Consider the following 212,282-nt stretch of genomic DNA (forward strand, 5'->3'; position numbering starts at 1 on the left):
AAACCAGAGTCCAAAAATAGCTCGTGCTAATACTTGAGAATTAAGATTCATTTCTTTGATCCACCACATTGTTGGTGTTTGGGCAGCTTTAATAGTCTTGTAACTGATGTTGCCGTTCTACTCATTTTTCAGAAAATTTTTCTGTAGTTAATAATTTCACAAATATATGGACTACTTTTTTTTACTTTTAATCGATGATGTTAATTTCCAATAAAATTCTGAAACAATTTAAATTAACCACGTCTATAAGAATGAGTGAGTAATGGATCACTGTCATTGGTTAGGTAAACCCATGAGCTGTGAAATGAAGGGCTTACGGAAACAAAGTAAAACCATGAAAGGTTCAATTAGGCCCGTCTGTCTGTTGGAGCCTACTCTGGTGCTGGTGATACGTTTCTCCGTGAAAAGCCATCAAGCTTAGCCCAGCAATTCCTTCTACTCTTCATCCCTCCTTTCCAATCCCATCACCAAAAAAGCATGGCCAAATTCACCAGAGAAGAGAAGAGAGCAGAACATCAGCTCACAGTCTGCATGCTGATGTGAGAGCAGCCAGCAAGCATCACCACCACCAAAGAGAAGGAAGAGGAGTTGAAATTAGAACGACAAGGGTGGAGTTTTTGGTTGATGCTTGCTGCTTGATATTTGATGGTAAGAGACTCACCCCACCGGCACAGAGCATCTTTCCATTTAGATCTCGGCTTTTCTCCTAAGTGAACTTCCAATCTTAACTTTAAAACCCAAACGCGGGCCTACGAAACGTGCTAGGGCTGGTACCAAACCGTGGCTCAATTCAAGCCTTCTCATTTTTTATGTTTATATGTATAACACACTCCGGCAGAATTTATATACATCATCATACCAAATGCTTAAAACATATCTTTTTCTCCTGGCATTTTATGTTTCAGCAATTTTTCAACTCGATGCTTTCTGAATTTTTCGATTACATCTGATGTGTGTGTGTATGGGTATAAATATGTAGGGTGGGTGTCAATGTACTTGAGATCGCTGTTTTATAAAGTTTATTTTTCATCTCCTCGTTCTCTTCGATTCCGACTCGACTAAATATAAACCAGTTTAAATAAGCAATTTGAAATATAAAATTCCTTCGACTTATTCGTCGAACCAGTGGGCTGTGCTACTGAACCAGCAAATTATTATCCCGGATTCTTTTCACGTCTCTTTTGCGGTAAATTTTGTAGCAACAAGTGGCGCACATTTTATGCCTCACCGATGCGCTTTCAGGTGTACATTTTTTCATAGATTGTTTCCAAGAAGATTTCATCCAATCTGAGCAGTGAAATTATTTTGAGGTGGTGGTTAGTACTTGATGAGATTTTAATTCATAAATCTTAAAGATATAGGCCCAGCTTTTTATAAATTAAAAAATTAAAAAATAAGAAGTACGAGTCGAATTATTTGAAATTAAAATTTCTTTTATTGAACTAACAAAAGTCTAAATCAATCGTAATTTAAAATTGAAAAGTCCAGGCCAAACAAAAGCTTGATTGACGACAGCTAAAAAGAGTAAAATAGTATTTTAAAAATACCCATTGATGAACACAAAAACATAAAAATATAAAACGTAATAAATTTCTATACATTTGTCCCGAGGCAGTTTAGCAAATATTACCTCGAATATAAACTAAAGTTCTTCAAATACTATACCAACTGGCACATCAACGCAATCCTTATTTAGAGTTCTACAGTATAATGACATTCGAAGGGAAATTCTCAAGCCCCATCCTACGAGATTGGGAGACTGAATTCTGGATTCTGGCGCACTGATTACACCCTGCGGTGCAGCCGGCACAGACGAGATAAGCTATAGCTCTAGTCAAGTGGGAAAATGAGAGAGGAATATCACCAGCACCAGTGTTGTACTACACCAGTATCCGCAGTAATAGTTGAGGTTCTAGATGTACTAGTAGTAGTAGATGTCGCAGTTGAAGTTCCAGGAAGGATGAGGCTTGTCGTATCACGTATGATTTACCACCTTTCTGGAGCTGGATACTCATAGCAATAGGTGATTACGCTCTACCTTTTTTTCCACTTCCTTTTCTCGTCTTTACAAATTTTCCACAAACCCATCACTAATTGAAACTGTTTCATTTATACACCTTAATTCAACAAATTCATGTATTTATTCAAATTGTCGTTTATAGAAAAGAAAAGAAATATCGACTCTAAAATAAGACGATTTTTTTAAGAAACTCTAGAATTTCTTTTCCTTGAATTTGAGTCGTAATTTTTGCAGGAACAAAAAAATATTTACTGTTTTGCACCAAAAAAATAACTAAAAATTTTTTTTATGTTATTTTTAAATGATAAAATCGTCCAGTTTTTTTTGAGGATTTCAGAAGGTTTGAAGTTGTATAATTATAAAAAAAAAAGTCTTTTCTTATGAAAATACTATTGTGACAAAAGCTAAAAAGTCTTGTTGTTGTAATAGATCACTTTGATAGGGCCAAAAGCGTTGTAAACATTGAAATTCAATATCTGAGACCTCAAATCTTGAAGCCTAGATTATTTTATAGGAAAATCTTGACTGAAGTATCACTTTCACAGGTAAGGTCCGGAAACCAAGTTCAATAAAATTTTAATTGATGTCTGAAGAAAATTTTTATGGTATGGATTTATTTTTGGATATTCTAGAATTTGTTTACTGGAGTGAGATGATTTACCATTTTTTAACTTGCAAAACATCTTAATAAGTAGTTCGTTCGTGATTTGAATTTTTTTTCTAACTTTTACACATCTCGATTCATTTTAAAAATTTTTTAATAAGCTTGAATGTAGAAAAAAGCCTGATAATTTTATATTTTCGCTTGTTTTAAAATTAAAGATTTTTCATCCAATAATTTATCAATCCATAAAAATTATTTATATAATTTTCATCTCTTAAAAAACCACCCTCGAAATAAATTATCGCGACTAATGATTCAGGCCACGCAATCACAACCTTAAAAAAAAAAAAAAAAAAAAAAACAAATAGTTAGACCTCATTCTGGTATTTTCTTTGTTCTCAACATTTGAATATCAAGTGAACTCTTAAAAAAGAATAAAAAAAAAAAAAAAAAAAAATCTGAGACTAATTGCAGGCTATTCAAAAACTTACAAAAAGATATACAGAGGTTATACACATTACTATTATAATTATTTTTTTCCCCGGTTTTCATCGCGCCATTGTCTGTCTACTGGGGATGAAAAGCAAACGGAGAGGATGGGAAAAATAAAATAAAAAGAAAACGTCTATTCTCATCGAAAGAAGATTCACGTCTACGAGCAGAGGATCGCTGGTAATAATTGTGATTTATTCGTACGTCGTACTTTCCTTCGGGTAGTGTGTAGCATGTAGTGTGTGTATATCCGAGCTTGGCTCCCAGTGAAAGTCTTCAAGTCGCCATGTGATATATTCATCGGTTATAACATGGAAAAATTTATACACCGTCGCCGTATGTCTCTGCAATCTAACTGTGCCATTTTTTCTTATTTTTTGATTTCATTTTTATTATTTTTTTTTCTTTATTTCAAATAACGTAATCCGGCAGCGCCATAAAGATAACTGAGTTGTCTCGTATTCATATAAATTTTTTTTTTCTGTTTGTTGTTGTGTCTCCGGTATATGAAATTTTTCGTTTTCCTCAAATCGAAGACGCAGACTTATTCAACATCCGCCAAGCTTACAACATCCACCAAGTGTCACTGAGTTTTATAAATTTTTCCCTTGTCGCACGTTTTCGATAAAAAAAATTTATATATTCTGGAGGTTTATATGAGAAACAGGATCTGAATTCAAGGCAGTAGCACACAATAGGGGTTCGAAATAATTATTTTAGTGATTATTTTTGACAACTGAAAAATCAAAATAAATTTGATTTAGGTACAGAAAAAAAATTTATTTTATTTAAGAAACATTTTATTGAATTAAGAAAGCCGGCTTTGATTTGATAATTTTTAACTTAATTTTTTGCAGGATCAGTAATTTAATTTATTAAAAATTTCGAATAAAAATCTTCAAATGAGAGAAAATTGTCGTGATTGATTACTTATAAAATATTTTATCTATAAATTGGGCTAGAATATTGAATTTATTTATATATTACGAGTTAGTATGAAAATAAACTGACTTGCCAAGTAGAAATCTAATATTTAATAGAGATAAATAATAATAAAAACTGTACCAATAAATTGTGCGGAAAATAAATCTAACAAAAAAATTCAACCACGGTAAAATTAATTTACATGAAAAAAAAAAGAAAAACAAACAGAGATAAATAAATAAATAATGAAATCTCATGCGCATAAATTAAAAATTACGGAGCAAATAGATTAAAAAAGTAAACGGTCTCGAAATGAAATTTAAAAAATTAGCAAAAGAAAGTTTAAAACACTGAAACTAAAAAAGAAAAAAAATATTTAGCAGCGAAAGAGAACCGACGCTTTGACCGTGTGAACTTGTACATTTATAGGAAGTAACGTTAAATTTAATGAGGCTACGTGGCAGTTGTATGTTACTGTAACAGTCGACGGAAATCCCCTTTCCTGGAGCTTTCTCTCTCGTCTTTCAACCCCGTCCGGACTCACCACATTGTTTTACATCCACCAGCGTACCGGTAAATTTATCATATACTTATCATAACTCAGTGCGCAAAGCAACGGGTGGATGATATTTTTGATGCGGGAGACGAGCACAATGCCATAATTACGGTGATAACATGCCTATTAATGTAGTCCCTAGCTTGAGTTTATTGTTTGAGTATAGTATTGTTACGTGGATGTGTCTAAACATCTGACACATACGTACGTTTTTAATCTGAGCTACCGAGTACGTAATTCTGCACAATGTAACCGTCACAGATTGTAAACGAAATAATTTTTCACATTCATCTTTCGGGACCATCATTTTTTTTATATTAGTACCATTATTATTATTATCATTTTTTTTTATTCGCAAAATAAATCAAAGAGCACGTCAACGCTTACATCCATTTATTTTCTTCGCTTACAGAAGAGGGAAAATTGATTTATTTTAGGTCCTATCGTTCCTTGTAGGAGCTACAATAAATGTATACATTATTTGTAGATGGTAAGTATCATATCGGTACGATTCATACAGCTCGCGAATTAACCAGAGAGATATGAAAATTTTTTTTGATCTTTGTTATTTAACTATCGGATTTTTTTTTTTTTTTTACCGAAAAAAGTTTCAATATAAAAATTAAAATTACAATTTAAAAAAATTCAGGAATATTAATTTAAAATCTAAAAATGACTAAAATTTAATCTATGCCCTTTAAAATAAATTTTAATTTCAAATTAACAATTAAAATAATATTTTAAGTATTTGATTTTTCTGCCATCGCTCGTAACTAAGTTTCATTCAATTATCTTTGACAACCATTTATTCCTAAAGTGGGAAGTTAAAATTAATTATTCTAAAATTAATTGAATGAAATTAAAATAACCAAAAATAATTATTTAATCAAAAAATTTTCACACTAACTAGATAATCTTTACTATTAGATATATTCCATATATATATATAAAATGTCCGTATGATAGTATGTAGCAAACGTTAAAAAAAAAAATTTGTCGACTTGGCGTTATCTCCCATGTGTTACCAGGTGACGACGTGTGTGAATTTCTCGACACATTTATTCGTTGTACATGCCTTTTATTTATTTATTTTTTATTTTGTTATTCGGATGGACGTTCGCTTTTAATGGAAATTTCTAGATATTTATGTTACGTCAGAAAGTTTACGGAAGCTAGTAATGACAGCCATATGTCCAATGAATTTATTATCTTTATATGTCTTCCAACACATAAATATATATCTATATTTATATAACATAGAAATAGAAGATGAGAGAGAAAGAGAAATTTAAACGAGGTAACTGCAATCTGCAATGTAGTATTTATCATCTCGATATGTTTAACGTGACGTGTATAGTAAACTATTTTATATGTTAGAGACAGAGACGGACATGCGCGGATAACATTTAAATGTATGCTCTAATATGCGATAAAATATAAAATATATATCAAAGACTTGGAAGTTTATAAACTACTCTATACAAAAATTTTTTTTAAGTTCAATAATAATAATAATAATTTTTAAAACAAAAAAAAATTATTCATAAAGGATTCTTTCTGAAATTAAACACTCATGACTCTTGATCCATAATTCACTCGAACATTAAAATCAATTTGTCAGGATTAAAATTTTTTACGGTATCAACTCTTAAAAATTTTTATAACTGGGCGTGAATTATCAAGCGGTAATAGATTATTATGACTTAACCAGCATCCTATTACGACAAGCTCTACTGAAGAGGGCACTTTATTTCTCAACTCTTTAACGCTGCATTTGGCGTATATAATTCTAATTATAATAATACTCGTATTAAACTAACTCTACATTATTCATAATCCGATACATATTTCACAAGATTATTATATTATAAATTGTAAATTAATCATAATCATTCGCCCATTTAAAACAGTTTGTTTAAGCAAAATAATCCGTTGATTATGGTAATTACTCCTCTAAATAATTAATTAACTGATAATAGCCTTTAGCACTCATTAGTATAATAAATTTCCAACTCTAATTCTTTGAACAGTCAAAAATTATTGAAAATTTCACCATAATTAATTATGTCTAACTTTACATATTTTTATTAAAAGATTTAATTTCAAAATTTGTTAAAATTTCAAGAATATTAAAAATAAAACATTTCAATTTAATTCATGCATTAATTTTTAAAAATTATCTACCAGACAAAAAATTCTCTTGATTCTATTTTTTCAAAAAAAGGAAAAAAAAAGTGGTGTCTTAATTCTCTAAAAACCAACGGGACATGTCGTTAATAAAGTCCCATCAACACTTCCAAATTATTATCGTTACGCCCTACTTCACACAAGAGGCAGTGACAGAGAAAGAGAAAGAGAGCGAGGATTCTTCGGGCTTTTACTGCGGCGACTTTGGCGTGTCTCTATGACCTCATTAATCTCAACAAATTGTTGACCCAACAATGTAATTCGCGTACGAAGTGAGTGAGGCTTCGGGAGTCTGGGTGGATGTTGGATGCCGGATAAATGGATGAATCCCAGACACGAACCACCTTTTCAGTAAGGACGTCTCTCGGTACTCGAGGGCACAGAGCCCCCTGCCGTATCGACCGTCCGTACACACATTGCGCACCCTTTCCCCTTGAGTCGCGAACTACTCTCGAGAATGAAGGGGTAGCTACCCGAGCCTGCGCACGCCCCAGTCCCGCTGCACGTCCGATGTCAGTTTGTCGGGGGTCGAAGCAGCGTTAACATCTGCGACGGGTGCGTCCGGCTATCAGCCAACCACCACATCCTTTAACTCCTTTATCACACATTTGAATACAAATATATACATTCATCTTGTGCAGTGTCACTTTATTTATTAATTGTTCCTTTATTTTTAATCAAAAGTGCTATTTTAGTTTTGTACCAGTGCAATAAAGTTTTTTTTTTTTTTTTGGAATTGTTTATTACAACTCTCAGTGACGGTTTGATTTTACTATTCTGTTAACAGTTGACCGCGTTAAGTAGTAAGATAAATGTGCGGTCAAACGTCAACATTCGTCGCTCGTAAAAGTCTATTTTTATGCGACAATTATTGGTAGCTCTGAGTTTTATTGTTGTCAAAGTTCAGTGATGGTAGACGTGAGAAAATTTACAAAAAAAAATTGAAAATTTTGAACAAAACTGATTAAAAAAAATTAGGAAATTTTTTTATTGACAGAAATTTTAAAAGTTCAATTATTAATTATATTTTATAAATTAGCAGGCTTTTTAATTATTAGATATGTAAAAGTAATTTTATGAGTATCTAATTGTGTTTATAAACATAAGAGAAGATTAATTTATTAAGTTATTAAAACAAAGATAACAGTAGGATTTAATTAGAAATAGTTATGATTAATTATGAAAAAACGTGACATTGGAAGTTTTCCATTTGAAATTGAAATTTCTCTTGAAGGGTAAGAGATAAGTAAAAATTGATAAGCCCTTTCATATAAAAAATTCAATTTCCCATAAAAAAGTTTTCTTACAATTCTTCTGTATTTCTAATGTTTACTCTCGTATTCAAACTTTAAAGTAATACAAATAAAAACATCTAGAATAATTTTTTACAGTAAATAAAAAAAAAACAATTAATGAAAAATTTTTTAAATTCACGTCTGGCATTACTGAATTTCAATAAAGAACAATTCACTCCTTGCTACGATCCAAGTCGAGAAATACAGTGATTTTATTTTTCTCATTCCTCATTAATTTTCAGGTGAATAAAATAAAAAAAAAATTGAACCAGTGAAGTGACAGTACAAGTGTCGTTTCTGGATAAATTTACAAAAAAAAAAAAAAAATGAAAGCTGGTGTGGATACGGAAGCGCCGTGATATAGACAGAGTAGCTTGGATTACTGTCAACAGCAGACCAGCAAAGATGAAGAGCTCGTGCAAACAGCGAAGGGGAGGGTTTATAAACGAATTTATTCGCGGGATCCAAGCTGATCCTCACATTGACATCAGGGAGTGAGAAGAAGATCCGCGATTTCTCACGGGACATGATCTCGTGGGGTCTTTTCAAGGAGCTGGGATGATCTTGGCACATATTGATCTCACACATAGATCATAGATCATAGATCATGGCCGCAAATGATGATTATAACTTTTTTGATTACTGTGCTCAAGATGTAGACTGCCATGAAAATTTTTTACGGGAGACTAACACGCGAGACGTTTATCGCGCCCGGAAATTAACTCGCGAAAAAATCGAGGGTTGGATTATCAGCGCAGGAGAAATTTGAATGAATTTTACAGAAAAATGAAAATAAATTTAAGATTGAAGATTCTGATGGAAAAATTCAGCGAGTGAAGATCTTCGATAAAACTTTTTTGGATTGCAGTGATACATTGGATTTACCGGTGGTGCAATGACAGTGCAATGTTAAATGTGTTTTTGGTCTGGTCTTGTTCTTAAAATCTAAAATGATGCTGAGCTGGGTGGCGGTGTGGATAGTAGCGGTCCAGCCGATAATAATAATAGAGGCCGCGCTGAATTCGCGAGTGGTCAGAACTAAATACGGTGAAATATCGGGTGTGATAGTGACCCTTGAGCGAAATCTCGAGGGTGTTGAGGTGTTTCGCGGGGTCCCCTACGCCTCCCCGCCGGTCGGCTCTCTCAGGTTTATGCCTCCGGTTAATGGGGCGCTCTGGCAGGGGGTCAAAGTTGCGGATAAGTTTAGTCCGGTGTGTCCTCAGAAATTTCCGAATGTGACCAGCGAGATGCCCAAGGGACGGGTCGAGTATCTTAAGAGATTACTGCCCTACTTGAGTAATCAGAGCGAGGATTGTTTGTACTTAAATATCTACGCTCCTGTTCAAGGTAGGGATTGCAATTTTTTTATTTTGTTTTAAGGAATAATTCCAGGCTGTTAATTTTTTTTTAATACTGAAAAAAAAATTTTTGATTAAAAAAATTTTCTATGGGAAAATTTCAGCTCTCTTTGAGTTATTAAGTTTTAATTAGTTCTAGAAATTCGCGAATTCAATCTAGAAAATAAAACGAAGAAGAAAAAGCTAGCCTTAGAAGAATTTTAAGAATTGGAAGAACTACTCAACTATTCTTAAACAAAATAACCGATAAAGTACCCACGAGTAATAAAACCTGCTAGAATTGTATTTTTACCAAAAATGTATAACTAAAATTGGGAGTTCGGAGTTGTAAGCTCCAGGTTACATTAATTGATAAAGTTAGTAGACCAAATTAACGTTCTACTAATAATTTATTTGTATGAATTTATACAAGAATGTAGTTAAAATTTACTTATAAAAATATTAAATGCGAGGCAAATTAACAAAGTTATAAAGTAATTTAAACGGTAATAAGACGGTACGTCTTGAACAAAAATGCTAGATGCTATTACGGTGCTCTGTTAAGAGGAACTGATTTTCTGATCAGAAGTAGAACTTGATGACAAGTTCCAAATTTTTCGTACTGCTAAGATCTTCTAGGGGTAAGGGGTGGAGTAAAAGATATACAAGACCCTTGATTGGTAATTTAGGAAAAGTGGGTGTACAGGTAAGGACTCAAGCAAAAAGGAAAATATCGAGAGTAAGTTAGAGAGAGAGAAAGGACTTAGATAACTAGATGCCAATATGATGTACAGATGTACAAATGACTAATACTCCAAACCGAGGAAAAAACCAAAGCAATAAAACAATTAAAAACAGATGCGTTTTGGGAAAAAATATTTTACAATAGAAGGATTAGAAGACCTTGGAGTAGAGGATCAAGTTGTAAAATAAAACGAACCCGAATCTCATTACCGCTTGAATTTACAATCGTACAACACTAAGTTTAGAAGGTAATAAAGCAAGATACATAAGTCATGGTAAGCTAAAAAATGATGAACTAAACAAAAAGTATGCTATACATGAGGGTATCATAAATCTTATAATATTGGAGACGAAAAATTTATACTAATACAAAAATTGTTATAAAAAATGAAAATAACGAAAATGGATTAACATTATAAAACAAGAATATTATAGGTTTAAATATAAAATTTTGAGATTAAATTTTTGAGTCAGGTATCTCGTATAAAAATGACGTCAGTGAGTTACTTTAATGGATTTTTATTATTAAATCATGAACATTAAAATACAAAGTAACATCGATTTGTAACATTGAATTTTTCATTTGAATATCTCAAAATTCTTTTTGAAATAATTTTTTTCTTAAAACAATTACACAGAAAAAAAAATTTTTGACTGGAGGATAAATTTTCTTGGCTTAAGAATATATTAAAGAAGAGTGAAAATTTTTTTAATAAAATAAAAATTTCTTTAATAAAGTAAGGAAAATTTTTTTTTCTGTAATTTTTCAATAATAAAACTAACAATATAAACTTTATATAAAAAATTTCATAAATCCGAAAAAATTAGCGACCTACAAACTTCATCTCACTCCTTATAAAGTAATTAATTTCGCTAAGTCACGAGATTCTTCCTGTAGGATTATAACTCACCTGATTATAAATCAGCAAAGGAGCCGCTTTGAGCAGATATCCGTCTTAACATCTTTCATTCGACGCTTTTAAGTTTAAAATACACGCAACGGAATCGAAAAAAGAGTAAGTGTGAGGGTAAAAGAGAGAAAAAAAATCAACCGACAGCCTGCGAAGAAGGAGCAAGAGTGGTTGCAAAGAACAGAAACAGAAGCTCGAGAAATCTGCCAACGGCAATAGCAAAAGAGTCTGCTGAGAAACGTTTAGCATCGATCGCTATCGCGGAACAGGGCCCGGTCGCGGGTGTTGGCGAACTTATCGGCAGTCCAAATCCAAGTAGTAGCAAAAAATCCAGCTTTGCTTCTATTTCCTCTCAATTTAATTCCTCGCAGTTGAATTTCGCCCTTATTCTTATTCTTAATATTATTATTATTATTTTCATCTCCGTTCTGGTTCTTACTTTCAGATCACTGGTTTTTTGGTTAATTTTTAGCCGTTTTCGCCCGTCTTCACTCACCTCGTTCACTCGGGTACCATTTCAATATAATAACTCAACGAGGCCATTGTTAGCTTGCGTACCAAACAAAGAATCCATGAAAACGGCCATTAATTTACCGATTTGAATAGGAAGTGTTATTTTATAGCCGAGCGTTTGTTCCGATAAATCGTGTCGCACATTTTGCACCCCTGGAATCTACTCTCTAGATATATATGTGGGTGGGTGTATGTAGGTTATATGCACAGCGTCGACCTCCGACTGCGTCACATCCACGTGCAATTCACTGAGAGTAAAAGCAATGAGAAACTCGCCGGGATATCCATTCCTTTAATGTTAATTTTTTACTCTGTTTCATTGTTAACTAACAATGCTTTAGGAACGACGGAATGGAGATTTTAAATTTTTATTCTCGGGTAATAGCGGAAAAGTTTTTGTTCTTTTCAACCAAAATTATAATTTATTTTAACAAGTGTTGGAAATTTTTCTTTGTTCATGTGGAAAAATTTTCATGCATGGTTATAAGGGCGATTTCTTTTAAACGAAGATTTTTATAATAAAATATTATTTTATATACTAAAAAAAAAAAAAAAAAAAAATTATTTATAGAAAATTTAATTTCCTAAAAAAAAAATTCTGTGCAGTAAAGTACTAAAAAGCGTTGTTTAAAAGAAATATAACATTTTATAACTTTTTTAAAATAATTTAAACAAAAAATAAAACATTGATTTATTTTTTTTTTGTTTTAATTTATAATTATTTAAATTTTGTGCTCAAAAAAATATATTTGATGCAAAATAGAACATTCATTGCTCCTGTCAAATTATCACGAATTTGTTCATACAGAATTGTTCATTTGAGTGTAAAAGAAAAAACAAAATAAAAGACATTTCAGATGTCACGTTGATATTGAATTTTTGTTGATTTTCTGGAATAACGCTAAGACAATTTTTATCCGTGGAGTTACAAAGTGAAATGTAAATCTTATACTGAATATGTTTTGTAACGCTTGTCATCGTGAGTTACAACTGTAATATATAAATAGGACGTATACAGCTCAGAAATTTAATTTTGTACTTTTCAATTTTTATGATTTTGTGTACCTTAAAAAAAAAATATTTCAGATTAATTATGGAATTTTAACTCAATTTTCTAACGAATCGTATACATTCATTAAGTTAAATTCTGATGAAAAATCTACATTTGCAAAACACAATTACAAATTACAAATAACCAAACATGAAAATTAGATTTTATACCTGTGCACATATTTTCAATAACGGAAAAAAATATTCAGTACATTGGTAAAAAAGCTCGTGATATTCCAGGCAGTTTTCTGTGAACAAATTAAATTAGTTATTGATCAATCCGTTGTGGAATATTCCCGGAACGCAGAGATAATATATCACCAAAAACCAGTAAAACAATAAATAAATAAATGTATAAAATACGCCCAAAAATAATCCCTGAAGAGTTAAGCCGTAACGAGACGTAATTTCAATTTGACATAATTCGCGGGTTATTTTATTTATCAACGAGTTTATTCTTCAGTATACGGCTCTTCATTTTCGGTGAGACAACATGATTAAATTGATGCATGCACTGAAAAAAAAAAATAAACTTGAATTAAGAGAAAAATTTTTGAACGAAGAAAATAATTTTAAAACAAGATCACAACTATGACCAGCATATATGATAATTTGTGGCCATTAGATATGATGATTATGACTAATACATATGATTATATGTGACAAATGTAATAATAATGATCCGGATGCAATGATCAAAGAAAGAAAATTTGGTAGCGCATTTATAGTGTAGCAAAATAATTTTATTGTGCGTACATAAAAGAGATTCTTCATTGGCCACAATGGAATGTTTGCAGTAAATTCGAGTTGGCATGAAAACAAGTGCCTGCAGTGTTCTGCTGTTCTCTATCTTTTTCCAGCTCGCGTTTTATACCAAATGGAATTTTCTCGAGACACTTTAAAGTAGCTTAACACATCAATGTTTATATATGCGCTACTTTATATTCCCATTCGTTAACTTTTTTCCTCGTTCTTTGTACCAAGTGCAACATGTATACACATACATATATACGATGAATACATACATGTAAAATATGCGGGCATATATGAACATAAAATTCTATTATATACCACAACAGTTTGAATTTGAGGTTAAAGAAAGTGTAGCTAGTAACATAATACACGTGGTTGCTCTCGTGGCCCGCGGAGCACAAGAGTTAATTATTAAATTTAATTAAAGTACCATCGTCCTTTACGGGAGTCATGCCTTGCGCTGCTAGACCCCGTCTCGGTTCTAGATTCTAGGTTCTAGATGGTAGATGGTAGATGGTAGATGGTGGTCGTGTGTAGCGCGATTGTACCAGACAGTGAAGTATTATTATACATTGTACCCTGGTTGTGAATGTTCTTTAGCAAGTCCCATGTATACGCTCAACAATTTGCTTTAGTATAATTATAAAGATCAGTTATGGGATCATAAGGGTGCAATTATCATCATATTGGTTAACCGAACTATTATCTTTAGTCGTGTGTTATTTTCAGTCTCTTCAGTGCTTTGTCACGGGTTTTAGTTGTTTTAATGTAGGTTGTACTGAGATATTGTTTATAAATTTAGATCAACGAGGTATAATTAGCAATGTTATGTTAATAATTCCCACACAAAGCAAATGAAATTATAATATTACGCAACTATTAATTATTGATAATAACAGGAAATTGATTATTGATTCTGACACCAGAATGAAAGTCAATAATTACGTTTAAATTAATATTTTAATAATTACTATCAAAAGAATTTTTTGATAATTTAATTTCAAAAATAACTGATTTAAATGCAGTTAATTCTTACTGCGATAATTTACTAAATATTAATTATTTGATTTAATTTGCTTTAAGTTAATAACATACATTGTTTTTTAAATTTTTTATTATCCAAATATAATTGCAATAAATGAAAAAATTATTAGTTAAATTTTCATTTAATAGGTTTATAATTGTTTGCAGTTTTTATTTTAAAAGTACTTGATTTATTGATTGAATTTCTATATCCATGTAAAATTAATTTAATTATTTATGCATTGTCCATGTATTTAATAGTTTTTTCTCCATGTATTTAATAGTTAGATGACAAATTACAAGTTTGGATGAAAAGTATCGCAGTGACGAGCATTGAGATTGGAATAACAGCAGCAGAATTGCTGATAGGACACCAGCACCTGGAATGGCTGCCTGGACTCGTTCATTACTACTCAACATCACAGAGAGACGAATGATTACAACCAGACACTTTATTTCAATTAAACTGCTAATTGATCCAAGACAAATGTTCAAAGTTGTTGATCAAATCGAACATTTTATTGCAAACATGTGTTCGCCTGGAGTTTAGCCAGTAATTTATTAACACACAAGGAATCATGCGACTGATTGACAGATAATTGTTCGACGGAAATCGACAGCGACAGCTCCAGCAGCAATACTCAGTGGGAGTGATCTGCTTATCGCAAGTATTACTCCAGTACTTTGTGTCGCTACCGTCAGATAGTTTACCAAAACTCTCCTTGTCGTCTTACATTTCCAGTGTAATTTCTCCGACACCCAATCCTCTTTCAAATTAACTTTTTGACCTCCGCTTGAAATGCTTTCTCGTCGAAATTTTTCCATTAAAACACTGAAACAAAAAATTGATGATTTCTTTATTATTACACTCATCGATCTGCCAGCGTTATTCAGAAAATATAAGATAATTCATCAACTATTGGACCAAGTCAAAATTACTCATCATCATTTCGAAATTACTGGGACATTTAATTATTTAAAATTCAACATTGAATTTGTTTTTAATTATCAATCGATTGAGAGTAATTGAAATAATATTTCCGAGCGTTGAACTATCTCGCGTCACGAAAAATAATTAATATATTAAAATAGTCATTAAAATCGTAATTGTTTCTGACATTTAGAGCACTAATTTTATCCCATTCCAATTAAAAAATATCGGAAGCGAAATTAAAAAAGGCTTTTTATAATTGAAGATATTAAATTAGTTAAATTATTATTATAACGGACAATTGTAATTATAATTGTAATCATGATTGTGATTAAAAAGTAACTGGTAAGCTCAGCGCTTATGAAGAGGAGAAATAATAAAATAAAGTTGAAAAATGATGAATTAGCGATGCGTGAAACTTTAAATATAGTAAATGAATGAAAGGCATAAAGAGATTAAAGTATAGGCTATTATGCAGAGAGATAAAGAGTTGCTTCGCGGGTGGGTGGAGTGGGAGTGGATTTGGCAGACGCGGCTCATCGCGTAATAATGAGCGTACTCTATACGTAGCCCCTAGAATGAGGCATTTTAATTACGTCCGCGATTTGCACATGGTGTAAATCGTTTTCGCGTCTCATTTAACCAGTTTCTCTGAATGCCCGCTAACCGACCCGTTAGATTCCCGCATACACGGTCGAACAAGCCATGACCTAAAGGGATGAAATATCTCCCACAGGCTATTTGTATTCATCCTATTTGTATTATACTCCTCGTTTACTATCACTACTATCATTTTAATCCCCATTCTTTTTTAATGAAAAATATCTCAATGAAAAATATCTCTGGCTGTAAATGTTATGATATTTATATTTTATAAATATTTTAATGATGATTAATATATATTAATGTCATTTATATTATATGTAATAAATATACTAACTACAATAATTGACGTACTTATCTTTCGTGTGCATCTGAACATCGTTGAATATAAAATATTAATCCATTTAATTAATAAAACAAATATAATTTTGTAGTGGGCGTATTTTTATAATAAAATGATTAAATTCAGGAGATACAAATTAATTCTAGAATTACTTGAAAAATAACTTTTAATTTGTGGAATTTCACTTTCTAATTAGTAAAAAAATTTACTAATTTGAAATGTGACCATTTTCACTTAATTAAAAAAGCCGATAATTACTAATGACCAGCCGGTATACTTAGCACATTTTTAAAAAGTACATATTAACCATTAATTAGTAGTTTTTCATTTATTCAGTTTCGCAGAAAAGTTTCTTTAATTAATAATTTAAATTTCTACTGGAGGTTAGTACTTCTATTTATATTAATTTTCCAAACTGACAAGCAAAAAAGTTATAAGAATAAATTCGTCACCCACTCAGGGAGTACGAAATTACTCAATGTCTTTCAACGTAGTCACAGTTGTACTATAATACATAATGCCTCAATATATGCAGAGACTATTTTTCTTACTTCTTTCAGTGATGTCTGTTGGGCCTTAAGAGAGCCCGGTTTTCTGTTCGTTCGCTAATATGCTTTACTCTACCTTGGGAAAATATCCGATAGCTTCTATTTCGTGGCAGCAAACGAGACAGACTGCGGTAAAGAAGATAAAGTGACTTGGGAACATTGTCTAGTTAAATGTAAGAAAAAAAATGAAAAAGAAAAATAAGGAAAAGGAAAAGGAAGAGGAATACCTTAAAAGTTTTAAACAAAAAGTTTTTTATTTATTGTTTCGCGATGAATAAACCCCGAAATGGATGTATTCATATACATTTACGCAGAATGCGAGTTATATAGTTTCTTTTGTGGCTGTTGAAGTACTTTTTAGAGAAAAAACTCCGCGGGCACCAAACCCGGTGAACAAGTATGTCCTTATACTTTATTTTGTCTCTCTCTCTGGAGCTTGAGCAGCTTTCTGTGGAATTGAAAAGTCATGTCCGGTGCTTTGGCTCGTGTGTTTTCGATTCCAGGCCGGCCTGATCGACGTCCAAAGAGAGAACAAGAGAAATAGAGAAAATAGAAACAGGGGCGGGGAAGAGAGAGGAAAAGTTTCGAAGAACCGCACTTAGGAATGTATATACACGTATATGGATATAAAGAGCGAGAAGAAGGGGGAGGGGGTTGTTTAGTTGAAGTAGTAGAATCGACGAGGCCGAAAGGGAGCCCTCAAGCATACTCGTTTTTCTTGTTGAGGACAAAGAACAAGACATTGAGAGATCGAAGCTGGTTTTTGCAGAGCTCTTGAAATTAGATGGGATCAATCTTTATCCCGGACAGTTTTTCCCTCTATTTTTATTTTTTGCATCGCCGATTATCGGATTATCTAACAAATGAGGTATGTAAAGAGAAAAAATAAAACTTTCATTTTCCGTTATGGCTTAGTCATTAACTTTACCGAAATTTATTGTCGTTTATTGTGACCATTGTTTTTTTTTTTTTTTTTTAATATTTTGTGATTTATCTATTGAAATATGTTTATATTTATATATATAAAATATATTTATTTATTGTAAAAGTGGAAATTTCAATTTTTCCAATTGACTTCAAAATTTCCTTTCTTTTTAGTCTGGCTCCAAAAAGTAAATGAAAAAAAAAAATTAGTAAATTATTGTTGAAAACTGACTCAATTTGATTGTTATCGTCACTGTTATAAACATAAAAGAGAATAATATAGCTGTTAGGTTCATAAGAAGAAAGAAAGGGTTTTATCCGACAAATCCTTTCATCCAATTCTCCAGTAGTATAGCGGTGCGATAAAACGTTCATACGGATATGGGCTTTTCCCAGGATTAGGGCTTTTATTTTCTTATGAGAGGCTGGAAATGAGTTGGCACCCAGTCGTTAGCAAGGCCATAACCGGGCGTCTCTTTCTCACCTAAAGCATCCCTGAGAAACAGCCCCCGTGTATCGTATTTTCAAATTTTTCTTTGACACCTACTACACCACTAAAAAAGAAACAAGCAATCGATAAAAAAAAGACCGCAATTTAGCTTGCTCTCCTACAATGTAATTTGCCGGCTCGACTTTTTGTCATCATGTCTATTTTTTCTTCCCTCCATTTTTTCTTTTCATTAAATTTTGTTGTATGGGAAATTTGTGAAACGAAAATAATAAAAAACTAAAGATAGAAAAGTTTAAAAAAAAACTAAAATCCTTTACGTTAATGAAACGTCATTTACAGGAGCCTTTTTTTCACGGAAAAAATATTAACGATAAATAAAATACCGGGATAACTTGGTTTATTATACTGATAAAGCTTCTGAGCGACTTTAATTATCGATTTAATTAATAAACTTTGTCATAAAACTTTTAAATAAATAGTCCTTTTATTTTAACAGTGCAAAAAAATTTATTGGGAAAATAAGTCGCTTAAGATGCTGGATAATTCAATAGCCCAGACGAACACCGGATACCTCAGTAAATAATCTTTCGCTTTTTTTTTTTTTTTGATTTGTTGCTTTTTAATCATTTAATTAATTTCTTTAGCGATTGGAATTTGTGTATCGTGTGCTTGATATTTTATAGGAGCCTATAAATATGTATCATATTTTCAATTTATTCATACTTTCTTAAAAAAAAAATTCTTTGAAAATAGAAATTTATTCTTTTGGCATAGTGAAAATTAAAAATGAAATTTTTATTAATTTTGAAGATAAAAAATCCAATAATCAAAACTTTGATGTTAATTTTTGAATTTAAAGAAATACAATTTTTCTATAATTTAACATTTCCTAAAATTTAAAAATAAATAAATCACAAAAATTGTTTATATTTTTAATGAGTAAATAATTGTTGATTAAAAGATTTAATCTTTATAAAAATAAATGCAGCTAACATTAATTTTATTCGATCCCGACAGCGAATTAGTTTCACGAGGAAAATCCTTGGACTCAAGACAACCTATTGCGGATTAAAGCATCACTGATTCAGTGACCTGACAGATGGTTGTTCTCTCCCTGCCTTCATACACTGTTTATACAAGTCACTCCCCCTCCCTCTTTCTCTTCACCCCTTCTAGATATGCAAATCCCGTAAGCTTGATAACAGAATTCAAATCACGAATCAACATATGCCTGAGCCCTAGTTACACAGTCTTAATTTTAAAATTCATGACCGCATTTAAAAGGCCTTATAAAATACTTACACACAATTTGCTAGCAAGTCACTAAACTTGCCCATCGACCCTGAATACTTTATCGTCGATGAGGTTTCACTTGGCTCTGACAATGCTAAATCGCAAGCTTTTGTCAAAACTTTCAGCGAGCTCGACAACTCTTCTCCATAGGTATATGTATATATATGTATATATACATATATACATAAATATGTACCTAGCAGGAGTGTACACAGAGAGCAAACGCGACAGTATGACTCGGTAAATTTACTTAAACTTGGATTCCTTCAAGGGGAATAAAACTCCTCGCTGTTGGATCTCTTAGGAGAGTATTAATGCCTAAGGGTATAACTTTGATGCCCCGAAGCTGAAGAAGAAAGAGAATGAGAAGAGCTCCGGCTCGGCCTTTATCTCTTCGGGATGCTGTTCTCTCGAATAATGCTTTAGCTGAATTTAACTGGCTCAATAACTGCTATCTGTGTATCACTAAATCCTCCCAGGACCTTCAGATCCAGCCGTAAAGCCACCATCAAACGCAAGCCTACTGGCAATGTCGCTGAATGATGTACCGTGTTCGTATCACTATTAGTATAACGATCTGTATTAGTGGGAGTGCGCGTCAAATAATGTTTACCATTTTGTCATCAGCCGCGCGAACCGATAATCTACTGCTTATTCTCCTGTTTCAATTGAACAATAATCTTAATTTAATGATCATTTGCATTACTTGAACCCTGCAGACAGATATCTCGTGTCAAAGGTTTAACTTTGCCAGATTGTCATTGTTTCTCATCCCTTTAAGGAGGTATACTTCGGAATAGAGAACTATATTTATCAGGTGTCATTTTCCACGCTACTAAGCTAAGTGATTGAAGTTAAGCTCTGTTTTCAACTTATATTCATATAAGTAAGCATGCTGAGTCAAAAATTAGCCTCTAATTAAATGACATCAAAGCTCAGTATCTACCTGACCTATAGTTCCTTTAAATCCAGTCAAAAGGAGTGAGTTCCGGTCAAGAGTAAAGACAATTTGTCTAATAACCATTAGCGAAAATGAAAGCCACTCCGGGTGGTAATGATGTCGGTAATGTGGTTGGCTTCAGCTTGATGGTCCAGTCTCCCGTCCTTTGAACGAGCTGAAGCATATGGCGCGGCAAAAGGCGCAGTAAGGCGGTATAGTATAGCTAATGGTTAAATAGGGAGCTCTAAGGGAGATTCCGAAAACATATTCACCGCCTAGACATTTACGACACCGTTATATTCGCGTAATGTCTCGGCACACGCTATCAGCGCCATCCTACGGCCGTGATGGGTACTAATTGTGCATTAAAGGCGTCTAAACAAGATGGTCGTCATATAGAGCATCCAAGTTGATCATAGTCATAATTATTAATATCAAAATATCAAAATGGAAGACGTTTAAACTATTTTTTTTTTAATTTTATCTTTTTTGCAGATTGTTAATTTGAAATTACATTCTATTTAGATAATTAAAACCCTTCTGCATTTTGTAGAATAGCTTTTTTAACGGGCTATTGTTTGAATTAATTGCTTATGAGCACAAAAGGCTCATTGATATGATGCCGCGATAAAAAAATATTAAAGATGACGGTATAATGCCACAAAGAAAATAATGGGGGATTTAAAATGCAAGAGATAGGGTCTTTAATAAGCAAATGGTATGAAACTTGTCCCAGCACCTCACCCTCAGCTTCTCTCTCTCTCTCTCTCTCTCTCTCTCTCTCTCTCTCTCTCTCTTTGGCCGTTGTAGCCCGGGGGTTTTTTATTCAAGTAATCCGGGTTCTTTGTTGCTCTTGCTCATCTTTTAATCTGAGATCAAGTTACCGGTGACGGTGAAACCGAGCTAAGTACACGATTTTGCTTCGTTGCGTTCAATTAACGAGACGACTACGGGGATGGGAAGAGGACAGTAACAAGGAACAAGAAACAAGGACTGGTACAATCTATGGTCCATGAATTTCAATCAATGTTGAAGGATTAACAATTTAAACCAGTCAATTGTCAGCTTCAATTACGATCTTTCAGATAAGTTTTGCTTAGAAAGCTTTTTATACATTACTCGTAAAAAATTTTCTAATATGAGATAACATGGCCAATTTTTATAAGTTGCCATGTTATGTAGAAAATTAGGTAATTTTTATGGTATCAAAAGCAAACATCATCTACATTATGTTATACGTGTAATACGAATAACATATACACTTAATCCCTCGAGGCTGAGAAAATCCTAATAAATGACAAAGGGCGAAAATAATTCAATAACCTGTTCATCGTATTTTTCTCCCATTCATCATAACTTTTATATTTTATTTAATAACAAGAGGTCGAGAGCGAGAAATAACAATGATTAATTGACTTGAATCAATAATTTAATCTTAATTAATTTAACACCAATCCAATGGGTTAATTTATTAATTCTCAAGAGAAACAAGGTTTGTTCTTTCCAATGAAAAGAAAACAGAAAAGATAAAAGTTAAAATTCATCTTTATTAATTAGCAGAGTTTTTCGATAAGTTAAATTAAAGTCGTTCCTCGCAGGATGTTTTACAGTTTTTTTTTTTTTTTTTATGTCGCTGGCTCTATAAAAGTATGTTTCATAGATTAAACGATTTTTATGGCACTACAGCAGTAAAGACGTGGATTATCTTTTATGCAACTGATAAATAGGTGATATTTCAAATATATATTCTGATAAATATTTATAGCAAGAGCTGATGCTTTTTAGTGTCATAGGTCAACTTTTCCAGTGGTAAATTTTACGGGACACGTGTCTAATTTAAAATGCATTTGACTGATAGTGAAGATAAAAATGCAAGCAGAATATTTTTATTTTTTAAATTATGTGTGATGTGAATATTAAAAAAGAAATAAAGTTTTATTGAGATTAAAATAAAAGGATGCATTATGGGTGAAGTGAGGCTCGAGTTTTATTTAAATAAAAACGTATAGTATATGATATTACAATAGATTGCGTAAGAGGTAACGTATTTTATTGTAAGCGAAATTCATCCGGAGCGAAGAATAATCGCACATAGGGAGCTTACTTCGACGGTAAAACAGAGATCAAGAAAGAAGAAAGACGAAGTAATATACAAATAACTGATGTCGTTTTTATGATAAGAAATAATATTTTTAAGACGGATAAAATGCAATTTAGAATGGCACAAGTGTTTCCATTTAAATCGGTTTCTTGTATGAAATATCGCTCGGGAAATAAAATGCCAGTCAACGGTGAGTCCGCTTTCAGCTTTCAGCTTTCAGTGAGCGGTTTTAACCGTTTCCGACCGCTTCTTCTGCTCCTGCCACTGCAAATCTCTATATTATAATCTCTTCAGAATTGTACAGCTGAGTTTTATTGACAGAATTTTTATAAATTAAAATTACTCGCGCTGGTGTTATTATTATTATCATTATTGAGTTGGCAGGTCGAAGATTTTTTCTTTAAAAATGGCAAATCGAGCGGCTGATAGGTTTGCAGAAGTTAATGGGAAGTCATTTTAACTTCAGGAATTGTTGACTTGAAGAAGTTTTAATTAATTATTAGTATAATTATATAATAATAATTAGACGTTTAAAAGAATTTTTTTTTTTTATTGATCTTTGATGTACAGTAATAAGACAAGAAATAATTTTATTTCTGAGATAAAAATGGGAATAAGATTTTTATTGATAAGACAACCTTAAAATGTGGGACTTAATGATTTAATTATAAAATATTGAATATTGAACAATAAATAGTTTTTTATGATTATTTTAAATAAATTTAAGAAATTAAAAATAAATTTTAAATAGATAACTTGCGAATTTTTATTCAAAATTTTCTTCCTGAACAAACAAATTTAAACTCTTCTTTTAATAGAACAAACCGAAGAAACACGAAAATCGACATGTCTTGGCACGACTCTAACATCATTAATCTCTTAGATTGGGTATCGAAGCTTTGTCTCGCGATACCACCGATTCGTCACGTTCCCACAAAGCCGGATTTGGATACTCGACGTCGCAAATTTGCGGGTCTGCTGCTACCACTTGCGAATTACTCTACGCAAAATATATCTATATATTTTAATTTCGGTAACTCATCATCAATCTTGTCGCATTAATTTGTTGCCTCCGAAAAATATTCATTAATCAATTCAGCGCTTCCTGTGGATTTTTTTCGTAAAAATTATCCAACAATAACAACACTTACAATTGCAATCACATTAATATTATTAAAATGACTTTTTAATCCAAGAACGACATTTACATTCAAATTGTTCCGTAACTCAGAAAACTTTAAAAATATTTCTTTCTCTACTTATTATTCATCACTTTAGCATAACAGACGTATTTTGTTAATTTTATTCTGCTAAAAATTTCCATACGAAAACATTTGTTACCTTTAGAGATTAAACACATTTATAAATCGATTTATTGAAATTTTTATGGAAAAAAAAAACATTTTTTTCATGCACACAGTTCGATTAAATAATAAGAAATGGTGTAAAAAAAATATTTTTACTGTGTATATATTTAGATTTTTCAAATGCAAGTTTTAATTTTAAAAATAATTTCATCACTTCTCTAAAACAGAAAACAAAATTAATTACGTATTCAACCGCCGTGAATTAAAAATAAAAAATTTTTTATCGTCACCTCAGCATCTACAGTGTGATGTCGGTATTCTCAGTAAATTTGGAATGCAATAAAACCGTTATTCAAAAGTTTGTGAGATTAAAAATACGAGGCGTTGGTAGTTGGGGATCAAGAGAGGCAGCCAGTTTAGAGTCGTCTGTACTGGCCACGTCTTTCTTTATCATATTCGTTTTTATTCCTATTTCTTCCTGTTCCTAGTCTCTTTTTTTCTCTCTCTTGCTGTATTTTACTCCATACTCAGTACATATATATAAATATAGTTCTCAGTGCTCAGAGCTATACACACATACGTCTAGATTCGGTTGCGAGCGTCCTCAAATGACCCGAAAGTACTTTCATCCCCGGAGTTTTTGCGGGCTTGGTAGCATCGCACGAGATGAGCTCTCATGTGAAAGGTAAAAAGGAGTACACAAAAAAAGTGAATTAAAAATAAAAATAAAATAGTAAAACGTGATATCTGAATCCAGGTCTCTCGGGAAAATGCGGTTGACAAAATAGAGTTTTTAAATGAAAATAGATAAATAAAAAGTGAATAAAATAAATTAAAAGTGGATGTATGGATACTAGAAATTAAATAAATAAAAATCTATTTGACGGGTGGTAGAATCAAAATATCAAATGAAAATATTTACAAGGAGTCAATTTAAATACTTGATCAAAAATTTTAATTAGAATTTTATTTTTTATTGAATGATTAATTTTTTTTAATTTCCATATCCGTAAATAAATATTCTGCGATGGCCAATGTTTATATCTCATTATCCTTATCATATATGGATAGATAAATATATACGAGGATGATAAGTAAATTTCAATTATAATTTTTATAACTAAAAATTAACATCAGATGGTTTTTCGTACTTTGATGCACAAAAAATTCTGTGAAGGGGAAGGAAATTAAATTTTCTATAAAAAACTTAACATTTGAAATTATTCGGAAAAGCGAAAAAAAAATATTTGTTCTAAACGAATCCTAAAAAATTTTTTTATGAATATTGGATGAAAGAAACTTCATAATTTATTTTACAATTATTTAATAAATATATTTGGTATAAAAATATTAAAATTGTGATTCGGAAAAAAAAATCGACGAAATTGATTATTTTAATTATGAAAAGAGTATACTGAACTTTTGTGCTTACTCTAAATTTTTTTAAACAGAACATTTACATCTAAGATTTTCTGAGCAGTCTTCAGAGTTTTCCTTTTTTAAACTACTACACAAGGAAAAAAAAAATTCGAAAATGAAATAATATTAATCCTGCAGCCAGCAGAAAGTTGTTTATTAACGAATCCCAGAGGATTAACCAGAAAATCCGAGATCCGAGAGAACTCAAAAAACACTTGCCGTAAAAAAGGTATAACATAATTTAAGGTTTCCCACACACGGAGGTTTTGACGTGACTATTTTAACAATAATCCGAGACGAAAAAGAATCCAAGTATACTTCGGAGCTTATTCTCCCCCGTTGTATTCCGTGTTGACCTTTTTACTTTTTTCCTCGGTGTGCACAGAACACTATACACTTTTCTTCTTCTTCTGCTCGTGTTGTACCTCTTTAAAGTATCGCTCAGCGGCCCGAGTACGAGTACCCCAGCATTTCGCGTTATATCTCTTTACTTCTTTTCCCGAAAGTTTGGTCGGGCGAGGCAACTTTTCAAAGCCACTGTTTACACGTTCCACTTTTAGTCCCTCGTTATTCCCTTCAGAAGTACTCCGCTGAATTCAGATCTTGCTGCTCTTTTATTTTCTTTATACGCTTCACCTCGAATACCATTTCATCCATTTACATCATTTCCATTAATTTTTATTTACATTTTACGTTTTATAGTTCTCTTTTATTTTCAATGCTAATTTACACTCAACCCCACAACTGTTTTCCATAATTACTCATTTGAATTTCACGCTAAATATTTCTCTTTATTTTCAAAAATTCTCACTTCCGTTAAAAATAAATGAGAATTTTTATAAAAAAAAAAAAGTTACAATTTTTAACTTACATTTTTACATCCAAATTATTTTTCAACTACAAACTTAATTAAATAAAATAAAAGCAGCATTAATTAAATTTCTTTTTTGCTCAGTCTAAGTTAAAAATCATTCCCTGGAATTAATTGCAAACATAAAAAAATTAATAACAACTGAATTTTTAATTTTTTGTCTTTTAAGAAATATTTAATAATTATTATTGAAATTAAATTATTAAAACACGTGTGGAATGATTAATGGAAGCCTAATTCGTATAATAATTTTAGAGGATTTTACTCCGAGCGTAAATTAAGTCAAGTAAATGATGTATGAGAGTTTTAGTAAAGTGTATTACGAATATTCAAACGTTATCCACTGAAGGATTTATCTTGAATCCTGTGTATAGTTTCGTTGAAATGCAATTATCATTTATCATCGTCTTACTTAGCTTCCTAATTATTTACTTTCAAGATTAAATTTACTTAATAACAACATTTATGCCACTCAAGTCACTTGTTTCTTGCATCAATATTTGTAATTATTATTATTATTCTTGTTGTCCTTAGTTTTATTATTATAATATACAAATATTGTTACATTTTATTAGCGAAAACTTTATACATAGCTAAGCAAAAATAATTCCTTAAAACTTTATAATTTTTAATTTACTAGACTAATAATTGATAAATAAATTTAAAAAAAATTTTTTTTAAATGCAATTTTTAATATTTTAAAAAATATAAATTTAGCATGTGGAAAAACTATTTAATTTACATGAAAAAAATATAAATTTAGCATTTGAACATTTGTAAGTCTTGCATTAAAGAATTGCAAAGTTTACATTAGAAAAAAATAGCGGGGAGGTAAAACGAGGAACTTTAAAAAATGTAAATATTAAATCATAATTTATGTAACTTTTACAAATAATTTTTTTGTGAAAAAAAATTTCGAAGGTTCGCAATCTTTTTAGATTTACTCAAGTGGGGATCGAACCCGCTCGTGTTATTCTCGATGCATGAATATTTTATCTAAAGATCTTACTTGAGATAGAGGCCGTAAAATATTTGTAACTTTCAACAAGCTATCTTCATTTAAAAATAGTATTTTATCAATTACAAAGTTTTGAATTGGGTTAACCTAACAAGATTACTTTTGGAATTTTGTTCCAATAATTGGATTTTCTTTTTTAAATTTTCTCAACTTTTATGAATTATTTCACTTTTATTTTTCTTTGTGAGTTATTAATTACGTTGTTTAATAAAGAAAAAAAACAAATTGTAATTATAATAAATAGTCTGTATTTTCGTAGAGCGGCTGAATAGTCGCATACACAAAAAATGCCGGAATTTATGTGAATAGCGGGACAATAAAAAAATTTATCCTTATAAAATTGAGTATAAAATCTTTTCTAAAGCCTCTTTTAGTGACCGATAAATCTTGGGGTGTAATGTAAATGTATTTAGTAAATTCTGCGGTTAGTGAAGAAAAAAAGATATTTATTAATATCACACCGTATAAAAAAAATGGTAAGCTGTTAGTTTACTATTTTTTTGTTTTTGTAACTATGCAAAAAATAACTGAGTTTTATTCATTTAAAATCCTAATATGTCCTTTGAGGGTGTCCAAAAAAATGAATATTATTTCTCTATCACTTGAAATCGCAATATTGAAAAGAAATTTGTCTAAATAAAATACAAAAAATTTTTTTTTTTGGCTTAGAAAAAATCTAACCGATTTTAAAAGCAATTAGCAGGTATTTATCAAGCTCTTCTTGAAAATTCAGAACTCATTAAAATCTTCACTAATTGTCCTTAGTTAGTAGATGCGGAGAACAAAAAAAAAGGTACGCGTTAAAGAAGCCGCGTATTTCCATGAATGCGGTGGTACTTGATCTTAAAAGTTGTTAACGGGTCCCCAGGCTTTCCATTCTGGCACTTTAATCCCTGCACTCGATATTCCCTCGAGTCTTTGGCCACTTGCCGCTCATAGTTTTCTTCTTCATCGTACGAAAATAAAAATAAAAAACGTCTATAGTAAAAATGAAACTCGACTTGCTGAAGACATAAGTACACTCCAGAGCTAAGTCATGAGATTATCATCGCTGGCGTCTATTTTATTGCCAATAAATTAAAACTGGAAAAAGTTTTATCACTAATAGTGAGATGATAAAAACCATTTTTATAATATAAGATAAATGATTTTTTTTACGTCCCTCTATTACTTTTTTTCTTCTCGCGCTTTTAGTGTGTCTAGTCGTGTATGTGATGGAGCTCTATATTTTTAATACTAACTCAAATTAATCAAAAAAATTTTTGTGTTCCGTAAATCAGACTTTTTTGCCTGATAATGAATTCTCGGGAAAACATTGATTTCAAGCATGTCAGAAATTTTTTTAAATGAAGCTCACTGTAAAATTGTTAGTTAAATAATTTTTTTTCACGATCTAATAAGCGATTGGAGCTTAAGTGGTTGAAATTTAACGAGAAAGGGTTTACTAATAATTAAAAGTTTCTCAGCTGATGCTTCCGGCAGTGAAGGTGATTTTTCGTAGACCCTTTCCCAGCGAACTTATTTTATCCGTTTAGCTAGACGAGCAGCGATTATGACGGAAGAAGGAACTGAACAAAAGTTGTTCCCAATGTAAAAAGCAGCAAATATGAAAAAAAAAAGGTAAAAAAAAGAAGGAAAATAAGAATAAAAGGAACTGATATATAAGGATGAAGTTTCAAGGAGGAATAACTTTCGGAAGCGAATCAAGCACTAAGTATGCTGGCTCAAGTTGCCCTTGCACCCCAACCTGCTTTGGTATGTTATGGCTGAAAGCGCCTAAGGTTTAGGAAATAATTATCCAGAAGGATAATGGAGATCGAAAAAAAGTTTTGTGAATTTTTCGAGTGATCATTTTATTGTAGAAATATAAATGAAAGTCATCAGTTGAGAGAATTAAAAATTGTTTGAATTGAAAGTTTTAAACTTTGAATATTTTTAGAATGAATGAATGCTAATATTTAATTGGTTTCTCCTTGATAAATTTTTGATAACGTAGAAATGATATTTCGTAAACAATCAGCTGACTATTTTGATCCTCAAACAACAACCAGTGGTCTCACAGGTCAGACTATTTTCGAAAGTCGCCTCAAGTGGGAAAAGCCGCAGAATACTTCCATGCAGCTATGCTCTATTATTTATTGGCATGGTCCATACATGTACAGTTATACATATAGCTAGTAGAAGTTATATACAGATATACGTAGTCTGCGCACATCGTAGATTTCTCGGCTGCGGCCACGCAAAATCGATTACTCCCAGTTGTGGGATTCACCTCACGAACTTTGGCAGAACCGCGAACTTGGTCACGCATTTCTGGGTAAGAATATTGATACTAAGCGACCAGATTCGACTAGATGGGATGAGCTAACTTTAACGAAAGTTATATACATGCATGAAATCCCTCGTCATCATCATCCTTTAACGTCTAAAGTACTGAACCCAACTACTTTCCGATAGTTTCCCAGAGTTTTGATAACCGTTTTTGCATTATCGCCAAATATCCACCCACAACTATACCACTATGTCATCATTCTTTACTTACAAATTAGATACAAGATTAGATGACAACTGTTTCATCCAATATAAGCCAGCTGTTTCGCTTACAATTTTGAAAATAGATAAATAGATTTGGAATCAACGAATTTTTGATTAAATCGGAAGCAAGTTTTGCAATGATGACAATAAATATATTGTGTATGATGATCATCATGCTTATCATCATACACAATGTTTACAGTATATTAAAAATCTTTTATTTGTTCTCTGTCTAGTACCTCATAGCTCTTTTTTATTCGTACTCTCGCCCCCGAGTTCCGGCGTCGAAATATTAAGCTCGCCCTTCGCACGCCCGTACAAGCTTTTAATCTGGATTTACGAGGGCGTTCAGGAGCTTTCGAAAACGAGTTGCCTCGCCGGGTAGAGAGAGCATTCTTCACTGGAGAGTATATTTGTCGTCAATATATATATATATATATATATATATATATATATATATATATATATATATATATATATATTAGGTGGGTCAAAAAAATCGAATAATTTATTTTTGATTTTATACTCTGAAAAATAGGTTCGTAGACACCTAAAAAGAATTCTCTCCAAGTATAAGCTCTTAATTATAACGGGAAGGTCCTCCGCTTTGCGGGTTTCTATTTTTTTCGAATAATCAGATAAAAAAATTTATATCTCGCTTCCAACTGCTTGGAAAAATATTCCGTGGCATAGATTTTGTGAGAAATTGAATGCTTTACAAAAAGGTCTCTTATGACTTTTTCAAAAACTCAACCGATTAAAAGATATTCATAGTTGAAGTTTGGCTATTTTAAGGAAAATATTCGTTTTTATTATGAATTTTATAAGTCGATGAAAAAAATTATTTCGGATTGCGGAACTCATGATTTTGTAGGAAATTTACTGCTCTACAAAAATGGTCTCTTATGATTTTTGATTAAGTGAAGCCGTTACGAGATATTCATCGTCAAACATTAACGAATATCAATATTTCCAGTTTTTGATCAATAATTCGATAAATTTTAATTTAAACTATGAGTTTCAGGAAAATTTACATAAATTTGAGTTTCGATCGATAAAGAAATGTTATAATAAGTTAGATAAAGAATTATTGGAATTATCATTGATTTTCCTTGGAGAAATGCCTCAAGAAAAGATTTCTTTCAAACGTCCTGGTGCTGTTCATCATGCTAGATGGATGGCTAAGGCCATTTATAGTTTGAAAATGTATCTATTCAGAGATGAATTCAAACTCTCTCAGAAAGAATTGCATGGTCTTCGTCATTTCTGTATTTTTATAGTCACATTGTATTTAAAAGCTTGGTTTTCATCAACTTCTGCAACAACTGCTGCTTATCATGACTTGCAGTTTATGAAAAATTTATTGGAGTACAAACATATCAATCCTTTGATTTCTTCAGCTACGTGTGAAAAAATGATTTCGCACTTATGGTATTTGAGCGATGAACTTGCCATTTTATCACTGTTTGACGATGGCGTTCCATTAGAAGTAAAAAAAGTATTGTTGAAGCTGTTAATACTCGTGAAGGTACAGATTCTAAAGCTAAAAGATTTGTAATTGCTAAAAAGATTTGAATTCATTGGCGCAGAGAACTCTGAGTGACTTTGTGTCTAAAAAGTCATTAAATCTTTTCAAAATCTTCGATCTACCGTATGACTTTCTTGATGTCGATGTTGAATTATGGCCTACTAATGAGAGTTATCTCGAAAATAAAGAATACTTTCAACAACTAAAAGTTGTCAATGATTCAGCAGAGCGAGCTGTTGCATTAGTCAGTGAATATAATCAATGCTTGACAAAAAATGAAGAACAATTCCAGTACTTATTGCAAGTTGTCAAAGAACATCAAAAACATTCCCAAATTGTAATAAAAGAAATTATTTATAGTAATAGCGTACTGTTATGTTAAAAATATAGACAATTATATTGCAATTGATAATTCAATAAAAAATTTATCTATAAAAAAGTTAAATACTGGTTGTTTCTCACTTGATTCAATACTTTTCATATTAAATTTGACAAAGAAATATGTCATTCACTTCAAATTAAACTAATCATTGGCTATATGTCGAAAAAAATGCTCTAATTTCTTGTTTTAATGCAATCAAACAAGCTCAAGACTGAAAACAATATTAAAAAAATTGTTTATAACATTTCTTTATCGATCGAAACTCAAATTTATGTAAATTTTCCTGAAACTCATAGTTTAAATTAAAATTTATCGAATTATTGATCAAAAACTGGAAATATTGATATTCGTTAATGTTTGACGATGAATATCTCGTAACGGCTTCACTTAATCAAAAAATCATAAGAGACCATTTTTGTAGAACAGTAAATTTCCTACAAAATCATGAGTTCCGCAATCCGAAATAATTTTTTTCATCGACTTATAAAATTCATAATAAAAACGAATATTTTCCTTAAAATAGCCAAACTTCAACTATGAATATCTTTTAATCGGTTGAGTTTTTGAAAAAGTCATAAGAGACCTTTTTTGTAAAGCATTCAATTTCTCACAAAATCTATGCCACGGAATATTTTTCCAAGCAGTTGGAAGCGAGATATAAATTTTTTTATCTGATTATTCGAAAAAAATAGAAACCCGCAAAGCGGAGGACCTTCCCGTTATAATTAAGAGCTTATACTTGGAGAGAATTCTTTTTAGGTGTCTACGAACCTATTTTTCAGAGTATAAAGTCAAAAATAAATTATTCGATTTTTTTGACCCACCCTAATATATATATATATATATATATATATATATATATATATATATATATATATATATATATAAAATAAAATAAAGGCAAAGAAACTTCGAGAGAGCGAAACTAGCGCACTTTGAGGACCAAGTACTTGCATATTTACCGGTTTTACATTACATCCCACATTCAATTATGCACTTGAGTCAAACTTTGACAAGGCTCGGATAGAATTCTCGTAGGTTAAGTACAGACATTTGTGCTATATTATGAGGTTATGAGTGCGAGTATGAGGTAATAGGATGGGTTAGGGTGAGAGAATGGTTTAACGTGGAGGAGAGAAAGGAAGAATAGGAAGTAAGCGGCAAAAATTTCTCGTTATATTCCCGTGTGAATAGCACCTTCTGCTGTCTGGTGTCTGGTATCTGGGTAGCAAGATGAAGGCTCACCGAGGAATAATCCAACTGGCCTTCTGAATATTCCCACCGAGAGCACTTTAGTTTGTTTTCGAGTAAATAATGAAATATATTTAATGCTGTGAATAAATTCCCGGACAAACTGCCTTCCCGAGGTATTATCATGCTTATTATGTGAGAATGGATGTATTTATACAATCCCCGTTTTATTAGACAGAAAGATTTTTTTTTTTTTAATTACCGTGAAAATCACAGTAATCGTGAGACATTCTGCAATTCTTGATCTAATTACAATTTTACTATTAATTATTCTCCAATGCAATGGAAAGATTTATAGAAAAGTGCTATTCATTTTTACTGTACTGATCTTTTACTTCAGAACTTCCAGAAATTTTTTCTCCCAATGGCTCGTCATTGATTTATCATGGTATCAGTGTAATGAAAAGTTGAAAACCAGAGATAAATTAGTAGATTTTATGCAAGCTCGAGGGGCCGAGTACGAAGACGGGGGGCTAGAAACTGAAGACTGGGTCAAGACTTATCAATTAAAAGCAGTTAAAGGCTCGTGACACGACGCCTCGTGCGGTTTCGCCGGCGTCATTAGGGTTTCAGTGCCATCAATTTGCCGGCTCTCGACGTGGAATACGAATTAGCAATCTGCGGCACTCTGTTTCATCAATTATTGTTCTGACGTTATATCATAAGGGTTTTATTTCGAGACCGAATCCATTTATTTCACTTTTATTAATATTTATTTCATATTATGAATCACCTTTTTTGATGATATATTGGGTGGAATTTAACGTACGTAGTTTTGGGTAAAAACCAACTTAGCAGAGTTTTTCTATCTAAAAAGAATTTTAGTTAAGATTTATATTTTTCAAAAATTAGTATTTATTCAAAATTCGCAAAACAAATTCCATAAAAAAATTGACTCATTTCAATTATTTTACTACTGTATTAATATTTATGTTTTTAATGTCAAATATCGAGTATTTATCGACAGCAAACAACAAACCAATCTATTGAACGATTTACAGTTGACATCATTACTATTTATTATTTACTTTTTCCGAAACAAAAAATTATAATCGACTGAATCGCTCCGTAATATGTTTATTTATATTTATATCTACTCAAAAGTCGAACAAAGCATCATTAAAATTTCCGATCGGGAAAGATAATTAAAAACTGGCGGGATAAAATAAACAGAAATTAAAAGTTTATAAATAAAAGTGTAAGCATTTACGTAGCGACGGTTATCCTCTTGTGTCGTTACACGATGAATTCATTTGCTCAAACATGTTTGGGTTCGGGCTTCTGTCCTTTGTTTTTTCAAATACTTAATGCCGTGATTTCGGACGATAATGGCCGGACTATAATCCAGGCGGGAATCTTGGCAAAGCTTTAAATCTTCTGTGCAAACTATGGTCCTACAAAGTGTCAAATTTGTCGAGCACGAAAAAAGCTCGAGGAAACACAAAGCGATGCTGAAAAGAGTTTTAAAAAGAGATGGAGGGTGGGAAGGGAGGGGTGGAGCATAAAAGACAAAAAGTGCATCTCAAGTGACAGAGGTGAGCAAAAATTCGTTACAGCTTGCAGCTTTAAAGCTACTGCGCTGGCACTTTCTCTGTGGATGTTTATTTTTTGAGGATAATTTTTTAGGTTTTGTGTGTGTCGTTCTCGAGCAGTAAAGTTTGTTCATATTGGCGTACTCTGTTCGTTTACTGTCTTCCGAGGTAATGTGGCTCGTTTCTCCTAAGGCACCGCGAAAACCGTGAAAAAGCGAGAAAAAAAGAAACGATACTGCGGGCTGAAACGAGTAACCAACGGTACGGGTGAAAGCCGAGAAAAATGTGCAAGCTTTATCGCAGCGAGTCACGTACCAACGTTTTTTCCTCCTCTCCATTTTAGGTATTATTACACCAAAAAAATAATGATATATAATGATTATAATAACAATAGTTGCAGTGATAATATTAATATTAATATAAAATAAAGGGTCGAACAATAAAAAACGTATTACAGTATCATGAAAATATTAATTTTACTCAAGTGATAAAAAAGTTTAATGTACAAGATGATAGTGGAGGTGTCATGTCATAATCTTTTATGTTTTGTTACTTGGGTTTTTCTAGAATTGTGTGAGGAAAGTTTTAAGAAAATTTACAGGGAAATAGTGAGAAAATAAAAAACAATATTCTTGCTATATTATTAAATTCATTAATGATTCTGATACCATCACAGAAAAATTATTTTTACACAAGACATATAATCTGCAGTGTATAGTTGTAAATAATTTGTAACTAATAATTTTTATAAACAAAAATTTCCGTACACAATAATGTATTTAATTTTGTAATCAGAATTACATGTGAGTATTGTAGAGATTTAATGGTTAATAAAAGTGATGTGCATCTGACAGATCATTTTTGACCATCACGCCACGGTTATAGGCCTGTCAACTGACCGTTTTATAAATGACGAACCATCACAATTGTGGCGACATTTACACTAACTATTTTGTAATTGAATATTAGTTAAGTTTCAAACATTTGGATAGAAATTCATATTTAAAAAATTTGATAATGCTGATAAATTTATTACATTATAAAACAATTTAATTGTTTTATTTCTTCGAAAAATTTTAAAATTTCTGTTGATGGCAGAAAAAAAATTCGTTTCCCAAAATTTTTTTATTTTTTCTGCAAAGCATGCATGAAAGTGTTTGAACACTTCAAAAATAAGTGTGTAAAAAGCTACCTTTTTAACACTCCATATAAAAAATTTACACACATGCAAGTATGTAAATAGTTACACACTAGAATACTTTATAACAAAATTACACACTTGAAAAACGTAAAAAAATCAATAAAAAGCAATTTTTTCAAACGAGTCTAACAATGATTTTGGCGCTATTGCATCGATTACAAGCGGAAAGTGAAAACGTTTGTCAAGTCAAAAGCTACTCGAAAGCGATAGCGTTGGTAATAGTATTGCGCGTCAAATGTACATTTACTCCTTGACAGTACAGTTATTTTCTCTCTACTCCTATCGATCGGTGTACAACGAAGCTCAACAAACAACATCTAATCGATAATTCATGATCACTGGCATCTGGCATAGAATAGTATGACGGTTAACAGTTGACGGTCTCGTCTAGCAGAGACGTGATCGAGTATCGATTAAACTTTAAACCCTTGACCGAGTCTTCACTGAATTCATCAGGTCATCACTGCAGTAAGAGCATCACTTATCTTATAATTGTGCAAACACACCGTTGACTCAATCCAATAATTTTTGTTAGTTTTAGTATTGAATTTTTTTTTTTTTTATTTTTTATCAAATTTTAATTTTTTTTTCAGAAACTTCGTAGCTAAATTTCAAAAGTAACATTTAAAAAGTGTCATTAAGGTATTAATTAACATTTTTGTGTGTTAAACAATTGACTAATTGAAAAACACAAACGATTAATTAACGCTCTAAAATGTTAAAATTTGACATAAATAACATTTTACGAAATGAAAAAAATTTTTTACTATGTTGACAAAGTTTTGCTTGTTAAATTTTTTTAACACCAATAACTATATGAACTTGCGTAATTAAGTATGAGAGGAGTATTTATATTCACTTGTATTAAGCGAAATTGCTTTCAATTTTACATCATCGGAGAACAACAGACCAATCAAGAAAGCTGCGAATACGGGATTAAGATGAGAGGTTGTTAATCCCGAGCAAGTTTCCGAGGGTAATTTATAAGAAACTATTATTATAAGTCTCCTTCGATGAAGATGATCTATTGTTTAATTACTTTTGTTATTTTTAAAACAACTTTTTACTTTAAAGCGAGATTTTTTTTATTCTTCTGAAAATAGCAGTTATCTGACAATTAAAAAAAAAAAAAATCAATTCAGCTTAATGAAAATCAATAAAAATTGTCGGCTGTCTGAAGATTATTATTATCTTTTTTCTTCAAAAAACTAGAATGATTTTTTTTTTAATATTAAATGAATAATCTTTGTATTTTATGAAATTATTTAACTCTAACTTTGGCCATAACTTTTTCAAGTTTACGGCAACCATAACAACACTTAAAATCTCTTTAAATTGTTTGAATAGTTCGTTAACATTTAATGATTATTAATATCTCCGTAAAATTCAAAGCGGTTTGAATTGAATAGAGGTTGCGTACGTGACCACCAGCAATCTAAAATCAAAGATCTCGTGAGCTTTGTACGTGCTTGCGTGCTCCATCCAGCACCCCGCACACTAAATTTGTATATAATGTATGTAAGGTTGGCCTTAATCAGAAACAAACTTGGAACTGCAAGTATAGTTTTTTGATTTCTTCTACAAACTAAAATATCATATTTAATAAAAAATTGTTTTATTATCTTATTAAACTTGAATTAATCTTTGTTTGTTTATTTTTACATACTAATTAACAATATGAAGCAACTGATTATTAATGTAAAATTAAAGGATTTAAAATGAACTCTCTTGCAATGAGAAAATGCAGCGACCATACGCCACCTGTCTGAAATTTCCAATACTAATTTTGTTAAAAAAATTCCATATAAACATATCGGAAAATTTTTTCACGAGAAAGCAAATTGCGGGTCAGAAAGCAGAAAATAATCCATGTCCAAAAGACTTAGAAAGAGGCGGAGGCAGCATAAGGGAGATAAAATTGAGTGAGTCATGTGTTTTATGCTCACGATCGTAAGCAAGGATCTAGATATTAAGGCTGAGTTAGATTTACCCGGGGATTCGATGGTTTATTCTACAGAATTTTTTAGTTGAGTCTTCTCTCGCTCTCACCCAGGACCAAATCCCTAGAGCCTTCAAAAAGCTGCTGGTAAGGCATTTGCATATGGATCCCGAGCAATCTCGGTGGCAAAAAGCCCGGCGACTAAAACTCGAATCGAGCGGGTCGGTTCGAACGACCAGTCACCGCATTTCCGGATATCTGCCCCTGCCCATCGCAAAATCGCAGTTAACATTCAGATCTATACCCCCAATCCCCAAACTATTTTTTAGATTTTATTTTCCTTCTAAATTAAAAAAAAATTTGTCAATTCCATAGAGGATTCGAATTGAATTTAAACATTTGATCCTTAACGAAAGTTTATGGGAAGAAGCTTCTGGAAATTCACTTTTCGTTTTAAATTCAAATTGTCTTCGGATTCAGTGATAATAAGAAGATTCTAAGATGGGAATACCCTAATTTGATGCCTGATTTCCATGTCCCTTCTATTTGTTCTGTTCGATTAAATGTTAAATTATCGGATAGCGACGGATCCGATCCCGGAGTACTTTCTAGGGTCATAACCTTCAGCCGGGTTATTTGTAAGCTAGTTCCTAAATAACCAGAGTATTAACATTCTGATCTTATAGTCGAACTTTCAATTAATCCGTAATCAAATTTTGTAACTTCGGATTATGGATTTTGTCTCTGTTGTAATTTACTAATTAACAAGGAATAATCTATATTTATACTAATACAAATTTTATAAATTTTGAATAATGATATTTAATGACAAAATTCTAATTGATAAAAATTTTTAAAATTGTTCATGTTTTGAAAAATAACTTTACTCATTAATTATCAGAATTTGCAAGTTAATTACAAATTGTGAACATGAAATAAAATTATAAATAACGCGAGAATAGTGTAGCGAAACAAAACGAGGGACTGAGTTGACTTAGGAGCGATAGTGCTGATGAATTGAAAGCTGCGATTGATAAGACTTGAGACATGTAGAGTAAAGAGTAAAGACTGAAGATAAAATGGTAAAACGGTAAATGACACAAGAGAGACATAAGTAGTTAAAGTTTTACAGCAAACCATACTCACAGAAGAGCTTAGTGCCGTCGGGAGCACTGGTAAGTGCCCTTTCGATGAACATATATACGGAGAACGATCACGAATATGTCTTGGGGCATTCAAAACGCAAGCAAAGCTTCTTTTATTCAAGTATATATCATCTTTCTCTTCTCTTCTCGTGTAGTACATCTTTCCTCTGCTTTACTGTCTGAATTGCTAGATAATTGTGAGCTTGTACTTTAATTTTACACTTGGTTCACAGTTGTTCTGTACTACATGCTTTTCTATGGTTACTTTCATTATTTTATGAGGAGGTTTATTCAAATTTCGGATGTTAGCGCTTCAAAACGGTTATTGAAAATTTATTAACAAAATTTATAATAATTAAAAAATTTTCTGGCTAAGCATAAAATTTTTTTCAGGGATCTAGCATGATTTTGTTTTAAATTCAATGATTATTATAGACTGCAGAGTTTTAAAATTTTCAAACTTTCGATATATATTTACACACCATAAATTTCAGAAGTAGGTAGAGGTGAAAAATGAGCGGAAAGATAGAGCGCAATTTAAATTCCGAAATTACCTTTATTTTATGTTACCGGCTGGGGGAAGATAAAAACTAGGTAGTGATGGAAATTCGTGCTCGTCATGCAAGTGAAGCGTCCCTGTACCCTTTGTGATGCTCTCGAAACTCTAGTGACACATCATTGTTTTCTATACAAAACGAAAACCTCGAATTACTATGACTGCTGATACAGCGAATTTTATCGACATGCAAAAGGGATATTTTATCAGCGTTCGACATACATACATATATATTTTATGTATACCCACACACGCTGCACCCGTCAAAATCAATGTATATATATATATATATACATATATCGTTATGATTGTGGTTATTGATAAAAAAAATACTACGGCATTTGAATTGATTTTTAATAGAAAGGTTGACGTTTATCTGTCGTCTGATTGGTAATTTATCAACCGTTTAAATAAATAATGCCAGCATATCCTGAGCTTAAGGGAGTAAATTGTTTATCTGTTTAATTAAATCGATGCTATTGGTTACCGATTTCCAGATCCAGTTAATTGGAACGTCAATGTTCGTTTATTATACGTCTATATAATTTAATATCTTCAGTAAATAATAATTTAATCAGTCAAAGTTAAAGTTAAATTAAAACTATAAGTTAATATTTTGATATCAAAGTGATGAGATTAAAATCCGATGGGAAATACAATGTCAGTTGGGGCTTTTTATTGAAGTTTATACGGAAGATAAAAAATTGTCACGTTAACAATAGAATCATAAAAATTTTATCGGAAACAAAATCGACGTTAGTTGCCGGATATGAACGATAAAAATGGTGAATACTTTGTTTGTTAGCAATAACTAGCTGTTTTTATCAATTGAAATGTTTTTTTTTATGTAACAATTTTATTTCCGTGAAAAAAATTTTCTGATGTAACCTGGTATGTTCATATATGACCATATATGGCCTGATACGTTCATATGTATCCATAACTCTCAAATTGATTTGTAAAATTTTTTAGAAAAATTATAATAAATTATTATTTTCATCCCTGATATTTATATAGACATATATCTATTTAAGTAATATTTTTTTGATTAAATACGTCACACCAAAAATAGTAAAAAAATCGAGTTACGAGGTTACGTCGAAATTTCCTCGACATATGAAACCACACATGATCAAATGAAAAGCCATATAAAGTTATATACAATCATATGCGTCGATCAAATATAACCATTTGATTTTCCCCATATGTGATGAAATCTTATGTCAGACATTACATAACCATGTAGTTAATGAATTTTCTCCAGCCCTTCTACCCTCTTCATCGTATAAATGACATTTATCAAGGGAACATCCACGCTTTTGTTGTACAAGAAAATCGCACGCTGACAGAGATAATCGTATGCGTCGTTTCTCAGGTTCTTCCAATTTACCCGACGGTTTTCAGTTTTCTCACTCACATATACTTACACATGCACACGCTATACGTTATACATTATATATACTTGAACACTTTGTACGTCAGACTAAAAGAGCGTACACACCCTTTTCTGATAGTAGTCGGCGGCACGTCCCGAGGCATTTACCTTATTTTCTCTTATTTCACGGACGGTAGTACCGCGACTGTCTGCGATGACATCGGTATTCGTGCAAATGACAAGTGGCAGCTCAGTAATAAGTTTGCTGGATACAAAATGGCTACCGAGTTATACGAAGAGAACGTCCGAACAAGTGATGCTATGTGCGCTCTTGTTGGCTCTGTAGTGGATATTGTGTTGTGTTGGAAGAGCTGAGATGAGGGTGTGATGCTGGATGCTTTAAAGCCAGAAGTACAACCAGAGGAGCCAGAAGTAGATGAGAAGAGGAAAATGTGCAAGTGAGGAATTTACATTGCAGACGTGGTGCGCAGTACTCGCGTACCATTCAATCGTCCGAGGAAATTTGTTTCGTTCCACTTCTCCACCACCAACCACTTGGTCTGGTCTTTTTTAGGCATGCCTTTTTTTTTTTATTTTCCAGAATTTTTTTCCTTCGTCGCGTTAAATATTTAACGGGGGGATTCTAGGTCTGTTCGTTCACATGAGGCGGGTAGAAAGAGAACACCGGAGCTTTTGAATCATTCAGACTTCAAATCAGTTGGGAAACACCGCGGACGGAAAATGGAATGGGTGAATATTTATATATAGATATATTTATTAAATGGGAAAAGTCGAGACCATAGGAATTGTACTTACATAGGGTTGGAATAAATTGGTTAAATCAGTCTCTGTCTGCTGTTGAAAAAATAAACCGCGGGATGACTGATTTTTATTATTGCGAAGTACCGTATTTTTATTCAACGGTTTTTCATTTTTATGGGTTTCACTAGTCAGGGAGAAAAGTATTTTGTGGAGAATTACTTTTTATTATTAATTGTTTCGAATAAATTTTTATTAATGATAAAAAAAGGGTGACAAACAATTATCACTTTTCGAAAAATTTAATTTTATAATAAATTTTTGAAATAAATTTTTTAGTTAAGTTAAATATAAAAATAAATGATTATTCAATTGACAGAATTTTATTTTAGTTCTTTACAAACCTTTTAACTTCTCAGGAATTTTTTTTTAAATTAGGAAAAAAATTTTTTTAAATTGTATGTAATATTTGGATAATTGAACAGATTTTTAATTTATTTTCTTAATACATCCATTAACTAATAAAAACATTTAATGTTCGCAATAAATACTCAACGAATATTCACACAAAATACCAAATTATTATAATTTGACATTTAAGCTTTGGGTTGAAATTACAAACCCAAAATTCGCATTAATCAACGTGTGAAAGAGTTTAATAGTCAAATTACTAATTTCAATTGGTCATAATACTCCTTTGACTAAAAATTTCACCCAGTTTCATGATAAATCGCAGTACATTAATTATCAACGTAAACATTATCACCCATAATCCACTTTGATTTACACTCCCGACATTTTTGTCCATGCAATCGAACGTAATATAAATTAACAACGTATACATTTATTAATTAAACGAGCTTTGACGAGAAAAATAAAATTCATGTTGGTACATTACGACTGAATTGAGGCAAAAGTCCGTCGAAAAAGCCACGCGATTTTTCACAGAAGCTCACGTTTAAGTTTTTAGCTCCCCGGTAGATGTCGGATGCCCATTAATTTTATTTCTTCTTAGTATCGTCCTACGTTGTATCATATAATATTTTTCATCTTCATGCCTGTGGGTTTTCCTCGATTTATCGCTCGCACCAGTTTAATAAAATGATTCTAAAAAGTCAAAGTTTGTTAGTAAGCGCAACACAAAAAGCGCGATATTTTCTGCGAATCCTAATAGAGTAAAGCAAAAATTAATGCACTTATTTATTATCCCTAGCTGTCAATCGCTCTGATATTCTAGAATTGAAATTTCTTTTTTAATTAAATTTAGTAAAAAAATTTTTTTAACTTTACATGAGCTTTTACCCTTAATTATATTTCAGAGGACTTTTGTAAATGTTTATAATTTTTATTTGCAAGAATTAATGATCTCAACAACAATTGAATTTTTATTTCAATTAAATGTCGATTAAATAGTTAAATCTTATTATTTTCTAAACAAAAAAAATCTAGGTTGCAAATGAGCAATTAAGCATGTATACTTAAACTTTCTCTAAAACACGCCACATCTTGTAAAAAATTTTATGCATAGTAGCTTCGTAGTTTCTTCAATTAAGCATTAAAAAAAAAAAAAAACTTCTCATTCATTTACTGGTACGGATTTTATTTTTATGAAGAACGTAATTTTTGTGGATGAAAAACCAGCGTTTATCCCATTAATTTCCGGTAAACAGGAGCTGATTGTGGCTGAAGCAACGTTAAATGAGCGCTGGCTTTTAAAGATTGCAATCTGTAATTAAAAAGCGCAGCCATTCAACAACTGGAAGCACACGAGTGAGATATGAGTGTATAACAGCTCAGAAATTAATAGCTACTGTCAGTCATGGTAATTGTTATTATTATTATTATTATTATTATTATTATTATTATTATTATTATTATTATGATTATTATTATTGCTGTTTGTTATCATAGTGCAGATGAAAGCTTGAAGGTTGGAAGGTTGGATACACCGAGACCCGGGATCCAGGAAATATTGCCGGCGTTGAAAGGAGTTGGTAATTAAATGCACTTGTTATTCGTACGGTATGCACGTGCTTACAACTGCTAAATGTATGAATGTATAAATAGCGATATACATATGTGGATATGTGGATGTAATAATGATGCTGAATGTGTTGTTGGCAGCTTGTAAAATGTTTATAAAACTTTATCTCTTTTAGTGGGTATTAACGATAGAACCGAACTTTGTATCACACCTATGCGGTATTCAGAATCACATTTCATGAATAATGGCGAGAGTAATGAATTCAAGCAGCTATTCAATTATTTTGTTAGTGTTTACTTTTGGATGGTATTCGTTAAAACTATTCGATAACTAGTTACAAATTATTCATTTGCTGGAGATGTTGATTTAATAAAAAGCTTGGATGGTAATATTTGAATACATGCTTTTGCGGTGAAAAAAAAAAAAAATGTTGATTGAAGATAATTATTCATTTGGAATCGGTTTTTTAATGAAGAGAAATTTTTAATTAAAGGATTAAGAGTAAAAAAATTTTATATTAAAATTTTTTATAACCGTTTCAAAAATTGTATATTATTGGTTGGAAATAATAGTACATTAATGCACACTTGCGTGTGCACGTTCTCTCTAGTCTCATAAATCTTAGCACAGAAAAACTACCTCCCGATTCCAGTTTTCCATTACCAGTTTCGTAATTAACTGAGATCCCAATTAATTAAATCACAAAGAAAAAAAATTGGTTTCCGTGGATGGCATCCAGTGTCTGAGACATTTATTCCTTAGAAACTCTTCGCGAGTGGAGAGATACCTTCAGTAGGATAGAACTAAGAACTGGGAGTTGCAATCAGCGCAATGTCGTTGTAGTTGGCTGGAAACTGTCGAAACAAACGACGTGCTTGGAAGTAATGGGATGTATATGTGCCGTAGTTGCGGCAAATTTCTATGATTTCTGTTTTCTTTTAATACACCTACCCACCTACACCCGCACCAATTTCCATTCCCATTCCCATTTCTATTTCAATTGTATTATTGTTTAACTCTAATTGGACGCAATTCTTCCAAATCGAATTTCGAAGTAATGTTTACCTTCAATTTATACGCGAACAATATTTACCGTTCAAGAAAGCGAACATTAATTTTTTTTTTCTTGTTTGCTAGAAAAATTTTTTTATTATTATTATTATTTTTTATCATTAATTATTAATTTTTACAGGCTCAAACTTACGATTAATTGTTAGAAGTATTTGTTAGCAATTTGGCATTTAAAACTCCCGATTTTTGGAAGTGAATACATCTCGATCCAGAATATTGAGAGACGTTGAATCATAGTTTAATTATAGCTATCGCTTGAGGTGAAATCTAGATTTAATGGAACAGAACGAAGCCTTGATGAATCAATGACGAAACTTATTGCGTATCATGTTGAGTTTGCGAAGTTTGTTTTCAATTTCTTGAGCTTGCACAGCGCCGCGGGACATTACGTGGAATATTTAACAAGTCGGAGCAAGTATTCATTTTGAGTCAACGGAGCTCAGGTATTTGCTCCAGGGGAATAGGGTGTGGGTCTGTGTGTGTGTGGTGTCTTGGACCAAGAGCATGAGCCAAATGCAAGTAGCTCAACAATAAAGCAACATGCATTATTCGGCCATTCCTCGTGTGTGGGATTCGCGGTTAGCATTCTCCCTACACCCTGTTTGGTCTGTCGGCCCTTTGGAGGTTGGACCCTCGCCAAGAGATTTTGATATTTTTTGGCACGGAATCAAATTCTGTATAACTGGTTTAAATTTTTCGTTATATCTATTTGATTACTTTCCTTTTAATTTTAAATTTCTGTTATCCAGTTATTGTCGTGTCATTTCTTTTCCTTTTATTTACCCTTTTTGTGCCGTCATTACTTTCCTTATGGAGTCGGTTATTCTTCAAAAATGATAATTTTATAGTGAATACATTATTTTAAATTGGAACAATCGTATATATATATATAAGGGGAAGGGAAGATTGTTTTGCAGTTCTCGATGAGTTCATCCCGTTCACCTCGTTAAACATCCCCTCGGCGTAATCGTTTGGAAGATAATGCCACGCACCAAATCACTGATAGATTTATCTACTACGAATTTGAATTTACGAAATGAGATTAATTTTGCCATGTTATAACTTAGTAATTTTTTATTATATTATAATGCTTAGTTTGACAAAAATTTATAAATTTTTTTCTATCTTTGAAAATTGTATATTTGTCTTAACTGCCTATTAGAAAATTACTTATTTTTATGATAAATTTAAAAAAAAATTATTTTTGACGACTGAGATTTTTTTTCATCGCGAGAATAACGGTGAGCCGCATAACGTGGGTATTGAAGGGTTAACTCGAGTTTTTGGTTAACATTACTTATTTACGGTTGAAAACTTTTAATTTTTACTTTAATCTAAAATTAGTATTTTGTTAAAATTTTAAGATGATTAATGTCTGAGAATTGAATGTTATTTACTATTTAAACTTTATAATGTTAATTGAAGTTTACGTAGCTTGAAGTAAAGCTATTGTAATGTAAACGTAATATAAATTCTTGAAGAATTGAAACTCGTGAAGCACGAATTTAATTTTTGCTTTTTCTCTCTGAGAAACCCTTTAATATTTTTTTTAAATACAATTGCTTTTAAAAATTAAATTATTAAGAAAATAATAACAATAATTATTATGCAGGCAAAGAAAATTACCGGAATTTTTACTATTTTACTATCGTAATTTTTATTAAATAATTTACTCCATACAGTATTCGCTCATAACCTTAGTAGTGTATGCGACTTCAAACAAATTAAAAAATAAAAAAACTTTTAAAATTTTGTAAACAAAATACTTTTAAAATATTAGACAATTATTAGTAATGAAAGTATAATTCAGTTTTATAATAGTTGTATCGTAAATTTTCCCAGAAAATTTTTACCGTGTGGTTACAATGGATTTATCAAATATTTGCAGTCAAACATGACCCTTGAGAAATAGTATAACTTTATTTTCTCAAGATTCGCCTCAATAAAACGGTCTCCAGAAGGAAATATCTACTATCTCAAACATTATTCCACCCACGAGCAGATCATCTATATATCGTATATCTATATCCATAGATCTAGAACCTCGGTCATATAAATTTAACAATGGCGTATACAGATGAAACCAAAGTGCTCGCGAATTCATAGAGCTCACCAAAAAACGCGAAACTGCGGTCAAAAAAATGCAAAAAAATGAAAAAAATATTTTCGCGCTGGAGATTTTACTGGCAAATCGGTAGTACTGAATCGGCAGGCTATTAGATCCGATGATGGAGTCAGCCAATCACGACCGAGTGCTTTTGATAGGGACAGCCGTAACTCATTGGTTACTGGTTGCCCGCACGAATCATGTGGCTACACAGATGTATGAATACCTCTCGATATCGGGATCTGTATCCATATTTCTGGCTACAGTCACCCCGCGCCCGAGTGAATGAGCAGCGTAAAAATTTTGCGTATTAAACTGTCGCGAGCGAGATAACAAAACTAGAAACTGGCAATCTACCTCTCAGTGACAACTCGATAGGGACAGGGACAGTCTGCGAAATATATTAGTTCGGTTTTGGATATCACGGCTTGGCCGCAGGTGTTGCCACACCCTCTCGCTCACGCTACCCTTCTGCGCCGTAACCTCCGGCGAACTCGAGTCAACTCGACGTAAACCAACTAATAAAATGTTCAATCACACTTGTATTAATTTTAATCCAATTATTTTTTCGTTATGTACGAATCAATTGTTCCAATTACGAACCAGATGTTGAGCTTTTCTGTCAAAAATAAATAAATAAATAAAATATAATATTAATGCATAAATATCGAAATAAAATTTTAAAAAATTGTCCTAATAATTTGGATAGTAATTAAGATTTTTTATTTATTTTTTTAATACTTGATTTGACAAATTTTATTAACACCAAATATTAATTTTAGCAAGTCACTTGGATTGTACTTGATTAAAAATATCAAAGGTTAAATGTTCGAAGTGTAATTAAGCAGCTAAATAAAAAATTGTTCATCCTACACAGAAAGAATCATATTAATTAACAATTTATCTATCAAAAGATAACTTTTTAATTATCACGGTGCATATTTAATGAATATTAACACAAAACACCAGACTATTAAAATTTAATATTCAAGCGACGAAACGTTACAACTCTAGCTTGAAATTACATGCCTGAAATTCGCATTAATCAACTTGTGAAAGGGTTTAATTTTTAAATTAATAACTTTAATAGGAGAGTTCGATAAATTTCATTTAAATAAACTTTAAAAAATATTGCTGTAACTAATACATGATAAAAAAAGCCTAAAAAAGCTCTTTAGATGATAATACAGTCCGGAAATTTTTTTCATGAATTTAATAGTAAATTTTTTCAGTGTGTAAATATAGATGCAAGTATTTATGAATGTTGCGTTATAACAGTATAAATTTATAATGCATAATTTGACGACAATTACTCTTATCGACGATTACTCCACACACTAACGGATTAAATTAAAGCTGTTTTATTCGAGTTCGAAATAGTTATATTAATAATATTCTATATTATACTACGTACGGCATTACACTGTAGCTATCTAAGCCGACGGAATATTTATGATTTAATGACACGAGGCAGTCGTGTGTACACTTGGAGACGATAAGGATATTTGCGAGAAGATTTTAGAAGATGAATTTTATGACAGGGTTTGTTTTTTACTCCAGACGATAAAAAGTGAAACTGCAGGCTCTGCCAGTAAACACGCGATACACACCGTGAAATTTTCGCAAACCGTATATGTAATGTGCAAAAATAAAATAAAATAAGAACGGTGGTGTAAAAAACCGGGAGCTAATAAACCTTTCTGGACAGGGTAAATTTAGTGTGAATTTCCTCCGCGGCGGAGCGTGTACCGGCGAATAAGGCATCAGAGAGAAATTGAGAGCCCAATCTTGCTAGTATGAGCTTACACCCCGCTGCACACACATAAGCGCATGACAATGCAACAGCTATAAGATAAATACAAGATAAATTTTAAAATATGTCACACTTTTCTTATTTTTATTTTTATTAATAAATTTTACGCACGAAATCTAATTGATATTTTTGAAAAAAATTCCTTCGAAATAAAAATTTAGAAAGGTGAAATAAAAATTTCTCTTATTGAAATACTAGTTATGTATATGTATATGTACCGAGCGTTATCGATTTATTTATTTACAATTTTTTTTATCTCGAAAAAAAAAATTAAACTCGTCGGCGCTTCGCTCGCAAACAAAATCAAACGACTATAACATGATTACTCAATTTATGCTCGCCATCACTAAATTTTTTATCAATCGCCTCTGGATTTTGCAAGCGTTAGAGAAGTAAAAAAAAGCAATTACTTAAAATTACTCGAAAAAATTATTTCATGCCCGGCAAATCATAAAAATAAAAAAATTTTTACTGCAAAAACTTTGCAGGATAAAAATAAATGTAAAGGTTTTATTGTTCATATTTGGAATGATATCAGAATTTACTGATTAGAGAATGCTATGCCTTTATGAGAAAAATATTTATGCTAGTAGAAAAATATGAAAAATCCATAAGAGGTGAGTCTAGACTGTGGAAAAATTTTCTGTTTCATATCAGATCATATTTTTGTCATCTATGAACATATTAGTCTACATATCACAATAAAAAAAATTATTTTTACTTTATAACTTAATTTATCAAACTTAACTCTTTGGCATTTGAAATTTTTTTCAACTAAATAAAGATTTACTCTGGTCCAAAAATTCCATAATTATATATTTTTTTTTCGATTTTTTTACAGCCTATAAATGTATCATGAAATTTTTCCACAAGTGGTATTTTTTCAGCGTACATTTAAAAACTTTCTCATTTTTCTCTATTAGTACAAGTTTGCAACAATAAAATTCAGTCATAACGCGGTTCACTCCTTCGACATTTCTCTAAAAAAACTAAAAACAAATATTACTGTCTTTTAATGGCAATCAGGACATTCTCAGCATGTACGCACAACATGAATGCAGTGTGACGTGTAAAATATTTTAGTATCCGTAATAAAACACGTAGGGATCAGTGAGTCTCTTACTTTCAATAAAAGTTTAATATCTTCTAAAATATTTATAAATATATGTATATATCCCGGTATTGGTTGGTATTCCATAGACATCGGAGCTTATGATATACCTATCCCCGAGCCGAAGATATCTCAATAGAGTAATGCATATTCGCGATTTCTGAATCGTAAAAAAAATATAAAGCGCAGCAATAAAAGCCATAAAGTAAACGAGATCTCGCAGAGTGAAATGTAGAGAGCGTTGGTGAATGCTCAAGAACGATGATGCTCAAGTAAAAGCCAGTGCCAGTGCCAGGGTGTAAAAATAAAACGTATATGCCAGCTTTGAGGCCATCGATCACGTCAACACGACGGAGCCGTAAGCCCGGTGAGAATCCCCCTATTAAAGCTGAAATGTGACTGAGCTTTCTCCGACCAGGCGTAGGAGGTTTCCACTCTGGCTCTCGGACATTCGCTGAAGAAATAGGGAGATCTGTTGCTAGAGAAGACTTTTTCCCCAGTGACTGAAGATCAAAGTACTGACTATTTCCTCTGCTCCCTCTAGTGGTTGCTTTTGTCGACAATCGGCACAGAAGTAATAAAGCTACATTCAAATTTTAAAGCTCTACGTTTTAAATATTTGAACGCATAAATATTATTCAATTTTTAAAACAGAAAGTTGAAAAATAAAATTTTTTTGGCTTTAAGATTTTTTTTCCCCAAAATCAAAAAAGCGTACACAAAAAAATTATATTTCTCATGTTTTCAAAAAATTTTTACATCCTTAACTAATGTTCGAGTTTCCGAAAATCAACACAAATCAAAAAATGAAAAATCATAATTATCAGAAGAGGCGTACTCGATTGTTACGAGTCATAAAGAGTGATTATTGTGCTATTGACTCTGATACGCGTACCACTGATCATGATCAGAAATGTCTAACAAGATTTGCAAGTGTGTCAAGTTATGAATACATTGTTAAGTACGCTCGAGGGGGATCGTTATTTGATTTACAGATCACAAAATTTTGTAGCATCCGAGGGCTCATATCAGTCTAGATATACGAGCAATAATAATTCCCGAGTTTTGTTGTTATTTTAGTTCTGCAGCTGTTATATTTCTGCTATTCTCGCTTGATAACAAGCTTGTAATTGCTTTCCAAGATTGATTAAAAAGCGATCGCCCGCTGTCTAGAGCGACCGGTTTTCTACATCCATCGAATTCCATCAAAAAATAAAAAAATAAAAAATGATTACTTTATTTTCAACCCTTCTTTTTATCTCCATCAGGATTCCACCAATAAAAAAGTTAATTACTGGCGATAAAGTATTCAAAAGCTTTTTAAGTGACATACATTATACGTGATTAAAAATTATTGTTATTATTATCACCATTAAAATGGAGGGAATAATTCGTCAATTTTAAAAATTGATAAAACTTACTACTTAATCGATATTTCTCAAATTATTTTATAAAACTTTAGCTCTTTAATGGACACGACTTCCTTTGTAGAAAATTGAATTTTTCTAGCAAACTTAGATTCAATTTTTCTGTCACTTTAACCTTTCTAGCGGAAAATACGAAAAAAAAATATTATTTTTTAGAAATGTAACTTTGGTGAAGTGTACAAACTTAAAAATATGAGTTGACATAAATCTACTGTTAGTACTTTTAAAGAGTCTTTAATTGTCTATAAATTTCATTTTGGTTTATGACAATAGCATTAAATGCCATTAAGTTATAAGAAATTTTATAATAATTTTAAAGAGAATGATTTTTAAATTAAAATAAAAAATAGTGATTTAAAATTGAGAGCTCAGAAAATTTTTTTTAAAGAATATATTCAGATATTATTGTAACTTGATTGGAATAAAATAATAAACAAAAATATGTACATTATTACTAGTTCGATGAATAAATTTAGCTTGTGATCACTCGGCAAAAATATGTATACGGATTAATATGACCGGAATGAATCAACAAAATGACGATGTTTATGTATTCAATACAAACCACCGAAGGCGCAACACAAGAATAGAGCGAATGAAAGTATGGGTTGGAGCGATGATCAAATTTTCGATAATTAGCATTCGTCAATATTGAAACACTCATTCACAATAAAGCAACGTAAACTCTTGTCTATCCAAATATCGATCCCGTCTCCCATTCGCTGACATATTCAAACATATTCATACTTTATCATCGCGAATTTTCGATAATCAAACCTCTGTCCATCCCATAATGATATTCATAACGTCATTAACGTATTTTGTAATTCTAGACTCGTAGATTAATTTGTTTTCCATTCGGTCACTAAAATACTTTAATGGACTCGACTTCACTCCTGAAAATAAACATTTTATCATGATGCATATAAAATTACCCCAAAAACATGAACATCAAATCGGTTTATTAACACTTTGTTTGCAGTTGGAATTTTTCAATATTATGGTTTATTATTTGTTTTTTCATAAGCTCATTACCGATATTTTATTAACGAGAAAGATAATATTTATCAAAAAATCCAAACTCTCTTTTAAAAAGCCCTCGGAATATCCAATTGAGGATACGGAGTTTGAATACGCTGAATTTTTCAGTTCATTTAAAAGCTGGGTTAAAACAACAAAAATTCTTTTGCTAAATTATACTTTTTTTTTTTTTTTCTCCTAAGGAATTACACTGTATATATTTGTATTCGCATTGCAAATTTGTTACCAACATTTTGTTATTCAAATTCAGCATCAACTACTCGGAATACTGAATCGGGTGGTATGGAAAGACTTTCGGCCGGGGCATTGTATAATCGAGGTTTATTGTAGACAGTTATGGCGTAATTTAAAGACGTCAAGTTTTGGAATAAAATATTTCATCTGTGTTTGTATGGAAAAAAATTTTCTTAAAAAATTATCGTGCAAATCACAGTAATCGTAGGACGTTCGGTAATTCCTGATCTAAAGATTATTATTTTGATAATTTTATATTTATGCAATTAATTAATTATTATTTTTAAAAATGTACTTTAATGACCTTCGTAATTTTTTTTTTACTATTAAATATTATTCAATATATTTTTTCAAGTGAAATAACATTAAAAAATAAATTAAATCAAAAGAATTAATTAATTTTAAAGTAAAATCTTATTTTTCCGAAAAGTAAAACCTATAAAATTTATAATAATAATATTCCAGTCTAATAAAAATTTTATTCCATTTTAGCGGTAAGCTGCATTGTATTTTTATTTATTTTACGGGAGATTCCAGTAAATTTTACTTGCATAAACTTGCAAAAGTATTGCTGTTACTAATAAACGGTAAAGCAGCGTCTCACGATTACAATACATTCCGGTATTTTCTCATGAATTTAGCAGTAAATTTTAAAGAGAATCTCTTTCCATCCACATTGGTGTATATGTGTGGGTATAAGTCATGGATGTCGTTATATTAGTTTTATAAGAGAGTTTCAGTGATTGTTTCTGGGGACACCAAGTGGTAGGAAACAGAAAAACAAAAAAGTTTAAATAAAGGAAACAAACAGAATCTAAAAAGATTGCGCCAATACTACCAGAGATTACTCGTTTAACGGGTGGTACAAGTTTCTGATCGTCAATCGTACTGGTGTAGCGAACAGCAAGCTAAAAGTTCCATCGTTTGCTATAAAATCACTGAAGAAACTTTCAACAAACAGGCTATCTTTTGTCAGATCTTCTTCACTTCTTTGTTTTCGTAGAGACCTTGTTTCTTTTTTACTTTCTTATCGTTTTGTCCGCTGGCAAACTATCAACCAATCAATTTATAAAATAGGTTCCAGGCTATTGTGATCCCAGAGATAAAAAACATTCACTTTGTCTTCTGTCTTCGCTTTTTTTGTTCATAAATAGAAGACAGTTAATGTTTGCTAAAGGAACAATAACAATCTGACAGTTTTTAAATATTTGATGAAACTATGAGTGTAAATATTTAATGAAAAGACATTTTTGATGAATTGTAAAACAAATCTCACTGATAAAAAAATTATTTTGAAAAAATTGATGAACTTCAATGAAGGAGAGAAATTTTTGAGCCAACTAAAATTTATTTGACATTTATTTGATTATTCGAAATTGAAAAAAAAAAAAAAAAACTGAATTTTCATCAACCTACAAAGCATTTATTAATATTCATAAAGGTTCATTGAAGTTACGATGCTTTCATGAAGTAATTATGGAGTAGCTCAAATTAACCTTCTGTCAAAGAAGCTCAGTTGTTTGTAGTCGAGAAAAAGAATCAATATGATGAGCTTTATATGAGAAACCTTTTTGATGAAGTAATTAATCAATTTGAAGAAGAAATGATAAGCACTTTTACTCTGCAGTTAAATTTTTAATATCAATTGAATGAAGGGTTTCAACGTATAAGACTAATTGCTGCTAAATTTACAGAGTTCAATGTCATATAAATTCTATTTCGATATTTTATTTTATCCGATTATTCAAAAAGAGCATTAATTATTCAATTTTTATCGGTTTTTATTTCCGATAATTCCTTTCAAGCTTATTCGACATTTATACAGAATACAACAGTGAATCTTTTTTTAATTAATATTGAAAAGTTGATCAATTAAAGAAGGAAATCTCCATAGGAATTTCAAAGAATTCAATTTTTTTTTATTTAAAAAATTTAATTCATTCAAAATATAGATACAATAGGAAAAATCAAATTATTTAATATTCGGGGAGATATTTCACACATTCGAGAGCGTCAAAGTTCAAATAAAATGATGTAATTAATGATGATTAAATTCTACAAATGACCCGACTTTCTTCCAAGAATATTCATTGATCAATTCTTTTACGAAATAAGCAGCTATAAAAAGCACACAACATGAAAACATCAATTTTATTCAATAAAGAGTTCCCGGCTTTCAGCAAACTAAATTGATGAATGCACGTCTCACATCGGAAGAAAAAAAAATTGTCATTGCATGAAAGATGGAAAATCTTCAATACGGCTTATATAATGAAGATATATAAACATCAATTTCCTCCACTGGAATTACCAGTGATTGAAAGATTACTGCTGGTTACTTTCTTAGAAAATTCAAGATGGCCACTGAAAAATTATTGGTCAAGTAAACATTCTTACTCCCGGCATTTATTTCCCATGGGCTGCTCTCCGAGTGTAAAAGTGCAGCTAAATAAATAAAAAGAAAGTAAACTGAGTTATAGAAGAGTGTTATATCTTAGCCCTCCCTCGTGATAACATTTGACGTATTTATTGATTTGTAAAATATTGGAAAAGTTTAATTTTTATTTATTTTTTTCACTTGTTTATCTTCTTTTTACTGTTTTTTGTTTTTATTTTATTGGCCCGCAATAAAATGGTGTTTTATGCCTGGCCGCAATATCTCAAAATCTGAGATCTTAAATAGATCTTACCTTTTGTGGGAGGGAGTGTCGGAAATTCGGTTTTAAAGTTTATTTCTCAGAAACTTGGATGAGAATGGAATAAAAAATTTATATAACCCATAATAAGTTGCGAACAAAAGCGATATTTCTTTTCTTTTGGTTAATATTTTTCTATTGCCGTCACAAAATTAACTATTGCAAGAAAGAAGCTTATTCAAGACGCATTAAATCCCTCAAGAGATATTGTCCTTTCCGTGTCTTATTTCTATCCAGATTCAGAGTGATAATAAAACTGGGAAATAAAGTTTTAGAAACAGGTGTAAGCTATTTATTAAACCGCAGATTTATTGCCACCGAATTGCACCGATTTATTGTTATAAATGCGCTTTATAGTGAAGAAATTTATAAAGGAATTTTTTTAAACAATGCGATGAAATATTTTTTTTTATAATTACAGTGGAAAAAATTTGTTTGATTCAAGAAAAAAAAATTCTTGATTCAAAAATAAGTATTTTCACTTCAAATTTTATATTTTTATATTTTTCTGCAGTTTTATATTTTTCTCCTAGACAAAAAATAATTTTTCCATCTTTTATTTTTTACTACAGCGTTTTTTTTTTTTAATTGTTGACATTGAAGAAAAATTTTAGAACGTCCCATTCGGAAAAAAGTCTGCAAATAGATTTTTTCTCATTATGAAATCGTGAATTCGATGCAATGAAAGCCTTTTATAATTACAATTTCGACGATTGTATTCAGTTCTTATTCATAGGAATGTAATTAAATTACTATCGTGTTACAAATACTATCGTTATCCATGAATAATTCATTATTAATGTAATCACGGTAGACTAATGACGGAAATAGCATTAAATTCAATCTCTGAAATGGAAATCAAGTATGATGATTAAAACATGGAGAGCAAAAGACACAATGACTAATAAGAGTCTCGAATCGGGGGCAGGGGAGATGTTACATTAATAACTATTTAACGAAAGCTATAATCTGGATTAATGAATCTTGACATGGAGCGCGAATAAACGAACTAGTTCAGAAGAAAACGGCATAATTGAACATCTACCAGCCAATTATAAAACTCGGTGATGCTGAAAAATTCATTGACCATTCAAAGTATCGGTTATTTATCTTCAAAACCCTGTGTACCAATTATTCCGATCGTTGCGTTTTTATTTCGCTCCTACGGATCAACTAATTTTAACTCACACATTATTTTTTATCAACGTAATTACAATTGCTATACAGTGCTGAGAAAATTGCGTTTGAAGGTTTAGTACACAAAAAAAAATTACTGTTTAATTCGTAAGAATAATTAGGGAATTTATTATAATTTAACTTAAAAAAAATATATAAAACAATAGTAAATAGTAAAAAAAAATTAAGAAGTACATTTTTAAATTTTACAATTAAAATAGTAAAAAAATAATTTTTAACCTTATTAATTTTTTCCGTTTATTATTTCTTATCTGAATAATACAGTAAAAATTAATTGAGTTTTTAAATTATATCTTTGAATAATTATTAAAAGTTGTAATTAGATGAGTAATAGCAGAATGTTCTCCGATTCCTGTAATTTTACACTAATTAGGACTCCAACGCTCTTGAACATGTAAATTAACTCCATAAATATTTAAAATTTATTTTCTTCCGATCGTACTGTCAACATATTACATCTTTGAAGCACAAAAAAATTTCTTAATAATTTCTAAATGACGAGAAAACAGAAAATTAAAATTACTTTCTATCTCCTTCGTGATCATCACATTCATAAGAGCGCTATCATTCTCTGAGGTGTCAAATCCTCAGACTTATACCTGCAAAAAGGGCTGAAGAAGACTTATACAAAGACATTGACACAGTAGTTTGTTTTTTGCAGCTACCTCAAAGCGTGTCGGCCCCACACCTGCTGGTAATCCCGCGGGACCAAAAAAAAGATCCTACGGGCTGCAGAGTGCGAAGATAAACTGAGCCCGAAGCCTGTTCCGAGAATGGATGAGGAAGGTTTGCTTCTACCAGGGGCTGTTTGAAATACTCTCAGCTAGAAAAAGCAAACATTTGCTGGGGAATATGTCTGTGTAGAGTGAAATGAAGATCGGTATATACGCGATGTATAATACAGAGATGGAAGATATAAGGTTTAGTGTGTTTCTTCCTCCGGTGCAACGAACCTACCAACGTGGCTGCACACGCTGAGTTATGTGCGGGTAGCATACCATAAATTTAATATGTCGACTGAGAGGCTATCTGAATTGAACCAGCTAGCGATGCTGGCTAAATTCTATTCATTCTCAGCAAGTCTGTGTACACTTCAATGTGCGTACTCAGTTTCGCTTCCCTTCTGGCTATCATCCTTTCTTCATCATCAATGTCCTTCTATTTTACATCTGCGTCTATATTGTCTTCCATGTCCGTCCGTGCCAACTCACTTTTACATACAGAGGCTGGATGCTCATCTGTAAGGGCTTATATGTCCAGATATATATGAGGAAAATATTTATATCAACCGTCTGTTTAATCTGCAGATGTACTTCATTGTCCCTCTCATTGCAGGCACGCACTATCCCCAGGCAATGCAGTGAAAGTATGTTCATATATGCTTCCGTTCAGTTTTTCGAGATTTTGTTCTAAGCTTATTAAGATTTTCTTTTAAATGTTGTATTTTATTAAAAAATTTGAAAAATTTTACTATTACTCTTAATATTCTTACTAGCAAATTAAGAAATGTAATGTTTTTCAATTCAATTTTAATTTGTTTAAATTCTCCAGATGAGAAGATGAAAAATGTATTTTTACAAAAATTATCATGTTGCCCTTTTATAAAAACGTTTAAAATTCACACTAAAAGCCATTAAAAATAGTTTTTTTTTTATTATAAAATAGCAATTAATCGATTTTAAAAAAATTTTTGATAACCATAAGGCATGCAAAAAAAACCATTAAACAAAAATTTCTTTAAAAAAATTCGCCATATTATCGATTAAATCTTTGATAAAAATTTTAAGAAAAAACTTAAAAATTCTATCAATCTTTGGACATATTTAATGAAGTTTTAAAAAGAGCAAATCATTTCTCACTTCACACTTATCATTCCAAAGTGCTGAAATTGACCCTCCTTAAAATAGCAGCATCTCTTCCCACAATTAATAGGCGGTCTCTCGGTATATGAAAGTAGTTCCTCATATCCCCATATAGATTACGTGTTTTCATAAAGAAAGCATCCTGTTGTTACGTGTCACGAGACCCAGCAGGGGTTGCGTAAGAAAATACAAATGCTCTGGTACTCTCATTGTAATATATTTGTTCCATTTAGTCCGACGTATATTCAGGAATAGAATAAAGCACACAAATATGAGGTACGAGGTATACGTTCGAAGTATGCGAGTGGTATTATCACACGTAACGAGTTTAAGTTATGTATTGCAGCACTTTGTTGAAGCGTCCATATTTCACATAAATGGAATGGGGGCTGAAAAAGCAAATAGAGCAAAAAATAATACATAATACGATGGATTATTTATCGTTAGCAGACATGAGACATGCAAATAAATAGAATAATATAAAAATAAAATAATCTACCGGATATTATTTGCTGTAAGTGAATAAAATTTTATTGCGGAGTTACGTGTCTGAAGAGAAGATCTAAAGTGGTTGAGGAGTTTGTTTATTAGCGCTAATTAATTTCCTGGAATCTTAGGGCTTAGAATTCTAAATGTGCAAATAAACTTAGAGGATTCTGCAAATATCACTAGTCTCAAACCTAATATTATAGATATAATATTATGCCGGAAAGCTCGGTTTCAAGCATGAATGCGTTTGCTGGTAAGCAAGTTTGCTGAGTATATTGGCAGCAGCGCATCAAGATCAACGGAACAGGAACGAGAGTTCCGTCTTCTAGCAGCACTGACCTTTGGCTTGCTTTGAGATCGAGATTAGTCCCAAGTTGCCAAACAGTAATTAGCAGCTGTTTGTTTCTGTAATTTACATTATAGAAGGAGTTATTTGATCTTCGTTAGCTTTCATATTTCATCGGGTTTATTATTGTTAATAAGCCGGTCTAGATGCTCGCAAGCTGGAAATTGTTCACAAAAATAATGAATGAACAATTGAATTTTTATTTTAATTAAATGACAATCGAAATAAACGAATTTATAATTAACTTATTTTTTTCTAAGCCACAAAATTTAAGTTAAAAATAAGCAATTGATCATGCATTGTGACAAATATTGTGTGTAATGGCTTAGTAGTTTTTTCAATTAGACACGATAAATAAAACTTGTCATTAATTAGTCTAGATAAATTAATAACTCTTGGGATAATTTAAAGTGGGCTCTTCATTAATTAAATAAATTTATTGCGTACTTTATCAGTAATTACCATGAATTTTTCAATTAGACAACAGAATGTATATAATTCGAGATCAAACGAATTTGTAGAGTATAAAATATTTAATCAAAGCTTCCATCAACTTTCAATTAACCATAATAACAGCTTATTATTTATTTTAATCAAATATGTTGAGTGAACACGTAAAATGTAATTGATTAAAAAAAACTCATTAATTAATTTGTTTTTACGGTAGAAGTGAAATCAATACCGAAATTTCGTGCTTTATCTTTGGGATAAAAGCGGCCTCGTAAAACACAATGCACAATTAATATAGATAGTTGGAAAGTAAATCTTTCATATTTATATATTATCTTTATGACTGGTACATCGAATATCGATTTTGTATTAAAATTATGTTCGAAATTTATAACATAACAAGTCTATTTTAATGTCATAAAATTTAGCTGAGTGCAAAACGAATTCATACAATTCAGTTTGTAATTAATGTTGAAATAAGTAAATCTATACAGGAAAAAAATTTATATGACTTGGGTCAATGATATATATGTACATAGTTTGAAGACAATAAAATACTCAGTCGAAGGATAAAATTCTTAAATGGATTTTTTTTTCTATTTTCATTCGATTTTCGACTTAATTAAGAGATGTAAATCCTTTAAAACAAAGCTAAAATTTAGAAGAAAAATATTTACTCAAACCAAAAAAAATTTCAATTTTCTTGAAATCACTATAGAATTTTTTTTTATATCCAATCATTGTTCTTTCATAAATTAATAATAAAATAAAAAAATTTTCTTTGATAAAATTTATCTATTAAAAATTAATATAAATAAAATATTCCATAAAGTAAAATTTTTTTTTCGTTGATTTTTCATCTGCATTATATTCAGATTATTCCGAACCTGTGAAACTGATCAAAGCATAATTAATGGAGGACTTAATCTCTTTAAATTTATCTGCATAAATCAAAGGACTATCTAAATCTGTACATAAGATAGTGGTTTAATTTACGAGCTTGCATTGTATTAATTTAAATTAAATTAAACAAAATGAAATTATATTATATTGAATAGAATTGAATAGAATTGGATTAAAAGAAAACATGGGATCAATTGAGAAGAGAATATATATCTTGTGTATGCAGAAGGAGGAAAAAAGTTTGGACCGGCGGTTCGTTGTACACCGACAGCTCTTGCATCATTTTCGATGTGGATAAGCGTATTACTGTGTCCGTAGACACTCGCTCCACTCGATTCTATTATGCAAAAATATGATAATTTTACGGATGAAAGCGAAACAAGGACGGACTATTGAAACATTGAGCAAACTCGGGGCGAGCGAGACAAATGATCATCCCGGCGAGCCCTTTGCACTCCTACAGCTACATGGATACATATATATATATATATATATATATATATATATATATATATATATATATATATATATATTATCTTTATACATGTACTGTCGCTGATCAATCCTGAAATTTCGTTCTGTACCTCTTATCTTTTCTCCCGCATGTTCCGAGATAATATAAAACAATTTGTTTCCGTCACTTAGTGGAAGGTAGACATGAATAAAAATACACTTTCGGCTGCTTTAATGTCGGATATTGTCACGTCGGCTATTCTAAACCGTGGAATTTGTTCGTGCATCTAACTGTGCTTAAATTAAAGCTTTTTTTTTTTTTAAATCTTTAGTTTACTAAAAGGAAATCTTTTAAGACATCTTAGAGTGATATTTTGATGTGTTCTTAAATATGATAAGACAATTGGATTATTTTGAAATTAAAAAAAAAATTTTTTTTGTAGTTTGAAAAGAGCTAAAAAAATATTTTTTTGCAAAAGTCCCCGTTCGATAAATAATTAACGCTCTGATGCTCTTGAATATGAAAAATACCTCCGTGAATATTAAATAATTTGATTTTTCCTTTTGCATGTATATTTTCAATGGAATGATATTTGTGAAATAGTAAAATAAATTTGATTTTTTAATATTTATCGAGGGATTCTCTGCTATTAATTGATTAACTTTTCAATATTAATTAAAAAAAAAATTCACTATTGTGTTTTATATCAATATCAAACGAGCTTGAAAGAAATTATTGGAAATAAAAACCGATTCAAATTAGAGAATTGATGCTTTTATGAAATAATCTGATAAAATGAAATATTGAAATAGGATTTGTATGATATTAAATTCTGTAAATTTAACAGCAAGAGGCTAATTGACTTTATTTGATGAAGAGTTAAAATTTGTTGATATAGTCTAGGTTCCAATAAATAGGTCGTGAAATGTATAAACAATGAGTGTTTAAATAACAAAACTGAGGCATATCAATACAAATAAATAGCTTTTAAAATTTTGAACGAGTAAAAGTACGGAATATAAAGCTCGTACTGTTTTGATTCGGGAAATGTTTGTTTTGCGTATGCAATTATAATTCCATTGTTTCGCGTTTTACGCGGTTGACCGTTATACGAACGGAGTATAATATCTCTACGTCTATATATTCATACGTGGTGATATTATATACAAATATATATATAGACACACACTTACGCACATAGTCTATAGTAGTGGTAATATATATTGTTGCTCGTAACAATACCCGGGATTTTTATGATCCCGGTTCGCGAACGAAGAGTGTCCGGTACACCAAGTGAAGGTACCAGAGAAAATTCCAGTTAAACTTTTCCTCTCATTGCGAATGAACCTGGATATCATGTATAAAACAAAAAAAAACCCTTTTATTCTCATGAGAATCTGAAATAATTATAATTGTTAATAATTAACAATTACAATTGTTAATAATAATAATAATAATAATAATAATTATTATTATTATTATTATTATTAATAATTAAAAATTAAAAATTAGGATGTAGAAGGCTGTTTTACTTGGTTCTCTCCGTCTCTTAAGGGAAATGACTTTGGCCTGCTGTGATCACTAACCGCCTTGTTGTGCGGAGTGGTCCAGCAGTAACGGATGGAGCTCAGGCTGGGCCCTCGGAGAATCGGACTCCGGGGATAACCCCCCTGAGCATTTAATAGCAAAATAATAATAATAATAATAATAATAATAATAAACAGCCGTGTCTCTAGCAGTGCGGATGCAAAAAGCTGTCATTTTGGGATCCCTGCGTCTACTTAGGCAAATGAATTTGGCCTGCTGCACTCACTAACCGCCTTGTTGTGCGGAGTGGTGCAGCAGTAATGGATGGCGCTCGGCTGGGCCCTCGGAGAGTCGGACTCCGGGGAAAACCCCCCTGAGCAATTAATAACAAATAATAATAATAATAATAATAATAAACGAAAAAAAAGTTGATAGTTAAGTTTTATATTGCTTATAACTTTTAACTCGAGAAAAGCCGACGTATTTTTCAGTGATGTAAAGTTAGTGAGACGAGTGATTTTGGATTTATGATCTCAAGATAACCCGGCTGTAAAATACTTCTCGAAAACATTTAAATTAAACTCTAAACTCTCGATCCCCGTGTCAGAGTGTAAATGTAAGTGTAAGAGAATTGTTGGATAGAACAGCCCAGACTTTAAGAGAACAAGATAAAATATATATGACTTGTACTTTACACCTTACACAAACACAAAAAGAAATAAGAGCTTGCAGGATAAAAACAAAAAATGAAGCGTTAATTGAGAGTCTTAATCATTGCACCAACTCGGTGTTATATTTCAATTAATTATACAAAACTAACGAGACAGTAACTGCATATTGACCGTTTATTTTAATAGCCTTTTACCGCGGGTTTTTTCCGCGTTAATGACGTGAGACCGGGTGCATTATCATATCATTAAAAGCGTTACATGTATTTTGTGTTATGTATACTAATCTGACATACTATGTGGTCTGGAATGCTCTCATAAATGCCATTTTTTAGACCATTTTTTTTTAATAAATATGTCCTAGTCTTATCCGGAAAACAGGAATTTTATTGAACTGTAAAAATGTCAGCAATTTTTAATTTCCTTTAAAGTGAAGGTTATTGTTATAATTTTTCTTCGGGCTTCCGAGGTACGCCCTTCATTTCGTACACGGCTGGAGTCTTAAAATTAAATAATAACGGCTCCCGTGGCGCCCAAACCGATATTCGTCACCACTATAGATGCTCAGTAAACGCCTTCGAGGGTTATATTTTTTTTTTAGTTTTTAATATCATTTTTTTTTAACTATTATCAGCTAAAATGTCAAGTTGGTCATTATTTCAAGTGAAAACTGAAACAATAGTGTTAATAAAAAAAAAAATATATATATATATATATATATATATATATATATATATATATATATATATATATATATATATATATATATATATATATATATATATATATATACGTATATGGAAAAAAGTTGGAAAATAGAGAATAAAATGAGAACATTAAGGAAAAAAAGACTATCGTAATCTCAACTTCGGAATCTTATTTTTTTACTTTCTGTAAAAAATCAACAAAAGTACTTTTAGAGGCCGCACTGAAAAAAATAATTACTCGATTCAAGGAAAATATTCAATTCAAAATTTGACTCTTGTTTTGAGATATTAAATTTATATTAATTTTTTAAATATTTTAAAAACTGTTATAGTTATAGAAGTTAGCATCATTATTTGTTTAAGAATATATTTAGAAATTTAGAAAGAAAATATTTCAGAGAAGTTTATAAAAATTTGCAAAAGTTCAACGTTCTAAAAATTAAATTAAAAAAAAAAAACAAAAAACAAAAAGATGAATTATTTTGAAATTCGATTTTTTACAGTATTGCATTTAATCAATCATAAATTTTCCAGTGGATTCAATTATGTTGAAAAAAAAGTTATCTGCAACTTTTAAATAAAGTAAAGTACAGCAAATATTAAGTTTTATAATTTCCGCAATAAAAAATCTAATCATCGACATAAAAATGTAAAAATAAAGTTTTTGTTTAAGGTTATTGATTTCTAGCTCTCCGTTGTTCGTTTCTCGCTTCTGAGGTTATCAGAAGAGTAGAAGACGCAAACTTAATCATCCTTGAAGGGTCTAGAGTCGCGGCATAATAGCTAGGGTGACGAAAGACATTAAGCCGTTAAATGAGTTTTGTCGTCTTCATCGGGTGTCAATATAGACTCCTTAGACTCGGTAATTTACACGTTAACCGGCGCCTCGGCTTCTGCATAAACAGAAATAAAAATAAAAATAAAAATAAGATGCTGATAAGATTAACTTTTACGTTTTGTTTAACATCACGTTAACGTTAACGATAAAAGAAAGCTAGGGGCTGAAGCTTGCTGGTCTGGCAAGCTGAATCTCCAAGGAATATTGACCGATTAAAATATCCGGCAGTTATTCTCGTGTAAAAAATAACCGAAATAGACACAAAACGTCGGAGATAAGCTCGGGGAGCTTTTCAAATAAATATATTAAGTGTGAAAGGGATGCTCCCGAATTCGGAACATAAACTTTCAAAGGCACCAGATGAAAGCTCGACCTTTACACTTTAGCTTCCGTTGAATTTTTTTTATTAGTTTCTCATGGAGTGGAAAGTGGTAACAAGCCAGAAATTAGGCAGCTTTTTGTTTTAATCCTGTTTCAATAAAAGTTACACAGATGTAGTTTAGGAGCAATTTTTACGTTCAATGCTGCTGGAAGTATGTATGAGGGATTCGCTAACTAGAAAATAAAAAAATGATGAAAATAAAATTTATTCATTCAGTTGAAATGACCTGAATTCGCAGCGCGCGGGACCTGTGATTTATTTTTGTTTGTAGTTTAAACTTACTTTACTCACTGAATAGTATTCATTTGCTTCGATTTTTTTTTTTAAGTTTATTTTTTGGTAATGGTAGATACGCGCTTACTAAGTTAACTTTTTTAATTTATAATAATAGTCATGGTATAAAACCAAATAAAAAATTTTATGTACATATATGTAAGCCTGTTAACAAAAAGCCATTAAGACATAGATAAAAAATTAACTTGAATCAAGAGAAAAATTCTTGATCCAAGAAAATAATTTTTTAGCCATATAAGGTCATATCGAACCATATATATTTATATAAAATTTTCTAACATGGCTTTGTATGTCTACATATGGCCTATCAAAAAAATTTTTTATCACTATGACGACAAGTAGTATGATAAGAGTTGACTGTTTTCAATGAAGGTTATCTCAATAACAAAGTTGCTTTATTCTCTTCGCAAAGTGGTTTCGGATGGTATTAACGCCCAGACTTACCATCACTATCAGCATCTGCTTGAGTAACGACCACTAAATGTATTTTACTTCTACTCGATCCTAACGGAGAAACTTTACTTCCACTGTGTCTACATGCCGTCGATACACTGTTATTTAAACTTGTTAATAGTTTCGGGGCTGCTGAGTTACGAGTTATGAGTTATGATTTTATGGGATTAGAAGATTTTGAGGAACATCAGTAAACACTGAATCGAATTTTTCGGAATAGATTTTGTGATTATTGGAGTTGAAGTTAAACGAGAATACTTCTGCTTGAATTGAGCTGAATATAAACAAAATTGCTCCTCAAGGGCCAGTTCAGGGTGAATAATTGTTTGGAAGACTCATTTTCTGAGTAATCTTTTTATTGGAAGCCATAAAACGAGTAACTTGTTCATTATCATAAAAGTTTAATTTTTCATAATCCTATCAAATGAATAATTTTTCGGGTCATTGATTCTTTCTTTAACGTATTAGTGATGCAAATACACCCTTTTAATTTCTTCAATTATTTTTCCAAATTTTATCACCACCCTCTTATTTGAATTTAAACAATTTTTAAATGCTTTAAATTTTTGATATGACTTGCTAAATATTATTATGATTTTATTTTTAAAAAAAATTAAATTTTTCAAAATTTGTGGAATACGACGCATAAAAATGACATTGTTGATATGAAACTTCAGCTAAATAAAATTCATTTTAGTCTAAAAATTTCTCACTTGAATTTTTTTTCCTACTAAAATCTGCATTAACTTCAAAATCACTCCTTAGAAAAAAAAAACTCTATATTTACTCCATTCGCAGGTTATTTTTTTTCACCCTGGTACTTCGAGGGATGGAAGTAAAAATTCACTCCGATTTTTTAGTATAGAAATTTTCTAGCATTTCATCACTTCACATTCCTTTTTTACCTTATCTTCACTCTATACTCATCTCCAAGATGCAATACGCAAATGTGATACGTGTTGCTCTAGATATTTGTATACAACTCAAAGCCATCAGGGCATCATTTCGTAGATATTCCAAGTTGATGTTGATAAGAAAAAAAGCTCACATTCAAACACTGTTACAATTTCAGAGTTTTTTACGTGACAACCTTTTTCATTTTATTTCCATATGTATATATTACGACTGCGAGGCAAGTAACGCTCGAGTTGTTCCTCCTACTCAAAAATATTGTCACGTGCTCTCAAGATCTGGATAGATTTAATGCAACGAAGATGTTGTTCGGATTCAAAGAGATATGTTTGCCTTTTATTATCTGGAGACGGATAATCTGGCAGATAGACATGCGCGAACAAATAGTACCGCGATACAGAATAGAGAGAAGAATAATAGCAGAGAAGAAAACATAAGTGGAATGGGAATGACAAGCTAAGAAGAAAGAGGATAAAGCAAAGGGGTTGCTTCTGTTGCCTCGAAGATTTAGAGAGCAATTGCCAGATGTTAGGTCACAAGCACCACACCGTAATTAAGTTTGCTAGAACGAGCATGTGCCCGATTCCGCGTTTGCCAAGTTATCTCCACCCTCTTTCATTGTCTCTATTCTCAAAATCTAGCATAGACGTCTAACGTCTCACGTCTATAGATCTTCTCGATAGTCGTACTCATACATGTAGTCTATCTCTCGATGAAATACACCGAAATGCTGCTGGCGTTTTAATTGCAACGCGATAATTAGAACAAGCTGTATGCATATCTTAATTTAATCAAGAGTGAGAACCCCACCACCAATTTTAGCTACAGTCGGGCTTGTATAAGTTGAGAAGAAGTTCACCGGACAGTAGTTTGTTTAACGAGATCATGTTCTGTGTTCGAGCGAAGGCCCGTTTAGTCGTTTGTCAAGATGAATTTCCAGTTCTCTGGGGAAGTTTAGTTATGTTAATGCGTCGCTGATTTTTTCAAGCACAAACTTGGAGATTTCACGATCGCTCCCGGCGCTTTAGTTCTGCTTTCTGTCCCTAGGGCCTCGTTTTCTCGCATCCGGTGACGCGAGCTTATCGTGGAAGTTGCCGGGGAAGGCCAGTTCTTCTTTGATAACTTACTTCTGGGATGCTAAATTTGTTAATTTCATGGTAATTTTCATATGGCTAGATTGGATTTTATATAGAGAAAAATGAGTTTAAATTTACTTCTTATTTGTTATGGAATTCTTTTCAGAATATTTGAAATTTAAAAATACACATTTTAAAGATCAATATTAATTTTTTATGAATGTTTTTTAATACAAAAAATTAATTTTTTTTTCTTTGATTTTCAAATTGATAAGTCCATAATTCTAAATCAAATTAAATAAAAATTATGTATTTAATTTAAAATTATAAAAATAACTTTACTTATAGTTATTATTGTCTCTGTTACAGGTGAGAGATTTCTTAAAAATTGGAAGAAACTGCATGGTGAGAAATTTTATACTTTATTAAAAAAAAAAAAAAATTAATTTTACTATTTCTCATCTTATATATTTTAATCATAAATAAAATCCAGTCCTTTATTCTTCTTTAAAAAAAAATTAAAACAAAAATTTGGCCCTTTATATAACTTTCTCGAGTCGCCAGAAAAAGCCAAAAAGATTTTTCCATAATATAAAAATACTCAGATATAAAAAAGCTTTGGATCTCGGGATTGAACCACCAATTACCGAGGGTAGGAATTTAAATCCCTGTAGCTTGGACGACATGCGCGCATGGTTATCCGGGTTGACAGTGGGATTTTCGCAGAGCTACTATACCCAAATCTTATTATCCAGGTCAAGTCGAAAATTCTCGACTGCGCTACAATGGCTTGGCTGGAATGTGGACTCCGATACTTTGAATTCTCTGTGCTTTTCCCTCACAGAGATACAGACACAGATGTATACCATACAAGTATCAGTGTCCATATCATTGAGTGTAGCAGCTATACACTCGGCGTGCAATACAAAGGTTAGGTCAAAAACCCGGCGATATTGCAAGAGGAACTAAGCGATGAAGCTTATATCAAGTATCGCCGGGTTCACTCACTCAAAAATTGTCAAAGGAGCAAGCACCTATTTGCTGAAATTTAAAAGCCCACGAGTGTAATTTCATTGTAAATACACCTGCATTTTTACTCTGGGTTATTTTTATTTTTATGTATTTTTTTTTTTTTTGGTCGCTCATTTTTTCAGCAACTGTTGTGTGTAATGTGAGGGGTTACTCGAAAGTAACCAACCTGTGGTACTGAGACAAAGCCCGTTGGAACGGTAGACGGTCTATTTGAGCTTTCTCTTGGCACACTTCAGCGGTGGAGACTCGTCGCGTTCAGGGAGCTCCGCGATTATGCTCTTTAACGCAAGTAGGTTGAGTGGAGACGCAGCAAGGAAATAAGCGTTTATGAAAAGCTCTCACACCTTTTTCATAACCTGCTTCACTGGCTCAAGTGCTTCTATTCTATTCAATAACATGCAGAGGTTAAATAGACTCGAGGCTTGGAAAAATATCGGCGTCTCAAACGGAATTATAGATAATTTAATCAGGTCAAAGATGGAAATTTTTTTAAGAGACTTACTGAAATAAAAAACTAGTTGGCTTAAGAAAAATTATTTTTTTATTCAATAAAGTTATTTTGTTACTGGTTATATTGATTTAAGGATTTTTTTAATTGAAATTTTTTTTTTATAAAAGATTAATAATTTGTTTTTTTTTTCTTTTTTTTAATATTAATAAACGGAAAGTTTTTTACAATCGAATAGTTTAAAAAGAAATCACTTTTTAGCTTTCCCACGGAGCTTATTTTAAGTTTAATTATCATCTAAATCAATTTTCAATTAATGAAATATGTTAATTAACGAACATATTTCTAGAAAAAATGAAAAATTTATTTATTCTCATATATAGTCTACATATAAATCACCAATATGTTTGCTAAGTTAAAATTTACCGTGATTCAATCAACGATTAATTATTTAAAACTAAAAGCCTGGCGTAATTTATTAAAAAATCAGGATAATCGGCATTAATTAATGACAATCGATCTCCGGCACCGATGAAATTCGCCGGCGGTCATAATATCTGCGGTTATCACGCTAGAAATTTACGTGGATTGATGACGCGTGAGGCCGCATCCTGATCCTACTGTAGCCCTCTGTTAGTCTAGGGTGTTCAATGTACAGTGTACAGTGTGTGTTGTGGCGGTCCAGTTCACCACTACCTGCACTAGTAAACGAGAGAGGCCAGAGGAAGGGGAAGAGAAGCGGTAACCAGTACAGCAGTGGCAGCAATGCCCGTCTCTTCAACTAATGATAAAACAAAGCCAAATGGGCAAGCCAGCTAGTGACTGATCAATGGTTACCAGGTGAAATCAGCCGTCATGGAATATCAGCATGCGCGAGTATATATTCCAGTGTTTCACTTTACCCCCTTCCTTGCCCTTGTACACCCTCGCTCCTCTGGATGTGGATGGACTGACCGATGTATAAATGTACGAGTTAGGTGAAGCGTGATGTGGCATTGTTTCAATACCCACTCGGTTGTTATGCACAATTTCCCGTTTTCCGCAATTGTAAGACATGTATTATATATAAACCTCCAATGCTCACCTCACTATCGCCTTTTATTTATCGCAACAACGGACGCTAAAAATAGACCAGAGTAAATAGTTTCGTTTTTTTTTTTTTTTTTATTTCGGGGGTTTTTAAGCGGAAGAGAAAATATTGTATGGACATTAACATAAATCAACTGATAAAAAGCTTGTTGTAGACTGAAAAACAAATTACTTTATCTAAAAACAAAAATATTTTCTTTAGAAATTTTTTTTTGGCATTTTAAATGAAGAAATTTCTCTTTGAAAGAAAAATGTGGAGTTTTTTAAAGACAAAAAAATTAGTTTTGATGAAGAGAATTTTTTGGTAGTTAAATATGCACAAAAAAAAATTTATTTGACATGCAGGTAAACATATAAAATTTTTACGGTCGTTAAAAAAAAATTTTTTTAATGATAGAGCCTACTAAAGTTGCATAAAAAAATCCATTTTAACTTTAAAAAATGCAAGATCATTTTTTTAAGGTAAAATGCGCCGAAAAAGGTTTTTTTAAGGAAAAATTTTATGGAATATCTTTTGTAATAGAATATAAGATTTTTTGGGTAAAAACGATGGAAAAAAATAAATTTGATTACTTTGCAGTATGTCGAATAAATTTTATGTCGAATAAATTTGATCCTTTATCATATTAAAAAACAATCCACCCCTTTTATGTTTAGTTTTTAAATCGCTAGATATTTTTTCAACGAATATTTGTTGCAATTAAATATTACTAATTAAATAATCCACATTTTTATTTGAAATAAATTGTGAGCGGATTTCGGAGTTATTAAGTAACAAAAAAAAAAATTTCCCGAAAAACGATGCGCGATCGTTTGATCCATTTCAATAAAACAGGAGTAATATTTTTTATTGTCTTTTTACAAATTTAACTGTCATAGCGTTTTTATCGACGAGTTTTAAAAGTCGCATTTCATTCGGAGATATTGCTTTAAAATGGTATTACGGATAATAAAACCGACCAGAATAAACTTTTTTGTCTATCATTTTACATACACTTCAACTTTTTCTTTGATTGGCTGGCAAGTTTTTTAATAAAAATTTTCATAGCCTTTTTTCTATCGAAAGAAACTTTCGGATGTTTTTCTGCGGCCAAGAATTTTTATCACCCTCTTTTTTTCAGGGAAATACGCTGCCAAATATCAATCGTCAATTTAATCGAATCAGGGGGAGGGGAGGGATAGTCCACATTACATGGACACAACAAAAAATTTTGGCTATTTCGAGTTACAAAATAACTAATTGTGATGAATGTAAATACTCCAAATAAAATTAAACTTCGATGGAATTTATTTAATTGAAAAATTTTTAACTTTGAAAATCCGGTAGGCTTCGATTGATTAAATTCTTTAGACCAATTAATTCTGATAATACTCGGGTGATTTTATAAAATGAATTTAGGATTCATCCGGTAGAAAGTTATTTAATTTTCGCGATAACTCCAAGGCTCATAATAAATCTCGGTACTTGAAAACTTTTCAAGCAGCTCAGTGAAAAATAAATAATAACAATAAATTTTACATCGAGAGCAAATAAATTTCAGTTAAAAATTAAAATCAATGAGATGATTAATCTTCAGTGGATAAACTTTTATTTTAATCTAATCCTTATTAAGTTTTGAGATTCATGAAATCTAGGTTAAAGGTTTTCATAGTGAAACTTTAAAGAATTTTTTTTTTTTTTTTTTTTTCGAACTCTCTAAAAGTTTTAAGACTTTGATCCGTTCAATTTTTTTCATCAGTTTTCACGATCTATTAATTTATTCTAGGATAATGCCAAATTATGGAAAATTTTTCTTGGACGTTTATAAAACAACAAAGAGTTTGTAAATTAATTCTGAAAGTACTGTTCAAGTATTAAAAAAAAAAAAAGTTAAAGTTTTTAATCTTTTTTCCGTTATAAATAATTAACGACACTTCGAATTGAGATGAAATTTTTATAATAATATCTAGACTTGAATTCAAACCTGAAAAAAATTTTCAAAGCTAAAATAGTTTGTATAAAAAATAATTTGCCAGTGATGGAAAAAATAACAAGTATCAATTTTTCAAATGTTTCAAAATTTAGCGACATTGAAATATTTTCTAAAAAGTGGATAAGCTCAGGTTGTAGTCTTATAAAACCAAAAAGCAGTGAAATCTATAAAAAGGTGGCCTAAAGTGACCCAATAAAATCGAGCGATTAAAAAGTAAAACAAAAATCAAGAATTATAGAGCAAACTGTGATATTTAATCGTCACTTGAGGTGAGAATAACGAGATAAAGATAGCATAAAGCGGAGTATACCGCCAGCGGAGTCTTTTCACCCAAAGTAATCCATACTCTTTGTTTACTCCGCTCGAACAAACTTATGTGCCGTGAACCGTTAAGTCGTTAAGCGCCCTACTCCTACGGGCGAGTTCTTTGACCTGGAGGGCGCTGGTCTGCTGGCTCTCTAAAACGGATTCACCGACCTCTTTATTATTTTTTATCTCCGCTCTTGCATCATTGTTATTATTTCTCTCCTCTCGGTCCAACTTCCTCTTTAAATCCATACATACCAAAATCGACAGCCCTCTTTTCTTCGGCTAGATTTGTGGATCCGCACACGAACGCGGAAACGGCGCCTTCTAGTTCCCTGACTCCCGCTGCAGCGGATCTCCCGGTACCAGTCGTAAATTTAAAACGCTACCAACGGCTACTTACTTTCTTCACTTCCTTTTTTTTCTGCTTCTGCTGTTTATATTTTGCTTTTTGCTCACTTTTTTCACTTATTGCACTTTCCTAAAACTGACTGTTCATTTATTTCTTTTGTACTGATACAATTCATAATAATAAGATTCATCAGACTCATTAAAGTCGATTTATTCACTTCAATACGATTTAAGCTACTAAAGTAGTTGTGTAGTGCGTATAAGTTTCGATAAATAGACGAGTTGAGTAGTACAACTTTTAATAGGGCAGACTTAATGAGTTAATAAGTCAAGCTTAATAATAACGAGTATATAAATCAGCGGTCACTATATGACCGCTGAAAATTATAGAATTTTAAGGAAATAATTTTGGTTTTATAAGTTTGGATAATTTTGAAATAAATTTTAAAAATTATTTTGCAATAGCAGGATCAATTATCGCACTGATAAAAAAAAAAACTTAGGTCAAGAGAAAAAATCTTGAACTTTTGAGTACAGTTGAAAAAGTATTGAGTCAAGAAATTTTTCTTGAGTAAATTTTATTTGACTAAAAAATTTTTAATTATTTTTTTTTTGACTTAATTTTTTTATTATTGCATTATTCAATGATAATACCATTTTAAACTCGAAAAATTCTTTCGGAAATAAAAATATGCTCACCACAAAACTTTTCTTATTTTTTTGAATGTATAGGCAAATTAAAAAATAAGTAGTAAAATAGACGTCAAGTAAAAATTATAATTAAATCAAAAGTGTAATTAAAAAAATTAATATCGTTCACTAAATTAAACTTTGAAATCACTCCGGTCATAAAATTTTTATTATCATTGCAATTAATTATTTTTTATTTTAATTGATAAAGTTTATAAATTTTAAATTGTCAATTAAAATTACATTAATTGTTTTTGCTTATATCATATGATACGGGAAAATTTCAAGCAGAGCAATCATTGAAACAAGTTTAATTGAAACGATAAATTTTTTATCAAAAGTAAATTACATATGACGTACAATATATATTCAAACTTGACTCTGAATTATTGAATGAAAACTGTCATTTACATAAAAGGTTTTTAATTGAAAACATAAACTGGGTAATATTTAAATCAACATCAAAGATTTATTAGTAAAATTTATTTTATAAATCCGAGAGCGATTGCAGCGTCTCCACAAAGTCGGTGGATAATTTTACTCTTAGATTAATTTTTACTAATGACTCCAGTAAATTTTGTATTTTTTTTTTAACAAAACACTACAGTAAAAATTAATAATAATTTTCTGTTATTAAAAACAAATTATTACTAGATCTAGAATTTTTGAAAAAAATTTTTTTTCATGCATATTTTCAACTACTTCAACTACTACATATTTTATTACACTTTAAAATCATCCATTCAACAGCTCTTCGTTCCAAAGTAAATTACAAAAACCAATTATTGATAAAATGAATCCACTACCCCGAAAATTATTCTATCAAAAACATTTTAATTGAACAATAAATAAATAATTAAAAAAAAAAAAAAAACCAAATTATTAAGCTCGACAACAAAAAGCAATAAAAAGCATATACACCTTTAATTTATCAGAATATAAATACCGAGTATTAGCATGTATATGAGGTGGTCAAAATATTTACGCTTAAAAGTATCGAAAGTACGCGAAACAAAACATAGCAAAAATGGAAACGAATTATTCATGCCCGTTGAGCATTTGAAAGCTTCATTATTGGTTACAAACGTCCGGTGGCATTGCATCCCTTTCTCTTTCTCTTTCATTCTCTTCTCTTCTTGTTCCAGCCCGTGCATCTCAAATTCCAATTTGTCGATGAATAATTATAGCAGACATCGCATGGGGTTCTCTACCTAGATATTCAGTAATTGGTTCCTAATTAAGGCGCTTGACCCACTTCTGTAACCCTCCATTAACCGCAATTGATCACTCACTCAGACCACTCACTTTTTCTTTTTCTTTCATTCTTCCCTTTTCTTTTTTTTTTTCCCGCTACCCGCTCCAGTAAAACTAAAAGTTTTGTTACTGAATTTAACTCCGACCCTTCTAATTTTTTTTTCTAAAAATCTTGAGCTCTAAAAGGTTGTTAAAAAATCACAGGAATTTTTTAATTTGAATTAACAGCCCTCGTTTCTTCCTTTGTATTTCAATTTAAAAAAACATCCCCGAATAAATTAACCCGGTTTGCTGGCGAGCGGACAACAAAGCTTGGAAATAAACACAAGCAGAGTCAAGCCTCGTCCCGTTTGTTAGCGACCAAGGGCTAAGTACAAGAAAAAAAAAAAAAAAGAGGAGCCAGGTGAAAACGGCTAAACGACGAGAGTCCGGGCGTGTCTAATTTGGATAAAATTTGTCTTTTCTTGGACTTACTTACACCGTTCTTGTTCCAGCAAGTGCAAGTTAAGGGCAAAGTTAATTTAAGTTTTAAAGTTAACTCGGAGCTTTCGAGCCCAACAGAAATAGGTCTATAAACACACACCCACACTTTGAACGAACTGCTAATTTGTTCTCACTTTTGATCTCTGTTAAAACGATTTTGTATGGCCAGTGAGTAAATGTCCCGTGGTAGAATCATCAGAGACACCTATGTGTAACATATGTGCTTATAATTTATACATGAATGCGCATTGCTAGATAAATTTATGGTAATTTATTGTAACTTATTTCAACTTTCCCGTATCGTTTTGTGAAGGCACACGGAATTTTGATAGAATCCTTGATAGTTAACATATTAAACAGAAATTTTGATGGGATACATTTAAATTTTGGTTGAAGTATGGATAACAATCAAAGTTAGTTAAACTATGCTAGAGATGGAAAATTTTCAACAGATGTGAAATGTGAGTGATTTAGCTTCATTTGCAATTTCACTTTTGTTTGGTGTGGTATAACAGCTTTTGGTGGTAATACTATTCTCATGTTTTGACGTTAATTTCAGGAAATTTGCGCCTAAAAAATTATATGCAATAGTTAAAAAGCTACTTTGTGGTGTCTTTACAAAAAATGTCAAATTTTCTGGGTAAAAAAAAGTATAAATTACAATAGTAAATATTATTACAGTAACAAAGAGAAACTGTTAAATTTACATGTATGTATATGTAAAAATAAAATTTTTTCTACGTATTGAATTTATATTTTTCCTAATCTAAATTTGACATTTTTCCTCACATAAAATTGATATTTTTAAAAATGTAAAAATGACAAATCTAAAAATATAAATTTGACAGTTATATCGTCAAAAAAAAAACTGCAAGCTTAACAGATTTTTTTGTAATTTTAACAGAAGGTTTTTTCCGTGAAATTTTAATTTATTTTTTTTTTTATAGTTTACGAAATTCAACAAGGAAGATTTTGCCCAATTATTTCGACAATTGATCAATCCGGAAGATAATTAATGCATTTTAGTATGCTACTTTGATGGCGGAAAGGCAGAGACTAATGCAGCGGAAAGCTTGTCTCTAGGGAAGAATCTGATCATTTCATCGCTGATTCGCATAGATTGGCTTGTTTCGACCGGGTAAACAGGCATTGATACTTTGATATATTAATCAAATGGTAGCGAGAGAGATAGAGAATATTTGATTGCGAACATAGGCTAATATAATTTAGTGACGTTGTTCTTTTCTAACTTGGTGTGGTGGAAATTATACCAAGCCGAGAAATTAAGCCATTCACAAAACAATTACTATAAGCTCGTTTATGCTCATAAAAATTCATATTTTTGATAGGATAAGTTTTAGAATAGATTTTGTGTGAATGTATAAATTAAAAAACCGAGTTTTTTAAAAATCACTACTTTTTAATGTAGGAAAATAAAATGGAAATTCTCCACCAGTTTACTGGAAGGAAAAATTTTTTAGATGGAAAAAAAAACTCTTTTTTCAGTGCACGATTAATGAATAAAAAATGAAATAATGAACTTCCTATAAATCGAGAAGCCAATTAACACCTCAACTTTGGATAGATCAATAATTGGCCTTCCATCAAAGCCGAAAATTTTCCTTCAGCCTGGTAAGTTTACACTGGCGTACAATGGACATTCTATTGACATTTATGTCGATGTTTCACAAAAGGACAATGGACATTGAACATATATAATATCGATGATCCAAGTGAGAGGTTAGTATACTAGTGGAGCTCATTAATTGGGTCAGATGCACTGTTCTTGAGTGAACATGTAACGACGATCGGACCGGATTGTCATTTCGATGTTAACCTCTCACGGACTTCTCAGTTCACCAAGCTATGGTAATCCCCGCATGTTTACCACGATCACCAAATGAAATTCCTCGTCCACACGAGCATATACGGGCTAGTATTAATGTATATAATACAGAGGTACTATATGTGTGTATATTGATCTTTGTCTATCAAAATCCATAAACGATTAAAACAATATCGAAGCCACGGAGAATCGCATACGATTATCCAATAACTAAATCCATCCTCGACAATGCCACAGTCATTTTAAATGATTCATCAGCATCGCATTATGACGCTTCGTTAGATAATATAATAATAATGTCTGGCAGGCAATAACAATAATTATAATCACGGGGATGGTCGTACCGGTCGACGAACCATCATCAAACCAAACTAAACTCTCCAGGTCTATAATGACGATAGTAATAATAATTGTGATTATATCATGAAAACGAGGTCTCGTTGGATAGAAATTCACGTTGTCCTAACAGTCCGGGCAATCCTCTGAATGTCATTGTGATAATCCTTGGTTTCCGGCGCAGTTTGTTGAATATTCAATATGATAATTCCGGTGGCTTCCCGCGGAAATCTTCGAATCTAAATCTATAAACATATAAATGAACCAAATGCCCTATCCGCATCTATTCTCATTTCTAATACATAAATGTATCTGGATAGTTTGTTTTCTCGGTTCTAGTTACCATCTGATAAATAATTTATAGTGAAACAAAGCTCTGTGGTTCAGAATATTTGTCGTTTGAGCTTTAGAAAATTAAAATATTGAATACATGTTTTTGATATTTCCGGATGATCGTTTTTTAATAAAACCGCTTTTTTTAACTTGCGGAACGCCATTTTCAAGTATAGTTATAGTGTATATAATAAATAACGCTAGATTTATTACACGGATGCGTATTGGGCAAGTATAAAGATATAGTAAATATGAATTTTGTACATATTTAATAATAGTTATTTAGATATTAAATATTTGTTAGCAGTTATTTATTATTTTCTCTACAAATAAGCTAATATTCGAGTATACATGCGCTAATCCCGGTTATTTGAATACATGTGGGTATAAATAAACATTTATAAGTATGTACGGATGTATACACGGACAATTTCTCGCTTAATAGTTTATAGAATATGATAATAAGCGTCCCATTAACCACTATATTTCTAGTAGTATACTGTTGAGTAGTATTTGCCATTAGGAATGTAGATGCTTTGTATTCAGCTCGAATGGTATCGACGTATTCGTCCGACGGCCATTCCAAACCTGGCTCTCGATAACGAGTGCATCTCCACTCATTCATATCCACACATACACATAAGTATGTATACTGTAATACGAGACAGTAGATACAAGTGGTTGATGGACGACCGAGTGAAATTTCTCTCCATGAATTCTCTCCTACCAAAGCATCATTAAATGCTTTTCACTTTGGTTTAAATTTGTTGAACGCTCCAATCCGGATTGGGCAACGCTTTTATCCGTGATCATGATTTTAAACAAAAGTGATTTATATAAAACACGCTGTTGGATAACGCTCGCAGATCGATCGGTGTAGTAATATGAAAATCATTAATTTTTTGTTTCACTGTTTTATTGGAAAAATTTCAACGAGAAAGCTTTTCAAGCGGAGGTCAAGAAGTTCATTTGAAAGAGGATTGTGTGTCGGTGAAATTACACTGAAAATGTAAGACGACAAGGAGACTTTTGGTAAACTATCTGACAGTAACGATACAAAGTACTGGAGTAATACTTGCGATAAGCAGATCACCCCCACTGAGTATTGCTGCTGGAGCTGTCGCTGTCGATTTCCGTCGAACAATTATCTGTCAATCAGTCACATGATTCCTTGTGTGTTAATAAATTACTGGCTAAACTCCAGGCGAACTCATGTTTGCAATAAAATGTTCGATTTGATTAACAACTTTGAACATTTGTCTTGGATCAATTAGCAGTTTAATTGAAATAAAGTGTCTGGTTGTAATCATTCGTCTCTCTGTGATGTTGAGTAGTAATGAACGAGTCCAGGCAGCCATTCCAGGTGCTGGTGTCCTATCAGCAATTCTGCTGCTGTTATTCCAATCTCAATGCTTGTCACTGCGATACTTTGCATCCAAACTTGTAATTTGTCATCTAACTATTAAATACATGGAGAAAAAAGGGGGGTTATATTTCTGAGGTAGAATGGTAATCATTACTATGTTGCATAGTATCGAGGATTTTTCAGCGATGAGAGTCATTTTACAGAGTCATTTATACGATTCTAAATCGATCAAGATTTTGTCTCCAGGCTTATAAATGATTATTATTATATTATATACCTTCAGAACTCCTTAATGATCTTTTTCCGTAAAAAATTGATACTGTATACCATAGCAACACCAACTATTCGAGTGTAGAAGCCGCAAAACAGCAGAATAGTTGGTGAGAGTAGTTAAACACAGAGTATTCGTAATTGGGATGATGTGAAGCCGGGAAGGGAACGCAAAGCGTCAATCAAGTCGGCTGGCGCAATTGGGTTCTCAGCACACGTCTCACCTGGCACAGGATCCCATCAGCAGCTGGTTCATGTAGACACACAGGATGGTTAGTTCCACGCTGAACTTGGGATGGTTAACCTACTACTGAGCCTCTAAGGGTTACTTGCCGTACGATAACTCGATAATTAATTAGTTCGCGAGATTAGTACGCATGTGGGAACCGCCTTTGTTCCTCATCTAGCCTTCCACCAATTATTAACAGCTTAGTTATAATTTTAACTATCAAAGTTGTGTCATTATTACTGATTAAAATGTTTTTTGCTTATTAAAATGTTGGTTGAAGTTTTACCGTTCGAATATACATATATATATACATACATATATATATATATATATATATATATATATATATATATATATATATATATATATATTTATTTATTTATTTATTTACATAATATTATATAATATATAAGTTGGTTATTAAAATCATGTGCAGGGGATTGTTATTTTTGGAAAAAAATTTTTTCATGGGACCCTGAAATCGGATTGTCATTCTGTCTAATTAAAATCCCTGATTCTTTTTATACTTTCGGGTTTGTTCATTGCTTGGTTTGGTCGTAAAAAGCCACAAAAGATTCAGAGAAAGTCTTATAGCTTTCGAATAATGATGTAGACTTGGTTATTGATTTCTCATTGTTCATTGAAAGTTCACGTACGTGAAACAAGTTTTTACAATATTCAATTTTAAATTCAATAATCTTCAATAATTATACGAAAAAAAATTTGTATTTTCAAATTATCGTGAAAAATACAGTAATTATGAGATATTGTGTGATTCTTCATTTAATTACAATTCTTTTAATAATTATTAAAAATATCAACTATTTTTAATGCAGTTCGCCGATAAAAAATAATAAATGCAAAAAATTAATGAGATTAATCTTTTTTTTTTTTTTTTTAATGTTTTAATATCAAAAATTAGAGTAGAATAAAATTTTCTTACTGAAATCTTAGTAATGGTATTATTCACTGACTTCGAGACGGTGCTACAATCGCTGAAGACTTTTTAAATGCACTGATAGAAAAACAATCTTGATTCAAGAAACTTTTTTTCTTCAAAATTTGAACTCTTGAAACTAGATATAGATGTATTTCTTTCAAGAATTTTTGTCTCTTGGTTCAAGATAGGCGATAACATTGATTCAAGATGTTACCGACTTGTGTTAAGAATGGCTTTTTTTTGAGTCATTAATTTACTTATTTCCAAGAAATAATTTTTTTTCGGTATAACAATTAAAGACTATTTAGTTTTTGAAATATACTTTGATGAATTGTTTTAAGTTTTTTAAACGATAATGTTATTTTGGTTGAAAAACTAAATGTATCGATTGAAGATAATATAGCTCTTAAGCCAAGAAAATCTAAATCAAGACAAGAAATTCTTAAAGCAAAATAATCATTTGTCTTCCAAAATAAATTCTTAGATCAAGAAAATATCTCTTGAGTCAATATAAATTTTCTATCAGTGTGTATAAAAAATAAATTAAATAAAAAAAATGTATTGAACATTTAAATATATAAAGTATAAAACATTTAAATAGTAAAATTAATAATAACAAATAATAATATTCCATTCCCAAAACAGTAGATTATCCCCCTCTAAATCTGAAAATAATAAAAATTGATCTTCTTCTAAAAATAACGAGGAGAATAACACTCAGAAAAAAAGTAAAAAGTATTGTGATTAAAAATATAAAAACAATTTTCCCAATAATGAAAGACAGAAATGAATGTAAATAAAAAGGTAAAAAATATTCGTTGTGAAATGCGATGTTTTTCTCTTGTTTTTCGTCGAAAGAAAATGAAAAAGTAACGACTAAAGTGTCGATCATGACGGCGAGACGAGGATGAAAGTCGTTGAGACTGTAAAGGGGTCTGAGGACTGAGGACTAGTTGTTTCAAACTGGGAATTCAATATAGAGCGAGTCTATATATCTGTCGTCTGTGTAGCTGCGCTAGTGATTGTGGGCTAGTCCATGTGTATTTCCATTTTATCTTTTAAAGGGACTAGTAGGCGAGAAGCTTTTGTTTCTTGCCACTGACAAGGCAGAGGCTGACGGTGTAAGAGCACACAGGGCAAACGAAGAACAGAGTAAGAACAAAGTAGGACGCTACAAAATACTGCTACACACTTTCTATCATTGTACAAATGTCTTGGAATACCGTCGTGAACTACTTACATGTTTTGGTTACATATACGAGAGTTCTACTTTCGGTCAACAGTATACTAGGAAGAAGAATTCTTTTTCCCTCTATCTGTTTTTTTGTTGACTAAAAAAGTATCAGGTACGTTTCTTACAATCGTATCTTCCAACTTGAGTTTCATTATTTTCTTTTATTCATAACGACAAATCACCAGTAGCTTCCAAGTATTTTTTTTTTTTCCAATGATTGGAGGCTTCATCTTCTAAATAGACATTTATTTGATAGTGAGTTTACAAAAAAATCGGCAAATTATTATTATTATTGTTATTATTATTAATAATAGTGCACTGAATTTTTTTTACTATTGACATTTTTAAAGATATAAGTTCATCCCGATGTTACACTCATCAAGAGCTTTCATTTGAGTACCCGCATGCATTTTCATATTTTTTTCATATATATATATATATATATATAAATATATGAAAATTTGATGTGGGTACTTAAATGAAAGCTCTCGATAAGTGTAATATCGGGATGAGCTCATATCTTCAAAAATGTCAATAGTTCACGAGATACAAGGTCATTTCTTAATTATGTATCTACAGATAAAGCATTTTAAAATGCAATCTAAATCCTTATCATAATTTAAAAAAAAAACCATTTTGTCGTATGACTTTCCTGGACACAAAATTTTTCTTATTCTTTTAATAATATTGATTATTATTATTATTTTCAATTCAGTGCAATAAAAATTGAGTAAAAAGAAAGCTAAATAAATAAAGCGATAATATAACAATAATAATAACGATAAAACTAGATCTTGGTATAATTTGACGTCCATCGGATTACAATTGGCACTCAAGCTGTTAATTACCATGGATTGTCACCAGCAGACTCATTAAATTGACGCAATGGTTACTGGCAGCCTCATGTTCGCTGAAACTTCCGTTGGACCGAAGATCTCTGGGAAGAATCACTCGGTTGGTAATTGAAGCTCGTTAGCGCCCTGACGGCTTGAGTTTAGTCTATTCATGATGAGAGGTCGTGATTGTCGATTGAACGGTTACGCCCTCGCTCCATCAACTCGAGATTTTACACCCGGGAACTGGGAACGGGATCGGGAAAGCTTTCTCTGTGCTACATCCACCAGCCCTACATTTTTTCTAGTACATTGTTTCAAACATAACAATTCCATTTTCTTTCTTCCTTTTTTTTTCTCTTTCTCTTTCTCTTCTCCCCTATTTCAATACTTACGCCTCTCAACGTCTTAATTCAATCCTTCGTTAAATAACTTACACCGAACTTCATTATTATTATTTTTGCACGAAATTTTTTTGTTAAAAAGTATTATCCTTGAATAATTGAATAAAGTTAATTTTTTTTCGTGTACCTTTCTAAACAGCCTAAAACAACAGGATGAATGACAGAACGACTGCTCAGTTGACCCATCCGATGAGTCGAGAGCACTCGATCACAATTATGGGATTGCCGATTACAGGATACCGTGTTTCACTGAATGTGGAGTACTAAGTAATAACTCCGACGTGTCTCAGAACACAAACACGGATATCCATGCTACCCAGCTTGGCAATAATCCACAGGCATCACTTATGCATTGCTACATTATGCACTGCGCATCATTTCCCACGGGTGCTCATTCTCCCCCGCCTCCCACTTTTCCCTTTCCCCTTCACTCAATCAACCTTTTACACCCTATATTTGCATACACGCGCACATTTTTACGCCCTTCTACTCTATCGGCTGCAATGAACGTCTTGGAATTCACGTCTTAATGAAAATTCTCGGCATATACGCCAACGGAATTGAACCTACAGCCCTAAGTAACTAAATCAGGCATTTCAATTATTGAAAGTCGATATTTCGATACTTATTTTAAGTTTTCTTTCTTATTATTTTAGTCTATTGGTACTTTAAATTTTTTTGTAAAGGTCAAACAGATATCTAAGAATTTGAAGGATTGATTTTTTCTTAAAAAACTCGGAATATTTTATTCGAGATATTAATGGTTTAATAAAAGCTGTCTTCTAAAACGATGTCGATCATTTACTGAAAAAAAAAGCCACCATTATCATTATTTTATCGCTAAAATAAAAATACATGAGAGTTTGAAGTTGGACTTCGAAAAAAAACGGGACACGATTTATCATTGAGCAAAATTAAGGCACACTATTTTAAATTTTTAGTAAATTTTAAAATGTAAAATTATTAATGTGGATCGAGATATTGAAAGTTTGGTCCTAAATTACGATGTAATAATTGTAATTTTTTTCCGTGTAGGTTAGCTTGTTTTAAAATATTAAAATGCTTCATTGAATTTATAAAATTCCATGTCTAATTTTATTTGCACCGTCTCTTAGATTTTATATTCCCGATTCAATGCGTAAATTTTTTACATTTATTTTAACTGAATATTTCAAGACAGGAGTAAAATTTGTAAGAAAAATTTTTCTTGAATCAAATATTTTTTTTTTTGGAATGTAGTAATAATAAATAATTACATTACTGCAAAATACAATAAATCTAATAAAAAAATAAGAAGGTATTTATTAAAAAAAAGAAATAATATTCGGCTTATTTACTTTTTCTTTCGCTATTTCCATTAAAACTCGAGCAGTTGAGCTGTCACAGCAGTTTAATTTATCATGCAGTAAAGCAGCGGCAAGATGTAGATCAATTTCCCGAAGGAGGTTGAATTTAATTCACGGTATTTGGCTTCGCTATTTCTCGTTTATTTCTCTCTACTCCAGCAACCGTTTCACGGGGTTTACTCGATTTTAAAATCCAGCGGGGACGCCAAGCGTTACACCCCCGCCTCTCAACCCAGAAAAAGCAACCTCCCTACTGACTGCTCCGGGCTCCGAGTTCAGGAAACGAGGAAAGGATTATTTTCCTATAAACTCTCTGGCTTATACTCACTCTATAATTCTATACTCTACTGTATACGGTTTTGCTGATATTCACGCTAGCGCTTATACATATGATATTGGAATATTTTTGCTTTACAACCGGCGGCGATATGCCACCGCAAAATCCGCATTGTCGCGTCCAGACCCGGGTATTTGTACGGGTCTAGGAACACTAACTGCTGCATGGCGTTTATATCCTTTGTGAGCCTATCAATTTATTTTCCAGGGCTCGAAGCCTCTTTTGTAACTTAGTACCTCGTTAATTAGAGTCCTTTATAAATATTTTGATTAATAACTATTAATATCTTCCGAAAAAACTTTTTTCTTTTTTTTTCTTTTCAAGTGGTGACATCATAAATTATTTTTTTTATTTTTTAATTATCAAATTAAACTGTTTTAATTATAAATGTCACAAATTTATTGATTTATTTTTTTTTTTCATGTACTTTTCATTTTTTTAATAAATTTTAAAATATCTAATCCATTAAAATTGGTTGAAGGAAAAAATATCTTAAAACGCCCTTTTTATTACAGACATTGAGACAGTTTTGTACCAAAAAAGCGTAAAAAAAATTTTTTTTTTATTATTCAACCAATTATTACATTTTTAAAAATTTTTTTTCCCCCCCTAGTAAAAGTAATTATTTTTTATTTATAATTTAAAAAATTTATTTTTATGTGACACCAAATTTTGTTAATAGAATTTGACTTTTTTTAATTCATCACAATCATTCTTTCTTTATCTAGGCCATACCCGTTGGCAATTTACATAACAAGTCAAATTACCATTTAATTTACTAAAAAAGTCAACTAATCTTGATTTTCAACAACCGACTGCATAGGAAAATTTATCACTCGAAACAATTAACTAAAATTTGATCACCAATTACAACAATCCAAAATGAATGATCTGTAATTAAAGAGCGTCCTATCTTGTATCTGTAATTCCCGTTTGACTATAAGTGCAAAATTACTATCAATTAATTAATGATTAATTTGAAATAATAATATCATCACCAGAATAATTACCTTTGATGCGTTGTAATTACAAATCATTTAATTAAAAGATTATTCCAGTTGGATGTAACCAATTGAATTGTTTCGACTCTTAACTAAGGGCTATTGTCATCAGTCATCAATCATCACTCATGTCACAACGTAATTTTAAACATTCCATAATTATTTCAAGTATATCCTCGTCAATTAATAATACTTTATACGTCAAAGTGAAATTATGAAATCATTAATTGAGTTTTTATAACATAATATTTAATTAGTTATATTGTGACCAATTAATAGTTTTTTTTTTAATTTTTAACTTTTCAATCTTTCACAGAAAATTATAAATTTTTAATAAAATTGGTTTGAGATCGTATTTTTGATTTTATTGATTTTTAAAATTTTGTTCTGTAATCCTTTAACTCGAGTATTGATGATGGACGTACACAATATAGAAACTTGGTTTAATCCCAATGTGGGAATGTATGAGTGTTTGTGAAAGAAAGAGAGGTAACGCATTTACAATGTACATGTATGGCTTAGTGAACGACCGCGAACGCAACCGCCAAGCCACATGCCAAACTCCAACAGTAAGCTCGTCCACTGTAAAAACTTCGGGAGATTATGAGCTTCTATTTCATGCACTTGTTTTCGGTTATTGCCCGTCAACAACCAGCAAAAATATCTTCATTTATACTCAGCATTTATTTACTTTACTCATTAAAAATTATAATTACACAATTGATAGTTATTAATTCATATGATTCAAGTAATAATAATAATTCTTTCTTCAGACGTATTTTTATTTTATACTGAGAGAAAAAATTTATATTACATTACAAAAAAAATTCAATGTTTTTCACACAGAAAAAAAAATTTAAAAAATTATTTCATTAAAGCCTTGAAAGTTTTGATGACAAAAAATAATTTTATTTTTTTTTGTTTTAGTATATTTAGTCCGTATTCAATCCATCATGCTAGTAAAATCGATTAAATATATGAAAATAAAAATAATTTTTTTTCCATAAAATTTTGACGTCTTAAAAAAAATGTCCAATATTATAAATTTCGAAGAATTAAAAAAAAAATCATTGTTTGACTTCCAATTCGTAATTCTCGGCATTCCCATAGTGACGACAAATTGCCGGTTATAATTAAAATTGCTAATTAATAATAGAATACTTTAATTATCGGGAAATGCATTTTATCAGTAGAGCTAAAAAAGAAGTAACAGTAATATTGTGAATCAATACTCTTTGTATGGAAATAACATATATGTATCGAGCAGCTGGGCCATTACTGGTAGTATGCCGTCGAGTTTGAGCATGAACAAGCGAGATAGGAGTAATCCGAAAGAATCCGAAAAGCTTTTGTCCGTGACGGCGAGTCCGGAAGATCGGAAGTATCGAAGCTGCGCTGTTTGATCCGCGGATAACCAAAAAAGCTAAAGAAAAGAGGATGAAAGTAAATAGCCTATATCGCGTCGACGAGAGATAGCTTTCGATACTGGGCAGAGTCCACTGTGTCCGACCAATACGGGTCATACTACTCGCTAGAAGTACACTAGTATCTCTTGTACATTCGTTTGGTCAAGAGATTGAACTCCTCTCCGCTGTTCCGAGGATATAAAATCGCTTATTTCTTAAACTAAGTCCGGATTTTTTATTCTTTATCTTTCTTTATCATTTTATCATACTAAAAGCCGTATTATCCGCATTTATAAGCTAAAATTTATGTACATTTAAATAGGTTTAAAAAATTGAAATTTTGGTAGTCAATTTATAGAAACAAATTTTTTAATTTTAAGTTACAATTTTTTTAGCTAATTAAAAATTTATTTTACTCCGAAAACTCCGTAATGTTTTTGTAACTAAAATCTATAGTCACTTTGAAATCAGTCAGCTAAAAAGGGCAGCAGAATTATTTAAAATAACTAAAAGAACTGCTAATAATTTTACAGTTGTATTGACATTTAAAAATTTTTATTCATAAACATACAAGTACTTAAATATGAAGATTCAATCAGCAGAAATAAACTTGAGGGTCATGCAATTTAATTCGAAGTGACAGTTAAAAAGTAACCGCGGGATTAGTTAGCGGATTAATTTATACACTCCTTGATATTGGTCGCGTGACGCTTAATCACCCTGGTAGAAATTCGCAATCGGCCGTTGTGGATCGGACGAAATATAAAAACATGCCACACCCATGCGAGAACGTAATTAATTTTAAAAGTTACTGTTTTCTGTTGATGACTATCAGTTGGCACATAAAGACCTCGCGTCACCAGAAACCAGCGACCAATCTGGCTGAGATTTGTTAGAAATAAGCACCAATAAAATTTTTAATTTAGGCTTGAAAAAAAAGCTCAGTTTTATCGTGCCTATAATTTTACTTTTATCACCGTGTTCCTCTCATCTCGGTCAGCTCGGAGAGTGATATACAGCGGCCCTGTGTAAACGTTTCTATCTCGATGATAAAGTACCGAAAGAGCTAATTTATAAAGAAAAAATTGACGTTTTCTCGACAAATGAGTCCCGTTCGATTCATCGGGAATTAATTCACTACCGACGTCCTTTCGCGAATTATTCGATGATAGATCCTCGCTACTACCTATTAGTTTAAGTGCTTAATCATCATAAATCTACAAATAGACTTCGTGGAAGCTCGGAAAAATTTTATCGATCTTTAGGGGACGTTTCGCCAGAACAGAGGCTGTTAAATTTGTAAATTCGCTGTGGTAAAACCAACTTTTATATATGAAAACAGGTTTATGAAAAACATTTATATTTATGACACAAGCCACCCATGAAAGCTCTAAAGTGAAAACATAAAGGTATTTTATTTGCTAAATTTTTTTTATGAAAAATGTGTTTCACTAAAAAATCCGAGCTTTTAATTTTTAAAAATACATTGACAATAAAATAGAATGAAAAAATTGTAGAAGTGGAAAATAGTCAAAATTTTTTATTTTTTGTTTTTTGCTTGGATGAATGAATGTTCTGTTTATTAATAAAATGGAGATAAATTTTATTGAAATTTTTTTTTAATTAACCAAATTTGTTTTCATTAAAATTTACGAGAATTTTTGATATAGAAAATTATGTGTAAAAATTTGTGCAATTTTTACTAATCAAATATTATTCAAAGCTCAATTCGAAAAATTTTACTTATTTTTAATTTCTGTCACTTTTTTTATTTTATAAAAATTCTGTTGGTTAAATATTTTCAAAAATTGATGCATAATGTAATTATACCTTTTTTTTCATAGATATTGCCATATATGATCATATCAGGCCATATTATAAAAACTTTTTATGACTTGACTTAAAATCATTCATTATTAAATTAATATTTAGCTCAAAATAATTTTAGCTCATTCCATTACAATAAAATAGTTTATTAAAGTTAATTTGTGGTTATTTTTTTGTTGCAGGTAAGCCAGTGTTTCGAATAATTGAGAAGGAGATGCATAACTAATTATTGCGGTGAGAATATGTTAAATAATGGTCTCTTGTGTTATTTGTGTCATCAGAGTTACCTTGGCACATAACAATTTATATGTTACTAATGAAAACTCGAATGAGTATGGAGTGCATAAACGATGGAGAGTATTTACAAGGTATTAGATTTCAAAGTAAAAGAGAGTCCTTTAGGGAGAAAGTTTCGTCGCCGCAGGTATCAGAAGAGAAAGAATGCATGAAAATAATCCATTATAAAATAATACAAACGTCTCTTATTCCTTTGGCACTGAGTAGTAGTGAGTCGAGATTAATACCCGGGAATCCTGAAACAAAATATCACCCTCATTACTGAAATACATGTCGTAGTAGTGCTGCTGTATATACAGATCTAGACTTTTTCATTTTACCAATTCCTCGCCGTCCCTTGTCACACTATCCCTCAGATTTTCTCTTATTCACAATGTTGTCACGTATTTTCTTGCGGCTTAAATCTCCTCTTCTCTTTACGGTGTTTCTCTACTTCACCAACGTTTACGCCGTTATTTTATTTTTATTATTTTTATATATAAAAATTCACCCTTCTTACTTTTTTTATACCTTCATTTTTCTTTACATCTGCCCCTTATTTTTAGATACCGCCGAAACTGTCACGGGACAAATCCGCACTGACATTTCTTGCCTGGAGGAAAAAAAAAGTCAACGGATAAATATTTAATTATTGAATAAATTACTACTTAATCTTGAGAAGGACTTTTATTGCCAATAATAAATAAAAAAAAATGTTAGATTGCAATTAAAATTAATTTTTAACTTCCTGTTCTAAAAATCAATACCTGTAAAAAAATTATTAAAAAAATATAGTTTAAGTAAAAATATAAGCTGCAATTGTAATTTTTAATATTAAAACAGTAAAAAATAATAATTATTATTAATACATTATACAATATTAATTTTCCATTTGTCTACTATTATTTTTAATCTGCACTAATTTAATTTCCCAACTTTAAGATAGCACACTTTTTTAAACTCGCATTTTCAGCGGAAAAATCTCCGTAGGCCATATTGTCGAAACTTTTTACAAACTCGTTGTTTTTATTTAACATAAAGTACAAACAAACCCGTAAAGTTTTGAAAATTATACTCGACAATCAGATCATTCGGTGAGCCAGTAATTCACGTGCTCGCAGGAAGTAATTAAAGTTTCATTAAATCCCGAGGTAAGCAATAATGCAGTTCGGTATGTCGAGGTCGCTAAGATTTAATAACCACCAACCATTGTGCCGTTCATTATATATTAAAAGTCGTTCCGTTCCGTTCTGTTCCGGTTTTCCTGGTGTGGCGCAAGCTTGTTTAGTTCCGCGCGTTGTTAAACGCTGTTTAATTTAAAAAATACCTTGTTGAGAGGAGAATATTTAATAGTTGTTACAATTGTTATTTTCAAGAAAAATCACCGAGCGAGCTGGACAAAGAAATTTAACTACAACTGCGAGTAGAATTATAAATAAAATAAAAGTAGAAGAGAATAAATAAAAAAGACTGACGCGAAAAAAAAAAAAAAAAACATTGCATTGAAGTAAAAGAGCCACGTAATTGCAATAGTATACAGTGAGCACGTGATTCGATGTAAATCTCCAGCGGTCGTCCTGCTCTCTGTTCACGACAGCCAGAACTTCCTATCCTTGCGGCTACTTCAATGCCCAACGGAACTTTCTAATTCATTGTTAGCCTTGTCACTTGCGAGCAAAACTCGATTCAAACTGACAACTGCCTTTGGAAAGGGCATTTTCTATTCACCGTTATATGTTTTATGGACTAAGCAATTTTTCTTCTTATAAATTTGCTGGATTGTAAGAAATTTAAATTTTCAATTTATTGAAGTTTCATTTTGTAATGCACAAAATTTTTTTAAATTGCTCAACTTTTGGACTATATTATCCTGGAAAAGTTTTTATACCTAGCTATCTATGACCAATTTTCATAAATAGTCTGATATGATCATATATGGCCACTAAAAAAGGTCAAATTGAGTCCTATTTGCCATGAAACGGCCATATATATTTTTTATCTAGACATTTATGCCTTCATAATGTTACATAGTCTGATATGATCATATTTGGCCATTATATAAGGTCTGATCGGAATATATATGCCATGACATGGTCAAATATAGACATTTATGCCCTAATATCATCATAAGTAGTTTGGTATGGTCATAAATGGCCATTATATAAGGTCAATCGGGTCATATACACCATGATACAATTTTTATAAACATATGTCTTAATATGCCATATATATATCATATAAAATTAGAAAACCATTTTTTCTAATTTTAGTTTTTCTAGAATTGTGTACTGACAATTGCCATATTTCATTAAACAAAAATTAATTTAGTACAAATTTTTGAATTAAAACAACCAACTTCCTTTAAAATAATTTTATTGGATCGTTAATATTTTTCTTGAATCAAGTATTTTTTTCATCAGAGCAATTTTATACTTCTCATATAACATGACCATGTACCGTCATATATTACTCATCTCTCCCAAGTTTATGGCTCTACTTTTACCACATGACACAAAATAACGTATAAAAAGAAAATAATCAAACAAGCAAACCCGAAAAAGCCAAGTCGAGAAGGAGTGTTCAAGAAAGGACCGTAAAAAATGTGTTACACCAGCTTGCCCGATCGTGCCACCGACAGAATTTTTTAAACTTGTAAATTCTTTTCTCTAGTTGAAACTAGTTACACAAGAAACGAGATTGTTCTAAAAGTTTGTCACGTCCATAACTTTTTATCCATAAACTACAAAACACATCTTACATAAAATGCATCGCGCTTATAACTCGAGTGCTGCTTTACTTCAGGGTAAATAGAGACTCTCCACAAGTTTATAAAAAACCCTACCTTAAATTAATAACGATACTAAATCCCGCCATAAAAACTCTAAAATACTCTCGAGGGTTTTCGAATTATTATTAAGAACTTTTTTTTTCTATCATTTTACTTTTATTAATATATAATATAATGTAGTCAGTTTTGGAATTATATTTTCGCACAACTCATAATGCGGAGGAAAAAAAATTTTCGAGACTTGGAAATACGATAACTGACGAAAAAAATTTTCATTGAAGATTCTTTTGAAGATTATCGTAGTTTGAAGTTATAAATTTCGCAAAAAGGTTTAGAGTGACAGTCTTCTAGAAGCTTACTTCTAAAGTCGCCCACTTCTGACTCGATCCAAAGAAGTCTCCTTTCAAAAGGCTTGTAGTTGGTAGTTGGTACTCGAGTATATATTGGAATTCTTGATAAAAGATTGAAGTTATGCATGGATAAGCGAGCCCTTAAACCGGAAGACATCGAGTGTGTGATTTTCAAAAATCCTAGAGGAAAAGTTGCCCAGTCAACTTGCATTCACTTTACACATTATATCTAGAATGAAAATTGAAAGATCGAAAAAAAATTTTTTTTACCTCCTCTGTATAACTATTTTTTTTTATACTCTTGTCAATTCACGGAACAAACTTTATTTGTGTTCCTTTGTACAAATAATTCAATCAAGATTAATTTTGCAATTTTCAAAAAGTTATTCAGTGTAAAAAATAGAAATATCTAAAATCACCAAAAAAATTTCTGCCAAGTTGAAAAATTTCAATTTAGAAATTACTTCAATAATTAACAATGATAAATTTCCTCCTTTTTAATTCTTCTCTATCAATTAGCAAGACAATATATTTTTTTTAATAAAAATTCAACGAGTATACTTTCAATCATAGACTTAAAAATTTTCCAAAACTTATTTCTTTTCGTTCTATTTAAACTCAAATCTACTCTGTAGTTCCCGATAAAACGGAATAAAATAGAATATTGTATTGAATTTTGATACGATACTTTGAAAGTATTTCATTCTGTTTCAATGTGCATTTTATTTGATTTATCGCAAAGTATCACGTGCCTCAACACGAGCATTAAGTGAGCTCTATTATCAATAAATTCAAACTGTTGAAAATCCGTGAGTGCAGTGCTTCATCATTTGTTATTCCTTCAGAATAATTCATAGAGAATGAAAAATGAATAGTTCAGAATAAACAAGCTCCAGGACTGTCGAATCTAATCAGGTTATTTTCCTTCTCAAATGATGGAATACTAAAGTACTTAACCTAGCGGTAGCTGGGAGGAACTCTGAACATTGAGTACTGTGAATTAGAAAGTTACCGGTTAAAGCTCCCAAGTGGTTGGTAGTCACTGGCTTGCATCCTAGATCCTATCCACAGAAGCTCTGACCGTAGAAGCCTCGCAACCAACCAGTCAGGAACAAGCAAAGTGGTTTAAATCATCCGACGGAGGCATCCACTAATCCCTGCGTCCTTGCCTCGACACTGTGACATGGCCAATCTGTTACCTTACTTGCGGCACAGCCACCACCGAGCTCCATAAATTATTATCCGAGATACTTGCTCCTCCATCGAGAGCCACCACTGGATCCTCATTCATGCTTCTCTTCTTAACTACCTCAGATTGATCAGTCCCTTTTTAATTAACCACCTCCTTGTGTTAAGTTCATTTAGTTATTTATGAGTTTTTAAAATAAAAAATTCTAAACTGCGAATAATTTTTTTACCCTAAAAAAAAAATTTAATTGATTCAAGGAAAAATAAATAATTTGCATGTTCTTTAGTTTGAATTTTTTAAAAAGTTATTGAGGAAATTTTTTAACAATTGATTTTTTTACGTGAAAAATTATCGAGTTTTTTTAATTAATTTATAAAAAAATATAATTTTTTGTGGGAAAAAAATTTTGACGGAAAGTATATACATCGAATAAATTTTTCTTTCGAATAAAATTATTGTTTTTCACAAAAATTATCAAATATTTTAGTTAGTTTATAGTTTAAAAAAATACAATACAAAAATTTAAATAATTGTCTCACTATCAATTAATAATAATTTTACAATCAAATGAGAATAGTTATCGTAAAACTGTGATAATGTAAAATTATATTAGGGAGAATGAAAATCATGAAATTTGACCATTCGAACGAAAATAACATCGACAAACAACTGCGGTTATTAATTATCAGGACAGCATAATTTCTATGAATGATTTTAATCAAAAGTCATCATTGACCAGGCTCCAGGCTCCAGGCTCTAGGCTCTAGCCTCTGGGCTTGGAGTAGTAGCCGTAGGTCATGTGATGTTCGTCGCTCCCAGCTGACCAGAAGGATCTATCACGGCGATGCTTAACGAACTCCCCGCCTGATATATTAATGTCAACAGTAACAGCGTGGTGCTAATTGATGACGTCATAATTATCATACACGATTATGTTGCGGAACATCCTCGTTCACGTTCATATTTACGTGAACATCGAGTGGCTGCGATAAACTACCCGTGAGACTCGTTTACATTCCACACAGAAACACACTAACAGTTGCTATAGCTATATTTAAATGATGAGATACCCGGAGGATAAAAAATAATAATATTTACCATTTTACACGGTAAATAGTGACCAGAATTATTTTTTATAAAATCATAAACGATAACTTGTACAACAGGATTTATTACTGTGTTTCTGATAATAATTAATGTGTTACATTGTATAATTGTAAACATACAGAGCATAATAAATTAAGCCATGTAGAATAGAGATCAGTTTAATTCTTACATTATTCTTCCTAATGTAAGATTGCAACGATTACGACGCTAACTTTAAAATATATAACTATTCCGTTCTTTTACAAATGCGTAGATTTGTACTCTGTTTACTTGAACCCGCTTCAGAAGTTAACCCCGTTCGCTCCAAAGTATCCTCCGAAGATACTGAAAATTTAAAACATTTAATCTTAAAATGATAAGAAACACATCCAAGAGTTGCCAATGACTTTTTATCAGGAAACTCGTCGAAAGGAACTTTGTACTAACAATCTAAAAATGCATCTTCTGCTCCCTCCCATTTATACTCCTCCTGGTTTATATTTTTTATCATTTTCTCCAAGAGAAGATAACACTTTTATCACTCAATTTGCTGAAGCTCGACAATTTGACCGCAACAACAGACTGAACGATAATACCCGGAATTCCAATTTAGGGATCTCCAACATTCAGAAGTTCTTTACTTCTTTATTCAAGTTAAAAAAAAAAAAAAAAAAAAAAACTACGCAACATAAAATTTCATTAAACAAGATTTAAGTATTTGCCTTATCTTGTCATCACATTTCTTTTGTTTAAGCTAGAGATGAGACAAGCGTACACAAATAGCTTGTATATTAAATACAACCCAGTAGCTTAATTTGCCGAGGGTAATTTAAATCATGGGGCACTTATATAACACACGAACACGGGTATCAACTGTCGGGCGTTTATCTGAGTCCATCTGTGTTATTTAATGCTGGTAAAGTCATAGACACTGTTTCACTCGAGCTTTGTCCTTTGTTGTTATGCTGACAGATATATGCCCGGAGGTGTGGGCTCTAAGGATATTATGATACATTTGGGTCACTTCGGGTCTCGGCCTTATCTATATTGTATTGCTGTGTATTTTGTTATCGTTACTTGAGAATAGGATGTATGGTCATGGTCATGTGTGGATATATGCTTCCATTGAAAGATAGATTTTCATATGTAATTATATGTGGACATAGTTTATGTCTATAGTATATTTATTATGTTTATTATAAATGTACACAGAAAAAAAAAATTTTCTTGAACCAAGAAAATAATTTTGGATAATTTAATTTTCTTTATTCAATATACATTTTCATCCATTCTAACATTACAACGATACTCGATCATATTTCAACTATTTCCAATTCATCCACCAAATTCCCGTGTATTTACACAAACTTCACTGTATTTTCCACTGAAATCCGAAACATTTCACCGTATTACAACATTATCCCCCATTCTTTTCCTAACTTTCCATTCCATCGTATTTTTCACCGACTTTATACAATTTTCAGTGTATTGCTATTACACATAATTTCAACTCTGAACTGTATGAACTCTGAAATGTAATAGCAACGATATCATTCCAGTATTTTGAAGCATTCTTGCATGTCTCATGAATTGGTCAAAGCCTGCTTTATCAAATTGTAAAAGCTCCTTCATTAACATTTGCTCTAAATGAAACATCAAATATCCAATTAATGAATTTGATTAGTTGAGGGTAATTTTAGAGCAAGTGATGTCACAACAAAAGAGACCTGATTCTAGAGAAACAACACGAATATCAACTGTCGGACGTTTGTCTAAGTCTATTCGTGTTATTTAATGTACACATAAACAGTACTCAACACTTGTATCTCTGTCCTCTGTTGGTGTATGTAAGCCGGCAGGTAGCTACTGGGTCGGTACGAACAGGCAATAGTAACGCAGTAGTATGTATCAAGTAACATCCGGCAAGCACGGCAGTGGTTCATTCGGTCAGACAAAGTACTGACATCCAGCTGAATATACGAGCCCACACGAGCATGTTACCATTTCTCATTCCACTGGTAGTCACCCGATATATCCGGGTGGATCCATGCAGCACACAGTGATAATTTCTCCACGGCGGACGTTACTGAGTAAGTGTTGCGCTGTGAGAACTAGACTAATAGTTCTCAGGCGTCCGACTATCAAGACATTGCTGACTTATTGTTCTTAAGCGTCTTAATATTGTCCTTGTTTCAAATTGGCATTACTCCCGCTTTGTTTTTATCGGTTTGGCCGGAGAAAGGAAAAATAAAATAAAAGAACAAGGAAAAAGCACTACAATGAAACACAGCGATCGCGAGATCCAAGATAAGAAATAAAAACAACCTGAATAAGTTTAAGAACCCACTTAAACATTTTTACATTACATTTACCAGCAAGAGCTAAAAATCGTTTATCCTCGTTAATGGGGCTCCTAGGTCATTGAGTTTTTCCCGGATTTTTCCCGGATAATCGCTCCAGACAGTTAATTCATCACGCCTCCAGGCGAAGCAAAAGTGTTGAAGATTTCAAACAGCCTTCAAGATTATTTTCTGCTGTTTTGATCCAAGATAGGTCAACATTCGACGTATTCTTGTTCGTTTTTGAAAATTCACCTACGGAAATTTTTGAATAATGTAAAAAAATTATTGGAAAATTGAACAGTTTCTGTCAGTTTAATAAAATGTTGGAAAAATTTTTGAGGGCCCAAAAAAAAAATGAAGAAAATTTTTTTGTATAATTCTAAAGTCACAATTGAGGAAATTTTGTTTTCAATTTTTTTTTTTAAGACGGAAAAAATTTTTTTAAAACTAATATCCATTGGAAAAGTTATAGAGACTTCCAAAAATGCCAAAAAAAATTTCAAGTTTTTTTGGAACTCAAAATTTGAACATTTTTTTAATTAAAAATTTGTGAATACTGAAAAATTATGTCATAATTGAAAAAATTTGATTTCAATGCTTAAAAAATATTTTTTCCGGTCTAATTTTCATAGTAGTAGTTATAGAGATCCAAAAAAAAAAAAATAAAAATAAAAATTATCTACTAAAATTTCTCCAGAATTCATACCAACACCTTTTTACGATTTTCTTTGGAGTATTCGATCAATAATTCAGTTAACGTTCAATTAAATTAATTCGTAGCAATTTCGAGATCGTGGACAGAGGCAATATCATCCAGCGACGTCTCGTCCAGCTCAGCTCTCGGGATCCTCGGCGCCAATCCATTAGTCCGCCGGACCAGCGAGCTTGAAAGCTTCTTTAATTCTTTTTTCCGTCCTTATCTTCATCCCAAATATGTACCAGACGATCTCTTTCTAACTCAATTTCAATACCCCGGCTCCAAGGCGGAAAGTTTAAACAAAGGAGCCAACACCTTAAGCAGAGTGATAAAAAGTAAGCTTCCATAAGTTGCTTAATTAATCATCATTTTTATCACTACTAGTGACTAAAAGTCTCAGTCTATTAATTAAAACTCTTTATTCGGCTTTGAAACAACCAACAGATTCATCCACAAAGTGAAGATACTTGATGTCACCTCATTTCTTCGTCACCACACTTGACACCCGAAACACACATCCTTGTTATGAAGTATTTGCTCGGGTTAACCAACTCTACTCCAACGACGAGCAAGTGTTTAATTATCTGATCTGCATATTAGCAAGAAATTTTTGGTAATTGTGTAGTGTTAAAATTTTAGTGCAAAATATTTAACTGAATTTTTAAACGAATTTTTATTATTGATATTGATTTTTTATTAGAATTAAAAAAATTAAGAGTTGTCAGCTAATTACAGATCTATAAATTTCTTCTAAAAAAAATTTAAAAACCAAAACGATGTAGAATATTCAAAAATCTATGCCCTAATTTTTTTTTTCAAATTTATATTTCTTAAAAAGAAATTTGATTTTTAAGTTTACATTTTCCGTACAAGTGCAACAAAAATAGAACGATTTCTTCAACGATTGCGGATAAAGAAACGAATGAGAATCGTTATTAAGTATTTTATTTCTCAAAGCCAAAAGAGCGTATCTTAAAAAAATTTTATTTCTCATTTTTTCAGTAAATTTTTCCAGTAGGACAATTGCAGTAAAAAAATATCTCTTATACGCCCTTTTGGCTCTGCAAGCCAGTATAATTCGAGATACGCCCTTTTGGCATTGGTAACACGATATATCTTGCATCAAGTAGTGTTTCTGTCAGTGCAATAGTATATACATTTAATATTCCAATATTTATTGCTTGCGATAAATAACCGAAGAAAAATTTGATAAATTGAAGGAGCAAGCAATTATCAACCACAAGTTCAACATCGATAATAACATCACCAAGAGTATATCGAAGTATATATAGCTGTTAGAGCAGTTGTAGCAGTAGCAGGTTTGTTGATCGTCAAGATGAGCTTAAGTACGATAGGTAACATGAAACCGGTCTAGGAAGCTTGTACGCCTGCTCAAGCAACCCCCATTCTCGAATCATCCCTCTCTCTCTCTCTCTCTCTTCGTTTACCCTCAGCTGGTGGCAACTAAATGCCATGGTGATTCACAAGCAGGCTATTGAGTATACGCACGAGTGAGGTATTAGCGCCTGTTACAACTCGGGCTTAATGCCCATCGCAAGGACATTGTTGCAGCAACGCCTGTGGTGTCCGATGCCTGTATAATTGAAGCGTGCTGGAGGCCATGCTCGATATGTTGTTACTCGTCGAGATGTATTTCGGTTTGCCAAGTACGAGCTGCCTAAATGCCGGCAAAGTACTGCCAAATCCTCAGCTGGCTTGCTCTGGTCTACCAGTCAATTTTCACAGATTTATTAATATCTTTAGGTCCATTCAAAGTCATTATTTTTCTTCTTTGTGGTTTTTATTTTCTTTGGTGATGATTTATACACACAGAAAAAAAATTTGACTCAAGAGAAAAATTTTTGAACCAAAAAAATTATTTTTAAGAGTCTTAAAATAAAAAAATTGTAATAAATTATTTTTTCAATTTCGTACACATCCTGATCTGGTCATATATGATCATTCATACATAAAAATTTTCTCACGGGTAGTAGCTACTAAAGGACGCCAGTGACTGCTGGCTGGTGGGTTATCATCAACTGCCTTGTGCAAAAACGAATGAGAAGTCGCCGATAGTACGAGCAATCAAGCCGTATATAGTAACCAGAAGATAACAAGAAATGAACCATACGTTACTTTAAAGTGACAGTACCTAATTGAAGTATCTCTAGTCAAGGGTGAAATTGGGTGATGTATTTTCCGCCATCTAGTCAATCTGCTGCGACAATCGGACGTGTTCAATTTGTATGCGCGGTTGCAACCAGTAAGATTCCGAATCAGAAAGTGACGTTAAAAAAAGTTTCATTTGGTGATAATTTGAATGGAAAAAAATTTTTTATTACTTTTTAACGAAAATTTTAGTAAAAAAAAATCTTTGTATTGGACGAAATTGGACGAAAAATTTTTTACGGTATGGTGATAAAATAGGAAGAGAGTTTTTAATTTTCCGGAAACTCTATTGAGAAAAAGTAATACAACATTAACAGGAACATTATGGGACGTTGGGTTCGATTGCCTAAGCTTTCAGGGGCAGGTTATTCATCTCATCTCCAGCAGTTCGATCTCTTTCACGAGGTCTTCTGGTTGGCCCTTAACACAGTGGAGTATATAGCAGGCTTTCAATTCATTCGAACTTGCAGCGTTAGAAAATCCTCTGACGTAATTGAAACCCCGAGAGGCCACGTCTGAGATAAAAACATTCCTTACTGGAGCGAGCCGGTGAAAGAAACCCGAGCGAACTAAAAACGGTTGCGAAAAATAAATTTAATTTCCACGTGAACTTTCACCCGGCAATTCGGCTTTTCCTCCTCCGTTCACCAACATTTCGAACTTTTTGCGCCTCATCCTCAGCCTCCTCATATCGGGACCTTTTCCGATGATTTCATTAATTATTGGAAAAGTTTACGGCTGCCCAGCAAATGATCCACCAAATTTTTTCCACCTGCATTAGTAAAATTAAAACTTTTAGCCGTAAATTGAAGCCCTTTGAAAAACTGGAAAAGTTTTACCTTGATTTTTTATCAGCCTCTCTCATTTTGCTCGGTGCTTTCAACCAGATCCAGATGGTAATGCATGATTTACATCCAGAGAAATATGAGGGAATAAATGATGACGCCCATAAAATCATTCAAACGTTTATTAGCTAACTTGTTCGGCGAGCCTGAATTATTAATTAGATAAAGTATTCAACTTGGGTGGAAAATTACAATTCATTCAATCGATAAATTTATATTGTGAGATCTAACTTTTATCAAGTTGGATTTTTTTTTAATCTAAGACTAGCGCAAACTATCATTTACAAGTTAAACTGTAATAAAGTTTTCTAATATGGTTGTATATAGCCTGATCTTTTCATATACGGCCATATTAGACTACAAGTAGAAACAAAATAAAAAATTTAATTAAATTTGGCTTAATTTCTTCGGATTTTATTTTGCTTATGTATTATGATATTTTATAATATGATTTTGTTTTCTTTATGTAAGTAAAAGTTTTTATAAAAAAGCAAATTAAACACTAATAAAGCTGTAATAATGTTTTTTATTTTTAATTACTCGCACTTAACTCTCATGTTAGGAGACAATTTAGCGAGCATGCGCCATCTGTCGGAAATTTTTTACACTTTCTTAAATCAAAAAATTATTTATAGACATATTGGGCTATACACTGTAAAAAATTTGCGGGGTGAAGGCGTAGATAATTTTTAATTGATTTAATCCTAAAAAAAAAAAAAAAAAAAAAAAAGCCAAGAAGCGAATTTTATTTATTTTTTTGAATAAAAATTAATAAAAAGCGCCATCTACAATCAACATGAATAAGTAAATCTCTTAAGCGAATGTGAAGAAAAAAATAGAAAAAATCATGAAATGTGAGATTTATTTAAAGTTAAAGCCCTAAAATACATTTATCAAAAAACTTTTTTTAAACCCTCAGGTCACGAGATAAATAAAAAAATTTTTTTTCGAGAAATCATAAAAGAATTGAATAAAAAATTTATTTCAGAGTAATTTTTAATGTCAGATTAAAAACTTTTTTTCACGCTTTTATCATCTTACCGAAGTAAGTAATTTGTTTTCGCTGTATGAAAATTTATCGTGCATTCCAAATTATGATACTTAAATTAATTATACATCATTTAAAGAAGAAATTCGAAACGCGCTGACACAATAAGAGAACAAGTGCGAAGAGACGAAAAAAAGCAGTCTGAAGATAAAAGCAGGAAGAAAACGCAACCCAAGTGAGCACTTTAGACACATTATAAATTCATTCGGTAATACAAGACTTAGAGTAGCTACTCATACCTCCGCATCGAGAGTAAACTTGGCTGCGTACAAGTAAATGCTTCTCTGAAAAACTTAACGATCCAAGTTCCTCAGGAGTCCTTGGATTGAGAGGAAATCAAGCTACGAAATTACTAATTCCGAGTAACTACCAAACTATTGTATTAAATTACGCGAGATATTTTTGCTTAGAAAGAAGTTAAGTTTTAATTTTGCGAGTCAGGATAGGAGGTGAATATAGAGTGTAATTTTCAAAAGTTTGCTGTAGTTTTCTCAAGTTAGTGTTTCGTTGTTTTCTCTTTTGTAAGGTGATATTCAAAAGTATCAGAAGACAGATAAGTGAGCGCTTCAGTAAACCAAAATTAATAAACATGACTTACAAAAATAGGAAATTTTTTGTTTCCTAAAAAATATTTATTTGAATTAATAGAAATATTCTTGATTGAAAAACGAAATTGATTCTTTTGATTTAAAAATTTATTGTCACAAAACTCGTTTTTTTTATTGAAGAGTTTTCTTAGTAAAAGAAAAAAAACTCTGATAGTAATTTCGTTTTGTTTCGATCAATTTTTGAGTATGCAGCAATTTATCCGAGTATCGAATAAATATTCAGTGGCTTTGATTATTCCGGGTTGTAAAAAATTTTTAAATGTTTGACTTTTTCAGCAATTATTTATTTATCGGTACACGAAGTCATATCTATATAAATTTATTGTATTTTGCTGCAACGGAATTCAACATGTAGGTTTTATTTTAAAGTTTGATCAATTTTTTGTGAGGGAATATTTACAGTTTTCCACAAATACATAAAATTCCATTAAAAAATTTTTTTACAAGCTTGTAAAGGATCGAACACCAAATTTCTACTGCCAGTTATGCGAAATTGTTTTCACTTTTTATGGCCGAGTAAAATAGATGAAAATGGCGTTTGGATGTTAAAATAGCGGGTTTTAACATAAAAAAGTTTGATAGTAGAAAAAATATGTAACCTAAAAAATTAATTTTATCTGCAATTCAATTTTGAAGCTCGTTTTTTTTTTTTTTTTTTTTTCATACAAATCGATTAAAAAAAATTTTTTTTCTGATACGTCTTCTGCAACGTTATTGAGAATTGTGTCTGAGGATATCGAACACAAGAAAAATCCAAGGATTATTAGTATTCTTGAAACAATTCCGTAATATCTCGAATCAATGTTACCACAAACAGAAATGATTGGGTGCAATATATTGTATCTTACTTGAAAATAGTAAAGTGCTTCGTTGAATTCATAAAATTATTGAACGGGCAACTTTTCTTTGTTTCATTCTCTGGATTCGATTTATAAATTTCTTGAATTAATCCAAAGTGAATATAATATCTGGAAGCAAGATTGAAATTTTGAAAAGACTATTTTTCTCGATTCTACCAGTTAATTCTTTTCGAGTGAATATTTGAATGCATGAAAATGAATAAACATAACTTACCAGAACAGGAGGTATTAATATTCAAAATCAGCTGTTGGATAAATTGGGAGTTATCTAACCGTGAAAAATGGGTCTTACTCGGAGGGAACAAGAAGAAGAAGTTAGTTGATAAATCTGGTAGCACCACTAGCTGCTCGAGATTTATATTCCATGAGAACAAGTTTTGATAGGGACACACTTAAAATGAGCGTGCAAAACGGTGGATCTCTTTCAGGGAGCGTCTCATTGAGTATCCACCACCAGCAGTGGCAATCTCTCAAATCCTCAATAGATAACGGATAATAGATAGAGTCATTGTCCACCAGAAAATCAATTCCACGCTTACCTAGTTTAATACTTACTACCTAGACATATATACATATATATATTGAATACTCTACTTCTGTTGGTTCACTCGATGGAGTTCTCCTTCTGCTCTCGGTAATAGCCTGGCTATAAGTCATGGAACCAAAAAAGCACGGACCCATGAATTTCGTGATGCTCTATCAAGACTATTCTCATCCTCAAAAGACTTACTTCCTTTCAATTCTATTTTTCATGAAATCAACGGTAGAATAAAGACCACCGGACCATTTTTTCATCTCATCTCATTCAATCTTTCAACGAGTAATTATTTTCCGCATCAATTGGCATTATTTGATGGAATGAAAAAATTATATCTGAATGAGAATCAATACTCGCTTCTTCATCTTCATCATCTTTTTCTTCTTCTTCTTTTTATTTTTTTGCTTTTCATTCTGCATCGTGATCTTGAGCTTCGGGGTATCTAGTAATGAAATGAGATGGTTAAAGACGACCATGCGCACGAGATATAAGCTCGCGATCGACTCCTGCTCTCCAGAGTATACCTGCATCATTAAATAAACACACATGGCTCCCGGCCGTGTTCCAGATCATAAAGATTCATGCCACTGGAAACATATAATACTCGGAATCGTATGTATTTATGATCATCATTATCATTATGATTATTGGTACATCAGAATATATGTAGAAGTTACTGTAAGCGCTAATCTTCTTATACAAATACCTGTGTGCAGATAAAAATTCTTTGCACATAATATGCAAACATTTCAAAAACAAAACTATTTTCTTACTGATTTTTTTATCGTTATTTATGAATTCTTTTATACAATTTTCATACGAATTTTCATTTCATTTAACATGTTGATAATATGATCACATATTATATATTCTATTTTAATTAAAAAATACAAATCAACTCTGATAAATTAATAAATATAATTTTTGAATTATAAATTTTAAGAAAATTCGTTTTTTGAGAAGATTTTATTTTTTTAATTAGAATAAAATTGCACACAATAAAAAACAAATTTCTGGCGCCAAGAAAATTTTTGAAGAAAACAAAAGTTATTTTGGAGCAAGAAATTTTCTTGGCTCAAAAAATTTATTTTGTCTCAAGAGACTTTGACTTCATTCAAGAAATTCTCAATCTTCCTTGATATTTTCTTGAGACCACGAATGAATCTATGAATATATGTTGATATTTAATCAAATAAATAAATAAATATCTTCACAAGAGTTAAAAACAATAAATCGCAAATAGTAATGTGAGTAAAAATAGAAAAAAAATTAAATTTATACTTATTGATGAATAACAACATCAGCGTATGTATTAGCTACCGTGAATGTTAATCTTCTTATGTAAATTCCTGCTTACGTATTTATACCCCGTTAGAATCGAGAATTTATTCGAAACAAATAGAATATTCAATTTGAGCTAATATAAAAGAGGGCCGTTATTCTCGTTATCGTGAATATTGAAATCGCAATAATTCAACGCGAAAATAACGGCAGAGTAGAAATGCGTAATGTGAATAAAATAGAAAAAAAAACTGAAGTAGAAAATAAATGAATATTATTTTTTAAGAAATGAAAAATTTCTAGCATCGGATTTACATATGTTTAATTTTTGAATCATTAAAATAACAAGTATGCGAATATTGTTATGTGATTATGATAGATATTAAATATTTCAACCATGAAAATTGGAAATATGCATCATTATATTACGATGACAAAAGCTATAGAAGAACAATAGAGACCGTTATTAAACGTCTATCGCAAATTCAATCTATTTAATTATCATTTACAATTAATGCCACTCTTAATAATAATCATTACCATTCACATAGCGGTCGAAATATTCATAATCGTCCGGGTGGTAAAATTAATAAGTACAATGGATGTGAACTTTTAAAAAATTAATTCTTTCAAAATGTCGGTTTAACATTCGTTGGACAGATGAAATTCTTTCATTCAATTAATTTTCAATTAAATTAATTTATATTTTATAAAAGCGTTATTCCAAAAATTCACAGGTAGCTAAATTAAAAATCTAGTTAGGTATTTAAAAATTTATCAGAATGTTGAAAAAATGTGTAAGGGCTTTTATTCCTGATTTTAAAAAATTTTTAAATGTTTGACTTTTTTTCAATAAATATTTATTTGTCGGTACATATATGTATAGTCATATATATTTTATGTTATATATAAATTTATTGTATTTTACTACTATGAAATTCAGCATACAGGTTTTAATTTTTAAAATTGATCAATTTTTTTGTGAGAGAATATTGAAGGTTTTGCACGAATATATAAAATTCCATTAATGATTTTTTTTACAAGCTTGTAAAGGATCAAAAATCAAATTTCTACTGCCAATCATGCAAAATTGTTTCCATTTTTTATGATCGAGTGTAGTAGATGAAAATGACGTTTTGGATGTTAAAATAGCGGGTTTTAAAACAAGAACATTTGATAGTAGAAAAAAATTCGTAACCGATTACATGAAAAATAATTACTTCACAGTACACTGCAAGAATAAATAAAAAAAAAAAAATTTCAATAATCAGTTAATTGCAAATAAACGGCAAGAAATTAAAATAAAATTTTTGTTTAGCTGAAATAAATTTAATATGTTAAATAACTAATAATGATGTGAAAAAATTCTTCTCAAGTTTAATTTTGTGATTACAGATATAAAAAAAAAATATTGATGCAATTTTTTTTAATATCAAAATTTTTTTTTATCAAACTAACGAAAAAAAGTTCTATTGTTAAATATTTATCTATACACATTTTTTCATTTCTATCTGAATAAAAACCATATTTTATTTTTATTTAATAAAAAAAATTCATTCCGTGGATTTTTTTTCATTATTAATATAAATAAAATCCTTGGGATGAATTTCACTCCAGAGAGATTAAATCAATCAAAAATCAGCCCCGCAATATTTTGCAGTCTATCTTACAATTTTTTACATCGAAAACGTAAAATTAAAAAATAATTTAAAACTTTTAATAAAAAAATTCTACTTGATATTTTAATATTTTTGAGCTATTACAAATTTGCAATATTTTTACTAAAATTTTTGACATGTTGATTGCAATGTTTACCGTAAGACAATCGTGCTGTTTCAACACACGGTTCGGACGGCTGTCAAATTGATATGATAAGCCATACACCTAACATACATCAGCAATACAGCAACAAAAACAACTTGACCCGCGTATTTCGAAGATCTGTTCGCAGAATCTGTCTGACAAACGCACCTGCTTCCGTTCTAATTTGATTTCTTCAGTTTATAAAAATTTTTAATACTCTTCTGACATTTTGACTCTCACATTCACTTTATTAATTCCCCTCTACGAGAACATAAACTTTATAAAACAACATAAAACAATATAGTATTGTAATAATTATCAGAAATTAGATAATTAATAATTAAATATAAAATTGACAAACAAACGGATGATTAACATGCAAATATAAACATTTACCGTGTAATTAAATGAATAATCAAAATAAATCTATTTACTCACTCTTGTTGTTTATTATAATAATTATTATAATTATGATTGTTATTGTAATATGCAGTCGAGTATTGTTTTATGAAAAAATTCAAACTGGAGATAAATGCGGGGTGAGTACTTGCATTCGGATAATAATAATAAATTAATTTCAATTCGTTAGCTCCCAATGATTGGTCAATATACCCCAAAAACTGAAAATGCGAGCAAGCCATGCGTTAAATTACAACCCCCAATAATAATCATAATCATAATGACGATGATGATGATAACAATAACAATAATAATGGTAATTAAAATTCGATAATCGCAACTAAAGGCTCAGTATTGTCAATATTTAGTTACTCCGAAGCATATTCTCGGGTTAATGATTAATTACTATTATTTTTGGCTACATACATAATCAAAACTATTCGACCGAAATTTTAGACCATAAATTGATACTATTACAATTCTGTGGCCTACTTTTGCTGATTTAATTGTGCGGTAGCACAATTTTTGTTTTTAATTTTTAAAATTACAATAGTAAAACTTAATTATTAATTTTTCACGTTTATTATTTTTTATCAATATAAATGTAAATGTAAGTAATAAAACCTAAATGTAATCAAGTAAATGTACCTCAAGTAAATTTAATTAACAAGACCTCAATGTTATTAAAAATGTATATTTTTTCATTTTTAATTTTTTTTTTACACCATTTTTCAATTACTTAAAAAATATTTTTCTTTAAATTCAAATTCAACATCACAAAAAATTGAATACAATTAAAATCCATCTCCAATCAAGCGGATCAGTCTTAAAGTTATAATTTAATCGGCTAGGATCCTTTTCGCTGAGTTATAACTTTCCAAAGTCAAAGAATGTTTTTCTGATTACTCAGCTCAAAATCATTGTACGAAGCTTACTAGCTAAATTAAAGCTCAAAGAGTCGTCTAACTAATTTTAGTTTTCTCCCACTGATTATTTTGACATTTAACTATTTAATTTTATTTAATATTATTAATTTACATCAGTAATATTAAAAATTGTTTCTTCATATTTTTTGTTAAAATAATTAACTCAAGTAGTAAAAAATGTAAAAATAAATATTTAAACGCGGTTGTGAGTAATTAAATTGAAATAAAAAGCTTAGGCATAAATAATAAATACGAAGTTGAGATGAAAACAAATTATCAGAATTGCCAAGAGTAGCATTAAATTATAAATTAAAGTTTATTGTCGCGATAATTAAGTTTTCATGATGGAAATATCAAAATTAGCGGTGATGGATTTGACTACTTGTCGAAGAAAGTTGTACGTCGGGAAGAGGGCAGGTCGGAGCCTAGCTATCGGTACTTGTACTTAAACTCGAGCTAGCTGGTACTGCTGCTGCTGCTGCTGCTGCTGCTGCTACTAACTTGGCGACAAACTTTTCTTAATTTATTCGATGGAGATAAAATACGACCTCGTGGATATCCTATACCAGTTCAATTGAATTACCATATTTTTTAGTTTTAATTAATTATATTCAAGTACATAAATTGATAAAGTTAGAGTTACTTAAATATTAAATATTGAAATAATAAAAATTGCACAATTACTTATAATAAGCTTCTTTCAATAAGGACCATCTTTTTTATCGACTCATCGCTTAGCTTCATTTTTTTTTTATACTTAAAATATAACAGATGATAAATAATCCACTGTCAAACATTTTTACATAAATTTGAGTATTAATGATTTCGGAATTAATGACTCTTTTATTAATCTTTGTCACTTTGGATTTCTTGAAGAACTTATAGGTACTTTTAGTATTATCTTATTAATATTTAAATTTTATCATGATAAAATTAAAAGTTAAAAATTTTTTTTTGTACTTCTAAAATTTTTTTTGAACTTTAAAAATTTTTTTTATATTTTTTTTGACTTAGAAAAATTTATTAATGGGTATATCTTTATCGTAAATTAGATCTGACATTTTTTACTATTATTTTTAAAATTCATTTAAAAAATACCCAAATAAAAAAAACATTAAGCCAAAATGAATTTTTTTTATTCATATCTCGGCAGTCAGATAGTGACTGCAGTTTGCCAGTAATAATAATAAAAACAATAATAATAACATAAAAATGAAATATATTAACTGTAATTCAGTAACAGCTTGAGTTGATCTAATTCTCGTCTTGTCTCATACGAAGTTGATAGCAGACCCTCTAGAAACTGTAGTAATACTCAGGCGATCCGATGCTCACTCGACTTGCATTACAATCCAGAATGTCGAATAATCAATGACGATAGAGAGTAAGAGAATGGATGGCAAATCCGATAACCTATACTCCCTGTGTGGTATAACTTGTCAAAATATTAGGTCACTGCTTTCAGACAATAAATCCGTGCTCAGAATTAAATATTATCCACCCGGAGTTCTCTCATATACCAGGGTACGGTAACAAGTTACTTTACTCATACTCCGGTGTTCCCATACTACTAAACACAAGAGCACCTTTTACCCCTTTCAATATAACATAATAATAGTCACAGTGTAACTAGATCAATACTGTATTAAAGCATTGAATCTAAATCGAGTTATACAACGACGAATAATCTCGAAACTAGCCAGAGGATCTATTTGCGACACTGCGAAAACTACAATTCTTATACTACAATTCTTATCGTATCGAAAAAACCCGATGCATCCTCCAGAGAACGACTGGCTGTCTCTGTATATAGCGACGAACTACTCTGAATATAAACGAAAGAGATAATAACGAGAGAAGTGGATAGAATGATTATAGGAGTCAAGAATTGTTTCCTTTAAAACCTGCCAAGTAATAAGAGTAGGTATATAATAAATATATATGTATATTTATCCACTGGGATGGTAAAAAAATATCCATGTGGTGAATGAGAAGCAGAATGTACGAGTATTGCAATGCAAAAATATCGAAAGTCTGATATTATAACGTATAAGGTATAATATGAATTCTATATGTGTTGGAAATAAGAGGATGTTGCATCTTATACCCCGGGGCTATGTATTTTACTACTTACCAAGGATGTACACTTTGAAATATGCAACGCCGAATTCGAGTTATACCTTACATCTTATATTTGTATGATATCTCTGTACACCTCTCTACTTTGTGGTTTTTTGCTATGGGTTCGGTTTCCGTTTCTCCCTCTCGTTGAGCGCAATGTGGTGTCAAACGGCACCTCAAAAAAGCCAAGTAAAGTAGACTAGAGACTAGAGTAATCCAAAGAAAAAAAAAGAGTTAAGTAAAACGAATGCTTAGCTTCAGGGCACTCAGATAACTTGGATATTCTCATCTCTCTCTTCTCTTTTTCTAACCCATTGTTATGCACGACATCAACAAAAAAACCAATGAAACTTAGTCTGGGTATGCTCCTTATCGAGTCTTTTTGATGCTTATGAAAAATGTTTTTTAAAAGATTTAATATAATTACCAAATTCACTTCTAATTTTTTTTTAAATGTAATTTTTTGATATCACATGGGATCATTAAGATTAATTAAACAATATTAGTATATGGTAATCTGAAACATTGCTATAACATTTTTCCGTTACGAGGGTATGATTAATCTCCTCAGGTGTATTTTAAATGATTTATCTTGAGAATGCATGAAATAATAATGCATATACAGAATAATATACCTGAAAGAACACATACTGGTAATAAAAAAAGAGTATAAAATGGCATGCAATCATATATGCATTGCAAGGGGTTGTGCGTGCGCCTGACTCTCGACGTTTGCTATTTTTGCCTTCATTATTTTCTCCCCTTATACTCACAGTCTCGCCTTTTTCCTTCGTCCTGTTATTTTTAAATATTGTTATTTTATTTAAGCTTATTATTTTTCTTCTCAGATGCTTATTAAACGAATACCATTTCTTTTCTTTGTATTTTAAATAACAACACATACTGTATTTTATTGTATTATAAAATATTTTTACACTTTTATTGACAGATCATTGATAAAAACAGATCATTTATAAAAAAATTTGAAGTTAGTGACTTGATATTTTACGTGAGTGGAAGTAAAAAGAAACCAATAGATAAAAATTAACTTAGCAGATAGTTGATAATTTTAAGAATTTTTGTAACAAATAAATTATGACAAAAAAAATTGACGTTTAGAAATTTTAAAAAACTACAAATGCAATTTTTTAAAAATAATTTTTTTGAACAAATTTATTTGTTAAAAAAAATTTTCAAGTGACAGCTAACTTTAATGTCGTAACCAATAGCGAGAACCTATTGGTGTCTTTTTCTTGTCTATGAACGTCCTTAAGAAAATAATACAGCGCTGTATATAAAATAAATACTATGTCACTTTTACACTGACAGTAGCGCCATTAGGATCGCACTTGAGCGTGCAAAGTAAACGCGTTTATGAATAATGCATATTAATTTTTGTGTATCGCAACAGTCCCAGTAGCAAGGTTAAGAGTTGACGGAAATGGGAGGCGCGATACTAAAGAAGCTAAGTCAGCCGTTCTGGTGAATTTTAAGCGGCAATTATACGTTTTACCGTGTAGTAGCTTAAATAGTTAACGGAGAAAGAGGTTGTTCTGGTAACACCGGCCCGGAGCCAAAGATAAACAAGATTATAAAAAGATAATTAACTGATAAAATCGCGAACGTGACTGTACAAGCTTTAGACTGCACTGCTAGATAATCTACTTGGTATCCGATGATCCGGAGCGAAGCCGAGTCGCTGTTAGTGTGTAAGTACTAACCGGCCTCCACTTCCTACGAAATGTTCCTCCAGAATTTCTTGTCTGGAGTAGTAAGTTACCGAGCACTTGCATTAATGCTCTTTTCAGGGAACTAATTGGTGAATTATTTTAGAATTACCCGGGAATCGCTAAACGATCGCCCTCCAGAGCTTCTATTGCTACTAACACCATTGTATGTATTAACGCTGGCAGATAGGGGGAGGGAGGAGTTATATTAAATGTAGATTGTAGATGTAGATGGTATTACGGCAGTCTATTAAAGCTCCGTTATACATCCGTAAGTATCCCGGGAGAACAAAGTAACCAGTCTGTTGGAGATAACGTAGTTACACAACATTTCCGGTGGCAATTGTTTTGAGACCAGCACCAAGTTGTTCGAGTTCTCGACAATCATCTAAACAGCTATTTTGAAGCATCAAGAACCAATCAACTACAATCAACTTCATAAATTTTTATTTGCAAGGTTAAATGATGCTAATACTATCGAAATGTCTTATAAGTTGATCTTTTGAAATAAAAAATTATTTTTAGTTTTGTATATTGACATCTCTATAATCGTAATCAAGATTCTATTGAATTTAAAAAATATCAAATTAGTTAATCAGTAATATAATTATTACATTTTATTTATTTAAATTAAATTGCAAAAAAAAAATTATTTGTAATTAATTATTATTATTTTTTTAACTAATAAATTATCGAAAAAAAACTGTCAACTTAAAAAAGTTTAAAAGCTTATCTAAAAATTGAAATATTATTTTTTATTGAAATATTAAATGTTATTTAATATTAAATAAATAAATGTTCATTTAAATCGATGAAATAATGACCCAAAAGTACAATGCTAACAAAAAAATTCAAATTATGAAAAAAACAATTTTTTTTTAAAGAAAAAAAAATTAATTTTCTAAAAAATTAAAAAAAAAAATTTATTTTGAAAAAAATTTTTTTTTTGGTTTAAATAAATTTTACTTGATTCAAAAATTTTTTTTTTATTTAAGTTGATTTTTTTCAGTGTACTTCCTTATGGCTCCCATTAACTAAAATAAAAAAAATATTAATCAATCCTATTTTACAAAAAAATATAATTTATGACATTGTTAAAAATAAGTCTTGTAACTATGTAAAATAGTAAATATGACAATATTCTATTCTCCGTGAAAAATATATCTTTTTACGATCGCGAAAAAAGCTACATAACTCGTGAATCCGGGATGATTGGATGGACTGTCCGGATCCTTGGATCGGGGTTGGGGTAAATAAATTCCGTGGTTCCGATCTCCGTTCACCGAGTATAGATAACCCATAAAAAAGATAATTTGATAAGCAATGAAATTTCGGTAAAAAATTTGAGAAATCGAATTGGCTTGGTCAACCGTGTAGCATCATTCTTTGCTTGGATCCCTGGTCTTTTTTCTTTTATTTTCTATTCTCTTATTCTCGGTTCAGTTTCTTCATTTTTTTGTGCGGCGAGGCATCTACGCTCTCTTGATTTTCAACAGAGAAACCGCCAAGTTTTTCTCGGCGATACCGCGTTGCCGCTTCGGAAATCGAGGTCGACATGGAGTGAAGTTACACGATGGGGAAAAAGGATTCGTTGAGTACAAGTTGGTTCGTTGGTTGCTAGTGTAAAAGGTGAATGACACCGTACCACGGAACTAAAACGAAGGATCCTATCGGGTTTGACACACAGACATGCTACAAATTTTATCTCCTTTTTGCTGTCACTAGAATTCAAATTTGCGCGCGCAAGCGCGCGCCTTACTATGGCGTTTGCATATATTTTCATGCTCATGATATATTCAACCAATCACGTTACGAATAGTTTGATGCCACATACATTTCATCTCAATTTTATTATGGGATCCGTTTTTCCTCCAAAAAATAAATGTGATGTAATATTCTTCTTTTATTTCTTTTAATTATCTTTTAATTTACTCATTAGAGCATCATTCTGTTTATTATTGCACTTTATGAACAGAATATTCGTTAAAAGTTAACAAATCAAATTTTAATTTGAAATTATAAAGGCTACCAAGGCAATTATAATTATAAATTAATATTTGATGTAGGATAAAGGATCAATAACACTTCGATTGTTTATTATTTCGCAGCGTATCTTTATCGACCTTTCCTCAGACTTTTCACGAAAAAATACAGTATTAAAAATTAATTATACACATTAAATAAAATATAAATAATTAATAATGTATATTTCTGTGAAAGTAATTGGAATATTTGAATTATTACGCTGAAAAAAAAAAAAAAAAAAAAATAAGCATGAGTCAAGAAAAAAATTCTTGAACCACGAAAATAATTTTCAAAAGTTTTATTTTTTTTTTAATCCATAAAAAATTTTTAAATCAAGAAAAATTTACTTTAAATTTAACTCTAGTTCATTTTTTTTTGCGCTCTGTAATGATGTTATTGAATAGGAAATCTACTTCCATTTCGGTTGCTGATTTTTTTGTGGTTCTTGCTAACATATGTATTTTGTTCCCAGCTCGACATTGTCACCCTAAGAACAACTCAATTTTGATTATCATCATGATTGTGATTATAATTGTGATAAGTAATTCTACCCTCAGTTTCGGCTGCGAAAAGCTTCCTGCTATTAAGCTTCCTAGTGAGATTCACACGTGCGAATGAACAAGCGTGCTCCAGGACTCACGTTCGCGCACCAGCTACCGCATTCCATCCAAGGAATATTATATTACGTCATACATTATCTTCATCTCTTCCTTATTCCTCTGGAGAATCTCCTCTATTCACAGGAGAGCTAAGTATGCGTTCTTCCATAGAGAGTATATCAGTCACTCGTTATTCAACCTTTGCTCCGGCCTCTGCTCCTACTTCATATAAATATCCGAACGAACTTTTCTATATCTATCCGTCTTGACTATCAGTTCGGTTATATGCCAGCATATAATAGAAAAATCTATTTTTGAATTCCCGAACTAATCTATTCACGGGATAACATCTTCTTGTGCACCAACCGAAAATCAAAATCATTTTTCAATATCCTATTTCCTTTCTCATTACAATCTTGGAATTTTTTTTGTATTTTGAGTTTTATAAATTCTTACTCTATTTAAAATTATATCCAATCAACGATTAATAAAAAAATTTAATAATTTTTAAGTACAACCATGATTTTAATTTCATTTAAAAATTTTTACTGTTCTGGAAAAAATAGTTTGATATATTTTTATGCCGTACACTGAGAAAAAAAATTTCTTTTGAAAAAAAAAAAAAAGGTATTAATGTAACAAGAAATAAATTTTTTGAAAATTTTAAACAATTTTATTTGTTAGCTGAAAAATTAAAAGTTTTTCTCACAATAAATTTCTTGTTGAAAAAAATTTTTTTGATTTGAGAAAAAATAATTTTGGATGAAAATTTAAAAATTATCTATCTTAATTATTTTTTTCCAAACCCAGAAGACTTTTTTTCCAAAAAAAAATTACTATAAAAAAATTTTTGATTTCTTCAGCGAAGATATAAAATTGTTTAAGATTTTCAACAAATTTATTTCTTGCTACAACATTGGTCAGTTTTTTCTAAATAAATTTTTTCTTTCAGTGTAATTTTGAATTTCGCAGAAAAAAATTTTTTTTTCCTTAACAGGACTTAGTTTTAAAATAAAAAAACAACTTATCACTTATCACCAAATTTTATCCGAATCAAAAAGAGTCAATTTCAAGCATCGGTCGATTTAATTTGTCTAATTACAATTTTTTTAATAATTATTTATAAATACATCGTTTCTCACATAAAAATAATATTAGTTTCTCACATTTCCATAAAATCTAAAACTTACCAGAACAATAAAACTCCTTTATTCCTTGTTAAAAAATTTCCATCTTTTGATGTCGATCTTCAACTTGTAAACATTTTCAAAGTACTTAAATCATCTCGCAAACTTTAAAAGCTCCGTACACAATTTCGGAATTTTCTCTCCGAAAAGTTTTCACATTTTGCGAGCAAAGTTTGAAAAAACAAGGGGCAAATTGAATTAACTAAAATTAAATTCCGTGATTAATAATTCACCTCGCCACACAATCACTAAAACATCTCTGACCGTCAATTAATAAGTTCCTAGTTCGAGAGAAGTTAACATTTCAACAACCGATCGTTAATAACTTTATTAATTTTTAACAACTCAATTACCCTAACTATCCTGATCATCAATTCGTCTCAACTATCAGTTATAGTGTCAACTATCCCGAAGTCCTCAAATATTAACTACCAAAATTAATAATTAAATGTCACTTTAAACTTTAGTGACATTTAGTTTCCTGGATATTTTCATCACAGTCATAACTAAAACTATCTTCAAGAGAAACTAAAAACATTGCTTCCTGCTTTGTAATATAATTCACTAGCTCAACACATTAATTCTCTAAAGGTTATTGGATCATTGTTATCACTTTTCCAATAGCTGCTATTAACACTCAAAATACTGAAATTCTAATCATTAAGCTTACTTATATAACATAAACCAGACAGTAATTGTCTTGAATGAAATTACAGTCACCGAAGAACAAGTATGGCTCATGAAAATTTAATAATTCTTAACTCCTTTCAGCAGAACATTAACTTATAAGTTATAAATTATTGATTATGAGTCCAATTCTATAACCGATACTCGCGGATCCTCGTACTGAAAGTTTCAGATTCTCATTTTGAAAGTTATTTACACATCGCTGCACAATATGCACTCCCAGGCTTCTTTTTTACTCGAAATTCTGGAGACAAGTTGAATTTAACAGTCGAAATTTACAAATAAATTATTAACTTTTCAACTACACGCTTTGAAAATTAATTGTTTTAATAAGTACACTAATAAAAGAATTTTTTAACTAATAAATTTATTCATTAGGGAAAAATTTATAAATTTACCTAATTTAATTAAGTAGTAATTAGTTTTTAACTTTTAATGAATAGTTTTTTGGAAAAAAAATATTTATTTTTGATTGCAAATATTTTTTAATAATTAATAAATTTTTTTTAGAGTGAAAAACCATTTGTTAAGAGTTTAGAAAACTAATTAAATATTTTTTTAATTTAAATTTTTAAATAAATCATTAAGTCCTTACACTAAATAAAAATTAACTGAATTCAAGAATTTTTCTTTTAAATCCAGCCAATTTTCTTTTAGTGAATTAAATAAATAAAATTTATTTTTTTAATAGAAAATGATGAAATTGGAAATTTTTCTAAGAAATTTTTATTGGCTTAAGTGAATTTTATTTGATTCAAGAATTTTTTGTCTTGATTTAAGACAATGAATTTTTCCAAAATTATTTTCTAAGTTCAAAAATTCTTTATTTGTTTCAAGTGAATTTTTTTTTCTGTGTAGAACAACTCAATAAAAACTCAAATTAATTTTGAAGAAACTCAAAACTTAAAAAAACAGTTGTATTAATTTGATCAGAACTCTTATAACTGAATTTTCATACGTGATTTATATATACTCAGAGAGGATGATCTTTCTTTTGTTCGCTGGTAGCGTCTTGAACCTAGTTTCGCATTGTATTTATTAAAAAATTTCATTTCAGAAACGCGACTCTTGTCGTCAAAGTCTCTTTACCCCAGATGCCCCTCATGTCAACAGAAGTTGGAAGTTGGTTGGCATAATAGAAGTCGCACTGAGAAACTCACCCATCCAAACCGCCAACAACAACAACAACAGCAACAACGACGACATTATGTTCTGGTGTTCACTCTTCCTCAGCTGAGCTCGGTTCCACTCTTACTCTTACTCTTACCTCGTGTTTCCTTTATTATATATACACGACCCTACATGAGCCCAGATGGGCACTCACACTAACAATGTCCCCGTAAAAGTTGAAGCTGTCGCGGGCAACTTCATTGGCCTCTACTTTACCCTAATTACGTACATAATTTACAGCCCGTTCTCCCGACGTACAACAAACTCGGCGACAAAAAAATATAAACAGCGAGAAAATATATTAAAGAGAATAAAGGTACTAATAAAAACAGGTAATGAAAAAATGGCTTGATATAACATCACCCGGAAGAATATATTCACCTCATATTTTTACTCTGAGAATAGTACCAACAAAAATGAATAAAAAATTTGAATTATTATGTTACGACACATAGATCAAGATTATCCAGGAACAAATCGCGAGTATGAATGTGGAGCATAGTCGAATACTCAGGACGTAGAAAAAGGTATTACAATTCTAACGGGAGACTATTTTTATGAAAAATTATTTCTGGAATTAAAAAAAATTTTTCGCTTTTTTTTATTGAAGACCACTAGCTCTCAATAATCTAATTCAATTGAATTGAGTTTAAATTTATTTTATAGTTAAACAATTTTTTAACTTTACATCAGCTTTTTCCCACAATTATGGTCTTAAGGTCTTTTGTAAACGTTTTATTCGGTTTGGAGTGTCTAAAAAAGGTCTCTTTATTTATTAATATAGATATTAGATTATTTATTTGGTTTATTTTTAGGATAGCTTATCCAAAAATTTAAATGTTTCGTAATTTTTTCAATTGAGCATTTACAATTATTGTGTTTAATTTTTTTTTCAAACTCAATAACAATTAAAGTACAGCGGAATAGAATTTTATTCGCGCATCATCTGACCCATTTATTGATTTGACCTTTAGTAACTTCCTAGAAAAAGTTAATAACAATTTCCTTTTCGAAACTTTACTACAAAAGTTTTATTAATTCTTCCGTCTTCATATCAATCATTTTTATCATAACCTGAAATCCAGTCACATTTCCTCATATCAAGTGTCATTAGTCAGTAGTTATTAGATATTACTACAACTTTCGAACATTCAAGTAGTTTGAAGTTATGACTTCCGTAGAAAGGTTCGGAGTGACAGTCTCCTGAAAGCTTACTTCTGGAGTCACTCACTTCTAACTCGATCCTAAGGAGTCTCGTTTCAAAGGGCTCGTAATTGGTAGTTGCTGCTCGAGTTTATATTGGAATTCTTGATAAGAGATTGAAGTTATGTATGAATAACTGAGCCCTTAATCCGGAAGACATCGAGTGTGTGATTTTCAAAAATCCTAGAGGAAAAGTTGCCGAGTCAACTGATGTTCACTTTACACATTATATCTAGAATGAAAATTGCTCGATCAAAAAAAATTTTTTTACTTCCTCTCTATAACTATTTTTATTTTTATACTCTTGTCAATTCACGGAACAAACATTATTTGTGTCCCTTTTTAAAAAAAAGATTAATCATTAAAATAAACAGAATTTTTTCACATAAAACAGTAGAAAAATTTTTATTTAGAAATCATTTTAATAATTAACAATAATAAATTTCTTTCTTTTCTATTTTTCTTTATTAATTAGCAATTTAATATATTTTTTTATGTACATTTAATGAGCATTAAAAATCATACTCTAAAATTTTTTTTAAATTTAATTTTATTAATTACAATCATACATAACAAACTTAAAAAATTTTTTTTTCTATAATATTAAAATGTTAGTCAAAAAAGTATTCAAAAAAAATTTTTTTTTATTTCAAATCTTCTATACTCCTAAATTTAAAAATTCTTCTACAAAATTGATAAGATGTAATATTCTTAGCAAGTTATCTAATATTATAAATTCTAAATATAATTATAATAGATCAAGAAATCTGATCCCTTGTTGTAATAACTAAAGAAGCTTGCGCTGATCAAAAGATAAAAGCTCGTATTAAATATAATTCAGTGATGTACATAGCAAATAATTTCATTAAAATTCCATTGCTGAGCCGGGCGAAATTCAGCGCTGTACTGATACGAGATACAGATCTAGCTACATACGTGCCCACGTACTTAAACGTGTAGAGACTCTTGCTACGAGAGTGGTGTCAAATTAAATAATTTAGCGGGGTAACGTTAGGGTGTAACACCCTGTAAAACCGTAGAGTACACCAGTGAGCATCACATCGTGTTATGGATTAAGCTTTTCGTATGCTCTCTGATGGCAAATGCAATACTATTTCCTCTACCCATTAGTCCATTTATTTCTCTCGTTTTACTCTCTGATTCTCTGTACTCTGTACTCCTCTCTGTACATAAATACTCTTCTATTTCTATGTACATATCTCCTTCGACAAAGAAGGAACGCTATCACACGTGAGTAAAACTGCCTTGACTCATATTTCCTCGTATGAAAGATTTAACGTGACGGATGGGATTCAGGTGAGTTGAGAATAAATTCTGAATACTCTCCGCTGAAAAAGATCCGCCTTTTTTGCCTTTCATCTCGCGTTGTCACTTTAATTAAATAAACTTTCAACATCTCGTATAAATTAGAATATTCTATTCAATTTTCGCCAGAATATTTTTTTTTATTTACTTATTTTTTTTTTTTAATATTCAGATACTCGATGAATTTGACGTGATGTTTATTTTTACGAAAAAAACATGTCCGGAAAGTTCAAGTGCTGACAACTTTTTTTTTTAGATTTATATTCATATTCAAAGTTGAGTAAATGAAAAAAATTTCGAGGATGTTCAAGCGTATTTTATGGAAAAAAACTTTTTAAACTTACACGGAGAAAAGAGGATAGTTATCTTTTCAATTTAGAATGGTAATCATTACTTTGTTAGATGGTATCGAAATTTTTTTAGTCATAAGTCTATTGACAGCTGTTTAAATATTTTTTGTTGTGGCCAATTTTTATGTCTAATGATAATAAAATAATAATTTATTATTATTTCTAGAACTTAAATGATTAATTGACATTTTCTAATCATCAAAAATTGGTTTTATAGTAGATTTAATTGAAATCCAATCAGATAATCTCCCTAAAAAATTCAAAATAATAATTTTTATTTCATTACTTAAGATCTCATACTTAACTCTCTTCTAAGGAAAAAATTTAGCGATCATGCGCCATCTGTCGGAAATTTTCAACACTATCTTCAGCTTAAAAATTATATATGGAGACACATGACCATTTAAGGTCTAATATGGACATACCAAGTCATATATAGCCAATTTTTTAAAATTATTTACAAATATCAGGTCAGAAAATTTTTCAATTAAACAAATCCTGTATTTACTATCTAGCATAATAAAAATAACTATTATTTTTTATCCGTACTTTTTTTTTCAATACTCTATCATCATCTAACATCCCTGAGAATTTGAATACAGTTTCAGCTTGATCAACATTTCCTAGATGAACATATTTATAAGTAAAATAAATCCAGTTTGTGGGCGATCGGTTAAAAGGCTAGGACTGATTGAATTTATTTCCTATTTACAGTGTCCATCGTGATTTGTCGTATTCCTCTAGATTGATGTAGATACATACGTCTATCGTCTATAGACCGAAAGAGATTGTAAATGTGGATCTATCTAACTCGACCTTCATTCATCTGGTTTATTGACTTGCCCGTACTCAATCTCTTCATCTGTTCATCGAATTTCTCTTTCTCTTACTTTAATTTTATCGAGTTTCCAGTGGTATATTAATCAACTTAAGAGTCAATTAAATAGCTGCATCTCGGTTTATAGTAAACGATTAAATTTATTTCCTGTTAACCAATGACGTCAGACTTAAGTGCTCCATTTCCCGAGAGACTGAATTTTTTATTTTATTTTTTACGCTCTTGCAATAGTGTTTTAAGTATGATACTTCCTAATAAGGACGATTAAAACATGGTAATATAATTAACAGACATCTAATCATTTTTTAGTTTATTATATAACTATTAAATTATTACGAAAAAAATTTCACATGTAAAAATTCAAAGAAATTACAGATAAGATGTAAAAATATTGTATTTTTATTTTAAATTTTAATTATCTAATCTTGAGCCCCAAAGTTCCGTCTAATTATCAAATTGAAGGTAACTAATTCTCAAAAACACATCCTTCGTTACCGAAACGATGCATAGACACAGACATGGAGTTGTAACAGAAGCCGTTGAGAATCAATTTAGAGTTTGAAAGCGATGCGTTCTATTAAATTCCTCGGGGATGCATCTCAGAGCTCCTCAAAGACTTGCTATCTGTAAGTCAGATAGTCTGTTGCTGAAGGGTGAGCGCAAACTTACAACCCACTGTATATATACATATAAATGCACACAACTTGTACATCTACAGAGTATTACACTATTGATTGCCGGTAAAAGCAACCAGCTTTGGGTCAAAGTCCCTGTATACTCTCCAGCACAATAAACCATATCACAGTTTATCAAAAGGCAAGTATTCTCTTCGGTAGTTAACCCTAGTGGTTTACCCAAGACGGAACATCTATCAGGCTTCCCATTGAATCATATTTAATGAATATAAATACTATCTGGTCTTATTCTCCAAGTTCTTTGTAGCCATTTCTACTTTCGCAAAAAAAAAAAAAAAATATTCCGCAGTCTGATGGGTTCATTTATGAACAGAAAATTTTATGTTTATACATTATCTGATAATATTTTTGAATTTATTTTTTTTTTCAAATATTTTTTACGTTAATTAACATTTTTTATTGTCCAAAAATCCGTTGAGTAATTAATTAAACTGGAAACTGATGACAGATAAGCTTCTTAATAGAATAAAAAAATTATTTTTGAGAAAAATTTTACGAGCATACTCATGCTCCCTCTCAAGATAAAAAAAAAAAAGAAACAGAGCACGTCCTTTCCGCAAGTATAGCTTGCGGGTCCTCTAAGCACAACTTAAACTCCTGTTCGTTCTGTTTGTCCGTTTTCCACTTCGCAAATACACTGTTTGCAAAAGTTTATTCCTGTGTGTTGCACAATAAGATAAATCCTCAAGAATGCGGGTGTGTATGTTCCCTGCTCTATTCCGCATGAGGAGTAATAGAGCCGTAGAATTCCAATTCGTAACACTATCATCGGTTTTACAGTATAACAGTTCGATGCTAGACGATTGGATGTTTCTATGCACACTAGACCGTTGCTGTTCTGCTCGACATGCATCGTTTATTGTTCACAATCCTCGATAGATCCCACAACAAATTACATGCCGATGGTCATCTCTGCGCATTCTATCTTTTATTGCATTTCACTGCTGCTACTGCTTCTGCCACTATATAGTTCGAGAGCCTGCTATCTAAAATTTTATTTTTTTTTTAGTTACAGATTTTTTTTTGTTCGGAACAGTTAATGTTTATACTTTTCTAAAAGATAAAAAAATTTTTATCGTAAAGTACTATTCAATATTTTGCAAGACTGCTAAGAATTATTGATTCTGATAATTAATCCCAACAATTCATTAATTAATTCGCATTTTATAATTTTAAAACAAATAATAACTTTCTTTTTATTTTTATTTAATAAAAAAAAAAAAAAAAAAAAATTTACTCTTGAAAAATTAAATCAATTAAAAGCCATCCAACAAATCTTTTACAGTGTAAAGAAAATAAGAAATAGCCAATTATTTGAATAAAACAGTGTCTGCAATCACTTAAAAGCTAAAAGTGGGTCATTCACCGTGCGGTTGCTTGAAAAATGATCTGTTAAATATTAACAACCGGTATTGACTTTTAAATAGTATCAATCAGGGATTTAATGAATAATTAAATCCGTTGAAAATATTTTGATTAATTTCCAGAGCGTCCATTGAAATAGAAATAAATTGAGTTTTCTTGATTCCCTTAACCGAGAACTCATCTCGTCGCGTAATAGCAGAAACCGCTGAGTGGTACACTCCTAGCTGGCCGGATGTTTCCAGTCGACAAGATACCTATACGGAGATACCTCCAGATAAATTTCACCGCTCAAGATAGTGAAATGAGAGGAAGCACACTGAAATATACATGTACATACTTCATCAGACTTCTGTCTGCTCTTCTCCTCCTTCTCTCACTTTCGACTAACAGCTTGAGCTCTTGTAGCCCGCCAACCAAAGCGCCACTATATTAAACTCAACACTACACTACATTACATTACACCTCCCCACACAGCCCGGTTGGATCTTCTGCTGCTATTATATTATTATATTATATACACCCTTTTCTACAGCTCATTATCCGCGTTTAATGTCGAATATGTACCGGGGCACTTTGTTCGTAAAGTGGGCGCCAGCTAATGGTCTGAAATATATATTCATATAGTTGTAGTGGGCTAAGCGCGACACTTTTGCAGCTTTTTTTTACAAAAGATTCTGGGATTCATTTAACAAGACAAGTAGAGGGATCATCTGCATATCCAATTATGTAACTAACAAATATTACGTTGATCAAAAGATAAGAGCTCGTAGATTCTCTTGAGGGTAATTTTACGATTTACATATCGTATAATTTTATTTAAAATTTTAACCATGCAAAATGTGGTTTTGAATTCCTCTTGGAATTAGGAAATAGGGGAGGGTGGGGCAAGACGGCCCACCTAAGCTACTTTTTATTTTTTGTGGCTTTCTACTATTAAGTGGATTTACTCTCGTCCAACTTTGACTCAATTCACCGGAATTTTTCGAAAATTCCAAAAAAAAAATTTTTTTTTGGGGGGGGCAAGATGGCCCACCTCCAAAATATGCTAAAAAAACATTAGAAAAATAAATTTTTGGTGAATTTTTGAGGTGGGCCGTCTTGCCCCACTCTCCCCTACATACAAGGAAAATAATTTTTTTTCTATGGAAATTATTTTGAAGAAAACAAATTTTTTTTGAAGTTATACTTCTTTTGGCGCGCTTGAAAAAAATTATTAGAGAATTCTTAAAGTTAGATGAAGTTAGATTTGATTATTTATTCATTTATGCCAAAGCCTGTAAGAGATATTATTTAAAATGATTTACATGATTTGATAAAATTACAAATAGTAAGAAAGTTAATCATTTGTTTTAATATCAAATTATTTTATTTAATCAGGGATTTAATATAATTAATACCATACATGGATTACAATTTAAAATATAATTACATTGACCTCTACAAAGCAAAATAAATAAATAAATAAGAAAATTTTATCTAGCTTAAAATTCTCTTCTATTTATAACTATCTCGGAAAAGTATACAAAACATTCAAAAGGCACTAATTTAGGTCAAGATCTTTCCAATGATTTTATCGTATAAATACATCGGAGATAACATTTTTTTATTTTCTTAATTATATAGGTAATAATAATAATAATAATAATAATAATAATAATAATAATGATAACGTAATAAAACAAAGTGACTGTTTCTATATTCTGATGTAAATTATAATTAAGTGTCTCTGAGTGCATTAACTGCTCAACACAACCCGATTATCGATTGATATTGATACTACGAGGTTAAAAGCTTTCGATTGGTATAATACAGTCATATTGCTTTCCTGATGACACATTAATTTTTAAAAGATAATTCAACCAGATCGTAACTAAAACTGCATCATTTTATTTTTTTATCAATCTGCAAACTTTTAAAAATTAAATACCAACTTATAATTTCGGAAAAGTTTAAATAAAAAATAAGGTTAAAAATAAAAAAACAACAAAACACTTAACGTGTCTCAAGTGAGCTAAACTTGAGATACATATAAAACGTGGTCGGGCACCCGTTACGAAATTTTTCAGATTCAATTTTAAACTTATCAAAGTTCGATGTCGGGATATAAATCGTGCGATACTTTTGGACGGGTAGAACGAGATCAGATAAACGATTTATGTTTTTGTGGATTAGTTATCTAAATGCATACATAACTCATTCCATATACTTGTCAAAGTTGACAAGTTCACGTTCTCATAACATTAATTTTTATAGAATATTTATATTTACACTGAAAAAAAAATATATACATAAAACTCATGTCGATACATTTTTACACTATTTCAATATTGTTATTTTAACAAGCTTTAATATCTTAGTTTAAAAATTTTTCGTCTTTTTTAAGACAGTGAAACTCTAACATAATTTTTTTAGTTAAAAAAAATTTTTTTTTATTTAAATTAATTTTTTTTTTCAGTGTAAACATTTGGCACACGGAAAAAAAAATTCTTGACTGGAGTGTACATTTTCTTGGCTCAAGAAAATATTAAGAAAGATTTAAAATTTGAACGAAGTCAAAATTTCTTGAGCCAAGAAAATTTTTTCTTACTTTAAAATAATTTTTGTCTTGCTTAAAATTTTCTTAGTGCAAGAAATTTATTTTTCTGTACAGTATATTGAAGCTTAATTTTATAAAAGCTTAATTATAATAAATTTATAAAAAAAAATATTAAGCTCACTTACTTTAATTTATACTAATCACTTTCTTACTGTTATTATTATTAATTAATTAGTAAAGTATAAAATGATAAATTAACCTCAGGAAATAAAGTCTAAAATATTAGCTCTAATAGACCATTATTTAAAATGAGGATCATTATTATTATTACTGTCAATAATATACTCTTAAGCCCATAACCCAGAGTATCGAACATTCGGCGCACGAGATATCCCATGAGGTGAACGTCTATTGGAGAAAATAATTTTGTTGATATTTCCGTTGAGATAAATTCATCGGGAATGTTATCCGTCTGGGGAAATCAAACCTAATGCTTTTCTTTACTTCTTCACCCCCTCCCCCTGATCTTTCTCTACCAGCCTCTCTGTATTTTCCCCGATTTTATATACATTAAACTTAGCCATATTCCACGAGCGCGGTTGCATATTTATCAATATAAATAAATGCAATGTGGATGTACTTGGTCGTAAAACAATTCTACAACTAAAATTAAATATTAACCTATATACCACTTATAAATTTATTGCTATGCTTGTATGCAATTTTAACAATTGAAGTGAAGATCTAGTCTTATATCTTTTGGTTTAACGGCGGCTTTTATGTCAAATATTAAATTTAAGCTTCAAGTACTAGCTCAAGTAAAGCTGAATGCGGTTTTAAATTAGTAATGGCTTTTCATGCTAGAATAACCGTGTGATAAAAATATTATAGACTTTTTAGAGGCCATTATCATATCTGTAATATACGGTACTGGAATACAATGTATGCTTGGATGTCCTACATTGTTTAATCAAGTGAGAAGGCAATGATGATACATCTCATTAATAAGGATAACGATCTGACTGTGGTGTAAATTCTTTATGAAATTGGATCAGCTTGGCTTAATTAACAATTGCTGAAGAGGAACATTAATAATCATACACAAAGAAGACTTTATCTTGAAAGAGATACTTAAAAAAAAAAAAAAGATATCTTGGTTGGAAAATATTATTCTTGTTAACAAAAATTTTGAGGAAGACAACGAATTTTTTCTATATGTTCTAGACTTTCGATAGGTCACTTTGATAATTCTACATTTTTAAATTTATGAACTTACATCGTAAAAATGCCTATAAAAGTAGTAAATATTGGAATTTTTACGGTGTAACATCGTAAATTTTAAAATTATCAAAGTGACCGTATTGAAAGTCTGATCTTCGATTACGATATTATCGTTGTAATATTTTAAATAATATCTCTTACTCATTCAAGACCATGAAACTTTTCAAAATTGTTTTTTTTTTTATTCAAGAATTTTTCTCTTGATTCAATTCAATTTAATTTTTTTTTCTGTATACAAATACGTATTTTTAAAGTAAATTAACTGGCGCGTTAAAATATAGTATATTTATATAAATTATATTCATTCAAATTCAAGTTTGCGCACTGTGCAGGTAAAATTAGTTTTCCGTCAGTGAATTAGTGACTAGCCAATGCATTATAAAACCGATAGTATTTCTCACCACTACACCGCACATTATATATACATCGATCACATAATATATAGAATGTATGTTTGTCAGGTCGAGCATGTGTACATTACATATGTGGAGTAGTTTTGAGTTTGATGATATGTCGATATAATATCTATATGCGGTTGTCGCGGCATCTTGTGAAATGAACGAGCATCCTCGGAGGGTTTACTTGCATTACTACATACAACATATAATACTACACACTATACACTCGATATATGTATGCTCGTTTGTTGTTTCCCTCGATCAAACTAAATATATATTCAAGTATCTTATGAATATGTAAAATGCCGTTCTAGTTAACTGAGAACAGCAGCAGCATCAGTTTCCGGAAACTGTTTCAACACTTCAACCTTTTAAATATTGACATTAGCTTCCGAAAATTTATTCAGCGTTAAAACAACCTCCTCTGCCTTTGGCTCCTTTTTCTTTGTAAAGAATAAGACATTAATCTTAGAACCTCAAGTGATGTGAAAAGAAAAAGAGAATTTTCGAAGTTGTAAACATTATAAAGACAATCGAAAAAAAAATTTTATTCTTCATTTGAGAATTATTATAAACTTAAATGAATTACGAACGAATTGAAAAAAATTTTTTTTCTTTTGTGAGCTTCTAAAAAAAATTTTTTACAGTGTCTTTATGGGATTTTTGCACTGAAAAATAAATACTTGATTCTAAAAGAATATTTTGTTGAAGGTTTCACTTTTGCTTTGATATTAAATTCGAATAAATTTAAAAAATTCATAAACAGAATCAATAAACTAAAATAAATAGAATTGAGAGAAAAAATTAATAATAATAAAAAATAATGATAATTTATTTACGTTAGCATTAAGCTATTTTATTTAAATTAATAATGGTCGATATTTTACCCAACAATTTCTTTCTCAAGGGTTCGAATAAAAAAATCTCTTGAAGAAATTAAACTCTGAAAATTTCTCTTTGCTAAAAAAAAAAATTTCAAGAAGAAAAATTATTAAATTAAGAGAAAAACATTGAAAAAATATTGTAAAAAAAATTACCGCAGCTCGGATTCGAACCGAGAACTCCAGATTTCCGGAAGCCTAGAGAGTGTATCAAGTCCAGGAACACATAAGCACACGGATTACAAAGAACCAACACACCCCTCGGTGGATTCTACGACGGTTCCTCAGACGATTGTTTTCCCCGGGGGCTGTGCGATTAGATGGAAAAGAGACAAGAAAGCAATCATCGAATAGAATCGTGTAGGCCTACACCGTTCTGGCGCGTTACCTTTTCGCCACTGCAGCTCTTGTCAATTCAAATTTATTTTACTATTCTTAAATTCAGGCTACGAATTACCGTGTAATGAGAGACTGCCGATTACCGACTACGGTAAGGAAAATTCTTAACATGAATTCCACTGACAAATTTTCAGTCATGAATTATTTGTTAATTGACTATGCTTAAAAAAAATAATATTTATCGAAAAAAACAATTAAACTAATTTTTTTTTTCATTGTACATTTATAGGATTCAAAATTAATCACTTTAAATATTATTAAAATATTCAGTGTTTGGCTCAATAAAATTGGTGACTAAAGAAGATTACAATCACACTAATAAAATAAACTATCTTGGTTTAAGACTAAAAGGTTTTCCTCAAAGTAATTTTGTTAGAGAATATTTCTCTTTAATCATTAAGTAGTTTTTTTTATTTTTCGTGCACTGAAAAAAAAAAATTTCTTAGTTTAAGAATTTTCTATTCAAATCAAAAAAATTAATGACTTGATTCAAGTAAATTTTTTTCTGTGTGTAAGATTGTAAATTTCTCATAAAAAAAAATAATAGTTGATTATTTCATTAATTTTCCTCTTTAGTAAATTATAATGCACTCTGAAGATAGTATCGACGAATTTATCTCCAGCTCCACCCGCATGCATGTGTTGATATTGAATTAAAAGTGTATTACAGCAGAAGCAGATCCCGACGTGTGTTAAGTTTATGTCCGAAATGGCGGTAGAAAGTCTGTGACTGTCATATATACAATATACCTGAGTGATATGATAGCGTAACAGGGTCGTACAACACGTGCAAACCACTCGACAATCTCTGGTAATCCGTAGTTTAAATGTAGTTGTAGGTTGTAGCCCGACTACATTGAGAATTATTGTGTAGTGCAGTACAGTATAGTATTGTATTGTATTGTGAAGTACAGTAGTATTGTATAGTTTAGTAGTGCAGTTAGCGAAGTTGATGCGGCAGAGAACGGTTTGCTATCGCGGGTATATACAACGTAAACGCGATGGTGACGTTGTATATACGTTTCGTTGAGTTATGACCTGCGTTCGTTCTACCATAATACGGTTCGCTCGTGTATTAGCATACTAAACCTCAATTGATGTACCCAACGGCCTCGCCGCTTGTACTCGGTTTTAATTAGTACAGATGCCGCATTAATCCCCCACGTCGCGGCCGTTCTATCGCATATCACTCTTTCCATCCCACTCGCCAAAATATTTTGCTTTGCTCTTTATATATTTCATTTTTACCTCCGCGGTTAACAATCCAACGGCGGATAATTTATAATTACCGCTTGGAAAAATTATTTATTTATTTATTTATTGTCTGCGGGTAGAGTTAAAGAAATTCACGAGTTTTATAATCAATTTATAAAATTATAAATTTGAACTTCAAATATTATTGTAAAAATTTTATTAGTATTCCCAAATTTTCACCTACTTTTTTTATTTTTTTTTATCCAGGATTTATTTTTTTATTTTTTTTTATTTTTTTTTATCTAAGGTTATGATGTGTCCCTAAAAAAAAGAAAGTCTGGAATTTCTTATTCTAGAAAAATTATATAAAAAAATTATTCCAAAAAAAGCAACCTGTCTGCGTCTTTTTCTATTCATAAACATCCATGTAATAATCCCGGAGTCTGATGAAAATATTTATAATTCTCAAGTTGTAATGCTCGTCGCATCCTCAGTTTTTACAAAGAACCCGTCTACCGTCTGCCTTTTCATCAACGGTCTGGTCTACATGAGGCTTATTTGAACTACCTATAACTGTAAGAACTAAAAGATACCTCGCAAATTATAAAACACACACACACACATAATCACCTATGACATATGCTATATATTTGGACAGAAGTATTTTATTTACCGGCAACCGGAAATTTCAACTCATCAGATTGAATTTCAAGTGGGGAAATTCGGTGATTACAGTCGACACTCATTACCGGCTCTACCTATTTAATTATCGATATTTGGGGTAAACCCCCTATCGATGTACCATCCCACTATGTGTACGACAAATTAATTTAATCGCTTGAAGCGGTACCTGGAAATTTATACACAGGCAAATTATTAGACGATATTGACTATCCCTATCATGCCAAAGATTATGTTCAAATGCGCACAATGTGAACTATTTTTGATAGGTCCGTACTGTAAAAAAATCGAGAGTGAATTTAAAGTGTTAATTTATTTGATCAATTTAAAATTACCCTTATTAATTATAGGACTCGTATGTGGCTATTATAGTCTTATAAGTCCATATATAATATGTTGATCAGAAGTAGTTTTAAAATTATTCAACAGATGGCGCATGATCGCTTTATCGTCTCGCTTCTAGAGAGTTAACTCTGAGGTGTTATAAATTTTTAATACAAAATTTTTTTTTTTATTTTAAGGAGCTTGTCTGTCATTGGTTTTTAATTTAATCAATTATTTTATTGTATAATTACATTATTAAATTAATAATTAATAACTAAACCAAATTTCGTTCAATAAAACATGTTAAAATTTGGTATTAATTAAAAAATGATTTTTATTTCTATTTGAAGCCTGATTAAACCATTATGAACAGATCAGAGTATTTATGGCAATATAAAAATTTTATTTCATGCAAAATGTGAAGGTGGTTGAACCCTTGACTCGTAACCGGGAACTTGAGCTCAGAATTTACGCCTTGGGGATTCAGTTCAATATTTCAGCAATTACGTCTCAAGTGCATTATGATTTTTTGCCAGTTGCCAAAAGGCAAATATGCTGTTTTAACAGAACAAACAGTTTCATTCAACTGTTCGGGGTATAAGAAAAAAAGGCAGCTAGAGATGCGGGAGTTAAGTGAGTGAGAAAGAGAGGGAGGAGCCAAGAGTGAGCCAAATAAATTAAATTGTTCTCGACGCCACTCCTAGAAACTTCCTACATTTCTTGCGCTCAAATCGAGAACTTTTTGTCCAGTTTCATTTTGCCCATCATCCTTTGACTACTTTCTCATTCTTCTTCTTCTTCTTCTTCTTCTTCTTCTTCTTCTTCTTCTTCTTCTTCTTCTTCTTCTTTTTTTGCTTCTTTTATTTTACTTTTTTTATTTTTATCAACCTATTTTTTTATCGTAAAATATCAATCTTGATGAATTAAAGAAGAATCGCGAATTGACGAAGACAAGACTCCCTCGTATTTTTTAAGCTTTTTGTTTATCTTTCAGGTCTGTCTCTACTCTTTGGTTTTTATTTGTTTCCCATCGCTTCCATGCTACCCGTTGAATCCAATTTAACATCCTATCTATCACCACGTGTAGATGTATTGGTATGTTCGTATGTAAGTATCAAGAAAAATATTGCGATATATATTTCACGGAAAAATATATATACATGTATACTATATCCTGCTTCTATAGAAATCGTGATGCTAGTGCGAGAGGAGAAATTATTCAGTTGTTGTTGTGTTTCATAAACTTTACAAGACGTCCGAAGTTTATTGAATTTTTTATATACATTTTCATTCATAGCTCTCTGATATACTTTGATCTTTTTATTCTATATATATTTATTGAGTAGTATTAATGATCGATTGTGTTCCGAGGTTATTAGTCGATTTTTCTTCATCAACTATGTGTCTTATAAAAATTTAATCAATTTTAAATTTAATGTTGTGAAAAATGTGTTGTCTGTTAATTTTTTATTGAGTTTCCCGCAATTTTTCATTTAATTACAATTTTTTTAATAATCATTTAAAAATACAAAGTCAAAAAAAAAATATAAAAAAGTAACATTAATTTTTATTACATCGTTTAGGTAAAAAATAATATGAACAATTAGGATGAATAATTATTTTTTAATATTTTTATCTTATTAAATTAAAATCTAGTTTTTCCAAAATAAAAAATCTGTAAAATTTTTTATACTCTAAAAAATTTAATTTAAAATTTATTTTGTCAAAAATTTTGATGACAAGCTCTTTAATAATTCTATCACTCGAAAATCCCATCGTAAATTTTATGACCCGAGGAATTTGATGAAAGATATGTCTCCATAAAAGAGATAATGATGTGATAGTCTTATTATAACCGGTAAAATGCACCGTTGAGAAAAACATCAATCATAAATAATTTTTATTGATTTCAGCTGGCGCCCGAGACGGCGCCAACCGCAGATATCCCGTGATCGTCTTTGTCCACGGCGAAAGCTACGAATGGAGCAGCGGTAATCCTTACGACGGCAGTGTGCTTGCAAGTTATGGTGGTGTCGTCGTCGTCACCATCAACTACCGGCTTGGCATTTTAGGTAAAGTATCTTGCCGACTCTTCATTAATCATCTTATTTTATTCCACTATTTTTGATACTTACTCCATTTTTTGGCTTTTGCTCTATTTTATATAACTAACCCATTAATATAAAAGTTTGGTAGCAAGTAAAATAAAAGGTATTAATAATCCCCCTTACTAAGCATCAATTTTGCCGGCAGACATTTTTAAAATTCTCAGCACGTCACGCATCGTTAATTTTCACCCACCAATAAAATGTATTTTCCAATAAATAACACCCGATAATCTAAATCCAGTCTGTCATTTTTGACGGACCGCTCAATCGGCTATTCAATTCAATCCGCGGCATGGCTTTTTAACGGATTTCAACTCTAATACAAGCAATTACCGTAATTGTAATTATAACCGTGCTTTATTTCGTGATTTTTTATTTTTACAAAAATGATAAAAATTTTTTTTAATGTTTAGAATATAAGATTATTTTTTTTAAAAACAAAACCGCACAATAAAAAATTTTGGCAACGAAAATTTTTAGTAAATAATTAACAATTTAGTATTTTAATTTAACACATAATTTTTTTAACAGAAATTAATGAGTTTTAATTTTAAATTTGTGCTTTTTAATTGTCATTTATTTGAAATAAAACTAAAAATTATTTTTATGTTAAAAGATCAATTTATAAGACATTTCAATAATATTAAGACCATTTATTCTTGCAAATAAAAACCTATAAACGTTTACGAAAGTTTTTAAAAACTTAATTGCGGGTAAAAGCTGATGTAAAAATAAAGAATCGTTTTACTAAAAAACAAACAAAGTTCAACTCTAGCCCAGCGAAGCGGGGTGGTTTACAGTTAGCAAAGAATATAAAACTTGAGGATAAGAAGAAAATGGTCTCCATTTAAAAATTTTGGAAATTCAACCAAGCTTTTTAATATTTTCACACAATTTTTTCACCCAAAATTTTTTTTTCTAAAGACATAAAACTCTTTTCAAAATAATTTGCTAAAATAGAATTAATTGTTTTTATTCACTCTATCAAATTAACCCACAAATATTTACCAAAAAAATTTTTACAAATATTTTATGACTCAATGACGGAAAATTCTTCACTGTGTGAATATTTTAAAACAAGAGTGAAATATTTAAGAAAACATTTTCGTCCTCAAATAAATTATTATTTTTATCAAGGTAAACATTCCATCTCTCGGCTGACTTTCAAGCTATCTTAAATCTACAAAACCGATATCCGCGAAGCAGGTTATTGAACGGTTGAAAATCCGTACACCGAAGGGTTGAACTCCCCCGAAACTTTTTGACTCTCGAGTTTTTAATAAAACTTCTGAGGACAGAATTTTTTGCAGTAAATTTTATTTAAAAAAAAAAAATATCTCATATTTTGTTTTATTTTTTCCATATATTAATTTTTTATATCATCTATCTTGGTAAAAAAATGTCAGCACACAAAAGAATGAAAGAATTTTCAGAAAGAAAAAAACAATTTAAAGAGCTTTAGTGACTACAGAAATTTTCATTTTCTCTTTTCTTTGAGCGTTTTTCTTACATACATTTATATGAACATAAAAATGCATCCGTAACATGTATCACATATCTAAATCACTTCTTTTTTATTCCTCCACACTCACTCTCTGTTTTCATTTGAAAAATTTAGCCTCTATCCATCTCCCTTTATCTCTATCCAGATACACAATGCCTGGAGTAGGAGGAGGAGGCGGAGAGAGTAGCAATTTTCTCTTTCCTTTGTGACAGCCGGAAATTTCTGCGTCATTGGGATCAACGGGAAATTGTCGAGCGGAAACGATACAAGTTTGTCGAGTAAAGATTTGACTTTGTGAAATGATTTAGGATGAAAAAATTTTTCGTCTAAGAGATTCAAGTTGCGACGCTACAAAGAATTTTTTAGCTACAAAGAGGCAAAATAAACTTGCACTCACGGAGAAAAAAATATCTCTCTCAGAGCTGTACTGGACTGCTGCAGTAGCCATCCACTGGATTGCTCATATAGCGATAAGTTAGTTAGCGGAAATAACGATAAACTTTATCGCTCCAAGGGCTATAACGCTTTGGTAAAGGTTCGGGTCTCTTATGTGTTGATATATTTTATAATCTCCCAAAAATAAAATATTTATTTTGTTATTTTATTATTTATTCACTGACGGCTAGTGTATAAAAATTTATTTAAGAAATTTAAGTTTACCTTTTCATTTATCCATTTATTTATTTATTTATTTATTGATTTATTTATTTATCTATTTGTTTATTTATTTATTTATTTTTCAATTGATTTCGTAATTTTTTAAATTAAAAAATCTATCTATGCCTGTGTGACCGGAGGGCATTTTTTTGCGTATACTCCTGTTGAGTGAAATAAAAAGCTGAAAAATGCGCTCTTAAATAAAGCAAAATGAAAAAAAAAAAAAAATAAAGAAAGTGCGAGCTGTCAACTTTGAAATCCCACTTCCGTTGCTCCTGTCACAGTCTAGCTCAAGCGCATCCGCAGTAATATTTGTCATGCGTCAGGGTCCGAGTTTTCCTGAAAATAATTCACATACCGGAAAATATTCGGTGTTCCATGAATTTTTAAAAAATGTTTATACGCTTGTAGCTTTTCTTTTGCTTTTTCCGTTTTAATTTTTATTGTTATACGGCCCTCGGTATCTCGATGCAAAGTTTACAACGAGCGTAAAGTGCAAAATGCAGAGTGCAGAGTATGCCCGCAGGAGCACCGCCAGTTTGATTTTTATTCATCTCCATTGTTCGATTGTTTGACGTTGATTTATGCTGAAATTGATTGCGTGGCTTGATCACGAGATAGCTGTTAGGTTTGCAAAATATAGAAAGGTTGTAAAAACTCGGTGGAATTGTCTGATGACACGTGTAACTTGTTTTTCTAGGTGGGATCGATTTACTAATTGAATAATTCGAGACAATGTCCCGGAGAAATAATCTTTGTAGTTGTAGTTGTAGTTCTCGGGGTGAGAAAGACAAGAATGTAATGAGTTTCCTATTAGATTTAGTTTCCGGCATTACCAGGCAACCGGATAAAACGGAAACTAGTTTTGCTTTCTCAATACTTTTTTTAAAACTTTTACAGAAGCTACTGAAGCTTATCAGGGAGTCTAGAAATAAATTGTGTTTCTAATACGAAAGGTGAATTTAAAAAGTATTTTTTTTCTTCAGTAAAAAAAAATGTTTGATTTTGATTTTTAAATTTTAGATTTAAAATTTTTTTTTTCTGTTCCAAAACAGAAAAAATTAGACTTTTTATGGTCTAATTACACGATCGATCACTTTAAGGGGCACACCTAGTGTGAAATTTCGAAAAAGTCGATTTTTTTTTTTTTTTCATATTTCGGTAGATTACACCTTTAAAAATAACATATTAAAATTTCAAATCGATATATCAAATAGTTTTTGAGTTATAACATTTTAAAGAGCAGCCGCTCGGCAGCTAGAGTGTCATTAGCTGCGAGACGTACCTGAAGTATTGTTCAGAGTCTACTGTCTCTTCCAGCCCCTATAACACGATTCCAGTTTCTATTGTTGGCTCTCAGGTATACAAAAATATATCATTATAATAATTTCTACAAATTTCTAGAAATTTTTCGTTTACTGCCACGTAAATTATTTTCGGAGCCAGACACATTTAGTCTCATTGTGATCGTCGTATCGAGCGCATCATAATTTTACACGTGCTATTTTCTTGAAAATGAGTGATCAATCTTCATATTCAAATAAAAAAGAAACTCACAATGTTCCTAAGCATCGATCAATTGCGAAAAAACGCAAGTTTACCGGAAATAGATTTACATTTGAGCAATCTACTGCGAATACCAGAACGTCCGCAGAAAAGCTATTACAAAATAATGACAATAATGTTGTGATTGACCCATCTCATGGATATTGTATTTTGCAATTTTTATCAGTTTTTAGTGCAATTAGTAATTTAGTGGTGTGTAAAACCTGTCAAAAAAGTTACTTTCAATCAAGCAAGTTCAAGAGGCCTAGGGTTCAAAATTGCTATTATTTGTGAATGTGGCAATTCGTATATTAATTCTGGACCAATGATTAATAACGCATTTGAAATAAATAAACGTATTGTTGCTGTGATGCGTCTATTGGGCATCGGAATAAATGGGATAAATCTTTTCTGTGGATTAATGGATTTAGCATGCAAATTTTACGACCAAACTTTTGCGGGATGTTTTACGAATTTACAGATTGCAGCCGAAACTGTTTGTAAGCTCAGTATGCAGCAAGCTATAAATGAAGAAAAAGAGCTTACATTAAAGAAAGAAAATTCGGAGACAAATTTGACTGTTAGCGGCGATGGTACCTGGAAAAAACGTGGCCATACTTCCCGTTTTGGAGTAGTTACGCTGGCAGGAAAATACAGCAAGAAAATTCTTGATTCATGCGTAAAATCTACATATTGTCAGAGTTGTGTTTTTGGAAGAAAAAAAAGATAGCGAACCTGAAGATTATGAGGAATGGCTATCATTACACGATGAAGAATGTGATGCCAATCATAAAGGATCTGCCTCAAAAATGGAAGTGGATAGTGTAAAAGACATGTTTGGTCGTTCCATTAGTAAATATGGTGTAAAATATACCCGCTATATTGGTGATGGTGATAGCGCTACCCACAAAGGACTTATAGATTTGAATCCTTATGATATTCCTGTTGCTAAATTGGAATGCTATCTACATGTGAAAAAAATAATGGGAACACGTTGCCGAAGTGTAAAGAACATTAATAAGAAATTAACAATACTCAAAACAACAATGAAAGCTACAACGGTTTACTTTGGCACTTTTCACCCACGCATCTTCATAATGGCTTCAAAACTATTGAATTGTCAAATAATTTTGCAACTGCAATATTTAATGACGGTTATTCGACAATTTTGAAGATATTCAATGTAATGGGAGTGATAGTTGGACCTGCAGCAAGAGATTTTGCGGCTCTTAAGGACGACACGAGAATACGAATCGCTGATTATCGCCAAAGGGCTTCTTCAAAAGAAGGTCGATCATCTCGAAGAAAAGCTTCTTCAGCTGAACAAGCCCTTTTCGAAGAAGAGGAAGGTGTATTATATGGCCCTGGAATAGCAGATTAGCTGTAAATATGATTTTAAACCACTTATAACAGTGGAAACGATCATTTTATCTTTAAACGCGTTTTTCTCGAAACAGCATTTTCCGAATTTGCTGCAGTGATTACTCAAAAACAAATGATCCGATCACTATCGAATTTTTTTACATGTTCTATATATAGTTCTCCGTACAATGACCTATCGATTTTTTGATCTGATCAAAAATCGAATTTTCGCAGGCCACAAACGACCAAAATTTTAGGTAAAATTCGACTATTTTTTTAAAACGCCGCCATATTGTCAATTTTTGATTTTTTTTTTTTATCGTAGGTCATTGTACAGACAATATTATCTAGTTTAACGAGATATTTTTTTTTTAGATTTCATCCACGGAGAAGGCCGGAATCACTGCAGCAGTGAAGGACCTTTTTTTTTTCGCGCCGTTAGAGATCGACGATAACTTAAAAAATATTTAATTTTTTTCTACAAAAATTTCATTATGTATTCTTAAAACATGTATAAATATATTCTTAAAATTTTAAAATAATTGATAAAGTATTTTTTTTAATAAAAATTCCCAAAAATCACGTTTTTTTTAGGCCGTTACACTAGGTGTGCCCCTTAATCATGCACGGAAAAAACTGACTGTTTATTTCATGAGAAAATTAACCAGACTATTATCTAAAACGCTGCTTTACCATTTATCAATTCTTTATAAAGATCGATATAAATATAATTTTTATTGAAATTTAAAGATTTAAAAAATTGAATCAAATTATTGTAAAAATTTAAAGAGACAAATTTTATTTATATTTACTTGAAAATTTTTTCTAAAAAGCAAAGTGAATTTATCACTTTATTTGGGAGATGATGTCTAGTATATTTGTTGTTCTCTTTATACATTTATATTGCTCACGCAAAATACATCGACAGATCTACTCCAATATTTCAGTATTTTGTTTAGAAAAAACAGAATTTTTTACTTGTTATTTGGTATTTTTAGCTCAGTTTCTCTTCATGTCTCTATTATTTTTAGTTATTGCTATCCATTTCCATTCGCATAGTTGTTATCAAATCTATTTCACCGGCGGAAACACGAAAATATATACATAACTCGTAAGCTTTGATATTTTTTTATACCGTCATATCATAAAGATAATATTCAGAAAAAAACAGCGAAATAATCGTAGAGAAAAAGTGGATGGATTGATAGTTTTTCAGTGAAACTATAAACTTTATTCTGAGAAGCTTATTGATTTCCGTTGCAGGGTTTCTCAACGCCAACACGGATTCGCACTTACGTTCCCCAGCTAATTATGGCCTGATGGATCAAATAGCGGCTTTGCATTGGGTCCAGGAGAATATCGTTTACTTCGGCGGGGATCCGACCAATGTTACCCTAGTTGGACACGGAACCGGGGCTGCCTGCGTCAATTTCCTCATGGCCAGTCACGCGGTTCCTGACGGTAAGCTATCAGCTATCATGTTACAGCACGGCTATTATGGACGGTAAATAATAAATGTGGTTCACGTTTACTGGCATTGATGTGTCACTTTTAAGAACTGACGTATTTGAAAAAAAATACATTTTTTTATGGACAAATCGATAGAGTTTTTCTATCGCTCTTTTCACTGTTTATTTCAATAGAATACATTTATTTTGTATGGCTAAATACACGAGTTGATACAAATATTATTGTTTGTCACAATAAAAACATTTATTTGAGAAATAAATCAAGGTTCGACGGTACTGTGTATCGAGAGTATACAAATAACTCGTATCTCGTTGGATATAAAAAATTGTGACTTTCAATTCGGTAGGATGTGAGTATAATTTTGCATCCATATAGAAGAATTTTTTTACGAATTGGAATTTAAAATAAATGGAAATTTATACTAAAATTTAGATGCCTTTAGAATATTTTGTTTTGAAGATTCATGAAAATTTATGTCGGAAAAATCACCGGGGAAAAATTGCCGGTGGTAAAGTAACCGAAGGAAAATTATTGGTAAATTTAAATTGTACCTTGGTTACGAAAAAAAATGAATCAATTTTTTGATAATTTTATTATTAATTTAAATATTTTTTTATTAGTAAAATAAAGTACTCTTAAAAGAGAAAAATTAATTGCTTTAAAATAAATAAAAAAATTATTTTATTCATAGTCAAAATTTTTTTTATTTTTATTAAATTACTTAAAATTAAGCTTAACATATGATAACAAAAAAGTCAGTAGATGTCGTTACAATTGTGACGGTTCTTAATTTATAAAACTTGGCTACATTGGTTTAAACCAACGCCTTGTACCAAAAAAAAAAATAATAATAATAATAATAATAATAATAATTTATAAAACAGTTAGCTGACAATCTTGTGACAGTCAAAAATGACCTAAGCGTCAGCATTACATCACTGTAGCGAGAAATAATTAAACACTAATGGACTTAAAAATAAAAATGATGGAGTATTTAATCAAATAAAATAAAGAATTGCATAGAATGATAACTGGAAATATATAAAATAAATGATGGATAAAGTATACTCGGAGATTAAGATAAAATTAAATTTCTTGGAGAATAACTTTAGTAATGAAAAAAAAGCATCTTTAATTTTAGGTTGAGAGCACACTGTAGTGTATTATATTTATGAAAGTATAACTCGGAGAATAATTAACGTTAGGTCACGTCGAGTCTCTCCAAGAGAATCAGAATAAAGATAGCTGTAGTAAAAAAAAAAAAAAAAAAAAAAAAAAAGTGAAGTAAAATAAAATGAAAGTAAAGATGGAAAAATAATAATGATGATGACGATGATAAAAATAATAAAAAAACATCTTTTATCGCTAAAATTGCACAAAATTGGAGTACCAGATTCAGATATCCCGGTTTTATCAGGATAAGAAAAAATGAGGGAAGATATAACAGAGGAAAGATGATAAAAAAAATTTGAAGCGGTAATAACAAGAAAAATAACAAAAGGATAAGAAAATGAAGAAAGGAAAAGTGGAAGAGCAAGATAAAAAATACAACCGCAATCCTGTCACCCAGCAGAACTTGAGCGAGAAGAAAGTTGTGATTTGGCGAAAAGTGAGAGGACGAATGGAGCAGAGACAAGCGTTTTGAGTCCTGGTCGAGTAGAGGGCAAAAAATAAAATAAATTCGCTCCGGATAAGATGAGCAAAAAAAATATGTACGCCCCGGTCGTTCTCTCGTTTATCCCGTCGCGCGACTTCCGCGCTCAGAAGATTTACCGGAAGAGAACAACGCGAAAAGACTCTCTCGTACAACTATTCCTCCTCTTTTTCATACCGACTCTTCCTCTTGTGTATATACGTCGCTGTTCTTTCGGAAACTATGTTTTTGTTCGCCCCGCGGGACAGCTGGGACAACTTGTGTTTCGAGGTAATCGATTGTCGATCTATCCAATAATAATTTTTAGTTTCGAGTATTGAATTGATATTTTTAACGTAAAGCCCTAATTTTCGTCCTGTTCTCCTTAAAAAATTTTACGTAGTTGCGTCAAAAATTTTTGTGTTAATTATTTAACACTTTTTTGTGTTGATTTAATAGAATAAATATTAAATTTACACATAAAAGTGTTTATATTTGACACAAAAATTTTTAAACTAGCTCAAGAAATTATTATTATTTTTTTTTACGGTAATTTATATCTAGAGCTACTTAGTAGTAAAAAATTTTCTTTTCTTCTCTTTCTTTTAATATTTTTATTAACCGTTCTATAATTTTGTAATAAATGTAGCCATTGATGACCTAATTATTGTAAAACGACCTTAAATAAATAAAAAAAAAATAATTGTTTAAAATTATTGAACTAACAAATTTTTGTCTGACCAAAAATCTATCTATATCCGTCAGGAATGATCAAACTACTAAAAATAATTACATCGAACTGATCGATCAAATCGGTTTGCATCAATAAAGGTAGAATCGAAGCAAGCACTGTTATCGCTTTGATCATCCCTCCAATATACCGTGTAATCAACGAATGTACGGCGAGCTTAGCGAAACCCTTACACACACTCCCACGTCAAGTTTACATTCCGAAACTGTGGTACTTTATACTGGGCGTAATTCATTAAACATGCTGCATTCCATTCTATACATATACAAATACACATCAATGACTGTAGAGAAGCTCATGGTAGACCAAGCCCTTCACTTCTCCAAAGCCAATACACAATACACAAAGTCGAGTATCTGGTATCTGGTATCCAGTGTTAGAAACGATCTGCCAGTCTGCAAGTCCATTTACTGTGGCCAATTCACGTCAACATATGGCTGAACTAACCTTACTGAGCTACGAGCAACAAATCAAATCTCCTATACTAAACTAGATTGTATTTATGTAAATTGTAAATTGAAACGATTATAAGATTTATCGTTAACTACTAAGATGAGCTAGAAAACGTTGTGAGAGCAAGAGAGATCATAGGGGGATTAATCCTTCTTCGAAAAAGGAAATTTATACGTTGAAACAAGCTTAAAGACAAACACTTGTGAGAGGCGCGCAATGCTTGCGCCATCTAGCGTATCTGAGCCCAATCACCACTCATATATTGCATACCGAATGTCAAAAGGCTTATTACTTTCAGAAAAAAAAATACTTTTACACGGAAAAAAATTGTAGGAAAAATTAGAATGGTAATGGAGTAAATATTTAAATTTTTACAATTATCATTGTAATTTTTTCTACGATTTTTTTACTATGTTCTAAAAAATTATTTTTTTGCAACAAAAATGTATATTCTTGAAAATTTCCAAAACTACATTTTTTTGTCTGAAGAATTGGTCGAATTAATTAAATTAATCCTTTATTAATTAATGAGTCTTTTAATTTTCTTACTTACAATAATACAAAAAAATATTGATATTCTTATATGTCAAAAAATTATTATATTAAATTATTTATTTTAACGAATAAACAAAGTTCTTATTTCTTCTTAATTTTTTATCATTTCTTCTCACCTTTTTCCTCATTAATTATTAAATTATTTAAACCGTAAAAATCTATTTAAATTTTCAAATTGTCAAAACCAAAAGGGCGTAGAATATAAGCTATACATCATTTTAATTTTGGAATTTTTTTTTTTATTCTCAAGTTTAAAACAGATTTTCAAAGCGATTGGCTAAAAACTATTTTTCAGCCTTTTTAGCTCTGCAAAGTTTATATAACCCGCCCTTTTGGCATTTTAGAAGGCGATATATTCAATAATAGTCTACAGAACACTAGCCTTTACCTTTACTCGACTAATTTACCTTCACAATAAAGTTACCTTTACAATATGAGAGTATTGATAGAGCTGGAGGTGTTACAAAGGATCCAGGGTTGGGTGTCCTTTATAGTTTATAGGTTATAGTTTATAGTGTTGAAGCAAGATAGACCAACAGTGATTGGTTCAAGTTAAAAGCCATAAAAGTGAAGCTATTTATCTGAAGGGTTAATTGTTAAATTCATTGATCAAACCGCTTGCTGATTGCCACGTCACTCAACCACTTTATTATTAACCGTTGTTGGTGTATTGTATTTTGGTAATAATATTGGTCATTAACTTTTGAATTAATATTTTCAGGGCTGCTGTTCCACCGGAGCGTACTCATGTCGGGAAGTGCGTTGTCGCCTTGGGCGCTAGTCAGAGGCGCTGCTAATTACGCGATGCAGGTTGCTAAATATTTGAACTGCACTGGGGTGAGTTTTGTTTGTCGTGATTGTAGGAGAGATAATTGGAAAGATAAACTTTAATATAAGCTTTAGATAATTTTTTTTTTTTTAAATAAAATTTCGATTTTGAATTTTTGGAGCATTTTCTATGCGCATAGAAAGCTTTGAAGATTTAAAATTTATTCGGTCCCACAATCGAAAATTTACAAAAGTAGAATCTCACGGTCTATTGAACCGAATTGCTGCAAAATTCTATTTTATGGGTGTATAAATTTTCGTTTTGAGTCACGGAAAGCTTTGATGATTTTGCGATGACATATTACAATTTTTGGTACTTTTTACATGCCTCGTAGCGCAAAGCGCGTGAAATTGTGCTTTATACCCGGCTCGTCAAGTTTTTGGATTTTTCAAACTATTTTTGCTTAGTTCAATTAAAAAAAGGATCAATTTATGATATTTAGATTAATTAAAAATTCACGGACAAACGAAAAATAGTAAAATTATATTATAGATTGTAAAATTTACATTGAAAGCTCTGAAAATTAATATTCAAAGTTTTAATTAAAAAAAATATTATTTCGAACTGTAATTTTTCTAGTTTTGAGTACAACGGGACACTTATTACTATTCACAATGTAATTTTTCGAGTTTTTTTTTTTTTTTTTTTTTCGTGTTCCAATGTGCTTTTGTAGGATCGAATAGCAAGAAATACTTTTTATGTAAATATATAACGAAGTATAATTGAATTAATAAATTATTCGTCGAAAATGAGTATTAATTAAAATAATCAGAATAATAAGCGCGTGTAAACTCATAATAAATAAATTTATCAACACGGTTACTTAACGGAAAACGTTTCAGCATGTATAGTAGCATGTCATTAGACGGAAAATGAACTAAATGGAAAACAGATACAATAATTAATGTCGCGTCAACTCTATTTCATAGTGACCTCGTTAAACTAGCGTGGATATCGCTTTGATTGAAGTTTTAGTGTTCATAGAATCCAAATAAAAGGATAAAAAATAACAGTCATACATGCTATAAAATACGTGCTTGAAAAGTTTTATTTGATGGAGACAAACTATAAAATACTTTTATTGGTCTAAGCTGATCTATAAAATAATAAGCATGATATTGTATAGAAGCGCAGCAAGACGAGGAAATTAAGTTATAGATAAAGTTTTTATCTATAAATAAAAGTTATTTATTTATTTGGATGGATTTGACAGGTAAGCCATGATCCCCAGTTGTTGCTTCAATGTCTGAGAGCAGTCCCACTGGAAAATCTCCTGTCTGTTCCTGTCCAGGGACTAGCTTTTGCCCCGGCCTTTGGTCCTAGTATCGACGGTGTTGTCATTGATCCCGGAGATCCTGAGGATTTGGACTATACGCTACAAGTTGACACTATCAATACACTCAATAATATTCTATTACGGAAGGATGTTGTTGCTAAATTGAGCAGGTATTTGCTGTTATGTAATTAAATAATTATTGTTACCGTTACCCTGATTAATTTTTATTACAAAATTTTTCTTCGATTACACTTCAATAAATTTTAATTAAAATTTTTTTTTATAATCAAAATGTATTAAAAATTTTTTTACAATTAACATTTATTGAAATATTTTTTTCTCTAATTAAAATTTATTGAAATTCATTCATTAGTAAAAAATCAGTGCATTTTTTTTTTGCCAATAACACTTGATAAATGTTTAATTAAAAAAAAAAAAAATTTAATACCAGAACTCACTGATTTATTCATCAAAAAATTCATTTTAGTATTAAATCTGTACGATTGAAATAACGGATTGTTAAATAAATATTTTTATAAGATAGAAAAAACTTTAATTAATAAATAAATTCCATTAAATTAAATTAAAAAAAAAAAAAGTCAAAATAAAATATCATTGGCTCGCCAAAAATTGCGGCAATTGGCATGAAAATTCAGTTAAAAATTTCCTACCACGAAATGAAATCTTACGACATCAAATACGGATATTGAATGGCATTAATATTTAGTGTTAGGGTAAACGTTGAAATTTTCTGTCTGAGAATGGAAGTAGAATGGGTAGGTAGGCATGTGTATAAAGTGAGAAAATAGAGTAAGCTAAATAAAGAGTAGTCGCATAAAGGGTAAAAATAAAAAGTAGTGGTTTAATGCCGGAGCCAGCATACCAGCTAGCAGCACAAGTAGTATTCAGAAGTGGTTAGAGAGCTATCGTAAAAGTTAATAAGCTCTATTACACGGAGAAAATATCTCCGGGTCGTAGGTAAACGAAACAGAAATTAGCCACGAGCTTTTGCGAAAACTGAATATCCCATAGAGCTAGAGACGACTGAATGCTTAACTAAGGCTATTCAACTAACCGGGAAAAGCTAAATCTACTATACAGACAATGGAATGTCTTTTATTCTATTTTATTATTTGTTGTTCCTGGTTTTGTGCTATTATGATCTACTTTTTATCTGCTGCACAATAAAACATTAAAACGGATATTATAAGCTGTTGTAATTTTTTAATTTTTCATTAGAGCATTGTTTGCGTTTCTCTAAATGAAAAGGCAAAAAAAAAAAAAAATTATTGATTTAATAAAAATATCTTTTTCAAGAAAATTATTTTGTAAATAATTTTTAAAATAGCAAAAAAAAAAATAAATTTTTTTCAAAGCAATCATGGACTGGGTTCGAGCCTTAGTGTCAGACGCAATGCTTTAATTTTTTTTTTTTTTTTTTAAACATTTTATTATAATGTAAAGTTAAAAAATAGTTTTATCAAAAATCACAACAGCAAAGCGGACAATTGACAGGTAGTTGAAAATAACAAAGCTGTTTGCTGTTAATTAATATTTCTTCTTGCGCGTCAGTTGAAAATTGTTATAAAAAATTCTCCTTGTAGCTTATCATAAACATAAAAGCTTAATATTACATAAACCGGTTAGATATTTAATTTAAAGTCAAAGAAATTTTTCATCGCAAGCTTAAATAAATAAAATCAGATTTTTTTTTTTTTTTTTTTTTTTATTTGAAAGAAAAAAATTTCCTTAGTGACTAGAAAAGTAAATATAGTGTAGAAGCGCTGTAAGAAGATGTATATTACATGTTATACGTCTATCTTATTTAAAAGAGTAAACAGGGCAGACTAACTAGCCCAAAGGCAAAAAATCTGAATAAAATTTATAAAAAAATAAGAGTAACGTTTTTTTTAAACACTAAAGTAATGCTCAAAGTACAAAAAAGGTAAAGGGCGAAAAGTACTTTCAGCTTACGCGAGTATGCAGAATTACATGAATACGCTTGCAGAAAAAATGAAAAAAAAAAATTTCCGTTTTAATTATGCAAATTTTTTATTTACATTTTTAAAAATTATCAAAGGCGTTCATTATTCCAAAGGATATTTTTTTGGGCTTAATAAAAAAACGCTGCTTTGAACTATTTTATTTGATAATGATAAAAAATTTGATTAATTTTATAAATATCACGATATGATTATGAATTATGATTTTGAGGCGCGCGTATGCTCGAGTTTAAAACGCACGCAGAATTCACGAGTATGCCATCATGAGTATGAGTAATTCTCCATAAGTTTAGTTACGTGACGCACGGCACCCCGAATTAATTTAGCCACCGCGAGTTTTGTAATTAATATATAATGAGGCTCATACTATCTGTAATTTATTTCTGTTAAATGACAAGCTTTGTCATACCCTCATTATCACATCTCAATAAGCCGACAGCAAACTAAAATTCATTTTATTAATTTTAATTATTATTACATATACTAATTATATTTATGTGATTGTTATTTACGCTGTTTTATTACGTGTAATTCGTTGAATTTTAGCTTTTCAATTATTTCCTCATTTTACACTAATTATCATCTCGAGGAATTATTGATGTGGATTATAATTATTTAAATATTTTATGTTATTAATTAGGAACGTATTAAAATAGCGTGTAATAAATTTTTGAATATTATCGTGGTAATTATTGCTAATTATTACGGAATTTAAGTCGGTAAAGTGTGTTAATTATTTATTTCTGTACATTTTTAATTTTTTGTTATCAAAATCAAAATTAGGTAATTAAATAAAATTATTATGGTTAAAATTTAAATTAATAAGTTTTATACATTGATCAAAAAATTATTTTAAATGAAAAAAAAATTTTTAACCACTCGTGGAAAAATTTCATATTTTATTTATTTATTTATTTTATATGTTTATTTATTTCACGTGTTTATTTGTTGATTTTATTTATTTCTATATTTATTTTATATATTTATTTATTTTATTTATTTATTCGCGTACAAAATTCTACAGAGATGTGTAAACTTCTGTGCGTAGAGCCAATACAAATAAAAATTCAAAACAAACACTTGCTATGCTTATAATCATTGATAATACATAGCAAAGCCAACAATAAGTGCAAAAAAATTTTTTTTAACAATTTCTTACAACAATTAAAATTAAAAAAAATTTTTTTTAGTTTGTTAAATGATTTAATTGACACACAATACGAAACTTTTTCGATAAATTTATTTATAATGATTGTTGTATACCAATCGAATCGTTTTTGCATTCCCTACAAGATTCTAAGGCCAAACAATTGATTAGTTTATTTGTTTTTAGAAATTTAGAATTTTTTATTCTACTAATTTTTATTTTTTTTCATGATTTATTTCGTCAAAAATCAAACGATGTTAAGATCAAAATTATTTCAGTTGATAAAGTTTAATTGTTGTTAATAAAAAAATAAAAAACATTTACAGTTTTTTTTATATATTTATACATCGATGAATGTTTTTATTACCCACGGGTACATTCTATGGTAAAATCGATAAACTATTTAAAAATAGATCAGACTTTTATTAAAACTAAAAACAAGGGTATGATATGAATTTTCGATTACGGAAGCAGAAAAACCAAAAAGTAATCAAATATTTTTTATTAAAATTTTATTAAACTCAGTAGAATTATTTATTGACAAATTTTTTTTTTCTTCTCCGTGATTGATGAAAGGATGATTTTTTTAACCGTAAAATAGTGTTGATTTATTTCCACCGGATATGAAAAGCGCTTGCGTAAATTACAAATACTGTATCAAAGGATATACGCCAGTGAACACTCATTACCCGGTTTGCGTGCTGTACATATATTTGCGCGTATGTAAAAGAAAATCAAACCATTCTTGTGAATACTTTAAAAATAAAAGTAAAAAGCTTGAAATTCATTAACTGACTGTCAGCAAACAAACGTAAAACTAAATACTTCTTTAGATTCACAAATATTTGTTTAATTCTCTCTGGCGACATTAAAAAGATAAATTTTTTTTTTTCTGATTGATGTTTACTCTTTTCAGATACGATCTCATGGTTGGGGTAGTCCGGACAGAGTCATATTTTTCGCTGACCTCTGACGACTCCCTGTATGGATTGGAGGCTGATCGTCGTACGAAAATATTGCGCGAGTTTGTTAGAAATACGTACACATACCACCAACCGGAAATATTAGCGACTATTATTAATGAGTATACTGATTGGGAAAGACCTGTACAACATCCTGCAAGTATTAGGTAAATTATTTCATAATTACTTTGATTGATTATAATTACTGTTAATATCATAACTATTTTGCGATAGAAATAATTTTAAAAAATAATAAATAATAATAACAAAAAAAATTCTTAATTTATAATTATAAAATAAATTTTAAAAAATAAATAAATGACAATAACAATAATAATAATAATAATAATAATAATCTACAAAGTTCGAATTTTAATTACCGGCAAACGAACTTTTATACAGTACCAGTTAACTCTTCTCGCGATTCATTTCAAAGTGACGCTCTTATTCACTCTCAAGCTCTCCATGAGCATCAATTAAATTGAAAAACTTTTTCATCTAGCATCACCGGGACTTTATACTTTTATATATTATTATTATTATCATTTTTTATTGTTATTATTATTATAATCATTATTCACTCTATTTATTTAGCCGTTTTTATTATCGCTATTCGAAAGCAATCATGTGAATTAATTACCAGGAACAATAATCAATTGTCGTGTAATTAAATTGCCATTTATCGGGCATTCACAATCATTTATCGATAATTGACATTAATTGTAAATATAATGATACAATGAATAGTGATACCGGATTAATTTATTTTATTTTATTTATTTATTTCAGAGACGAAACTCTAGAAGCGTTGGGTGACGCGAATACAATAGCACCAGCAACTAAAACCGTCGATCTTCACAGTCAATCTCACAGAAATTCTTATTTGTATGTTTTTGATTATCAAACTAAATTTGGAGATTATGTCCAGGTATTTATAATTGTTTATTAAATTAATATTTAAAATATTTATTTTTTACTTAATTGGAAATTTTTTTAGAAAAAAATTCAAGACGATTTTTAATCAATATAATTTTTTTTTTTTTTTTTTTTTCAATTTATAAACTTTAAAACATACCCGACATTGTAGAAAAATGTTTACTCTCTTCAACAGTTTCCTCAACCTCAAAAACCGACGTAACCTCCGCGTCTAACTAACCAGAAGATTATAAATAACTTAGAAAAGCTTTTACTCAATAAGGATTTAAAATAAAAAAATACTTCGCTAGTTTTTTATTTGCAAATTATGAAAATAAAGTTACATCAGTTTATAATTAAGTTAACGTGACTTGTGCGCTCAAATGTAAAAGAATAGTTGTAAAACAACTTCTAGATTAGTTTCGGTCATAAAAATATAAAAAATTCAATATTTCTTCCCTCAAATCGGCGTACAAAAATCAATAAACGCAGTTTCAATAATTAGATGGTAATTTCACAAATTTTGGAATTTGTTTAAAATTAATCTACTAATTACTCGCCGTTGGAATTAATAATTCATTCAATTATCTTGAATCGCCCGGAAAATTATTATTGTAAAGATTTTCAATTAATCAACTAAAATTAATTAAGCAATCAGAATATTTTATATTGATCATTTAAAATTAAATTGTTTTGCATTAATCATTTGAAATAAATTATTTCAAATTATCGACGGACTATTTAATTATAATTAATATTGATTTCAATTAATTGTTGAAAATTAAATTGACATCATAAAACATGAAAAAATTTTTCTATTAATTTAGGAAAAGCTACGTGATTAAATATTATAAATAAAAAAAATTAATTATTACAAAAAAAAAAAATTATTGAACCAAGAAAATTATTTTAAAATCAAATAAAATTTTTCTCAAATCAAGAAAAGTTTCTTAATTGAAGAATTTTTTTCTCTAATCAAGTTTTAGTGTATCAAAGCTTTAAAAGGCACAAATTTGGATCAAAAAATTTTCAATTACGCTAAATTTAACTATAAAAAATCCATTTTGTTATATAAATACAGAGAAAAAAATTTTTCTCACTCTTTTAATAACACAATAATATAATGTTACACTGAAAGAAATTTTCTTCATAAACTACCTTTTATTTATTATCATTCTTGAAATAAAAATTCATTTATTTTATAGTAGACTATTTCTCGGTAGATTACGATAAAATTTGTTAAAAAAAAAAAAAAAAAAAAATTATCTCACTTCCCAACAATTGATTAGGTCGTATATGTTCCAAAATTACCGTGAATTGACCGATAATTATTAAAGAAAATTTATTTCAGTGTACCAATTAACAATCAAAAGAACCAAAAAAAAAAAAAGTTTTATTTTGGACTTAAAATAATTAAGTACAATTTGAATTCTTCGGAGAATAGATTCCTCAAAGCATCCTACTAATTTCCCGGGTAATTTCCTAGTTTCCTACGATATGCCGGAAGGTTGAAGATCGCAATACGTTGGGCGCCAATCCCAACCTTTGCAACACTGGGATAACGCAGACCCGTAATTCATATTGCTATCTGATCGCCAAAGTTTCCAGGATAGTGGGACAAGAAAGAGCAAAAGGGAAGGGGGAGATTTCTCCATACATACATGCATACATAGACACATACATATAACAATATAACACACATGGACAGGAGAATGGGGGGTCAATCCAAGTATCGACCTCACTCAAAATTAATTAACCAAGACTATTAACTGAATCAAGCAAAGTCACGTGCGGAATCTAACAAAGTATAAATATATGCATGTATATATTTAATTACCAAGTTATTTACGTATTTAATTTAATCTACATCGTCTTGGCTTTGTTGTTCCTTACATCTTGATAATATAAACATGTTTATATACTAATGTATATGTAATGCAGTAAACCGCAATAAAGCCAACAACCCGGATTCACTGGATGTTGAACGTATAACATATTCAGCTAAAACTGAAACTCTGTCTTACTTTGTCTGTAGAATTTAATGAGCGCATCTCTTCTTGGAGATGCGGAATAAAGGTATCAGAAATATTTACCCGGGATCTTACTCTGATCTCTGCGGATAGAATCCACGATGCGAATCCACCCTTACAGCAGAGATTTAAGAAATTTAATCCTTGAAGAAAATTGTACAATAACTAAACCGGGAGAGCATACAGCTCTCAGATTAATTAATTCTATTTTCCAGTACCAGATTTAATATTCTCCTCTTTTCTCTTCTTTTTTGCAATCCATTCACTTAATCATTCTTATTGTTACTTATTCATTCGTTTTACATTTTACTTGAGATAAAAATGGAGATCAAGATCTACATCTTGTGCTTTTTGGTAGCTGCATTTTTACTATTTTAAATACGCGAGCTTAAAACCTGCGTAGACAACCTTCTTTATAAATGTAATGTTAAGTTAAAGCGGATCAAATTTTATCCTCTTTGTACGTTTAACTGCTATGGAAACTTTGAAGTATCAACTCTTTTATTGCTAAGCCCTTTTAATATTTCAGAAGATATAATTAAATTTTCAGATGTTTCTTGTGCTTTTGAAAATATCTTGTAAGTCTTGCCGTAAAAAAAAAAAAAAAAAAAAAAACTCTTCGAGTCAGGAGTCAGAAATATTTTATTTTGAGTGACGTCACATATTGCCGCTCAACGCAGCATGAGTGTGAAGGACAGCGACATGAAGTACATTAGTTGGAGAGAGAGGTCTAATACAGCTATCTACTTTTTCGCACAATTTTTACATTATCTTAATAAATAATCATTTTATCAAAAAAATCATAGATATCTTTTTTATGTATTTTGAAGTCACGAAAATTTTTTCCTGAATATATTATCCTGTGAAATTAACCGTTCGAGAGTTATTACCGTTTAAACAATTCAATTGTTTATAAATTTTGTTTGCACTCGAATTTGAAAAAAATTCTTGCAAGTTCGGATTTCCCATCTAAAAATCTAGATAATTTCGCTGAAAAATTTTGCGGACACTATTTTGCATACGGCATACCCTATCCAGCCGATGGACTAAATGCTTTTCTCCGTGAAATGTGTGGTGGAAAAGAGATAAGAAAGAAATTATCGAATAGAATCATGTAGGCCTACACCGTTATGGCGCGTTACCTTTTCGCCACTGCGGCTCTTGACAATTCGAATTTATTTTACTATTCTTAAAATCAAGCTACGACCCTGATAGCCACCTTACCTATAACTTACTGTCAATCTACGTCCGCAATTTGAAGCAAACTTGACGGAAAGAGTTGGCAAAGCGAGCGATTACCTATTAGTTACCTATAACTTACTCTGCAAATAGACGTCAAAACTTGCTGTACAAGTATTTCCTTCAAATTGTAGTAAAGTTGAAAGGAAATTTAACTACAAGTTTGATTGTTAACTTGTATTCAAGTTGCGGCCGTAGATTTCTGTCAATTTGCTTACAACTGTTGTTGAGTGAAGAATTACCGCCAACTTGATGTATAACTTAACCGTAACTGCTGGAAGTCAACACTTACTGAGAAAGCGCTGGCTATCAGGGGAATTATCAAATAAAGAAAAATTTCCGATTATCGACTACGGTAAAGAAAAATTCCTAACATGAATTCCACTGACAAATTTTCAGTCATGAATTATTGTTGAATTGACTATGCTTAAAAAAAATAATATTTATCGAAAAAAATAATCATAAGACGATAAATTTTTTAATAAAGATAATCGGTAATAAAATAATTTTTTTAGAAATAAAATTTCTTTTGAATCAATTAATTTCTTTTCTCAGTGTCCATTTATGGGATTTGATCAAAATCACTCAAATTTACTTAAATTAAATAAAAAAAAATGACAAAACATTGTGCCCGACGCTTAGGATCGAACTCAGAGAATCTTGAGGACCAGCTGAGCCGTCACCGCCGCGCCAGACGGTCAATGTGTACGGAGGAAATTTTTTAAATTGTACATAAAGTACAGAGAAGGCACAGCAAAGACTAATTATTTGATTCATATTTATGAGAGTCTGTTCAATAATTGAAGAACTATTATAAAAACTCATGATAATATTTTTTTAGTTTTAGCTTCACATTAATATGAAATGAAATTTGAATAATAAGCAATTTGAAAAAAAATTTTTTTAATGTCAAGCTAAAACTAAAAAAATATTATCATGAGTTTTTATAATAGTTCTTTAATTATTGAACAAACTCTCATAAATATGAATTAAATAATTAGCCTTTGCTGTGCCTTCTCTGTACTTTATGTACAATTTAAAAAATTTCCTCCGTACACATTGACCGTCTGGCGCGGCGGTGACGGCTCAGCTGGTCCTCAAGATTCTCTGAGTTCGATCCTAAGCGTCGGGCACAATGTTTTGTCATTTTTTTTTATTTAATTTAAGTAAATTTGAGTGATTTTGATCAAATCCCATAAATGGACACTGAGAAAAGAAATTAATTGATTCAAGAGAAATTTTATTTCTAAAAAAATTATTATATTACCGATTATCTTTATTAAAATATTTATCGTCTTATAATTATTTTTTCAATTTAATCTAATCAAATGCTATCAGAAAAATTTTTTTAAATCTTTACACTTTTTACAAAATTAAAATTTATTATTAAATCATTAAAAAAAAATATTTTTAAATTAATTTAAACATAATTTTCTTAAAATTATTTTGTAGCCGGTTGTCTTTATTCAAGAATGTTTTATTTTGAAATTTTTTTTTTTTAACGAAGAAAAATTTTAAGTCAGAAAATCAATAATAGTACATTTATAAAAATGTAATTTTTTGGTTTTTGAAATAGTAAATTTTAACAAAAAATTTATTATTTTTAAATAAATATTTATTTAATTAATAATATTTAATTTAATATGAAATAAAATTTTAATAATAAGCAATTTGAAAAAAAATTTTTTTAACCCTTAACGGCCACACGGGGTGACTAGTCACCCCAGGCTTAAGAAAAGTGGAATTAGAGGTCTTAAACCGTTCAAATAAATACAACAAACGCCATCGGCCGGTGACAGACATGTGTGAGATGTAACTTTACTACATAGTAAGCCAAAGAAATGCATGGTGGCGTTGTGAGCGCTCGTTTTATCGGCCTGGGGTAACTAGTAGCCCCAGTGTGGCCATAACCGCAGTTCAGTCACGATATTTTTTTTATTTTTATCAACTTATTTCAGTGTCAATCGATAAAATAAAGGTAAGTTTTATATTTTTTAGTAACAAAAAAATTTTTTTCATCTCAGTTGTAATAAAATCTAGTCTATTTATGTAAAATATGAATTATTTATCGATTAAATCTTGAGTACGTTCATTGTATGGAAACATGTGGAGTCTAGGTTATGAAAATATGACATATATATATATACTTAGTTCCATAAACATACAAAATTTTAATGAATTTTTCATTTCCTTCAGATGTACAATTTTCGGACGAGAACTCAGCGGAAAGAGTTACTCGATGAAAATTTTGACAAAGATTCTGATTGTGAACAGCAATCTAACACGGATTCAGAACAGGATGTATCAGACGCGAGTGATTCTCAAATCGATTATTCCGACGAAGAAGACGAATAAGATGCAGTTGTAAATGCACGGGCTTCAGAATCTCGCAAACGCAAAACAAGTACAGATCTAAATGAATCTTCTTCCAAATCTCGTCGAGGTGGTCGCCCATCGACTAAATTATACGGTAAAAATAGATTTGCCTGGGAAACGAAGTCGGCTGAACGAAGGTCAGATCGTGTCACTGCAAATGAAGTTCCGTATGAAGCAAGCTTGGCAGATGATGCGGTAAATCTGGATTCTCTAGAGGATTTTTGGGATCTCTTGTTCAATCAAGAAATTATTGAAATAATCGTCAATAACACGAATGAGAAAATCGAGGAGGTGTGTGCTTCACTGGTTGCTGAAGAGTCTAGACCTACCACCATCACACTAACGCTTTTGAAATTAGAGCTTACATCGGTGTCTTATACTATGCTGGCTTACGGAAGGCTTGCCATGTAGATAACAACATGCTCTGGGATAAAAAAAACGGAATCTACTTCTACAGAAGTGTCTTTCCTCGAATGAGGTTTGAGTTTCTTCAATCTTGTCTGCGTTTCGATACCAAAGAAAATAGAGATCCTGATGACCGATTTTCACCCATCAGAAATATTTGGTCCATTTTCATCAACAACTGCACCAAGTATTATTATCCCAGTAGTAAATGTACTGTCGACGAACAATTACTCGGATTTAGGGGCCGGTGTGTATTTCGGATGTACATCAAATCGAAACCAGACAAGTACGGACTAAAATTGTTAACTCTCAACGACGCTTCGACTGCCTATTTGATTCACGCTATACCGTATCTAGGTAAAAACGCAACGATTTCTAATCCCCAGAAATTACCTAGCGGAGAGTACTTTTTCGAAGCCGTAACGGCTCCAATTCACGGCACTAATCGCTCGGTGACGTGCGATAATTGGTTCACCACTGTGCCTCTGTTGACCAGAATGTTAGATGAACCTTTCAAAATGTTTTTGACTGGAACTATCAGGAAGAATAAACGAGAGATTCCTCTGGAGATGAAGGTAGCGTCGAAGAACCCTCTTGAAACAAAGTTTTGTCATACCAAAAACATAACTTTGCTTTCCTATACACCGAAGAAGAACAAAATCGTATATTAAATTAAATTAAATATTATTAATTAAATAAATATTTATTTAAAAATAATAAATTTTTATTTTTATCTTAAATTAGTAAGAATTAAAAATAATAAATTTTTTGTTAAAATTTACTATTTCAAAAACCAAAAAATTACATTTTTATAAATGTACTATTATTGATTTTCTGACTTAAAATTTTTCTTCGTTAAAAAAAAAAAATTTCAAAATAAAACATTCTTGAATAAAGACAACCGGCTACAAAATAATTTTAAGAAAATTATGTTTAAATTAATTTAAAAATATTTTTTTTTAATGATTTAATAATAAATTTTAATTTTGTAAAAAGTGTAAAGATTTAAAAAAATTTTTCTGATAGCATTTGATTAGATTAAATTGAAAAAATAATTATAAGACGATAAATATTTTAATAAAGATAATCGGTAATATAATAATTTTTTTAGAAATAAAATTTCTCTTGAATCAATTAATTTCTTTTCTCAGTGTCCATTTATGGGATTTGATCAAAATCACTCAAATTTACTTAAATTAAATAAAAAAAAATGACAAAACATTGTGCCCGACGTTTAGGATCGAACTCAGAGAATCTTGAGGACCAGCTGAGCCGTCACCGCCGCGCCAGACGGTCAATGTGTACGGAGGAAATTTTTTAAATTGTACATAAAGTACAGAGAAGGCACAGCAAAGACTAATTATTTGATTCATATTTATGAGAGTCTGTTCAATAATTGAAGAACTATTATAAAAACTCATGATAATATTTTTTTAGTTTTAGCTTGACATTAAAAAAATTTTTTTTCAAATTGCTTATTATTCAAATTTTATTTCATATTAAATTAAATATTATTAATTAAATAAATATTTATTTAAAAATAATAAATTTTTATTTTTATCTTAAATTAGTAAGAATTAAAAATAATAAATTTTTTGTTAAAATTTACTATTTCAAAAACCAAAAAATTACATTTTTATAAATGTACTATTATTGATTTTCTGACTTAATTTTTCTTCGTTAAAAAAAAAAATTTCAAAATAAAACATTCTTGAATAAAGACAACCGGCTACAAAATAATTTTAAGAAAATTATGTTTAAATTAATTTAAAAATATTTTTTTTTAATGATTTAATACTAATAATAATAAATTTTAATTTTGTAAAAAGTGTGAAGATTTAAAAAAATTTTTCTGATGGTATTTGATTATAGATTAGATTGAAAAAAGAGCTAAATTTCCATTGCTCGCTATCGCAAAAATCAAACCACTTCAATCAATATTGGATTATAAAAAAAATCTTACCCGAAACTATAATATTTGCCGTGCGCAAAAATAATATAGTTTCTACAAACTCTAGTTCGGATCAACGTGGTGCTACACGGAACAGCAATTTGTAGTTTTTTCGTACGGGTTTACTCTCGTTCAGGGTAATTTATATAGCAATCGATAGAAGAATATTTACTCTGAAATTCTCTCAGTGAATAAATTTATTATTGCGAACACCGTGTTAGTGTTCTCAAGCTGTCAAATATTGAAGATTAAAACAAAAATATTGATCCGGAAAATTTTTTATTTTTGAGTTGATTTAATAAACATGCATGCTTATTTAATTGAGAAGATTTGTATGTATACTCACTTGGATTTAATTAATTCAAGGTCTAATTTATTCAAATAATAAATTTATGTTTCCAAGTATTATCCATAATTAAATCTGACGTTGAATTAAATTGTATTCATCCTTTCAAATTAACATCAAAGCATTATGCAATTGATTTATTAAGGTAGTACTGTCGGTTAGAGAGTTACTGCTCAGACTTTAATGAAACTTGACATATTGGGAGATTTTAATGAGGAAGGAAGCCACCTGAAATTTTAAAAAGCTATACAGAGAACCAACAAAAAATAATTAATATTAGACCTTTTCAGTATTGACAAATATTGTCAAAAAATAAAATTTTTTTTGTTTCTTTTTTTACATATCAACTTCGTTATTTATAAAATATTAATTCATACAATAATTAAGAGGAGGAAAAATTTTTGATGGGTATATTTTTATTTCAAAAGGAATTTTTAAAGTTAAATTTAGCAAAAATGTCTTAATTTAAATTTATATCTTTTTTGGGTTTGCTATTTTTTTTTTTTTTAATAAATTAATTTTTTTGATAAATTAATCGTCTAAATAATTGAGAGAATATGCAAAATTTATGACGTGCATATTTTTATTTCATAAGAAAGTTTTGTCTCATCAAAAAAGTCTAAATTTGTGAACTAAAATTGAAGTAAATTTTTTATATCGAGTTTTTCGAGGAATTTTTAATAGTTTGTTGGTTCTATAATTTTTTCCATGACATTTTTAATTAAATAATTGAAAATTGATCTTGTAATAAAAATAATTTATTTAAAATTTACTTTGAAGGATTAAAAATATAATTTTGAGACTAAAAATATCAAAAAATAATTAATCCAATGTTATTTTATTCACAATTTGTAATTCTCGGCAGCTTTATCATGACTGCAGATTGCTAGTTATTATTATTATCATTAAGATTATTAAATAACAAGGTAAACTCACCACATTATGTTTTAAAGTTTCAGTGATGCCGTTTCACTGTTTATGATTTATAAGACAATCTCCGTTACAGTGAGAGTTATTTATTTATTTAAATTTTGTTGTTCACAGCGACTGGGGTGTATCCACGGTGAGGAACTTCCATACTTCTTCGGAGCTCCATTAGTAGGTGGTTTAGCTCACTGGCCTAAGAATTATACAAGGGCAGAGATAACGTTGTCTGAAAGTGTTATATTATATCTCACAAACTTCGCTCGTACCGGGTAAGTACATAAAATATTAAGTAAAGTATACCTGCTTTAAATGTTGTTGATCTCATCTTCCTCCTGCTGCTGCTGCTACTCGGTACCACTAAAATGTAAACATTTATCCAACGTTATGAGTTATGTTAATATTATTTTTATAGAATAAATTACTTTTGTAATAATAATGATAACTGTTATGCTAAATTGTATTATTAAATTTAAATTAATATTAAATTGCTGTTTTATTGAAACGGCAAGTTTTTTTAGACGGCTCAAAATTATTCATTTTTTTATAGACGATAAAAAAATCATATAATTTTCAAGTTTTAATGTCATTTTATTGTGATACTGAAATTAGCAACATTTTATTTTAATAAAAAAAAAATTTTTATCAGTACGATAAAAAAATTAGGACTCCGAGAAATATTTAATATTTTAATTTTCCCTTTCATCAGTATACTTTCAATATTTTATATTTTCAAAATTAAATTTTTTACAATTTCTAAAGCAAATTTTCTCTTTATTTTTTTTTTTTTTTTTTTTTTTGAAGTTATTTAATAAAATTATTTTTATTTTACAGGAATCCCAACGAAGGAACTCCGGATACTGGCCCAGGAGGCACTCGTCCTGAGCGGACCAAATTAAAAAATATACTCTGGACGGCTTATGAAGCCACACATAAAAACTATCTCAATATAGGTAATTATCTTGCTCTGCAAAGTGAAAATAAAAATTTTATTCTAACTTGCAACCAATTATAATAAACTTGGATAATTTATTTTTGATTTTTAGACACAAAACCAAAGTTAAAAAATCATTACCGGGCGCACAGGTTGTCTTTCTGGTTAAACCTAGTACCGGATCTTCACAAGCCGGGCGGGGATGACGTTCCGCGCTCTCATCATCTGTTAGATGCTGAGCAGGTAAAAGTAAATGAATTTTTTTTTTTTTTATTTTTTAATACTTTCTTATTAAATTTATTAAATTATTGATATTGATACAAGAATTTTTATTGATAGAATTCTAGAGATAATTTATTAATTTCCTTGAAATATTGTTTGAAGAAATCATTTTTTACATTATTTCGTTTGATCAAAAATTTTGTCTGATTAAAAAAATAATAAACTTGATCTAAAGAAGAAAAATCTTTATACTAAGAAAATTTTCTTGATTTTAAAAAATTTTACTTAATTAAAAAATTTTTCTTCTTTATTCAAGATGAAATATTTCTTCAAACTAATTTTTTATTGAAATTCTTTCATATTTTTTATTAAAAATAAAATTAAGAAGCAAAATATTGAATTGAAAAATATTTTATGCTAAAGAAGAAATGAAAAAAAAATTAAATTCTTTAAAAAAATCAATTTTTTATGGAAAAAAAAAAAAAAAAAAAAAACTGACAGTTAAATAATATTAATTAAAAATTTAATATCAATTAAATTAAAATTTTTTTTGATAATTAACAAAAATTAATTTACAATTTAATAAAAAAAGTATTTAAAAATAAATTTAAACCACAAAAAGCACCGAAAATAAATGAATAATAAATGTAAAATTGTGTGTAGGTCCCACCGCGATTTATACAAAGGATACCAACAACAACAAAACTAACAACGGTTGAAATAACAACCGAACGCGTACCAAACACAACAACGAGCTCATCAAACGAATTAACGCTCGAAGAAACAACACCGCAGCCTGAGGACGGTTTCGCGGCGTACTCCACCGCACTCAGTGTGACAATAGCCATTGGTTGCAGTTTATTAATACTAAACGTGTTAATATTCGCCGGTGTTTACTACCAGCGGGACAAAAACCAGCACCACTGCCCGAAAAAGCGGCAAGAAAACGGGCAGATGCCCAACAACATCTGCGGAGAGCTGGAGACAAAACCGTCAGACCGTCACCACATCCAGCACATGCCGCCTCCAGATTTTGCAGACCTGCAAAACAACTCCTGTCTCGTGCCTATGCCGCCTCCTCCGCCAAAAAACACAAAGTCCGCGAAGCCCCAGGTGGGCCAAAATTTGATAATGAGCCCCAATCAGCTTCAGCAGGAGAACATGCCCATGTCTGCGGTAGGAACGCTGAAGAAAGGGCAAAACCACCAGCAGATAATGGAAGAACTGAGGGTCTGACTTTAGGACAACAGCTCTTCGAGCTGTTCTCGGATCATCTCGACTTCTTCATTCTACGGATGATTGAAAAGTATATTAATAATTAATAAATAAACAATTGATTAAGAAAATTAATGTTTACCTCGCGAACAATTTGAGGATAAATTCTTATACTGCCAGAGGACATTTTAGAACAAATGGCCTTTAATCCTTTTATATGGATCCACAATAATCCTCTATTCGTACTCTGACACTACGAATAATTAATGAAAAATTTTTTTCATCCTGCCACGTTATTTGTGGACATATACAGAATCGTATAAATATATATATGAATATAAATTTATAAATACAGATATAAAAATGAATATAAATGCATCCGTAGATTGCGTGGCTGCAATTAAAATTTTAAATGTTGTTCAGCTCGCGGCGACTACTTTGTACAGTTATTTATTATAAATGTAACATTTGGTAGTGATTTTATTTTTTTTTTTTTTTTTTTTTTTTTTAACATCGGTCCACGCTGTGTGTGTGAATATTGATTAATTATTTATGATAAATAAGTAATGAGTGAATTATTGTAGTTTTAAGTTTTACATTGTAAGGTAATTTTAATAATACGAATGCTTGCTAGCAGAAATATCAATGAGCAAATGAATTTTAATTAGATTTCTTCTTTTTTATTAAATTTTGTTGGTAAATTTTTTAGTTGGTAAAAATATCCAAAGAAAAAATGACCAATGACAATTATTTAATTTTTTTAATTTTTTTTTTTTTTTTTTTTTTTTTTTTTAAAGAAGAAATATTTAAAATAATTTTTAAATATTATTTTATTGATTATATTTGTCACAATATTATTATTAACGCTTCGATATTTTCATCCAGTGACGGTGATATTTTAATTAATTAATTAATTAAATATATGAAGAGTTTATTGTTAATATTTAAATTATTGTAATTATAAATAAAATAAATTAGAGGTGAATATTGTTAAATATTAAAAATTTAACGGGTTAAATCTGGATTAAATTATATTATTGTAATTATTACTATCGAGAAAGTAATTGTATTTATTATTTATAAGCACTGGATGTGCCATGCTCAAAAATTAAAGAAGAAATTAATTTTTAATTAACAAATATTATTTATTAATTATAATAATAATTTAAAATAGAATGTGCTTGAAGAGAAGAAAGGTGAAGATTTTTTTTAGTGAGATAAAAATAAACGGTAGTATTGATCTCAATGAAGAAAACTCTGAGCGGCACATTCATATTGTACTTGATGAAGGATGTTTTTATTATTATTATTATTATTATTGTTTTTTTTTTAGCTGATGATTTTTATTTTAACAATAGACTACTGTAAATAACAAAGGAAGAACAAAGACTAAGTGGATAATAATAATTCACAGAGAATGTGTGTAAAACAAAATTAGGGTATACTTTGTAAAATACATTATATATAAATGAAGAAGAACGAAAATATTAATAAATGGGATAAAATTAAGTAATATTAAATTTAATAATAAATAGTTAGAATTTAATTGAGTGAGCGGTGAGGTATATAAGTAAAGTATTAAGTTTAAATATAAATAAACGAATAAGGAAATGAAAATGAGGACAGTTTTAAATTTGTATATAATTGATATTATTATTATTAAGTACGTAATACTTATCAAATTATATTGTTTCAGTATTTATGATTATGGAAAATAAATAAATGGTTTTTTTTTAATCAATAAATTGTAAATTTAAAAATGGTATTTGTGTTTTTTATTTGTAGTTAGTTTTTTTGTTTTTGATTTTATCCGTAATTATAAGAAGAAATATAAAATTTCTTCACAAATAAACAACAATGTATACAGATACATTTTTTTTATTTATAAATTATACATGATACTTAAATTAGAAAATTTTTTTCAAATTTTTATAAATAAATTATAATAAAATAAATATTTTTTTTAATATACTTTTATAATTTTTTTTTAATTTCATGTAGAATTTTTTTCACAATAAAATAATTTATTTATTGTGAAAATCGGAAAAAAATTGTCAAAAATTTTGTTTTCATAAAATTAATAGAAATTTGAAAATTTTTAGATTTTTTTTTATTAAAAAAAAAGTTGAAAAAAATGTACATGTAGAAAAAGTTTAAAAATTAAACACGTAATTTAAAAAAAAAAATTTTTTTTCATTACACGGAAAGAACAAGATGATACTGAATATAATCGCAGATTATACTGAGTATAATCTAGATTATAATGAGTATAATCCAGATATCACTCAGTATAATCTAAAAATTTTTTTAGCTACTATCTGAAATTTTTTTTCGCCACAGATATCACTGAGTATAATCTGGGATAATATCCAGTGTCATCTTGTTCTTTCCGTCTACTAGTTAAATTATAAAAAAAAAGAACTAAAAATATTAAAAGTGTTAATATTATTAATTAACACAAAAAATTTTATATAGAGTCACAAGTACTGATTTTAGGATAAAATTTATAAAATTACTAAAAAAAAAAAATAAATTAAAAGAAGATAAGGTAAGAAGAAAATATCCTAAAAAATTTATAATCATCAATATCTATTTTATTGCACCAAAATACATTTACTTTTAATTTCAGTTGCATGTAGTGTCACAATCATGGCTGTGTGTTTAAGTACACATACAAATTGATATAAGTTCAATCAATAAAAGTCAATATAAGCAATAGAAAAGAGCATTAGAGCCCGTGAACACAAAACAGTTGTGATTGTTGAGTCCTTATTTTTATAAATTATTTCGTTAAAGCCTGCTATGGCCGCCAAAAATACATTGTTGTAAAAGCCAATGAATGCAACCGCAATTTCAGTTTTATTTTTATCTTTATAATATATCATACTAGTTTACAAACCCCGCCAATCAATGTCCAATTAATATCTTCCCTTCGCTATAAATAAGTCTCAAAACTTAAATTACACTCGTTCAAATTCAATCAATACTCTACAATAAATATACAAAAAATAATATTGAACATAAAATTATATTCTTCTCGGTTTCTTCACCGCTTCAATTAATTTAAAATTTATTAAATAATTATAATAAAAAAATTATTTTTTTCATAGAAAATTCCAATCCTTAATTAACACATAATTAATAATAAATAATTAATAACAATTCTCATTGCTCTACTGTCCTTTACTCTACATTATTCGGGTGATTAATGATAATTAATGATGTAGCATTAAAATTGTGCATGCGGAATAAATATTAGTTAACAAGTCGATCACTTTATTCGAATGTGTATTTTATTTTTATTGATATTAATATTGATAATTATTGTTGTTTTTATTGGTATATAATTCCGCACAATTTTAAATGCATAGGCAGATTAAATTCGCAAAAAATTCGTAGCATTTTTTTTTTTTTTTTTTTTTAAATATCTTAGCGTAGAATCACCATCGGCCATACACTTTTACATATTTATTTTTAATTCGTTATTAAAGTTGATAAAAAATTCGCCCACTTTGGCTCTACATTTAATCATTGATACATCAAACTTATTTTATTAGTTTAATCGTTATTTATGTTAAGTACTTTTAATTATGCCCGAGTTGTTCAGTAGCTCAAAATCTATTTATCTAATTCTAAATAATTATTTTTTACACTGAAAATAGCAGATTTTTTTTTAACAGTTTTTTTTTTAATAATAAAAAAATTTACTCGCTTTAAAAAGACGGTCGAAAATAAAATCATTCCGACAAAATGGCCGACGCAAAAATCACTTTTTCGGTAAAAAATACACAATAAAAAATTTTGCGTCAAAAAAATTTATGTTAAAAATTTTTGTATTAAATATTTAACAATTTTTTAATTTTTTTTTTAACAAATAAATTTGTTCCAAAAAATTATTTTTAAAAAATTGCATTTGTAGTTTTCTTAAATTTCTAAATCTCAATTTTTTTTATAAATTTTTTTTGCCATAATTTATTTGTTACAAAATTTCTTAAAATTATCAATTATCTGCTAAGTTAATTTTCATTAATAATTTTATGTGTAAATTTAACATTTATTGTGTTAAATTAACACAAAAAAGTGTGAAATATTTAACATAAAAATTTTTAATACAAAAATTTTTAACACAAAATTTTTAACACAAAATTTTTTACTGTGTAAAATATGCATTAAAATTAAATTATTTAAAATCTTTCTTGTATAAAAAATTTTTTAGTAAAATTAAAAACAGAAAATTTTTAATTATTTATTATTTAATTAAATTTATTAAATATCTGCTTTTTTCAGTATAATTTATTTTTTTTCATTCATATTTAAGGTGATGGCGTGATGAAGGTACGAAAAACATTCAGTCTCTTAATTTAAACAATTAAGTTGTTATTATTATTATTATTATAATTATTATTATACTTATTGATGTTAGTTTAATTTTTTTAACTGCCAGTGATCAAAATCTAAAGCGTTCATTTTACAATTAAATATTTTATTTATATATTTTTAATAAATAACGCCGAACCACAGCATTTATTTTAATTTGCGTGCCACCGAGTTGACATAATAAATTTTATAAAATTATTGTTAGAAGCGCAGACAATAAAAAAAAAAAAAAGAATTGAATCTATAAAAATAATACTTCGAGACAATTGAATTTTATTTTAATATAAATGCAGTTTTGTGTGTATATTTGATTTGTTTTCCTAAAAGTCATAACAGTAAACTGAATTAAACTTTATAATCAAATTGCATTGCAAATGTTTACGATTGTTTTGGAAAATAAAATAAAAAATAAAAAAATGTATTTTTTTATTTTATTCTCTGGCGTTCTAACAAAAAAAAAATATATCACAGTGCTTGTTTATAAACTTTCCAATCAGCAAAAAAAAAAACGTACCTAGGTAATTTTTTATTTAATTATATTTTACTACTAATTAAATAAGAGTAACAAGCACAAATGGAATATATTTTGTTAATCTATTTTTACTACTATATTTAAAATTAATTTATGCATTAGTTTTGGTTTAATTAAATGCGCGTTCATTTCATTAATTTGAAATGAAGCTTAAGGATATTGAATAATTACTACTATTAAAAAAAAAAAAAAAAAAAAAAAAAAATTATGTATATAAATTTTAGTAGTTTAAATAATTAATTTTATAAAATATTACACAAGCTTCTAAATTAATTTTAAATATCCTTAAGCTATAATTAACAAATTTTTTTTTTATAAATTAATAAATGCTTGTTCTATTTTTTTTTTTAAATGTTCTTTTATTTTTTTATTTTATTCACAAATCAAATAATTAAAAATTATTTTTTTAAAATGAAGAAATTTAATTTTTATTAGATAGAATAAATAGAAAAAATTAAAGAACATTTTTTACAAAAAGTAAATAATTGCGGGCTAGATAAATTTAAAAAAAAATTATAAAAATGCGTATTAATTGAAGTAATTCTTCCTAGCAAATACATCCACCTTCTCCTTCGCCCTCCGCTCCATTCTGCATTGTCGATTGATTCTGCAAATCAACAGCTGTTTCGATAGTTAAGGTATTCATATAATGATAATCATTTTTAATAATTATTATGCAATATAAATAATCAAATTTTCTCGATTTCACAACTTTAAACATATCTCAGTAAAAAACGGGACGGAATTATTCTCATGACTCTTTAAACTGTAATGAAAAAATAAAAATAAATAAAATAAAGGATTTATTAAAATAAAATACCAAACTAAAGCCTATCTTTTAAATTATTTTAATAGAAATAATATGATTACAATATAATAAAAATAACAAAAGTGACATGAAGTATGACATTAAATATCCTAAATAAATGATTTTTCTACATTATATGTTTTATCCGCTTCCCAATTAAATATTATTTACAATTGAGAATAAATTAATAATTATTTATTACCATTAATACAATAAATTTTTTTAATCGCGTAATCATTTTTTTTTTAATGATTTAAAAACATGATTTTTTTTTTTAAGTATTATTTTTGTTAAATTATTAGATTATTACGAAATTACTAAAAAGTTCTTGGAACAAAAAAAATTTTTTTACATTTTTTTATTGCTATTTTTTCTCGATAAATTTATTATTTTGAAATTATAAATTGCTTTTAATTTTAATGAAAGTGGTACAAAAATTGTAAATTTATAAAAAGCTACCGAGTGTGTTAATATTACGCTCAAGTTACCGCGATATAAATTAAACAGTAATTTAATAATTTAAATTAAAATTAAAATATAAATATATCTGTATGTATAATTTATAAATATGTATTAATAATAATTAATAATTAGTGCCTTGTTGATGAGTAAAAAATAAAAATACCAAGTCATAAGCAGTATGTAATAAATAATTCTGTGATGATGAACACGAGCAATTATCATTGGTAAAAAAAAAATAAATCTGTTATTGTAATTGTAATTATAATATCAATAACATTAGAGTCAATGAGCAATTTACACAAATATGTGCACCACTTATTAAAACATACTGAAACATTGTATCAATCATTTATATTTACTGTTATATATATTATATTATTTTTATTATTATTATTATTACTTATTTATGATAATTATTAATTTTACGATCGAACAGATCCTTGATGCACCGATTATTAATAATTATTAGTTAAATTTTGTTGTTTAATAATTTAAATTAAATTTAATCTGATTGCCTGTCTAGTACATTTATGACATCTTGATTTAGCATAAACAATTGCTCTCGGAGGCTTTGAGCTCAATTGGTGTGTCCTTGAGAACTACTTCTTGCACTACAGAATTGTTAAAAAAATCAATTAAGGAAAAGATGAAAAATAAATTAAATTAATTTAAATAATTGAAATAATTATAATACAAATTAATTAAAATAAATTTAATTAAATTAAGTGATAAGTAAAATTAAATGATAAGTAGTAAAATTTCATGTGTTTTTTTAGTGTGTATATTAAAAAATAAAGGATACTGTCTTCTGGAGGTTTATTCTCAGTGGAATCCATGCCAGGTAGAGCGGCGGCAACTCTTCTAAATAACTAATCAAATATTTATTTTTTTTAATTATAGCATACATTATTTTCTTATGTAATTTTAAGTTTTTATTTTATCAGGTGATTTTATCTCAATACAATAAAATGTTAGTCACAGTTAAAATATTTCTTTGGATACTTTAAACGTGTGAATTAAATAAAATTTTAAGTTCGGTTTGATACTACTTTAAAAGTTGTAATTATAATTTTTTTTTTCTAGTGCTTGAAATAAAAGTTTAGAGATTTTTTGTGTTTGTTAACAAATGAATTTTACGGCTCAAGTGTAATTTTTAAAGCGTCGACAGAAATAATAAAATTGTATTTAGTTCACGAGGAAATCAATAATTTAATTACAGATTATTTTTTAAGACTCATGAATTTTTTAAAAGTACTCCAAGAATATTTTAACTTTAAATAAAAATATAGAATTTACTTAAACTATTTTTATGTAACATAAAAATTTGATGTGTGATAAAATACCCGATAAAAATAAATATATGATAAGAGTATTTTAAACATTTTAAGTAACTAGAAAAATTATATATATACTGAGTATCCATATATTAATAAATAAAGTGTCTAATTAATAGTAATTAATTTAATCATCTTTAAAAAATATGATATTGAAAGTAGAATATTTTTTGTGGTTTTAAAAAATTTTTAAATTTATCTTTATCAGATACTTTCTATTTAACTTAAGCAGCCATTAAACTTTCTTAATTGGTTCACTTTGAATAGAAAAGTTTTCGGATGTCTACTTTCTCTTTTTAAAAAATTACCTATCATTACTACATTAAAATTACAACCAAAATCTAATATTACAAATTTAAACTAACATAATTTAAGAATGACTAGCAGTTTTAAAATTTTAAATCGCTCTACTTTTAAAACAATAATTTACATAAAATATAATTAATTTAATACAACTTAAAATTTGACTCTAATTATAAGCCTAGAAAAAAATAATAAAAATATTTTTTTGACTACTTTCAATATCATGAAATAAAAAATATTACAATGAAAATTATTATAACAGACATCTGACAATTTTATGATTTTTTTATAGAAAAAATTATTTTAAAAAAATATTAAAAAAATTTGACATATAGAAAATTTTTTTAAAATATTTTTTTAGTTGTTATTTAACTAAAGACAAAAGTTTTTAAATTGTCAAAAATCTGCTGATTGCAGCGTCATTGATTAAAATACAATAAGCTATAAGCTATAAATTTTTGTGATAAAAAAAAAAATAATAAGTACCTGTTTAACATTATATCCTGCCTTAGCACTAGTTTCGATGAACATAACATTTAATTCCTTAGCTTTACGTTCACCATCTTCAGTAGAAACTTGCCGTTTATCACTTAAATCCGTCTTGTTGCCAACAAGCATGATAATAACATCACTGCCCCGCTCTGTCCGCACATCATCAATCCACTTGGATGTTTGATGAAATGAATTCGCGTCTGGCAAATAAAACTCATGCTTAAGTAACGTATCATAACTCATAATTCATAAATCGACGTTCTAATTAGCAAATTGTCTAACTCCAAATTGTCTTTAGAGAATCTTTTATTTGTACAAAAAAAAACAATTAGTTAAAAATTTATTATCACTTAAAAAAAATTTATAATTGGGTTATTGCTACATCAAAATGTTAAAAAAATCACCCTCTAAAAAATAAGGAGTTAGACAATCGAAATAAGAAATTATTGTTAATTTGTTATAATAAAAATAAAAAAAAAAAAAAAAAAAAAAAAAAAAAGCAAATATAAACTTACTGGTGATATCATAAACTACAACGGCCACCGTAGAATCCCTAATGTAACTAGGGATCAGCGAACGGAATCTTTCCTGACCCGCGGTGTCCCATAATTGCAGTCTAACTGTTCTGTCCTCCAAGTACATAGTTTTGCTCAAGAAGTCTATTCCTATCGTAGCCTGAAAAAATAATATTGTTAATTTTATTTTATTGAATTCCATCAGGTATTCCAACTGTAATTTATTCATTGATATATTATCATATTTATTTGATATATATACCTGATAAGTATTGTCAAAACTGTCATACATGAACCGTGTTATAAGAGAAGTTTTTCCAACTGAAAAAAAAAAAAAAATATAATTGTATTTTTAATTAATAAAAATTAAAATAAAAATAAAAATTAAATTAAATTAAAAATAAAAATAATGAAAATTAACTTATCAGATAGTTAATAATTTTAATAATTTTTGTAACAAATAAATTATGACAACTTTAATGTTATGTAAAAATGAAAAAAAAATAGTTTAAAATTGACAGAAAAAAAATGTAAGAATAAAAAAAGCACGAGAGAGATAAAATACGAGACAGCCTTTAAGTGATATCGATTTATAACCTCGAACAAAATATTAAAAATTTAGACTAGTTAAAATATATCTATGACACAAAATAATGTAGGGTTAAATTAACTTTAAGGGTTAATTTATGGTAATTAATTTGCATGGATAAAAAAATAATTTTGTAAATAAATGTATATATATTGTGAAAGGAAATTTACCACTTTGTTCACCAAGAAACACAAGCTTGAATTTCCGCAACGGGTTACCAAAATCACCCGACGACGACATTGTTTAATTGTTATTATTGCTCACGATAAATAATGTGTTGTTATTGATAAAACAATATTTAAATAAATAAGTTATTAATTGTAAAGTGTAAGTATTGTTATTGTGTTAATATACATCAAATAATGAGAATTATTCTCGGGGCTATTTGACAGTTCCTTGACACACACACACGACCACTCCTCTTTCTCTTTTTCTCTCGATCTCAACAGCTTTGCTCGTTCGCAGCCGCCACGTTTGACTGGGAAGTGACGTCATTCGTGCCTCCAACTTTGAATCTCCATGTTTCAGACTTGCGACACTTGTTTAAGTTTTATTATTATATTTATTGTTTTAGTACTGTCAATACAGCGGTTAAATTATTTTTTTTTAAATTAAATTTTTATAAAATTTTTGACAAACTAATTATTGAAAAAGTTGACAGGTAAAAATTAAAAAAATTATTAATACAATTTTTTAGTGTTAATTTCTTCTTAAAAAAAATGTTTTTTAAGACTATAAAATTTATTTTTGTTAAAAATTTTTAAATTAATTTAAACTTAATGATTTATAATAATTAAAAATAAAAAATTGTAACTAAAAAATTTGACGCATAAATTTTTTAAAATTATTTATGAAATATTTTTTTTGTATTGATTTCTTCTTAAAAAATTTTATTTCAGGACCATAAAATTTTTTTTGTTAAAAATTTAAACTAAATTGTTTTTTAATAAAATTTTTGAATACAAAAATTATAATTAAGTAATTTTACATGTAGAAATTTTTTAAAAATTATTGATGCAATTTTTTTAATGTTCATTTCTTCTTAAAAAAAAAAATTTTTTTCAAAACTAAAATTTCTTATTGTTAAAAATTATTAAATGATTTAAAAAAAAATTAAAATTAAAAAATTTGATAAGTAGAAATTTTTAAATCTTCAAAAACATTTATTGTAATATCTTAGATAAAAAAAAATAATATACATACTACTTTTAGTATAATATTTTTATTATCTTTTTCTTATCAATTTAAACCTCAGTAAATTGAACATCAATTTTGTATTCCACTGAACTCCAAATATACTGTAACCTTAAATGTTAATGCTAAAAAAATAAATTTCACAATCGCAATAAATATAGTTTATAATTTATCTGTAGGATGTAATTATCATATTACATTCTCTTGTGTAGGTGCCTGAACTCTCAATAACAAAAAAAATTTAATAGACATATATTTTATATTTATATATAATTTTATGTACAGACTTTACAATTTAGATTTAAAATATTTAAATTCATATAAAAACATTTAGTAGTAAATAATTGTTTAATCTTGGTGAGGGCGATTGTTGAAGTTATTGTTGTTGTTTGTTCTGTCGGGATCTTCAACTACTATTGAATGACAAGCAAGATCGTAACCGGTACGATTGAATCTGAAGGAAAACAGTGAGAAGCAGATTGGAAATATTAGAGTCATTATTAAATTTTTTACAATTGACCGTCCCAGAGCTAATGGGAGACCCAAGTCGGTACCAGGAGATACTAGCACCACTTCAGTCCCATCCCGACGTTCTACTGGTGTTATCGTACGGCATTGCACAACTCTAAGACCCATCAGGAATTTACCGGGTGTTGCTCCACCGATACGACCATTTATGCCGTGTTGAATAAAGATTGCCTGTAATTTGAATGAAGAATTAATTAGTATATTTTATTTTTATTAGTTTTTAAAAAATTAAATTGATAACTTTTTAAAATTTCTACAAATAGAATTTTTAAAAAACTTTTACAATAATTTATTGCTTATAAGAAATTTCTAAAAATTATCAGAGCTTCAAATATTAAAAATTAATTGCCAACTAAAATACTAAAATATACTATGCTGTAATATAAAATGAAATTACCTCAAATACACAGACAATAAAACGATGCATCAATTCCCAAATCAATATCGTCGATGCAACGTCCATAGCCATTTTATAGTCAACTATTTTCAAACTACTCTGCAGTGTGTCAAGAGTATACGGCTCCATATTCCTAAAATTATAATTGTAAGTCATTTAAAAAAATTCAAGTCATGAAAAAAGTTAATAAAAAAAAATATATTTACATAGTGGCAAATATATCTAGCGCAACAAATGTTATTACTAATTTTAAAACAAATAACATTAACGAATCTATTAATTCTGCTACAAAACGTTTCCATATTGGCGGTATATGATATTCAATACCTGTAATTAATTAATTATCAATAATTAGCTTTTAACAATAATAATAAAAATAACAATAATTAGAAAGGTAATTAAATAAATTACCATCAGGTCGATTGGAATTGGAAGTTGTACCATTTAAATTATTTCTAGACTGATCAGCCTGCTGATTAGTTTGTGCACTTGAACTTGTTGATTGTGAAGTGCCAGGAGTATTTATTGACGAAGTATTGATGTTGTTGCAACTAGCCGGTGATTGATTCAGCGGAGATCCTGCTAGAGAATAAAATCAATGTTATCATGATAAATAATAAATGAGATTAAAGGTTAAGTGGTTAACTTAACAAAGTATGTAAGTCTATAGACCTAGATCACTGTACAGATGTTAGGTGAATCTTACCAGGTTGATGCAACAGTTGACCAGACATAAGATAATACGGTACAGTAGCAGCAGCACTTTGCCATGCATAGGCTTCTTGTAACCATTTTTCTAGTTTTAGAAAATAATCATCTCGCTCTTTTTTTCTTTTCGCTTTATCGTCCAATATTTCTTCATTTATATTTTCATTTTCATTTTCCTTAGACATTTTTTATTTATCTATGATCTATTGTTATCTATCAATAAATATAAATTTTATTTAATTAAGTAACTTAAACTAGTATCACTTATTTATTGGTTATAATTTTTTTTTTACGTATCGTTATGATTCAACCTTAATATAATATACACGTATTATCTAGGGTACTTGGAACTACGACATTATCACAACAATGTTAATAATTTAGTTGAAATATATAGACATTATTACTACTTACTACAGCTGTCATATACATATATATTTGTATTACCAGTGTTTGTATGTTTTTGACATAAATAAACCAATCGACTTTTTTTTAGTCATACTTTAAATACGTGACGTCACTTGCGCGGGAAATTTTTAAATTCACTTAAAAAATTTTTGTTTTCTTTTTTATTTTATTAAAGTAAAAAAATTACAATTATTTTTTTTTCAGGTTAGTAAATATTAATTAATTAATTAAAAAGTTATTTATTGCAATTGTTTATTTTTTGGGTCATTATTTATTTTTTCTTCTAAAAGTTTAACTAATTCTTGACGTTTCTCTAAAAGTCCTTTTATTTCTTCACCGAAATTTTTAATCATTTCTATTATTTCACTTTCACTTTGATTTTCTTCAAGATTATCTTCATTGTTGTTGTTATTAATATTAATATTCTCTGAAGACTCGGAATCAGATGCGATTGAGGGACTGGAAAAGTATCCCATCATTGGAGAAATATCTTCTGCAATTAAATCTGTTATTTCTTCTTGATCTTCTTCGGGATAATTTTCTATAAATACAAAAAAAAATTATTAAAATTTATAAACAATTAACAGTGCAGAGGTCAATTTAAAAAAAAAAAAAAGTGATACTAATTTTTTAGGTTACATTTTTAATAACAAACAAAAATTAATTCACTAAAAATTAATTATTGATTTTTGTATTTTTTATAAAATAATTATTCAAAATTTTTTTTATTAATCTTGAGTTATAATATCATAGTATTTGTGAGAAAAATAAATAAAAATATATTGTTTATAAAAAAATTAAAGAAACAAAATTGAAAATTTTGCATAAAAATTTTTATGAGTATTTTTAATTTTTTAAATAGTTTTTTTAGTAAAAAAAAAATTAATAAACACGTGTAACTTTGCAAAAAAATATTTTTTAAAGAATTTGCAAAGATTTCACAGAATTTTTTTTTTTATAATCAATCTTTTGTAACCTAAAAACAAAAAAAAAATAAATTTAATATTTTTTTTTGTTTATTAAAAAAAAAAAAATTTTTTTTACAAGTAAAATTTTGACGTTGAAGGTTATATTTGAGTACTTACGAAAATTAGATTGTAACAACATATTTTATTTATATTATTTACAAATGTTCAATAAAAACAATCCGAACTTTGTAAATAATTATTAATTTAATTAATTTATCAATAATTATCCCTAAAAAAATGAAATAAACTGATTAGTGTTATTGTGTTTCTAAAACTATAAACCTGGTGGTAAAAAAAAAATACTAAATATTCCCACCGTCAGTAGATAAATTTAAAAATTTTAAACCACCAGCGCCTCGGTGAGCAAATAATAAACTACTTATAAAAAACATCAAGTAGTAGCTCTATAAAAATTAAACCCAACGGCAATAGTTTCCCAGAACAGGCACTGAAGTCATTCGTCGAGTAATCACAGTCAAGATACATTTAAAGAAAGCAAAGGGACTGTTGTCTATTCCCGAGTCGCGTTCTCACGACAATAACAAACAAAAGATTAACTAAAAATCTAAATAAAAATCTTATTTAACGACGTAAATAAATAGCGCAGTGTTGAGTGAAAAAAAAAAAAAAACCTTCAAGTTATTAAAATAAATGTTCTACGACTTATTATTTGAAAATAAAAATCTGTGGTGCTTTGGATAGGGTGTAGGCCAACTCCCCTCTCTGCACATTGTTCATTTGACGTAGAAAGGAACACATTGGTAAGTTATTTTTTACTCACTATTACTCTCCGGAAACTAGTCTTCTTTAAACAATAAAACAAACATCGCTCATCTGTCAAATTATTTTATTGCGTTTAAAGAAGGTAAAATTCTATTTAAAATTAAACTTTAATAATAATTTTTTTTTATTTCTTTTTTAGTTAATTACACATTTAGGCGGCTAAAAAATTTTACTAACACCACACCAGAGCAATTCTAATTATTAATAATTCACAAATTATTCCGGCGTTACAATGATTCATAATGAATCGACTTGTTATTTGCACACTACGCACATTTAATGTTAATTTTATTGAATTAATTCGATATATTTTATTATTCAAAATTTAAATATTTATTATTATTATGATAATATTTTACGTATGGATTTTTTTATCCAAGAAGACAAGCCTAAGCCCATAATTTATCATCGTTAACTTCCGATACGTGATAAAGTTTATTAATAAAAAAAGTTTGGGGAAAAGCTGCGCAGAAAAATTATTAACACTGCCATAAAGATGAGATAAAAAAATATTAGTAATAATAATAATAACCATTATTATTATTATTATTATTATTATTATTATTATTATTATTATTATTATTATTATTATTATTATTATTATTATTATTATTATTATTATTATTATTATTATTATTATTATTATTATTATTATTATTATTATTATTATTATTATTATTATTATTATTATTATTATTATTATTATTATTATTATTATTTGTTATTAATTGCTCAGGGGGTTTTCCCGAGTCCGACTCTCCGAGGGCCCAGCCTGAGCGCCATCCATTACTGCTGCACCACTCCACACAACAAGGCGGTTAGTGAGTGCAGCAGGCCAAATTCATTTGCCTAAGTAGACGCAGGGATCCCAAAATGACAGCCTTTTGCATCCGCACTGCTAGAGACACGGCTGCTGAACTGCAAGCCGGTATCTTCGCAAGTGAAGACACAAAAGACTGTTTCATCCCTCCAAGGACGCCGACAACCAAAACGACGAGCTTGACACGGTAACCTGGGTACAGTTTGCCAATTTCAAACAGGAGATCCTGATATATCTGGTGTTTGTGCTCTTCTTTGGCCGAGATATTGTATTCGGCTGGGGCCGAAAACTCAATGACATAAATGTCACGAGTAGCCTTGTCAAAGAGCACAATATCAGGTTTGTTGTGGTCAATCCGCCGGGTTGTTGCGAATGGTATGTTCCAATAAATTTTGGAACTGTCATTCTCAACAACCTGCGGAATATCTCCTGGCAGATAAGGCAACACTGGTGTCTCATCGATACCGCAGCTATATCTGAGATGATAATAGAGTACTCGCAGGGCAGCATTGTGACGCTGTATGTAGGCACCTCTTGCCAGCACAGGACATGCCGACAAAAGGTGCATCAGCGTCTCCGGATGTTGTTTACACGTCCGACAGGACGTGTCCGGAAGCTGCGCCTGGAGCACCTTATATATACCTGCTACGGTATTCGAGAGTGTTGATAACACCATCTTGGCAGGCAAATATAAACCCTTCGGTCTCGGACATCAGGCCAGCTGACTTCAAGAAGGAGAATGTCAGCTGGGTGGACAAGCCATGGTCACGGACGTGTTTGAAATACACGCTGTGCATGGACTTGTCCATGTGTTCACCGAGGAGTTTTTTTTCCTCGGCTATCCTGACGACGCTCTTGAACTCCTTTTTCGGGAGTTCAATGAGAGCGTTTATTTCTCCGAGACCTAAGGTATTTGCCGCGTAGATTGCTGCCTTATACAAGAACGACCCCTTCCGCGCATTTTCATGACTATGAACAAATTGCATCAGGAAGTCGTCCTCGTCTGCTGTGAAATTGGCAACCTCGTATGTTAAACCCAGAACCAAACGATCGTGAAGCCGCTCCAAGCTCTGCAATCCTCTCCCTCCGATGTTCCGGGAGAGGTACATCCTGGCGACTGATGAATTAGGGTGCATGCTCTGATTCATATTGATGACTTTACGGGTTTTGATGTCGAGATCTTTCAACTCATTTCGAGGCCATTTCAGGATCCCAAAAGAGTAAAGTAGGACCGGGACAGCGAGCATGTTAGTAGCTGAGACTTTGTTCTTGCCGGAAAGTTCTGATGACCAGATCTTCCGGAGTCTCCTAACATACTCACTGCGAAGAGTTGTTCGACTTCAGAGACGGCATGCATTTGCCGCTCTTCAATCCCTAGATATCTGTACAACTCTCCGGCGTCTAATTCTCTTAAGACGCTCCCATCCACTAATTCGACATCTCCACCCGTATCAGAGCACTTACCCTTCGCCAGGTGTACGACCGCACACTTGTCCAACCCAAAAGACATTCCGACATCTCGTGTGTACTCTGCTACGATGTTGATGGCCGTTTGTAGATGATCTTTGTTGGCACTGTATATCTTTAGATCATCCATAAACAGTTGGTGAGTGATCGAGTATACTCGATCACTCGGTAGCCCCGCAGAGTACCCACGAGTTTGTCGGAGGGCAACAGATATTGGCAGCAGTGAGATGCAAAACAACAGAGGGCTCAGAGAATCTCCCTGAAAGACGCCTCTCTTGTACTGAACAGTTCCGGTTACGTGCAATGCATTTCCACTTCCTATGTGAAAACGCGTTCGCCAGAGCTGCATCGTACGTTGTATGCATCCCACTGTTTGGCGATTGATTCCGAGGCATTTGAGCAGATAGAGAATCAACTCATGTGAAGTTGAGTCAAATGCCTTACGGTAGTCAATCCAGGCCATAGACAGGTTGCGTTGGTAGTAGATTGCGTCTTGAATGACGCATCTATCTACCAACAAGTTGATCTTGCAACCTGACACGCCCTGTTTACTGCCACGTTGTTCGTATATCTGTTGCCACACAGGCTCTATCTCCTGCAAGATACGGTTATTTAAGATTTTTGTAAAAATCTTGTAAACCGCATTCAAGCAAGTGATAGGCCTGTAGTTCTTTGGGTCGGTCAAGTCACCCTTTTTAGGGATGAGTACGGTTCGCCCTTCTACCAGCCAGTCTGGAATTGGTTCGTCGCCCTGAATGTATGATGTAAAAATCCGGGCCAGATGAGCATGTGTAGAAGAAAATTTCTTCCACCAGAAGATGTTTATGCCATCTGGACCCGGGGCAGCCCAGTTCTTGCTGCCATTCAGGGCTTTACGAACCTCTTCCACACTGACTGCAGGGCTCTCTTCGGCGATATCCTGCCGTCGGTGTTCTCGACAGAATGCCTCGAAGTCGTGCAGAGCTGGAGTATCCGGGTTGACGTTTGGTTGATCTCCGTACAATTCACTCCAAAAGGCTTCCACTCGCTCAGATGATGGATGATTCTCGGGAACAGCGGTCTTAGGTGACAGAAAGCGTGAAGGGTTGGATCGAAACAAAGAGTTGTCGATCAACCGCTTCAGCCTTTTCTCTAGTGACTTTTTGGAAGCCACCAGAGCCCGCAACCTGTTAAGAGACTCTTCTTTGATGACAAGAAGAGTACTCTTGTTCAGTGTGTGATGTCGCCTTCGAAGTTCTGCCGCCAGGCGACGAACTTTGGCGTGTACGGTCTTTGAGTACTAACATACTCTATCACACACTGAATGCGGGAGACTTGTTTCCGAGAAATGTCAATTTTGTGTCCAAGTTGAGCGATGCGCAGCTTCAACTTCGCCTCGAAAGAGAGAGAATGTCTTCTCTCTATCGGCAGAAGCGAAGCCGCGGCACCGTAGACAACTTGGTTGACAGTGAGCAGAGTGGAGTCCTCTTGAAGCTGTGTGGGGAGATCTTCGTTCACCGTGTCGAGCTGTTGTTTTGAGTGAGTCATCTTTTTGGAGATGCTCACTTGTCGACCTGTAAAGAGGTTGTCGTTGTCCTCGGAGAAACGGTGCCGTTCTTGGTGTAGCGGTGCTGGAAATGAAGGCCGATTAGACTGCCTTCTATTTGGCAGCAGCGATCGTCGATTATGCCGAAGGTATGAGGCGTAATTACGCAGGTGTTTGGGCGTAAAATGTCTGTGCTCCGGATGCATGCCACACCAAAGTGTGTGCATCCGGGCCATATACCCTGATACCTCCGGCTCGCTGTTCTGCCAGCACACCAAGAGATCGGCGCGAAGCTCCTCCGTCCACTTAAACTTAATCCTATAAGCGCCGGGGTCGTCATAAGTCATCGGGTCCGGTGTGCTCCTCCCACCTGATGACTGGTCCTCATCCGAAGAGGACCGGTTGTGGGGAGCACTTCTGAGATTATACTGTTTTGGAACTCAGATATTACGGTGCAACGGGTAGTTGGCCCGTTGCTCCGGTTACGTTGTTAGCCTACAGACCAGATGTTGCGGTCTGCGTTTCTCGCGGTGCGCCACTAGGAGGCCACGTAACAAGCACCGCTTATTATTATTATTATTATTATTATTATTATTATTATTATTATTATTATTATTATTATTATTATTATTATTATTATTATTATTATTATTATTATTATTATTAAAGTCATAATAATAGTGATCAAGATAAAATAATAAAAAAATTCATAGGTACAATAAAGATAAAACCGCCCATAGTAAATTGGAGTATATAATACGTAAGTAGAAAGTGCAGTCTGCAGTAGTCTGATATATAAAATATGTAGCGGGAGCACGCGAGAAAAGGAAACATTCGAGGGTGATCATCATTCATTGCCTCGGTTTTCGTATATACGTTATATTTATACATACGAACTTCAGTCAATACTCGCTAGTGTACATAAAAGCATAAGTATATAAACAGGTAGAATCAAAAATTAATAAACCGTAAAAGTTTATAATTGAATTTACCAGCGTAAATGTCATTTTTATCTCAACACTATTACTCCATTTATTAAACTTTTTAATTCAAATTTTGTTTATTAATTTACTTACCGATTATTTTGTTATCTATAAGTGACTTTTATTTTTTTTTTTAATTAATTAATTAAATAATTAATTAATAGTGTAATTTAATTTTTTTAACCCTCGTATTTTGTTTTTCATGTACGTGTTCGTATGGACGTAAAAGTGTGTGTATGTGCGATCCATTCTCATAACGACATTTCACTATAATGTACTATCTAATGTACTTTGTTGCTAGAGAAAACTTGTACGAGTAATTTATTATGACATCGCAGTCGAGCCTGTTAAAAAAATTAAATTCTTCGTCACAGTAGCTGTTCATAAAAAAATTTATCTGGTACTTTTATTAAATTTAATTCGTACTAATTAAATAGTTCATTTTTTTATGTATAGAAAGATTAAGTGATATAATTATTCAACTAACTGATAATTTTCATTTTTTAGTTCACAAATAATCGAGCGGCTGTTTGAATATGGTAATTGATTAATTAGTAAAGAAGAAAAAAAAGTAAAGAAGAAAAATTGAATACATGCGTCGTTATTACTAGAACATTTAACTGAGCTGGTTACTATTATTATTATTATTTTTAATATTAATTTTTTTTATGTACATAGAATAGGGGAGAGAAAAAAAATAATTGACACAGTTGGTTCTATCAAACATTTGTGATATAAATTATCTTGAATCGATGATGTCGATTTCGAAGGCCAACATACATCAACAAATTGCCCAATAATTAAATTTTGGTACTATACCGCATATATACTGAATGACAACACTCGTCCGTATCTGAAATTTAATTGCAGCTAGATAAATATACCTGTGGTTTAGTAAAATATTTTGGATGATATATTATAAATTGATACATATTTTATTACAATGACATATAATATTTGATAAAACAGCGCTACGCAGCAGCTAAAAAAATAATTGAGCCACGATATCCCGGAAAATAAATGAAAGGAAAACCCAAGAATGCTATCGTCATCATTCCATGTCGCTTGATAAATTGTTCCAATGATAAACTAGACATTTTGACGCTTTATTACATTGGTGTAAATATCTTGGATAAATTTGGAAATTTTATCTTTTTATTTTTCTGAAAATAGATCATTTGAATTTATTTAATTGCAAATATTGTAATTTCGAAGTGAAATTGTTGAACAGTTTGGAAAAAAATATCCTATTTAACTGTTTAATAAATCACTAACGCCTTCAGTCAATATTAGTCATTTTACAATTAATATAATTTATAAATTCATTAATTTGTCAATATTAGTAATATTTTTAGAACACAAATTATCAATTTTAAAATATAAGTTTGATATTTATCAATTTTTTTTCTTATAAAAATTTTTAATGTCAAATTTTATTATACATTTATTTTATTTATAATGTTTTATTGATTATTGATAGGCAGGAAATTTTTTTATGATTCTTCAAAGTGTTAAAAAAAATTATTGACGACATGATACAATATATCTAAAGAGATAAATGATAGTTTAACTGAATAAAAGCTCTATTATTAGTCCATTATTATAAAGCACACAAAAGAGTGAATCAATGAAAATTATTCTTGCAATTTTTATTTATTTACCTGGAAAATAATAAACCAAATAATTTACTTATAAAATCATTAGTTATGATTTTATATGTGTGAGCGATTAAATGCAAAATGTATTGTATTGTTTTGTTATTGTTAAATTTAGCGCATAGTTATTATTATGTTAAATTAATATAAATCGGGTGAAATTAATTTCCATACAATTGAAATATAATAGTAATTTATAAATGTATGAATGTATTTATAAATGAATGTGTCATTAACGAAGACATTTGTTTGCATAGAAGACACATTAATAATATAACTGCGTATAATGTGGTAACAATTGCAAATGCAGGGAGAGAAACTTTTGAATTATTATTGAATTTATGTAATAATAAAATAGCGACGCATTACTGTAATAATTGAACGGGATTGTTAACTAAACTATCAATACACGTCACTGTGAAAAATAAGTTAACTCGATAATTCCGGCTCTACAATTCGCATATAAATGGATTTTAATTAAATATTTATTTAGTTTAATTATGTACAAGGTATTAACTCGCGTGAAAAAAGTTAATGAGATTAAACAAGTAATGTATAAATTAGCAGTTGTATATAAAGTGATATTTATATAGTTAACTCTTTAAAAATAGTATAAATAAAACTTTTTTTTAGTTTATTAAGGAATAAGAGGTGATGCGAATTATAAACACTTAAAAATTGTACTGCTGGGCTTACTTCCGACGCTTTTCAACCATACTTTTTAACATTTAATATTCACCTAAGATTTATTCAGTGACGAATGACGTACGAGCAATTAAATTTATAGGGACGCTCGTTTAAACACTTTACTTCCTATTATCTACGTCATTTGATTGTTTTGTAGTAGACTTTATAAATTCAGGCTGCCTGTTGGATGCCGGATTTATTTTACCGCAAATATTTTACTTGCAATATTTTTAATTTTTAATTTTAATATTAAAATTTATATTTTTAAAATTTTTTTTCAGGAAGCCGGAAATTAATCTCAAGTGATCGGAACTTGGATACCTGGCCATGGATACTGTCGACGGCGAGAGCAGACGACAGCCCACTAGAGTGTTCAAGAAGCCTAGTAATAATGGAAAAATTACTGTTTACTTAAGCAAACGTGATTTTGTTGATCATATGACGCACATCGATCCTATAGGTGATAAAATAATCATCTTGTTTTATTTGCAATTGCTGATTTTAAAAATTCTGAATTTTTATTTTATTCAGAAGAAAATTTGAGGATATATATTCATTTTCGTTGTACAAAATTCAAAAGACAGTGGAGTATTTTTTTTTTTTTGGTTTAAAAATAAATTAATGAACTTTCGTTATTTATTTTGTTAGCTGTCAATCGCCCGCTTCGCTGGGCTAGAGTTTTAATTAGTTTGCTTTGTAGTAAAATAATTTTTTTTTATTTTATATTGACCTTTACCGGTAATTATATTCTTAAAGACTTGTTAACGTTTATAAGTTTTTATTTACAAGGATAAATCGTCTCAATATTATCGAAATGTCTTTAAGTTAGTCGTTAAAAATAAAAATTATTTTTAGTTTTGTATATCGACATCTCTATAATCTTAATCAAGATTCTTTTGAACTTAAAAAATGTTAAATTAGTTAATCAACAATATAATTATTACGTTTAAATTATTTACATAAAATTACAAAAGAAACAATTTTTAATTAATTATTATTTTCTCAATTAAAAAAATATCGAAAAAATATTATCATAAAAATTATCTGTGTAGCTATATACTTTTTCATAAATTTTTTTTTTTTTCGATTAGGCATGTCTAAAAAAGGTCTCGCCAGTTATTAATATAGATATAGATTATTTAAGAAATATATTTAGTTTATTTTTACTCTAGCTTATTCAAAAATTTAAATACTATTATAAAAACTCATAAAAATACTTACTTAGTTTTAGCTTGATATTTAAAATTTTTTTAAATTATTAATTAGAAATTAAAAAAAAAAAAATACACTGCAATTTTTTGTACAAAATTTAAGTAAATTAATTTAATCGATTTTATTATAAATTAATTTTTTCATTCATTAGTATAGATAGATTTAACACAAAAAAATAAATTTAAATCATCTAAAATTAGCATAAACTCCCTGTGGATCATATTAATGGATTATTAAGCACTTTAATTAGTTTAATCCTTCAGGTGTTTGTGCGTAAGACCATTGACTGTAAAGTGTTGTAATTTATACTACAGTTCGTAAGTCACGTCGTAACAGGGCTGCTAATAATAATTAAACTAATGACTACAATTTAATGAAATATTTTATTACCAATGTAAAATGAAGTCAAAAATATCTAGATTTACTTTAATAACTTCTATGACAATAGAAGCCATTTTTCACGTGAGATAATTAAATTTTAACCGCTAGCAAACATGATAAATTTATCTCAGTATTAACCTAGATCATTAGCAAGCTTAATTTATCAAGAAGACAATGCGTATAGCGATTATGAGGCTTTTATTATATATATTTCATTGTATACAATGTTCTCTTAGAAAATCAATCATTTAGATTTAAATATTTATGTATTTTTTTTTTTTAATTTGCAGATGGTGTGGTTTTGATAGATCCAGAATACGTCAAAGAGCGCAAAGTGTTTGGCAATGTATTGGCGCATCTACGATTCGGCCGTGAAGATCTTGATGTACTTGGACTGATCGTAAAACGTGAACTTCATCTGGCGACTGATCAAATTTATCCGCCCACAAACGAAGAGCAGCCGCCTAAATTAACTCGCCTCCAGGAGAGATTAATTAAAAAATTAGGGAAAAATGCTTATCCTTTTTATTTCAAATTACCACCAAATAGTCCAGCTTCAGTGACATTACAGCCGGCTATTTGCGAGCCAGGCAAGGCCTATGGAGTTGATTATGAGCTCATTGTCTTCGTGGGTGAGAGTAAAGACGGCAGACCCCTGAAGCGGTAATTATTTTCAATAATTAAAATACTACTAATTTTTTTTTTTTAATAATTATTAATAAACTATAAACTAAAAAAAAATTTAACTTGAATTAAGAAAATAATTTTGAAATGTTTCATTTGTCTTGAATAAAAAAAAAAATTCTTGAATCAAGTAAAATTTATTTAAACTAATAAAAATTTCTTAGATAAAAATTTTTTCTACTCAAATCAACAAGATGAAGTTCTTCAAAAGTATTTATTTGATTCAAGTAAATTTTTTTTTTCTGCGTACAATTAAGAAAATAAAGAAAATTTTGTCTCTAACATATTTATATCATAAAATGAGGTTTTAGGGTTTTATCAAAAAGGTCTTGATAAAAATTTGGGCCTTTTTACAGTTTTATATATTTTTCAGTGATATTCAATTTTTTATGTTAAATTTTTGGAGGAGTTTTTAATTTATCCATTAAATTATTTATAATTGTCATTAATTAATTTTTTTAATTTTTTCCAGGAGCACCGTGCGGTTGGCGATAAGAAAAATAATGTACGCGCCATCGCGACAAGGGGAACAACCATCAGTAGAAGTAAGCAAAGAGTTCCTTATGTCTCGGAACAGACTCCATCTAGAAGCGTCTCTGGACAAAGAGTTGTATCACCACGGAGAGAACATCGAGGTAAATGTTCACATTGCCAACAACAGTAATCGAACAGTCAAAAAAATCAAGGTGTCAGTGCGACAGTTCGCTGATATTTACGGTTACTCGTCGTCACAGTACAAGTGTACAGTTGCCGAGACCGAGAGCGCGTGAGTATTCGATTAATCAATAATCAAAATAATTATTTATTTAATTCTACAAATATAAATACCGAGTAAAAAATCACGCGAATGTGGAAGCCGAGTTGAAGTTTTAACAGCGGTTAAACGGTACTTTTGTATCGCGATAAATACGCCAATAAAAATAATTTTTAATTATGTCTATTTGTGATAGTGATAAGCAATTATTAAGATAAATTAATTTTAATTGATAATTATCTGTGTGATAAAATAGTTTAAAAAATAACTTCGTTCATAATTATATACTTATCTTTTGTCATTTTTTTTTTTTTAGACGTCATTTTCTATTATCGTGACTGTAATGTGTTATTAATAAACTCTTCTTTTTAGTAAACTTCAAAGTCACTAGGTCAAAAGCAGGTACTTTATTACCAAAAAATTTAGAGTATTTTTATTTACTCGGTATAATTATACAGTTACAGCAGGCTTTTTAGCGCCGGCTAGATTAATGTTTTTATTTAAATTTTATGATTAACGCTCAGTAATTAAAAAAATTTTTTATACAGTTAGATAATGAGTGTTGCTAAATTAAAAAAAAAAAAAGTAATGATGATGATGATGATGATGTTAAACTAGACTTATAAAAAAATATATGTATTAAATGATTGCACCTGGCAGCATAGGAGTAGCGCCAGGATTCACCTTGAGCAAGGTATTTTTTCTAAAACCAACTCTTGCCGACAACAAGGACAAACGAGGTCTCGCCCTAGATGGGCAACTTAAGCACGAGGACACCAATCTCGCATCTAGTACCATGTGAGCGTTCGAGTATTGCCCAATAATCGAATAACACCGAGAGAGTGGAAACTCCAAACTGGCCGTTTCTCTTTAGATTCAATTACTCTGGTCCTTTTTATTGTTATTTTTATTATTATTTCTTTCATTATTATTATTATTATTATTATTATTATTTTTTTTTTTTTTTTTTATCAACAGCCCTTTTTACGCAATACATTACTCAGTGTAACTAAAATTTACCGAGTGAATATTTAAATCGTTAATATTATTCAAAGTTTTTCGGGAAAAAAAAAATTTTAAACTCCGAGAAAAATAGCGATATAAATTTACAATGTCTAGACTGTATACTGAGTTCAGTATTATAGAGACTCAGTAACTGGCTTTATATAACAAACTAGAACTGGGTCCCACGGTTCATCGTAAAATTACCCGTGAATCTCAAGAAGATAATTGACCCTTTGAGACGACGGCCCGTTTGCAGTCTCCGCTCGACGATTTTTTCCGAAACAAACAGAATTAAAATTTTGTTGGTGGATATAGAACGCCAGTAACATTCACTCTTGCTTTCTTTTTATTATTATTATTTCCTATAAAATTATTTTTATCTATTTCTCTTACAACCTATACTGTCATTATTTTTTTCTTTAGTTACTTCTATTGTCATTATCATTTATTTATTTTCTTCTAATCTTCCCTTGCATTTCTTTTTTTATTTTCTTTTTTTACCCACTACTTTACTCTGTCATTATCTTCCGATGGATCGAAAACCCAAAAATATTTATTCCACCTCAACTACGAATGCTTGCTCGCTCCTATTATTTTCTTCTTACCCCAACTTCACTGACAAACTCAGCTCAATATTTAATCTCGATATCTTCATAAATATTAATGTCATTTTTCTCATTTAATAATACATTAAAACTAAACTCATTTTTATTATTATTATTATTATTATTATTATTATTATTATTATTATTGTTGTTATTATTTTTTTTTAATACATCTACCAGCACCCGGTGAACTATATATAAAAACAAGAATCAATAGAAACAAGAGCGAGAGAGAAAGAGAAAGAAGATATAAATTATATATTTACTTCGCACGATTAATTTATTGATCGTAGCTTTTAATTTGCCATGTTCCCAGCACCGAGACTAATATATTTTAATAAAATGAAATATATATTAATGCCCAGCGCATTCTACAATGTCGATATCACAATTAATATCCCTGCTAACAATAAACAATCCCTTTTTCATCGATTTACTAATAATTCACCTCGGCTTCTTACTCAAGAATACTTAAATACAATTGTTTAATTTAAGGAAGAAATTAAAATATTTAAATAAAATTATGTCGATTTTTAAACTCAGGAAAATTAATTAAGTTTAGATTATTATTGGTACATTTTTTTAATTATATTGAATTGATAATGTTTATTAGGGAAGGTTGTATAGTCGGGCCAGGTTTCACATTGAGCAAAGTTTTTACAGTGGTACCGCGTATTGCCAACAGCAAAAACAAATGGGCCTTAGCGTTAGACGGAAAACTTAAACATCAGGACACCAATTTAGCGTCTAGTACGCTGTAAGCCCAATTAAACTTTATAAGACCAATATTAAGTTATTTATTATTTTTTAATTACTACGGAAATTATAGATACTGTGCAGTTATTACATTCGATCATTTTTTATTTCTTCTTTTATTTTTATTACTTTTATTTTAGAGTTTTATAGTCGTATTATTTATTTACTTTGAGCTGTTCAAATAATTCGGGTTAAATTTTACAATTTTTTTTAATGATAATTCTTGTAAAATTTTTAAAAATATGGTAATTATTTACAAAATAGGGTCAACCCTATTTTCTTCCCAATTTTTTTTATTCTGTTTATATTTACGGCGCATTTATGATAAAAAATTTCGAGAAAAAAAAAATAAAGATTTCGATGGCTTTAAATGTTTTAAATATATATATATATATATATATATATATATATATATATATATATATATATATATATATATATATATATATATATATATATATATATTTTTTTTTTTTTTTAAGTACTTAAAAAAAATATTAACAAAAATTGAATATTACAATTTTATAAAAAATTTATAAATTTTTTTGAAAATTTTGTAATCAGCTTTTTTTTTGTTGTTCATTTTTTTATGTAATTAAAAAAAAAAAATATCCATAAAATCAAATAAAAATTTCATTCAAAAAAAAAAATAAAAATTAAAATCGTTGACCCTACTTGTAAATATTAATTAAAATTTTTTTTAATTTGTAAGAAGATATTTAACTTAAAAAAAAATTTATTGAAGAAATATCGCGGTTACATGTATTTCTTCCTTGAAAAGAATTACCAACTTAAAAATAATTTTATATTAATAAATATAATGCAATTACTTAAAAAATTTTTAATTCAAAAGAATTATTTATAAATTTTATAAAATTTAAAACTTTTCTTGTAAAAAAAAAAAAAAAATAATGATAATTATTATTATTATTATAATAATAATAACATAAAAAAAATTTTCAAAAGTTGGCAATCCTGTTTTAAGATTACAATTCTCCATTTTGATGTCACAGAATATTGAATAGTAATTATAATAATAAATATCGAAATATAATTAATAAATACGCGAATCAGCTAAAATACAATAAAAATTTTCCGATACTTAATTTATATAAATAATTATTATTTACAATTTATTCTTGATTATATATTTTATATACGTAATAATTTTGGCTTCTTTGTTACTGGTGCTGTATTTTTACGCAACGTTCACGCAGGATATCCGTGGGGTGCCGACCCTCGGAGCTTTTAAATAAACACCCGTCAATCGACAGCCGTCATCGGTGTAATCAAAAAATATTTTTTACCTTTTAAACCCTTCGGATATCCTCCTACATGTTACGAAAAAAAAAACTTTTTTTTTTTTTTATTAAATTGCTTTGCTGAGATTATTTGTTCGCCAAATATTGGTTTTACAAACAAAAATTTATTTTCCCAAATGTTTACGCGTAAACAATATTTTAATTGCTGTTGGTTCAAAAAAATAACAGTTCACTGAGTAATTAATTGAATTATTTACGGATAAAAAATAAATAGAATTTAAAATGTAGAAGAAATTTAATGGAGGTATTTTTTTAAAATAATTTAAAGGATTAAAATTTTTAGAAAGAAGATAAAAATAAACAATTTAGATTAAAGCACAATAGAGCCACTTATTATTAAATAATTAACTAAAAGAGTTATTGACACTTGGTGAATTAAATCGTAACGCTAATTATTGAATCTTGAAAGTTTCGCCTCTTTTTATCACCATATCAAGTTCTGTTGTTATGTTTCAGCTTAAAGTTTAATTACGCTTCGCTATTAATGCCTTGACACTTACAATTGCTTTGTTGTCTCTCTTTATTGTTTCCTCTTCTGTCGCATCTATTTGCTTTTATTCATTGACATTATTTTACCCAAAAACTCTTTAATTGTCCGCTAAAATTGCATGGCATGCTTATTAACAGTCTGAACAATTACTAAATCTAGTTTATTGTGTTATTGTACGTACATATAAGAAAGTTATATTAAGCTTTAATTTTACAGTAACGTTGATCCTTCACAACGTGAAAATCTTGGAGTCATTGTACAGTACAAAGTCAAAGTTAAATTGTGCCTCGGAGCATTGGGAGGGTAAGTTATGTAATTTATATTACAAAATATCATTTATTATTTATCATACTTTGTCAAAGATTTTATGATTTATTGTTAATATTATTATTCTTATTATTTTCAGTGAACTTGTAGCAGAATTACCATTTATCTTAATGCATCCAAAACCAGAAGAAGAAACTCCATCGCCAGTAACAGTTCGACCAAGTTCAACAAATCCATCTGAAAATGGAGAATGCACTAATGATACTAATCTTATTCAGTTGGACACGTAAGAAATTTTTTTTCGAGTAATTATTACAAGAATTTTGTTCTTAAATCAAGACGATAAATTTCTTTAAAATGATTTTTTTTGGTTTTTTTATACTTTAAATTTATTGTTTGAATTATTTTAAATTAAAAATTTTAATTTTTTAATAATTTGACAAAAAAAAATTAAAAAATTGCAGCACTAAAAGCGAAAATTAGAAAAATTAATTTTTTACAAATTCTGTAAAAAGTAAATTTAAAAACTGTAAAAATTAATATTCATTTTATAAAAATGTTATTTAAAACCAATTTTTTAATTGCTCAAAAATAATCTCTCATTTTTTGGCAATATTGTACCATGAAAACTACCTTAATAAATTCAAAGAAAAAAAATCTTATTCAGTGTAATAAATAAATAAAAAAATTTATTTTTTAATTAACAATAAAATTAAATTTTCACAGTGAAGATGATGTTGGCAATGACGATATAATTTTCGAAGATTTCGCTCGTTTACGACTCAAAGGTGAAACAGATGCCTGACCAAGTGATCAATGCACATGATATCCATCTGCCACACTTGTTTTGAATGAAACTAATTTAAAACATGCCTTGAAGTCTATTATGTAAAGTATAAAGCTCAAGAATAATGAGAAGAATATGAAAAAAGAGCTAGCTCTGTTTGTCAGAAGAACAGTTTTGTTTATTGTCAAGTAACACGACTGATTATAATTTTAAAGACACTAGTAAACGATCAATTACGCTTATTAACTTATTTTCATCTGTAAATACACAACTTACAGACAAACTAAAAAATACTTTGTTTTATTTTAAAGCTATTGAGCTTATCACGCACATTATTCATCAGAGTTTATTATAAACGCGTTCATACAATGTATTTTTTGTATATTATTATGTAGATTATTTTTGTTCAAAGAATTTATTTATTGCAAGTTTAGGGAAGAAAAAGCTTTTTTTTTTTTATTATTTTTTAAGATTATTTCTATTGCAAAATTTTTTTTATCCACATGCACATGAAACTTTGTAAGTCAATTAGCACTGCAGCATTTGGAATTGTTTAAATTTTTTTTTTTTTTCTGTGAAAATTATTTCCTATTTAAAAATATTTCAATGATTTTAATTCTTAAATTAGCACTTGGTAAAAATGTAAAAAAATGATGCTTAAAATTAAATGTGGATCTATTAAAAAATTTCATAGGAATTTCAAACGGTCAATTGAATTTTTAATTATGATAGACTCAATTAACAGTGGCATTAGTGTATTAAATAAGTAATATAACTAAGTAGTTAATATACACGGTATATGTGATTCAAACGATCCATAGACGTGGATATATAACAGTAATTATAATTATTATAAAATTAACAAGAATTTTTTTTTTTTTAATTTAAATACTCAGTCTTATTTTTAACTAGGAATTTATTGCACAATTTATAAATAATTATTTAATATTAATATTCATCCATCAACTAAGTAACACAAAGTATTCTTTTTTTTTTTTCTATCATTATTATTTATTATTAATGATTTATAAAAACATTCGATAAAATTGAGTGTAAATATTTATTAATTTTATCGAAAGTCATTTTGCTAAAAAACCAAATTGCTTATAGAAATACTAATATATTATTTTACAGATAATTACTGTAAAATAATTATCTCAAAGAATGTTTATTGATGATCACTGTGGGCATATTTAGGCAGCAACGAATGATAATTTTAAATAATTAAATTTGATAATAATTATTTGTAAATATTCAACTATTTTATTATTAATATTAAATTATTTAATTAACAGTTTAATAATTATAAATTTGTGTTCAATTATATTTTACTTTAATTACTCTAATTCTGGACGTGTCAAATTGTAAATGTTTATTTAATATAGACAGTAATATTTTTAAAAATATATTAATAGTGTTAATTAGACTAATTATTTAATATATAATGACAGCCAGTAAATATACGCTCGTTTTCTTTTTTAATCGTTTCATATTAAAGGATTTAAAAAAAATCATTAAAGTAAAAAAAATGTCAATCAATTATGCAGAATATACATTTTATTCATCTGAAAAAAAAGTCTAAATAATGTTAATTACAAAAGGCGAATTTATTTCAACAAATGATTAACAATTAAATAAAAAAAAAAAAAATGTAACAAAATAATTGTAAAAAATATCATACATTTGGAATATTTCATTTTTTATATGAAATTTTAATAATGAGCATTTACATGCGCATTTAAATCCACTGATTTTATTTAAGGGGGTATTATAGTCTTGAAGCTTGAATTTTAGGTAATTTTTTCAAGTGCTGTAAAAAAAAGGCAATTGATATTTTTACCGTCCATTTTTTTTATAAGTTATTTATTAACATTGCAAGAATACAGAAAATTTCAATTTTTAGTATTTTTAAAAAATTCGAAAAAGTCAAAAAAAGTAGTAAAAAAAAATTTTTTTTTTCGGGCATTCGCCATTTTATAAAAAAATTTTTTTTCAACTTTTCCACTCGTTCATGCCATAACGACATGACTCTAGATTAATAATCTTTTTTATTTTTTTATTTGAGATTGCTAGGAGGGTTGGAATCGTAGCTTAGCCACGTGTCAATTTTTTGAGACCCCCTCCACTTCATCATCTGCTAATTTTTTGAATTTTAAACTTTTTTAATTTTTGAATTTTTTTCTCTATTTTTATAATGTTAATAAATAACTTATAAAAAAATGGATAGTAAAAAATATTGATTGTTTTTTTTTTACAGCACTTCAAAAAATTACCTGAAATTCATGCTTCTGGACTAGAAAATTTCCTTAATGTAACAAAAGTGAAATACATATTAAAATATAAAAAAATTTAGAAGAAATATGATAATAATTAAGTGAAAAAATTAATTTTATTGAAAATATTAATTAAGAAGAGTATGTGTACATAATATATTGTATAATGTATAAATTATGTATTCTTATATTATGTCTGTAATAATTTAATAAATACAGCATATTAAGAACTAAATAATTATATTTTAGTCAAAAATTTAATTTTAAATAATTTTTAATTTTCTTGGATAAAATTTAATTTACAATAATTTTTAATTTTCTTCATTGCCTTCATGTTATTCCGCGTTTTCGTCATCTTCAGTGAACAGTGAAGTAAAGAATTTGACTTTATCCTCTACTTTGGTGAGTCTGTCGTTCAAATGCAATATCTTTTCATCAATATTTAGAGCGTTTTTGGTGAGTTTGTCGAGCTTATCTTTGATTTCCGATATTTCGTCAATAACAAAAGATTGAAAGTTCTCGAATTGACCGTGATATCGACAATCTAGCTCATGTAAGGAGCGTTTAATCTGCATTTTGACCACACCTTCATAACTTCTCATGTTCTTGTCCATATCTTCCCTAAGGGCATCCAAGACCCGTTCATGACCATTCACCAAGTTGAGGCCCGAGAAACTATCAGTTATTTCGCCGATGGCCTCACATGAGGAACATTTCCATACATTAACAGCTACTTTATACTCCTCAATAGAACTAATTCCGACACATCTGAAATGGTAGTAATCATGACAATGGTTACATTGGATCACATTTTTATATTTAATCACTTTCGAGCAAACCTTGCATAAATAATTTCGGCTGTTGCATTTCGGCGGCATATTCTTGAGTTATTAATTCACTTTGCAAACTTATAAAATTATAAAAACTCACTGTAAATTTTTCTTCAATTTTTTTTTTAATAAAAAATTTTTTTAAACTATTATTACTGATAATTATAATAAATTTATTGCAGCTGTGTAAGAAGACTGTGACTATTCGCACAACAATCACGCTTCAGTTGCCAAAAATTCTTGAAGATATGACTTCACCCCTGCCGCTACTATGGATAGCTTCTTTTGTCGTTTTCTTGAGGGAAATATTTTCTCTGCGCACACACTTTTTGGCGCAATAAATTAAATATTTTATGAAAATAAAATTAGCCGGCAGTAGTAATTTAAATTTTCCCACCAAAAAAATATTTTATGCGCAGAATTACTGCGCAGAATTGCTGCGCATGCGTAAAAAATTTTTCCTCCAAGAAAGCAACGTTAAAATTGGAGAAAAGGTAGTAGATGTAAATATTTTCTTTCCTTTTTCAAATAATTTCAAATTCTTGGTTTAGCAAATAAGATTAACAAATAATGATACCGTCATTAAAAAAAAGAATTAGAAAAAATTCAAAATAATTTAAATTTTAATCACTTTTAATACTTTCTAATCCTTCAAATCCTTTTTAATACTATCACTTATAGGCATTTGACATGTAAAATCATTTTTAATTCTTTTTCCTTAATTTAACAATTAAAAAAAAATGTACATAGTTATTTGGATGAGTCATTTTCGGCTGAATCATTATTCGGATTAAAATACGTCGGAACTAAGAGTTAAAATTAATTTACACAGTAAAAAATTTTGCGTCAATGCGCCAAAAAATTTTGTATTAAATATTAAATATTTAACACTTTTTTGTGTTAATTTAATGCAAAAATTTAACACAAAATTTTTTGACGCAATGACGCAAAATTTTTTACTGTGTAAATTAATTTTAACTCTTGAGGAATGTAAGATTGATGTTTATCTATATTCAAGAGGTCAGTATTTTATAATTTACAAAATTGTTTTTCAGCTGAAATTCTATTTAAGCTAATGTATTTTATAAGCTTTGAATGCAGCGGAATTAAAAGTTTTTTCTAGAGTTTTGAGAATTCGAAATATTGTCGATCTGATTGGTTGACCGAAACCCAGCGAAATTCCTCAAATAAATAGATGTCGCTTATATCAGTACGGAGTAATTCACAAATCGTTCAGAAATTATCCAGTAACACGCATTAGAAGACAGTGGCTCATCGATGAACCCACGTTTTCACGGCAATACAAATAACTTTTGAATTACAATCACTGAGTAATTTTCAAATAGCAAAATTAAAAAAAATAAGTAAGTATATATATATATAACATCTAACCACGATAAAAACTTTACAACTATTATTATTAAATTTGTGTTAAATTATTTTGTGTTTTAGATTGACAAGGTGTAGGCTGACTCTTCTAATACATTTTATATAAAAAAGGACAAACTAAGTAAGTTATTTATATTCACATTCTATTTCAAACTACTTTAATTTATCACAACTCAAATTTAACAAACATTATTTTAATAAATAATTTAAAAATTTAACTATTAAACAATTTTTTATTTTTATTTTAACGTGTCGAATGTTAATGAATTTTTTTTTTTAATTAAAAATTAGATCTAATACTTTTACCAATTATTTTTGTTTTAATATTTGATATTTTATAAATTATTACTGATAAATTTTTAAAAATACGCGCGTTGAAGTACAATTAAATTTTTTCCCGCCAAAAATTTAATTAATAAAATCTAATTTGCGCGGGTAATAATTATTAGCTAATTTATTAATTAAATAAGGTACGAGATTCAAAAGTGCAAATAGACTTACGGAAGTGCTAAAAAAATTTTTTTTTATCAAGATATGTCGTGAGTATGTAGTAAAAAATTAAATTGCGCACTTCCGCGCCTTTGTAGCTCACTTTGTCATTTAGAAATTAAATTATTTAAAAATTGAATAAATAAATTTTATGTTGAAATAGAAATTATTATTTTTTTTTTTTTTTTTTTTTTTTTTTTTTTTTTTTTTTTTCAGGAAGAAAAGTAACTCTTAATATCTAACGATGAAACCTACGAAAAATTCTAAGGTAGATCCTGTGGTGGAACCTGTGGTGAATCTTATGGAAGATCTTGCAGTGAATCCTGCGGTGGATCTTGCGGCGGGCCCTGTGGTGAATCCTGCGGAGAATTTTGCGGAGGATCTTGCGGCGGGTCCTGTGATCAATCCTGAGGGGGATCTTCCGGTGCCTGAATATAGATTCACTACAGTATACTTGACTACCAGTGGCAAAATCACATTGTATGCGGGGAAGAATAATTTTGCTCACAACGAGAAATACATTGGTAAGCATGTAATTATATTTTACAATTCTTCAATCAGTTTAGTAAATATTTTAAATAGTTCTGCTGAGCGGAAATGTTTGACTTAAGAAGAAGCTTAAGGAAATCTACCGATAATAATAGTATTTATAAATTACTAACAATTCACTTGAACTTGAATAGATTGAAGTATATGTAGACAAAAGGTTCTGAAATTATCTAGCTTTGGATATTGGTAAAAATGATAATAATACTAAAATATTTACGTTTAATCCTCAAGTTATTTTGTTGGAATATTTTCTCATGGATTAGTGAATAGTTTGTTTGATTTACACTTAAAATTTCCTTTTGTGAAAAACATAAAGTAAAATAAAATATATTTATAATTTTTATGACTTATAATTAAAGAATTAAATTATTTTGATAAAATTTTAGGGTTGAATTTTTATTTGGAAAAAAAAAAAAATTAATTTATAGGATAGGTGAAAACTATCCATGTTTTTTAAGATATAAGCTCATCCCGATGTTTCACTCATCAAGACCTTTCATTTGAATACCCACATAATTTTTTCTTATATATATATATATATATATATATATATATATATGTATATATGAAAAATATATGAAAATGCATGTGGGTACTCAAATGAAAGCTCTTGATGAGTGTAACATCGGGGTGAGCTATTTTATAAAAAAAAAATATTGTCTAACTATTTTTCAACTGATTTAATGAAGGTGAGAATTTAATCTAAGACATCAAAGTTATTACGGCAAGCTTAAATTGTATCAGAATGAAAACGGCTTAGCCAATTTAATCAATTAAAATAAATTCTCTTGTTGAATTTCCAGATGGTGTTGTCGCGTTTGATCCTGCATACGTGGGGGATCGCAAAGTGTTTGTACGATTGGCAGCATTATTCCAATCCGGTAGATACGATCTCCAATCCATTGGATTGAGTTCGGAAGCGATCGTTAACCAAGTCATTCAGCAAATTTATCCACCTCTCGAGAATCAGACGCCGTTGACTGCGCTGCAAAAAAAAATGATGGATAACTTAAAAGAAAAATATCTGTTTCCTTATAACATTCAATGGCCGGAAAATTTTCCAAGCGCTGTCATACTCCAATCGTCGGGTGATGATGAAGATGATGATGACGACTATCCCTGTGGGGTTTTACATGAGATCAGAGCTTATATCGGTGAAAAACTGGACAAAATTCAATATCCGTAATATTTTTTTTACTTTATAATTAACTATTATGCTGTATTTTTGGAGATTAATAATTGGTTTATTTGTTACAGAGATTTTACGTTGATGGAAATTCAGAAAGTAATATACGAATCAGCAGTACCGGGCGAACAGCCGAGGATAGAGAGAGACTTGTCATTTCTTCCTTTCGAGGGGACATTCCATATCGAGTGTACCCTAGACAAAAAGATATATTATCATGGAGAAACGATCGCAGTAAACATTCACATTTCTAATAACACCAAACATACCGTCAGGAAGATGTATGTATCTGTGAGGCAATCAACTCATATATTTGTATTCTTGCCAACAAAGTACAAACTAACGGTCGCTGAAATAAAAAGCGAGTGAGTATATATTTATATAAAAGCCTTATGAACACGAAAAGAACAAAATTACACTGCATATCCTCCCATATTATACTCAGTAAAATCTTGGATTATATCATTTTTTTATAAATTGTGATATTAAACTTTTTTTTTTTACTTATAAATTTTTTTTGAAAATTTGTTAAAATTGTGATAATTAATTTTTTTTTAAATTGTTCATTTTTTAATGTATCTTTCAAAAATACAATGCAATGCATGGATAGAAAATATTTAAGGATCATTTAAGCACAATTTGTCCGATAATTTGGGGTTGAAAAATTTTTAGTAGATATTTTCAAGTCGGGTCATCATTTTAGTTTTTATTTTTTTAACAAAATTTCAATTTGATTTTATTGATATATTTTTTTTCAATTTCGTAAATTTCGTCAAGATTATTGACTTTTTCGTTTAATTTTTAGTCAATGCTTATTTTCTAATATTAATACAATTTTTAATTTTCAGAGGTGGATTTAAGATCGAGCCAGGTGCGAATTTAAGCAGAACTTTCGAGCTGACACCACTTCGTTCTGAGAATAGAAAAAAAAAATCGGGTTTAGCAATCGATGGTTCTATAAAAAGTTTAGATACCAATCTGGCGCCCACTACAGTGTAAGTTCAATTATTAATCTTAAGAAACCACTACTCGTTAAAATTTTTTATTTGCTATTAAAATATTTAAGCGAATATCACACCGCCATCACTTGACTGTTTGAACCTTAAGTTCAAATAAATAATGTATCTAATTGCAGTCAATCAAAAGGAACATGTGATTAGGTATGCTGTATTCACGTGCCTTTATTTTACTTACAATATAAATACTTATTTTATTTATTAATTCTCTAAAATAATTTTTAAAATAGCTGAGGTTTAAATATTCGATAAAAAATTATTGTGAATGATTTAAATTTAAGAACAACAAAGATATTTATTATTAAATAATTCTATCTTTTTTATTGCCTTAAAACTTGCAATTGCTTTATCGTCTCTATTGTTTAGAATCTATTTAATATTATTTTACCAAAAATCTATTTCATCGTGAGTTATAAGTGCATGGCATGCTAATTAACAATTTGACTAATCACATAATTAAGTTTATTTTTTAATTATAAATATCAGAAAATATTAACAACCTTTAATTTTCACAGTAACGCTGACAAATTTTCCGGAGAAGAGCATGGCATCATCGTGGAGTACTTTGTTAAAATTAAAGTATGTCTCTCAAGACTCGGAAGGTGAGATAAGAAATTTGTAGTAATCAATAGAATTATTTTATACTTCTAAACTCATTCATAAATCTTGATTTTTACTGTTAATTTTTATTTCAGAATAATTACCAATAGAGTAAAGTTAGAAGTGCCGTTTGTTTTGATGAGTAAAGAACCTCCACCAAAATCTGAGACTTCATTTCCATCTACTCCAGCTGATCCATCTCCAGCTCAATCTGAAAATAACCCTGGAGTTAGTAATGAAGATCTTATAAGACTAGAAAGGTAAAAATTTGATTACAGTTTAATAAGGTAAAAGATCCAGTTATTGAAACTGCCTCAGTTATTGATACTTGCAATTTTATTTTAATTAAAAAAAAAAACAGCCAGCTCTAATAAATTAATAAATATAATTTCTGAATGATAAATTTTAAGATTATTGATTTTTTGACATTTTATTTTTTTAATTGGAATAAAATTATAGTGTCAATTACTCGGTCTTTTACCTTATAATAAAGATATTTTATTAAAGCACGCATAAATTAATATATTATAAAATACTGAAAGAAATTCTCAACATAATTTAATATTTATTTAATTTTTACCTAGCGATGATAATGATAATGATTTCGACATCAAATACGAAGCTCTCATGCGGGAATGATCATATACCTGATTATACAACATCAATGTATACCTGAGTAATGAGAGAGACAATAGAAAATCTAATCATAATTTTTATTGATTTTAATTACGTGGGTTCTTAAAAAATTTTTAAAAGCTTCAATTATTAGTAAAAAATTCATGGAGACCTTAACAAATGTAGTTAATAAGAACAAAAAATGACTGATTTTAATTTTAAAAATACTTGTAAAAAACCGAATATGCTTATCTCATATTTAAATCCATAAATACTCAATTTACAAAGAAATAATTAGTCTAATTTACAAGATATTGAGATTCTTACAGTAGTCTATAAATGCGTTAATATTTCATATATATTGTATGAAATTTAGATTATATTTGTTCAACATTCTTAGCATCTGATGAAATGTACAAAGAATTATTTTTTTTAAGCTTTAATTCTTTATAAAATATTTTTTTTTGTATGATAATTATTTTTTACTGGATATTTAGTGCAAAATATTTTTAATAATCAATCGTCTCTTAGTAAATAATTTAATTAACTTATTTTAAATTATCACATCGACAATAATTTTTCAACTCATAAAAAATTTTAATATATATTTCTATTGATATTTTAAAAAAATAAGCGGTTAAAATTTATTTTTCTAGTTATTTATTGAGTAAATTAGGATGTAAATATTTTTTAATTAATTAGATATATTTAATTAAATTAAAAAATATTTATTAACGACGACGAATAACTTTAAAAATAAATCTAGTAGTTAAACAAATTATTTGTATATAAAATTAGTGAATATTAATTATTTATAGTAATTGAGTATGTGATCACGTTAATTAATTTCAATGAAAAATATTAATTAAAAAAATACTTGTTAAATAATTTAAATATGTAATTACTTTATAGTTTTTATAATTAATAAGTATTACCTAGTACAAAAATTATTGAAGTCAAAAATGAAATAAATATTTCTTTTTTTTATTAGACTGAATCACCGAATTGTCTTCAATAAAAATTTATACAATTAAAGCGAATTTATAATTAAAGACTTTTAAATGAATTTTTACAAAATATTAGAAGAAATAAGCAGTTGATATTTTTCTTACTGTTATTTACAAATTTCAGCTGAATTTTTTAAATTTATAACAAAATATACTTCGCCAATTATAAAAATATGCATTAAGTATAATAAATGTAAATGTACAAATTATATGTTCTTATAATTATATTTTCATTGAATAAAAAGAATAATTGAAGTTGATAAATAATTTTGAGTGGTTAATAATTATTTTTTTTTTTTTTTAATGAATAAATAATTATTTATTAAAATTAAGTAACTTTATAAAAACTATCAAACAAATAATTCAAATAATTAAATAAAAAAAGTTATCGTAATTTTTTTATCTGGTAATTCAAGTTTTATCAGAAATTACGTATTAAATTTTATGATATAAATATTTGACATCATAAAAAATGATAGCAATAAAAACTTATCTTAGTTTTATAAAAATATCACAGATTATAGACCAAAATTAAAAAAGTTAAAATTATTTATTATTAAATTTTATTTCTTATTAAATAAATAAATTTTTATTTTTATTTCAAATAAATAAGAATTCAATTTTCAAATTAAAAATCCAATTTTTAAATTACGTTTGCGCGCGCAAATTTGAATTCTAGTTATTTTTTAAACTGAACTAAGTAGATGGCACTGCAAATAATAATAATAATAATAATAATAATAATAATAATAATAATAACTAATAACTAATAATGTGTTTAACATAACCATGTGAGCGTTGAAAAATTTTTCATAACGTTGAATAATCACAACCAACAATCACTGTCATTCTTCAGCTTTTAACTATCAGTGTCAAGTTGGAGATAACATAAGAAAGTTTTAAAATGGACTGGATAAGAATTTCACAAATTTTATGTATTTTTGGTTTTCTTAAAGAATTTAGACCAAATGAACCATTTATTTTTGAGTACTTGACTCATCCACCGAAAAATTTTAATAGCACCCAAGTAAGTTTTTTAATTAATTAAATAAATTATTAATAATTGATAATAGTGAAAAAATAGTCAGGTGTCTGAATAATTATACATATTTATATAAGATATCCAAATTAAGGTAGATAAAAAAAATGACTTGATTAAAAATATATATATATATATATTTTTTTTTTTTTCTCCAGGTTACTGAAGAAATTTATCCAATAGGAACTTACAGTAATTTTGCGACACTAATTATCGTCTTCTTACTAACAGATTTCTTGAGATACAAGCCTGTAATAATATTATGTGGTTTATCGGGCATAATAACATTCGTCGGGCTAATATTAGGAGACTCAATACCGGCTCTGATATTCGTTGAAATTTTCTATGGATTTTACATATCAGCAGAAGTTGCATATTACACGTACATTTATGCAAAAGTTGACAAAGAACATTATCAAGCTGTGTCCAGTTACACTAGATCAGCGCTCTTGCTCGGTAGATTTATTACCGGTGTTATAGCCCAAATAATAATAATATACGGCTGGTTGGATTATCACCAACTCAACTACCTCACTGTCATTGGTAATTTTTTTTTTTTAATTAATCAATAAATTAATTAAAGATAATAGCACAAAATTAATCTATTTACTATTTAATAGGTCAAGTGCTTGCGACGATTTGGTCATTATTTTTGCCGCCTGTTGGACAATCAGTTTATTTTCACCGCAAAGAACCGATTGTTGCTTCTGACGCTGGATCATCGCAAAGAATAAATGATGATAATGCGTATAAAAAATTGTCTTTTTACAGTAAAGTAAAAAGAGCGTATTATTTACTGTGGAAAGATTTTATAAAGGCATTTACTAATTTGTATATAGTTAAATGGTCACTCTGGTGGACCCTTGCTAGCTGTGGGTACCTGCAAGTGCTGGTCTACGCACAGCCTATTTGGCAAACTTCTATTAAAGAAAATGAAATCATTTACAATGGGGTTGTTGAAGCGCTTTACACGATTATTGGTAAACATTAATTCTTCTTGTAGTTTATAGTTTTTTATTTTAAACATTTCATCCAGGAACAATTAGAGTTGTATGGATAAAACAGCTGGTAAACAAGAAATATTATCTTGTATAGAATTTATCATGGTTTGTTTGCTTTTATAAAGATAATTTCTTGGAATTAAATGATAACTCTGCTATTGAATCAGTTAAATTGAATTTAATTGTGTGTCAATAATTTTTTATTAAGACTAAATTCCATTTTAATATGCATTTATTTTTTTTTTAATTTTTTTTTTTTTTTTTTTTTTTTTCTCAAATCAAGTGATTGAAAAAATTGTATGGTTAATTTTTTTATTTTGTGTTAATTATTAATTTATTTTCAGGTGGAATAACAGTCTACGGCGTTGGAAAATTAAAACTCAACTGGGAGCTGCTTGGAGATGTTATTTTATCAATATTTTCATTTATTATGGCTGTTTTATTATTTGTAACATCATGGAGTTATAATATTTTGTTGCAATACGCAGTATATATCGCTTTTGGTGTAATTTATCATTCTCTCGTCACAGTAGCAAGGTATATTTTATTTTATTCATCAGAAATTGATAGCAGAATTTTTTAGTATTTAAAAAATATTTCTTGCTAAGAAATCCTTAAATCAGTGGGGTGAATATTAATTTAAAAAATATTGTGATATAATATTTAATCATGGAGTTAATATAAAATATTTTTATTTTAATTAGCTTTGAAGTAGCAAGTAGAATATCAGAAGATAGTTTTGGATTGATTTTTGGAATAAATGTTTTTTTGGGATTAACATTTCAAAGTTTGTTAACCTACATCGTTACCAGCGGGAATGTTAAAAAATTTCATATCCGGACTCAGGTAAATTTGAATCGCAATATTTAATATACTCATAGTAAATATTAATTCGAGTTAAAAATATAAATTATTGTGTAATAATACTATTATTATTTTTCTTTCAGTTTACAATTTATGCCGGATATTTTGTAGTACTCGCTTTAATATTTGCGCTAATATCGGTATTTACAATAATAAAAGCGTACAAAAAAAAAGGAAAAAGTCAGCACTGACGACTGAAAATAAAAATAAATAACAGTCTTGTCACCGATTGATGCAATATTGCAATTACGCGACCAATAACCGCGAAATTGCTGTAGTGAACAAAAAGTTACCTTACCAAGTACTATAATGGTAAATATTATTTTATACATCTGTAAATATCAATAGTTTTCAATTTTTTTTTAGATAAAAAATGTATGAGCATTGTGATACTTCCGTTTTATATAGCTTTACTTCTAGAGTATAAATGATTTTTTATAATATATATACAAAAAATGTTAAGTTTAGAATTTTATATAGATAAATAAATAAATAAGTTAAGAGAAAAAGCCTTTTATGTACATGTACTTATTGTATTTATTTAGCAAGTACATTAACTTTCAACACGTGGAATTACCCACGCGGAACTCCAAAAAAAAAAAATATTTTTATTTTATACGTTTACGTACGAGAAAACCTTGAGTTTGAAAGTCAATGGTTTTAAATAATATGAGCGTTTAATTTTTGAATGGGAAAATCCCGGTATTGTGTTTAATGATTTATTGACAAAAAAAAATAATTATGAGTACTGAAATAGAAAATTATTATTTTGATATTTGAATTTTTTTTTGTAAAAAATTATTTTCTTGTAATTTTTTTTTTTTTTCTCTAAAAAATTCTAAAAAAATTTCCTAATTTTTTTTTTATTGTTATTATCATAAATTTAAAATTATTTAATAATAATAAAATTTTTTGACGTTATTATTATTATTATTATTATTATTATTATTATTTCATTTTTGTCTTATTTTTATGATTATATATAACGAATGACGTCCGTTAGTTTAAAATAAAAAAAAAAGACTAAAGTATTGAGAAAAAAAAAAAAAAATAAGGAAGTAATAAAAAACTCAGTCGGTCATGGATGAAGATTAAGATTAAGTAATGATACATAATTTCATTGGGATTTTCCCTTGCCTCGGTATTGTAAAAGATAAAGTCTCTCGAGATGAAATGAATGATGACGATAATAATGTTAATACGCTACATTAAAGTGTTACTCGTACACATACAGACAAAAGTGTTAAAACGACTGATAAGTAAGAACATGAACGAGTACGAGTGGACATTAGCTTTGCGTTGTGTGAAATAAGACAAATATAAACACACACATTTACATAATAAAATAAAAAGGTGAAACACATGGTAAATACTCGGCATATAAAGCAGCGCAACAACATATTCTTCAACAGTTAACATTACACTTTGTATTGAAGAACAACACGAGATTTTTAATCATTTATTTTTCTTATCACATCTCTATAGAAGTATATTGATTGATTGGTTGATTAATCGAGACTGTGCTGACTCTACTCTGTGTGCAATACTGAATTGTGATTAGTGATAGAGTGATTCACTTGTTAATTTTAAATAAAATGAAGCTTCAGGTATTTAAAATTTATAATTATCATTAGTATTAAAATTTTTTAATTAAAAATGATATAGTACTATATTTCATTGCAATAGAATATTTTTTTTTTTATTATTATTATTATTATTATTATTATTATTATTATTTAATCTAAGACTTTGTCTTTTATGACCTCTTATTTATCAACATAAATAAAATCTTCGTGTGTATTATAGATTTATTTATTACTCTTAGATTTATCTTATCGTTAATTGAATTTATTAAATTAATAAAGTTGTAAATTATAATATTTAAATGAATATGGTAATAGTTGAATTTAAACTTTGATTTTATTATCATAATTGTCAAATATTTGTTTTGATGAAGAAGAAAAATACTTACAGTGATTCGATCAATCATAATTCTAACTGGGAATTCCCGAGTAGTCATTCAATAACAGTCACGTGATTAACTTTTAGATTGCATGTTTTTATTAAATTATTTTCTTTTTATTACCTTAATAATTTTATTTTAAAATTATCAAGAAGAAATGAAAAGTTTTGAAAATTGAAGAAATAAAAAAATAAATTATTTAGCGGATGTAGTTGAGTCTTTCGTAAATATTAAGTACCGAGATAAAATATTTGATTTTAAACTCTTGAGACCCGGTAAAAGAGTTAGTCATCGGTCAGCGTTGGAATAAATTAAACATAAGATTTTTTTATTTACCTTTGACGTACGTGATAGCTTTTAGAATTATTATTATTATTTTAGTGCGTATTTACGAAAAGAATGTCTGTACGTATATATTATATGATAGTTGTATATAAATATATCTACATATATATTTTATAAAATGTTGTATTGAAGGGGAAAGAAGAAAAGTGGGGAGATGGTAAAACCAGACGAGATTTCTCCGACATTTGTTCAGTTTAACTTTGCCATTGGCCAAATACACTCTTATTTTTTGCTCAGACCATTAGATTTTCCCTTTTTTATATTTTTATATATTTATTTATATTGTTAAATTATATTTTATTTTAATTGGTTTTTATAATGGCGAAATCACGAGTAAGTATTTTATTTCTTCTCATTCATTTTATTAAAAAATAAATTTTTATTCAAATTAATTATTCATAAAAAAATTATCAGAAAATTAATTTTTTAAATAAAAAAAATTCTAGGTAATTTATTTAAAATAAAATAGTTTGAAAAATTTATTTAAAATAATGAAGTAATATTTCTTCAATATTTAAAAATAATTTTTAAAATAAAATTTTATTTCAAATTGAGAAAAACATTTAAATAAAATAGCTTCCTGTGATATTAGATTTAAAAAATAAATAATCATCGTAATTTAAATATTTAATGTTTTCCGTAACTTGTTTTATTATCACTGACCAGTAGAGCGTTAATATTTGTAATCATAAATTTATAATAATAGAATAACAAAAAAAAAAAAAGAAAAAATGAAATTTTAAATTATAAATTAATTACCTATAATTAAAATCACTATTTATTGGCACGCAATAATTATCTATTATAGTAATGCTCACTGGGTCAGGTGAAAATGTGATGAGATAAAAAAAAAAAAGGTCATCCTCATATCTTATAACTTAATAAATATAAATTTCGGCAAAACATTATCCCGGATCTATTAAAACCACATGAGTTTAAAACCCAGCAATGCTTTCACTTTTTTACACCTTTTATTCAATCGTTACTTTCACCGGTAACAAGCTGTCACGAGCATTATTTCTATCAGCGTGAGTACGTGTGTTAATCTTAATCTTTATTTGTTTATCTTACTCATAAATTAATAATAAAACGATCAGAAGAAATGAAAAAATGAAAAAGGTAAAATAATCGCGTAAAAAATGACCTAATTATAGCTTACCTCAAATAAAATACGTGAAGAAAAGAGAGCAGTAGATTTCGAAATAAATGATCGACCGTGGGTGATGGTCTCAATTCGACTTCTATGCATGTCCGAATTATATGTCGCTTTCTCCATATTATCCATTCGAGAAAGCTTTTTTTTACTTTTAACTGTCTGGCTCAGCTCTGATCTTCCCATAAATTTTTCTATTCATCCTCGTACGTCGTATCGGGTCTTGTTTGTTTGGCTCACACTGATAAAACCTGTAAACCAGTCTTTTATTTATTTAAATTTTATAGAGGTGAGATCAATTCAGAGAAAACCCAGTATTAAATCTCGGAATTTATATAATCTTATTTTTCTATTATCTAATTTATCTATTGCGAAAGCCTGAGAACTAAAACAAGACTAGAATATTAATGAGAGACACGGCCGAGACACCATAAAAAAAAAAAAAAAAAAAAAAAAAACAAGACCGATGTCGGCTAGACCTTGATTGTCTTTACCATTTTTAAATTAATTTACTGTATAGTATAAAAAATATACTCACTAAGCTAAAGATTTTTTTTTAATTAGTCATTTCTTCTTTTGGGAACTCCGAAGTTATTTATCTGACAGTCAAAACTTCTTTTATGACTGATTTTTTAGGATAAAAAAATTTTTTTAGGCTTCCGGTAATAATCTTCAACTACGTAGAAAATATTCTGAAATTAAAATATTATTAGCTAATAATTTAACTAGATAAAATCATTAGTCATTATTTATTACGAAATGATCTTGTGAACTATTGACATTTTTTAAGATATGAGCTCATCCCGATGTTACACTCATCAAGAGCTTTCATTTGAGTACCCACATCAATTTTTCATATATTTATATATATTATATATATATGTATATATGAAAAATATATGAAAATGCATGTGGGTACTCAAATGAAAGCTCTTGATGAGTGTAACATCGGGATGAGCTTATATCTTTAAAAACGTCAATAGTTAAAAAAGTAGAGTGCATAGTGACTGCAATGTTGCTAGTTAAAATTATTTTTTTACTTACGTTTAATTGAAACTTAATTTTCCAGGGACTGTTAGCATTACTCCTGACAATTGGACTGTCGCAGAGCATATCAGGTCAATGTTTAACAGGAAATGACAATCCACTAACAGCGAATCCCAATACAAATAAACAATTGATCAGCAGCAAATTAAACTTCACCCTAGAAGCTCTTAAACAATCAGCACTTCTAGAATCCAAGGACAATCTTTTCTTCAGCCCTCACAGTCTCCACGAAGCCCTCACTCTCGCCTTTTTCGGAGCTCGAGGCACCACTGAAGAGGGTTTGAGAAAGGCTCTCCGGATCCCCGACTCTTTGTCCAAAATCGACATCCAGCGGTCTTATGCCCTAGAAAAGTCCCTCAAGGAGTTTGCTGCTCTAACGGTAATTCCAATCACTAAAAAGAAGATTATATGTTATATTGTAAATTAATAATTTTATTTAAAAAATTTACTTATTTATAACTCACAGGGAAATGTGTCTACCAACTACGAATTCAAAACAGCAAACCGTCTATGGATCAGTGACACTAAGAAAATCCGCGAGTGTATGACAACTCTCTTCTCAGAAGAGCTAGAAAAGGTTGATTTTCGGTCCAATCCTGGAGAAGTTCGCAATCGCGTCAACAATTGGGTTAGTAGTGTCACCAAAGGCCACATCCAGGATCTTCTTGCTCCAGATGCAATTGACGAGTCTACAGATCTTGTTTTGACCAATGCCGTTTATTTCAAAGGACTTTGGGGCCGTCGTTTTGAGGCTGCTAACAATAAAAAAGACATTTTCTACGGGTCCAAGAATTCAATCGTTACTTACATGCGTCAAAATTCGACTTTTAATTACAGTAAGTAACAAACATTTAGTTAAATATAAAAAGAAGATTAAAATTTTCATGACATTAGATAAAAATCAGCAGACATTTAATAATTAAAAAAAAACATCCATAAAAAATAATTTTTAATAAGTTTGACTTGTAATTTTTTTTTATTTTCCAGAAATGGAATTTTTTTATTTAAATTATTTCATAAAAGTTCTAGAATTATTTTTTTTTTTTGAAGAAATTTTCATAAAAAAATAAAGTAAAATTTTATTTGTAAAAAATTTGAAAAACTATAAAAAGTACAATTTTTTAAAAATATTTTTTTGTTCTAATTTAATTATTAAAAAATTAAAAACGTCGACTAACTTTATTATTATAGATTTTCTTGACTTAAATAAATTTTTTTGGATGAAGAAACGTATTTCTTAAAGCAAGAGAATTAATTTTATTGAAATAAGTGAAATTTCTTGTTTCAAAAAAAATTTTTTTTTTCGCTCAAGAAAATAATTAGAAAGAAAAATATTTTCTTGACTAAAAAAAAGTGAATATTTTTTTCTGTGCAATCAAACATTGCTTACAAATAATTAATAATTACCAATTACCTTAACTTTTAATTATTATAATTATAATAGCTATTAATTTGATGTAAAAAAAAAAAAAAAAAAAAAACTAACTTAAATTCTTGATATTTTTCAGTGGTATCCGAAGAATTAGGCGCTCATGTTATAGAATTACCGTACAAAGGAGATGAAATATCAATGTACATTTTCTTACCTCCTTTTGTCACGACGAAGGCCCGTCGTGGGTTTAGACAAGCGCCTGGAGCCGGAGAGACCGTCGGAATTAACAGAGACGGAATTCATCAGCTGATTGAAAGAATGACTAGCACTGAGCGCGGTATTGAGGAGCTGTACGATATTTTGGACCGTGGAATGCTGGAGCGCGATGTTGAACTGTCATTGCCGCGGTTCACTGTCGAAAAAGAATTGCCTGTGTCATCGTTATTTGGAGCTTTGGGCGCTGGAGAACTTCTTCAACCCGGCAAGGCTGATCTTCGGGGCTTTCTGGAGAACTCCAGTGACAACTTGCATCTTGGCGACGCGGTTCATCGTGCCAAAATTGAAGTTACTGAAGAGGGAACTACTGCTGCAGGTGCGACTGCCGTCTTCACTTTTCGCTCCAGCAGGCCAGCAGAACCTGCTGTTTTTAACGCGAATCATCCATTTGTTTACCTCATCTACGAGAAGCCTAGTCAATCTATCATCTTCGCCGGTGTGTTCCGCACCCCTACGTCACCTGCTGAAACAAATTAAATTAATTAGTTGATAGTAATTTACTGACTTTTAGGGTTTAAATTAAAAGTAATATTATTTTACAGGTATTTTACAAACATTTGTAGATAACGCTCTCTACTTTTGATAATACAAGGATTCTGAAATGTCAGAACCGTCATACATCTTTATTAATAACTTAAAAAGGATTAAAGAACTAATTAAAAAAATATATCAAGGTACTTTAGCCAGAATCTAGATTTTTAAATAATTTACTTGCAGCAATTATTTATATAATTATAAATTTAACCGACATTTTTTATTTTTAATTCATATATTAAATTAAAACTAAAAAATATTTTTTTTTTTTAATTGCACTTAAATTTTTTTTAATTTTTTAGAAATGAAATTAAAAAAAAAATTTTTTTGTTATAATATTTTCAATAAAAAAAATTCTAAAAATTTTTAGATGTCGGCTAACTTAACTTTCATTTATATGACACTGAAAGTTGACAGATAAAAAAATTTTTTTAGATATTTATAACAATTAAATTATTATAAAAAAATTAAATTAAAAAGTTTCACATGTAAAAATTAATAAAAATTACAAGATTCAAAACGCAGAATCATAATTTAAAATTTAACGATTACTGCTAAATTTATACTTACCATAGTTTTCAGTATTTTTACCTTAAATTATTTCTTTAATCCGTGATTTGAATATTGTAGTACGGCTGTGATATTTTAATATTCAATAAGTAGAGAGTACTATCTAACAATACCGACAATTGCTGGAATAAAATAAAATCTAAATTAATAAATTTAAAATTAAAGCCAGTAAGAACAAAATAATTTTTAAAGTTTCTTATTATTTATTTTTTATAAAATAAAAAAAAAAACTATTTTTTAAATCAAATAAGTAAAATACTTATTTAATTTTTACTTGATATATTATATTTTGTATAAATATAGGTTTATTAATTTTGGTGTACAATGCATAAAACGGCAAAGTTGTTTGTCGACTATTTTTAAGGCATCACTTAATAATAATAATAAAAATATTTATTTTTTAATATTGAAAACGAAATTTTTGTTATTTAATCAGTAAAAAATGCCGAAATTTTTTATTTTAAGAATTACTATAAATCAGGCTAGTTTTATTTTAGGTAAAAACTTACCTCAGGATTTTCAAAAGAATCCTGGATCAATAGATTGTTTACACGGGTTGTATTTCATCTATATATGTGGATAGATGGATGGATAAATATATATATTTACGTCTGGGGGATAGCGG

General features: G+C 29.6%; 7 protein-coding genes and 1 long non-coding RNA gene across 17 annotated transcripts; 5 read left to right on the forward strand and 3 right to left on the reverse strand.

Moving 5' to 3' along the window:
• The first annotated feature begins 7,351 nt into the window (after positions 1-7,351).
• Positions 7,352-163,448, forward strand: Nlg3 (Neuroligin 3). 2 transcript variants are annotated; one of them, XM_074255842.1, is made up of 12 exons: positions 7,352-7,657; positions 8,321-9,425; positions 132,843-133,001; positions 139,369-139,566; positions 143,689-143,804; positions 145,010-145,242; positions 149,139-149,351; positions 149,974-150,112; positions 159,491-159,642; positions 160,205-160,323; positions 160,417-160,553; positions 161,190-163,448. In XM_074255842.1, exons 2-12 carry the CDS (start codon positions 9,029-9,031, stop codon positions 161,760-161,762), a joined length of 2,436 nt encoding a protein of 811 aa, XP_074111943.1. In that variant the 5' UTR covers positions 7,352-7,657; positions 8,321-9,028; the 3' UTR covers positions 161,763-163,448. The 2 variants fall into 2 exon arrangements, with proteins under 2 accessions (XP_074111943.1, XP_074111944.1); XM_074255843.1 differs by having other exon boundaries at positions 160,417-160,547.
• LOC141535859 (uncharacterized) lies at positions 155,565-156,870 on the forward strand. The gene is given in 3 exon segments (XM_074256019.1): positions 155,565-155,682; positions 155,725-156,152; positions 156,155-156,870. Coding segments are annotated over 3 exon segments (1,212 nt in total). The 3' UTR covers positions 156,821-156,870.
• Positions 163,449-167,136: 3,688 nt separating the features above from the next.
• Positions 167,137-171,603, reverse strand: Rab6 (RAS oncogene family member Rab6). Of its 2 annotated transcripts, none has more exons than XM_074255793.1 (6): positions 171,324-171,603; positions 170,827-170,885; positions 170,565-170,724; positions 170,044-170,249; positions 168,723-168,789; positions 167,137-167,271 (listed from the first exon to the last, which is right to left on the reverse strand). In XM_074255793.1, the coding sequence occupies exons 1-6, from the start codon at positions 171,391-171,393 to the stop codon at positions 167,198-167,200; spliced, it is 636 nt and encodes a 211-aa protein (XP_074111894.1). In that variant the 5' UTR covers positions 171,394-171,603; the 3' UTR covers positions 167,137-167,197. The 2 variants fall into 2 exon arrangements, with proteins under 2 accessions (XP_074111894.1, XP_074111895.1); XM_074255794.1 differs by lacking the exon at positions 167,137-167,271 and adding an exon at positions 168,341-168,531 and having other exon boundaries at positions 171,324-171,597.
• A 984-nt stretch (positions 171,604-172,587) lies between these two features.
• On the reverse strand, positions 172,588-175,630 carry LOC141536482 (protein FAM8A1). Of its 4 annotated transcripts, none has more exons than XM_074257024.1 (7): positions 175,474-175,630; positions 174,395-174,929; positions 173,979-174,193; positions 173,684-173,851; positions 173,479-173,599; positions 173,273-173,405; positions 172,588-173,046 (listed from the first exon to the last, which is right to left on the reverse strand). In XM_074257024.1, exons 3-7 carry the CDS (start codon positions 174,163-174,165, stop codon positions 172,696-172,698), a joined length of 960 nt encoding a protein of 319 aa, XP_074113125.1. In that variant the 5' UTR covers positions 174,166-174,193; positions 174,395-174,929; positions 175,474-175,630; the 3' UTR covers positions 172,588-172,695. The 4 variants fall into 4 exon arrangements, with proteins under 4 accessions (XP_074113125.1, XP_074113126.1, XP_074113123.1 ...); XM_074257025.1 differs by having other exon boundaries at positions 173,714-173,854; XM_074257022.1 differs by having other exon boundaries at positions 173,684-173,854; positions 175,474-175,629.
• Positions 175,631-175,803: 173 nt separating this feature from the next.
• On the forward strand, positions 175,804-201,760 carry Krz (beta-arrestin protein kurtz). 4 transcript variants are annotated; one of them, XM_074257019.1, is made up of 10 exons: positions 175,804-176,117; positions 183,558-183,736; positions 185,160-185,532; positions 186,026-186,319; positions 188,531-188,674; positions 190,702-190,788; positions 190,892-191,038; positions 191,479-195,136; positions 195,698-196,006; positions 196,095-196,153. In XM_074257019.1, exons 2-8 carry the CDS (start codon positions 183,604-183,606, stop codon positions 191,555-191,557), a joined length of 1,257 nt encoding a protein of 418 aa, XP_074113120.1. In that variant the 5' UTR covers positions 175,804-176,117; positions 183,558-183,603; the 3' UTR covers positions 191,558-195,136; positions 195,698-196,006; positions 196,095-196,153. The 4 variants fall into 4 exon arrangements, with proteins under 4 accessions (XP_074113120.1, XP_074113121.1, XP_074113122.1 ...); XM_074257020.1 differs by lacking the exon at positions 188,531-188,674 and adding an exon at positions 186,968-187,105 and having other exon boundaries at positions 175,808-176,117; XM_074257021.1 differs by lacking the exon at positions 188,531-188,674 and having other exon boundaries at positions 175,810-176,117.
• Positions 201,761-202,282: 522 nt separating this feature from the next.
• Positions 202,283-204,906, forward strand: LOC141536094 (thiamine transporter 1). Its single transcript, XM_074256343.1, has 6 exons — positions 202,283-202,520; positions 202,691-203,075; positions 203,153-203,512; positions 203,878-204,070; positions 204,238-204,379; positions 204,481-204,906. The coding sequence occupies exons 1-6, from the start codon at positions 202,398-202,400 to the stop codon at positions 204,586-204,588; spliced, it is 1,311 nt and encodes a 436-aa protein (XP_074112444.1). The 5' UTR covers positions 202,283-202,397; the 3' UTR covers positions 204,589-204,906.
• Positions 204,907-205,446: 540 nt separating this feature from the next.
• Positions 205,447-212,075, forward strand: LOC141536091 (serine protease inhibitor 88Ea). Of its 2 annotated transcripts, none has more exons than XM_074256340.1 (4): positions 205,447-206,004; positions 208,928-209,284; positions 209,372-209,741; positions 210,414-212,075. In XM_074256340.1, the coding sequence occupies exons 1-4, from the start codon at positions 205,993-205,995 to the stop codon at positions 211,028-211,030; spliced, it is 1,356 nt and encodes a 451-aa protein (XP_074112441.1). In that variant the 5' UTR covers positions 205,447-205,992; the 3' UTR covers positions 211,031-212,075. The 2 variants fall into 2 exon arrangements, with proteins under 2 accessions (XP_074112441.1, XP_074112440.1); XM_074256339.1 differs by lacking the exon at positions 205,447-206,004 and adding an exon at positions 206,898-207,038.
• Positions 207,647-209,063, reverse strand: LOC141536100 (uncharacterized). Its single transcript, XR_012480688.1, has 3 exons — positions 208,903-209,063; positions 208,397-208,550; positions 207,647-208,109 (listed from the first exon to the last, which is right to left on the reverse strand). It is a non-coding gene; the product is annotated as an uncharacterized LOC141536100 (long non-coding RNA).
• Positions 212,076-212,282: the final 207 nt, after the last annotated feature.

Source organism: Cotesia typhae, unplaced genomic scaffold (assembly GCF_013202065.1).
Source record: "Cotesia typhae breed Kobodo isofemale line unplaced genomic scaffold, CoteBio_Ctyphae scaffold_152, whole genome shotgun sequence".
NCBI lineage: Eukaryota > Metazoa > Arthropoda > Insecta > Hymenoptera > Braconidae > Cotesia > Cotesia typhae.

Bases quoted from the DNA above. Each gene is read 5' to 3' on its own strand.
- Nlg3 (XM_074255842.1), top strand. From the start codon at position 9,029: ATGATGCTGAGCTGGGTGGCGGTGTGGATAGTAGCGGTCCAGCCGATA. The intron at 143,805-145,009 runs GTGAGTTTTGTT...TGGATTTGACAG, and splicing joins AATATTTGAACTGCACTGGG to GTAAGCCATGATCCCCAGTT. The intron at 150,113-159,490 runs GTATTTATAATT...TGTTGTTCACAG, and splicing joins AATTTGGAGATTATGTCCAG to CGACTGGGGTGTATCCACGG.
- Rab6 (XM_074255793.1), bottom strand. From the start codon at position 171,393: ATGTCGTCGTCGGGTGATTTTGGTAACCCGTTGCGGAAATTCAAGCTT. The intron at 170,250-170,564 runs GTAAGTTTATAT...TTTATTTGCCAG, and splicing joins TGTAGTTTATGATATCACCA to ACGCGAATTCATTTCATCAA. The intron at 167,272-168,722 runs GTATCCTTTATT...CTATCGAAACAG, and splicing joins GAATAAACCTCCAGAAGACA to CTGTTGATTTGCAGAATCAA.
- LOC141536482 (XM_074257022.1), bottom strand. From the start codon at position 174,165: ATGTCTAAGGAAAATGAAAATGAAAATATAAATGAAGAAATATTGGAC. The intron at 173,855-173,978 runs GTAAGATTCACC...TTTATTCTCTAG, and splicing joins TCAACTGTTGCATCAACCTG to CAGGATCTCCGCTGAATCAA. The intron at 173,600-173,683 runs GTAATTTATTTA...AATTAATTACAG, and splicing joins CAATTCCAATCGACCTGATG to GTATTGAATATCATATACCG.
- Krz (XM_074257018.1), top strand. From the start codon at position 196,765: ATGAAACCTACGAAAAATTCTAAGGTAGATCCTGTGGTGGAACCTGTG. The intron at 198,252-198,326 runs GTAATATTTTTT...TATTTGTTACAG, and splicing joins CTGGACAAAATTCAATATCC to AGATTTTACGTTGATGGAAA. The intron at 199,251-199,786 runs GTAAGTTCAATT...TAATTTTCACAG, and splicing joins AATCTGGCGCCCACTACAGT to TAACGCTGACAAATTTTCCG.
- LOC141536094 (XM_074256343.1), top strand. From the start codon at position 202,398: ATGGACTGGATAAGAATTTCACAAATTTTATGTATTTTTGGTTTTCTT. The intron at 203,513-203,877 runs GTAAACATTAAT...ATTTATTTTCAG, and splicing joins AGCGCTTTACACGATTATTG to GTGGAATAACAGTCTACGGC. The intron at 204,380-204,480 runs GTAAATTTGAAT...TTTTTCTTTCAG, and splicing joins AATTTCATATCCGGACTCAG to TTTACAATTTATGCCGGATA.
- LOC141536091 (XM_074256339.1), top strand. The intron at 209,285-209,371 runs GTAATTCCAATC...TATAACTCACAG, and splicing joins AGGAGTTTGCTGCTCTAACG to GGAAATGTGTCTACCAACTA. The intron at 209,742-210,413 runs GTAAGTAACAAA...GATATTTTTCAG, and splicing joins AAATTCGACTTTTAATTACA to TGGTATCCGAAGAATTAGGC.